The 288358-nt window shown below is 37.2% G+C and overlaps 1 protein-coding gene and 1 non-coding gene across 2 annotated transcripts; one reads left to right on the top strand and one right to left on the bottom strand.

Annotated features, from left to right (window-relative positions):
- Positions 1–89196: 89196 nt before the first annotated feature.
- FAT4 (FAT atypical cadherin 4) lies at positions 89197–276664 on the top strand. Its single transcript, XM_068989805.1, has 18 exons — positions 89197–94371; positions 177716–177847; positions 188652–188913; positions 190398–190748; positions 197124–198046; positions 198685–198859; positions 221055–221235; positions 233956–234200; positions 236197–240546; positions 251878–251982; positions 256826–257133; positions 260498–260583; positions 261512–261691; positions 264725–264849; positions 266708–266925; positions 270983–271244; positions 272565–272567; positions 273688–276664. The coding sequence occupies exons 1-18, from the start codon at positions 89197–89199 to the stop codon at positions 275550–275552; spliced, it is 14946 nt and encodes a 4981-aa protein (XP_068845906.1). The 3' UTR covers positions 275553–276664.
- Positions 223483–223554, bottom strand: TRNAW-CCA (transfer RNA tryptophan (anticodon CCA)). The gene has a single exon. It is a non-coding gene; the product is annotated as a tRNA-Trp (tRNA).
- Positions 276665–288358: the final 11694 nt, after the last annotated feature.

Below are 288358 nucleotides of genomic sequence, written 5' to 3'. Positions count from 1 at the left end.
CTTTCACTTTCACACCATTGGCAGAGCCACGTATAGATTTTGATATAAAATAAATCCTACCTTAAGAAACATATCTCATATAGAAAAAGTAAAGCAAACTATATTGTGTTATTTTGGTGTTAACTTTAATTAGCAGTATGAACTTATATAGACATTTCTCATTACTATTATAATGCTTGTGGGTTATTGGGTTATTCTTCAGCAGTTACATGTACATTTCACCCCTAAGTTTTCTGTAACCTCTTGAAAAACAGAGGCCAGCTTTTCCTTATTTACTGGATTCTTTTATTCCCACCACAATTCTTTGCACTTTGAAACCACATCTTATTTAATACCTATAACTACATTTAACACAGATACTATTATTGTCCCCACTTTACAAATGAACAAATTGATGCCTTTATTAAGCTAGGTCACTTGAACAAGCTTGTAAATAGAAAAATGAAGACTTGGACTCAAATCTATCTGATTTCAAAGCCAGTCTTATTTTCCTTCTTTATCACAATACTTTTCACATACTTCCCAATATTGACAATGGATCACAGAAAATCAGAGCCATACTTATTTTCTCTTCTAGTATCAGGGAATTTGTTAGTCTAAAAATGCAACTGTAGAGTCTGAGGTTATTATTCCTTAATTTTCTCCTCCTTTCTTCCTTACTTCCTTCCTACCGCCGACCTGTTGTGCTAAATACTGTGCTAGAATGGACAGATTATTTTTTCTAGATGGGACCCATTCGGATTTGAAAATGATTCAGAAGATTTAGAAACAAAGCACTTTGTACTATAGGATCATTCATAATACATTGTTTCCTTGTGCAGAGGTTAGATTATCTTAATCAGACATTCAAATTTTAAAGTATTTGTAATAGGAGATGTTTGGTTTTTGCACCTATAGTTCACAAGCATTTTGTGAACAACTGCAGCAAAATATCATTAATTTTTAAGTGACTTAATGTTAGGGAAAACATAAGTGCTAAGTGTCATTCATTATTTTCTGTGTGTTTTGCTTTGAGTATGTCATAATATTAGCTATCACTTGTACTCTCACTGTATGTCAAGTAGTGGAGATTTTATTATTCTTGTTTCACAAAGGAAGACATTAAGACTTAAGAAGTAATTTCCCAAGATTTCACAGCTAGAAAATGGTAGAACTGAGATTTCAAACATGGTCGTCTTTGCCAAAGTGGGCATGATCGTCTTTGCCAAAGTGGGCATCCTCATCTACTGTCCTGTTCAGTGCTAATGTGGGAAGTTGAATGGATCTAAACTAACGGAGCTTTTAGAATAATAAAGTAAATTCCTTATTGTTAAAGAATTTTCAATTACCTAAATAATTCCAAAAATGATACTGTTTAAGCAGATGGTATAACTCTGTAATAGAATTAATGTTTTCTCATTATACTTGTAAATTTATAATTACAAGACTAAATATATTGGTGTAAATGCACTTTCAAAAGACCCAAAATATGATTAGATTATTTTTCTGTCCTAATGAAATTGGGGCTTTGAGAGGCTTTATTGTGGCACATTTGTCATAAATTATTCCACATTTCTCTTTGGAGCCTGAGTCTTATTTGTTTCAGGAGAGAATGAGACTCTCCTTCACACTGACTGGTAGATTATTGTGTTCAGTTTTCTGAAACAGCAAAGTATCCTGTGCCAGAGTAGTCACGGTGAGAGAATGTTCTAAGGAGCTCTTGGCTGTTTCCACTATTATTTCTATTTAAATTGTTTCCATTTAAGTTGTAGTAGGAGGCTCTGATAGGTGCTTCCCTGGAGGCTCAGACAGTAAAGAATCTGCCAACAATGCAGGAGATTCGGGTTCGATCCCTTGGTCATGAAGATACCCTGGAGAAGAAAATGACAACCCACTCCGGTTTTCTTGCCTGGGAAATCCCATGGACAGAGGAGCCTAGCAGGCTACAGTCCATGGGGTTGCAAAGAGTTGGACACCACTGAGCAACTAACACTTTCACTTTTTTTTAGGACACTCTGATTAGCCACCAGATCCTAGAAGTTGTCAATGTGTTAATAGCTTGTCTCATTAAAGCATCTTATAGAAAAGTGAAATACATACAAATAAAATTCTTTGATGTTTTTACAAGATGATTAGTTTCTTAGCAATCTTTATAGTCATCCCTAAACTCACATTTTGGTAACTTTCTTCTCAAATAGGTAACATAACATTTTCCAGATATACCAAGGTCTTAAGGAGTGAGTGTACCCACACACAGACTTGAAAGGTAGTAAGGAATTCTGATTCTTTGGGCCAATATGTGACAATATATCCAAGACACTATCTTTTGTAGTGTCTCTTTTGGCACTTCTGGAGTTGTAAAATTATCTTGACCCATCATTTATGGATGTGAGAGTTGGACTATAAAGAAAGCTGCACACTGAAGAATTGATGCTTTTGAACTGTGGAGTTGGAGAAGACTCTTGAGAGTCCTTTGGACTGCAAGGAGATCCAACCAGTCCATCCTAAAGGAGATCAGTCCTGATTGTTCATTGGAAGGATTGATGCTGAAGCTGAAACTCCAATACTTTGGCCACCTGATGGGAAGAGCTGACTCATTTGAAAAGACCGTGATGCTGGGAAAGATTGAGGGAAGGAGGAAAAGGGGACGACAGAGGATGAGATGGTTGGATGGTATCACCAACTCGATGGACATGGGTTTGGATAGACTCCAGGAGTTGGTGATGGACAGGGAGGCCTGGTGTGCTGCGGTTCATGGGTCGCAAAGAGTCAGACATGACTGAGCGACTGCAGTGAACTGATCATTTCAGAGGAAAATATTCTAAGTGGAGGGGATTCTTAACAATAGCCTTTCAAAAGAAGCTGTAAAAGACGAGGTTTGGTAGTGGTTTTTTTTTTTTTTTTTTTGCAATGTCTTACAAAGAATCTTTATCTGCCTCCATCAAGCTTAGAGATTTGTGAATATTCTCCCAATTTCATCGGCATATATACATTACCATGTGTAAAATACATAGCTAGTGGGAAGCTGCTGTAGAGCACAGGGAGCTCAGCTCAGCGCTCTGTGATAACCTAGAGGGGTGGGAGGGTGGTTCAAGAGAGAGCGGATATATGTATGTGGGTAGCTGATTCAGTGTGTTATACAGTAGAAACTAACAGAACACTGTAATTATACTCCAGTACTAAATTTTATTTTTTTTAAGATATTTGTGAATATGAATCTTATCCAAAATTTCACAATGATATCTCACTCCTCTGTAGGAACTATGAAAACTGTGAAGGTTATAGTCTGCATGAAACAAGCTGTCTGCAAAAGAGCACAAGATTCTTCTTCCAAACCAGTGAGAGATATTGATTTTTTGGTGTTCACATCACAATTTTATATATACAGTTCTCCTTTATACTGAGTCATGAACATCTAGAAGATTGAAAAAGATTTATTAACGCCATGCATGCATGCATGCTCAGTTGCTAAGTCATGTTCAACAACTCTTTGCAATCCCATAGACTGCAGCCCGCCAGGCTCCTCTGTCTATGGGATTCTCCAGGTAAGAATACTGGAGTGGGTTGCCATTTCCAGAATTCTCCAGGGGTTCTTCCCCACCCAGGGATCGAACCCCCAACTCTTAAATCTCCCGATTTGGCAGGTGGATTCTTTACCACTGTGCCACCTGGAAAGCATTAAGGCAGTGACTTTGCCTCATTTTATCTTTTTCTATTGTTACTGCTTGAGAAACTTTTACTAGAATTATGAGTTGCATAAAGCTAGATTCTTGTAGCTAGGGACACAAAACATTTGTAATAGCAGACCAGAATAAACTTGAGTCAGTTCCTAAGTAAGGGAGGATTTTCAGGATGATTTGATACATATAAAATGCTTAGAAATATATCTGAGGGCACTACTAATGGTTTTTGATGGATGCTGTGGTTTTACAAAAGAACTATTTCTTCTCTGTTAACTCTGGGGCATATTCTGAAAATGTAGATACTTGCTTTCTAAATCTATTTTTTACAACAAAGAAATAACTTTGTAAATGTTTAGTCTGTTTAGCTAAGCAGAAATACTAGTTTACAGTACAGGGATTCTCAAATAGAGCTCGTTTTTGTTTTTGTCATGGTTACTGACTTATTGTTATTATTGTTTGTTTGTTTGATTTTTTTGGCCATGTCACCCAGCATGTGGGATCTTACTCCACAGACCAAGGATCAAACCTGTATCCCTTGCATTGGAACCAGAGTCTTAACCACTAGACCATCAGGGCCAGGGAAGACCCAATGTTTGCTTTGCTTTGGTTTATGGATTGTTTTATAAGTTATAGAATTTAAGTGTGGTTATTTCAGCATATTAGTTGTAAGAATGAAGCATTGTTTTCTTCAAAATTGATCTTGTTCTGAAATTAATTCCAAACAGTATCTATAAAGACATTTTTTTGGTCATTTTCAGTGCTATTTTGTGAGTATCTTAAGGTTAAAGATTCTGAATGTACCGTTCAAAATAAATTTGTGAAAATTTCACTTCTGAAAAAAAGCAGCGTTTTATATTCACATCATCTGTTTCTGTGTTAGAAGCAGAAAGCTGAGTACAAGAAACAACTGTTGAAAATCAACAAATTATACTTGATTTCAGAATAAGAATTTTCTCAACCTATCAATCAAAATTCTAAGAAAATATTTGTCACATATTGAAATCCTCATTAGAATTTGGACTATGTCTTCAATTTAAAGCAACCCCTCCACTTTAATATTAATATATTAATAACTGCTATGGGCTATAAGGTGGTGTTAGTGTTAACGTACCCACTTGCCAATGCAGAACTTAATCTAATACTATGGACACAGATTTTGAAATAATTTTATAAAGTTGCAACAATTAATAACATAGAAATTCTATATCTTTCAGACACAAATAAGTTGTTTTGTATGAAACAGACTAGCGCTCTTTTTTTTTGGCTGTGCTGGGTCTTCATCGCCGTGCAGGCTTTTCTCTAGTTGTGATGAGCAGGGGCTACACTCTAGTGGGAGTGCATGAGCTTCTCACTGAAGTGGCTTCTCCTGTGGCTGAGCACAGACTCTAAGGTGCATGGGCTTCAGGAGTTGAGGCTCTGGGGCTCTAGAGCACATGCTCAATAGTTGGGCACATGGGCTTAGGATCTTCCCAGACCAGGGATCAAACCTGCAGTGTCTCCTGCATTGGCAGGCAGATTTTTTACCACTGAGCCACCAGGAAAGCCCTAATGTTTTTTAAATCAAATTCAATAAAATTTCTGTTAAAATATATCCTATCACATATCACTAATTTTTTATTTATGCTGAAATCTTCATGCAAATTTATTATTCAGCAGGGAACATGTATATTATGGGCCTTGAATTACATCCTATCACTTGTTATTTTTGTATAAGGAAATTTCTCCTGAAAAGAAAAGAATTTTTCTTTTAAGACTATGCATGCAATGTCTCCAAGGAGGAATGCATAAATTACTATTGTGCTGGCATAGTTACCTGAGGTCTTAGAAAGAGTGAATGCTAAAGGGCATCTGCTCATTCTTGATATCCAAGTTCATTCATTTAAGCATATCTCCCAATCTATATCACATAGCCTCTCATAAACTCTTAAATAGAAAAGGGAAGGCATGGGGAAATGTACTTTCCTATGACAGCCTTGAAAGGTGAAAAATTCAATAGCATTTCTAACTCCTGAGTCTTAGCATTTTAAGAAACCTTTTCTTTGAACTATTAATGGATAATATTTCATTTTATGTCTTTGTTCTTCCCCAGACTACCCTGTATACATTCCATCTGTACCTCAATACCAAAATGTGTTTTGAGACAGGATGAGATACATTTCCAGTCTCTATTTGTATACTTATGTCCATTTGCAACAAGTGGTTTCTAAAAAAATATTATCATGTTCACATTTAGTATCAAAGTGTTTGAGTTATCTATTTTTGTATAATAAATTATTTCAAATGTAGAAGCTTACACAACAATGTATTATTATCTTTCATAGTTTGGAGGGTTGACTGGGCTTAGAGGAATGGTTCTCACTGGAGCTCTTGCATGAGTTATGTGCAGGTGGAAAGTGAGGCTAGAGTTATTTGAAGGTTGCACTGCATTAAAAATTCAAATTATCTTCTTCACTCAAATGTCTGGATCAGAACTAGGATAGCAGGAAGGGTTAAGGGCTGGCCAGTCATAACTCTAAGTGGCCTCTCCTAGATGGCTATCTTGGGCTTCCTCACAGTGTGACAGTTTTAGCGTGGTAAGAATTGTTACACACCACCAACTAAATGCTCCCAAAGCAAGCTTCCTAGGAGTCTTAGGGAGAAGATTCAAGGTTTCTTCTGTATTCACTTTGGAAACCATTGTTTCATTTTCCCTGTGTTGCACTGTACTGGTTAAAAATAACTTAAAAGAGTAAGCCGAGACTTAAGACAGTGGAAAAGAGCACACAGATCAATAACCAAAAGTACGATCTGTCTGTGGAGATGAGCTACTATACAGGATATGAATGAACTTAAAATCTTATCCATAAAAACCATTAAGAAACTCAGAATAGTTTAAGTTTTTTCATAATATCCCATCTGATTAATTGAAAAAAGAACATTACCTGTCCCTATTTTATCAATGATAAGTTGCAGCAAAAAGGATAAAGTGAGCTCACTGAAATCAAGATTAAATGAAGCTTCCAACTCCTATTTTAAGGATTTAGTTGAAATTCTTTTAAAGAAATGTTTGGTGAATGGGACTTCCCTGGCAGTCCAGTAGTTAAGACTTCGCCTTCCAATGCAGGGGATGTGGGCTCCCCTGGTCAGGGAGATAAGATCCCACATGCCTTGCAGCCAAAATACCAAAACATAAAACAGAAACAATGTTCTAACAAATTCAATAAAGACTTCAAAAATGGTCCACATCAAAAAAAAGTATAATAAAATAAAAACTGTTTAGTAGTCTTTCACATTTGTTTCAATTGAAAAAAGTTTTTTAAACAATGTTTTTAATTTAATTTACTTTATGTATTGGTGTGGCTACATGTACACTTTGCTTGTTTTTACAGGGATTCTTCATGATTACTGATCATGAACTTTATCTTACTGTGGTAGTGGGCAGCTGCTAGATTCAATCAGAGGCTACTTATCCCAGGAAAAGATGGAAATATTAACAAAGATTCTCTCTCTGTCCCAGGACTTCTGGACTAAGCACTGCCTACTCAGGATAAACTAAACACACTTCAGGTTAAGTTCCTGCATTTTGGTCATCAGATGAGAGAAAAATGCCAGAGAGCCAAACAATAAAACTAAACCGTCCAAGTTGGCCGTTCCATTTTCTTAAATGAGAGAGTAATATTTTTACATAACAAAAATGTGTTGAATAACACATGTCAAACAGCTCACTAGGCACATTAATCATTGTGAAGTAAGAATATTAACTTTTAAGCTTTTAATAACCAGAGTAGGTGGTAGAAGCCAGCCTTTAAAAAAATTTTCCCCTTCAGGAAATCAGAGGTAATTAAAGAGAGTTAAATGATAAGCGAGTGAGCCTCCATTTATGCACATGTTATGAAGGGTGGAAAATTTTGGAAACTAGAGACTGGTTCAACGTTTTCTTGATCCTTGGAAGTAGATTTTCATAGGAGGAACTGATGAGCTTCACAGTCCAAAACCACGAGAATCCATCAAGAAAAATAAAAGAGTTCAGCCGGCATGACCCCAGGATAATTGTGTGGCTACTGGCTTGCCTCCGAGGTGAGAAGGCAGAATACTATGAAACTTTATGGCATTATGAAACTCTGCTTTCCTAATTCAACTCAAGAAGGTTATAAACTTAACCTTCCCAAGCTTTATTTTTAATTAAATGGAGACAGAAATAATACTGCAGTTAATGATATGGAACACATAAAAGAGCTCCATGCAATGGCTAGAAGAGGGTTTATACTCTTTAAGTGGTTGTCGTAGTTATAGGGTTAATTAATCAGTTCTAAAAAAAGACTGTGCTCTTAATGAAAAAATCTATTTTGAAAAGCTGTGAGCTGAAGACAGATGAAATACCCACCAGTGTAGACCTAAGGAAATAAATTCATTTTAAAAGGTTTATTCATTTATCTAGTATTTATTGAATGATTTCTTTGTGCCAAGCAGTATGCTTGGTAGGTAAAACAAATTTCCTTCCCTTCTGGAGCTGAAGAGGACAAGTAACAACCAAAAAGTCAGCTGTAAATGCCCAGCTGTGATAAAGGACACAGATTCTTCTGAAAGAGTAATATAGGGATGTTCTTTTTACTAGGAGTGATCAAAGAAGTTCCTTTAGAAAGTGATATTTCACTTGTGTTCAGTAATTTGACAGTTGTCTAATGATAGTTGAGAGCAAAAACTGTATTTTCAAAGGCTCTAAATATCTATTACATTTTAAGAAGTAAGCAATGTTTATGTAGATGGCGTGTGGAAAGAGGGAAAATGATAAGAGATTAGACAAACTATTAATACAATGATCTGGATCACTCAGAGCCCTGTATGCCAATATTAGAAATTCAGATTTTATCTGAAGGAAAATAAAAAGTGATTGACAAATTCTACTAAGATATCATACAGTTCAATCTGTGTTTTCTAAAAAATATTCCACCATTCTTTGGAGAATGAGTTGAATAAAAGTAGTAGAGGAAGAATGTAGAGACACGAAGAGGTGACTAGCATCATGCTGGGAACAACGGAAAGAAATGTTCAGGTGTGAGACAGATTTGAGAGAGAATTGACAGGACTTAACAGATTGGATGTGGGGATCAAAGCAAAAAGAAGAACAATCCCCAAGAATACAGATTTTGGAACTTAATAAATAATAATGCTATTTGCTAAAATACAGTAGCTGACACTTTAAAAAAAGCAGAAAATCTGATTTTAGATTTCTAATTTTGAGACCCTAGTCTGACATCTAGGGAAATTTTCAAATATGTAATCATCTGAGTCTGGACCACAGCTATAATTTTGGGGATCATCAAACTACAGATGGTCTTTAAATCCACAGGTCTAGGAGAGCTCAGCACAGGAGAGACCTCGTTCAGGGTCCGGAGGGCGGCTTGCTGGCTTGGTGAGAGGGGATGAGCTCAAACGTAAAGAATAACTAGAAAGTTGGAAGAAAAACTAAAAGAAAATGGTGTTAGAGGATCCGAAGGAGGATGGTGTTTCAGAAGGCGAGGGTGGTATATCCTGCCAAATTCTGTCAAGAGATCAAGAGACATGAAGACAGAAAGAGAAATACACCCACTGACTGTGACAACAGGCAAAACAGTGACGATGGGTTCAATTCTTAGAAGCCCCAAGATGGACTCTCGTGTGGTTCAGACTCATTGCAGTGGCCCACTTAAGCACATTATCAAGTTGCCAACAATAACTAATTAAAAACCTTGAATCAGATTATATAAGAATACTAAAGAAATATACAATTTATAACCCCAAATGAAAGGTCTTAAAATCCAGTTTTTCTCTATTTCCACTCCACACACATTGGAACTTTCTCACATCTTTCAAATCTTTACATGGGCTGCTTACTTTCTCATACTCTCCATCTCAGTCCTTTTTTTTTTTCACTTTCAGTTCAGTGCAGTCACTCAGTCGTGTCTGATTCTTTGTGACCCCATGGACTGCAGCACATCAGCCTTTCCTGTCCATCACCAACTCCCTCAGCTTGCTCAAACTCATGCCCATCGAGCTGGTGATGCCATCCAACCATCTTACCCTCTGTCATCCCCTTCTCCTCCTGCCTTCAATCTTTCTCAGCATCAGGGTCTTTTCGAATTGATCAGTTCTTTGCATCAGGAGATTCAGCTTCAGCATCTGTCCTTCCAATGAATATTCAGGACTGATTTCTTTTAGGATGGACTGGCTTGATCTCCTTGCAGTCCAAAGGACACTCAAGAATCTTTTCCAGCACCACAGTTCAAAAGCATCAATTCTCTGGTGCTCAGCTTCTTTATGGTCCAACTTTTACATCCATACACGAGTACTAGAAAAACCATAGCTTTGACTAAATGGACTTTTGTCAGCATAATGAAGTTAAAAATCTCTAAATTTTTGTTGATTTTTTGGGGGTGGGTGCTATTTCTGTTTGGTTCACTTTATTCTATGTTTTGAACGAACAAAACTTTACTTTCTCTTGTTCTTTGTTTTCTGTTTTCACTGTCTGCAATAAAGGCAGGCCTATGAAAATATCCCAGCAAATAATACTACTATAGTCTTTCAAGTTATTTCTTTGAGCTTATCTTACCCTGCTTACCTTGTCTACATTCTACCACCAAAAGTTTGAGACTGAGGCTGGCACGAACAGACTTTCTCTTAGGGGACACCAGGAAGGTAGTACAATAGAGCCAAAGGCACAAAGACAAAATTCACACCATTATAGAGGAGCAAAACCCGTAATGTGTATAAGTTAATAAATTTTGTGATTGTCACACGAAAATTATAGAGATTTGCTACTCTCAGCTGACCCAGGCCACAAGAAGCATCAATGTCAAACTTGCTTCAAAGAGCCAACTTGTTGTCAAACTCAAGGGAAAAGGAGACACAGGCGATCTTTCTTTATAACTCATTTTAATGGAATGCAAATAGCTATTACAAGAACACTTGTACAGTTAGTTAACGGTCTTAAGGCTGAGTGACAGCCATGAATTATTTAACAAGAAATGAAACAGCAGTGTGTCAAGTAATTTGTGCCAGGGAAGTATAGCTTAAAAGTAAGAAAGCATATTTAGTGGGTGTTGCATCAACTCAAAAGTTAGAAATACAGTATTTGAAATATTCAGACTAAAAGCATGCTGGCATTCAGTTTTTGATTTTAGGTGCATGTTCTAGAATATCGAAACTCTCAGAGTAATGAAAAGCCATACTTACCTAGAATATAATCCACTGCCATAAAAATGGGATTTATCCTTAGAACGCCACACCACTAGTCTTTGGACACCAACTAATTATCAAGGATAGTATTCTAATAAGGGTTACCAAGTAGAGTAAGCTGTAGGTAATTTAGATTTAAATATGAATTGTATCAAATATCTATTTTGACACATTATTAGAAATAACATAGTCTCTAAACCAAAGATTTAAAACTTTTATAGTTTCATTTCTCTGACCTTACAGATAATAAAACTAAGACATATTAAATGACTAAGAAAACAAGACAGGTATCACTGACTTGACAAAGAAAACAAGCTTGCAAGACATGAGAAGTGTTAAAATTTTTCAAGTATTCTTTAAGAATATATGTGTATGACTGAGTTACTTTGCTGTACAGCAGAAATTAAACATAATGTTGTAAATAAAAAATTGATTAGTGAAAAAGAAAAACCTCGACAGAGACATCTGATATGATTATTACATCCCTGTAGCCGTTATGTGGCTTGCCTGGTGGCTCAGATGGTAAAGAATCCACTTGCAATGTGGGAGACCTGGGTTCAGTCCCTGGGTTGGGAAGATCCTCTGGAGCAGAAAATGACAACCCACTGCAGTATTCTGGCCTGAAGAATTCCATGGACAAAGGAGCTTGGCAGGCTACACTCTATGGGGTCACAAAGAGGCAGACACAACTGAGCAACTTTCTGGGAAGTATGAGAACTATGAGATCCAGAAGGCTCAGATTTGTGCTTCTCCTGCCCGGGTGTTGATTATATTTTTGTAGCTTACTAAGGTAACTCACTAATGCTGTTCCCAGATATACAATGGCTCTTATCATAAGTTCCTTCCTAGGTGTCTACTATTTTATTATTCCAAGTATCTCAATTTTATTCCTATCCTCATTGATTAGAGTTTTGAAGTTCTTTTCCCGATTTTCTTCAAATGTTTTCAAACAGCCATATGGCTCTAACATTGACAGAGATACAGATTTTATACCTTTCTCATTCTGAGATTATTCATTTAAATCAGCAAACATTTTATCATCTGTAGCCCATCATTTACCTAATACAGGAAAGACAAAGAGAGAGGATTTGATGGGAAAAGAACTGGTCTAAGAAATAAATTGTGTATTACCTGAAGTTCTATGGTTCTTGTATTTTAACAAAAATTTGTGAAAATGGGGAGAGCTGCGAAAATGTGACTGTTAATTAAGAGAAAAACAGAAAACAGAAGCACCTTCATGGATAAGCCAGGAAATGGATTTAAAAGTCAAATGCTTTAAAATAATAACTAACATATTTTTAAAATAGATAAAAGATACATAAAAGAGATGAAAATAGAATTTCAACAAAGAATTGAAATGCCCATTAAAAACCAGAAACAAATGGATATCCTACAACTGAAAAATCCAGACTCTAAAATTAAGACCTCAATGGAGAGGTTTAAAGAGAAAATAAATAAGAGAAAATTGAATTAGTAAACATACAACAGAGTGTAAGAATATATTTCAAGTGAGACATAGAAAAAGCTGGAAAGAACTAAACCTAAGAAATATGAAGTAGGATTCAGTCGAATGGTCTAATGTATATATAATTGGAGTTCCAGAAGTCAAAAAGAGTGAAGATGTGGTGGAAAAAATATTTGAAGAAATATATGTGGAGAATTTTTCAAAATTGATGGAAGATATTTTGTCAATCTATGAATCCAGAGTTTCTTCAAAATTCAAACAGGATAATTACAAAGAAAGCAACCATATGGATATGACAGTCAAATTCCTAAAGCTTACCGAAAATGAAAAAAGAAAAAGAACAAAAAAGAACAAAAAGAAACAATAACCTCAAAGAGTAATAATGATCAATAACTGATTTTCAGGGAAAGCCTACAAAAGTGGAATATCAGTGTTAAAATGTCAAAAGAATGAAAGATAAATTACTAACCGCAAACACTACAGCCAGTAAAAATATTCCTCAAAAATTAAAGCAAAATAAATAAATTTGTATGTAAACAAAAGTTCAGGCAATTCATCACCAAGACCTGTAGCAGAAGAAATATTAAGCAAAGTACATTTATACTTTGTTATTATGAGCAAAATATATATTTTGTATATATAATGCATACAAAGTATAGATAAGCAAAAATAATATATATATACAAAATTAAATAATATATATATTATAATATATAAGCAAAACATATTAATACAAAGGCTGAAGGTACATGAACCCAGAAGGAAGCCCAAAACTTCAAGATGGTTATGGTGAGCAGATGAGCAAGAGATATGACTATAGAAGACTGGTCAGAGTTGCAAAGTTACTGAATTTGAAGAGGAAGGAAAGGGCTATAAGTGAAACACCTGGGAAACCTTTAGAATCCAGAAAAGGCAGAGAGATAGAAACAGATTTTCCCCTGGATACCCGTGAAAGGAATACAGCTGATGTCTTCATTTAAGCCCAGTCGGATCATGCCGGACTGCTAACCGACAAAACTGCATAATAATAAACGTATGTGTTTTTTAAACTAGTAATTTAGGGTAATAGTAGTAAACAAATAAAGAAATGCAAATTAAAAACATAGTAAAATGCTATTACTCACCCTCCAGAAGTGCTAAAGCCATGTTTTGGCAAGAGTGTTGTACAACTAAAACTGTCTCATTGCTGGTTCCAGTATAAAAATGGTATATGTACAGTTGAGAAGTCTGGTATTTTTCTCTTAAAGCTAAAGTATACCCAAGTTATGATGTCACAATTTCATTTGAGTATATCAATGAAAAATATGTAACTACAAAAGTAATATATCCACAAAAATATGCATATTGTCACTCATTTATAATAGCCAAACCATGAAAGCACATCAACAGAGAGGTCTGGATAAAAGTTGAACTATACACATAAAATGCAACACTATATATCAGTTACAAAGAATAAGCCACTCATGTACACAATAATATCTTTCTCTTTATATAAATGTATAATTATGTACAAGTGTGCGTGCATGTGAGTATGTTTATGTGTGTGTATAAAATCAACGTGAAAACCTAAGATCAGAGCACTTGATGCACGTTTATGCATTTTCAGTTCAGTTCAGTCGCTCCGTCATGTCTGACTCTTTGTGACCCCATGGACTGCAGTAAACCAGGCCTCCCTGTTCATCACCAACTCCAGGAGCTTACTCAAACTGATGTCCATACAGTCGGTGATGCCATCCAACCGGCTCATCCTCTGTCGTCCCCTGCTCCTTCCACCTTCAATCTGAGCATTATGGCCTTTTCCAATTGACTCAGTTCTTCACATCAGTGGCCAAAGTATTGGAGTTTCAGCTTCAGCATCAGTCCTTCCAATGAATATTCATGACTAATTTCCTTTAGGAGGAACTGGTTGGATTTCCTTGTTATCTAAGGGACTCACAGATCTTCTCTAACACCACAGTTAAACGCATCAGTTCTTCACTGCTCAGCTTTCTTATAGTTCAACTCTCACATCCATACATAAATACTGAAAAATCCATAGCTTTGGCTAGATGGACTTCTGTTGGCAAAATAATGTCTCTGCTTTTTGATATGCTGTCATGATTGGTCATAGCTTTTATGAGAAGGAGCAAGCTAAAAAATAAAGTCTGTCACTGTTTCCATTGTTTCCCCACCTATTTGCCATCTTTTTTTAAATGGCACTCCTTTGTTGAATGATCGCTGTTCATTTCCAAGGCAAACCATTCAACATAACGGTAATCCAAGTCTATGTCCCAACCAGTAATGCTGAGCTGAAGTTGAACAGTTCCATGAAGACCTACAAGACCTTCTAGAAGTAACACCCAAAAAAGATGTCCTTTGCATTATAGGGGAGGAAATGCAAAAATGAGAAGTCAAGAAACACCTGGAGTAACAGGCAAATTTGGCCTTAGAGTACAGAATGAAGAATGCATTAGTCACAGCAAACACCCTCTTCCAACAACACAAGAGAAGACTCTACACATGGACATCAGCAGATGGTCAACAGTGAAATCAGACTGATTATATTCTTTGCAGCCAAAGATGTAGAAGCTCTATACAGTCAGCAAAAACAAGACCAGGAGCTGAGTGTGGCTCAGATCACGAACTCCTTATTGCCAAATTCAGACTGAAATTGAAGAAAGTGGGGAAAACCACTAGACCATCCAGTTCAGTTCAGTTCAGTCGCTCAGTCGTGTCCGACTCTTTGCGACCCCATGAATCGCAGCACTCCAGGCCTCCCTGTCCATCACCAACTCCTGGAGTTCACTCAGACTCACGCCCATCGAGTCCTTGATGCCATCCAGCCATCTCATCCTCGGTTGTCCTCTTCTCCTCCTGCCCCCAATCCCTCCCAGCATCAGAGTCTTTTCCAATGAGTCAACTTCGCATGAGGTGGCCAAAGTACTGGAGTTTCAGCTTTAGCATCATTCCTTCCAAGGAAATCCCAGAGTTGATCTCTTTCAGAATGGACTGGTTGGATCTCCTTGCAGTCCAAGGGACTCTCAAGAGTCTTCTCCAACACCACAGTTCAAAAGCATCAATTCTTTGGCGCTCAGCCTTCTTCACAATCTAACTCTCACATCCATACATGACTACTGGAAAAACCATAGCCTTGACTAGATAGACTTCAGTCGGTAAAGTAATGTCTCTGCTTTTGAATACGCTATCTAGGTTGCTCATAACTTTTCTTCCAAGGAGTAAGCATCTTTTAATTTCATGGCTACAATCACCATCTGTAGTGATTTTGGAGCCCCCAAAAATAAAGTCTGACACTGTTTCCACTGTTTCCCATTCTATTTCCCATGGAGTGATGGGACCAGATGCCATGATCTTCGTTTTCTGAATGTTGAGCTTTAAGCCAATTTTTTCACTCTCTTCTTTTACTTTTACCAAGAGGCTTTTTAGCTCCTCTTCACTTTCTGCCATAAGGGTGGTGTCAGCTGCATATCTGAGGTTATTGACATTTCTCCCGGCAATCTTAATTCCAGCTTGTGCTTCTTCCAGCCCGGCATTTCTCATGATGTACTCTGCATATAAATTAAATAAGCAGGGTGACAATATCCAGCCTTGACGTACTCTTTTTCCTATTTGGAACCAGTCTGTTGTTCCATGTCCAGTTCTAACTGTTGCTTCCTGACCTGCATACAGATTTCTCAAGAGGCAGGTCAGGTGGTCTGGTATTCCCATCTCTCTCAGAATTTTCCACAGTTGATTTTGATCCACACAGTCATAGGCTTTGGCATAGTTAATAAAGCAGAAATAGTTTTCTGAAAACAGTTTTCTGGAACTCTTTTGCTTTTTCCATGATCTAGTGGATGTTGGCAATTTGATCTCTGGTTCCTCTGCCTTTTCTAAAACCAGCTTGAACATCAGGGAATTCACAGTTCACGTATTGCTGAAGCCTGGCTTGGAGAATTTTGAGCATTACTTTACTAGCGTGTAGGATGAGTGCAATTGTGTGGTAATCTGAGCATTCTTTGGCATTGCCTTTCTTTGGGATTGGAATGAAAACTGACCTTTTCCAGTCCTGTGGCCACTGCTGAGTTTTCCCAATTTGCTGGCATATTGAGTGCAGCACTTTCACAGCATCATCTTTCAGGATTTGAAATAGCTCTACTGGAATTCCATCACCTCCACTAGCTTTGTTCGTAGTGATACTTTCTAAGGCCCACTTGACTTCACATTCCAAGATGTCTGGCTCTAGATGAGTGATCACACCATCATGATTATCCGGGTCATGAAGATCCTTTTTGTACAGTTCTTGTGTGTATTCTTGCCACCTCTTCTTAATATCTTCTGCTTCTGTTAGGTCCATACCATTTCTGTCCTTTATTGAGCCCATCTTTGCATGAAATGTTCCCTTGGTATCTCTAATTTTCTTGAAGAGATCTCTAGTCTTTCCCATTCTGTTGTTTTCCTCTATTTCTTTGCATTGATCCCTGAAGAAGGCTTTCTTATCTTTTCTTGCTATTCTTTGGAACTCTGCATTCAGATGCTTATATCTCTCCTTTTCTCCTTGGCTTTTCACTTCTCTTTTCACAGCTATTTGTAAGGCTTCCCCAGACAGCCATTTTGCTTATTTGCATTTCTTTTCCATGGGGATGGTTTGATCCCTGTCTCCTGTACAATGTCACGAAGCTTATTCCATAGTTCATCAGGCACTCTGTCTATCAGATCTAGGCCCTTAAACCTATTTCTCACTTCCACTATATAATCATAAGGGATTTGATTTAGGTCATACCTGAATGGTCTAGCGGTTTTCCCTGTTTTCTTCAATTTCAGTCTGAATTTGGTAATAAGGGGCTCATGATCTGAGCCACAGTCAGCTCCTGGTCTTATTTTTGTTGACTGTATAGAGCTTCTCCATCTTTGGCTGCAGAAAATATAATCAATCTGATTTCAGTGTTGACCATCTGGTGATGTCCATGTGTAGAGTCTTCTCTTGTGCTGTTGGAAGAGGGTGTTTGCTATGACCAGTGCATTTTCTTGGAAAAACTCTATTAGTCTTTGACCTGCTTCATTCCATATTCCTAGGCCAAATTTGCCTGTTACTCCAGGTGTTTCTTGACTTCCTACTTTTGCATTCCAGTCCCCTATGATGAAAAGGACATCTTTATCATCCACTATGACCTAAATCAAATTCTTTATGACTATACAGTGGAAGTGAGAAATAGAATAAGGGACTAGATCTGATAGACAGAGTGCCTAATGAACAATGGATGGAGGTTCGTGACATTGTACAGGAGACAGGAAACAAGACCATCCCCAAGAAAAAGAAACTCGAAAAAGCAAAATGGCTGTCTGAGGAGGCCTTATAAATAGCTGTGAAAAGAAGAGAAGTGAAAAGCAAAGGAGAAAAGACAAGATAAAAGCATCTGAATGCAAAGTTCCAAAGAATAGCAGGGAGAGATAAGAAAGCCTTCCTCAGTGACCAATGCAAAGAAGTAGAGGAAAACAATAGAATGAGAAAGGCTAGAGATCTCTTCAAGAAAATTATAGATACCAAGGGAACATTTCATGCAAAGATGGGCTCAATAAAGGACAGAAATGGTATGGACCTAACAGAAACAGAAGATATTAAGAAGACGTGGCAAGAATATACAGAAGAACTGTACAAAAAAGAGCTTCATGACCTGGATAATCATGATGGTGTGATCACTCACACTCACCCAGAGCCAGGCATCCTGGAATGTGAAGTCAAGTGGGCCTTAGGAAGCATCACTATGAACAAAGCTAGTGGAGGTGATGGAACTTCAGTTGAGCTATTTCAAATCCCGAAAGATGATGCTGTGAAAGTGCTGCACTCAATATGCCAGCAAATTGGGAAAACTCAGCAGTGGCCACAGGACTAGAAAAGGTCAGTTTCTATTCCAATCCCAAAGAAAGGCAATGCCAAAGAATGCTCAAACTACCACACAATTGCACTCTATTTACATGCTAGAAAAGCAATGCTTAAAATTCTCCAAGCCAGGCTTCAGCAGTACATGAACTATGAACTTCCAGATGTTCAAGCTGGTTTTAGAAAAGGCAGAGGAATTAGAGATCGAATTGCCAACATCCGCTGGATCATGGAAAAAGCAAGAGTTCCAGAAAAACATCTATTTCTGCTTTATTGACTATGCCAAAGCCTTTGACTGTGTGGATCACAATCAACTGTGGAAAGTTCTGAAAGTGATGGGCATACCAGACCACCTGACCTGCCTCTTGAGAAACCTATATGCAGGTCAGGAAGCGACAGTTAGGACTGGACATGGAACAACAGACTGATTCCAAATAGGAAACGGAGTATGTTAAGGCTGTATATTGCCACCCTGCTTATTTAATTTATATGCAGAGTACATCGTGAGAAATGTTGGACTGGAAGAAGCACAAGCTGGAATCAAGTTTGCTGGGAGAAATATCAATAACCTCAGATATGCAGCTGACACCACCCTTATGGCAGAAAATGAAGAAGAACTAAAGAGCCTCTTGATGAAAGTGAAAGAGGACAGTGAAAAAGTTGGCTTAAAAATCAACATTCAGAAAACTAAGATCATGGCATCTGGTCCCATCACTTCATGGCGAATAGATGGGGAAACAGTGGAAACAGTGGCTGACTTTATTTTTTTGGGCTCCAAAATCACTGTAGATGGTGATTGCAGCCATGAAATTAAAAGACATTTACTCCTTGGAAGGAAATTTATGAGCAACCTAGATAGCATATTCAAAAGCAGAGACATTACTTTGCCAACAAGGTCCATCTAGTCAAGGCTATAATTTTTCCTGTGGTCAGGTATGGATGTGAGAGTTGGACTATAAAGAAAGCTGAGCACTGAAGAATTGATGCTTTTGAACTGTGTTGTTGGAGAAGACTCTTGAGAATCCCTTGGACTTCAAGGAGATCCAACCAGTCCATCCTAAAGGAGATCAATATTAGGTGTTCATTGGAAGGACTGATGTTGAAGCTGAAACTCCAATACTTTGGCCACGTGATGTGAAGAACTGACTCATTAGAAAAGACCCTGATGCTGGGAAAGATTAAGGGCAGGAAGCAAAGGGGATGACATAAGATGAGATGGTTGCATGGTATCACCAACTCAATGGACATAGGTTTTGAGTGAACTCTGGTAGTTGGTGATGGACAGGGAGGCCTGGAGTGCTGAGGTTCATGAGGTCACAAAGAGTCAGACACGACTGAGCGACTGAACTGAACTGAACATGCTACCTCAATAATACAGGAATTTCTTCTTAATAATTTTTCTTTTCCTCTTCACTGGAAGCACCTTTAAGGTAGGGCCCTCATCTCCATTTTCCTTTTGGAGCCTCAGTTATTCAAACAGGGCTTGGCACAGAGAATTCAATACAATATAATTGGTATAAATCTTCGGGTATTATTATCTCCACTTTGTACTCTCTAGCCAGAAAGAAATTAAGTAGCTTGCTTGAGTTCTCCAAGTAGCCTTTGGACTACAAGCTATGCTTCCCAGGTCATTTACTGACTAACTACTACATCCTTCTGAAGACATCTTTCTAGTTCTTCTAGAGCTTAGAGTGTAAGCATGCAGAGGAGAATAAGACAAATTTCCTGTCCTTTGGAGCTTGCATAAGCAACAAGCAGATAAATGTGTATACCACAAAATGCCACATCATCATATGTTATACCAGGTCAATAAAGGGTATACCACTACAAGTAGGGTGACCAGGGAAGTGATGGGACATAGTACTGTATAACTGTAACTAAACCACTCACTTAGCTGTCCCTGTAACCATGTTAACTAGTTAATCATTTATTAATATTTTTGCAATGGGTCCATAACATAAGGATTCTGGTTAAAAGCTTCATCTTACCTTAAGGCATATGTAAGAATAACTCATTTTTTGTGGACCTCATTGATAAAAATCCAAATCTACATGAATAAAAGTTAAAAGTGGTGACTAAGGAACATTACAAAAATACTACTTACATTTTTCAAATAATTGATTAATATAGCATTTTTATATAAAGTATATAAAGTACCTGGAGAAGGAAATGGCAACCCACTCCAGTACTCTTGCCTGGAAAATCCCATGGACTGAGAAGCCTGGTAGGCTACAGTCCATGGGGTCGCAAAGAGTCGGACACGACTGAGGGACATCCCTCTCCGCCCCCCACATATAAAGTAAGTGGTGAACTAATTTTAAATCTACCAAATGTGTATACACATGGGAACTACTATATTGAAGATATTGAAAGAGAAGCAGTGACTTTGTGTGTACCACTAACTGTACACTACCAAAAAATGACCTACAAAATGAGCATAAAATTATTAAAGTTGAAAAAGATGTCAAAGATCCACTAGCAAGAACTTGTGAAGATCTAAAAGGTTTGGCAACCTACTCAAGGTGACAAGCAGCTAATTAGCTGGGGATCATTGAAAGGGGAGGGGCAGAGCTCCCAAATCTCCTCCCTTTTATTGTAGTGTCTTAAAAGAAGCATCATTCAACACCAGGCATATAAGCTGGCATGAAATTTTAGTTGGAGATACCATGAAAATTATTGCAAAAGGCTAGGGAAGATGTAGTCCTAAAGGCTTTTGTTTCGTTTTGTTGCCGTGTATTTTTGTATTTTGGTTTTTGGTTGAATGAATATGAGAAATCCTATTTCTCCTTCTGTTCAAGGACACACTCTTCAGGTAGGGCCTGCTTTAGATTCACATCCTTTCTTCCCCCTTGCATTGTTCAAATTCAATTCAGCATCTCCTCGTGCTTAAGCAGCCTACTTATCAACATAGCTCAGTGCTATACTGAAAAAATGCTAATGCATATTACTCAAGGAGAAACAGTACTTTTATTGTTTTTAGGAATCAGACAAATCTTTTATAAGTAGGACTCTAGTTTTTATTTTGTAAAAAGCAAACATTTTAGGAGTTACAATGAAAATCGACTCTTACCTTGGGTGTTAAACAATGTTTCCATGGACATTTTATTGTACTTCTATGTGGAATTTCTCCAACCAAAATAATTTATTGTGTAGCACATTTTGTGAAACTTTAATATACAAATTCCAAAAAATAAGCCTTCAGTTATTTAAAATATTAGATATTATTCATGAAAATACAGAATCTCATAAATCGGCTGCTAAGTAGGTCCTAAAAATAGTCCCTAGTGTTGCTTTGGCAGTGTATTTGCAGGCTGTGGAACATTTCTTTTCCATCTACTTTAACCAAAAACTCAGGGATCCATTTTTCTGTGAGTGAATGGAGTCACTCAGCGCTGCGCTGGGGTCTGAAGGGAAGGGGTTTCAGACAGAACGGCTGAGCAAGCAGCAGCTGCTCCCCTCCACTGGCTCCATCTCCGAGTGTCACATGTCAGGGTCTTGAACAAATAATGCAGCATTGTCCACCCTTACAAAACTGAGGGTCTGGCCTTGGGAAGTAGCAGGGCATTCAAGCTTAAGGAATTGTACTCACTCACACCGCATGCCATATTCAATGCCTCACTGATGAACTTCAGGGAGAAGAAGGCAAAAACAGTCAAATCCTTCCTAAAAGTCCACCCATGAGCTGTGTTGGCACTTTCTTTGCTATTTGGCATAACACTTTAAAAAAAAAAAAATCATGGTAGGTAGCTTATAAACATCTTTGCTTAATTGGTTTGATTAAGCAATTTTTCTAATATTTAACAAGTGTAATCTTAAAGAATGATACAAACTAACAACTTCATTCCTGCTACTTGTCTTGTCTAGTTTACTGCTTCGCACACAGTTACCACCAAATGGATTAGCTGGAGGAGTGTGACTTCTATTCTTTTAAGACTGGAATGTTAGCACTTGATAATTTAGCAAACAGACCTTATCACTGTGACTTAAAAATTCTCTGTAACTATATGACAGGAACTCCTGCTGACTGTCTATATGGTTTTAGAAGTGTGTGCTACAATTATTTCTTTTGTTTTCAGAAGCTCATGCAAAATTTGATATTCACAGCTGCTAGGCATCAATTTGGTTGAGAAACAATCTTACCACGAAAAAACAAAAGTGACTGATTTCAGATTATTGCCAGATCATGCATTGTAGTCCTGGATAGGATTCAAGTTTAAGTGCTACAAAAGTAACTATGACCCAGGTGGGCTATAAAGTTTCAGTAAACCGCACCAGACTCCTTGTCTGCTGATAATGCTTGATAATATCTAGGAATTCCTAAGAGTGGAGTTAAGTGTGGTAGCTACAATTTTTTTTCTCCTCATAATGACTATACTGAAGCAGACAACTGATAGAGGAATTACAAGATTGAAACTAATACGTGTTTGTTTGCTGAGAAACTCAGTCACAATTCCTATTTACAATATAAATAAAATTGAGATGGCATTACAACATGAAACCTATATATAAACCTACATATAACCTTTTCTACAAACTGATCTGTACTAAGTTAAGAAATCATATAACTAGAGAGCCCTGAATACAAAGCCAGAACATCATTTAGAAAGCATCTTTATTATTATTATTATTATTTTAACTGCATCTCTTTAAATATCACTTATTGAGTATTTAGTTAACATTTTAAAAGAGGAACAAATATATGGGAAAATCATCCTATCCTCATCAAAGGGTAGAAAGTTACAATGACAAACAACAAAAAGAGAGAAAAAGTATTTACAGCACTCTTTCATAAACGATAGGAATTCTTGTCAGTAACTCTTTAAGACTTAGGTCCATCTTAGTGATTAGTCATCCCTGTCCAACCATATATGTGGTATGTTTGTTGTACAAAAGATTTATTGCTTTAAGATAAACTTGCTTAAACTAATCAATAAAATTGAAAACATCAAAACTGTTAGAATTTTAAAATAAGCATTAATTTAAATCAAAGTGATTTTGAAAAGATTTCTACATAAACATTATTTAATTTTTGTTCAGAATATGTCCTCTGTCCTTAGGAGAAGAGATGCACTTCATTTTCTGTCCTGTTGTTACACAGAGATCGCCAAGCACTATCATTACCATTTTCCACATGCTTATGGACTTTCAGTTCAGTTCAGTTCAGTCTCTCAGTCGTGTCCGACTTTTTGCGACTCCATGAATCGCAGCACAACAGGCCTCCCTGTCCATCACCATCTCCCGAAGTCCACTCAGACTCACGTTCATTGAGTCTGTGATGCCATCCAGCCATCTCATCCTCTGTCGTCCCCTTCTCCTCCTGCCCCCAATCCCTCCCAGCATCAGAGTCTTTTCCAATGAGTCAACTCTTCACATCAGGTGGCCAAAGTACTGGAGCTTCAGCTTTAGCGTCATTCCTTCCAAAGAAATCCCAGAGTTGATCTCCTTCAGAATGGACTGGTTGGATCTCCTTGCAGTCCAAGGGACTCTCAAGAGTCTTCTCCAACAACACAGTTCAAAAGCATCAATTCTTCGGTGCTCAGCCTTCTTCACAGTCCAGCTCTCACATCCATACATGACCACTGGAAAAACTGTAGCCTTGACTAGACCAACCTTAGTTGGCAAAGTAATGTCTCTGCTTTTGAATATGCCATCTAGGTTGGTCATACTTACAGATGTTTCTTGTGCTTTCACTCCCCACCACCATTCTAGGAATGTATAACAGTTATATTTCAATATGAGTTTGTACCTATGTACTTCAACCTCTGTCATGCAAGATTTCTGTTGTAGCAAAACAAACATTATCTGACTCTCTGTATGGCTTTTCTTCAGCCATCTGTCCACCAAATATAGGAATGATAAAAATATTCAGAATAAGAAATATTCAGAAACAGAATCTAAACTCTCAAACTCTGCTATGCATTGCCCCTTGCTTTAAAGTCAGAGTGATATTTCAAATAAATAAAATTAAATTAAAGAGTCCAAGGTTGGAGGAACAAGAAATCAGGAGAAGTTGCTATGTGCTGTAAGCAAGTCAACTTCCTTAGATGAAACTTACATGATTTATATGCAAAATGAGGAAGAGGAAGTGATGGCCTCTAAAGTCTTTTCAAATCTAGGATGTTGGAATATCATTAATTAAACAAACATCTTTATTTTTATACAGCATTATCATGAGTTAAAGAATTTGAAGATGAACAGGATTTGGTCCTGCCTTTGCCAGTCTTTGGGCTTCCTCGGTGGCTCAGATGGTAAAGAATTTGTGTGAAATGCAGGAGACCCGGATTTGACCCCTGGGTCAGGAAGATCCCATGAGGAAGCGAATGGCTACCCACTCCGGTATTCTTTCATATATACTGATTATATATATATATATATATATATATATATATATATATATATAGATTATATATATAGATGTAGGTATGGATGATATAGATTTCTATCTTGTTTTGCCTTCTCTGCTAGGTTTCTATTAAATATCCATTCTTTCTTTTATTAATTAACAAGAGACATGATTGTACTCAGGTTTGCAATGTGTCTTGTTAAAATTCTTAATTCCTGAAGTCTCCTTGCTTCTAAGGATAGTTGTATGACATGATTCTGAGCAGTAAGATTTAAGATGAAGTCAGCCAAATGGACTTTCTTTACAGCAAATTATTTTTCATATTGAAAAGTGACAGGTCTGGCTAGCAAACGTCACCTTTGCAATCACTTTTCATCTGGGGTATGGAGTCGATGTTTGCAGATGAAGCAGCCCTCTTGAAGACCAAGGGAGGTAGAGTGAGTGGTGTCTCCACTTGGATGGCTGTCCTCTGCTGAGCTGTGGTCGCACAGTTGTGTCCAACTCTGCAACCCCATGGACTGTAGCCGATCAGGCTCCTCTGTCCGTGGGGATACTTCAGGCAAGAATACTGGAGTGGGTTGCCATGCCCTCCTCCAAGGGATCTTCCCAACCCAGGGAATGAACCTAGGTCTCCTGCATTGCAGGTGGATTCTTCACCATCTGAGCTACCAGGGAAGCCCAGATGGCTGTCCAGACCTGGGCTACCTATAACTTGGACTTCTATGAAAATTAAACTTACAAATGGTTTCTATATTACCGATATCTGATGTTTGCAGCCCAATGAAACCTAACTGATAAACCTGTTATACTTCTCAAACAGAAGTAGTTCACATTCTGTGTATAGCACCATCAGTTTAGTTCAGTTCAGTTGCTCAGTTGTGTCTGACTCTTTGCAACCCATGGACTGCAGCATGCCAGGCCTCCCTGTCCATCACCAACTCCTGGAGTTTACTCAAACTCATGTCCATTGAGTCGGTGACACCATTCAATCATCTCATCCTCTGTCATCCCCTTCTCCTCCCACGTTCAATCTTTCCCAGCATCAGGGTCTTTTCAAATGAGTCAGTTCGTATTAGGTATCAATAGATTCTTTAGAAAAACTTAAAATCTAAACATATACGCACAATTTTTATACTTTAACTAAATTAATAGCTTTCTTATCTCTCTAGAATTTATCTTCATGCTGGTGCTATTATTTCTCATATTTTTCTTTCATTCAATATTCATTAGAATTTCTAATTATTTCACAAAAAACTTCATTAGAAGACTGTTATTTTATTTATATGTTTGTCAAATACTATGCCTGTCTCCTCTAGGAACAGATGGCTGCAAATTTCCTGTACTTTATTATGTATCCCTTTCTTGTATACCTCACAAACTCATTTGATTTGTTTAGCATCTCAATGTATGCTCTATACTAATCAAAGAATTATTCATAGTTTTAAAATTTTTATTTCATTGTGCTTTATTTCTAACCTTTATAATCCTTGGATTTTACTTTTCTATATTGCTATTTCTTTCCTGTATAATTGTCACCTGTTCTCACTTTCCTTTGAAATTATCTATGACTCGGATCATCTACATATACAGCCACATTTTTCTATTTGACATTTTGGACTACCTTTACTATGCATATTGTGTTTTAAGACAATAGATGAACAGGATGTATATGAACATTCTCCATGGTTTATGCACTAAGGGAGAGAGTTCTTGCTCATTAAAGACCTTTGGTGGGTAGCACATGACTTAAAAGGATTTTTGTGGCTTTCTGTCTTGGAACTATTCTTAAAAAATGTCGATAACAAAGACGGGATTATCCAAGATATATACCCCTAATAGTCTAGAAATTCTGTCAAATGTTAGAATATCTATTCTGAGAACAATTATAAAATTCATTAAAATGTATTAGTATATTCTAAAGCACAGCTAGTGATACAAATCGAGTTTAGTCTAAATGAAAGTCACAGTCGTGTTTGGAACCCTCCAGGCCAGAATACTGGAGCGGGTAGCCTTTCCCTTCTCCAGGGGATCTTCCTAACCCAGGAATCGAACCAGGTCTCCTGCACTGCAAGTTTCTTTACCAGCTGAGCCGCCAGGGAAGCCCAAGAATACCGGAGTGAGTAGCCTATCCCTGCTCTAGCGGATCTTCCCATCCAGCAGTCGAACCAGGTCTCCTGCATTTCAGGTAGACTCTTTGCCAACTGAGCTACCAGAGAAGGAAACAACAATTTAGAGTTATTAGAAATTATTTTATAGTGTATACACAATTACCTTTTAAGTTAACAAAATGTTTTAACTCTTATCTTCCAGGTGCGATGCAAACTCTGCATGACAGAGGGTGAGAAGAGCAGATGAAATCTCTGTCTTCATGGTGTGTAAGTTTAGATGGAGTACATAAGCTAAAATGCTGTGACTGGTCTAATTCAAGGATAGGCCAACTTCAGCTCACCTTCCAAGTTAGACCTGCTAACAGGTTTTTGCTAAATAAATTTTATTTATAAAACACAGCCGTGCCCTTTAATTTACATATTGTCTCTCTGACTGTTTTCATGATACAATAGCAGAGCTGACTATTTAGGACAGAGATCTTCTGACTCATAAAGCTAAAAATGCTCACCACCTCATTCTTATAGAAAAAAGTTTGTAGACAGCTAATCTAGTTGTTCATTCAGTAACCAAATAACAGTAACTGGTTATTTTAGTCAGCTGTTTAAAACACAATCTGCATGTGAAAACTCAATGACCAGTGAAGGCTTAGCTATCAAAATGTCACATCAGCTTGTTCAACAGCCTTTATTCAGTGCAACCATTCCTGTATTAATTTGCTCATAACTCTCCCAAATACACAATATCTTAAATCCAAGGATCGATAATTTATCTTACCAATTTTATGACCTTTCCATCGAGGTACAGATACAATGCCATAATTAACATAACAGTTTGTACATTAAGTATCCTGGAGAAATATCCAACAAGGTTACCATGTCAAAAGAGAACCTCAGAAGAATTCATTTCTCCTAGAACTCACAATGACTTTGGGATGTTTTATCTGTAAAGATAAGAATACTTAGGGATCTATTTTTGGTTGAGCAAACTTGCTGATGTTAATGGGACCTTACAGAGACTAGTTGTAAAATATGATTGACAGGACAATAACCATTTTATGGAATAAACTCTAAACTCCTTTGCATTCTCAGGAAGTCTGCAGTCTAAAGCACATTCTTTTTCCTTCTCCTACTAATTAGCTAATTAAATAGCACTAATAAAGCCTCCCAGATGTTCCATCAACTTCCTATCTAATTTTATGGCAGGATTTTTTGATTAAAAATGAAGAGGGAATAATCAATTATTCCTTTGTTTTCAAAGGAATGTATGTTTCTAGCATTATTTAATCATATGCCACATTAGATTTCCAAAGAAGTGAACTTATGCAATTGATAGAAAACTTTCATGGAATTAAAAAATAGTTATCTTTATTATCATTAACAGGTAAAAAAATATCCTTACCTCCAGATGATAAATTTGTAGTTGACCCTCTACTCCTTCAAAGCAAGAAATATCTGGTGAAATACTTTTGAATTATATTTACTGATACAAAAAGAAATGAACTTTCCATAAATATTTTAGAATAGCTTGATATGATCGTATTTCGTTCTTTCATCATTTAGATTACTGCTATTAATTATATTATTTAAGGGCCTATATTCTTTCTGTGTACAAGATAGTATATGTGAGAGCTATAGAGTTACCCTGGGCTACAAAGGCACCATAAATATTAATGCAATAGGAGTGGCAAAAGAAGAGTAACTAACATTGATTTCTAGGCAGGCTTCTGTCTTCTCTGTCATTTCATGTGGTGAAGATGATTTTATCTTCCCCACATCTTTACTCTGATACTTTAAGGATGAGAAAGAAATGGAGAGAATTGAGATTCAGAAAATGTAAATACTAGGACTTCCCTGGTGGTCCAGGGGTTAAGAATACACTTTGCAATGCAGGGTACTTGAGTTCAATTTCGAGTCAGGGAACTAAGAGTCCACATGGAGCAGAGCAACTAAGCTTGTGAGCCACAACGACTGAGCACACACACCACAAATAGAGAGTCTGGGCACCACTATGAAAGATCCCACTTGCCACAACTAAGACTTGACCCAGCCAAATAAATAAACAATGTTTTTAAATAGTTTTTGTTAGTAAATGGCAGAGCTAATGTTGCAACGTGTCTTATTCTAAAAGCTGTATACTTCCTTCTACTGCATGATGCTACTCTAAATTAATTTAAAATATTTGATTGAACAGGTGTCAGTACACTTGTATAATATGAAAAAAAATTTGGACAATGTTCATGCAAAGAGTGGGTGGTACCTCATAAGTGTATTTGCAGGCACATCCTTTCCGAATTATGTGGACATAACTCAAGTAGAATAGCAAATAATCCTTAAGTTTTCTGCTAGTTACAAAGATCTAAAGTTTCTCAAGAAATTAAATTCACAATTGAAATTTAATAGTTTAAGAAGTAGAATATTGGAATTTTGATTAAAAGTGAAAAATTTTTCACTGTACAAACGTATACTGAACCTGTTTTCATGATAAAATGTATATTATCTTTACCAATATGTTAGTTACATTTTAAAAATTTTAGAAAAACTCTTCAGTAATACTTTTTCCTAGAATGGATGAAAATAGGCAAGACTTGAACAACCCAATGTCATGTAGCTAATATTTGAAATTTGGGATTAGAGCCTGCCATTTATTTATACTGGAAAAAAAAGAAAAATGAGTGTGGATTTAAACAACACACTTAATTTACTGGGGCAAAGAATCCACTTGCAATGCAGGAGACTCAAGAAATGCAGGTTCAATTTTGGGGTCAAGAAGATTCCTGGAGGAGGACATGGCAACTCCCTCCAGTATTCTTGCCTGGAGAATACCATGGACCGAGGAGCCTGATGGGTTACAGTCTATAGGGTTGCAAAGACTAAAGTGACTGAACACACACGTTACCAAGTCCAGTATTAAATCGCCACTATCTAAAATATATTCTATTTTCAATTATATTCTCTGATATTTGGATTTTGAGGACTTTTAAAGGTCTGTCTAGTCAAGGCTATGGTTTTTCCAGTAGTCATGTCTGGATGTGAGAGTTGGACTGTGAAGAAGGCTGAGCGCTGAAGAATAGATGCTTTTGAACTGTGATGTTGGAGAAGACTCTTGAGAGTCGCTTGGACTGCAAGGAGATCCAACCAGTCCATTCTGAAGGAGATCAGCCCTGGGATTTCTTTGGAAGGAATGATGCGAAAGCTGAAAGTCCAGTACTTTGGCCACCTCATGAGAAGACTTGACTCATTGGAAAAGACTCTGATGCTGGGAGGGATTGGGGGCAGGAGGAGAAGGGGATGACAGAGGATGAGATGGCTGGATGGCATCACTGACTCGATGGACGTTGAGTCTGAGTGAACTCCGGGAGTTGGTGATGGACAGGGAGGCCTGGTGTGCTGCGATTCATGGGGTCGCAAAGAGTCGGACACAACTAAGCGACTGAACTGAACTGAACTGAATAATCCAGTTCTTTTTCTTATTCTATGATTTTCTTTCTAAGTCTATGCTTTCTTATTCTATGCTTTTCAATAAAAGAGGATGTTATCTGTACTATATTAGAATGTATTAATAAGATAATGGTAATGTAAAACATTATTTCTTTGGCAAAATTATTATTAATAGTGGTTTCAAATTATTTTATCTTGAGAAACTCCTTTTATTAACAGTTTAGAACAATAAAAACTGTTTAGAAAATACTACTAGATTTCAATAGTTAAAAGTTAAAGCTATTTTATAAAATAAAACAAGAAACAATTTTAATGAAAAGATGTTCATTAAAATGCAAATTAAGACAACAGAGTTATCAGATGGTTACCATCAAAAAGTCTACAAATAACAAATGTTAGAGAGGATGTGAATAAAAGGGAACCTTTGTACATTGTTGGTGGGCACATAAATTATCAGTACAGCTACTATAGAAAATAGTATGGAGGTCCCTCAAAAAAGGAAAAATAGAATTATTACATGATCCAGCAATTCCCCTCCTGGATTTATATTTGGAAAAAAAATGAAAACATTAACTCAAAAAGACATACATGCCCCAGTATTCATAACAGCACTGTACACAATGGCCAAGTGCCCATCATGGGATGACTGGATAAATAATTTGCTATATATATCATATACATACATATATTGCTTTGCCATAAAAAAAATGAAATTCTGACATTTGCAGCAAGGTGACTAGACCTAGAGAATATCATGCTTAGTGAAATAAGTCAGAGAGAGGAAGGCAAATACTATATGATATAACTTACATGTATAATCAAAAAAATAATATAAATGAATGTATATGCAAAACAGAAACAGACTCAGGGAGATAGAAAACAAATTAGTGGTTACCAAAGAGGAGAGGGAATGGGAGAAGAGCATGTTAGGAGTATGGGATTAAAGGTACAAAGTACCACGCATAAACAGATGAACAGCAAGTATATATTGTATAGCCCAGGGAATCATAGCCATTATTTTGTAATAACTTTTAATAGAGTATAGTCTATAACAATACTGAATCACTATGCTATATGCCTAAAACTAATATAATACTGTAAATCAACTATATTTCACTGAAAAAATAGAAACAATTTTAGCAGCATTATAGCTGCTAATATTTATAAAGAGAAAGTTTATAAATGCAATTTGTCTTTGATGCATGGTGCTTGATAAAATGCTACAAATTATAATATTAGATTTTTTTAAAAGTACATCATAACTAGATGAAATACAATTTCTACTTTGAGGCTATGAAAGTGCTTTTAACACAAAAATTTTACCGACACCAAGTAGGTACTGAATAAATTGTTTATTAAATAAATGAGAATGTAACAAGACAGAATGGGGAAACAAACAATACATGCTGAGACAGCAAAGCAAATTTAATACAGATTACAAGAAAGGCCCAGAAATGCATTTGAGGGAAGTATATGGATCACTGTCTTGGTTTTACAACACTGCATTTATTATCCATTCCTCCATCCTTTGAAGATTGAGGAGAAAACCATTAAAAATGTGTAAAATATAATAAAACATATGAAAAAATAAAAATCTCTTTTTATCAACAACAAATGACGACTGTTTAGAGAGGTAATCTGCCCTGGTTTCTGCATGAAATTGCTGAGTATTCCAAGAATTTAACACTCTGACAAACTCTCTACCTGAGATATTTCTCAAGGTTGTGATTGCAGTGAGAAACCTCCATGAAGCACAATCTCTCCCTCCAAAAGTAGGCTTGTTCACACTTGCTGCAGAAGCAGTAAATCCCCCAAGCTGAGTGTCCTCCTGCTGTACTACAATCCACTCCATATGAAGGAATCTGTAAACTGCGGGGTGGGGGGTGGGGGGTGTGCGCATGGGGAAACTGACACAATTGGGAAACTCCTACCATTGCTCTGGCTGTGAGCAATAAAGTCCTTTGTCTCTGACCCAGGAATTTTGTGTTTTCTGTCAGCATATATTAAACAGTAAAAGGTTAATTTTCTAGCAAGTAGGGTAAAATCTCAGATCTTGCACAGTTCTGAGTTGACAATGATATCACTATCAGAATTTGTGAGTGTATGTATATATACAATTCTATACATATAACCTCATACACACTTACACACATGTACAATTATATTCCATATATACTTTTCTAGTGGCCCTTTTGAGAAAACCTATAACATTAACATAATGTTAATGGCATACAATCTTGGGCATTTATTTACATTCTCAGTACCCTAGTTTCCTCAACTTACATTGAGAATACCACTGGTAGCTAATTCATAAGACTGTAATGAGTATTAAATGATGTATGGGATATAATATTCTTATAGTCAATAACTGTTGGTAGTCAATACCTTTAACCATACTATTTTACCATTGGTGGATCTTTTAGAATCCATTATTTTCCAAAGATATTTCATGGAAAATAGATCTATAATCCTTCTATAATTATTGAGGAACATTGATTTTGGGGAAAACAATGTCACGTGAGAAATAATGTCTATATTTGGTAAAAATATAATGAAACATTTTAAATACAAATTTCACATTTTGCTTTAATATTAAAAATCATTTTTATTTCAAATAGCCTGATTTCACAAAATATAGTACACATAGTTCTATTCTAAAATTGTTTGCTTTTGAGATTATTCAGACAAGTGCATTTAAAGACTTTCCTACTTATGAAATATATCGAAAAGACAACAGTGGCCTCTAGTGACACAAAAGCTAAAATAACAGGATGGAAATCTAAACTACTGAAAGGAAAATGATTTGCTTAAATGGTGAGTCTAACTGGTGAGAGATTAATATAGCCCATACTTCACAGAAAGTTCCCTCATTCAAAAATTAAATCTTTATACACTGATAAATTAATGCGCACACTTATTAATTCAAGCAGAAACTGGCATCTTCACATCTACTGTTTATAAGGGACTATCAGTTCAGTTCAGTTCGGTCACTCAGTCGTATCCGACTGTTTGCGATCCCATGAGTCACAGCACGCCAGGCCTCCTTGTCCATCACCAACTCCCAGAGTTCACCCAAACTCATGTCCATCTAGTTGGTGATGCCATCCAGCCATCTCATCCTCTGTCGTTCCCTTCTCCTCCTGACCCCAATCCCTCCCAGCATCAGGGTCTTTTCCAATGAGTCAACTCTTTGTATGAGGTCACCAAAATATTGGAGTTTCAGCTTCAGCATCAGTCCTTCCAATGAACATCCAGGACTGATCTCCTTTAGGATGGACTGGTTGGATATCCTTGCCATCCAAGGGACTCTCAAGAGTCTTCTCCAACACTATAGTTCAAAAGCATCAATTCTTCGGCACTCAGCTTTCTTCAAAGTCCAACTCTCACATCCAAACATGACCACTGGAAAAACCATAGCCTTGACTAGATGGACCTTTGTTGGCAAAGTAATGTCTCTGCTTTTGAATATGCTATCTAGGTTGGTCATAACTTTCCTTCCAAGAAGTAAGCGTCTTTTAATTTCATGGCTGCAATCACTATCTGCAGTGATTTTGGAGCCCCCAAAATATAAAGTCTGCCACTGTTTCCACTGTTTCCCCATCTATTTGCCATGAAGTGATGGGACCAGATGCCATGATTTTAGTTTTCTGAATGTTGAGCTTTAAGCCAACTTTTTCACTCTCCACTTTCACTTTCATCAAGAGGCTGTTTAGTTCCTCTTCACTTTCTGCCATAAGGTTGGTGTCATCTGTATATCTGAGGTTATTGATATTTCACCTAGCAATCTTGATTTCAGCTTGTGCTTCTAGATTCATACATAGACAAACTGTACATAATCACAAGACTACTATTTACTTGTCAAACACATTTGATTATAAAATAGCAGTTAGATCTTGCTTGTATATGCTAGTACCGCAATATGGTTTAGAAATTCAACTAAATTTATTAATACTCATTCAGAAAAAACTGTCATGGAGGGCAAATTATTAACTATATAATTTCTGATGTAGATTTAAAGTTAAATAAATTTATTATTATTTTGTCTTTTGTAAACATGTATACATGTATCACACAGTTATATATACAAGAATCATATGTGTACATGCTGCATACCTATAGATATACACACATGTATCATATTGATACATACTCATGTATTGGCATAATTTTCTCTTAATAGATATAAATCACTTTATGACAGTTAAAATATACTTTCAACTATTCTAAGAGTTATAATCTACCTAATGTTGAAAGAAGTTAATATTCACTCCTTCATCAAGAGCTTCTAAAGGAAAAGAGATAAAAATCTATGGAGGAGAATGAATATTTGATTTATATATAGCCAAAAACTAGACCAAAACAATAACTAAACAATAAATCATATTATCAGTATTTTTATTTTCCTTTTATGTTTCAAAATTTATTTTCCACTCACTGTCCTTACAAAAACAAATTCTTTTATTTTTTGTCATTCTTTTTTTTTAACTGTAAAATAAAATGGATTGCATTGTGTTCGGTTGCCCAGTCATGTCTGACTCTTTGTGACCTCACGGACTGTAGCATGCCAGGCCAGAGAATTCCACAGACAGAGGAGCCTGACTGGATTCAGTTCATGGTCGCAGAGTCAGACACAATGAGAAACCAAACACTGATTGCATCTACCCTCTAGCTAGACTTGAGAAGCTGTATAGCCTGAATTTCATTTTGATAATTGATATAATAAATACATGCTGGACACATTCTTGGGACTACCACTATGCTAGGAGCTAAACAGGTAAATAAAAGATCAAACAGAATATGTTCAGTTCAATGGTCTTCAATCACCTGGAACATCTGAACACACAGACTACTGAGTGCCAACCCCCAGAGTTTCTGATTCAAGAGGTGCTGTGGCACAAAATCTTTCATTACTAACAAGTTCCAGAGAAATGCTGATTCTGCGGTTCTTGGAAAGACACTTCCAGAACAAGTGATTGTGTTTTACAGCTAGGGTGTAGCAAGGATACTGTAAATCTGGCAGTAACCGAGACTTGGAGAAGTTAGGGAAGAATTCCCAGCGCCCCTGAACACTGAATCTTGAAGAATGGTGAACAAAGCCAGGTGAAGCCAGGTAAATTCTACTGTCGTAGGAGCCCTATTGATAGCTGAGCTTTCATAGCTCATTAATCCAGGTCAAACCAAGTCTTCTACTGAGCTGGGGATTTTACTCATGTAAAAAGAATATTATTTATCCTTTTCTGACAACTGCAGTTTCAATGAGGTTGAAAGAATGCACGATAGACACAAACAGAAATCTGATCTCATAAGCTTTGGCTAAGCCAGGGTATTTTTGGTCTCAAAGAAAATTTAATACTCAATTTCTGAGAGTTGTAGTCCCAAAGGGCTAAACAGGACTTTTGAATAGAAATTTGACCTTAAAAGAGGAGGCTTTTATGTTTCCAATTATTTTCCTATGTTTCCTCAAACAAAAACAATGATCAAAATAATGTTACTAATAAATTAAGCCCACCATTTTTTTTTCATATGTTTGAGCAATACAATTGGAGAAGAGCATGACAACCCACTTCAGTATTCTTGCCTGAAGAATCCCATGGACAGAGGAGCCTGGAGGGCTGCAGTCCATGGGGTCGCAAAAGAGTTGGACATAACTGAAGCGACTAAACAACACGTAGGACGGGACATGTTCAAGTCACTAAAACATACAGGAACTGAACTTCCCTTATGGTCAGTGGTTAAAATTCTGCACTTCTACTAGAAGCATGAGTTCGATCCCGGGTTGGGGAACTAAGATCTCACATGCATCAAACTCCAAACCCTCCCTTGATTCTTTCTAGATTAATCAAGGTCAGTTACCTGAAAAATCCCCTCAAACCTTTCTCTGAATGCTCTTTTCCTTATCTGATATAACTGTGACCAGGCTCTCCTCTGAGTATATATTTCCACTAAAATCCTCTCCATGGTGTGTGTTGAAGGCATCCTTCTTAATTCTCATGGTTGTGTCCAGACCCTTCTCCCTTATTCTTTTCTGAAAACATCACTGAAAAACTCTATGACACAGGATTAATATAGCAAGACTAGCCCTCATTGTTGTAGTCATCTACCAACTTTTGGCTTATTTTCCCTTTTAATTAAAGATTTAGGGTTTTATTTTGTTCCTGATACATATCTACAGTCATAATTCAGGGAGGGAATAGCCCAAAGGTTGGCCTCTCAGTTTTTGTCCTCTTTCCATTCTACAAACACCTCAGCTACATACTGTCTTATTCATAACCTGCTGCTGCTGCTGCTAAGTTGCTTCAGTCATGTCCGACTCTGTGCGACCCCATAGATGGCAGCCCACCAGGCTCCCCCGTCCCGGGGATTCTCCAGGCAAGAACACTGGAGTGGGTTGCCATTTCCTTCTCCAATGCATGAAAGTGAAAAGTGAAAGTGAAGTCGCTCAGTCATGTCCGACCCTCAGCGACCCCATGGACTGCAGCCTTCCAGGCTCCTCTGCTCATGGGATTTTCCAGGCAAGAGTACTGGAGTGGGGTGCCATTGCCTTCTCCGATTCATAACCTAGACCTTGTCAATTTTAATAGCTATAACCTCTACATGCTGTGCTGTGCTTAGTTGCTCAATAATGTCAGACATTTTGTGACCCCCATGGTCTATAGCCAACCAGGATTCTCTGTCCATGGGGATACTTCAGGCAAGAATACTGGAGTGGGTTGCCATGCCCTCCTCCAGGGGATCTTTCTAACCCAGGGATTGAACCCAGGTCTCCCATCTCCCACATTGCAGGCAGATTCTTTACTGTCTGAGCCACCAGCAAAGCCCACCTTCTCCATAGCCATGATCTTTAGCATCCTCAACTTGAACCATATCTCCTGCTTACTTTCCACAGTGTCCTGACTCCAGTATTTTGTAAACCCCACTGGGGCTCTGAAACTGCCATCATTCATTCTTTCTTACTCTTTTCATATTCTCAAGTGTCCCTTACCCATTTTAAGTCTCATGATCAAGAATTACAATCACTGTCTTAGTTATGGGCTTCCCAGATGGCACTAGTGGTAAAGAATCTGCCTGCTAATGCAAGAGATGAAAGAGATGCAGGTTCAGTCCCTGGGTGGGGAAGAGCCCCTGGAGGAGGGTATGGCAACCTACTCCAGTAGTCTTGCCTGGAGAATCCCATGGACAGAGAAGCCTGGCATGTTACAGTTCATAGGGTCATAAAGAACTGGACAGGACTGGACAGGACTGAACATGCATAGATGTCTTACTTATACCCCAATGCATGTTCTATGTACTTTGTGCCTGTACAGCTATGATGTTTGGAATAAAGAACACACACACGCTGGCCTGTCCCACCTCAGATTTGTGACCACCAACCCAAATTGCCCCTTAATAATATGATAATTGAGTTTTCCTAACCCATTCACTATCCTTCTCTTCTAAACAACCACGTCATATTTCTTCTCCATTTTTTAATTTCACCGAGTGATACTGGTTCCTGTTTTAGTGAAACTCTCTGAAGCTTCAGAAGAGACCACCAAAAACCAAATCTCTCTATCTACCTTCATCTAGTCACATACACTTGCCATCTGTCTTGTTGCTAAATAAGAACTTTTGATGTTCCAATTTACAGAAGAACTTCCTCCTTCCTCACATGCACTCTGCCCCATTAACTCTCACCACCATTCAAGGGCATTTCTCTTGCGGTTCCTGCTGTCTCCTGCCTTATGAAGTTTTCCTTCTCTTTTGCATCTCTCCATTTTATGCCACAAACTCTCTCTTTAAAAGAAGAAAACGAAATGAGACAAAAATAAATCCCTTGAATTCACTTCCTTCTTCAACAACCACTTCAATTCTTTTGTTCCTTTTAATGATATTCTTTGAATTCAGTATTCCATGCTCACTTTTCTAAATCCCTCACTGCCCCCTTTTCTTGGACTGCTTGAACCAGGCTTTTACCATTGCCTTCCTCCTATAACCGCTCTTGTGAAACCTTGAGTGACCGCGACATGGCTAGCTTCTCATTCGATTCTCAGTCCACACTTTACTTGATCTGTCAGCAGTATTTGATGTGGCCAGTTACTCTTTTCTCCTTTGAAATACTCTCTTCTCTTGGTTTCTAAGATATCACTTCCCTCATGAACTTCCTTTCAACTCACTAGCTGTGTTTATCCTCTTCTTCTATGAATAACTTATCTCCTTTGTCTGCTACTGTTGAACAAATAGCTCTGAAAAGAAGAGAGGCTAAAAACAAAGGAGAAAAGGAAAAATATAAGCATCTGAATGCAGAGTTCGGAAGAATAGCAAGAAGAGATAAGAAAGCCTTCTTCAGGGATCAATGCAAAGAAATAGAGGCAAACAACAGAATAGGAAAGACTAGAGATCTCTTCAAGAAAATTAGACATACCAAGGGAACATTTCATGCAAAGATGGGCTTGATAAAGGATAGAAATGGTATGAACCAAACAGAAGCAGAAGATATTAAGAAGAGGTGGCAAGAATACACAGAAGAACTGTACAAAAAAGATCTTCATGACCCAGATAATCACGATGCTGTGATCACTCATGTAGAGCCAGACATCCTGGAATGTGAAGTCAAGTGGGCCTTAGAAAGTATCACTATGAACAAAGCTAGTGGAGGTGATGGAATTCCAGTTGAGGTATTTCAAATCCTGAAAGATGATGCTGTGAAAGTGCTGCACTCAATATGCCAGCAAATTGGGAAAACTCAGCAGTGGCCACAGGACTGGAAAAGGTCAGTTTTGATTCCAATCCCAAAGAAAGGCAATGCCAAAGAATGCTCAAACTACTGCAGAATTGCACTCATCTCACATGCTAGTAAATAAAGTAATGCTCAAAATTCTCCAAGCCAAGCTTCAGCAATACGTGAACCGTGAACTTCCTGATGTTCAAGCTGGTTTTAGAAAAGGCAGAGGAACCAGAGATCAAATTGCCAACATCCACTGGATCATGGAAAAAGCAAGAGAGTTCCAGAAAAACATCTATTTCTGCTTTTATGACTATGCCAAAGCCTTTGACTGTGTGGATCATAATCAACTGTGGAAAATTCTGAGAGAGATGGGAATACCAGACCACCTGACCTGCCTCTTGAGAAATCTGTATGCAGGTCAGGAAGCAACAGTTAGAACTGGACATGGAACAACAGACTGGTTTCATATAGGAAAAGGAGTACGTCAAGGCTGGATATTGTCACCCTGCTTATTTAACTTCTATGCAGAGTACATCATGAGAAATGCCAGGCTGGAAGAAGCACAAGCTGGAATCAAGATTGCCGGGAGAAATATCAATAACCTCAGATATGCAGATGACACCACCCTTATGGCAGAAAGTGAAGAGGAACTAAAAAGCCTCTTGATGAAAGTGAAAGTGGAGAGTGAAAAAGTTGTCTTAAAGCTCAACATTCAGAAAACGAAGATCATGGCATCCGGTCCCATTGCTTCATGGGAAATAGATGGGGAAACAGTGGAAACAGTGTCAGACTTTATTTTTCTGGGCTCTAAAATCACTGCAGATGGTGACTGCAGCCATGAAATTAAAAGACGCTTACTCCTTGGAAGAAAAGTTATGACCAACCTAGATAGCGTATTAAAAAGCAGAGACATTACATTGCCGACTATGGTCCATCTAGTCAAGGCTATGGTTTTTCCAATAATCATGTATGGATGTGAGAGTTGGACTGTGAAGAACGCTGAGCACCGAAGAACTGATGCTTTTGAACTATCGTGTTGGAGAAGACTCTTGAGAGTCCCTTGGACTGCAAGGAGATCCAACCAGTCCATTCTGAAGGAGATCAACTCTGGGATTTCTTTGGAAGGAATGATGCTAAAGCTGAAGCTCCAGTACTTTGGCCACCTGATGCGAAGAGTTGACTCATTGGAAAAGACTTTGATGCTGGGAGGGATTGGGGGCAGGAGGAGAAGGGGACGACAGAGGATGAGATACCTGGATGGCATCACTGACTCGATGGAGATGAGTCTGAGTGAACTCCAGGAGACGATTCATGGGGTCGCAAAGAGTCAGACATGACTGAGCAACTGAACTGAACTGAACTGTTGAAATGAATCATGCCTTAATCTTAGGCCTCTTTTCCCTTCTATCTACACTCAATTTTTTGGCAATATCATCTTCTTTCTATATGTCAATGACTCCCAACTCTCTATCTTCTGTGTAAACCTGTTCCTTAAACTCAAGAGCCAGGTATCCAATTGTTTACTCAACATCTTCACTTAGGTAGGCATCTCAAATGTAACATGTCAAACATTGAGGTCCAGATTCCCTCACCTTTAAAACCTAATTCTCTGTCAGTGTGTATCTATATATCCCATTTCACTTAAAGACAACTTAATTCCCTTTTTTTTTTTTTTTTTGCCATACCATGCAGCATGTGGATCCAACCAGGGATTGAACCTATGCTCCCTGCAGTGGAAGTATGGAGTCTTAACCATTGGGTTGCGTGAGAAGTCTCAACTCATCCCTTCATATTGCTCAGTCAGAACTTTAAAGTTATTTTTGACCCCTGCCTTTGTATTTCTCTCATTCAGCAAATACAGTGTATTGTTGCATACTAAGTTTTATCTATTCTTCTATGTACTGGAACTACAATAATGAACAAATTAGACAAAATCTTGGTCTTACAGAGCATATATGCTAGTGAAAAAAGTCAGAAAATAAAACCGTAAATTATAGCACTTTATGTGTTACTGGAAATATGGAGATAAATTATTAAGAATAGAAGATGAAAACTTTTATGGGTAGAGTTTGAAATTTTAAACAGGACTCTATGGAAGTCTTCATGAAGAAGGTGAGAGCTGAATAAAGATTTGAAAGATGTGAAAAATTGAGGCATGAAAACATTTAGGGAAAAATATTCCAGTCAGAAGAAATACAAAGTGCAAACATTCTGAGTCAAGAGTGGGCCTCATATTTTCTTGAAAAGCAAAGAGGTTAGTGTGGCTTAAGCAGTGGGATCCCAAGGAAATGAGGGCAATAAATTAGCTGAGAACTAGATCATGTGGGGACTTACAGGTCATTACAAAGATTTCAGTGTTTACAGAGTGAGATAGGAAACTACTGGAAGGTTTTGAGCAGAAGAAAGGTGTTACTTCTTTTTATTTTTTTTTTTTAACAGAATTACTATCTCCTTGAGTAGAACATATATGAGGGCAAAGGTGTAATCAGAGGGATGAGATTCACAGCTACGGAGATAATTTTAACCTTAGAGAGCCCATTTTATTGAATTATAACAACTCTTTGAAGGGATATTATTTTTCAAGAATCCTGGTGAAGGAACATTCAAAATATTTAATAAAGAGTTAGTCCCAGGCATACGCTAAGAGTCTAAGTGTTGCCACCAGTCTTTACCACCTAACAGAGCCATGCCATGCAAACAAGGTAATGACCAGTCCCTCTTGGCTGAATGTACAAAGGATGCCTTCTTTAAAGAAAGATACTGAAGCTCTTATTCTATAATACTTCTAAAAATATTTTTTTTGCAGGTCCTTATAATATATGGTCAACATCAGTACATTGTATAAAGCTGAGCTTCCAAAACAATATGATAACTTCTGGAAGCTTATGGGGACCTTGATATGGGGACATATATATGCTGAGAAATCTGTATGCAGGTCAAGAAACAATAGTTAGAACTGGATATGAAAAACAGACTGGTTCTAAATTGGGAAAGGAGAATGTCAAGGCTGTATATTGTCATCCTGTTTATTTAACTTACATGCAGAGTACATCAAGCGAAATGCCAGGCTGGATGAAACACAAGTTGGAATTAAGATTGCCAGGAGATAATATCAATAACCTCAGACATGCAGATGACACAACCCTTATGGCAGAAAGCAAAGAACAACTAAAGAGTCTCTTGATGAAAGTGAAAGAGGAAAGGGAAAAGGCTGGCTTAAAACGCAACATTCAGAAAATGAAGATCCCATCACTTCATGGCAAATAGATGGGAAAACAATGGAAACAGTGGTAGACTTTATTTTTTTAGACTCCAAAATCACTACAGATGGTGACTGAAGCCATGAAATTAAAAGACGCTTGTTCCTTGGAAGAAAAGTTATGACCAACCTAGATAGCATATTAAAATGCAGAGACATTACTTTGCCAACAAAAGTTCATCTAGTCAAAGCTATGGTTTTTCCAGTAGCCATGTATGGATGTGAGAGTTGGACTATAAAGAAAGCCGAGCACCAAAGAATTGATGCTTTTGAACTGTGGTGCTGGATAATACTCTTAAGAGTCCCTTGGACTGCAAGGACATCCAACCAGTCCATCCTAAAGGAAATCAGTCATGAATATTCCTTGGAAGGACTGATGCTGAAGCTGAAACTCCTATACTTTGATCACCTAATGGGAAGAACTGATTTATTGGAAAAGACCCCAATGCTGGGAAAGATTGAAGGCAAGAGGAGAAGGGGATGATAGAGGAGATTGTTGGTTGGCATCACTGACTGATGGACATGAGTTTGAGCAAGCTCCAGAAGTTGGTGATAGACAGGGAAGCCTGGCTTGCTGTAGTCTATGGGGTCTCGAAGAGTCAGACACGATTGACTGAGTGACTGAACTGACTGATATGCTAAAAAACTAATTCAATTCTAACATACAGTCAAGCATTTAGCAAAATTAATTTTTAATACTCATCAGTCACTTAACAGAATTGGGATCCTAAACTTAATAAGTGTTTAACAGTGTTTCATTAATTTGTATACTCTATATTCTTTTATACACACATCACTAAATGAGAATTTTCCCACACAGTGCAGCCTACACCATGATTTTAATGATTTTAGGGAGGGAGAATTGATTCTTTACAGGCTACAATTTCCTCAATCTAAATGTCATTTCCATATTTAGTTAAAGGAACTTATTTTGTCAGCAAAAATAGATGAATATCCCTCCTACCTTTTACTTGCTATCTTTGCAATTTTAATTAATTGAGTTAGTACATTTTTGCATCTAAATGATACTCACACACTTTGTGAACTGCTTGTCTTATCAGAGAATGATGAGACACTAACTACACTCCTTGCTACAAACTATCTATGCTGCTGCTGCTGCTAAGTCTCTTCAGTCGTGTCTGACTCTGTGCGACCCCAGGGATGGCAGCCCACCAGGCTCCCCCGTCCCCGGGATTCTCCAGGCAAGAACACTGGAGTGGGTTGCCACATCCTTCTCCAAAGCATGAAAGTGAAAAGTGAAAGTGAAGTCGCTCAGTCCTGTCCGACTCTTCGCGACCCCGTGGACTGGAGCCTACCAGGCTTCTCCGTCCACGGGATTTTCCAGGCAAGAGTACTGGAGTGGCGTGCCATTGCCAAACTATCTATAAAAAGCCATTATTGCTACAAACCAAGCATGTGGGGTCAAAGTTTACGATACACTCAATAAGTCCACCTTATTTTTAAACCTTCTTATTACATTATGATGATTTAAAATTATATTACATAACTGTCTTTTGTGCAAACACTTCTATTCTTTTTCCCATGCTTACAACAAAATACAAATGTAGAGATGCAGATGTTCTTCCCCACACGAATGGGATTCATGTTAATCCGAAAAATTATCTTTTCCCTTTACACAATGTATCAGAGTCATTTTTCCAGATCAACACTTATAAATCTTGTAAATAGAAGCTGAACATTTTCTATGGGTGTTCAGATAATTCCTTTCTGAAATTTAATTATAGGTTCTCAATAACTTATTTGCCAATTCCAAAATTAAATTTCTTTCTAATTCATTTGTTGAGAAACCTGACCTGAAACAGTATGAAGCTATTCACAATCTTTATTTAACCTAGTTAATTTGAATATTCATACATTTTGCTGAAGAAATATAAATGTGTTTCATTAAGAGGTGCTGCCCCAGCCCCCTAGAGGTATTAATAATATATAGAATATGCTTCATATTATTGCTATAAAAATCCGTAACCATCAGAATTCTTAAACATGTTTTGCCCCAAGGGTTTTAGTTAATGGTTTGTACATTTGTATAAAGAAAAATGCAATAAATATCTTTTGACCTATTCAATTAAAGGCTAGGCTTTTTGTTTTTATAAATTAGATCTATAGAAGTAAAATTGCTGGCTCATAAAATATGCACTTCTTCAATTCTTACGTGCCCTAAATCACTTTCAGAAAGGTTGCAATTTGTACTTTTATCAAGCATGTGTTTTTATATTTTCATAGCTTTATTGGCAAAATATTTTGAAAAATCTTTAATATAATAACTTCATATACTTGTTAATTTCTACACTGTTATTTCCCATGGTGAATCTACCCTGCTAGAAATCCCATGCACAACATCTCATAAACAACCCTGATACCCCACAGACAATTTAAAAGAGTCATTTCAGACTGTAGGAAGCATAAAATCTCACCTGTTTTAGTAGTTATGTTATAGAGATATTTCTTCTAACCATTTCCAACATTCACTTGTTATTTATTTTTAGGCCCTGGATTATCTTCCTTTCTGTGTTATTATCTGTGAACTTTGAAACTAATAATTACTCTTATTAACCTGACATCTCTTCTTCCCTCCTACTGCTCTCCCTCCTTCATTTCCATTACATCTGGTGATTACTCTTCTTCCAAATGCACCTTAACTTTTGAAGCTCCCTATTCAGTTCCCCAGTGGTCTTCCTACATGAGCATTTTCACTTACTATGCTCAGTCCCTTCAATCGTGTCTGATTCTTTGCAACCTCATGGGCTGGAGCCCACCAGGCTCCTCTGTCTGTGGGATTTTCCCAGCAAGAATACTAGAGTGGGTTGCCATTTTCTCCTCCATTCACTTACTATAATTCAGAGCTAATAAGCACACAATTATTTCTCTAGAGTATTCTCCCTGTTTCACATACATATTACTATAGGATGTGCAATAGAATATAAGTGCTATCTACACTATTAGACCACATCATGGGCATTTCATAGTCATCTTTCTCTCATCATCTGCCTTCTAGAAATGTCCATTTTTTACATCTTATATACACCAAGAGCCAGAACTGCCTGGCATTTAGTGAACTCAAAAAATGTTTGTAAAATGCATGTATGAAAAACAATAGTGCTTTACATTTCTAGAAAATATTTTCAGCTGCAATTCAACATTAGAACACAATTACAATAATTATTTGAAAAGGGCAGAATATCATTTCAAAGAAGTTAAGCAGCTAGAAAAAAGGATATAAGATTCAAGTGTGACCAAATCAGGGATAAAATAAAATCATCTGGTTTTAAATTTACCTCTAGTTCATATTATGGATTTTTAACTGATAAGCCCTTATTTTTATTCATGTTGATAAATTATACATTGATTTTTGTGTTATCGTGTAGCTTAAACACATTGCAAAATAATTTAAAATATTAAGTACGGGGTATACTGAGAGTGAACAGTTCACGTGAAACATTTAAAATTATTACATGGACTGTGTAAATAAAAATATATGAATCCAAGCATGCATTCTAACTTCCACTTTTCATGACTTAAAACCATTCCACTGGAAATCAAAGGCAATACAGAGCCCTCTGAGCTAGGAGATGCCGCCATTCGTGTTTGCCTGCCAGTGTTGTACCTAATGACTATGTGGACATAAGTGGATGGATTTGACTTTTCAAAGAGAATATATTTTATTGTATGCAGCATGAGCTTGCAAAGAAATACTGCTTTATTTTTATGACTGGTACGAATGAATCATAATCAGTTCTCTGAATTTTTTCAAAGAGTTCAAAACCAATCCAAGGATATAGGCTTTCCTTATTTCATAATACTCCTGAAAGTGTGTGAGCAGCAGGCACTGCTCTGCCTGTTTCTACATGTGGGGACGTGGCAGCCCATTCAGGAGCCAGCTGTTTCCTGCTCCTTCTCTACGTTGGCAGAAGAGAATTTTCCCACGCTAGTTTTCTTCAGATGACTCAGTAAATCTTTCAGTTCATCCATAAAGCTCTCTCATACCACCCCCTTTCCAGAGTGTACAGAATGCACACCTGCGATGCATACAAGTTAGGATTTGACTAAGAAGCTGAATATGGCTCTGTGCCTGGTTTGTATTGTATAGTCACAAAAGACGTCAAGCAAAAACCTTACTTTGCAGACCTTTTACCTGCCTGGAGCATCACATCGCTACTGAGCTCACTGGAGTTCCAGAGAACTCCTTGGCCTTTTGAACTGACTTCCTCTCTGCTTTGTCTAGATCATCATTTCTCAGTGCACTTTTACAGATATTGCTTATTAACCACCTTTTCAATGGTCAAGGAACTATGGAGCTCCATAATCCCTTCTGAAAATCTAACATAAACTTACTTGAAGATAAAACCTAACCAGACTAGATATGAGGTTACTCATGATCTTTATCCTATTTAATGCGATATGCATTCTGGTCCCTGAAGAAATATGAATGTGTTGATTATGGCTGCCTCCCCACCAAAAAAAATAATAATAGGAAATTCTATAATACCATACACTATTACAGCATAATTTCTTTCCAAAATTAAAAGGAAATCCGAATTTCAAAATACATCTAGTCCCTGAGTTTCAAGTATGGGAGTATAGGCCTATAAATACAGGATTGGGTGGATCTCCTGGGGTAGGAAATGGCAACCCACTCCAGTATTCTTGCCTGGGAAAGTCCATGGACAGAGGAGCCTGGCGGACTATAGTCCAAGGGGTTGCAAAATAGTCAGACATGCAACTATTAACTATGCATGCAACTATTAACTACTAAATAGCAACTATTATTCACATTTCCTTTATATACTTTTTACTTTATGAATTTCTTAGATGTGATTAAAAAATCATAGGACTTAAAAACAGGCAGAAATTTCCATTTTGACTGCATAAAATTATAAAAATTATTAACTTTTTAAGCAGCATTGAGAAGAGATTTAAATTTTTAATATAATAAATTTTCTTTAGTATATGTAGTAAAAATATTCCTAAATAAGAGTAATAAGTAGTAATGTTTAACAATCAGCTTATAGGGTGTTTGGGGAGGGGGTGGAGGAGGAGAAGACAAAGGACTCTGATATGTTGCATTTTTTCATTTATGAGGTGTCAAAACTTCTATTACGGTCAATTTCAAGTTATTTCAACATGACGCCGCTGAATGTGGGGTTGCAATGAGATGTGAATAATTGTTCTAGTGTAGCCTGACTCTAGTGCTCCTTGAAGGATAACTCAGTAACCTCGGTGATGATAAAATTAATTTCACAGCATAAATAGAAACTCTAGGGCTAAAATGTTTTAGATGTGTTCATTATAAAGGAAAGAAAGATACAAGCAAGACAAAGCAAGCAAGTACAAGCAAGATTATTCTAATTAAGCTCATTATGTTTTTAATATACAAATATAATTTTTAGATGAGAGTTTTTAAAAACACAACCTAGAAGCTATAATTATTAAATATAATTTCACCTATCTGAAAAGTCAGCATGATGCTAAGGAGTTTTAAGATGTGGGTTCCTTTGAGGTAACACTATATAACTTTGGTTCACAGGATTCAGGGAGTGAGCGTATCCAAACCATGTCATTTCAATAGCATTCTCAAAGCTCTGATTCCTTAGGCTGTTGCTTATAAAGTTCTGAAGAATGTCACTTAATTTCTCCATAATGGACATTTGGGGCTTCTTTTAAGTACAGTGAGTGAGAAAGTAGGAAAGAAAATAAATTCTGGCTGTCATAAGGACTATTTAAAGTAAAAATAGCATGTCTTTAGCCAACAAAGGTCCATCTAGTCAGAGCTATGGTTTTTCCAGTAATCATGTATGGATGTGAGAGTTGGACTATAAAGAAAGCTGAGTGCTGAAGAATTGATGCTTTTGAACTGTGGTGTTGGAGAAAACTCTTGAGAGTCCCTTGGACTGCAAGGAGATCCAACCAGTCCATCCTAAAGGAAATCAGTCCTGAGTATTTATTGGAATGACTGATGCTGAAGCTGAAACTACAATACTTTGGCCACCTGATGTGAAGAACCGACTCATTTGAAAAGACCCTGATGCTGGGAAAGATTGAAGGCAGGAGGAGAAGGGGATGATAGAGGATGAGATGGTTTGATGGCATCACTGACTCAATGGACATGAGTTTGAGTAAACTCCGGGAGTTGGTGATGGACAGGAAGGCCTGGTGTGCTGCAGTCCATGGGGCCGCAAAGAGTTGTACATGACTGAACGATTGAAAGGACTGGTCCAAAAGTTACTTATGAAATGCCAGATTAACACATATTGATTTCTTCTAAATAATAATTTAGATATAGAAGTATTCATAAGAAATAACACTTTTGAGATTTAATGCTATGTTTCAACTTGACTGGGTCATAGGATGCCCAGGCATTTGGTCAAACTTTATTCTGGGTGTGCTCTTGAGATTATTTCTAAATGAGAATAACATTTGAGCTGGTAGAATGAATTAAGTAGAAATGTCCTCCCTAATGTGGGTAGACCTTGTCCAATGAGTTTAAGACCTGAATAGGACAAAGACCAAGTGAGGCAGAATTCCTCCTGGCTGACTCTCTTCCAGCTGGGACACTGGTAATTCTTATCTTCATACTCAAGCTGAAACATGGTTCTCCTGGATCTCCAGCTGGCTGACAACAGATTTGACTTGTCAGCTTCCATAACTGCCTAAGCCAATTCAGTACTGGTTGGTTGGTTCTGTTTATCTGGATAAACCTGACTGCTAAAATATTTAATTTATTTTGTTCCACAAAATATCAGTGCAGAAGAAAAGTGAAGATGAAATCCAAAGTCCTACTATGGTCTACCATGTCCTACATGACTCATCCCCTTCCAGTTTGTTAGCTCTCTGACTTCATCTCTTCCTTTTTCCTCTTGTTTGTTTCACATTGGCTTCCTTGTTGTCAATCAAGCCATGAAGAAATGTGAAAACCCTTAAAAGCATATCACTATGTGAAACAAGTCAACCTGAAAAGACTACACACTGTATGATCCAACTATTTGACCTTCTGGAAAAGGTAAAACTATGGAGACAGTAATAAGATTCATGGTTGCTAGGAGATAGGGGGAGGGAAGGAAGAAGAGGCATACCACAGAGGATTTTTAGGATGGTGAAACTATTCTGCATGATACAATATTATGGATATATATCAATATATATTTGTCCAAATCAAGAGAATGCATAACACCAATACTAAACCCTATTGTAAACTATAGACTTTGAATAATTATGATTTCCCATTGTGGGTTCATCAATTATAACTGTAGTCTATGATGATAATAAGGGAGGTGATGCTTGTGCGGGGACAGGGTATATGGGATCTTTTTGAAGTTCCCTCTCAGTTTTGCTGTGAACCTAAAACTGCTCTATAAAATAAAGCTTATTAAAGAGAGAGAGACACTTGAGACTCCATCAACAAAAACATTATCATTCTAGTTTCAAACAGACACTCTGCCATGAGATTGTTTCTATTTGTTCTTTTATTCTCATTTTCCTCATTTCCTATTCCAAGAAACCAGAATTCTTTCTAAGCCTCTGTTTTGTGTATTAGTATGTTGATAGTCACCTTATATAAATTCAAACAATTTCATCTGTACTTTCCCTAATTTTTTTTCAAATCCATCTGTGTTGCCCATAACCTAATAATTCAAACACAGACAACTGAATAAGAATTGATTTTATAAAACTTATATACACATGTTCACTGATTCCACTGCTTGATATTAAATTATAAGTTAATGCTTGAGTGTATTCCATATTGTGATGGTTTTACTTTACAAAATACATTTTAAAATATTAGATTTAAAAATAAATCTTTATCAGTGCCAGAAGATCTGCTTATTTCTTTAAATCAGCCTCAAACAAGGATATTTGTTTCAATTTTCTATGTCTTATTTCTAAAATCTATCATCACCAACTCCAAAGTTGCATTACATGATTTTGAAAGATAACCCAATTTCTACAATGATCTAATACTGTGATAATAGAACACTTCACATTCTTTTCTTTTTTTTTTTATTTTAATTAAGTAACTGAGAAATGATGATTTACTTCACAGAGCACCTTACCACACTTCAGGAAGTGAATTCTAAAACTGGTTCCTCCACTTACTAGCTGAGAGGTTTCGGTGCATGTTTTATTACTTTTCTCTGCCTTAGGTCTTGCATATATTGGATGGGAACAGGTTATTTCTAAAGCCCCTCCAGTGTTAATGCTCAGTTATTCCAGTTAAAGAGAATGGACATTTCTAGGTACTAGCTGGCAAAGTATGTTAAAATATCATCAACGCAATGTAATAAAATATATTCACTGGGTTTAAACATCCCAAAGTTTTTACAAAAGTCATTTTCTTGTCTTTTGCAACTTTCTAGAATTTACAAATTCGGCCTACAGCAATGTAAAAACAGTGCCAAAGAAATTTTAAAAGTGCCTTGTAATTGAGCAGTTTTCTTCCTTGGTGTGTTTGTCTTCTTTATTTGTCTTGCTAAGAGCCTTGTTTTACTATTTTATTACCTACAAACCCTATTCCCTCAATTCCTGGTTTACTATCATTATTTGCTTAATGTTTTTTTTTTTTTTTTTTCATTTTTGCTGGATTATTTTTGAGGCCCTAATGTAGTAAGAATTGGACAACAAGAAGTATGGTTTAAGTAAAAGCATTTTCCTTTGTCTTTAAGAATATTTAAACCTTAAAAATCTGTGAATATTGTGAGTCTATCAATAAAGAGAAATACATCTTTTTCAAGGCAGTGAAGTTTTTATAGGAAATTTCTATTTGTAATAGAAAATCCTGGTGTAATTAGTATAACCAAATGGCTATAAATGGAATCCATTATTTATATATTTCTTTTAAAAATATATAGTGAGCTTCTTTCTTGGGAATAATGCTATCTGAAAAAGTATTAAAGGAAAAAGCCAATATGAACTCTTCCCAGAAAGAAAACATAGTCTGACTGTTTGATGTAGGCATTAAGAAAAGGAGTAATAACAGAACATACATGATCTTAGAGGGGCTTCTCAGGAGGCACTAGTGGTTAAAGAACCCACCTGCCAATGGAGGAGAAGTAAGAGATGAGAGTTCAATCCCTGGATTGGGAAGATGCCCTGGAAGAGGGCATAACAACACACTTCAGTATTCTTGTCTGGAGAATTCCATGGCCAGAGGAGCCTGGAGGGTGACAGTCCCCAAGGTTGCAAAGAGTCAGACACGACTGAAGCGACTTAGCATGTATGCACAGGATCTTAGAACAGGAATTTAGCATTAAGTGCTAAATGAGTACTGCAAATATTATATAATTAAAAAAATTTGGAAACAGACTTTTCACAGTTGACCTGACCTAGGTCCTTTAGAAAGTAGATCCTGAGGCTTAGATGAAGTGTTGACCCTTTATTTGGGAGGTGTAAGCCCAGACAACTGAGGACAGTGGGGAAAAAAGCCAGGAAAAGATGAAAAGCTGTATAATGTAATAAGAAGCACTACAATATGGGCCACAACTTCAGGACAACCTCTGGGACAAAGTATCTGCTGGCAGACATGTTCTACAGCACACGCAACGTTGGTAACTGCTGCTGTTGCTAAGTCGCTTCAGGCATGTCCGACTCTGTGCTACCCCATAGATGGCAGCCCACCCGACTCTCCCGTCCCTGGGATTCTCCAGCAAGAAGGACCATAAAAATGCAACTATTCTTCAGACGGGTCCACAGGAGAGAGAAAGGAGGTGGAATTCACCTTTTATTTTCACTGCTTAAGGTTCAACCTCAGGGGAGCCACCTCCCTACACGTCTGCCTTGCTCAGCAACCAGTATCCCAAGCCCCTAGGGGTGTATTTCATCCATATCTGCAAGACAGAGTGACTCAAGCTTGGATGGTGTGCCAACTAAGATAGAAAAGGGAAGTCATTAGGAAATAAGCTTGAGAATACAACATGTTTGAAAGGTCAGGGAAAACGTATGGGCTTTCAGATGAGAGAATTCTGGATAATTCAAGAGAGTAGGTGTTTAGAAGGGAAAACAATGCAAGCAAAGTAGGAAAGAAAAGAATGTACACATGGAACATTTATAAATACACCGAGTGTGGTAGAGAGAGAGTTTTGGATACAGATATGACTGGACAAGGCATTTGGTAGAGTCTGGCCAGTACTGAGTGTTAGGCTAAAACATTTACATTTGACTCGGGCCAGGGAGGCACCACTAATTCCTAAGTGAGCTGAGCATGTGACTAATGTGGCATGTTCAGAGCATGAATTTGACAGCGCATACAAGACGGGTTTGAGGAGTGAAAGCATAGCTGCCAAAGAACAGTGAAATGGATATGATTTTCAAGTCACCTTTTTAAAAATGTGCCTAATGTGTTAGATCTTCGTTTTCTGAATGTTGAGCTTTAAGCCAACTTTTTCACTCTCCTCTTTCACTTTCATCAAGAGGCTTTTGAGTTCCTCTTCATTTTCTGCCATAAGGGTGGTGTCATCTGCATAGCTGAGGTTATTGATATTTCTCCTGGCAATCTTGATTCCAGCTTGTGCTTGTTCCAGCCCAGCGTTTCTCATGATGTACTCTGCATAGAAGTTAAACAAGCAGGGTGACAATATCCAGCCTTGACGTACTCCTTTTCCTATTTGGAACCAGTCTGTTGTTCCATGTCCAGTTCTAACTGTTGCTTCCTGACCTGCATACAGGTTTCTCAAGAGGCAGGTCAGGTGGTCTGGTATTTCCGTCTCTTTCAGAATTTCCCACAGTTTACTGTGTTCCATACAGTCAATCCATCACTTCAAGGGAAATAGATGGGGAAACAGTGGAAACAGTGGCAGACTTTATTCTTTTGGGCCCCAAAATCACTGCAGATGGTGATTGCAGCCATGAAATTAAAAGACACTTACTCCTTGGAAGGAAAGTTATGACCAACCTAGATAGCATCTTTGAAAGCAGAGACATTACTTTGCCAACAAAGGTCTGTCTAGTCAAGGCTATGGTTTTCCAGTAGTCATGTATGGATGTGAGAGTTGGACTGTAAAGAAAGCTGAGCACAGAAGAACTGATGCTTTTGAACTGTGGTGTTGGAGAAGACTCTTGGGAGTCTCTTGGACTGCAAGGAAATCCAACCAGTCCATTCTAAAGGAGATCAGTCCTGAGTGTTCTTTGGAAGGAATGATGCTAAAGCTGAAACTCCAGTACTTTGGCCACCTGATGCGAAGAGTTGACTCATTGGAAAAGACTCTGATGCTGGGAGGGATTGGGGTCAGGAGGAGAAGGGGACGACAGAGGATGAGATGGCTGGATGGCATCACTGACTCGATGGATGTGAGTCTGCGTGAACTCTGGGAGTTAGTGATGGACAGGGAGGCCTGGTGTGCTGCAAATCATGGGGTTGCAAAGAGTCAGACACGACTGAGTGACTGAACTGAACTGAATGTGCTAGATACATGTTAAGAACCTTCAGGTATTATCTCATTTAAATATATAGTATATAAACATGTGAGGCAATTCCCCCTTACAGATGAGAAAAATGAGGTTCTGAAAAATTAAGTAACTTGCCCAAGCTCACACAGCTAATAATCTCACCCTGCATTCAAACCTAGACCAACTACAAAATATATATTTTTACTACTAAGTCATTGGTCTAAAATTTTTTATTGCATAGCATTTCAGTTTAATAAAATCTAAATATGTATAGCATAGGGGCTTCCCAGGTAGTGCTAGTGGTAAAGAACATGCCTGCCAGTGAAGGAGACATAAGAGATGAGAAGCAGGTTTGATCTCTGGGTTGGGAGATCCCCTTGGAGAAGGGAGTGACAACCCATTCCAATGTTCTTGCCTGGGAAATCCCATGGACAGAGGAGCCTAGAGGGCTACAGTCCATGAGGTCACAAAGAATCAGATATGACTGAAGTGATTTAGCACACACACAAACACACATACACACACATACACACACACACACCTGTATAGCATAAAGTTTAAATATGAAATTTCCATTGTATTATAATTTCACCAAAGTCCCAAATACTGAGATCAATAAAATAAATCCTAGAAGTCTTCATCTTCTAGAGAGATCACAGACCTCCTACTCAGAACATTGCAAATTTAGTTTTGGCAGCATCAGCCCATTAACCACACCTCACTGACAGAAGAGAAGACCAGGAGTGAATGTGAAGTTCATTAAAAAAACAAACAAACAAACCTTTGTGTCTTGCTCTCCCCAGCCTCTTGCCCATTTCACCCTGGAAAGGAGAATGGTATGCCTTTCACCCTAGGCTAAACCAGAGGGAGGGCTGCATGTGTGTGATCTGGAATTTGAGTAGGAAAGAGACTGATCTGGAAAGTTGCTTCTAGAGTGTTTCAGGAGAGATTTCTCTGGGCATGAGCTATTCCTCCACCAACAGAGAGCCAGGGGCGCATTCTCCATGAGTCATACGTGGACATCTGGATGAAAGAAAGTGTGCTTGAAGAGGATGCAGGCAGAAAGTTTTCCTGACAGGAGGGAGATGACCTCAGCGGAGAGGGCATGCACATTAACTGAGATAATGGGGCAGGGAGCTGTAAGTGAGAAGCCAGAAAAAGTAGAAACCACACCAAGGATTTCAGCTGGACCCCACAGCTTTCTCTAAGGAGCCCTGAGAAAGGAGCAGCTATGACATTTGTCCCCTCTGATTACAGTTCTGTCCCTGAAAAAGGCTCTTTCTGTCCTTCACTACTGCTCCTCCCCACTCTCTAAACCTGGAGATGAAGTATTATAAAGAAACAAAGAAACTGTCCACCACAACCTTCTCACCACATGGCACGCACCGTTGAAGCACGTTCAATACTTTGGCCACCTGATGCAAAGAGTCGAATCACTGGAAAAGACCCTATTGCTGGGAAAGATTGAAGGCAGGAGGAGATGGGGGAGACAGAGGATGAGATGGTTGCATGGCATCATCGACTCAATGGACATGAGTTTGAGCAAACTCCAGGGGATAGGAAGGACAGGAAAGCCTGGCGTGCTGCACTTCATGCTGTTTCAGAGTCAGAAACAACTTAGCGACTGAACAACAACAGGGTGGGACAGCAAAAGAAGCTTTAAATTAGTAAAGAGTCTGAAGACTTTATACTAGACTGAATTGAACTTGAAAATACCCATGCCTCTACGACTCACCAAGATTTTGTCCGAATGCCTAAGGAAATAGTAGACTGCAGATGGGGTCCAGGAGTGAGCAGATATGAAAAAGAATGAAGTTGCTTTCTGCTAATATCCCTCAGAGGCCAGTGCTTTCACTTACTGCCTATGTTTCTTTACTCATATTGTAGTTACTTCTCTAGTATTTTTAAAACCATATTAACATATAAAACATGAATAATACATGCCTTCAATATGTTAAAGATAAGATTAAAAGTAGTGGAAATTCTAATGCTGTAATTCCGTTCAGTTCAGTTCAGTTCAGTCGCTTAGTTGTGTCCGACTCTTTGTGACCCCATGAATCGTAGCACGCCAGGCCTCCCTGTCCATCACCATCTCCCGGAGTTCACTCAGACTCACGTCCATCCAGTCAGTGATGCCATCCAGCCATCTCATCCTCTGTCGTCCCCTTTTCCTCCTGCCCCCAATCCCTCCCAGCATCAGAGTAAGAATACTCAAATATATTGCTGTTGCTGCTGCTGCTACTAAGTCGCTTCAGTTGTGTCTGACTCTATACAACCCCATAGACGGCAGCCCACCAGGCTCCCCCATCCCTGGGATTCTCCAGTCAAGTACACTGGAGTGGGTTGCCATATCCTTCTCCAATCAAATATATTGAGATACATAGAACATATTTTATAATTGTAATAATCACCGTATAAGACAAGGATTTGGTGTATATGGGGTGGGGTGATGCTCAGTGGGAGAGAGAGACAGTTGTTGCATGCATATGAAAGAAACTACTGACAGCTGGTCAGGGAAAATTAGTTTGATGTAACAAAAGGCAAAAATTTAGACCAGTGACTCAGACAGTAAAGAATCTTCCTGCAATGCGGGGGATCTGGGTTCAATCCCTGGATTGAGAAGATCCTCTGGAGGTGGCAACCCACTCCAGTATTCTTTGCCTAGAGAATCCCCATAGAGAGAGAAGCCTGGCAGTAGTCCATGGGGCCGCAAAGAGTCAGACATGACTAAGCAACTAAGCAAAGCATAGCACAGAATATATTGTGATACAGTCAGATCTGTGTTGAGCATTAAAAGAAAAATGTTTAATGAAAATAAGACCCTGATGAGTGTAAGTGGTAAAGACAGATTAATAACGTACTAGTCATTGTGATTTTAACCCAAGTATTCACATCCTTAAACTCTTCTACTAAAATTGATCTCTCTTCTTAAGCAGAACCTGTCTCTATCTGGTCAGAAGAAGAAATTCAGAGGAGAAAAACTACCCAGTGAAAGGAAACCCCCACTCCTTCCACTCCATAGAACAATCTTGGGGGAAAGAAACAGGCCCCTATCTGATACCAAAACAGAACTCTCTGTTACATAAAATTCTATTTCGAGGTTTTTAGACCATAAAAATGAATAAAATATAGTGCCTTCTTAGGTTTAACTTTATAAACTTTTGTCTTTTACAAATTGTCCAAAGCAAAAAATGATATTGCAAGTAATTCAGAAACATTTGTCTCTTTTTGGTTAAAGCCTGCCACCATGCGGCTACCTTGAAAAACAACATTGTTAGAAGTGATTTTTCCCTAAGCATTTAGATCCAGAAGGGAAAACGGGCCTATGCAGTATACAGTGTGAGTTGTGTGTTAATCTGATCAACATAGAGCATCCGTTTGTGGTAATAGTATTACTATGCAAAGCATTGCACACAATTATGTATTTATTTCTCACTACCAGACTTTGGTAGCTCAGTACTAAAGAAATCCTCCTCCAATTCAGAAGACGTGAGTTCTATTGCTGGGTCAGGAAGATCTTCTGGAGAAGAAAATGGCAACCCACTCCAGTATTCTTGTCTGGAGAATTCCATGGACAGAGGAGCCTGGCGGGCTAGTCCATGGGGTCACAAAGAGTTGGAAACTTCTTAGCGATTAAAAATAACAACAATAACAACCAAACTTTGAGGCAGATACACGACACTCTTGTAGTCTGCGAGTATTAATTCTTTCACCTCACAGAGTCCTGACACAAGCCCAGGATAGGAATCCTCAGATTCTGTATTTGTCTCTAAAGTCCAAGAACTGTATCTAGAGTATCGTCTGAGTACTATGTGGCAGTACTGAATTTTCATCCACTTCTGTTTGACACGGGAACTAGATGTGACAGTGTATGAAAGTGAAAGTCGCTCAGTAGTGTCCGATTCTTTGCCACCCCATGGGCTATACAATTCAAGGAATTATCCAGGCCAGAATACTGGAGTAAGTAGCCTATCCCTTCTCCAGTGGATCTTCCCGATCCAGGAATCAAACCAGGGTCTCTGGCATTGCAGGTGGATTGTTTACCAACTGAGCTATCAGGGAATTGGATGTATCAAGACCTAATTGATAGGGCCCACATGGGGTCTCATTGATAAGATGGCTCATTATGCCAACATTCCAATGTCCCTTTATGTCACAGCTTGGACACTGGAAGGTCGACTGCCCAAATCCCCCTCTAGGAATCTGGACTTCCCCTCCTGGTCCCAAGCAGGAGTCCTCCGACCCAGCTCAATCCCACCTCTTCTTGCCCCACCCCATTGGCCTCCTAGTCCATAAACCCGATAGTCTGGGATACAGATAACCCATCTGTTGCTTCTCACCATGCTCCAATTCAAAGACCCCCCTAAATTCCCCAGTCAACCACAATACTCCATCTCCCAAAAACATCAACAAGGGTGAAAGCCTATTGTCTCTAACCTTCTACATCAGGGCCTCTTATGCCCAACTCACTCTCCCTATAACACCCCTGTCCTACCTGTCAAAAAACCAAATGACTGCTATCACCCGGTCCAGGACCTGTGACTTATCAATGTGGTTGTTATCCCCATACACCCAGTAGTTCCAAATCCCTATACTTTTTTCTCTCTCATTCCCTCTTCCACTACCCACTTCACTGTTCTAGACCTCAAAGATGCTTTCCTTACTATCCCTTTACACTCAGACTCTCAAGACCTCTTTGTCTTTACCTAGATTGATCCAAACAATCATTGCTCCCAACAGCTGACATGAACAGTCCTTCCACAAGGCTTTCGTGATAGCCCTCATTTTTTTGGCCATGCTGTAGCATCAGACCTAACTTCTCTTGACCTTACTCCAAATACTGTCTTCCAATATGTGGATGATCTCCTCTGTAGTCCTTCACTTACACACTGTCAACAACACACTATACAACTCCTCAATTTTCTAGCTGATCAAAGCTATCAAGTATCTCCCACCAAGGTTTAGCTCTCTATTCCTAGAGTCACCTATCTCAGAGTCCTTTTAACATCAATGAAAAAATATATTACTACCATAGAAAGTCCCTTATATACACCCTACCACTCCCTACATCAAAAACAAAGATCCTGTCCTTAGGGTTAGCTGGAAACCTATGCGTCTGGATTCCTCTTGGCACAACCCCTATATCAAGCCACTTGAGGAGATCTTTCAGAACCCCTAGAGCTAAAATCAAATATCCATTCAGCCTTTAACACCCTTAAACAAGCCATTCTCCCAGCCCTCAAAATCTGCTCCTCTAGGATGCCTTCTCTGAAACCTAAAACCCTTGGGCTTCCAAGGGGAGATAAGACCAAGAAGACTTATTTACTATTCTAATACTGTCTGGCCACAAAACAGACTTGATAATAGGTCCCAATGGCCAGAAAATGGAACTCTGGATTTTAATACTCTACAGGACCTCCACAACTTCTGCTGCCACAACAGCAAGTGGTTAGAAATCCCTTATGTTCAGGCTTTCTTCACTCTCTGCTCTAGACCCTCTCTCTGTCAATCCTGTTCTACTTCTCAAATACTCTTAGCCCACTCTGGGCCACATCCTCCTAATACAATGTCTCCTGATCCCTGTTCAGACTTTTCTTCTTCTTCCTTGGACCACAGCCCACCCCCTATCCCAATCCCACTGCAGCCACTCCAGGTCCAATTCCACAACCTCCACCTAATGTCCCCTCCTCCCTCCTTCCTTCTCAAGTGCAGCAGCTCCCAACCCCCCTCCCCAGCCAGTGCCTGAGGCAAGCTCTGAGACCTCAGCCCCACCCTCTACCCTGGTCCCAAGGCTTTACCCCAACCTCCCTAGATCCCCTCCCCATACCTGGTCTGAACAACCTTAAAACAGGAAACTTCACAGCAGGACCCGGTTCCTTCTCCTGCTCCATTACTCCCTTTACGGGAAGTAGCTGGAACAGAGCACATTGTTAGGTTCATGTCCCATTCTCCCTCACCCATCTATCTCAGATTAAAAAAAAATCTTGGCTCCTTCTCCTCAGACCCTGACAATGAGCTAAAAGAATTCAAGTATCTTAGGGAGTCTTATGACTTAACCTGGCATGATATTAACATCGTACTTTTCTCCACTCTTCTCCCAGAAGAGAAGGAATGAGTATGGCAAGCCTCTCAGGTGCATGCTGAGGAGATACACAGGACTAAGACCATAGGGGCAATGGCTGTCCCCAGAGATGATCTCAACTGGGATTATCAGGCAGGGAGACCTGGGTGAGCAACCCATAATCATATGCTTGCTTGCCTCATTGTGAGGCTTCAAAAGGCAGGGCATAAAGACTTCAACTTTGATAAGCTCCAGGAAATAACTCAAATACTAGATGAAAACCTGGCACAATTTCCAGCCAGGTTAAAGGAAGCCCTACAAAAATATACAAACTTAGACCCCACTTCAGCAGGGGGCACCATTGTCCTTAACATCCATTTTATCTCCCAGTCGTCCCCAGATATCTGAAAGAAATTAACAAGACAGAAGAAGGCCCTCAAACCCCTCAATGAGACCTTTTAATTTTATCCTTTAAGATTTTCAACAACCAGGAAGAACAGGCAAAGCTAGAGGAGGCCCAACAAGATCAGGCCAAATATCACCTTTTTGCCACTGCCCTACATGACTCCAGGCCTCCATCAACCAACAAAGAAAGGATGCCACCTGAGCCCTGCTTCAAATGCGGCAAAGCAGGCCACTGGGCCCGCTCATGCCTAAAGCCAAGGCCCCCTCCAGGTCCAGGTCCCAGCTGTGGCATAAAGGGACACTGGAAGTTGACTACGCAAATCCCCCTCTAGGGATCCAGTCATCCCCTCCTGGTCCTGAGCAGGAGTCCTCTGACCCAGCTCTGCCCACCCTCTTCAGACTCACTGCTGAAGACTGACGGTGCCCAGGACCCCAGGCCCCAACTCTCATCACCTCTGCGGAGCCCAGAGTAACTTACAGTGGCAGGTAAGCCAATCTCCTATCTCACTGACACAGGGGCCACTTACTCTGCTATGCCTGCCTACTCTGGAAAAACCAAGGTCTCTCAGATCTCTGTTATGGGGGCTGACAGTTTAATATCTATGCAACAAATAACTGAGCCTCTACCTTGCACACTTCAAGATACCCCGTTTTCCCATTCATTTCTCATACTCCCAAAATGCCCCCCTCCTATTCTTGGGAGAGACCATAAGGCAAGTGCAGGGAAAAAGAGAGAGAGCTGGGCAGTCAGGCAAGAGAAAGGAAATGTATTAGAGGGAAAAGAGAGAGTGACTGGCTCTTAAGGAGGACCAGCATCCTCCCTTTCTGACAGGGTCCTTCTTATACCCCACCAATGAAAAATTCTCTGAAGGGACGGTTAATTTTTAGCCTGTAGTTGAGAGCTGTGGTCACATAACCAGAGGTCTGGGATCCAGTGGTCTCGCAGCTCTGAGAAGATGGCCGCCAGTGAGAAAACAGAATGCCATTTGGGCAATTTGGTCAGTCTCATGGATCACTGTGATTGTATTCTTTGTTTGAGAGGTCGACATAATGAGCCATCTTATCAATGAGACCCTGTGTGGTCCCTATCACTAATTTTTCCCCAAGCTTTGAAGTTTCTGGCTGTTTTTAGGAATATTAATTACATTTTTCAAATTAAAAAAAATACCTAAGCTTCACTTTGTACTAGGATGACCAAACAGTAGTAATAGTACAGTGTAACATTAATAGTGAAAGGACAAAATTATCATCTTATTAAGAATTAGTACCAGGTATTTCAATTTTTCAATTATGTCAAACAAATCACAAGAGAAAAATAAAAATAATTATGTATATTAAATAAAAATAGCATTTTTCTATATGTAGGTCTTTAGTTTCTTTGGCTAAGTCACTTCAGTCATGTCCGACTCTGTGCGACCCCATAGACAGCAGCCCACCAGGCTCCCCCGTCCCTGGGATTCTCCAGGCAAGAACACTGGAGTGGATTGCCATTTCCTTCTCCAATGCATGAAAGTGAAAAGTGAAAGTGAAGTTGCTCATTGTGTCCGACTCTTCGCAACCCCATGGACTACAGCCCACCAGGCTCCTCTGCTCATGGGATTTTCCAGGCAGGAGTACTGGAGTGGGGTGCCATTGCCTTCTCCATTAGTTGCTTTACATAGATATATTCCTAAGTACTTTAATCTTTTCGTTGCAATGGTGAATGGAATTGTTTCCTTAATTTCTTTTTCTACTTTCTCATTATTAGTGTATAGGAATGCAAGGAATTTCTGCGTGTTGATTTTATATCCTGCAACTTTACTATATTCATTGATTAGCTGTAGTAATTTTCTGGTGGAGTCTTTAGGGTTTTCTATGTAGAGGATCATGTCACCTGCAAACAGTGAGAGTTTTACTTCTTCTTTTCCAATTTGGAATCCTTTTATTTCTTTTTCTGCTCTGATTGCTGTGGCCAAAACTTCCAGAACTATGTTGAATAGTAGCGGTGAAAGTGGGCATCCTTGTCTTGTTCCTGACTTTAGGGGAAATGCTTTCAATTTTTTACCATTGAGGATAATGTTTGCTGTGGGTTTGTCATATATAGCTTTTTTATGTTGAGGTATGTTCCTTCTATTCCTGCTTTCTGGAGAATTTTTATCATAAATGGATGTTGAATTTTGTCAAAGGCCTTCTCTGCATCTATTGAGATAATCATATAGCTTTTATTTTTCAATTTGTTAATGTGGTGAATTACATTGATTGATTTGTGGATATTGAAGAATCCTTGCATCCCTGGGATAAAGCCCACTTGGTAATGGTGTATGATCTTTTTAATGTGTTGTTGGATTCTGATTGCTGTAAAACTCCTAGAGTAGAACATAGGCAAAACACTCTCCGACATAAATCACAGCAGGATCCGCTATGATCCACCTCCCAGAATACTGGAAATAAAAGCGAAAATAAACAAATGGGACCTAATTAAAATTAAAAGCTTCTGCACAACAAAGGAAAATATAAGCAAGGTGAAAAGAGCCTTCAGAATGGGAGAAAATAATAGCAAATGAAACAACTGACAAACAACTAATCTCAAAAATATACAAGCAACTCCTACAGCTCAATTCCAGAAAAATAAACGACTCATTCAAAAAAATGGGCCAAAAACTAAATAGACATTTCTCCAAAGAAGACATATGGATGGCTAACAAACACATGAAAAGATGCTTAACATCACTCATTATCAGAGAAATGCAAATCAAGAACAATGAGGTACCATTTCACACCAATCAGAATGGCTGCGATCCAAAAGTCTACAAGCAATAAATGCTGGAGAGGGTGTGGAGAAAAGCGAACCCTCTAACACTGTTGGTGGGAATGCAAACTAGTACAGCCACTATGGAGAAGAGTGTGGAGATTCCTTAAAAAAACTGGAAATAGAACTGCCTTATGACCCAGCAATCCCACTGCTGTGCATACACACTGAGGAAACCAGAATAGAAAGAGACATGTGTACCCCATTGTTCATCGCAGCACTGTTTATAATAACCAGGACATGGAAGCAACCTAGATGTCCATCAGCAGATGAATGGATATGAAAGCTATGTTACACATACACAATGGAGTATTACCCAGCCATTAAAAAGAATATATTTGAATCAGTTCTAATGAGGTGGATGAAACTGGAGCCAATTATACAGAGTGAAGTAAGCCAGAAAGAAAAACACCAATACAGTATACTAACACATATATATGGAATTTAGAAAGATAGTAGTTATAACCCTCTATGCGAGACAGCAAAAGAGACACCGATGTATAGGACAGACTTTTGGACTCTGTGGGAGAGGGAGAGAGTGGGATGATTTGGGAGAATGGCATTGAAACATGTATAATAACATGTAAGAAACGAATCGCCAGTCTAGTTCCGATGCAGGATACAGGATGCTTGGGGCTGGTGCACTGGGATGACCCAGAGAGATGGTATAGGGAGGGAGGTGGGAGGGGGGGTTCAGGATTGGGAACTCATGTACACCGGTGGTGGATTCATGTTGATGTATGGCAAAACCAATACAGTATTATAAAATAAAATAAAGTAAAATTAAAAATAAATAAATATATAAAAATTTAAAAAATAAAGATAGTATTAATAAATATACATAGACTCATTTCATGATCTCACTGAAAAGGGATGAAAACCTATTATCTCTATGGAAAGAAATATAACTAATTTTACATAATAACAATCTATAGCAATATACTTTGATTAAGGGTTCTTACTAATTGTTGATATTTGTTTTATACATAAAACAAATTTAGTACAGGTCAGGTCACCTATTTCTTACCCTCAAGAATTCATACCACAATGGTGTCTCTCCTTTCATAGAATCACATGGGAAAAAAAGAATCTATTTCTGTAGGAACTAATTGTACATGCTTTACATTTCATTGTAAAGTTATTTCAATTGTTGAATAATTTAGGTAAAGGATCAGTCAAGGAAAGACAATTTATTATTCCAAATGCTTTTTCTTTCTTCTTCTTAATAGCAGAAATGTATCCTGAACAGTTACCACTCATTTCCACTCTCTCCTTAAAAATTAGAGGTTGAGGGGCAGTCTAAAACATCTTACATTAGAGTACAGAGGGTTTTCTGGTAATCTTCTTTCCCTCAAAAAATCATTGACAAGAAGTGTGGACTCGAGAAAAAAAAAAAGAATACTTTTTTTCCCCATAAGTCACAATGAAAAATCACCACATCTGAGACTTACTGTTCTGATTTGATCTTTCTCCAGTTTTCTAAGTCTAAAATATACCCTTGAAAGTTTAGGGTACAATGTTGTTGGTGTTAGTATTTGCAATAATCAGGATTTAAGTTGATTTAGCAGTAGACACATCAGTTGTCAAAGCAATCTTGAGGAGAAAGAACAAAGCTGGAGGCATAACCCACTCAGTCTTCAGTTCAGTTCAGTTCAGCCGCTCAGTCGTGTCCGACTCTTTGCGACCCCATGAATCGCAGCACGCCAGGCTTCCATGTCCATCACTATATCCCGGAGTTCACTCAAACTCATGTCCATCGAGTCAGTGATGCCATCCAGCCATCTCATCCTCTGTCGTCCCCTTCTCCTCCTGCCCCCTATCCCTCCCAGCATCAGAGTCTTTTCCAATGAGTCAACTCTTCACATGAGGTGGCCAAAGTACTGGAGTTTCAGTTTTAGCATCATTCCTTGCAAAGAACACCCAGGGCTGATCTCCTTCAGAATGGACTGCAGACAATACTACAAAGCTATAGTAATTAAAACAGCATAGTATCAGCACAAAAACAGATATATGGACCAATGCAAAAGAATAGAGTCCAGAAATAAACTCACAAACCTATGGTCAATTAATCTTTGACAAAAGGGGCAAGAATACACAATGAAGAAAAGACAATCTCTTCAATAAGTAGTATTGTAAATCAGTGAGGTTAGAGCACTCCCTCACACCATACACAAAAATAAACTCAAAATGGCCTAAGGACTTAAATATAAGACAGGACACTGTAAAACTTCTAGAAGAGAGCATAGATAAAACATTCTCTCACATAAATCATACCAGTGTTCTCTTAGGTCAGTCTCCTAAGGCAATAAAAATAAAAGAAAATATAAACACAAATGGGAATTAATCAAAATTATAAGCTTTTGCATAGACAAGGAAATCATAAACAAAATTAAAGATAACCTATGAACTAGGAAAAAATATTTGCAAATGATGCGACTGACAAGGGATTAATTTCTAAAATATACAACAGCTCATACAACTCAAAAACAGCAAACAACTCAATAAAAATGGGCAGAAGACCTAAATAGATATTTATCCAAAACGAACACATACAAATGGTCAATAGGCACATGAAGAGACATGATCGACATTGCTAGTTATCAGAGAAATGCAAATAACAAATGCTGAAGAGGGTGTAGAGAAAAGGGGATCCTCCTATACTGTTGGTGGGAATTTAACTTGGTGCAGCCACTATGGAAAACATTAAAGTTATTCCTTAAAAACTAATAACAGAGCTACCATATGATACAGTACTCCCACTTCTGGGCATGTACTTGGAGCAAACTATAATTTGAAAAGATATATGCACCCCAGTGTTCATAGCAGCACTATTTACAATAGCCACGACATGGGAACAACCTGAATGGCGATGGCCAGATGAACAGATAAAGAAGAGGTGGTCCATACACACGATGCAACAATCCAACCATAAAAATATGGAAATAATATCATTTGCATGGCAGACTTAGAGACTGGCATATTGAGACAGACAAATATCACATATCACTTATATGTGGAATCTAAAATTCAACGCAAATGAGCTTATTTATGAAACAGAAACATATTCACAAACTTATGGTTACCAAAGAGGAAAGGGAGATAGGGATAAACTAGGAGTTTGGGATTAGCAAATACAAACTACTATAGTGTATATAAAATCAACAACAAGGTCCTGCTCTGACAGTTTAGCACAGGGGACTATATTCAATATTTTGTAATAATCTAAAATGAAAAAGAATGTTAAAAAGAATATATATATATGTATACATAAATATATACAATTGAATCATTTTGTTGTACACTGGACATTACCACAACATTGTTAATCAACTATACTTTGATTAAAAAAATAATACTAATATTCTGTAAATCTTTAAGTATTAATTTTTTGAGGGGCTTCTATTCTGTTTTCTGTAGTGGCTGTATCAATTAATATACCTCCCCAACAGTGAACATAGGTTCCCTCTTTTCCACCCAGTTGCCAACACTTATTTGTCTTTTTGATTGTAGCCACTCTGACAGGTATGAGGTGACACCTCATTGTGGTTTTGATTTGTGTTTCCCTGATGAATAGTGTTGTTTAGCATCTTTTCACAAGTCTGTTGGCCATCTAAAAGCATTCTTTTAAAAAAAAATCTATTCAGGTCTTCTGTCCATTTTTTAATAGAATTATTTGTGTTTTATGTTGAGTTATATGAATTCTTTGTATATTCTGAATATAGATATTTAGACTCTTGTTACTTAAATGATTATTGGTACAGTTGGGTTAATAGGTACCATACTCTGAATCTGGGAAAGATTGAGGGCAGGAGGAAAAGAGGGTGGCAGAGGATGAGACAGTTGGATGGCATCAATGATTCAATGGACATGAACTTGGACAAACTCTGGGAGATGGTGAAGGACAGGGAGGCCTGGCATGCTGCAGTCCATGGAGTCCCAAAGAGTCAGTCAGATATGACGGGGCAACTGAACCAGCAATATGTCTTTTTAATATTTCTTGTATTTATTCTTTGCTTCCCTTTCCCCTTCTTTTTCTGCTTTCTGTGGATTTCATTGAGTACTTTATATAATTGGAACATTGTCCCCTCTCTTACTATATCAATTATTGAATTATACTACTTAAATTTTTTAATAGTTTTTTTAGAGTTTGAAATAAATAAATTAATTCACCTTCAAGTAACTGTACCACTCCATGCATAACACAGGTTTCTTATAAAGAGTATTTCTTATCCCTCTGTCCATTTCTTATGATATTTCTGTCAATCATTTCACTTAACCATATGTTCCAATCATCCAATACATTGTTACTATTCTTGTTATATTTTATATTTATCAAAATAAAAATAAAGTTATTTTTATTCATTTGTTCCTTCTCCAACACTTCCTTATTTACATCTAAGTTTCTGACTTACATCAGTTCCATTCTCTTAAATGCACTTCTTTTAATATTTCCTTTACAGCATGACTTCTGGGGATGAATTCTCTAAGTTTCTGTGTGAGTTTGTGTGATGTGTGTGTGTGTGTATGCACCAGAAAAAGAGAGAGAGAAAGTCATAACATCTTTTTGAAGGACATTCTTTTAAAGAATAATTTCACTGGATATAGAATTCTCAGTTCTAGTTTTTTGTTTTTTTCCTTTCAGTAATTTCATTCTACTCTTATTTGCATAATTTCTGATGTGAAGTCTGATGCAATTCTGTAGGTAAAGTGTTTCCTCTCCCTCCCTTGGTTTCTTTACAGATTTTTGTCTTTGTCTTTCTTTTCCTGTAGTGTGAATATGCTATGTCTAGGTGTAGTTTTTATGAGGTTTTGTTTCATTTGGTTTTAGTTAGTTTGTTTGTTTTGTGTTTAACCTCTGTTATTCTCTGAGCTTCCTGGATCTGTAGCTCGGTGTCTGCTATTAATTCTGGAAATATCTTGCCCTTTATTACTTCAAATATTTCTTCTGTTCTCATATTTTCTTTCTTCTTATTCTGGCCTTTCTAATACACAAATGTTACTTTTAGAAATGTCCCAAGTTCATGGAGTTTATACTTTTAAAATTCTTTTTATTCTATCATTTCAGTTTGGGAAGTTTCTATTGGTCAATGAAACTCACCAAATCCTTCTTCAGTTGTGTCCATACTGATGAGACACTAAAAGCATCTCCATTTCTATAATACTGTCTTTGATACTGAGCATTTCCTTTTGACACATTCTTACAGTTTTTGTCTGTCTGCTTATATTATTTGTCTATCCTCGGTTATTGTCCTTTCTCAATTGGAACACATATAATTCATAGTAATTTTAAGTTCTCTTTTTAGTAATTCCAATATTTGTGTCTTGTCTGAGTCTGGCATTGATGCTTGCTTTGCCTCTTCAGATCTTTTTTTTGACTTTTGGTATACCTTGTAGTTTTTTGTGAAATGCCAGTGATGCTGTATTGGAGAATAGGTTTTAAAGTAAATAGGCCATTAGCATGAGGATTTATGCTAATCTGAATAGGAGTTCTTATTAATTAATGCCTGCAGTAGCTTTGGGGGCCAGTGGCTCTATATTCCTCCATTGTCCTAATTTTTGTCTCCTTTGCCCACTCTGGGCTTCCCTCAATATGCCCTCCTAGGGAACGTCTGCATCTCACAGCTCTGTCAGCTGTATTGCTCTGTCATTTTACTGGAATCCAGTGTGAGGGTGATATGTTGTGGGGCAGGAGATTCATACTTTCATCTTATGATTCAATCTCAGTCTTCCAGTGCACCTGCAGCTCTGGGCTAAGACCTCAGACCTCGACTGGTGTTTCCACAATCATTGCTTAGCTTCTCTCCACACTTTAGGTTAGACAGGGAGGCAAGCAGAGAAGGCAATGGCATCCCACTCCAGTACTCTTGCCTGGAAAATCCCATGGATGGAGGAGCCTGGTGGGCTGCAGTCCATGGGGTCGCTAAGAGTCAGACAGGAGTGAGCGACTTCACTTTCACTTTTCACTTTCCTGCATTGGAGAAGGAAATGGCAACCCACTCCAGTGTTCTTGCCTGGAGAATCCCAGGGACAGTGGAGCCTGGAGGGCTGCCATCTATGAGGTTGCACAGAGTCAGACACGACTGAAGCAACTTAGCAGGGAGGCAAGAGTGACCTGGGTCAAGCAGAATTCCCTTCCGCTGCCTGGGATAAGGCTCTGGGTAAAATCTTTTCCCCTTGAAAAGCGGCTTTTGTTATGGAGGATCCTCTGGACATATCACACAATGATTACTCTTCCTCTCCTCCTGCCAGAATCACAAAGATAGAGAATTTGCACTCTGAAAGCCCAGTGGGGCTCCTGGAGATAAAACCTGGGAATGTACTGGGGTCAGTCCAAAACCACAGCCCCCATGGGTTTTTCCACTTTCATGCTAGTCCACACTCAGCCTCCAGCAATTCATCAAAATCATCATTTAAGTGTACTTACCAGTTTATGACTCCAGCAGCTTCTGCTCTAGGTAAGTAGATCTCATCTGTGACTCTGAATTTACCTGTCTCTCCAGATTTCAGGATAACAAATTTCCTTATAATCTCAGATCTCTGATGAGTCCAAAAAAAGTCACTGATTTTCAGACTGTTCTTCCTTTCCTTGCAGGCACAGGAATGACAGTTTATAAGCTCTTTGCACACTGGAGTTTAAACACTGAAATTCTGTAACCTGAAGACTTTTATAGTGGTGTTCATCAGGTTTCTTTTTATGAGATAGCATCTTTTCTAGGAGCTCATCACATACAGAAGGATTTCATGGAGAAAAACTAAATACATAGGATCTTTTAACTTATATTTATCAAATAAACACAAAGTACATGCACTAACACTGTCAAGCATCTTTCTTTCATAAAGCTAACTATCTTTTTATACAGTATTGCAGTCTTTGGTTTTAGAAGGGTTACTTTTGCAACTCTCCATGGATACATAAATTTGTAACAACTATGCTTATGGTTCCACCTGCATTTTTCAAATGCTCTCTGAATATCTGGTTGACCTGAGTTGAGATTAACTAGTGAGTAAAAGACAGAAATATCAAACCTCATCATGGAGAGTCATCACCTTGAGAATTATCAGTGATAACACTATAGACTTAAGTGTGTCATCTTGATAAAGTTATTACCATATGAATGTTACTCTGGACCACATTAATGAAGAGTTATAAGGTGGCTACTCATACACACCAAGTAACTTCTGCTTCGCAACCAGGAAGAAAATACTTCAAGTAGAGAATATTCCAGAGAAAAAGGCCTATAAGAAGAATGGGTGCCACCTGTTTACTTCTGGGGAAGGAGATACAGTCTTGAAAGTGAAAATGTTAGTCACCATGTCTAACTTTTTGCGACTCCATAGACTGTAGTCTGACAGGCTCCTCTGTCCATGGGATTCTCCAGGCAACAATACTGCAGTGGGTTGCCATTTCCACCTCCAGGGGATCTTCCCAACACAGGGATCGAACCGAGGTTTCCTGCCTTGCAGGCAGATTCTTTATCACCAGAACTACCAGAGAAGTCCTATAGACTTAGTTAAGAGCAAAGAAGTTTTGAGATTAGAAGAGAGTTGTATTTTCAAGCTGTATGTGGAGTTCTGCTTTGTACGTCCTCTATGAAAATAGTCTCTTGATCACCAGATCTTTCACACACAATGCTTGTAGATATGGTCTAGAAAATGACTCATACCAAGTATTTCAAAAAAAGAAATGAAATGATCTGTGTCACCAGTTCCATTCATGCTTAGTGTACCTCACATTTCCCGGTTGACCTATGGCACCTTTCATCTTGATGACCACAATATAGTGCTCTCTACACTTGATTCTCCTGCCCCAACAGCTTATCTGGCTTCAGTGAAAGCTGGCCACTGCCCACTCCCCTACGCCTCATCCTATCCAATATGAATTATTTTTAACTAAGAAATCTATTTTTAAAAATAGCCAGAATCAAGAGAGGCGCATATTGAACTCATCAACGGATACACAGCAGGATGCTATAATCAAGGCTTCACATGGAATCTAAACTCTGAGTCGTAATCTTGAAATTGATATCAGTTCTACTCTCCATTTTCTAGTCTGAAATAATAATATTTATAAATATTAGTACATTGTGAACTGTGAAGTTCCATGCAAACCCAAGATACTAATCTCCTTCCAATGCTATAGTGCTTAAAAAATTACAATATTGCTTTTTTTCTCAAGTGCTTTAATTAGAAAAGAAATTATCTTTTATTATGTAAGGGCAGCAAGCAAGAAGGAAATTAATGAATTTAAACAATGAAGTACAGCCACCACTTTGTAATTTTTGTTCTTAGGGAGTGTAGTCAGTAGACTCTAAAGGTAGTACTCATCATCATGCCCTCTGCTATTGATGCTTTGTCTGATACCCTCCCCTCCAGTGTAGGTGGGGCTCATGAACTGCTTTTAACCAACAGAATATGCCAAAGGTGATATGATGTACTAGATTATGTGTATACACTCCAAAAGATTGTTACTCATCTTGCTAAGAGACTCTGTCTTTCTTTGGCTGGGTTTGAAGACACAGGCTGCCATATTTGTGAGCTGCTGTGTGGAGAAGAATGCGTGACAAGAAGCTGAAGGTGGCCTCCAGCTCAGAGAAAGAAGAGAACTGAGGTCCTCAGTCTGGCAAGCTGAAAGGGACTGATTTCTGTCAATAACGCTATGAGCGAAGAAGTTGATCCCTCCCCCATTGAGCCTCAGATGAGATCACCACTTGGCCAATACTCTGATTGCAACTTTGAAAGATCCTGAAGCGGAGGACTGAACTAAACTGCTCCCAGACTCCTGACTCAGAGAAGAAATAAATGTGGTTCTAAGTCACCAAATTTGTAGTATCATTGTTAAGCAGCAGCAGATAACTAATACACTGAGTTTTACTACGTTCTTTCTAACTTAAAGACTGAACATAACTTCTATGATTGATTTTATTCATTTGTTCTAAATGAGCACTCCTATTGAATTCTGTCACATAAATAGGGAAAAATAGCTAACATTTATTGAACTCTTCCTTACACTAAGTAGTTTACAGGCATTATCTCTACTTCTGTCTTCCAGCATGAAAGGTACAGCTCTCCACCATCATTCATTAAATCAATCCATCTGAAAATCACAATCTACCTTCAGGACAGATAGGAAAGAAAGCACTTTATTCTAAGAGATATCTGGTGGGCTGTAAGGATTAGAATTCACTGAGCACAAAACTGTGCTATTAATAATACAGAACACTGCAAACAAGCAAAATTATTGCAAACTTTGCCAAAATTATTATAGATATAAACAACTGGCTATGAATCAGTATGGCAGTTACATCATCTTATTCAATCTTCTTAATGGCATCAATTTACCATCTTGAGTTATGATAACTATTTGATAAATGCAATCATCAAAAAGGGATGAAAAACAGAGACAGATTTACCATTTGCAAGCAGGAGTCTACAATGAGGCAATCATCATAATGTACCCTTCAACAGGCAAAGATGAAACACAAGTTATCAAAGCAAAGATGCTTATTTCAAATCATAGTGCTTTCTTTTTTTTCAAAAAAAATTTCTTTAAAAATGAAAAAATAACATGTCTCAGCCCCGCTGGAGATCAGTTTAGACTATGACCTTAACATGATTGATGTAAACATCTTACTACTAGTTTCCTGAATCAAAAGCAAAAAGAAAATTTTTATAAAATATTGTTCAAATTTAATATATTGATCAACTCTCAAAAAAACTTAGTGATAGGACTATAGAGTAGCATTTTGGTTGCATTGTAGCAATTCAGGGACATATATGGTTTCACTGAAAGTAGTAACATGACATTAGAACTTCTTTAAATGTGTTTTTAAAAATTTGGAGCCAACAAAACTTAGATTTTCTGAAATATTTCTGTATGTGTTACTATATTTGTCTATGTATTACTTGAATAGACTTTGCTTCAACTTTATACAGGCTATTTTTTTTTAATTAAGTTTTTTAACAGATTGTTCTGTCTGAATCTACTCCGTTGAACTTATTCAGATTTATTTAAAAATAAATATACAATTAGTATTGTCTTTCACACAACCATACAATAACATTTGACCTTTCCCATCAATATTCAAATACATTTATTTTATATTATTTTTATATTTTTGCTCCAAGGTTTTAGAAATGTACCATAATTCATGATACTCCATAAATCTAATCCAGTATTCTCGTCTGGAGAATTCCCTGGACAGAAGGAACTGGTAGTCTACAGTCCATGGGGTTGCAGAGTCGGACACAACTGAGCAAGTAACGCTTTCACACTTTCACATTCAATGCTGTTTTTAAATAAATAAAGTTGTTTCTTTTCCATGAAAATTGAAATTATGTTTTCAATATTTTCCCAGTATAGATATGATTAACAGTATTTAACTTTTATCTGGAACGTTTCCTAATTAAATTGACATATATCTCATATTCTGGCTGATGATAATCAACTTAGTGTTAACTCATGAGCTGATTTTTCTTACTTTACAAATGAAGAAGTCCATCCTGGAATGGTGAAATGACTTACACTTGACCCTGAAGAGAAAATAAAGCAGAGTCAGTAGAATCCAATGATTGTCAGATTCTAAAACTGATCTTTCTTTGAGAGCAAAAATCAAGAGTCTTAACCACAATAGTATCCTATTTGTGATTGCTTGTGTTATTTTAGCTGAACACTGTTTTATAAATATTGAACCGTCACTTTTCTTTTGTTTGTTCCTTCAGAAACCTCTCCTCAGTTGTTGTTATTCAGTGGCTAAGTCATGTCTGACTCTTTGAGATCCCATGGACTGTAACCTGCCTAGCTTCCCTGTCCTTTACTATCTCCTGGAATTTGCTCAAACTCATGCCCATTGAGTCAGTGATGCCTTTCAACCATTTCATCTTCTGCTGGCAAAACCATGCAAAGCATTTGAACTGAAAAGTAGCTCATTTTTCTATGCTTTGCTGATTTATTTGTGTTTCCTGTTTCCTTTGTCTTGTTATGCATTCATGTGTAGGGTGGAAAGGAAGGGGTTAATGTGTTCTGCCACTCTGAAATTACTACCCACAACTGAAATCACAGCTTAGTTTCTCTTAAAACACATGTTTGCCATTTTTAATCACAGACTCAGTGATTAAGAATGGAATGAAAAAGAGACATGACTAAGGAGCAATTCAAATAAACACAGAATTAAGATGTTGTGATATGTTTATAAAGACTAGAGACATCTGGAATATTCCAGCTAAATAGTACAGATAATGCACTCTTTCTTTTAATAAGAGCGTTGAGTACCATAAAATATCAAATGCTTAAGTACTACTGAGATCCTTTGTTATTTTTCCTTTGTCTTCTAGTATACGCCAAGTTCTAAAGGCTTTTTTTTCCAATTATATTGTGCTCATTACTTCTGACATTTTAGACCTTAATCTTCTTTATTAAGGAGAATCTATATTGTGTTCAAACAGTCTCATGTTAATCAAATCTCCATGAATTATGCTTGTCGTATGTGTCTATTCACTTAGAACACTCTCTATTCAAAAGAAAGATATGTGATGTTAAATAGGAGGTAATGGTCTAATTCCAATCATAGAATTTCTCCTTCATTTTAAAGAGAAACAGAAGTAGAATAATTTTTATAATTTGTGATTGTGTCAGTCAACATCGAGTTATAGGGACTATTAGACAGTATAGCTGTTTCAGGAAGAACGTTTAGGGAATTGAGTGCTCTCAGATTTGTAGCAGACATGGTGATAGAAACAGAAATGCCCCATCATGAGCACTGTGAAGTTTCCCACAATCAGCAAGGTGGAAAACAGGAGTCCACCACTAGAATAATTAACTTCACCAACACCAGCAAGTAACTGAGGTCCAGCGGTTAGAAACTGTGGTAACTGCAAATGATGCAATTATTACTTCTCTATACATATGGATTGGACACTGGCACACAAGTGCGGACCTTCATTCACAGCTGTGCTGGCTGGCAGAAAACGGGCTGAAGTAGAATGAAGATGGCCTCTGCCCATGTTTACCTAACAGACTCCAAGTGGTTGCATTTAAACAAAGGACCATTGTATGAACAACCATGGCTGAGAGGGTGTCTGAAGAAAAGCCTCTAGAAGTGCACACGAGGTGGACTGGAAGGTTTGAATGGAAGGTGAATGTCAAGCCACAACATGCACCTTAGTGTTTTGTTTTTTTTTTTAAGTCTCATTTTCTTTTTTGCTGTTCAATATCCTCTTCTGAGCCTCCTGGAATTATCTGTGAGTACCACCCTTTACCACATTTTAGAAAACAATGCTTTAAACTATACCATTCGAACCACTTATTACTGCTTTTTAAGATTATAAACGTATTTTTCATTTTAGGCATCCTATCTGGGATGAAATTGGGCAGACATTTGTTGAATGCTATCTGAATTTCAGACATCATGCTATCTTTAGAGAAAAGAAAATGTTTTATCGTCCCTGCTCTGGTGGCATTATGCCATTTGATCTAATTAGGATAAAGAAGTATTTAATAGAAGGAAGAGCAGAAAGATGAAACCAGAATTAAAGTTTCATCAATAATTATTTTAGCCTCTGGATAAAGGACAGAATTACAAAGTTAAAACAAAGCTAGGCATTTATACAGGAAAATAAATTGATTTAGCAACTATAGCAGCAACAACTGAAAAATATATTTGAGACCCAAACTAATTAAATTAACAACAAATAATAATTTCTTTAAAAAATGAAAACAAATAGCTAATTTATGAATATAATAGAAATATATGATAGAAGAAGACATCTTTTAATCCCCTATAAATAAACCAGGATTAAAGAGATATTATATTCAAATGTATTTCTTTGTTTTTCTGGGAGGACAACTCTGATATACTTCGGTTTCAATTACAAACTGATAGATTCTTTCTAGAAGGCAACTTGGCAATAAGTAAAAAGGGTCCTTAAAAGTTTAAATTCTTTTAAAAATTTCTACAATTTGACTAAAGATGACAGAAGCTATGTCTGTTTTATTCACCACTGTCTCACCACTGTAGCTTTTGAAGTATCTGATACACAGTTTTCAATAAATTTTGTTTGGAGAAGTGAGTAATAATTATCAAAGCATGAATTTAATAGCAAATTAACCTGAAAACATCCTGAAGGTCAACACTGAAAGAAAATTAAAAAGTTTTGGCCTATTCATATTATAAATATTATTCATCCAATTAAAATTTATGTATAATTATTATAATGGCAAGGGAATATGCTCATTAGGCAATAACACAAAGGTGTCTTATATTAGTCTGTATTTCATCATCTCAAATAAAGGTAAAACACAAAATAAGATAACATGTTAGCTGTGGGTCAAGATTATTTGTTTCATTAGAATCAACACTTTTGGTTAGATTCTCCTAATTCTCGATACCCGTATTATAGATGGAAGTTATAGCTTAAATTGTCCTGTATTTTCAAATGTTTTCATATGTTCAAAGTCTAGTAAAACTACACTGCCTATCATACCATTTTATTTAACACTTCTCTAAGACATTTATCTATACGTATTCAGTTCAGTCGCCCAGTCGTGTCCGACTCTTTGCGACCCCATGAATCACAGCTCGCCAGGCCTCCCTGTCCATCACCAACTCCAGGAGTTCACTCAGACTCAGGTCCATCGAGTCAGTGATGCCATCCAGCCATCTCATCCTCTGTTGTCCCCTTCTCTTTCTGCCCTCAATCCCTCCCAGCATCAGAGTCTTTACCAATGAGTCAACTCTTTGCATGAGGTGGCCAAAGTACTGGAGTTTCAGCTTTAGCATCATTCCTTCCAAAGAAATCCCAGGGCTGATCTCCTTCAGAACGGACTAATTGGATCTCCTTGCAGTCCAAGGGACTCCCAGGAGTCTTCTCCAACACCACAGTTCAAAAGCATCTATTCTTTGGCACTCAGCTTTCTTCACAGTCCAACTCTCACATCCATACATGACTACTGGAAAAACCATAGCCTTGACTAGACGGACCTGTGTTGGCAAAGTAATGTCTTTGCTTTTCAATATGCTATCTAGGTTGGTCATATTAGAGGTATCCATTTCCTTAATTCTCTTTATATTCCAGCATGAAATTCAACATCAGGTTCATTTTAATGTTAATGAAACCATTAACTATTACCCATATTTATATATTTTTAGTTTGAGATAAACAGTATACCTATACCTAATAAAAATTAAAAGATAACCAATCCATGATACATTATACATTTCAACAAAAAAGTAGATTGTCACAAACAGTTGTTTGACTGAGCAGTTTCTCCAAATTATGGTACATAATTACTAGTCTGTGGCAAATGCCACAATATTCAGAAACCTAGTCTCACATTTAGTATAAGCAATTTCCATTCCAGTGGGTTTGCTCACATACTCACATGTACTATATTACGAAGGATTCCAAAGCTAACCCTTCATTTGGTTTCTCTCATAAGTGTGATGTTACAGAATATGATTTTGGTTTCCATCATGTAGTTTCAGATTTATTTACATACACTTGTGGTTCCATAATCTTTGGAAATTGAACACCGGCCAGAAAAAAAAAAAAAAAAGGGGTAAACATATATATTATATAATTATATATATACATATATGTATATATATTACAAAAAAGAGATATGGAAAATGGAAGGAAAAAGCTAAGTATCAAGTAATAAGGGCCAGAAAATTTTTATAAAGACTAGAAAGAATGAATGTTTAGGGAAAAAATAGCTTTTGCCTCTACCCTATGTTGCTTTCAGGCTATTATTGCCTGCTTCCCTGAAGAAATTGGTAGCAGCAGCCAAGACATCAGTGTTCTCATGAAATAAGTACACTCTGAAGAGCTGCCCTTAGGTATTGAATATTCTGTCTTACTCTCTAAAAATCTCTGACTGTAGATTACAATTTAGGGAGATTGTCACTTCCCAATCATACTATACCTCAGAGTTTTAAATTTAAGATCACAAAAGGTCAGAAGGTTAGAAAAGCAGTTTTCGTAAAACATACAGAAATCTTGAATCATATTCAAAATACTGACTTTATATACATGTACCTATATAGGTGGAAAAAAAAAGATTACAAATGGGAATGATCAGCAATGGTCATCTTGTAGAGATTTCAGTACCAAGCTTATCTCCTATGCAATTGAGCCTAGTTCCTGTTTTTGTAAATAAATTTTTATTGGAACACAATCATCCCCAATAATTTCTGCATTATCTATAGCTGCTGTCACATTATAGGGAAAGTTTAAATGGTGTGACAGAGAATGTCTGGCTTTCAAAACCTAAAGTATTTACAATTTTCTCTTTTATAGAAAAAAATTGCCAAACCCTACTTTAAACTCACAGGCTGAGGTCTGGCCTTTGATCACTCCTCAGCACAGATAGGGGCTTCCTTGATGGCTCAGCGGTAAAGAATTTGCCCCTGGGTTGGGAAGATACCTTAGAGAAGGAAATGGCAACCACTCCAGTATTCCATGGAGTTGCAAAGAGTCAGACACAGCTTTGCAAGCAAAGAGCAGCACAGACAGACAATTAATGCACAGATATTGTCAATATAAAACAAGAATTAAAATTCACTTTAAAATGAATGAAGTATAATTATTTGGTTAGTATGAAAAAAATTGAGTAGAATACTAGAGAGGGTAGCCATTCCCTTCTGCAGGGTATCTTCATGACCCAAGGATCAAATCCAGGTTTCCCACACTGGCATTAAGGTAAAGGCAGATTCTTTACCTTCTGAGCCACCAGGAAAGCCCAATATAAAGAGTACAAAAGAGTAAACAGTGATATATTGAATATACCTGAATATCAAATTAGTTAAGTTGGAACATCAAATAGAGAAATTTTCTAGAAAACCTCAAGAAAAGCTACAGAGACCTGACTTATGGGTAAATATCAAATAATAAAATTTCCCAAAAGAGGAAAAACAAATGGAAAAAGGAAACTATTTGAAGAAATAAGGTAAATAGACTTCCTATTCTGTTAATATGCAAGGCTATTATTTACCACTCAAAACCACTAAAATTACTAAGTTTTAAAATAGTTTCTTAAAAGATCAAAGAGATAGCATGATATGATAGTCAGGAATTATCATATCTAGTCTAGATGAGAACCCATAGAGGAAAATCCAACGCTGAAGTAGCTTTGGCTCTAAGGATATTTGCCAAACTTCACTAATATGGTTTTGACTTTTAAGCTGTGGTACAGGATGAAAACCTACAGCCTTTTCAGAGGAAGTGGGATTTAATAGGGAATTTTTCTTATTAAAGCTGGAACTCCTAAGTCCAATGTTAGGATAACTAGTTATCTTCATAACCAGATATACCTAGTCACCTTGCCTTCTCAAAAAAAAACTGAAAATAAAATTGCCTTGGCAATTTTTAGACTGAAGTATGGAGAAGTTGAAGGCATAAGGCAGCACTCAAAATCACATTCCTGAAAGTCACTTAGTCGTGTCCGACTCTTTATGACCCCATGGACTCTACAGTCAATGGAATTCTCCAGGCCAGAATATTGAAGTGGGTACCCTTTCCCTTCTCCAGGGGATCTTCCTAACCCAGGGGTCAAACCCAGGTCTCCCACATTGTAGGCTGATTCTTTACCAGCTAAGCCATAAGGGAAAGTGAAGTTGCTCAGTCATGTCCGACTCTTTGCGACCCCGTGGAGTGTAGCTTACCAGGCTTCTCTATCCATGGGATTTTCCAGGCAAGAATACTGGAGTGGATTGCCACTTCCTTCTCCAGGAGATCTTCCCGACCCAGGGTTTGAACCCAGATCTCCCTCATTGTAGGCAGACGCTTTATTGTCTGAGCCACCAGGGAAGTCCCCAAGAATACTAGGGTGGGTGGTAGCCTATCCCTTCTCCAGCAGATCTTCCCGACCCAGTAATTGAACCAGGGCCTCCTGCATTGCAGGCAGATTCTTTACCAACCGAGCTATCAGGCAAGCCCCCACATTACTGAAGAGGTACAGGGAAAAAAAAAAACCCCAAGTTGTAAACTCACTATATTTAATTGTTCTAAGATTCTGCTTTTTTTGGTCCTAGTTTAACATTTAGTAGTTAGGATATACATCATATCGGAAAAAAGCCTGTTAGCAATTGCGACAACTATTATTGGCTACACATGAACATCAAACATGCAGTTTTAGTATGTTAGAAAAAGTCAGAAGCAAAATGGAATACTTTTTCAATAAATGCTATACACCTTTGAGCTGGATTTTCAATGTGAAAAGGATCTGAGAGTGCCTTGTTCAATTTATTTTGCTTATACTTTCCTTTTTATAAAAAATGACACGACAACAAGCTAAATGAGTGTATGCTGTCTTTACATAAAAGTCCAAAGTGATGAGAAAGTATTTTTTTATGGTTTACTTGACAGCATTACTTAGTGATTCATAAAAATGTTGCTCTTCTGCTGTTGGCATCTTAGCTTCAAAGACAACAGTAGTTGTTGCAGACTAACAGTAACCCACAAGCACCTAGTGGCAGTATAATCAGCTCTTCTTTATGGGAGCACACCAATCCTAAGCTTCAAGGAATAGCACAAAAATTTACCAATTAAAATGATCAGTTTATTTTCAAATGTAACTAATCACATGAGAAAACAATTTCCTATGAGCTAAAACTAGCAATAAAAATAAAAAGCATAAACATGATTAAATATGTCTGATACTGGAATCTTCACATACCTATCTAAATAACACCAAAATTTATGTTTAACATGTTCAAAGGAAGGAAAAACAAACTTGAAAATATCTGAAGGGGGTGGTTTAGTCACCAAGTCGTGTCTGACTCTTGCGACCCCACAGACTGTAGCCTGCCAGGCTCCTCTGTCCATGGGGATTCTCCAGGCAAGAATACGGAAGTGGGTTGCAATTTCCTTCTCCAGGTCTGCAGGGGATAGCTAACTTCAAAACACATCAAGATGTTAAGGTATAAGAATTCTGTAATTAAACTGATAGTAAGTAGATGAGTTTAAAAGTAGGTTAGACACAGGGAAGATCCCCTGGAGAATGGCATGGCAACCCACTCCAGTATTCTTGCATGGAGAATCCCCATGGACAGTGGAGTCTGGTGGGTCACAGTCCATAGGGTCACACAGAGTCAGACACAACTGAAGTAACTTAGCAGACACAGCTAAAGACAGAATTAGTAACTAGAAAACAATTCAGAAAAAGATATTCAAAATTAAGCATGGAGAAAATAAAAGAGAATATTAAGTTGATATTGAGATTTACAAGATATCATGTGAAGATCTAATATGTCTCTAAGTAGAGTTCCAGAAGGAACAAGGAGAACAAAGCCAAGAGTAAGATCTGCAAATACAAAGGCTGAACACTTTTCAGAAATAACGGAAGTATGATTTGCATCATAAGACTTCAATTTCCAACTATGATTAAAAAACATTTTGCACCTACATATAAATAAAAATCAAAACTGCAAAACATAAAACAGAGGCATTTCAAGAGGAATCAATGAGAAAAAAATCACAAGTTACCTTGAATGAAAAATTAAGAAAAATAGGAATTAGATTGACAGTAAAAGGAGAGTCCAACTTCTGTATGATTAAATTGTGTTGATAAATATAATGATGATTCTGAAAAAATTCACATGAATTAAAATATCAATGTGTAGTATTAGAAATATCCTAATTTATTTCTTTAAATGTCTTTTTTCATATTTGCATTAGTATGGCATGTGACAAAAAATTTATGTCTAAATGACTCTAATTAATTTTGAATTTATAAATTTATCTTTAAAGAAAAAGTATTTCAAGAACAGGGGCACTATTAAGTGTTTCTATCAAAAGCTTCCGATTCCAAAATGAAATTCAGAAAACCATATTGCAGACAAAATACAGGAGATCCAGGATAGAATGTTTGTGATAGAAGAAAGATGGAAATGCAACAAACTGTGTTACATTATTGCTTTTTAAAAAATAAAAAATGTTATGCAAGATTAAAATTTAAATGAAAGAATTAAAAAGCAATACCAAATTAAGATGTAAGTTGGGAAGTAAACCAATGTATATTTAAAATGTATTGTTGAAGAACTCTCCTTTTTTCATAAGGTATTGAACTAGTTTAGACTTTGAGAAGAATAATTTCGTAATTTCTTGAAGTAAAATGAAAATAGATAAAACAGAGCATATATCACCCAAAGTAGTAGCAGAAAGTGAAATAAATACCTAATTAATTAAAAACAGGTAAGAAGCATGCTGCTACTGCTGCTAAGTCGCTTCAGTCGTGTCCGACTCTGTGCGAACCCATAGACAGCAGCCCACTAGGCTCCTCTGTATCTAGGATTCTCTAGGCAAGAACACTGCAGTGGGTTGCCATTTCCTTCTCCAATGCATGAAAGCAAATAGTGAAAGTGAAGTCGCTCAGTCGTGCCCGACTCTTAGCGACCCCATGGACTGCAGCCTACCAGGCTCCTCCGTCCATGGGATTTTCCAGGCAAGAGTACTGGAGTGGGGTGCCATTGCCTTCTCCAGTAAGAAGCACAGAGATAAACAAAAGATAAAACTAGAGAAAAATAGTGAAGCACAAAGTTAGATAGCAGATTTAAACAGAATTTAAGTATAAATATTAAGTGTGAATAAATTTTTTAAAAAGTGAATACATTTGCAAATTTAATGCTGTGTCCAAAAGACTTTTAAAACGTTAGGGTACAGAGAATAGAAGGTAAAAGTTTGGGGAAAAAAAATCTGTCATGATAGTAACAAAGAATGCTGGTTACCTGTACTTGTATTAGACCAAAGCAGACTTTAAGGAAAAGCACATTATTTGGGATAAAGAAAATCAAACCTTAATTAGGAAAGGTTTAATTCATGATGAATATATAAATTATATATATGTGTGCATTTACAAATCTAAAATGTATAACATGAAGAACAAATAAAATATAAAATATATATTAAAATGTCTTAACGTGCAAAACAAGAATAGCAACATAACTACAAGGATATTTAAATTTGCAATCACAGATGCAGATTTAACATGCCTCCATGCCACTTTTAGAATCAATACATGAAGCCAACAGAAAGTCAGCAATGATATATAAGATCTGAATAGCATAGTTAACAAACAATTTCATGGATATGGACAGAACATTGAATCTAAGAACTGCAGAGTTCACATTCTTTTCTGAGTGTAATCAACTTATTTGAAGTCTTGATAGAGGACGAGATCACTAAGTCCCATGAGCCCTCGGGTGCTTGCTGCACAGTAAAACATCTGAGACTGAAAAGATGAGGCAGGACGGCATCGAGGAAGGGAAATGCGTAAAGTTAATCAAGGAGAAGGACATGATCAACTGAGATTTTGACAAGAAAGATTTCACTGGATAGCTTTGGGTAAGATTGATTGGAGTGGGTTAAGATAAGAAAGAAAAGATACTGTAGCCTTTTTATCACAGATGCTTTTGCTTTGTTTTGTTTTTTGATACTTAACACTTTATTTTGGAATTTGCCTAAAAATGATTGTGGGACACTCACATACTACATTCTTAGACATGCATAGTTACTGTTTCATTTGGAATATGTTCAGCAAATTTGCAATTAAAAAATGGTTTACAGTCAACTTTTAAAAAGGAGGAGATGCAAAGAGTGGGAAGCAGAAGTAGGTAGAAATCACTTATAAATTAAAATTGAGCACTTTTAATTGCTATCATATATTCCTTCACATGAGTAGGCCTTGTCCTTTAAATGGTAGGATTCCTTGAAGATGGCAGGCACTTTCCCTTCCTATCACAGATACTTTGATATAACACAATGAATAAATAACAACAAAGGGATATAGATTTTGGGTACCAGGGAAGGTGGTGAAAGGCAGCGGGGTTGCTCAAGAAGAGGGCTCTTTATTACTCTATATGTATTTATAAATATATTTATATATTAATAAATAATCTTGTGCCACAGAGGAAACTATAAAATAAATTTACTGAAAATTTAAGTGAATAAAAATGACATCACTGCATGTAGCATTTTATAATTAATATTTTGTGGAGTAAAGCTAGTACAGTACTTCGAGGGAAATTTATAGCAATATATTTATCAGGAAATGAGAAATGTTAAAATACTGAGTTAAACATATAGCAGAAGGGGTTGGAAAGTAAAAGAGTCAGATATAAGAGTAAGAAAAATAAAATAAATAAGGACAAAAATCCTACCCCACTTGTGTCAATGATACCAAGAGACAATCTGCCACTCAGCAAAAAGTACTATCTACTAACTTGAGATATCTAACCCTTGCTATTGCTAAAAGTTTGCCATCTCTGAACTTCATGCTTCCCAATTCTAGGATCAGTTCACATCTTGCTCCAAAACACTGTATCCTACAAACTTAATTCTCTCTTGTTTAGCAAACAATCAGCTATTCATTTCAGGTATGTGATAAAGGCCTCTTCCATTCCCCACTATACATCCCCAAAATATTCACTGCCTTTTGGGGACAAATTGCAAGGATGTTCACTGCAGATTAATCTGTGATGTCAGGGAGTTGAAGGCAAACTAGATGTCTATGACCATGTAGGTAGACAGGTTAAGAGAAATGGATATATACGTTACTGCAAAACCACAGAAGTCAGAAACAATCAAGCAGTACACTCATAACATGTATAAACCTTAAAAATAGCACTTGGTGGAAAAGAGAAAAAACAGGATGAGACACATACACCATATAACCCAAGTGATTTATCTCAGTTAAAAATACAGCACAACTAAATAATACATATTTTGCAAAAACATGAAACCAAAAAGTACACATTCCACTTATTAGAATGTTTGTGGAGTCCTGTAACAGAAGTGAAGAATGCTAAGGAGAGAAAAGAGTAAGGCAGAATAAGGTAAGGTGAGCAAAATATAGTAAAGTGTAAAGTGAAGGATGGGAGGGGAAGGATGGGAGAGGGAGGGGGGGAGTGGAGATAAGGGAAGAGAAGGGCAGGAATTGGAAAGCAAGAGAAAAGAGGAAAGGAGAGGAGGAGAAGGAGAGGGGAAGGAAGTAGAAGAGAAAATAGGGAGAGAAGGGAGAGGAAAAGAAGAGAGAAGGGAAGAAAGAAGGTAGGGAAGAGGAGAAGAGAGGAAAAGAGAAGAGGGCAGAAAAGGAAGAAGCAGAGGGAGAATCCTTTTCTGCCACAATGTTCCTAATGAATTATATAGTATGATTAACCTAAGCTTCTTCACCTAGGGTCTAAAACATGAAAAAAAAAAAGTAATTTCAGACCTTTAATGAAGTAATGATGGTAACTGTGTACACATTAGGATAGCAGATTGCCACAAAATCTTTTTATTTTTTTTACTGTATGCTTTACAACTCTAGCTCCTTTCAAGTCTGGACATAAAAAATAAAAAATTTCCCTACAGTCTATTAAAACTGATGAATGTCTTCTCTTTTAGAAGTATATAATTTCAAGTTTATTGAAAGCTTTCACAAAGTAATCCCTTTCTTAAAATAGATAAGCTTTCAATGGAAAGGCAAAAATAAAATTTGCTTTTTCACCCATACAGTTACAATATGTCTTTATTTCCTTTCATTTTGTTGTGGGCATCCTTACTTTACATTACTCATTATATTACTACAATTTCTGAAATCCAAAGAAGAAAAATTAAATATAAGGAAAGCTTCATTGTTTGTCTTTTATTAAAACCATTCTCTGAACCATACATTAAATTACACACCTATGTGTAATAGACTGCAATTTTATGTGTAGGTTTTATCTATAAATGAAGGTGTTACTTTAGTTATCATGGAATGTTTCCATTTATTTATGCAACCATGCCACTGTCCAAATCATTTTTTATATTCTTTCAGAATTGTTCAAAGAAATGATTTTATGTCCTGAATATATATAAATTTTCTGTATTACTTAACTTTGTCATATCTTGAATTTTTTAATTAAAAAATATATAGTACACTTCCTCCTATTCCACAAAATGAATGTTAACCCATTACCGCCAAATTAAATTCACTCATAAATGATGCAGATTTAATATTAATGTTCTTGAGACTAAATATGAAGATTATCCCACAGGCTCTCCAAACAAACAGGAAAACAGAAAAAAGTATACCTGATCTCTGAGAAGGAACTAAATGTTCTCTTTCTACTCTTTCCTACCCAAATGACTGAACTGTTGCACATTAGTAAACAATAACAAACAAAAACCCCAATATTCTCAAAATCACATATCATAGCCATGGTTTGTGAAAATTTCTGGTTTCACTTTGTAATTATACAAATCTTTGTGGGCTAAATTACATCAAAATAAAACCCAAAATTTATTGGCAGAGACAAGAGTTTTGAGAAAACGCTTTTAAATATCTCTTTTAAAAGAATAACTTCCAATGCTTTTACAATTTTCATGAGCTGAAAATACAAAAATGATGAAATACTTTCTTGTCTTTTTCCAATTCACTCATCATATATACTGTGTATATATGTATATTGGTATTTATGGTATAGAAAACCGCGGAAGTAAATGTTCTAAACAAAGGAATTGTTGATAGTGTTTTTTTACCATTCAGATTTACATATATCAATTTGGGGTTATAGGCTGTCTGGATCAGAGGACCTGGATTTGCTGTGTGCCTTATTGCTTAAAACAATTTTTTTTTACCTAAGTAAAGAAAGGCACTAGGAGATCCCAAAAGATCTTTTTTCTCTGCTGCTATCCCTACGCAAGAAGGAGGAATTAGCCTTGTAACCAGATCCTTCTAGTCTCTGCCTTTAATTTTAAACAAGAAACCAGACGACTAAAAATGTAAGACTGACAGCGAACAGCAGAGGGCAGTATTTACTCATGTCTAAATCATCTCCCAGCTCAGAAATTTTAAATTTGGAGGGGGTCACTGTGGATGAAATGTGACTTACGCCCTATATTTGCATTACTTGGCTTAAATTCTTATTTTCTAAGCGGTTTTCCTTAAAGGGGAAATAATACTGACTTGATTCCTGATTCCACGCCCCCCTCCCTTTGAAGTGCTGCGTGATACCGAAAAATCAGCCACAGTATATAGCAGGGGAGTTAATCTGAGTGCCTCGAGTGGCACGTGGGTAATTCTAAAATTTAAATTTCATTCTATTCATTTCAATTTTTCTCATATCTACCTTTCCCCCAGACAAAAACTAAACCAAAACAGAAAGAAACCATTTCGTCAGGATTCCTTTGGCTAGAAAATGGCTAGAGGGCAATACTCCCAACAAAGATCAAAATTCCAAACTTTGGGAAAGGAAACAAAACAGGAGTCCCCTCGGCTTTTCCTATAGGAAATCCAAAGTGCAGTTGGTGCCCAGGCCTTGGTGCCCCTACTCACTTGGAGGTAGGGGAGGGGCGAGTGGAGACAGGTTTAGGGTTAGACCTGGACTGCAGTTGGCTCGCTCTGTAGACAGAGAAGGAATAGGGAAGGTTCGGTGTGGATGCTGTTGGATCTTATTGTACAGCAGCTCCCTTCCTTCCCTTCGTAAGAGAAAGGGCAGGAAACGGTTAAAGCAAATCTGCGCTTTGCATTCCCAGACAGGCTTTGCTTAATCCTTCCTCCCGCTCTAACAGACCCTCACCCCCTGCCTTTCTTTATTTCTCTCGACCCCCTTACCCTTGAGTTATTACTAGCATAACAACCTAACGGTCTTCCCCAGACCCGGTCCCTAAAGTTATTTATCTGCAAACCTGACCCCACCCCCATCTATTCGGCAGCAGCGTTTTGCTGTTATTGCTCAGATGCCGGCCAAGATTTGACCAAAAAGAAAAAAAAAAAAAAGAAAGAAAGAAAGAAAGAAAAAGAGGGGAGGGAATCACCCCCCTAGCCCCCACCCTCCCTTTCTCAGCGCCTCCTACTCGCCGGGCTCCCACACCCGACCGCCTACCGTCCTCCGGGAGGCTGGAGTGATTAGCATCCGGAGAAGCCAGTCGGAGGCCGAAAAAGTCGGAGCGCGCGGGCGGTAGGAGTGCCAGGCGGGGCCGCTTCAGCTCGGGTCCAATGGGGCTGGGGCGAGGGAGGGGCGGTAGGTGACAGCACCGGGAGCCAGGGGGAGTCCGGCTGAACTAAAGTGCGGGGATCAATGAGTGGCGAGCAAAGTTTCTGAGTTCTGCTCAGCTCGCGGTCTTCCCTCCCCCTCTGTTTGTGTTTCGGCGGCGCGGTGTGAGTGTGTGTGTGTGTGTGTGTGTGTGTGTGTGTGTGTGTGTGTACGCGCGCGCACGCGCGCGTGCGGCGGGGAAGGGGCGGGGAGAGTGAGAGGGACCAGCCGGAGGTTGAGAGGGGCTCGCGGAGCTCCAGCTCCACAGCGGTGCTGCAGCCTTCAGCCCGGGCAGGCGAGAGGGAGAGCGCTGACAGCCGCCGTCCGGAGCTGCTGGGGGCGCCGCCACAGTCCAGCGCCGACTTCCCCGCCTCCACCGTCAACAGTGCAGGAGAAAAGGGGGACCGATGGCCACCACCCCACCCTGCCCCAAACAAAAAGCCTTGTGGATTACAAAGTGAAACTGACACGGGACAATAAAACCAAAGGGCAAGAGGTCAGGGGCGAGGCGCACTAGAGTGGGCTTCTGACTGGGACTGCCGAAGAAGGAGTCCCCTGGCATGGTGAGGGGAGGGGACGCGGGGACAGCGCGCTGCTCCTGCCCGACGCCGGCGAGGCCGAGAAGAAAGGGGGACCTGCGCTTGATTTGGATGTACAAATAATGGGTCGGCAGGCATCCCGGCAGAGGTGAAAAAAAAAAAAATGCTGAGGAGCGCTGGATTTTGCCTGTGCCCGCCTAAGGGCTGGAAGAGGCAGCAGGGGCGGCGGCAGCTCCTCCTGGAGGAGAAGGGACGGAGCTGAGCGCTCCAGAGCGCCCGGCGAGCGTTTGGAATGCAGTTTGCTGGCTGCCCGAGCTTAGACGCCGCCGCCTGGGCCTCCGCGCCACTTCTGCAGCCCTGCTGAAGGGCTTTGCAGCCTTGTTCTTGAGGAGAGGGGAACTCGAGGAAACTCCTTGTCTCCAGCTTTTGGAAAAGGAATTCGATAACCCTCGGTTCCCCATCGTCCCCTCCCCAGTGCGCAGTTGTTTTCTCCACACCGCTGCGGAAGTTTGTCCTTCCTTCCTCAGTTTCTTCGCCTTGGGTAAGTTTTAAAGTTTCTGAAGATAATAGTTTGCGGTAATTCCTCCTATACCTTAAATACAGGCAACTTCTCCCAACTCCTATCCACCCCTGGCGAAAACGCTCAGACTCTGGATTCGAAAATAAAGTGAAGGGGGAAATATAGGAGATTGGAGAAACTTCTCTGGGAACTCGTCCACAGGCAGGAGTAACTGCCCGAGGAATGCCCTGCCGCTTTTCCTCAAGGCATCTCCTCCTCACTAAGCGTCCAAATGGCTACCTGGAGGCTTTTGCTCGTGCGAATTGCTTCTTCTGGACTGGAAGTTCTTTGAAATAGCAGAGCTCTCAGAGCCGTCGGCTGCATGTCTGCTGGTGCTACTTGATCCCTGTCATTATCACTCTTTTTTTTTTTTTTGGCCTCACCTCTTCCTTCTCTTTATCACTCCGTTCCAGGGAGCCAAGACCATGGACTTGGCAGCAGACAGGGCTCCTGGCCGCCCGTGGCTCCCGCTGCCCACTTTAACATCATTTCAGCTCCTTCGTGTCTTTTGGCTGCTGTCACTGCTCTCGGGGCCCGCCCGGGTCAGCGGGGCGGAGCAGCGCCAGGTGTTTCAGGTCCTGGAGGAGCAGCCTCCCGGCACGCTGGTGGGCACCATCCAGACGCGCCCAGGCTTCACCTACAGGCTCAGCGAAAGCCACGCCCTGTTTGCTATAAACAGTAGCACCGGGGCCCTGTACACCACTGCGACCATCGACCGCGAGAGCCTGCCCAGCGACGTGATCAACCTGGTGGTTCTTTCCAGCTCACCCACCTACCCCACCGAAGTGCGGGTGTTGGTGCGGGACCTCAATGACAACGCCCCGGTCTTCCCAGAACCCTCGATTGTGGTCACTTTCAAGGAGGACAGTAGCAGCGGGCGGCAAGTCATCTTGGATACCGCCACCGACTCGGACATCGGCTCCAATGGCGTTGACCACCGGTCCTATCGCATCATCCAGGGCAACGAGGCGGGTCGCTTCCGCCTGGATATCACCCTGAACCCGAGCGGCGAGGGCGCGTTCCTGCACCTGGTGTCCAAGGGCGGGCTGGACCGCGAGGTCACACCGCAGTATCAGCTGTTGGTGGAAGTGGAGGATAAGGGCGAGCCCAAGCGGCGGGGCTACCTTCAGGTAAACGTGACTGTGCAGGACATTAATGACAACCCCCCGGTTTTTGGCAGTTCCCACTACCAGGCGGGGGTGCCTGAGGACGCCGCGGTGGGCTCCAGCGTCCTCCAGGTGGCGGCGGCGGACGCGGACGAGGGCACCAACGCGGATATCCGCTATCGGCTTCAGGACGAGGGGACCCCCTTCCAAATGGACCCCGAAACGGGGCTCATCACGGTGCGGGAGCCCTTGGACTTCGAGGCCCGGCGCCAGTACTCGCTTACGGTGCAGGCTATGGACCGAGGCGTGCCTTCCCTCACGGGGCGTGCCGAGGCGCTGATTCAGCTTCTGGACGTCAACGACAATGACCCCGTGGTAAAATTCCGCTACTTCCCTGCCACCTCGCGCTACGCCTCGGTAGATGAGAATGCTCAAGTGGGCACGGTGGTGGCTCTGCTCACCGTGACGGACGCAGACTCCCCAGCGGCCAACGGGAACATCTCCGTGCAGATCCTTGGGGGCAACGAGCAGCGCCACTTTGAGGTGCAGAGCAGCAAAGTGCCGAACCTGAGTCTCATCAAAGTTGCCAGCGCCCTAGACCGGGAGCGTATCCCTTCTTACAACCTGACAGTTTCTGTCTCGGATAACTACGGGGCGCCCCCTGGCGCAGCGGTTCAGGCGCGCTCTTCCGTGGCGAGTTTGGTGATTTTCGTCAATGACATCAATGACCACCCTCCTGTGTTTGCACAGCAAGTGTACAGAGTGAACCTGAGCGAGGAAGCGCCCCCAGGAAGCTATGTGAGTGGAGTGTCCGCCACTGACGGCGATTCTGGTCTCAATGCTAACTTGCGTTACAGCATCGTCTCTGGTAATGGACTGGGTTGGTTCCACATCAGTGAACACAGTGGTCTAGTGACCACTGGGCTTGCTGGGGGCTTGGACCGTGAACTTGCTTCCCAGATTGTACTCAATATCAGTGCTCGGGACCAGGGGGTTCACCCTAAGGTTTCCTATGCCCAGCTTGTTGTGACTCTCTTGGATGTGAATGATGAGAAGCCAGTGTTTAGCCAGCCAGAAGGGTATAATGTGTCTGTGGTTGAGAATGCGCCTACTGGGACTGAACTACTGGTGCTCGGGGCGACCGACGGGGACCTGGGTGACAATGGGACAGTGCGATTCTCCCTACAGGAAGCTGAGACCGACCAGAGGTCCTTTCGCCTGGATCCTGTGTCTGGGAGGTTGAGTACTATCTCTTCCTTGGACAGGGAGGAACAAGCTTTCTACTCCCTGTTGGTTCTGGCCACAGATCTGGGGTCACCTCCCCAGTCATCAATGGTTCGCATAAATGTGAGCCTCCTGGATATTAACGACAACAGCCCTGTGTTCTACCCAGTCCAATACTTTGCTCATATTCAGGAGAATGAGCCTGGAGGTAGCTACATCACCACAGTGTCTGCCACTGACCCAGACTTGGGTCTCAATGGAACCATCAAATACAGTATATCAGCTGGGGACAGGTCTCGGTTTCAGGTCAATGCTCAGAGTGGGGTTATTTCTACAAGAATGGCCCTAGACAGAGAAGAAAAAACTGCTTACCAGTTGCAAATAGTGGCTACTGATGGTGGCAATTTGCAGTCTCCTAACCAGGCGATAGTAACCATCACTGTGTTGGACACTCAAGACAACCCGCCTGTATTCAGCCAGGCTGCCTACAGCTTCGTGGTCTTTGAGAATGTGGCCCTGGGATATCATGTGGGTAGTGTGTCCGCATCCACCATGGATCTCAATTCCAACATCAGTTATCTCATTACTACCGGGGATCAGAAAGGTATGTTTGCTATCAACCAGGTTACTGGGCAGCTTACCACAGCAAGTGTGATTGACAGAGAAGAGCAATCCTTTTATCAGCTGAAAGTAGTAGCCAGTGGGGGCACAGTGACTGGAGACTCTATGGTTAACATAACAGTTAAGGATTTGAATGACAACTCTCCCCATTTCCTTCAGGCAGTAGAGAGTGTGAATGTGGTGGAAAATTGGCAGGCAGGTCACAGCATTTTCCAAGCCAAAGCTGTGGACCCCGATGAAGGTGTCAATGGCATGGTAGTCTATAGCCTGAAGCAAAACCCCAAGAATCTCTTTACTATCAATGAAAAGAATGGTAATATTAGTCTGCTAGGACCCCTGGATGTTCATGCTGGTTCCTACCAGATAGAGATCTTAGCATCTGATATGGGTGTTCCCCAGCTCTCCTCTAGTTTCATCTTAACAGTTTATGTCCATGATGTAAATGACAACCCACCAGTGTTTGACCAGCTTTCTTATGAGGTCACCCTTTCTGAGTCAGAACCTGTGAATTCTCGATTCTTTAAAGTGCAAGCTTTTGATAAGGATTCAGGAGCAAATGGTGAAATTGCGTACAGCATTGCTGAAGGCAATACTGGGGATGCTTTCGGCATATTCCCAGATGGTCAATTGTATATAAAAAGTGAACTGGACCGTGAACTTCAAGACAGATATGTTTTGCTGGTTGTTGCTTCTGACAGAGCGGTGGAACCCCTTAGTGCTACTGTGAATGTTACTGTAATTTTAGAAGATGTAAATGATAACAGACCTCTTTTTAACAGTACCAATTACACATTTTACTTTGAAGAAGAACAGAGACCTGGGTCGTTTGTGGGCAAAGTAAGTGCTATAGATAAAGACTTTGGGCCCAATGGAGAAGTAAGGTATTCTTTTGAAATGGTGCAGCCAGATTTTGAGTTGCATGCAATTAGTGGGGAAATTACAAATACCCATCAGTTTGACAGGGAGTCTCTTATGAGGCGGAGGGGCACTGCGGTGTTTAGCTTTACAGTCATCGCAACAGATCAGGGGCTCCCTCAGCCTCTTAAGGATCAGGCCACAGTACATGTTTACATGAAGGATATAAATGATAATGCTCCCAAATTTTTAAAAGACTTTTACCAAGCAACAATATCAGAGTCAGCAGCCAACCTGACACAGGTTTTAAGAGTATCTGCCTCAGATGTTGATGAAGGTAATAATGGACTTATTCACTATTCTGTAATAAAAGGAAATGAAGAAAGACAGTTTGCTATAGACAGCACCTCTGGTCAGGTGACACTGATTGGCAGATTAGACTATGAAGCCACACCTGCCTATTCCCTTGTAATTCAAGCAGTGGATTCAGGAGCAGTCTCCCTCAATTCGACCTGTACCTTAAATATTGATATTTTAGATGAAAATGACAATACCCCTTCTTTCCCTAAATCAACACTATTCATTGATGTTTTGGAAAACATGAGAATCGGTGAACTCGTGTCCTCTGTTACTGCAACTGATTCAGATTCAGGTGACAATGCTGACTTACATTACGGTATCACTGGGACTAACAACCATGGAACTTTCAGCATTAGCCCCAACACTGGGAGTATTTTTCTTGCCAAAAAATTGGACTTTGAAACACAGTCTTTGTACAAATTAAATATAACAGCAAAAGACCAAGGAAGGCCTCCTCGTTCATCTACAATGTCGGTGGTTATACACGTGAGAGACTTCAATGACAATCCTCCTACCTTCCCTCCTGGGGATATTTTCAAGTCTATTGTTGAGAACATCCCCATTGGAACATCTGTCATTTCTGTGACTGCACATGACCCCGATGCAGACATTAATGGGCAACTCTCCTATGCAATCATCCAGCAGATGCCACGGGGCAACCACTTTGGCATAGATGAAGTCAAAGGCACTATTTATACTAATGCTGAGATAGATCGGGAATTTGCTAATCTCTTTGAGTTAACCGTTAAAGCCAATGATCAAGCTGTGCCTATAGAAACTAGACGGTATGCTTTGAAAAACGTGACTATTTTGGTTACAGACCTCAATGACAATGTTCCAGTGTTTATATCACAAAATGCCCTGGCGGCGGACCCTTCGGCTGTGATTGGTTCTGTTCTGACCACAATCATGGCTGCTGACCCAGATGAAGGGGCGAATGGAGAGGTGGAGTATGAGATCATCAATGGTGACACAGACACCTTCATTGTAGATCGCTATAGTGGAGATCTGAGAGTGGCTTCAGCCCTGGTGCCTTCTCAGCTGATCTATAATCTCATAGTTTCAGCAACAGACCTTGGCCCTGAAAGGAGGAAATCAACCACTGAATTGACCGTCATTCTTCAGGGCCTTGATGGACCTGTTTTTACACAACCCAAATATATAACCATTTTGAAGGAGGGAGAACCCATTGGCACCAATGTGATATCAATAGAAGCAGCTAGCCCTAGAGGATCCGAAGCGCCAGTGGAATATTATATTGTCTCAGTCCGTTGCGAGGAAAAAACTGTTGGACGGCTCTTTACTATTGGACGACGGAGTGGCATCATTCAGACTGCAGCCATCCTGGACCGGGAGCAAGGAGCATGTCTTTACCTGGTGGATGTCTATGCCATAGAAAAGTCAACTGCCTTTCCCAGAACACAGAGAGCAGAGGTAATGATTTTATCATTCCTTAAGAATTATTTGTTGATTTTTGGGGGGGGTGGGGGAAAGATCATTCTCTTTCTATTTGCTTTCTATAATGATTTACCTTTATTGTTAAATTGTTCGTTTTACTGACAGGACCATATAAAAATGTTCTATCTTACAGACTAACAAAAAATACATACAGTTTAGCTTTCAACCTGATCAGAACCAAAGTATGAACCCTTTTTACCTTGTATGTCATCTCATGCTATCTTATGTGTAAAGCTAAGGAGAATTCTTTAGCGATTTCAGAAGTTCAGGAAAGAATCCATTTATTCAAGTTAAATTACCTTATTAAACTAAATACCTCACAGTTAAGGAAGTCTACCAGAGGACGAGGAATTTCAGACTTGAGAAATCTCTATTCCTCAATGAAGAACTTTGGTAGAAGTCAGCATTATAGCGTGGCTTTCAAGGGGGGAGTGGCAATGGGCTGACAGTTTACATCAGGACAGTATTAACTTTCACATCCTCAGCAGTCTTGGCAGTTTCTTTATAGACAGTGACTAATTTTAATGTGCTGAGCCAAGTTTGGGGAGATTCCTGATTTCATCTGCCTACACATTTAAGGCACTATCTTCTGACTTAACACAATCCTTTCGCTTCTCCCTTGAACTAAAGCATGTAATGTGCTGTGAATGATCAGAGATTAGAAGCTGTTTCTGGAGACAATACAATATGGTTCAATGCCATGGTATAAGTACAAGTTGTTCTGTCTGCTGATAGGTTAGACACTAATGTTTCATAGCATAAGCCAAAGAATTTCAAGCTTGGCCTTTCCCGGGGTATATTTTTGACTATTACTACCTCAGTGTATCATTGATTTGCTTTTTTAATTGAACTGCTTCCAATGTTGTTTTGACCATCAACTAGAAACGATAAAGCTATACCCCGGATGGCTCATTTGCTGGTTCCTCAGTTCTCTCTCCCCTTCAATATATCCCTTCAGAGATATTCTGGTGTCACTTAGCCAAAAACACAAATTATCAAATGTGGTTTGTGATACTTGGCAGGAACCCAGACACAACATGCTAGTGAATTTGAGGCTCATGTGTTTGTTTTCTTGCTTTCTTTTCTTTTTTATAGCTGTGAGGGGTTTCTTCATTTAAAATGTTCATTTATTATCTTTTCGAATCCCATGTGATCTTTTTTTTTTTTTTTTCAAAATAGGTAGTTTTGGCTCTTCTATTGATGAAGCAGTATATTCATGGCCTAGAGGATATTAGATATATAATTAGGGATGTAATTCTTCATGGAGACATAATTCTTAGAGATATTATTCTAAGTGAAATTCACTTTTATCTGTATACACAGCCCTGAAGAAACTTCTACCCATATGTCCTCTTTTACCTAATTAGGTTTTTAATGATCTGAGATAGGTCTTACATACTGAGTTATTTGGTTTAACTCAGGCTATGATTTACATGTAATTTTATTTTGATTTGGGGTTATTCCTCTGCTAAACCCACTTCCTGGCTCTATTTTCCTTCTCTGGAATTATTTCTTAGATGAAGAGATTTAATTAGTTTAAAAATGGAAATACTTATTAAAGACAGGCAATTAAGTCATTCTAGGCTTTAGAAAAAAATTTTAAACTATAAAATAGATTATGTTATTGGTTGTTGTTTGGTTAAAGTGTTTACCTGTGCTTGGCAATAAGAATAAATGTCCATTGTTATCATTAGAAGATTTATTTAGTCTTACTATTTACCCATTAGATATGCAAAAATTGACTTGGCTTAAACTTATTAAATAGTGCTGTCTCTTCATTAGACATGAGGAGTAAGAGTAATAATTATAGATCATTTTGCTAATAATAGGTGATAATATGTCTGTTATTTTTTAACTTCAAATAACACCAGTATGAAAACTTATTCATATTTGCTATAACCTCTTTAAAGATCTGGAGAGAATTCACCATGATGATTTTTTTAATGAGAAAAAATTGTTTGTCAGGGTATCTTCTGTGAACTAAAGTGCTGAAATTGTAAACCAAGTTTGAGTTCCCAAGCTCCAACCACTCCTAAAATTAAAAGCAAATGTGTTTCTCCAAAGAATATTGAAAGCAGTAGTTGGGAGCTAGAATTTCATATTATTATTGGTTGTATCTTTCAATTGTATACAATAAAGTTCTTTTTTCCTTCTGCTCAAACAATTAATTTACCGTGATTCTGCAAAAAGAAGCTATAAATTACCTAGGGTTGTCAGAGGTGATTTTTCAATTGTTCATTTCCAAGTGCAAACTTTGCTCCAATGCATTTAACAATTTATTCCTGTACATTGATAGGAGTCTGGGTTGCTTACTCAGGTTTCTGGCTAGAGTCATGGCTGATCACATTCCATGGACAGAGGGTCAGTGGTAAAAGAGAAATGATTTAATCTGCGTTCTTTTTCAAGCTCTGACACTTGTGTGGAGGGGGAAGGGCCTTGGGGATTTGGCTCCAGTACTGCTCCTTTTGGAGACTGTCCAGTTGTACACCTTCACCTCCCCTACCTATCATAGCTAAAACTTGGGTATATGTAACAGTGTCTTTGAAGGATGGCTTTGTGTTGCAGACACAAGGTTTATTGTCCTTTCATTTTGCATCTTTGTATTCTCAGAAGAGTCTTGATTATGTTAGAATAGCTCATATACATTTTGTACCTCTTTTCTACCTTCAACAACAAAAAATAGAGATGTAGCACATCCACAGGCATTTCTTTTTTAACATGTGTTTTATGGGAACATGCAACTTAGGGACTGGGTTGGACTTTTGAAGGTCAGAGGCTTTGTCTCATTGGTCTTTATGATCTCCTAGTATAATATTTCCTTGATAATAATAATATCTCCTAAAGTCTGGTATATTACCTGATGTATAGAAGGTACTCAGTACATGTTTGCTATATGAGATGATAGAAGAGCTAAGGCTGGTACATGTGTTCTTGTGTCTCAGGAATAATCAACAGAGAGAAGCAGGGGGAATGGAAGGGGCTATTAGTAAGTTTGATCTTATCATTAATTGAACTAGGGACATAAAGACATACCAGTTATCTCTGTTCTACAAATGAACTGAGAATTGTCAGAAAGCTCAAAGAGGAAAGAAGAATTTAGGTGGGTGGTCCCACATGGAACTTAGCATTTAAATCAAAGGAAATCGTATATATACTTCCAGGTTGCAGTTCTCAAATTGCTTGGCCTCAGGACCCCAAAGAGCTTTGGCTTGGGTGTGTCTTAGTTATTGATATTCATGTTATGAACATTAAAATTGAGAAATTTTTAAAATATTTATTAATTTCTTTTAAAATTACTGTAACCATATAATATATATTTGTTAATAAAAGAACTTAATTTTGTCAACCCCTAAGAACTAACAAAAAAGACACATTATTTTATGTTTTCATAAATCCCTTTAATATTTAGATTAAGAGAAGAGAGCTGGATTCTCAAATCTTATTTTGTGTATTGTAATATGTTGTTCTGGTTAAAATATATGAAAATAATCTATCTTCTCTTAGACAAAGCTGAATAAGAGAGAGATATTTTGATATCCTTTTCAGATAACTGTTGATTTTCTTTTGATACTATATCAGAATTTCACAAGTGGCTGTTTCTTAAAACTTACTTGCAATAAGGAATCTGAAACCCTACCGTTGAATTTTTCATACTTTGTTGCATGAAAATATTGATCTACCTTGGTTTATGAGTGGAAATTTTACCTATGTATGACTTAGAAACATCAGGTACTGGTCATTTGGAAAATATTGGCATAACTGATAAGGATATTGTCGAAAGAGCCTTTACGTATATTGACTCACGACCTCATGGTAATGGTTCAGAGTTTTCCAAATTTGCTTTTTCACTTGAAAGCTCAAATTTTATCATTAATAACATATATTGTTGTTTCCCGGAGTATCAGGCTCCCTTTGTTCATTTTCAAACAAACAAAAAAATCTGCCATTTTTTAAAAAAAGCATGGTTTCTCTATCAGTTGTTTTTTTCAAGGAAAAATTGTATTCCAAAAATAAAGCACTAGTTCAGCTTGCAACTCAATCCATCACACACATGCTTTTCTTTGAGACCACTGTACATAGGTACAGATTAATGGCTCTTTGTTCATGTTTCATTGTTTGTCACCCCAAATATTGAAAAGACATTGGGATTTAAGGGTTGAGATTTAATACAATGAATAATTTACTGTTTCCTCAAGGAAAAGTCTTTAGTTTTTAAGTGAAACTGGCGTTTTATTTTCACTGTGACTAGTAAGTGAATAATATAATTACACCTGGAATACCTTGGAGCTACTGCTTGGCTTTGTGCTAAGGTACCAGCAGTTTTACCAGCTATCAGTTTTGCACCTCTAGTGTAAATGTCAACACAGCGAACAGGCAAACACTGCTTTGTATTATTATGAATACAGTTTTGATTTCCCAGGTGTCTTTAATGGGTCTCTGGTATGCCTAGGGCACCATCTTCTGTGGTGAGAGAACCATTGGTCTAAGTACTGACATTTTTGCAATTCAGTGAAAACAGTAAGACAACTAGAAATAGTCTATTAAAAGTGTGCTTAGAATATTAAGTGAACAAATTATGGTTTTTTAAAGATTAGAAATGAATTTTAGCAATTGATAATAAACCAATTTATTTTCACATTGAAACCATCAAGATTTCCAAGAGAAATGGTGGAAACATTTGTAATTAATCCTGAATATCAAGCTTAGAAATACTTTTCTTCCAGACTGTTCAAAATAAAGGTGAGTGATCCTTACATTCAATGCCGGTATATCTTGTGTGTCATTCCTCACAGGCAAAATATAAGCAAGGAGTTGAATATTTAATAATAATGGTAATAATTATTATAAAATGTATTGAGTATTACTATGTTCAGTGATTGAGCTGAGTACTAAGTGTTTCTTCAGCAATTTTATCATTTGGACCTCACAACATGTCATTATCACTCCCTCTTTGTAGTTGTGGAAACAGTCTCAGAAAAGTTAAGTGATTTGTTTAAATTCAGACAGATAAAAAGAAAACCACATCCAGACTTGTAGTCCCTTATCTGAGTTCATAGTTACTCTCCTATAAAGCCAGGGCAGTCTGTGGCCTTAGTTAAGAGAAGGACATTTAATCTGATGGATACAACTGTATATGTAAGCTTTTGATAACCTTGTTTTTATACCCTTTTTTTGGTGTTAAAAAGTCTTTTTGAAAAGTGGTATTATGTATTGTCTGAACCAAGAGAAGTATGACTTCTGCTGCCTCAATCAAGACCTTCAGCAGATGCTGTTCATTCCTGTGGGTCACTTACTGATAGGAACGAGGACACCAGTTTGAGGACATGTGGAGGAGTTTCTGGAACAGGGAAGAGGCTGAGAACATGAGAGGGGCCTTGGAGACAAAGGGAGGGCATATTCGGTGACTTTCCTCACCTACAGTATTCTGCAGATTGGAACCAGTTGCTATACATTATGAAGGTAGAGGATCCATTTTTGGATTTTCAGATGATAAATCTTACTCTCTTAAGAAATAATGATGAAATTGTGTGGATGACTTGTGAAGATTATATGAAAAGGAGGAAAACATTTTCTTACTTTCTCAGCTTTTGACTTCTACGGTGTTTATTTTTTAACAATCTATGATTGTTTTCTGATTTTGTTTTTTCCCTGTTGGTATGTTTTTGAATTTGTTAAACAAAACACTGTGACTTAAAGGGCTCTATAAATTTTCAAGTCATGTATACAGATAAGGAATACTGATGAATGATTAAGCTCATGCTGCATAATTTCATATATGGCTTCAGGATACTCAATGTCCTCTCTTTTGGTTACAGATTTCCATAGATATAATTTATCTTCTGACAAAGTTATTATTTCTTTTTTTGCCTTTATTAAAACCCAAATTATTTTTAATCCTTTTTTTTGTTTCACTATACTTTGAAGCAACTACCCTAAGAATAGTTTTGAAAAGATGTTTATGTACTTCATATTTTGTGGAATCAATTTTTCATTGCATTGTCTGCATCTTGCACTTTGTCATCATTACAATGAAAAACTGCCGAAGAACCTCATTAGCTGTGAGGGATTGTTGAGTTAGTGACTATAAAGGATTCCACAGGCTCTGAAGTGTGTCTTCTCTTCTAAGAATTAATAAATCTAAGGTTCGGCTCTTTATGATAACCATGACATTAAGTAGTATTCAGAATTAGGAGCTTGGGAGTGAAAATTGGGGAATAGTAACTGGCAAATGATATGGTCAAAATAAAGCGTTTCTTAAAGTGTCCTAGATATGGAATATGGTAAATATATTCTATTGCTTTCGGCTTTAAGTAGTCTTTGACAACATATGGCTGATTTTAATACTATAATAAGTGAGGAGAGAGTATGAATAATGCAGAGAAATGAAAATGAAAAAAATTCTATTAGGCAAATATTGTTTATAAAATGTATACATGTAACATATTAAAATATACATAATGCCATGTACTAACATCTCTGCAACCACTGTACAAAGTTGTATGCAACCATCATACAAAGGTTAATGGATTTTTCCTGGTATTAAAATCTTGAGACAGAATAGGACAATAAGGTCACGAAAATGACACAATCTAATTGGAAGATACTTTATATGTGGACTTCCCTTGTGGCTCAGCTGCAATGCAGGATAACTGGGTTCGATCCCTGGGTTGGGAAGATCCCCTGGAGGAGGGAAAGGCTACCCACTCCAGTATTCTGGCCTGGAGAATTCCATGAACTGTATAGTCCATGGGGTCACAAAGAGTCAGATGCAACTGACTGACTCACTTTCTTTCTTTTATTAAGTGGTACCCAGGAATTGACTATAGGGACACAGAGTCCAGACATATATCAATATTTAGGAAACAATTGGGAGTTAAAACTAAGTTTTAAGGTATTCAGAAAATGTTGAGCAACATTTATAAACTCTGACAGCAGGCATTTGGAAGCCAACGGCATTGTTATGGATTATTTGTTTCAGGTTATTGACAATTTTGCTAACATTTTATCATATATAGATTCTAATATATATAAAGTGCTTACATTATGTCAGACACTGGTGAGCACTGGGCAATGTCCTGCCTAAACAATAATCTGTGACATCTGACCATTTAACAAATGAGGATACTGAGGCTAATGAAAGTCAAGTTTATGGAGCTTGTTTATGGTGGAAGTGGATTTGAACCCAGCAGTCTGACTTGAGTATGTATGTTTAATCCCAGCACAGAATGGCATAACGATGGTTGATACTTTCTGTACTCTCATAGGCATTCAGATTTTACTGTGTCAAAAGTTGTTTTCATATTTTTATGTTCCTTCATACTAGTGACTGAAAAAATAAAGGGTAAAGTGAAATTTAAAGACCCAATAGTAGGATAACTTTGTTTTTGTTGTTGTTGTTTAGTCGCTAACTCAGTTCTGACTCTTTTCAACCCCATGGAATGTAGCCCACTGGGCTCATCTGTTCATAGCATTTCCCAGGCAAGAATACTGGAGCGGGCTGCCATTTCCTTCTCCAGGGTACCTTCCCCACCCAGGGATCAAACCCATGTTTCCTGCATTGACAGGCTGATTCTTTACCACTGCACCACGTGGGAAGCCCAGTAGGATTATATAGGTACTTCTTAATCTTTATCTAGGTTACACTTGAATAAATGGACATGTAGTGTCTGTTCTTCATTTTATTTTCTTCAGCTTTCAGTGAAAGTATATTTCCATTCTTCCAGTTACTGCCTCATTTACTTTTCTTCCCTTTTCAGCAAAATTTTTGAAAGAGTTGCCTATACCTGTCTTCTTTCTTCTCTTTGTCTCATAAATCCACCCTCATCAGGCTTAGCTTTTGTAACTCTAGTGAAATTGCTGTTACCAATGTCTCAATAATAGTCACATTTTTACATCATTGGGCAATTCCCAGTGCCCATTGTATATGTAATTCTAAGTCATCAGACTCTGGGGAGTTTTATTCCGTTTCTTGAACCTTTTCAGCCTTCTTCAACAACTTCTCTCCATGCCTTCAAATTTCAAATGTTGGAATATCCCTGGAATCGATTCTTGAAAAACTAGTGCTTTTTAATCTATACTTATCCCCTGGAAGATCTCGATCAATTCATGATTTTAAATAACATATACATAGATGACTCCAAAATTTTGTCTTTATCTTGTATAGCACTCCTGAATTCCATATTCATATAAAAAACACTTACATGTTTGAATAGTTTCTCAATAAATGTTTGAAGTTAACATTTCCAAATCTGAGCTCTTGTATCTTCCCCAATAAAAACCAACTCAACCATTAACCGTCTTCTCCTCCTTTGATGGCAACCCCAATCTTCTAACTGCTCAGGTCAAAATCTGGAGTTATTCTTCGACTTCTCACTTTTCTCAAGTGTAATCTGCCAGATAATCTTGGCTCTCTCTTAAATATATATCTGGAAACTGATCTTTTCTCATCACTTACACTTTAACTCCCTTGGTCCAAGACACCATCATCCTTCCCTTGGACTGTTGAAGACATCTTCTTACTGATCTCCAGCATTCTCTCCTACTCTTCTTCTTCCTTGAGTATTTACTTTATTCATACTGGCTTCTTGCTACGTCCCAGAACTTGCTAGGCCCACACCTACCTCAAAACTGTTGCTCCTGGCTCCTCCCTCTCCATAGAATGCCCTTTCCTCCAGAGAGCTAGTTGGATCGTTTTCTCCCGCACTTCAAATATTTGCCAGTATCTCTCATTCTAAGTGAGAATTAACCTTTGTTTTCTGACTTATTCCTATAGCCCCACCCTCTCCCATTCTGCCTGATCTCCATTTCCCTACTGTGGTGTTTCATCTTCCTCCCCCATAGAATTGATCAGCCTCCTTCACTAGCTTTTTCTCAACTCCCAAGATGCACAGTGCTGAAATGCCCTGGAATCAGTTCTTGAAATTCTCTTTCTAATCAATTCTCCCCCTGAGGTGAGGAGTCCAAGCAATCTCATTGCTTTAAATAACATACATACACTATACAGATAAGTGCATATATAAGTGCATGTGTATGATATGATTTGCTGATCCATAATTTTGGTTATATTTTGTCTGTCTTCCACAAGAGGAGGTATATGGAGGTATGCTATGTTCACTGATGTAGCTCAAGAGCACAAAAAGTTACTTGGAACATAGTAAGCACAAAGTAAATTTTTGCTGAATGAATGAATGAACAGATCAACTGACCTCCCTGCTTCTGTCTTTGATCTCTTTTATCTAGTCTAGCAGAAGTGATCCTTTAAAATATAGGTGAGAGCATTTCACTCACTTTTTCAAAACCCCAGGCTTTGTACTTCACCTTGTTATAAAGCCAGATCTTTAGAGTGAGCCCTAAGGCCCCATGAAACCCTCTCATCAGTGACTTCCTGACATCTCTTCCCCTGGATCTCCGTCATTGAGCTTGCTCAGCAGTCTCAGTGTGGGCTCTGGCCAGGCCTCGGGTGCTCCTGTCTCATGCCTTGTTCTGGCTGCGCTCTCAGCCTCAACTGCTTGCTGAGCACTTTTCTTACCTCTTTTCTCAAAGTCACATCGCAGAGTTTTCCTTCCCTCCACCTTCCTTTTTCTCTTTCCTTCTTCTTGTTTCTTCTTAGTCCCTATCATCACCCAACAGAATACATATGTTACTTCTTTATTTTGTTTGTGGTGTGTCTTCCTTCAAAAATACATGTTCGACCAGGGGAAAGGTTTTCTGCTCTTTATTATTGCTGTATTCCCAGCACCTTCAATATGTCTGGCTCAGGGCAGACACTCAGTAAATCTTTGATAAACTAAGGAATTACTGTTGAACATGCTGCAAATATGCTGCCTAAGGGCCAGGAGCTCAGTCAGTGAAGCGTGCTGAAGGAAAGGAGTCATTTTTCATGTCTCAAGCCAAGCCGTGGAGCGTCTTCTGAAATTAGTGAAGCTAGCTAATTATCCAGGACTGATTTTCCTGGATTAAATGACTGTGGCTGCATGATGTGAGTGGTTAAAAAGCTGTAACTCAACCTCTAGAAGTCTGTATTGCCTAAAGTACAGTGAGATCACTAATGCTTATTTTATAGACATTTTTGGTCAAGTAGAACATTTTATATATGTATATTATGTCACTGTATTAATATATATATGTCACTGTATATGTCACTGTATATATATATGTCACTATATATATATATGTCACTGTATATGTCATATATATGTCATATACATATATGTATATATGTCACTGTATTCCCATGGCTTCTCATATCCTTAGAACTTATCAAATTTTGCTTTAGAGTGCAAATCTTAATTTATTATGAACCATGTTGCTCTTTCTGCTAAGAAGCAGAATAGCAATATTCTACTTTGGATATTGATAAGTTTAAGTGCTATCGTTCTTTTTTCAGTTTTACCATCCTTGCTCAATATTTAACATCAGTGATATCAGTCACCTTGACTAATAAAATACGGCAAAGAAAATATTATTTAGCATTTCATTCAGACTGAAGTTTAGGGGAAAGAGTGCAGGTTTTTTATTTGGAAGAAGCTTGATTCAAACATTGTCATGGTTACTTTCTGAATTTCATTTTCCTCATTTGTAAAATGGATATGATTACCTATTTCAAGGCTTCTTGTATGAGTGGGGAAAAAAAGGTGCTCACTAAAATTTGTTAATTTCCTTGCTCTTTCTTTCCAAAGTACAGATATACACAAGTATTAACATTAAAAAAAAAAAAAAGCTTTCTATTTCTAAAGTGCTTTAGAGTACTATTTTTCCTTTTTCCCCCTTGCTTTCCCTAACAAGTCTGTGAGGAGGCAGATAAGGTGCTTTTTGCTTCATTTATAGGAAGAGACACAGAGAATATCATGACTTGTATGTGGTCACAAACCTAAACTAACATTCAGGTTTTCCTGACTTTGGTCCACATGCTTGGTACTAAATCACACCGCTCAGTCTGCAGTTATGTTGATGCTATTTATCCATTCATCATTTTATTATTGTTGACATAATTCAATAATAGTTATAATCTCTTAAGGGAATTAATTTACTAATCCAGAAACTTTGTTGAGAGGCTTAGTTGCTTATGAAACAATCAAATTAAAATAGATTATTCAGTGTCTGTTTCATCTTAAAGCTTTCTCATTTATTTAGATGTGAAATGTTCACCTCTCAATTGTTCATCTGTCAATATTGACTACCATGGAATCATGTGTGTTTACCTGAGAATCTATTTTGAAATTTTTTTGTCCATTAGTTAATGTAATTCTCTTTATTGAAGTCAAACTGACTGGTCCCATCAAATAAAGGTAAAACTATCTTTTCTTCAAAACTACTTTGTTTTCTTTAATACATATAAATTCTGGTAGCTTCTTTGGTGTAAATTTTCCAATTCATAATTAAAACATTTCCCTGAAAAGAAAAATGCTTTATTACTTTCTGAAATTGTTCAAAATAAGCAAACATCCATAGTAGATATGCTTCCCTTCTGCTTGGCATAGTGGTCTGTTGTATGTAACTTTGTCTTTTAGTCAAAATATTTACTCTTTATGTTTATAGATACATCCACTTCATGCTACAGTGGGTTTGAAGCAGGTTACAACATATATATATATATGTATATATATATATACACAAAGAAAAGGATGACGGAATAGTTAAATGAGTCTCTGGGAAGCAAAAATAAGTATAACTAAAAAATAATCCTGGACTATATAAAATTAGCATACAGAAAATGTATGACTTAGATAGGCCACTAAATTATATTTAGTTTGCTAAAGGCCAGATTAAACAGAGATATAAAATCAGGTAGGTAAGCCATGGTGTCTTCAATTAAACAAGCACATACACATAAAAGGCAGTTAACAAAAGAAATACAGATTTTCTAAACCTCAAGGACCTAAGAAGAATTTATCTCACAGATGCTCAAAAGAGATCTATGTTTAGCTGATAGTTTTCTCAATGGTACTTCTACTAATACAGTGACACATTTTCAATATCTCTTATTTTGATGTCTTTTAGAATGTACTTATGACAAATGGTAAAAGTATGATTCTACCAAACTATTGGTGGATCCAAAGAGAAGCCCCATTGGTAATGTGCTCTTGTTTGGCTTTATTTCATGTAGTGAATTAATATTTTATAATCAGATGAAGAACATTCCTACTGGGGCTTTCACATTAGCATTTCTGTAGCACATCACAGGGATAACCTGACCATTTGGGTTTCAGTAAGATTTTAGCTTAATCAATCCATGAGGGATCTTTACTTGTATTCTTTAAAGGTTCATTTAAGACAATTACTTAAAAGGCTTGGCCCAAATCTAGCAACCTATATCTTAGGTTGTGACCGTTTCTTAGAAACATAATTGAATTACTAAAGTTTACTTGAATTAATTATATTGCTTTATTGTAGTGTTTTTCCTCACTACTAGTTGTATGCCAGCCCTTTAATTGCTATAAAAAGTTGACTCAGTCTCTTTTTTTAAGACGTAACTTCAATTCTCCACTGAAAAGATTAAAATACTAATTTATTTGTATGACTAAATGGGACAGAACTGTCTGTGTTGCATCTACAGCTTAGTATTTTATTACCGTGCATAATAAAACAGGCAAAGTTATTTATCCACTGAGGTTGTAGTTAATTACAAGTAAGTAATGAATCCTTAGGATTTCAAGTCCAGGGCCTGGCAGATTTAGAACGCACTTGACCCCTGACTTGCTAGAAAATGTAGGATGTGGGAGTAAAAATTTTCTTTATAGGACAAGATGCTTTGTGATGGGAGGGACCACATAAGCTTGCCAAAACTTTGGGTCAAACTGAGCGCAGATGGCCATAGCTGATAGAAGTGTCTATTACTGTATTTTTTTCTGGGCACTTTTCTGCCTATGTGTCACTGTGTTTATACTAAAATGAAGAATTTTTGCTGCTCAGCAACCAAGAAAATATACATTTAGAGAATAAAGGTTTTGTTAAGGAAAAAAATTGGTAGTTTTAGATGTTGGAAAGCAGAAGATATAAGGAGGTGTTTCTTCGAGACGTATTAACATTAAGCAAAGGCAGTTCTCCAGAAGAAAGGTCTTTGTTATACATGTCTAAAATTAAATAAATCACATTATACATTCACTTCTTAGCTTGTCCCTACCTTGTACCTCAAATACTACTTGAAACAAAAAGTGGCCTAAAGAAATACATTTTGTTCATTGATATAACTTCTTATAGTATACAGGGTAAACAGTTGATAAAGGGAAAAATCTAAATTTTATTTTCTGACCTTAAGCGTTTCTAAAAATAATTATTTTCAATCCTTAATTAAAGGATTTAATATGTACTTCAATTTCTGAAGGAGTTCTATGTTATTCTTAATATTGAGTATTATTAAGTGCATTGCATGATTAAATACTGAAATAAGCATGAATTTGAAGGTCAGACTAATTTTGTTCAAATCCTGGCTGTACCTTTTCAAGCTTTGTGACCTTGAAGCAGAAGTTAAACTTCTCTGAGCTACAGCTCCTTCATCTGGTAAAAGGAGAGAATTCTAACTACTTACCTTAACCACTGTACAAAGCATCGCATATTTTCCTAAAAATCTGTTTGGTTTACTTTTATTGGTGCTACATTCACTTATTTACTCCTTATTTACTGATTTACTCCTGTGAGGTCCAGAAGACAATGATTAAAAAGGAAAAAAAGTGTAAACAGCTATGAGGCATGTAAATAGCTACTGTTCATGCAGAAATTATGATGACATTTCAAATGATGCCATGTGGATAGGGAATAAAACACAACTTACAAATTATATTTCCTAGTTTAAAGGAAATTACTAAGGAAGCTCATTAGAAAAAAACTCTCTGGTTGTTTTCTCTATTATAATATATCTGGCAAAAAATAACTTTTTAAATGATGGTGACTAATAAGCTGAAAAACATACCTCAGCAAAGAAAGGTTACTACCTAAGTCAAGGAAATGGAGGTGGTTTTTACATTGTTTATTTGCCTATAATTTAAATAAATTTCAGGATTCTTCTTTTAATTATAATATAATGTGAAACCAGATAAGTGTTATCCAATTTATGGACCGTGTTCTGTTAAGAGTATCAAATATTAGCGTCATTTTAAAACACAGGCAGGCTACCTGAGAAATGCAATAAAAATAAAAACTGTTGAAAGACAAGCTGTTAGAAATTAGACATCAGAACACATAAGGTGTAAAATACCTTTATTTCATAATTGAAACATCTAGAAGAGACATAATTTTAAATATTCCCATAATGCATAGTAAGCACTGCAATTTTACAAGTTTTATTTCTAAGAAAAATTGTTTTAGAAACTGTTCCATTTTCTCTGTGCTTTTCTGAGTTAGTTAGTTGTCTTCTTTCAATCCTAATTGAGGAAATAAAACATGGTATTGCTCTCTTTATGTGTCTGATCTGAGGTCAAGGCACTCACGTTGCAATAGTTTTGAATGTACCATGATTATGAAGGCAAATAAATTTAAACAGAACTGGAGTGATAAGAAGATACCAGTTTTTGTTGATTTCCAACTTGTGTCAGACATTGTACTATATGCTTTACAGATATTATCTCATCTACTCCTCTCAAAAATTCTTTGAAGTGCATCTCAGTGTCTCCATTTCACAGACGAAGTATCAAGGACCACAACAATTTGAGTAACTTGTTCTGTGGTGAAGCTGGATTTGATTTCATTTGGTTTCAAAGCTTTTTTCTTTCTACCACACTCTCCTGTTGTTTAATTATTATAAATCATTATCTGCTAAGGTAATAGAAAGAATGAGATAAAAAGAAAAACCACCGTAAATATAAAAGAAGGCATCTGAATCTTGACCTGTAGCATAGCCAGCCAGATCTTACTTTTTTTGTTTGAAATATTTATATAATGAATATTCAATTTTTAAAAACTAAAAAATATAATCAAATGATTTTTTTGAAGAGTTAATAATCTCCCTTCAAAGAATATTACTTGCTTCAAAGATTAACCATGAGTCACATTAAAAGGCAAGACATGCTGAGAAATCACAGAAAATTTCTATTTGCTAAGATTTGAATTTATGATTCATTGTTGTTGTTCAGTTGCTCAATCATGTCCAACTCGTTGTGGCCCCATGGACTGCAGCACGCCAGACTTCCCTGTTCTTCACCATATCCTGGAGCTTGCTCAAACTCATGTCTGTTGAGTCAGTGATGCCATCCAACCATCTAGCCCTCTGTTGTCCCCTTCTTCTCCTGCCTTCAGTCCTTCCCAGCATCAGGGTTTTTTCCAATGAGTTGGCTCTTCGCATCAGGTGGCCAGTGTATTAGAGCTTCAGTTTCAGCATCAGCCCTTCCAATATTCAGGTTTGATTTCCTTTAGGATTGACCGATTCATCTCCTTGCAATCCAAGGGATTTTATGATTAACTGAATTAAATTAGATGTTAAACTAACTTTGAAAGGGACATTTCTTTCACTGATATACCTAAACAGATATCCTAATTAAACACTCAAAAATGAATGAATCAATTTCTGCCTTTAATAATGGGTTAGAAGAAAGAAAAAATAACATATTCAATGTCAATTTAGTAACTGATAATTAATATGGATTTAGTCATACATGGAAGAAGGGACAATATGGAGCCTATACTTATAAATACATTTAAACATCTATGTGTGCATATATATAACCAGGTATATTTATATGCAGATTGCATTGAAGATTAGTGGTATTTCGTGTGTAAAGTCTTCATTATCAAGCCAGGTGAACAAGAAGACTATTGAATTCAAACATAGCAAACAGTGGGAAGAGCAAGTACTTTTGGTACAGACACACTAGGGTACAATTCATGATCTTAGGGAAGCTGTCTAATATGTTAGTGTGTCAGTTACCTCTTTGTGAAGTCTATTTCACAGAGCATTTTTGAGAAATTAAATAAATGTACCCAGAATGTTGACCCCAAATTGGTATATGGCTCATCTCCCTCTCAACCTTTTTCATTTGCATAGATGCTAACTTTGTCATAAACCATGCATGATAGCAAGGTTATAGCATTGAGAGCCACATAAAAGACACCTCATGTTTTCACCTCTGCTTTTAAATGAGAGCAAATTTGGGAGCTATCCCGCAGTATTTCTTGGAAGAGAATTCAAACTCAGGATTTCTAGTTTTCTTCTGAGATGGAAGATGGACACAGAAACAGAAGAGTTGTTGCTCTTTCTCCTGTCCATTTGCCCAGGTGTTTGTGTTCAACTTGGGGCTTCCCTGCTGGCTCTGATGGTAAAGAATCTGCCTACAATGCAGGAGATGGAGGTTTGATCCCTGGGTCAGGAAGATCCACTGGAGAAGGGAATGGCAACTCCCAGTATTCTTGCCTGGAGAATGCTATGGACAGAGGAGTCTAGTGGGCTACAGTCCATGGGGTTGCAAAGAGTGGGACATGACTGAGTGACTAACACTTTCACTTTTTTTCCTGATATGTTCACCTTGCTAAAATCTTTTTTTCTACAGTAATCAAGGACTTCTACATAAGAAAGGACCTTGGTCTTATTGTGAATAATATTTGCCTCTGTACTGCCTTCCCATCCTTAACTTTCATCCCAGTCTTCAATATGCCAAACATGGTGTTTAGTACTGGAGATTCAAATTTTCATTTTAAAATCTGTGCATTTGAGGACAAACAGTCCAACAGGAACACAAACATCACATAAACCATTATCAGAACATGTAGAAGATTGCTGTGATTAAATAAAGTTTTACCAATTGATCATAGTGACTGATTTCACACAATTGAGATTATTTATCTTACTTAAGAATTCAGTTTTTGTACTTCATAAGGAGTTGTCTGCAGACTTTAAATTATTAGAAGTGGAATCATTTTCCACTTTCCATTTGGTCTATCTTCTGAGAAGAAAGCTGTAAGACCTTATCTTTAATATTTTTCTATTTTTAAAATGTTTTATATGAGAACTCATTGTGTAACTAAACAGAGTTTAATTTAAAGTATATCCATCTTGAGCCTTACCCCAGAGATACTGTAGTATCAAGATGCTCTTAAATAGTCTAAGGCTGCCCCTCAGTCCTAATGAGCCTCCTGTCCTCCCTTCCCACTAGGACACTCGTCCATTCTGGGCTTATGCCTGCCCTTAGGAGCAACCTTTGCTCAAAGAAGCCTCTATGCATGCTTATATTGATTCATCTGTCTTCAACATTATTTCTGTCTCTGATAATGTTGTTAAACAATAACAGCATGGTTATTAAACAGTGATCATTAAACAATTATAGAAACTACTCCTAAAATAATTTAAACCATTTATTAAGAAAAGATGATGAATTGTGCTCTTTAATTCAAATATCAAAATAACATTGTGAAATAGATTATATAACTGCTATTTTCTTGGTGGCTCTGTGATAAAGAACCCATCTGCCAATGCAGGAGATGCAGGTTTGATTCCTGCTTTGGGAAGATCTTCCAGAAAAGGAAATGGCAACCCAATCCAGTATTCTTGCCTGGGAAATCCCACAGACTGAGGAGGCTGGTGGGCTACAATCCTTGGGGTTGCAATAGGGTCCATCATGACTTAGTGACTGAGCACACACTCACGCACCACTCTTTTATAGATGAGAAAACCCAAGCCTAGGGAAAGATGAATTTACACTCTTTGGGAACTTCGTTGGTGGTCCATTGACTCTGTGATCCCAGTGCATGGGGTCCATGCAACTATGAGTTCACACGTCACAGCTGAAGATCCCACAGCTAAGACTGGTACAGCCAAACCAATCAATAAATGAATATTAAAAACAATTTACTCCTTTTGGGTCATACTATTAGCAAGGCATAAAACCCGAACTGGAGCTGTTCTGCCCAAGTTGCAAAATCTCCCAATGACCACCAGGGAGCTGATATCCGATGCAAAAGCAAGAGAGTTTTTATTACCAAGCTTGAGCTGGGGCTCCCACCGATACCGATACAGTGGCTATAAGTAGGAGCCCCGGGTTTTGGATTACATTGCTTATATAGGGAGTATACATGGAAAAAAGGATTTTTAGGTAGGGGAATGTCTGATTGGTCACTTTCTTTCGAAGGGTTGTGTGTTGGTTCTTGATTTGGTCCCTATTGTCTAGGTAGACCACAAGTTCCTGAGAGTTAAGTCAGGAGATTTTGGTCTGGGGTCCGATTGGCTCGTGGGCGGTGGAGTGAGGTCAGGGGATTTCCAAAGGCTCTTGGATTTCCAAAGGCTCTTTTCCCGGAACCTTACAAAATGGAGTTTTTCTGTTAACAAAACGGAGTAGCTTAGATTCTTCAGAGCCCAGGCACTGTAAAACCTATCCCTATTAGTAGCACATGCTAATGAAGTTTCTGATAGACATTAGTATGGGAACTTTTAAATAAGAAATTAGTATTTTCACTATATGTGGTATATTGTTTGTATAACTTTATGTGTTTATTGCATAGGTAGAATTTGAGATCATTTTAATTCTTTTTGGGAATAAGTCATAAATTAAAAGATACATTGAATGTAGAAGCAAAATTTTAATCAAATGAAGACAGTCTTTGAAATATCACTAACTTGTGCAAAATATGAGAATGTATGAAAATATTTTCTTCAACTTATTTTTCCAAGAGCTTTTATTGTTTTTGTTTTGTATATTCAATAAACAAAATTCAAACTATTAAAAATATTTCATTTTCATATAGTGATACATTTTAGTTTGATTAGTTCTCAGAACATAATGCACATGAGGATTCCTCATGTGGATGCTTATTTAAAATGAAAATTATTTTTTAGAAGATTCAAGGAATGTCCTTGGATCATGTCATTTCAACAAGCCCCTCAAGTGATTCTGATGCCAATTGCCTCTGATGTCTTTGTGAAAAGCCTTTCTTCTTTAATTGGTTAGGTTTTTTAAAAAGAGATTAGTTATACTTTTGCAAATTTGGAAACTTCTCTGAAGTGATAGTAATAACAGTAAGATCAACACAGGGAGCCCCAGTGGAAAATTACCTTTTCCTCTTTGATAGCTTCTCAAAAATACTAGATTCCTTTGGATTTAGTTGACAAGCTATAACAAATGTCTCCAGAAACTAATGAAATACTAAAACATTAATTGAATAAGTAAAAATGCATACAGCTCTATTTATTAATTAATTAAACTCATGTAAATATATTATAAACAGTTAAATAGCATTCAGAATCCTCTCACTGCCTTCTCAAAAATTACCTGTCACAAGATAGCTTCTATTTATTTATTTGTTTTATACATTTGTGGTACATTTAGGAAGGAGATAAAAGTGATAGATTTTTGTTGGTACAGCTAAACTTTCAGAGATTGAATTGTCTTATGAAAGGCGATAATTCCCAGAGAGATCCAGGAAAAAAACCAATATGAAAGTACTAAATAATGTTCCAAGTACAAGGGAATGTTTCTATGAGTCAACCCTAGAAGAGTATATTTAGAAGGACCTTAAATAAGGACTTTTTGCTTTGAACAGAATGGATAAATGGTGCTTTGCAAAATACATGACGTGACCTGAGGCAGTAGGTATATAGCAGTTTATGCTAATACTAGAGATTTACATTAATAACAAATAATATATTATATACTTTACTGACTTGAGAAAGACCTCTTAGTTTTCATATTATGGTTCTGTAACTGTGGAATTATTATCAGTATAGAGGCCCAAAGTATCATTAGTTCTGGTCTTCTGAGAAGTGAATGCAGGGTATAGTATTTTCCACTTATAAGAAAATTGACTAATAATTAATAAAACTTTAACAAGATTTTAGGATCCTTACTTTGCTCAATTATTCTTTTTAACTTCTGACAATATGTTGCACAATGTCTTTTAATTCATGTATGTTTTCTTTTCCCTTATCCAAAAAGCATTTACATTTACAAATAAGACTATTTTTACCTGTCCACTCAAGATACAATCAGTAACATTCTAGATGTAAAGAGTAAGAGAACAAGTGGAAAAAAATGCAATTTAGCATAATTGAAACATGTGCCTAGCCATCTGGAGCACTTCTGCATAATATAAAGACATTTGGCATTTTAAATAAAGGATTTTGAATTAAACCAGAAATCTTTTGTGTCTTCCAAAGACATTGATTTATTGAGACTATGTGTGGCTTTCCCTCATATCCAAAAGATTAATGATTTCCTAAATGTTCTTTCATTCTTTTTTTTTATAAAAAGAATACATACAGTTAAGCAAAATGACATCCTTGAGGTTATATGCACAAAGGTGACAGAAATATTGCAAAGTATTTTGTTTCAACAATTAATCAAATACAAAGTGTAAATTTTCCCAAACTTAAAAAAATGAGCATGGTGTTATTAAATGTTGATTGAATAAATAAATGAGTAACTATGTGATTATCTTAATCTTGCCTGTAGGTTATTTTTATGAAATGTATTAAAGAGTACTATAAAATAATTCTAACTTTTGATCTATAAATTTCTAAAATATCAGCATGGTGATTAGTGTTGATAAAAGTGAGGGATCAAACAAATCTGGTCTTACCAATATGAAGTAGTTTACTGATATAAGGAATTTTTGAGTATAATATTTATCAAGCATAAATAATGCTAAATCTTATAGTTCAAGTGATTAAAAACACCTTTTATATTATGAAATTGAAATGCTATTGTTTTATTACAATAGCTCTTGGTATTTCACTTTTTGAAAATTTAAAATTTTATTGAGATTATGTAACTAATGTTAAATGTATTATTTACAGTCAAAATTAGAACTGAGCTATTTCTTCTGTGGAATATATTAATGTAAAATGTTTATGCAGGGTAGTCACCAGTGAGATAGATTTTTATTTCTTGTTAGGACACATTCAAATCTCCATAGTTAAACAAATTGAATTGTTTTATATAATTGCATATATATGTATGTATAAGGTTAGCCAAAAGGATTAAGCCAAGAAAAACAGGAAAAATGAAATTTAGGACTGCTAACAAAATCCTGAAAGTGATTTTGAATTTATCAATTAGTGAATGAATTTTATCAGTTAGTGAATGAATTTTATCAATTAGTTTTTTTCTTGACTTCAATTCCCTTTTACAGACTGACATTATATATTCTGAATAAAAAATAAAAAGACTATATTATTATATTAAATCAGAATATTTAAACAGAGAAATGCTTCATCTGTGTGCAATTCTTTTAGTAAGTGTTCTGAAGTAAATAAATCACTGCTATATGATTTTGAAACTGCACAATGGGTTGTAACTAACTATATGGCCAGTGTTAGTTGTATGAGTGTTTTATTTACTAAATAACAAAAGTTCTGCCAGACTTCAATACAACTTAAGTTAGAAGGGTGCTGTAAGCTTTAAGTGATCAATCATTTTGCAGTTTTAAATCCTATCCAGTGGCTTCTTGGTAAAGAAATGTGTGATTTTTATAATCAGGCCCCCATGTTTTCCTGTGTAAGCTAACATATGTCTTTAAATTCTCTGTGTCTACTCCTGTGCATACTGAGAGCTTCTTTGTAAGTGAAGATGTTTTCAGAAACAAGTCAGTGTTTTATCCCGGTTACCTTGGACTATCTCTACTAGTTTAAAGACAATGATTAATTAAGCAGTTGCAGTTCATGGGCCTGGTTACTTTCCAACTGCCAGGAATGTAGACCCCCCACTTCATCTCCAGGATGTGTTATTAACCACTTACTGTCTATCTTGACCCCTAAACCAGTCAAGGATTTTCATCTCATTTACAACTCCATTTTGAAAAAAGGAAAAAAAAATGATAATACTTTAATTGTATGTCTTGATATTGTTTTAGTAGCATTTCATAATTTAATCTTGGACTTTTGAAGCAATTTTTAAAAGTCTGTGTTTGAGTGTTGACTATCTAATATGTGAAAAATTTCACTGCTCAAGAAAATAAATTAAAAATAAATGTTGGCCTTGATCTGACAGAAAATTTGAGAAGCCAAAGCTACATATCTACAAAAAAATAATGTAGCAAAAGTTGTGTAAAAATGGCCAAATAAATTAGCTAACCGTATTATTAAGCAAGTTAATTTGAAAGGACTTCTTGAAGATAATTATGATCTTGGACCTACATAGACTGAGGGAGGAAACACTAGGCATTTTTCAAGGGTAAATTGAACATAGACCTATGTAAAATGAGAACCAAAAACAGTTAATTGAGCTGATCACAGGACCATATGGTGTTGTAATGGAAGAATTGATACAGGTTTGATTTGTGATATGAGTTAGGCAAATTGAGCAGGAACCGTGCATTAGACCTGAGAGATTTTCTTGTTAAATAGTACAATCTATATTTTTGAAGTTGGAGGAACTTCTGATAGTTGAATTACTACAGTGTAGAAAGTTTCTGATGAACCTTGAACAGTTCTGTAATTTTGCCAGAGTACATTCAAGACATATTTTATGTGGACTTTTAAAAAGAGTATTTGATTGATAAATTTTTTATTTTGATGTATTTTACCCCTCTTGTGATGAATGACTTTCCCAATTACCTTGAAAAATTCAGAAATAAATTTATTAGGTAAATTATTTCATTTTTGTTGTAACTGAACACACAGCATGTGCATAGAAAGAGTAGGGAGGCCAGTATTTTCCTGTGAACTTACTCAAGTGGGGATAGTTCATTGGAATCAAAGTTTTTATCCTCAAAACTTTGAGAGCACACCCCAAACACCAGTCCCCAGTTTGCTGTGTGGTGTGCTTAGTCACTGGAAGTACCTAATTCTGCTGTTCCTTTTGTTCATGCTTTAGCGGATGGACATTACTTACTTTTCCTGTTTGGAAGATTCCTTCTCATCATTTACTTTTTAGGTCAAGAATCCCCCTATGAGAAAATCCTCAGTTGCTTCCCAGGTAGACTTAACTATTCCCTGCTCCTCAATTCCTTAGCATTTTATTCACATTATGCATGTAATGCTTACCACATTGAATTATAATTACTTAGCATTTCCAACTGCCTCCCTTCCCAAATTATGACGTCTTTATGTCAGATTATTGAATTAGCTGAATTAAATTGTGTGGGTTTGGTTTTCTTGGTACAGTTGTAGTTATTATTTCCCTTTGACCTTTGTAAATTTGTAATTTGGTCATATGTGAATTTCTTTATTTAAAGCCTAATAGTAGCTAACACTTTCTTTTACACAATATAAGTGATCAACAAATGATCATGAAATTGGTAAATTAGGTGAACATCCAGAAGCCTCCTGGAGGAAACAGTGAATGGAGCAGGTCATTGACCTGCTTAATCACCTCAGTGTATTTTTCACATCAGACTAGGATTCTGGGGGAGAAAACAAACAACAACTTTGTAAATAGAAATATGGGGCACTGAAAGTGCTGCTAAATTTTCCCCTTCTTCAGTTTTGATTTGGGGGCTCTTTGTTTGACATGACATAGTATACTTCCAGTTTTTCCCTGTTAACCTTCTGCTTAAGGCCGAAGAGAAATGTCTGAGAAGCTCTTAGGAACCATTGGAAAATAAAGGGAAAAGTGATGATAATGATACATATTGTTTTCCTTTAGACCCCTTGGAGAAGAGAACAGCTACCCACTCCAGTATTGTGGCCTGGAGAAGTCCATGGACTATATAGTTCATGGGGTTGCAAAGAGTCAGACACAGCTGAGACACTTTCACTTTCCTTTTACTGTTATTTTCCTTTAATATTTCTGCTCTTTGTGGATGTTGTTATTAATATTATAGCCATTTAAATATAGCTAATATTGAAGATAACCTTTGATGCTACAAAAAGAAAATCTATATATCACTTGTGTGTTAATTTTCCTTCATTTCCCAAAAGTAGGAGAAAGCATAGCTTTAAACAAAATGTTTATCTCACTCAAGTCTATAGCTAGGGTATAGACTTTGGTAGTACTCCTGAATATTACTCTAGCATGCATTATTAATAGATTTGCATTTGCATGTTGGACTTTCTTTTTGGCTTATAATTAAATTAGAATGCTTTTAGAGTTTCAAAGGGTAAACATGAAGCTATAAATGGAGCTACAGAATGATGTTTAAAGTTAAATCTTCCTGATAGCTATATTTTAAGTAAACCTATGCATACAGTGCTTTAATAGTTAACCAGGCAGATTTTCCCAGCTGCCCAGCCAAAGAGCACTCTACTCAGTGTCACAGTTCAGCTGAGCTGTCGTTATCTGTATGAAATCAATCTTTTGAAGAAGGCAGTGAAGGTTTTTCTTATTTAATTTGCTTTCAACCAGACCTCTCTCTTTTTTTTTTTTTTAATTTTAAGAAATACTCTTAGTAGGTCATTAGACTTTGAGAGTTATTCACTTTGTTAGGCCAAACACTAAAACTTTCTGTCTTTTTACTCTGATTAGTGACACTTTAATAAAGTCATTTGAAGTTCAGTGGACTGAATTTTCCAACTTTTCTGATGTTTCTATGGTCACGGAAAAGCAACCTGTATTGAAGTTTGTATACAATCTTTTAAATGCAAATCTCGGAAAACTGTGTGTAATCTTGTATATCTGACTTCAACACTGACTGACTGCAAAATGTATAGGTTAAAATAAAAGTGGTTGTAGTTTTTTCCTTCTTTTTCTGTTGTTCAAGTTGGGGTACAGTAAGTGGTGGGAAATAGAAAGGTTGTTACTTGATTAAACTTGAGTCTTTGAGGATAAAAAGTTTGTGGATAAAACTTTTATGGCTATACTTACCTTTTTGACAAACCAATAGGACAAAACCTTAGTTTTTCCCACATGATTAGATGATAAAGGTAAGGCAAAAGTATTGAATAAAGAATTACTTAAAGCTAGAGCCTTGAATTATTTATTTATTTTTTTAAGAAAAAGTAAAGGGAAAGTATGTCCAATTGGCTATAATTAAATCATGCACGGTGAACTCACTTTGGAGGAATTAATGCATTTTGTGTTGGATTGTGGACTTGAGTGAACATTTACAACACGTGAGAATGGAAAGGATGAAAAATTATGGTTGTCTTTTGGTTCACAAGAAGCCAAGGAGGCAGGTCATTGACTTGATTTTCATGGGAAGACTGATTCTTGCTTGCTCGCATATTCAGGGGCCGAACAACCTGGTATTGACAGCCACAGTTTGGGAGGGGAACATGCAGCAAGCATTGTGCCATGGTTTGTTGAGGAAAAACAAGGGAAGATTTAAAACAAAGCTGTGAATAGGAACAGTAGTCCTTGTGTCCTGAAGCGGACTGATTTTCCTATGTAGAGCTTAATGAAAGTGTTACCCTTTTCTCTAAATACGGTCTATCCTGTGCTAAGAGAAATATTTAGGTTACAATTCAGTGACTCGCAACAGTGGAAGCACTTAAACTCTTTGAAGGAAATAGGTGGGAGCAATTAATTCCAAATGCTATAAAAACCATGAGCCTGAGAGGTAGGCTCAGGGCTGGTCAAGGACTATATAAAAATACCAGTACTTAATGGTTCATTTTTCCAGACCAAAGGAATTCATAACCTTGTATAGATTTATTTTAGATTTCTAAATCTTGACATTAATAAATGTGAATATTTGTATTATATATTCAATTTTATAGGAAATATGGCTCAGCATTTAGTTTTGTCTTAGTGAATTTTAAAAGACATTTTTTTTCTTTTGCATCAGCTTGATCAATGGATATTTTCTACGAACTAATTTTCAGAAACTCAACAGAAATGTCATTATGTTGATAGAATCCAGTACTGACAATTATCAATATATTCACTAGGACTCAATCAATGTTTGTATTTAGCAAGTGAGAATAAATCAATAAATTATGACAAGGTAATGGAGAAAATAGTGGCTAACAGTGAATAGAGATTAGTTGCATTTTTAATGAGTGTTAAAATATATTGTACAACGATGAAAATGAATATTTAGAATGAAGCAATTTTCTGAAAGTTAATGAAAAAACAAAAGTGTTCTTTGAATTGATATCTTGTGAAAATAACTAATAAAACTGCCTTATTTTTGGTTTCTGTAATTTTAATTAGTCAACTTCAACCATAGATATATATTACCAACTTTATATAATATACACACATAATAATATGTTCTCTCTATATATATATTTCAACCATATGAGCTATTTTATATGTAGAGATATAGACATGGAGATGGGAAGACCTACCAATTAATGGTACCAGTTAAAAATGATACAGCAAAAGGTAATAGAAGAATGGAAAAACTGGTTGAGTAATATTTGCATATTCACAATATCTGGGGTAAATGCTTCAGAAATGTGGGGGATCCTTACTGTCCTCTTTTTGTCCTCTCATCACTGTGGCCCCTGCAGAGTAAAATGCCTGAAAGCTAGAGTACAATCAATAATGATTTATTGCGGAAATGAATAAAAAGCACAGGATTAGAGTGGGAAAAAATTCATTAATGTGAAAATTATATTCTTAACATAGATTGAAGATTGGAGGGGCTGTATTTTTATTGTGTAGTTACATAAATTAATAATCCTGGAGAATATGTATAGATGATCTAAGTAAATATTCAAACTTGGAATCATATGGTGCTGTCTACATAGATAATCTCAGCCAAAATGACATTGAGAGTGCTATATTTTACTTGTGATTGGAGCAAGGCATTTTTTTTCCCTAAAAGAGTGTCCTAAGTTTATTTAAAAATTGGGGATAATTTATTTTAAAATTATCACATCCAAGAGAAAACTACATTTGTATTTTTTTAATTTTTTTATTTTTATTTTTATTTTTTTTAACTGAATATAGTATTTATTTATTTTATTTTATTTTATTTTTTTAGTTTTTTTATTTTTTTAATTTTAAAATCTTTAATTCTTGCATTTGTATTTAATGAAGTTGAAGAATATGGAAGAATCTGGGAGTTTATACATATAGATAATAGTCTGAAAATAGCAGTTATTATTCCAAAATTCCAACCAAATAATGATGAATCTGTCCATTAGGAATATTATTATATATATTAATATTTTTGTGCTATAATTGAGAAAAATACAATGATACTGAAAAAGGGGCACAAATTATCCAGATGGCTTTAGAAAAGTATAATGAAAATGTAAAGATTAGGGCTTACAAATCTAGAGAAGAAAATAAAAGAAATTAAGAAAATAAAACTTTGTTGAAGTTTATAGTATGATGTGAAATATTGCTGAAATTGGCATTTGATGAGAATTGCCCAGTATATTAAAGATAATGGCTAGTACTTGTAGCTTGAAAGAAATATATTTAGGACACATAACACAATACACAGTATTATATTACATATACTATATTAATACATATGTTATAGATTAAATTAAAATAATATCCTGAGATGATATATTAATACATACATTATAGATTGAATTACAATATCCTGAGATGAAATGGGCTGAAAGTGTAAGTTTAAAAGAGGTTTAAATTAGTTTGTGAATAGCTTTCATGCTTTTCCACAAATGGTCCTGTGTGTTTCCATAGTGAGAGGTGCAATGTTGGATCTAGTGCACTGAAGATCTTGTATTCTAGGTTAACTTCATACCAAGAGAAGTTTACAGGAGCTTAAGCAGACAAATAACACAAAAAGAATGATATATGTAATATATGCAATGGAGTGATTTAATATATATGCCCACTTTTAAACTTCTAAATATATTAGCAGTACATTTGGAATATAATGATGAATTCATTTAGAATATTATCATTTTGTTCGACATTCATATGTCACACAAGTTCAAAGCTAAGTTCAGGTGCACAAAAGCTCATTTGAGAAATAAAATCACAACTTTAGTTTTTACAAAGGTGAAGGACAGTAAAAACTGATTAAAGTCTGCCTTAATTCAATTCAGAGTGCTTACACAGGACCCTAAACTCAATGTGAAATTTCAGACATGTGTATTGAATTTACAACTACTGATTACATTACATTTATTTTGCAACTATTTTCAGATTTTCACATATGACTCCATTAATATCAATTCAGTTTAGATTCAGTAAATTTCTGGTTGTTTGGTACTTCATAAAAATGCACATTTCACAGAATAAGTGAATAATTTATATTATGATTTCTTTTGGATAATATAGCTTTTTGAAAGAACACAAAGAAATTGTAAATTTGACTCCTGCAATTCACATACTTTAGAACCAGTTGAATGACAAAGTAACTCGGTTGTGTTTATCTTTGGTCACACTCAGTGTTTTCTTTCTTTCTCCTCAACAAGATGAGATAATTGAAGCTTTTTTCTCTACTTGGGCCATGTAATTTTTTTTTTTTTTTAAATGAGAAAACTGTAGATTTTGAGTTGGCCCTATGATCACTGAAATTTTATCTTTATTTTCCAAGTACAAAAATCAAAACTTCATTCTACTTTATTTATATGTCTTCCAAAGTTCTGTTCCTTAATGTTGTTTTTTTTAAAAAAAAAAATCAGTTCAATGACTTACTTTCTTGTGTACAACAGAAAGAATCCAGTTTGGTCTTTGTAAGCAGTGAAAGACTAGGAAGGAAGTATGTGTTGTATAGCCAGTGTTTCGAGTTGGTAGTTTTTGCTTTTGTTTACTGTGTTTCTCATTCAGTCCAAATGTCCCTATCTATAACAGCTTTGGAGAAGCACCTTTGTCCCCAGAGCTGGCCTCCAGGAAGGCTTGGAGCTGTTCAAGTTGGGGGAAATGGGTACTGGCTGTCATCCATAGGAAAACAGAACAAGTTTACAGAGCTCCTGCTGATTTCCTTGAAAGTTCTCTCTCATACACTGCAGTAAGCCATTTAATGTTACTAGGGACAGACCTAAGCAGAAAGATTTCCAAGATGTCTATTCATTCTTCCCAGCTAAGCTGTCCATTAAACTTGGAGAAAAATGTCGGACCTTTAAAGCAGTGTGGTTCATCACATTTCCCTCTCTGACAATTTGGACTGAATAGTTCCTGAAATGATTATTGATATTAAAATTAGCATTACTCTTTTGGGATTAGAGGCATGGGAATGGTTACTGAGGTTTCTCAGTGGAAGATTCCTTACTCCAGGCCCTGCATCACTTGGCAGTCAACCCCAGCAAATGCTCAGTGGTCATGTGATGTGGTTGAGTGGCCAGATTGGAGCAAATTCTGTTTTACATCATTTTTATTTAATGAACTTACACTCAAAGCCAGTGAATCATGACTTTCTGATTTGAAGATTAAAATATTTATGAATGTAAGCTTGGCATGATCAATTTGGTTCATATATACAGATGAAATACAAGAACTATTGCTGATAGCAGTGATTACTTTTAAAATACTAACTTTCATTTCTTGTTGATTTTGGTCAGTCTGCCTTTTTTTTTTTTTAACAGTCTGGCAACTTTTAGTTCCAGCAGTATTGGTCATAAATAAATGGGCAATACAGAATTTTACATTTTTGAGAAACCATGAATAATGTGATGTATTTTCTTTTGTTATCCTCTGTTGTTTTGTTAAGAAACTATTTGTATTAACTAGTCTGCAATTTGATGAATTTTCACATTTCACTTTTTATCAGAATAACTTCAATTTTATTATAGTATGAGAGCTCTTGTTCATGCCACAGCTTTTTAACTGTTTCAGGTAATGAGTTGATTGTGCTAATATATAGACCTGACCTGCATATAAAGCTAACAAATAATGGAGTGAAAGGGAACGATTTTGTTAAGATTTTTCAACATTGATCAGTGAACATCAGAAATATTTGTTCAAATTACCTTTTGATCGTGACCAGTAACTAAATTTTTATATTCACAATTCCTTTCTGAGAAAGATGAGTTCTTGAGAATTCTTTCAAATCCCTCCACTTCCTACAGAATTCTAGAGTCTTCCCAACCCTCAGGATAAACTTGGCTTGAAGGATCTCTTATTTTGGACTAGATTTGGTACAACAAATCAAATCATTTCAGAAAGATTGATTGTACCTGCTCAAATGTTTTATATCAACATTTCAACAAACAGATTTATATTAAGATTTAACTTTCTTATAGTGTAACTCTTACTTTCTCTAACAAAACTTTTTATTAAAGGAATTTATATTCTTGCAGAAAGTTGTTACTTTACTTTTCAGGATTTGTATAATATAGAATAGTTATGATAATGACTCATACCTTGATGTGCTGCCCTTAAATATAGTATAATTCTAAGTGATTATATGAAGGGAAATTAGAATCCCCAGGAAGCATTTTTGATCACCTAATGCAGTGATTTTCAAACTAGAGCTGAAGAAGGCTCAAGGGCCAGGTAGAGCTTTGTCACCAGTGTTTTCTTCATTCTACATTATTTCAGCCAGAATAGCTCCAGTTTAACTGTTTCAAATGTTTTCTTCCATCTAACATTTATTTTTAAAATAACAACTCATTTTTTATGACCAAAAAAAAGTTTGAACAGAATAGGTGAGTGTTTTCTTTAAAAATGTGTTTTGTTTGAAGTTGTACCAGCATGCAGGTTGCCAACAAGCTTGGGAAATATATCTCCTCTGCTTGGCTATTCCTCTTAAATAAAGAATTCTTTTTCAATTGTTGCTTTTTACGCCTATCTGTCAGTATTTTCAAGTACTCCATTTGTCACAGTAAGGATATTCCTAAAGTGGGATTCTGAGGTCCCTGACTTCAGAGAGTGGTTTTTCAGATCACCTCCCCATGTGGGTAACTAATGATAGGGGTGTTTTCCTCTGTCAGCACCACCAGTCTTCTCCTTTGCATGTTCAACAAGAATAAGTTGTCCTCTTGTGAAATGACACTGGGGCTTTCTTATGCATTTTCAATATCTTACAACCTTGGCACTAAAGGGAAAAAAAAATCTAGCAGTAACTATATAGGCCATGAAGACTAAAATAAGTTCTATTAGATCCAATGTGTTGGCATTAGAAAATAATTTATTCCTGTATCTCCCTGTCCCCAGCAATGTTTTGCAAATAATTGTCCTTTGATGAATGTGGTTTTAATTCATCATTAGCCCTCTTCTGTTGGATAATGTTAGAATATGACTCCGCTCTAATTGGAAGAGGTTTCAGATCCTTCTGAAATTCTAAAAGGAAGTGAAATTTAGAAGGATGCAAGAGGTACATCCTTAATGACTAACAAAGGTTTCAAATGACCCAATCCAAATCTCATTTTTCAAGAAATGTTCAGTTTTATAGAAAGTTTGGCATTCAGTTAGAATGACTTTTTTATTCAAGCAGTTTTACAATAATTTGAAAATGAAAACCAGCCAGCATTTAGCGATGATAGTCTACAGAAGTTTCACCCAAACATTACGTCATCACAAACAAAGGATCTATTCATTGCCTGTTAGGCATCATCTCAACATCTGTCCACTATTGACTTGTCCATTTGTATTGTTTGAGAATATGATGTAAATTTAAAATTTTATTGTTTTCTTTTTGGTTTAAAATTGCATTTTGTCCCATTGGAATTGGTCCAGGAATGAGATAAATATGTTTCAAGGAATCTCTAAACCATCTTCCGCAGTAGCTGTATCAATTTACATTCCCATCAACAGTGCAAAGGGTTCCCTTTTCTCCACACCCTCTCCAGCATTCATTGAAATATGTTTTAAAGTAATTCTTTTCATAGAATGTTTACTGTCCTTTGTTAATATGTGAGTTAATCTGAGGACTTGACACTATCTTTAAAGATAGAAAATTTTATGTGTCTTTAGAACAAAACATTGCTCTCATACAGCTTATGGGTACATAGATTTGGGAGGACCATGAGTCAAATTATATATATTATTACTAAATAGTAAGTCTCAGTGATGGTATTGAGTTATAAAGCAGTAATATGGGTTATATACATCTTTAATTATAAATTAATATTTGATGCATTTTACTCTTTAGAGCAAAATATTTAATGACTGAATAGCTGCAAATGAAAGCTATGTAATACATGCTTTGGTTGGACTGGTGTCTGAGAATTTGCAAAGCCATCATATTCAAATTGATCCAAAGGTCTTAGAAATGTTATAAGATCAATCATCCTCCCTTCAGACTGAATTCAATTTTAATTATTATAGGCAGATAGATATCTATGCTGTTATTCAACAGACCTTTCTAAGGTGTAATTTATAAGGTGAAAAAGTAAATACTGAAAATGTGCTATTTATAAAACTGATGTCCTTGTTTCAAAGAAAAAGGTAAGCAACTATTTGGATCTTAACAGTATTTTAGAAAAACTCTCTCAGTCACTATAACCAAACTGCATTTAAAATATTTTGCACCATATTTTCATAGGTATTAAATGAGCAAGTAATTTATTTTCTGTCATTAGCTGGTGTTAAAATTAATGGAAAATTTTAATTTACAAGAGATTTTTTACTTAATGAACATTTCTATTTGTAACCCTCAACATGTATTTTATTTGCTTCTGGATAAAGTTTTTCATACAGTATCCAAGAGACAGTGGAGAACAGAGAAGCCTGGAAGGCTTCAGTCCATGGGGTTGTTTACAGAAAGTCAGACATGACTTAGCAGATGAACAACAGCAGCAGTTTTTGATTCAAGTGCAGAAAGAATAACCAAGATACTTTGGGATTTAATGTAGATGGAATTAACTTTCAAATTTTACACGTAGATTCTTTTTATTGTGGTTATCCATGAATTAGTTGTGATTCTTTCTTTTCTGATGGAATATTAAGCAAATTCCCACTCCCTTTTCTCATCCAGTGTGTGATAATAGTGTATGCCAAATAAGAAAAGAGAGTCTCAGGCTAACATAAATAGTGATGGAGTTCACCCTTCTTTGTCCTAAGAAGCCAGTTCAGAGAGAGAAATGAAATAATGGTCTGGAAGGTCAATGGCTGTGCCTGGGAAATTAGTGTCAAGTCTCAAATCCAACAGGAAAAAGGAGATAAGGAAGGAAAGAAAGTTTGGTAGATGGGAGAATAGTGAACAAGCCAATGAGGGTTTCATGAAGATAACTTATTGGAACAGCTGGGTAAGAGGGTAAATAAATTTAGTTTTTCGGTTGGTCAGGATCTTAAATCAAACATGATATCTTAAAGGAACTGTTCAAAGCAGTATTCTTAGAATGGTCTCTGAGACTTCCTGAATTCTTGAATTTAAGAAATGGGGAGAAAATCATAATAGTTTAGCTTCAAGGTATATTTATATCGTGGCAGCCTTTCCTGACATGATCCACACGTTTTTCTATTCAGATATACATAAAAAGAAATTTGCTATAGTCTCTACTTGTTAATAATTTTGATACTTGACTTTTTCCAAATGATTTTGTGCATATCATTAACAATTTATATTTTTATCCCATTTAGTTTTAGAGGACCTTCATATGATAAGAGTTAAGGGAATATTGATTTCCAAGCAAGTAATTTAAAAACGTATCTATTAATTTCCTCTGTTCCTAAGACACAATTCTTTACAGTAAGTGAAATAGCTTCTCAAATATCTATTTGAGTTGGCTAGCTATAACAGAATATTGGAAGGTACTCTTAATAAATTGAAAACCTCCACATATTTTAATATAACAAGACACAGCAAAGTAAAAATTTCTTTGATCCATCTCATTGCAAGATACATTTCAAAGTTGACTCCAAATGCGTTTGGGTAAATTAAAAGAAAAAATTGATCCTTTTGGGGTGATAGAATGATGGGAAAATGGTTATAGATGTGGTTTGAAACTCAGCTTTTTACCAGCTCTATGATCTTGGTCAAGTTTTTTAGTTTTTGTGAACTTCAGCTTTCTTATTTGTGAAATGAGGAAGACTCTTACATTTAAGCTTTTGTAAAGATTAAAGGATTTAATGTATGTAGTGTGCAAAGAACGATGCCTTTCAGATTTTTTGTGAGCTATTTTACAACTTTACCTCAATTGTATCAGATGATGTCTAGACAGTGGTTCATCTTTTTCTTTTTTCCTTCACTAATCAATGGACTCAAGTGCATTGGGATGTGTGGGGCTTTCCTTCATGGGAGAGAGAAAAATATATGATAATGATGGTGATGATGATGAAAGTGATTTCCAAGATTTTTAAAATACAGGGCCACTGACAATTTGCCTAGCTCTGATATAGAGAAGCACGAGAAGTCTCCTCCTACCCTCAAATGTATTTGCCTTAGAGGATGTTCTCTATCACAGCTGCATCCTTTGATTGACATAATAATATCCTGTGAGTAGCAGCCCTGCTGTTTGGATCATGTTTTGTTTTCTGTCAGCAGTGTATCACAAGTATTTTCCTCAGTGGGCTAAACAGACCCCGAGTGGGAGGCTGATAAAAGCAGGCTCGTTCCTCATGCATCACTTTGAATGATTTCAAAGCGAAAAGAAGCAGCTGTGACAGTGTTCACACGAGCCACTCAGGGTGGTCTTATCTTTGTAGTCCTAACAATAATAGTACACCCTGGCTTGCATTCCTCAGCTTGAGAAGAGCAAAGTTGCCTAAGAGACATACATTTTTATTCCTTGACATGTCTTAAAATTGGATCTGTGATAAACAGCCTGACATTTTTACCTCCTTGGGTAATTTGTCTTCAAAGTAAATGTAGAGAAATGCTGTTTATGAATTTATTGCACGTCTGAATCAATATTTATATTAAACAGATACTTAAACTAATATGTAACAGATTGGTATTTACATACACAATCTGAAGGGGTTTCTTTCACTTAACTCATTAAAAGGATATGAAAAGAAGTCTTCTACATGTGTAGAAGATCATTGTAGTGATATTATTCTGCTCTAATATTGTAGATCTATTTTTCGCCATTTTGTAAACCATGAGCCATGTTTATGTATTTGGAAAGCTCTTATATGAGAATTAATTTTAAAAGTGATTGTATATTTGGAAAGGCCTTATATGAGAATTATTTTAAAATATGACCATATTATCTGGTCTTTCCACTGTATACAGTTGCAAAGACCAGAGAATACAGTAAGTTATAGTTGAGTTAGAGAATATTTTATAAATTTAGCCCAATATACATATAAATGAAAATCATTCACCAAAGATAGATGATAGGGCATTGCATTCAGTCTTTAATAGTTCCATGTTGAACATTCAGGAATCTAAGAAAGTGGAAATTAAATTCCCTGAGGGTGTGACTATGTTTTTGCATTTCTTCTATTTCGTATTCTTATTGCAAACACTCACTGCAATGCCAACATCCCCCATTACCTCCTATTATACAAAGCGCATGGCACTAATGATGAATGAATAAAATAAAAAGTGAATACACCATATGATGTATTCTATAAAAGGCAACATAAAGCAATATTCAAATAAATACAATAATTAACCATCAATGTGCTAAGTGTAAAAGTTGGTGTTTTTTAGCATTTGTAAATAAAAAGAAAAATTAGAACATCTCAGGGGTAACAAGAGATCATAGGATAAAAGGCTAACTTTGCTTCAAGCAAATAAAAATTTCTGAATAAGATATTCTTGATTCCAATTTTTATGAGTTTAGGCAGATATACAATCTCTTGCTCTATAATAAAAATAGTCAGTTGCTTACTTAAATTGATAGATTCCTATAGAGCTACAAGATCCAGGATAGATTTATACTTTAACCCAGACAATTTTGGACCCTTAAGTAATAATAACAAAGCAAAGGAATCAAATGGAATTTCAATAGAAATTATTTTACTAATATACACACTGGTATTTAACCAAGATATATTGAACATTCCAGCAATATTTACTAACATTAGCTTTTCACACAAAGACATAGAAGATGTTATTTTAATGCTCATTCTGGTGGATTTTACTCCTTTCACTGACAAAAAACAAGATATTTTATCTCCTCACTGCAGCTTCTATCTGAAGTGTTACAGCTAAAGCGTAAATTGTTGAACACTGTTGGCATGTGCTTTGTGGGTATGTTTGAATCAAGGGAGTTTGTACAAAGGGCTCAGACTCTCCTCCTAGGGGGCTGTCATTTACCACAGATGCTCTTGTTCATTGTGGGGTATAGCTTCGAAAACCTCTCGACATTGCTTGCCAAATCCTACAGATTAATGAACTGGGCCATATATCCCATCCCCTTCACTAATGAAAGGAATAGCTAACTGCTTCATAAAGCTCTAAGATTATTTCCTCTTGCTCTTTGGTATTAGTTTCTTTTGTGGTTATTTAATCTTTGATTACATAAATCCAACTAGAGTTATTTTAAGTAAGACAGCAAGGGGGGAAAAGCCCCACTATTATTGTGCATGCATAGTTAGGAAAAGAGTAAAAGGGACTTTGATTGACTGGCAGGCCCCCCCCTTTTTTTTTCTTTAAAATAATAGTGTTTAATTTTACATTTCTATTTTGAAATAATTCAGACTTGTTATTATACAGAAACCACCTGTTATGTTGTGAGATATATGATTTTCTGTTACATTTACATCCACATTTTCTGTCTTTTGTGAATATTTCATGTGGGTTATGGATTTAGGCTTCCCTGATGGCTCAGTGAGTAAAGAATCCACCTGCAATGCAGGAGACCAGGGTTTGATCCCTGGGGTGCGAAGATCCCCTGGAGAAGGAATTGGCGACCCACTCCAGTATTCTTGCCTGAAATTCTTGCTATGGGAAATCCCATGGATAGAGGAGCCTGGCAGACTACAGTCCATGGGGTTGCAAAGAATTGGACACAACTAAGCACGAGTTAAGAATAGCAAGAAGAGATAAGAAAGCCTTCTTCAGCGATCAATGCAAAGAAATGGAAAAGAACAGAATGGGAAAGACTAGAGATCTCTTCAAGAAAATTAGAGATACCAAGGGAACATTTCATGTAAAGATGGGCTCGATAAAGGACAGAAATGGTCTGGACCTATCAGAAGCAGAAGATATTAAGAAGAGGTGGCAAGAATACACAGAAGAACTGTACAAAAAAGATCTTCATGACCTGGATAATCACAATGCTGTGATCACTCATTTACAGCCAGACATCCTGGAATGTGAAGTCAAGTGGGCCTTAGGAAGCATCACTATGGACAAAGCTAGTGGAGGTGATGGATTTCCAGTTGAGCTATTTCAAATCCTGAATGATGATGCTGTGAAAGTGCTGCACTCAATATGCCAGCAAGTTTGGAAAACTCAGCAGTGGCTACTGGACTGGAAAAGGTCAGTTTTCATTCCAATCTCAAAGAAAGGCAATGCCAAAGAATGCTCCAACTACTGCACAATGGCACTCAACTCACATACTAGTAAAGTAATGCTCAAAATTCTCCAAGCCAGGCTTCAACAATACGTGAACCGTGAACTCCCTAATGTTCAAGCTGGTTTTAGAAAAGGCAGAGGAACCAGAGATCAAATTGCCAACATCCTCTGGATCATGGAAAAAGCAAGAGAGTTCCAGAAAAAGATCTATTTCTGCTTTATTGACTATGCCAAAGCCTTTGACTGTGTGGATCACAATACACTGTGGAAAATTCTGAAAGAGATGGGCATACCAGACCACCTGACCTGCCTCTTGAGAAATCTGTATGCAGGTGAGGAAGCAACAGTTAGAACTGGACATGGAACAACAGACTGGTTCCAAATAGGAAAAGGAGTACGTCAAGGCTGTATATTGTCACCTGCTTATTTAACTTCTATGCAGAATACATCATGAGAAACACTGGACTAGAAGAAACAGAAGCTGGAATCCAGATTACCAGGAGAAATATCAATCACCTCAGATATGCAGATGACACCACCCTTATGGCAGAAAGTGAAGAGGAGCTAAAAAGCCTCTTGATGAAAGTGAAAGAGGAGAGCGAAAAAGTTGGCCTGAAGCTCAACATTCAGAAAATGAAGATCATGGCATCCTGTCCCATCACTTCATGGGAAATAGATGGGGAAACAGTGGAAACGGTGTCAGACTTTATTTTTTGGGGCTCCAGAATCACTGCAGATGGTGACTGAAGCCATGAAATTAAAAGACACATACTCCTTGGAAGAAAAGTTATGACCAACCTAGATAGCATATTCAAAAGCAGAGACATTACTTTGCCGACTAAAATCCATCAAAGGGTATGGTTTTGCCTGCGGTCATGTATGGATGTGAGAGTTGGACTGTGAAGAAGGCTGAGCGCCGAAGAATTGATGTTTTTGAACTGTGGTGTTGGAGAAGACTCTTGAGAGTCCCTTGGACTGCAAGGAGATCCAACCAGTCCATTCCGAAGGAGATCAGCCTTGGGATTTCTTTGGAAGGACTGATGCTAAAGCTGAAACTCCAGTACTTTGGCCACCTCATGAGAAGAGCTGACTCATTGGAAAAAACTCTGATGTGGGGAGGGATCAGGGGCAGGAGGAGAAGGGGACGACCGAGGATGAGATGGCTGGATGGCATCACTGACTCGATGGACATTGAGTCTGAGTGAACTCCGGGAGATGGTGATGAACAGGGAGGCCTGGCGTGCTGCGATTCATGGGGTGGCAAAGAGTTGGACACGACTGAGTGACTGAACTGAACTAAACTGAAGCACGAGTATGGACAGACAAATGAATTTAGGAGCCAAAAATTATATCTTGTACAAGAAGGAAGGCAACTCAAAGTGGAAGTAAGGCCACGTACATTGTCCTGTTTATAACTCAATTTCTAGGTATTATAAATCATACAAACATGTTCATTATATGAAATTATTTTTTACTTTTGTTTTATTTAGAAGGTAGCTAATTGTGCATGAATAACAGTCACCATTGTTGATTGGTCTATATTACATTTGTGATCAAACTTAGAAGTTAAATGTTCAATGAATATTTAACACAGAAGCAGCAGTACAAACATCTACATATACAGTAGTTTCGGCTCCCATGTGTTGACACATAATAGCACATTTAATGCCCCCAATGGTCCTATGAGGTTGGTACCACTATTCTCTCCATTTTCCTGTTGGGAAAATCATCATAGACATGTGGAGGTTACTAACCGAAGATTGTTAAGGACAAATGAAAAATATTTTTACTGTAGTAAATTAGGTTAATTATTAAATATTATTGATTTTAGTAATATTATTGTTTTTCTAATAAATGAGTTATCTGTATTAAAACACCCATACATATTGAAGGCCAATATATCCCCCAGATATTCTGGGTTCATGCATGTGTGTGTGCTCAGTCACTCAGTTGTGTCTGACTCTTCGTGACCCCATGGACTGTAGCCCACCAGGCTCCTCTGTCCATGGGATTTTCCAGGCAAGAACACTGTGTTCATACATCTTTGCTAAATGGTATATTTTAAGACAATACACTGTTTATTTTTTAATGCAAATAGTTTATTTCACTGTGGCTTGTCATATTGTTCCTTGGTAAATCAACTAATAAGTAGTGTAAGATTTATCAGTCCTGAAAAATAATTATTCATGAGATCATTATTTATAATTCTCTTCTTCTCTAATTTTCCTTTTAAATCAAAAACTGTGCCTTCTGGTTGGTATAAGTATAGTAATGCAAAAGGAAATAGAGGCTGCAAAGCAAAAACTGAAATTGTGGAGAGTGATTGTCAGAAGAAAATAATACTTGGATATACGTTAATAATGAAACATGACTGTCATAGTAGCATACAAGGAATGAATGCCCTTATTTTTGCCTAGTTTCGTGTGTTGATTTATTGGTTTACTTTCTCATTTGTTTATCTTTCTTTTATGTATGGGCCCTAGCCTGTATCTCAGGGGAGAAATAATTCCAAAGTTTATGCTGCTTAACGTTACTCCTAAAAACACTCCGTATTGACCCTCCAACTGGAATCCTTTCACCCGCATATTCCTAGATGAATTTTCAGTTACACAATAGCCTATATTTGAGTGTCCCAAAGTTCTACATTTTTCTCCCTCCTGGCTTCACACCATCTTTCCCTCACTTTCTTCACTTGAATTCAGCTTATTTTTTATTCTTTTCTAGTTACCCTCTGACATTCACAAAGCTCTCAGATTCCTTCACAGTGTTCCTCCCTTATGCTTTACGAGCCCCTGCACTTCTGCCACCCTAGGAATTACCATCTCCTTCCCTCTCTCCTAAGCAGTTAAGAGATCTGGAGTCATAATGTCTGGTTTCATATCCCACTTTCACAATTTATTGCTTTTGTGACCTTAGCAAATTAACTAACTTCATTAAGCTTCTATCTCTTCATCTTGAAGACATGGATCACAACATTTCCCTCTGAGGCTTGTAAGGAGGGTAAAATTATGTAACAAATACAGGATTCGTGTGTTAGCTATCATTATTATTATTATTATTGTTCTTGCAGAATAACCACTCAGTTAAGTCATTATTTCTGAAATAATTAACTAATTCAGGAACTAGTCATACCCCTGAATATACTTGCAAAACTCAACATACCTTTAGGGGAGGAGGAAGGATCAATGGCATATATAATGAGTGGGGCATAGCCATCTTTATTTCATTAAAACTTTAACTTACTAAAGATGATAAAAATATGAAATATGGTTTTGCATAAATCTGAGGTAAATATTTATGGATATAAATATAACAATATGTATTGTTTCAAGTATTTTTCATTAATTTCAGTGTCAAATTGCTAGTTCCTGTGTGGCTAAATATGCATTTTTTTTCCCTATGGGGCCAAGTTCAAATCAATTAGGTGTAATGAATATGTATTAGATCTCAACTCTCTCACAGAGGTATTGTGATAGATGTTGGAGGGAATTCAGAGATGATAAAAAGTAGTGTCTCTGTTATTTGGGATTTCAGTCAATTATTAGCTAAGCATATATAGCAGTTACACATATGAAGCAGGTCAGTATGGCATGTACAATGAATGAAATATAACAAAGTGCAGGGGGAATAAAGGGAATGAGATCCATCAAATGGGAATCTGGAAGGTGCCATCAGGGAGATGGCATTTGACAGAGTAAACAAAGTATGATGCATTATCAGTAGTTAGTGATGGAGGAGGGACCTGCATACCCAAGACAGGTTTGGGAAATCTAGTCATTGTCTTTGTTTTTAACCTAGGATGGTGTGTAGGCAGTAATGCTGAGAAGTGATCTAACAAATATCCATTCAAAACCTGCTGCCTTGAGCAAGGGACAGTGTTAGAGAGTATAAAAGGAGAGATGAACTTTGCCTTAATAGGGAGCACAGACAAATAAACAATTGATTTTAAAGCTGTGATAATTTCAAACTTTGGGAAATTGTTTGAAACCCACACAGAGAAGGGGTTATTTACTTCATTGGCAGAATAGGATATGACAAGCATGATGCTGCCTGCCCTGCATTTTGTGATACAAATAGGGAAATACAGTAGGGAAGATGTTGTAGGAAGCAAGAACATTCGTACAGACAAGTGATCATTTTCATCCCTGTAATTGTTGCTGATTGCCTATCCTTCTCCATCAGTCATGAGCTCCATTCAGTTATCCTCATGTGCGTGCCCCAGATTCACTGGTGTGAACTTCAGTCACACATGAAGCACGGGGACTCCCACAAGAAATGGGAGAAAAGGACTGTTGGGTTCAAACCAGACTTCAACTGCTAGGGTAGAACGTTTATTTCGAGTCTTACATTCTGTTTTACTCCTGATTAAGCATGGGGCCTCCCAGGTGGCTCAGTGGTTAAATAATCTGCCTGCAATGCAGGAGACAGGAGATGCAGATTCAATCCCTGGTTCGGGAAGATCCTCTGGTGAAGAGCATGGCAACCCATTCCACTATTCTTGCCTGGAGAGTCCCATGGACAGAGGAGCCTGGTGGGCTACGGTCCATGGGGTTGCAAAGAGGTGGACACGACTGAAGTGACTGAGCAGTCAAGCGTGGGTGAACTTCGCAGTCTTCTGACATCCAGTAGAATGTCTTGGTGGAAGCTCTTGCTTGTTGCTCCACACTGGATTCATGACCCACTGCTGATACTATTTACATTTCTTTCCATTGTTATTCCATAATATTCCCCCCTCTTATTACCAAGATTACTGATTGAGAGTGTGTGTATGTGGGTGTTTGCGGGAGTGTTCACACGTGCAGTTTTCCCCTTTCTCAACTCTGTAGAGAAATGCAGGCTCTACATTTTCTTTCAAGAAGATAGAAGTCAAACTCTTTGAGGGCAAGATTCAGATTCTTTTCAGTATAACATTCTGAGAAATGAGGTAGCCATCAGGTAGATATTGAAAGATATTAATTGAAAGAGTAATTAGAGTTATCATTATGACCAAAGTAAGGAATACTGTATGAAGTTTGGTGAAGAGAAATGATTCTTCTGATAAGAAAGTAAAGAATCTGTAAGAGGAACACTTCAGTTTATAGTATATATGAAGATGAACAGGTTTACTATGTGAGCTTTATTATATGGTTGAATACAATATGAATTTATTAATATCCAAAATTACTATTTGATAGATGATTATCTGTTAATCTACATATTCTTTGTCAAGTGAAAAAGAGAACTTGGTCAAGTAAAAAAGAATAAATACAGAAAAACCTCTATCAAATATATAATACTCAAAGTCTATTTGAATGGATTCAGTTATTGTGACCAAGTCAAAAAGAAGACATTAATAATTTTTTTTCTAGCTTAGTATTAGTTGGATGGTTTATATAAAAGTTGTGAACCTCTTAGAGTGCTTAGAAAAAATTATTCAATTAAATAAAAATAAATTTTCCATTAGTTATAAATAAGACAAATTATGGAACAAAATTTCAGAGTAATTGAAATGATGCACAATACTAACTATGTGTATATCTACATATGTGGGCATTTAAGTAGACAGGAATAAATGCATACTTTTACTGAAGTATAATTTACATGTATTAGTTATATTTTAAACTGTACTGAAACAATATATTAATGAAATTGAGTACTTACACTATAAATAATTTAGTTTGAAGAATAAACTAGCAGCATTTATGTAAATACTTTTGCAATATTCATATTTAATTATAATGTATTCTAATTTGTTCCTTGTATTCTGATTTGTTCTTTGTTGTGCTGGGATGAGCTCCTTCAGTTTTGGGTCATCCTATTACTCTATTCAGAGAAGGCAATGGGACCCCACTCCAGTACTCCTGCCTGGGAAATCCCATGGGTGGAGGAGCCTGGTAGGCTGCAGTCCATGGGGTTGCGAAGAGTCGGACACGACTGAGCGACTTCAGTTTCACTTATCACTTTCATGCATTGGAGAAGGAAATGGCAACCCACTCCAGTGTTCTTGCTTGGAGAATCCCAGGGACAAGGGAGCCTGATGGGCTACCATCTATGGGATCGCACAGAGTCGGACACGACTGAAGTGACTTAGCAGCAGCAGCATTACTCTATTAAAGCATGCTTTTTCTTTGGTTACTTCTCTGAATGTTTTCATTTATAGCCTCTCTTTCTCCCATATCTCCCTCTTGCTACAAATGAAATGGAAGCTTTTTCAAAGCCCTTTCCTTGGACTTCCCCTCCTCTCTCCACAGTATCTCCTTAGCAGTCTCATAGTGTCAACTGTCACATTTATGCTGGTTACTGTTTACCTTCTCTCTTTATTTCAAGAGCATCACTTTTTTTTTTTTTTTTTTTGCTGGATTTCTATCTGGAAATTTAACCATCAATATACCTCAAGTTCAGTGTGCTCATTGAGAAAAACAGTTTTTGATAAGATATTTCAATACATTATGATGAGTGTGTGATGGAAAAACCAGGCACTTTGAGAAAAAAACCGGAAAGAAATTAAAACTAGAGTATGGATCACTGAAAGAGTCACTATGGAAGTGATATTTACACTGTGGCTTGAAGGATCACTTGAAATTAATTAGGCCAAGTTCAGTGGTTAGGAGGCAGTGTTCCAAGCAAAAGGAATACCATGCGTAAATGCCCTGAGAGAGTACAATGCTGAGTAATAGAAAAATGTGAGGTTTATTCAAGTGACAGAGCTGAAAGAAAAGAAGTGAGAGATAACTCTGGGGAATTAGCTTGGGTATGAGTGTGAAAAAACTCTAGACATCAGGTTAAATGTTTTGAATTTCTCATGCCGAAAGGAGAAGCTGTTGAAGAATTTTCATCCAGGTATTGATTTCATCATATTTGTGTTTCATTAAAAGTCTTCTAGCTGAATGGAACCATGAATAGATGCAGAGACCAGTTAGAGGTCAGAGGCATTGTGGCCTTAGCAGTTCAGCCTAGGAAACACACAGCCATGGAGTAGGAAGAGGCAGAGAGATTAGAGATATTGGCGTTGATTTGATATGTGTCAACGAGGTGGTACTGGTGTTTCTTGGTGATCAATTGGATGTGGATATTGAAGATGATGGAAGGATGTTGGGAGTGGCGAGATGATGGCTAGGTTTCTGTCTTGAACAGAACCCTGGAGAAGGGGCAACACATGAAAGGTGATAGATGTGAATGTGAAATTACTCTGAGACACCCAAGGTAAGTATCAGTTAGGTGGAAATTTGCCTCTTTAACATGACAGAGAAGTCCAGGTTAAAATTTAGATCTGGATTTTGGTATTCATGAAAGTAACAATAAGAGCAGATGTGTTATCCAAATGAAAGTGGGCTCTCTTCTGATATTAAACATCATCACTGCAAGTTTAAAACCACTACTTTATCCTGTAACTCATCTTTCTCTTTCTTGCTTGCTTCCTATATGGAGTCAATTGTCTAGTCTTACCAGTTTAACTTCCATTTTCCTTCCTGTTTATAACACAATTTTGATTCCCAATAGTCTAGTTAGGTTAATATTTCTCACCAGAGCTATTACATTTTTTGAGGACAGCAAGACTGGTTGTCAGATTAATAGAATTGTGCAATAAACTGGGAGATTTGTGACCATCATTTGAACAAGAATATTACCTGTGAGGAAGGAGGGTAAAGGTTAAGAAGGTAAAAAGGTTAAGAGGGCAAAAGTTAAGAAATGCAGAATATGGAAAGGAGGACCAGAAAGTGAATATCTGATTAAAACTAATAGGGGAGACATCTGGAATACCTCAGCATATATGTATACTACAACGTGTTCCCCTTCATTTTTAGCATTGCAAATATGCATCAAGTGATGTCAATTTATTTTGACACTGCTCTATGCAAGCCTCATCTAGCAATAACAATTCTTTCAAGTAAGACTGAGTTGAAGCAATTTTTGATAGAGGTAAGAATAAGTATTTTCCAGACATTTTTCTAAACTTTTCACATGTATTAAAGCATTTAATATTTTTACAAATTCTATGAGATTTACTTACACTACACATTGAACAGATGAGGAAATTCAGGAACAGGAAGTTATGGTATATCTATCCAAAGGTCATACAATTTGTAACTGTCAGAAATGGATTTAAACCCAAATGTTCTGGCTCCAAAGTCTGTACCCTTACCCAGCAAAATAAAAGATTACAGATGGTATATCTGCTAAGAAATAAGGGGGTATATGAAAAATGCATAACAATATTAAATACACATAAATATCTAATAGATATTTAAATATCTATTGACACATAATGTTGAAAAACTCAAAAAGTAGAAAAGTGATTTCCAGGGCCTAAGATGGTAAGAATAAAGAGAGGTTGGTAAAATGCTACATACTCTCAGCTTTAAGATGAATAAGGTTGGAGGATCTATTATGAAATATCGAGACTATAGTTGATAACAGTGTATCATATAATTGAATTTTGCTAAGAGAATAAAACTTAAATATTCTTATCAAAACCAAAAAGATAAACATGTAAGGTGATAAATGTGTTAATTACCTAGATGGAGGAATCCTTTCACAATGCATACATATCTCAAATCACCACAACTTATCCTTTAAATAGCTTATAATTTTATAAGTTAATTATGCCTCAATAGTGCTAAAATTTTTAAAAAGTCTACTCAGCTTAAGTACCAGGTTGGGGAAAAAAGGGGCATACTCTATAACTAGCTTTAAAACCATATAGCCTAGAAAATGAAGAAATTGTTTAGTTTTTCAAAGTGAATAGAATTCAGTGAAAGATGGTTGAAATAAAAAAGTTTTCCTGCAGGGAAATTCGATGGTGACCATTACCATTTATACTCAGACATCTACAGCAGTCACATTTTCTTAAGCAGCACATAAGGAACAGCTGCAAACTAGTCTATACAAAATTGGGTTTGGAGACTTCTGCCAACAAATCTACCATAGTTTTAAACAGGAGAAAGGGTATCTGTGTGTGGAAATTCCACCCTGTCTCAGGTAGGTAGATATTATGAACAAAAGAGGAAAAGGCAATTTCCTACCTGATGGTGTAGAACTCTCTAAATCTGCCAGTCCAGTTTTTTCCCCCCTTCTGTTTTAGGTTTTATAGAGCTTTCTAAATAGTCAATTTAGTATTTGTCACTAGCTTGGAAATTATTTTTCTGGAGTCAGTATGAAGTGTTAAGTATTTATAGACAGAAATTTTGGCAAAGACTATAGAGAATCTTGAAATGGCCTTTCACTGTGGCAGAAGAGCTCGAACAGATTCAAGTGCAAATCCTGATTTGTAGAGAGTTAAGAGTAGGTTTGTGGAAGTAACGTGTAAGATTGAGAAAGTCAATTTTTCCAGTACGACTGAGTGATTGTTAAGGAGCTGTGTTTTTTATCTGAATCGCTTAGAGGGAAGTGCCATAGCATTTGTAGTAAACAGTTTATGCAGTTAAAATATGAAAAAGACAAAGAAAAGCAAACCAAAAAGACGTTTTAGAGTAGAATGGGAATTGAGCCAATGAGCCTGACTGGTAGAGTCATTGGAAGGAAGCCAGGGAGTCTGTGATATTTCTCTAGTTAGGATATATATATGTGGTATTGGATGAAAAATGTTAACTCTTTCCATTGAATCTGAGACTTTCTTGATCCTGAAACTGAAAACTGAATGCAAATTAAGATGCTTTTAAATGTATGATTAAAGAAATATCACATGCACACATGACATTTGGCAGTACCTGAGATCTCTCTAAAATGTCAAGATAGAAAAATATCCAAAAGCTTTTTTTTTTTTTTTTTTTGAGAAAAAGAGAAACTTGGATTCCAGCCAAGTGCCTGCTGAGGAATTCTTATGAGAATTTCTGGAAACTGTACTTTTTAAGGTAATCATGTTCTCCATGCTTGCATAGCCCCTAATGTTCCTGGAGTGAATTTAAAGTCTCATCTATTTGTGCCTTTTTGTTGTACATCTTTCAGACTTCGGTGGTCAAGTTTCACTTTGGCAAAGGGATGAAAAAAAAATATTGTATTTGGCACTACACAACCTTAGAATACTTTGAGAATAAATAGGCCAAGAGAGAATCATATTATGTAGCTTGAGTTCTATTTTTCATGTATGATATGTGTGTCTCCTTATGTTAGATAAATCGATATCAGCATTTTGTTTTTCTATTAAAATAAATACATATCAGATATCTGATATACATAAACTGTGGTTGGAGGGCATAAGTGAGATATGATTTCAGGTAAATAACATAAAATCAGCAGAGCTCTTATCTAAAGGTAATGTTTTAAATCTTATTGACATAGTTTTTAAGGGATCAAGAACAACTGTCTACAATCAAAAATGGCCAAGAAAAATGCCTACTTTTCCTGAAACAACTTGGGAGATTATTATCATCTGTATTAATTAATTTATTCTGTTGTTTAGTATAAATGGTGAAGCTGTGGCTATACCATTGAGGGTTTTTTTTTTTTTAATTCTGATAAAATATATATGACATAAAATTTATCTTTAACTGTTTTTAAGTGTACAAGTCTGTCGCCATCATCTACCTCCAGAGCTTGTTTGCCTTCCCCAACTAAAGCTCTGTATTTGTTAAATCCTCATTCTCCCTTTCACCCAAATCCTAATAACTCTAGGCAACCACCTTTTAGTTTTCTGTCTCCATGTATCTGACCAGTTGAGGTAATTTATATGAGTAGATCATGCAATATATTTCTTTCTGTGATTGACATATTTCACTGAATGTAACGGTTTCAAGTTTCATCCATATTGTAGCATATGTTAGAATGTCCTTCCTTTGTTAAGGCTGAGTGATATTCTATTGTATGTATATATTACATTTTATTTATTCATTCAGCTGTTGATAGGTACTTGGATTGCTTTTATCTTTTGTTGTTATATGCATTGAGTTTTAATATTATATGATCCTTAAAAAGGGCAGCTATGGGGCAATATGGAGAAGGCAATGGCAGCCCACTCCAGTACTCTTGCCTGGAAACTCCTATGGATGGAGGAGCCTGGTAGGCTGCAGTCCATGGGGTCGCGAAGAGTCAGACACGACTGAGCGACTTCACTTTCACTTATCACTTTCATGCATTGGAGAAGGAAATGGCAACCCACTTCAGTGTTCTTGCCTGGAGAATCCCTAGAACGGAGGAGCCTGGTAAGCTGCCGTCTACAGAGTCGCACAGAGTCAGACACGACTGAAGCGACTTAGCAGCAGCAGCAGCAGCATGGGGCAATAAGATCCATAGTAGATTTGGAAACAGAAAAGCTAGACTTAGTTATGTCACAACTAGATAAATTAGGTCATTTCTCTTAGTTTTCTAATCTGTAAAGTAGGGATACAATTGTTTTTATAATATTATTGTTATAGCTAATAATTATTAAACTTTCATGTTTTTTAATTGTATCCTGACAGAATCCCTATAAAGTAGGGAGAGTTCCATTTCCCAGAGTTGATGTGAAATTGTGACATATGTGAGAAACTTCCTATTATACTACAAAGCACTAACCCATGTAATAGGTTATTCTTACTTTCTTCACAATGCCTGGCAAAAGATTCAAGATACACTATTGGAAAATAAAAGCAGTTCTGTTTCACAGCTGTAGGCAGCACACTAGGCAGGCATTTGAAAATAAGTTGTTAATAAGAGATGCAATTCAATTAATAATCATTATAACTAAAGAGCAAACTGTACTGCTGCTGCTGCTGCTAAGTCGCCTCAGTCATGTCCGACTCTGTGCGACCCCATAGACGGAACCCACCAGGCTCCCTCGTCCCTGGGATTCTCCAGGCAAGAACACTGGAGTGTGTTGCCATTTCCTTCTCCAATGCACGAAAGTGGAAAGTGGAAAGTGAAAGTGAAGTCGCTCAGTCATGTTCGACTCTTCACGACCCCATGAACTACAGCTTACCAGGCTCCTCCGTCCATGAGATTTTCCAGGCAAGAGTACTGGAGTGGGGTGCCATTGCCTTCTCCACGTAAACTGTACAGTAGAAATTAATTCAACATTGTAAACCAACTGTATGCCAATAAATTTAATTTAAGAAAAAGAATAAATGAAAGCAAAAGCTCTATATTATATGCAGAAGATATTCAAGATGTTAATAATATTAAAATTGTGTAAGGTAAATCTTATTTCCCAATAGAACCAAAGTTTTAATGATGGCATGACTGAGGGTGGGGTAAGGGAGGGTAGATATCGTCCATCTAGTGTCAAAATTTTATAGAAATCATTACAGATCTCTTTATTAATAAGCAGTTGAAACATCAACTGATATGTTTCTGAGTGATTTTATAGTGATCACTACAATGTGAAATATATAACAGTATATTTTATTGTTTTTCTACAGTATCAAATATATAACATAAATATTGATTCATTGATATGTATTAATGAGTCTTTAAAAAGTAACTGGATGTGCCTTTCAAGAAACTTCCTTCCAAAAACCAACAATGGAGAGTATGGAGAACCATGAAATCTCCCAGGATAGCTGCTGTGAAGGGCAGCAGGTAACTGAGGGCTAGAGCCTGGTGGGTGGGATGAGATGTACCAGAGCATATCCAACTGAGAAATCAACTTGATTTCCTGCTATCTGCTATGAGTATCATAAGTAATGATATAGAAATAGTTGGCTTACAATTTCATTTATTCAGTGAATAATGAAAGAGTCCCTAGTATTTTGCTAGATTTTGTCCGAGGAGCTGGAAACATAAAAATGAATAAGATGAAAAATGTCTGTTTTGCAGGCAGAGGAGGGGATCAGTTCTGAGAGAGTTGGAGGATAATTACACAAACATATAAATTAGATAATTATGAGCTATTTTATGAATAAATACTAAACATAGTGATATACTGGAGAATGATGGAGGTATGTGGAGAATACCCTTTATATTAGGTCAGTTAGAGAACTGAAAGTGAGATTGCTCAGTTGTGTCTGACTCTTTGCAACCCTGTGGACTCTAGCCTGCCAGGCTCCTCTGGCCGTGGCCTTTCCCCAGCAAGACTATTGGAGTGGGTTGCCATTTCCTTCTCCAGGGGATCTTCCCAACCCAAGTATTGAACCTGGGTCTCCAGCACTGCAGGCAGACTCTTTACTGTCTGAGTCACCAGGGAACTACCCTCTGAGAAAGTGGCATCATTAACGTAAATTATTGAACTATTCTGCTCCATCAGGCTGAGAATCATGTTTTCCTCGTTGGTTAGATATCCAAGCATAGTACAGAACCTGGTCCTTGGTAGCATAGTATGATAATGCTTTATAAGTGTAAATGTCTTTCTAAAGCTATTTTAATAGATATCATGTTACTTAATCTTTAGAATGACCTGAGGTAGTACATGACAACTGGAAAAACCATAGTTTTGACTATATGGACCTTTGAGGGCAAAGTGATATCTTTGCTTTTTAATATGCTATCTACGTTTGTCATAACTTTTCTTCCAGGGATCAAGCATCTTTTAATTTCATGGCTGCAGTCACTGTCTGCAGTGATTTTATGAGCACTAAATGTGTGCCATACACTATTCTATGTGCTCTAAACTCTATCTCATTTCATCATCACAGCAACCCACTGAATGTGGTGCTTTTATTATCTCAAAATTACTGGTGAAGAAACAAGGGCACATACAGGTTAAATAACTTTGTAGGTTCATATAGATTAAAATGACAAATCCAGGATTTAAACTCACTAATAGCATTCATATTTATCTTTAGAAATAAGTGGAGGGCAAGGAACAACTCTAATTTAATATCCATTTTTAATTATCAATAGCATCTACATTAAGATATGGAAAAGGGGATGGCAACCCACTCCAGTATTCTTGACTGGAGAATCTAATGTTCAGAGGAGCCTGGAAGGCTACAGCCCATAGGGTTGCAAAGAATCAGACACAACTGAAGCAACTTAGCACATGAAGATAATAAATGTATTAGAAAATAATGGGAACTATATGCATTCTATTTCAGGCTATTTTTCCTTTACTAAACTTTAAATAAATTAGGATAAATGATATATTTGTTAAAAGTGTGAAATGTTAGGGAAAGAATATCAGTTCTAGTCACAGATCTCTAAAAACCCTGAAAATCGAGATCAGCTTTAACCCTTTGGCTGGAATTCTTTATCAAAGGAATCAAATGAATGATCTCTATAAAGTCTTTACAATTCTAAAACTCTATTAAATCACCTTCTGTGTTATCATTTGATTGTACGTCAGTGAATGCAGTCATGGCTTCAACCTTCTCCACTTGTTTTTCTTGTATCCTTACTTTTAAAGTGAAGCTGAATATAATGAAAGAATGATAAACTTATAGTAACACAAGTCCCTGTTTTGAAGTTACGAAGCATCAGTGTAATTTGATAAACTTGACAGTATTCCATAACATATCACTAAAAATACTGTTTAGAAAAACTCAGAGAGGAAGGTGCTAAGAGCCATCTTGGTTGGCTTCAGTATAAACAAATTATATGAAATAAGCATCACTTCCTTATTCTATGGATACATTGATTTCAAAGCCCTCTTAGCTATTTTTTAAGAACTGCAGCAAGATGTAAGGGCTTCTCTGGTGGCAAGATGTAATTCATTTATCACAAAGGTCACCCTTTTAAATTCACTAGTTTTTCATATATTCACAGAATGATGGAAACTGACCCTTATTTTGCTTCTTTGCTTGTTAAAGAGTGTCTCTCCTAATGAGGTGCTTAATAGTGGTATTCTACCAGTACTTGCCAAATAAACCACTTCATGACTATAAGGGTATAGCAGAGGGAGCCAGATAATCCTAGCTAAATGCAGATGAAATGGCTTGTAAAAACACAAGGAATAATTAAGTATTCAGATATAGATTCCCAGAAGCATGCAAATAGGTGATTAAAATAACACATTTATTGCGATTTTTAGCACCTAAAGAAACAATGTAGGCTTGTTAGCATCAGATAAGTTGCCAAGTATGACATTTGTCTCGTATATTTGGAACAACTTTATGTGGGACAAATTCATAGACACATCTTAGTATCTTCAGAGCAAAATGAATTAACACTCAAGAGTTATTTGGATTTTTTTAAAAAATAGATTATCACTTGAGAAAGGGCAACATCATAACATTTACTGGCAAAGGCTGAAATTTTTCTATGGCAACTCATAAAACTAACAAAGAGAAAGTTTGATGCTTATTTAGGTTCCTTGTTGATTCTAAATTCAAAATATAGTAACAACATTTTCACAGGCAGTCTCCTTTATCTGAAATTTTAATGGTACAACACATTTTGCAAAAACAGCTTAGTTGCTTCTCATGTGTATATTTGGTTGAGGCAGTTTTACTATAGAAAAGACCAAAAAAAAAAAAAAGTCAAGGTTTTATTCCCTATCTTATTATACCCCTAGCTCTATGAACATTTGCCTGAGTATTCCTCTTTATTTCAGTGAATGATTATTTTTTATATTTACTCAGGCCTTGGCAGCCTGCTTGGGTACCCTAATGAATGGGCTTCCTGGGGTTTAGGCCTGAAAGTGTGTATTCTGAAAATTCTGTCGTGATTCTAAACTGTACATCTATTCACTGCATTGAAAATAAGTGAACTCTTGTATCTCTGCCCTGGGTTCAGTAATTTTCATTATCCAGTAGATGTCTTTGTGTGTGTGTGCTAAGTTGCTTCAGTTGTACCTGACTCTTTGCTACCCTATGGACTGAAGCCTGCCAGATTCCTCTGTCCACGGGGGTTCTCCAGGCAAGAATCCTGGAGTGAGTTGCCATGCCCTCATCCAGGGGATCTTCCCGATCTAGGGATTGAACTCATGTCTCCTGTGACTCCTACATTGCAGGTGGATTCTTTACCACTGAGCCACGGGGGAAGCCCTACATGTCTTTGTAACTTGACATAAGGGTTTTCCTGACTTTGGTGCTATTCACAAAAGGTTTTTAAGGACTATTAAATCACGGTTTTTAGCTGATTGTAAGATTTTATTAGCAAATATTTTCTGTGTGATAATTACTAGTAAGCTTTTCATTTTAACAAGAAATTACTTAGATTTATAGTCACTGACACTATAGGATGAGTATGTTTAGAGTCACCATCACCGTCTAATGACTTCTATTTGTCTGATATTATACAAAACATCATTCTTTTGACATTTGGAAGCTTCTTCATTTGAAGAAGCTGAGGCTTAAAAAGGTGACAGCTGCCTGGATAATGGCATCATGATTAAAACCCAAGTCCACTTCCCAGGTGGCTCAGTGATGTAAAATCCGCCTGCTAACACAGGAAAAGTGAGTTCAATACCAGGTTGGGAAAATTCCCTAGAGGAGGAAGCAACAACCCACTCCAGTATCAGTTCAGTTCAGTTCAGTTCAGTTCAGTTCAGTGGCTCAGTCATGTCCGACTCTTTGCGACCCCATGAATCGCAGCATGCCAGGCCTCCCTGTCCATCACTAAATCCTGGAGTTCACTCAAACTCACGTCCATCGAGGCAGTGATGCCATCCAGCCATCTCATCCTCTGTCGTCCCCTTCTCCTCCTGCCCCTAATCCCTCCCAGCAGCAGAGTCTTTTCAAATGAGTCAACTCTTCTCATGAGGTGGCCAAAGTACTGGAATTTCAGCTTTAGCATCATTCCTTCCAGAGAAATCCCAAGGCTGATCTCCTTCAGAATGGACTGGTTGGATCTCCTTGCAGTCCAAGGGACTCTCAAGAGTCTTCTCCAACACCACAGTTCAAAATCATCAATTCTTCGGCTCTCAGCCTTCTTCACAGTCCAAATCTCACATCCATACATGACCACAGGAAAAACCATACCCTTGACTAGATGGACCTTAGTCGGCAAAGTAATGTCTCTGCTTTTGAATATACTGTCTAGGTTGGTCATAACTTTTCTTCCAAGGAGTATGTGTCTTTTAATTTCATGGCTGCAGTAACCATCTGCAGTAATTTTGGAGCCCCCCAGAAATAAAGTCTGCCACTGTTTCCACTGTTTCCCCATCTATTTCCCATGAAGTGATGGGACAGATGCCATGATCTTCGTTTTCTGAATGTTGAGCTTTAAGCCAACTTTTTCACTCTCCACTTTCACTTTCATCAAGAGGCTTTTTAGTTCCTCTTCACTTTCTGACTTATAGGTGATGTCATCTGCATATCTGAGGTTATTGATATTTCTTCTGGCAATCTTGATTCCAGCATGTGTTTCTTCTAGTCCAGCGTTTCTCATGATGTACTCTGCATAGAAGTTAAATAAGCAGGGTGACAATATACAGCCTTGACGTACTCATTTTCCTATTTGGAACCAGTCTGTTGTTCCATGCCCAGTTCTAACTGTTGCTTCCTGACCTGCATACAGATTTCTCAAGAGGCAGGTCAGGTGGTCTGGTATGCCCATCTCTTTCAGAATTTTCCACAGTTTCTTGTGATCCACACAGTCAAAGGCTTTGGCATAGTCAATAAAGCAGAGATAGATGTTTTTCTGGAACTCTCTTGCTTTTTCCATGATCCAGCGGATGTTGGCAATTTGATCTCTGGTTCCTCTGCCTTTTCTAAAACCAGCTTGAACACCAGGAAGTTCATGGTTCACGTATTGCTGAAGCCTGGCTTGGGGAATTTTGAGCATTACTTTACTAGCATGTGAGATGAGTGCAATTGTGTGGTAGTTTGAGCATTCTTTCGCATTGCCTTTCTTTGGGATTGAAATGAAAACTGACCTTTTCCAGTCCTGTGGCCACTGCTGAGTTTTCCAAACTTGCTGGCATATTGAGTGCAGCACTTTCACAGCATCATCTTTCAGGATTTGAAATAGCTCAACTAGAATTCCATCACCTCCACTAGCTTTGTTCATAGTGATGTTTTCTAAGGCCCACTTGACTTCACATTCTAGGATGTCTGGCTCTAGATGAGTGATCACACCATCGTGATTATCCGGGTTGTGAAGATCTTTTTTGTACAGTTCTTCTGTGTATTCTTGCCACCTCTTCTTAGTATCTTCTGCTTCTGTTAGGTCCAGACCATTTCTGTCCTTTATCGACCCCATCTTTGCATGAAATGTTCCCTTGGTATCTCTAATTTTCTTGAAGAGATCTCTAGTCTTTCCCATTCTGTTCTTTTCCTCTATTTCTTTGCATTGGTCGCTGAAGAAGGCTTTCCTGTCTCTTCTTGCTTTTCTTTGGAACTCTGCATTCAGATGCTTATATCTTTCCTTTTCTCCTTTGCTTTTCACCTCTCTTCTTTTCACAGCTATTTGTAAGGCCTCCCCAGACAGCCATTTTGCTTTTTTGCCTTTCTTTTCCATGGGGATGGTCTTGATCCCTGTCTCCTGTACAATGTCACGAACCTCATTCCATAGTTCATCAGGCACTCTATCTATCAGATCTAGGCCCTTAAATCTACTTCTCACTTCTACTGTATAATCATAAGGGATCTGATTTAGGTCATACCTGAATGGTCCAGCAGTTTTCCCTATTTTCTTCAATTTGAGTCTGAATTTGGTAATAAGGAGTTCATGATCTGAGCCACAGTCAGCTCCTGGTCTTGTTTTTGTTGACTGTATAGAGCTTCTCCATCTTTGACTGCAAAGAATATAATCAATCTGATTTCGGTGTTGACCATCTGGTGATGTCCATGTGTAGAGTCTTCTCTTGTGTTGTTGGAAGAGGGTGTTTGCTATGACCAGTGCATTTTCTTGGCAAAACTCTATTAGTCTTTGCCCTGCTTCATTCCGCATTCCAAGGCCAAATTTGCCTGTTACTCCAGGTGTTTCTTGACTTCCTACTTTTGCATTCCAGTCCCCTATAATGAAAAGGACATCTTTTTTGGGTGTTAGTTCTAAAAGGTCTTGTAGGTCTTCATAGAACCATTCAACTTCAGCTTCTTCAGCATTATTTGTTGGGGCATAGACTTGGATAACTGTGATATTGAATGGTTTGCCTTGGAAACAAACAGAGATGATTCTGTCGTTTTTGAGATTGCATCCAAGTACTTCATTTCAGACTCTTTTGTTGACCATGATGGCTACTCCATTTCTTCTGAGGGATTCCTGCCCGCAGTAGTAGATATAATGATCATCTTAGTTAAATTCACCCATTCCAGTCCATTTTAGTTTGCTGATTCCTAGAATGTCGATGTTCACTCTTGCCATCTCTTGTTTGACCACTTCCAATTTGCCTTGATTCATGGACCTGACATTCCGGGTTCCTATGCAATATTGCTCTTTATAGCATCGGACCTTGCTTCTGTCACCAGTCACATCCACAGCTGGGTATTATTTTTGCTTTGGCTCCATCCCTTCATTCTTTCTGAAGTTATTTCTCCACTGATCTCCAGTAGTGTGTTGGGCACCTGCTGACCTGGGGAGTTCCTCTTTCAGTATCCTATAATTTTGCCTTTTTATACTGTTCATGGGGTTCTGAAGGCAAGAATATTGAAGTGGTTTGCCATTCCCTTCTCCAGTGGACCACATTCTGTCAGACCTCTCCAACCCGTCTTGGGTTGCCCTGCGGGCATGGCTTAGTTTCATTGAGTTAGACAAGGCTGTGGTCCTAGTGTGATTAGATTGACAAGTTTTCTGTGAGTATGGTTTCAGTTGTCTGACCTTAAAGGTCAACATTCAGAAAATGAAGATCATGGCATCCAGTCCCATCACTTCATGGGAAATAGATGGGGAAACAGTGGAAACAGTGGCAGACTTTATTTTTTGAGGGCTCCAAAATCACTGCAGATAGTGATTGCAGCCATGAAGTTAAAAGACGCTTACTCCTTGGAGGAAAAGTTATGACCAACCTAGATAGCATATTGAAAAACAGAGACATTGCTTTGCCGACTAAAGTCCATCTAGTCAAGGGTATGGTTTTTCCTGTGGTCATGTATGGATGTGAGAGTTGGACTGTGAAGAAGGCTGAGAGCCGAAGAATTGATGATTTTGAACTGTGGTGTTGGAGAAGACTCTTGAGAGTCCCTTGGACTGCAAGGAGATCCAACCAGTCCATTCTGAATGAGATCAGCCTGGGATTTTTTGGAAAGAACGATTGTAAAGCTGAAACTCCAGTACTTTGGCCACCTCATGTGAAGAGTTGACTCATTTGAAAAGACTGATGCTGGGAGGGGTTGGGAGCAGGAGGAGAGGGGACGACAGAGGATGAGATGGCTGGATGGCATCACTAACTCGATGGACGTGAATCTGAGTGAACTCCGGGAGATGGTGATGGACAGGGAGGCCTGGCATGCTGCGATTCATGGGGTCGCAAAGAGTCGGACATGACTGAGCCACTGAACTGAACTGAACTGAACTGTCCTCTGATGCCCTTTGCAATACCTACCATCTTACTTGGGTTTCTCTTACCTTGGGCATGGGGTATCTCTTCACAGCTGCTCCAGTAAAGTGCTGCTGGGAAAATCCCATGGACAGAGGAGTCTGGCAGGCTACAGTCCATGGGGTCCCTAGAGTCGGACATGACTTAGTAACTAAACAACAACAACAACAAAATGTAGAGGTGCCTTTGCTAAATCTAACCCTGCTAACTATTAGAGATCTTATTTTCAGTAAAACAGCATCTGTTGTATACCAGTTATGGCTATTATTTTTATTTTATTGAGCAAACATTTAATTTGCAAATTTTTATAGATTCCTCATTTGTGTAAGCAAGACATTTACAAAGTTTTTACTAAGTTTATGATTTTACATATTTAAGTGTGTACTGTCTCCACTCTAGATTATGCTGCTCTCCCTATCCTTATGTTTTCTTGCTTTACAATTAATATTATCTCTGAAACTAGGCCCCAAACAAGACAATTGTGGTTTTGCTAAGATTTGCTTAAGTATAAACCACTAGGAAGTCTTAAGTATACTATTTTATGACTGTTAACAAATATTGTACATAACTGAGTGGTTATTTATTCTTTTGTTATGTATGTTCTAAGTAGTTGTGCAGTTCTTAAAAGACAAGTTATTAATCAAATTAAACTTTAAAATTTTATGTTTTTATAGTAAACTTTGCTTTTCTAGAACACTGAAACTCCAAGAGGTAAAATCTACTCTAATCATGAATAAACAAATCTTAAAATGTTGGGAAAGCCTCAAAAAACAAAGCAAAATTGGGACATTATAGTTGATTTTAATGTTGCCTTAACAAAGAGAAATATGATGTTTTAAAAACATTTATTAAAAGTAGAAAAAACCTTGTTCATTTATTCAGACAACTATTCTCTCTAGTAGGCAACTGAGTATAAATTATATGTTGTGGGTTCTTTTAATAAACAGTTTGCTCAAGCAGAAAACCTGAAAGCATATTGCAGGTACAAAAAAGACTGTGAAGCTTATTGACACCTAGAGCCCAAGATAAAGCACTCCTCTCTCAAACACAATTTTAAAAAATTCATAGATGTTTCAATAGCTATTGCCAGATTAAAAATGTATGTACTCCATTCCAAATTTACACATATATTACTGGTTACATATATTGTATTGAATTGGACATAAAGACCAATGAATTTAGGAATATACTCTCAAAAACCTAAACTGTTGGCAGCAGCAAGAACCCAAGATAAAAGATAACTTTAAGAATGTCATTGGGTCTGTGAGGTCAGAAAAGATGGTTTTTATCATTGCTACACATCTATGCTGGGAGGGATTGGGGGCAGGAGGAGAAGGGGATGACAGAGGATGAGATGGCTGGATGGCATCACCAACTTGGTGGACGTGAGTTTGAGTGAACTCCAGGAGTTGGTAATGGACAGGGAGGCCTGGCGTGCTGCGATTCATGGGGTTGCAAAGAGTCAGATATGACTGAGCGACTGAACTGACTAAACTGACTGATGGACACATCTATCACTTGAACAGCACATAGTACACCCTAGATAAATATTAATTGGATAAATTAACTAAATACAACTACAAAAGTATACTTGTTATATAGTTGTATAGTATAGTTGTTTCTCAGATAACAATATATGACACATCAGTCATTTTTAGTATAAAAATAAGCTGTAATTTGATATTATTTCTCAAAATGGGTACTGGGTGAGAAATTTTTTTCCTTATCATAGATGAATCATAAAACTATCAAATTAGGTCCCCAAATGCACAATGATTAACTTTATTTTCTTTTAAGGGGGTAATATTTGTGTTACAGATTTCTTGGTTCCAAGAATTTTATACATATCTCCTAATCTTTGGGTTTGTAAATTTATTTTTCCTGTGACAAAATAAATATTTATCATTATTCTTGCTCACCAAATGTTGCAATGCAATTTTCCAAATAGATATGAGTGTATGCTCTAAATTAAACAACATTCAAAATGCTATGCAATAAAATATTAAAATTTTCATGCTCAATATTCACCATTGTAATATAACTTAGATTTCTTTCTTAATTGCTACTATGAAAAAAATTAAATCTAGGACCTAGGCTACACTAAGATTGAGTTTTTCTAAAGGGTGTTTTCATTGGCAATGGAAAAACTGGGAATTTTGTCATCTATTATAAAATGTTTATAAAAATTGCTCAATTTGCAGTTTCAATGGCTTTATTGAAAGTTCATGATGTACAAAAATATTAATGCTGTGCTTTGTGAATAAGAAATGTATCTACAGAAGGATCAACAGAAAAATCTTGATTAAACAAAGTATGGAAAATGGTTAAAGGTCATTCTATTTTCTTTGAGTTTGCAGTTATTTGGAAGCATAAAACTTGTCTTGCCTTAGTTTGACAAATAATAAACTTTTTTTAAGTGAGAACAAATTTTATTTTATTGACATGATTAAAAACGTGTTGTCAAAGAGAATGGAATATATTAACATGTTAAGCAACTTTTGAAAAGTGAGTTAATAGATCATAAAACTCTGAGCTTTACAAATAGCTGAAGAGAAAGTAGAAGCAAAAAGCAAGAGAGAAAGGGAAAGGTACATCCTACTAAACACAGAGTTCCAGGGAATAGCAAGGAGAGACAAGGGGGCCTTCTTTAATGAACAAGGCAAAGAGATAGAGGAAAACAACTGAAGGGGAAAGACTAAAGATCTCTTCAAGAAAATTGGAAATATCTAAGGAACATTTCATCCAATAATGGGCACAATAAAGGACAGAAACAGTAAAGACCTAATAGAGCAGAAGAGGTCAAGAAGAAATGGAAACAATACACTAAAGAACTATACAAAAATGATCTTAATGACCCAGATAACCAAGATGTTGCAGTCACTCACCCAGAGGCAGACATTCTGGAGTGTGAAGTCAAGTGGGACTTAGGAAGCACTGCTGTCAATAAAGCTAGTAGAGGTGATGGAATTCCAGAAGAGTTATTTAAAATCCTGAAAGATGATGCTGTCAAAGTGTTCCACTCAATATGTCAGCAAATTTGGAAAACCAGCAGTGACCACAGAACTGGAAAAGGTCAATCCTCATTCCAGTTCCCAAGAAGGGCAGTAATAAAGAATGTTCAAGTCACTGGACTTGAATTCATCTCCCATACCAGTAAGGTTATGCTCAAAATCCTGCATGCTAGGTTCAGCATTACGTGAACTGAGAACTTCCAGATGTCCAAGCTGAGCTTAGAAAGGCAGAAGAACCAGAAGTCAAATTGCCAACTTTCACTGGATCATAGAGAAAGCAAGGGCATTCCAGGAAAAACATCTACATTTGTTTTATTGACTATGCTAAAGCCTTTTTCTGTGTGGGTTATAATACACTGTGGAAAACTCTTCAATAGTTGGGAATACCATACCATCTTACCTGTCTCCTGAGAAATCTATATGCTGGTCAAGAAGGAACTGTTATAACCTTGTATGAAGCAGCTGACTGGTTCAGGATTGAGAAAGGAGTATAGCAAGGCTGTTTATTGTCACCCTGTTTGTTAAATGTATACACAGAACACATCATGAGAAATGCTGGGCTGGATGAATTACAAGCTGGAATCAAGACTGCCAGGGGAAATATCAACAACCTCAGATATATGGATGATACCACTCTAATGGCAGAAAGGAAGAGGAACTAACGAGTCTCTTGATGAGGGTGAAGGAGAGTAAAAAAGATTTGGCTTAAAGCTCAATATTAAAGAAACTAAGATCATGGCATCTAGCCCCATCACTTCATGGCAAATAGAAGGGGAAAATGTGGAAGCAGTGACACATCTCCTCTTCTTGACCTCTAAAATCACTGGAATGGTGACTGCAGCCATGAAATTAAAAGACGATTGCTTCTTAGCATGAAAGTTTTGACAAACCTAGAGAGGGCTTCCTTGGTGGCTCATAGGGTAAAGCGTCTACCTGCAATGCAGGAGACCCGGGTTTGATCCCTGGGTCGGGAAGATCCCCTGGAGAAGGAAATGGTAACACACTCCTGTATTCTTGCCTGGAGAATCCCAAGGACAGAGGAGCCTGGTGGGCTACAGTCCATGGGGTCGCAAAGAGATACAACTGAGCGACTTCACTTTCACTTTCAGACAGTGTGTTAAAAAGCAAAGACACCACTTTGCTGACAAAGGTCTGCATAGTCAAGGCTATGGTCTTTCCAGTAGTCATGTACGGTTGTGAGAGCTGAATCATAAAGAAGGCAGAGCACTGAATAATTGGTGCCTTGAACTGTGGTGCTGGAGAAGACTCTTGAGAGTCCCTTGGACAGCAAGGAGGTCAAACCAGTCAATCTTAGAGGAAACCAACCATGAATATTCATTGGAGGGACTGATGCTGAGGCTGCAATACTTTGGCCACCTGATGTAAACAGCCGATTCACTGGAAAAGACCCTGATGCTGGGCAAAATTGAAGGCAGGAGGAGAAGGGGACAACAGAGGATGAGATGGTTGGAGGGCTTCCCTGATGCAATGCACATAAACTTGGGCAAACTCCAGGAGATGGTGACGGACAGGGAAGCCTGGTGTGCTGCAGTCCATGAAGTCATGAAGAGTCAGACATGACTTGATGACTGGACAACGACAACAGAGCTCTAAGGGCTTCCCTAGTGGCTCAGTGGGTAAAGAATCCACCTTCAATGCGGGAGACACAGGGGATGCGGGTTTGAACTCTGGGTTGGGAAGATCTCCTGGAGGAGGAATTGACACCCCACTCTCGTAAGTAAATTGTATATATTTAATCTTTCTCCTCACTGAATTTTGAATTTAATTCATATTTGTTATATTTTAAGGAATAAAATTTCTAACTTGTATTTCCTATGCTTTTATGGAGTTTATCCTTAGGGAAACTAGATGGGTGAAGATGGTTATTTTTAAAAAAGACATAAAGTGAAAGATTACTTAGCTCTTATAAATATTATTAATGCATTAATAACGTTAATGCAAATAAAAACATTAACTTACAAAGGTCATTTCTGTCACAATCAATAGTCTATTTTAAATTTTTAAAAGTTTTTAGGAAATACTTTTGAAGGAAAGACTATACAGTGTAATGTACAAATGTTTATGGTGAAAAGAGAAATTTTATATGAAAAATTGCATGATGATTTTTTGTAATATACATAGAATATTAAAAATTGTCAATAATAACAGGTTTGACAATGCTTAATCACACTTTTGCAATAGGAAAACAGTTAATAATGACTATTAAAATTGTAGTTTATTCTCTTAAAAACCATTCTCTGATTAACTGAAAAAATACTCCCAGGCTTTAAAATCTAAATACAATCACTAGAGGAAAGGGATAGATTTCCTATAAAATTTATTAACATAAGCAGACTATGAGAATTCTATTAGTCTAGACAGGAGAACTGCACTGTTTCTTTTGTTTTTCTTATTAATTCTGACAGATTTAAAGTGTTTGCAATTCTACACTGCCAGATTTACATAAAGTCCCATTCTTTTATATAGTTTAACTTTTGAATATTTACCATAAGTATAAAAATGCTTTAAAATGGGTTTTTTAAATGTTTCTCAAATATAAATGCAGAAAAAAAACCCAACAAACTAGTAATGGAAGATTACCTGAAACTTTTTTCTTTTGTTTTGGTTTTAATGAAAAGAATATCTCTTTATTTGCAAAATAAAATCAAAGCTTCTATTGATGTCATCCTACTCATAGTGTACAGTCATAAAATCACAAAGAGTGAGAGTATATTTGGACAAAATAATCAAACCATGTTACTTCATGGAGATGATTACTTGTGGTCAGTAGGTATTTATAATTGGCATATCTTTTTCATTACTCTTGAGTCTAATTTCTTATCTTAAAAAGTATACAGATTTTTACTGTATTTTGCACAATTTTTTCTCTATGGAGAGAGTATACTTCTGTAGCAGTTCAGTGATTTTAAGATGAAATTATTTTTAAAAAATGACACATTAAAATTTTTGATACTGTTACTACACTGAAAAACTTGGTACTTTGGTTTTGACAATGAGAAACAAAAGACAGCCTTCCAAACTGAAATATTTTTTTAAAGAAAATGTGCTTTACATTTCTTTATTGATCTTTTACATTTAAAAGTATCGTTTCCTATTAATTAGCTTTTACTTCAGTAAATATCAGGGAATCATTATTAGGATCTTTGCTACACAATGTATTGATAATTGTAATATTTGATGGTTCATACCAGCTGGTGTTCTCTGCTCTTAATTTTGCATATAAAATACCATTCTCTTCATTTTTACATATGTAACAACAAAATATGCTACCAGAATAATTATATTGACTTTAAAAACAGTGAATAAATATATTAAGTGCTTACTGTATACTAGACACTATGGCAGAAACTAAACGTTCCTTTGAAGTTTAGAAGAAAACCACTCTGAATTCATGGAAATAGGCTTTTAAAATAAAGCACAGTGCACTGCAAAAATTTTTACTTTGACAGTGATTTCAAAATTTTCAAATGTATTCCACATTTTAAATTAGATAAAAGTTATATTCATTCTTGATTATTGATGAGTTAATGCTGTTTCATATGTTTAAAAATTGTTACCATTTTGAAGTAAAAAAAAAATCTAAATGGGACTTTAATTTTAACATTGTGAAATAGTTGTTTAAATATATATATAGAAATATAAGCAATATAAACCATAAACCAACTAAAATGGAATACAAGAGCCATAAGTCAAAACATGTCTTTTGCATAGAGTAACAGAAATTTCTTTAAGGGTAAAAAGTAATGTGCAAAGGTGAAATGGGGCTAAAGGATCATTTTGGCATTGCCACAGTTCCATAAGAAAAGTTTAGCCAGGCCTCAGGTGGGCACTAGAAAACCACTAAAGGTGGGACCAAGCATTCATAGAAATTACATTTTCTCATTGTAGTTGTGCCACTGTTTTCTTATAGAGTTTACCATTTTGTTTCATAAATTTCTACCCTTTTAAGAAAGACAATTTCATTGACTCAACTCAGCCATGATTTGTTTTTGAGTCAAGTATTCCAACCCTGTTCCTCTAATCTGGGGATTATGGGAGGGACAGGAGAGCTTGGGGATCATGTCTTGTTTTGCTTTGTCCTTCTAAAAGGGCATGGGTGTTAAGTAAGAGTGAGAAGTTATAAAGGGTAGGAAGATTTGTTCATGAGTTCATAACATTAAAAACTACCCTATAATACTGAGCAGCATTCTCTGTGCTGCACAGCAGTAACCTAGTTGGTTACTCATTTTAAATATACCAGTGTGTGCGTGTCAATCCCAAACCCATTTCTTCCCCTCCACCCTTCCCCCTTGGTAACCGTAAATTCATTCTCTTAGTCTATGTGTCTATTGGGAAAAGAATTTGAAAAAGAATAGATGCATGTGTATATATATAATTGGAAAAAAAAAGTTTTACAATCCTAGGTGGAAGAAGTCATTGAATTGTACACTTAAAAATGGGGGAATTTTATGTAATATGAATTGTATCTCAATAAAACGACAGAATGATCTCTGTTCATCTCCGAGGCAAACCATTCAATATCACAGTTATCCAAGTCTATGCCGCAACGAGTAATGCTGAAGAAACTGAAGTTGAACGGTTTTACGAAGACCTACAAGATCTTTTAGAACTAACACCCAAAAAAAGATGTCCTTTTCATTATAGGGGACTGGAATGCAAAAGTAGGAAGTCAAGAAACACCTGGAGTAACAGGCAAATTTGGCCTTGGAATGCGGAATGAAGCAGGGCAAAGACTAATAGAGTTTTGCCAAGAAAATGCACTGGTCATAGCAAACACCTCTTCCAACAACACAAGAGAAGACTCTACACATGGACATCGCCAGATGGTCAACACCGAAATCAGATTGATTATATTCTTTGCAGTCAAAGATGGAGAAGCTCTATACAGTCAACAAAAACAAGACCAGGAGCTGACTGTGGCTCAGATCATGAACTCCTTATTACCAAATTCAGACTCAAATTGAAGAAAGTAGGGAAAACCACTAGACCATTCAGGTATGACCTAAGTCAAATCCCTTACGATTATACAGTGGAAGTGAGAAATAGATTTAAGGGTCTAGATCTGATAGATAGAGTGCCTGATGAACTATGGAATGAGGTTTGTGACATTGTACAGGAGACAGGGATCAAGACCATCCCCATGGAAAAGAAAGGCAAAAAAGCAAAATGGCTGTCTGGGGAGGCCTTACAAATAGCTGTGAAAAGAAGAGAGGTGAAAAGCAAAGGAGAAAAGGCAAGATAAAAGCATCTGAATGCAGAGTTCCAAAGAAAAGCAAGAAGAGATAGGAAAGCCTTCTTCAGCGACCAATGCAAAGAAATAGAGGGAAAGAACAGAATGGGAAAGACTAGAGATCTCTTCAAGAAAATTAGAGATACCAAGGGAACATTTCATGCAAAGATGGGGTCGATAAAGGACAGAAATGGTCTGGACCTAACAGAAGCAGAAGATATTAAGAAGAGGTGGCAAGAATACACAGAAGAACTGGACAAAAAAGATCTTCACGACCCAGATAATCATGATGATGTGATCACTAATCTAGAGCCAGACATCTTGGAATGTGAAGTCAAGTGGGCCTTAGAAAACAACACTACAAACAAAGCTAGTGGAGGTGATGGAATTCCAGTAGAGCTATTTCAAATCCTGAATGATGATGCTGTGAAAGTGCTGCGCTCAATATGCCAGCAAGTTTGGAAAACTCAGCAGTGGCCACAGGACTGGAAAAGGTTAGTTTTCATTTCAATTCCAAAGAAAGGCAATGCCAAAGAATGCTCAAACTACCACACAATTGCACTCATCTCACATGCTAGTAAAGTAATGCTCAAAATTCCCCAAGCCAGGCTTCAGCAATACGTGAACGGTGAACTCTCTGATGTTCAAGCTGGTTTTAGAAAAGGCAGAGGAACCAGAGATCAAATTGCCAACATCTGCTGGATCATGGAAAAAGCAAGAGAGTTCCAGAAAAACATCTATTTCTGCTTTATTGACTATGCCAAAGCCTTTGACTGTGTGGATCACAATACACTGTGGGCAATTCTGAAAGAGATGGAAATTCCAGACCACCTGACCTGCCTCTTGAGAAATCTGTATGCAGGTCAGGAAGCAACAGTTAGAACTGGACATGGAACAACAGACTGGTTTCAAACAGGAAAAGGACTACATCAAGGCTGTATATTGTCACCTGCTTATTTAACTTCTATGCAGAGTACATCATGAGAAACGCTGGACTGGAAGAAACACATGCTGGAATCAAGATGCCGGGAGAAATATCAATCACCTCAGATATGCAGATGACATCACCTATAAGTCAGAAAGTGAAGAGGAGCTAAAAATCCTCTTGATGAAAGTGAAAGAGGAGAGTGAAAAATTTGGCTTAAAGCGCATCTGGTCCCATCACTTCATGGGAAATAGATGGGGAAACTGTAGAAACAGTGTCAGACTTTATTTTGGGGGGCTCCAAAATCACTGCAGATGGTGACTGCAATCATGAAATTAAAAGATACTTACCTCTTGGAAGAAAAGTTATGATCACCTTAGATAGTATATTCAAAAGCAGAGACATTACTTTGCCGACTAGGTCCATCTATGGTTTTTCCTGTAGTCATGTATGGATATGAGAGTTGGACTGTGAAGAAGGCTGAGAGCTGAAGAATTGATGCTTTTGAACTGTGGTGTTGGAGAAGACTCTTGAGAGTCCCTTGGACTGCAAGGAGATCCAACCAGTCCATTCTGAAGGAGATCAGCCCTGGGATTTCTTTGGAAGGAATGATGCTAAAGCTGAAACTCCAGTACTTTGGACACCTCATGTGAAGGGTTGACTGATTGGAAAAGACTCTGATGCTGGGAGGGATTAGGGGCAGGAGAAGAAGGGGATGACAGAGGATGAGATGGCTGGATGGCATCACGGACTCGATGGACGTGAGTCTGGGTGAACTCTGAGAGATGGTGATGGACAGGGAGGCCTGGTGTGCTGCCATTCATGGTGTCACAAAGTCGGACACGACTGAAGACTGAACTGAACTGAAAGCTGTTACTTTAAAAAGAAAAAAAATTACCTAATAGTACAAGGTATATGACAGTTATCAGTATACATTAACTTTTTTCTTCTTTTTGCTCCTCATGTTAAACAGAACAGTAATCCATTATTTAAAACATAAAAATTAAGTAAGATTTTCACTAAATGGATCTACTTTTTGGTATATGTGTCTGTTAGCTATTGTCACAGTAATGTTGCATAACAAAGAGCCACACAACCTCAAAGGACTACTGCGTGCATGCCTGCTAAGTCACATCCAACTCTGTGCACCCCTTGCACTGTAGCCCACCAGGCTCCTCTGTCTGTGGGATTCTCCAAGAAAGAATACTGGAGTGGGTTGCCATGTCCTTCTCCAGGGGATCTTCCCAACCCAGGGATTGAACCCTCATCTCTTATGTCTCCTGCATTGGCAGGCAGGTTCTTTGCCATCAGCACCACCTGGGAAGGCTAAAGGACTAGCGCAATACACATGGATTCTCATGCATCTCTCGGTAGGGGCTTCCTTGGTGGCTCTGAGGTAAAGAACTCTCTTGCCAATGCAGGAGACATGGGTTTGATCCTTGGGTCAGGAAGATCCCCTAAAGAAGGAAATGGCAACCCATTCCAGTATTCTTGCCTGTAAAATCCAATGGACAGAGGAGCCTAGAGGGCTACAGTCCATGGGTTAACTAAGAGTCAGGCACAACTGAGCAGCTGAGCACACACATGTCTTTGAGTAGGCAGTTAGCTTGATCTAGGCTTGAGCTCAACTGGAAAGCCTGCTTCAGTCTATACATCTCTCAACGTCAATGTCTCCTCTATTCAACATCTGTTGTCCCCTTTCTGGTACTAGTAAACTTGCATGGATATGGTATTCTAGTAACTATGGCAGAGGTACAGGAAGGCAAATAGCTTTCAAGTCTTTACTTGCATCGTATTTGTAAATATCCCACTAAATGAAATAATTATGGATAAACCCAAAGTCAAGAGGTGGAGAGAGAAACTCCCCCTAAAGTTGGGAGGGACTGTGGAGTCACTTATAGGAAGGGGTGAAGAATTGGGATCAATAATTCGAACTACCGCAGCTAGTATCTTTAATATAAATCAAACTATGTTTCTATTTTGCAGCAGTCTTAATAGAAGAAGCCCTATCTATTAAAAAAAATTACAGGATCTATTTTGTCAAAAAAAAGTGAGGAAAAATTTGGTAGAATATTTTTATTTGTTTTTCTTATACTAGCTTTTCCTTTTGAGGTATGTTTACCACGTTCAGATGAACAGCTGTTGAAAAGTATACTCCAGGATGCTTTTCAGGGTGTTTGTTTTGAAGAATGGTATAAAAATTTCCATAAGTTTCATATGCAACCACAGATATTTTAACTTGATCCTTTATCCTGCATTTACTTTTAGGCGTCCTTAAGAATCTGTTAAAATGCAGAAATTATGCAGTATTGATTTCAGGAAAAGTTGAAGTGGTTACACATGATTGCCTTTGCCTTAAAAGAAATCCTTATTTGGTTCTAATTTGAACAATATTGAAAGCACAACAAAACTAGCTTTTTATTATGTCACCACACATTTGGTGAGTTATGGAAAGCATTTTATTTCAGGAATGGAGTTAACTATGTCTTGTCCGCACTTCAAGCCATTCTTGTCATTTCTGGCTACTGTCCAAGCCTGCTTGTGACTCATACGTATTTCTTTTCTGGTAAGAAATGCACTGAAATCCCAGAAACATATGCTGCTGACTGCTAGATGAGTTTTGGTGGTGAGAGGTTAATGTAATTGCTTTTGTTTGAGAAGTATAATTGGTCACAGTTACATACATGTATCTTACATGTAAAATATGTTCTGTTTTAAAACTCATTAAAGTAATTTTTACTTTGTTTTTAAAAGATAATGTTTCAAAAATCTAAAATATATATGCTTCCTTCTTTCCTCTTATTCCAGAATACTTGGAATGGAAAAAAGTACAAATTTATCTGAAATAAATGCAGATATCTAAATAAACACAAAGCTTAATTTAAATTTCAGGTATAAAGTTTGAAATGACAAAGTATTTGTTAGCCTAAAATTTTAAAAAGGGGTATTCCAATTAATTCCCAAATTAAATGTTGCTTCCTCAAATATTATCAATTTTTCTTTTACTAAGCTGTTTTCTATTTAAAAATATAGTAAAATACTGTTTGCATGCCAAGTTGCTTCAGTCATGTCCAACTTTTTGCAACACTATGGACTGTAGCCCTCTAGGCTTCTCTATCCACGGGATTCTCCAGGCAAGAATATTGGAGTGGGTTGGATGCCCTCCTCCAGGGGATCTTCCTGACCCAGGGATCAAACTTGTCTCAGGTCTCCTGCATTGATAGGCGGGTTCGTTACCACTAGTTCCACCTGGGAAGCCCAAATAACATTTAGTATATAACATTTTACTGCTCAGCTTCTGTGAGATACATATTTTCTATTCTTTCTTGTCGTTCTGAAGAAAACCTATACTTAAATACAAAGATTCACTTTCTGATGATCCCCGGAACTTCAGTAAAGTTGGGTCCTGCAACAGACCTGTATTCTCAAGAATTTCTGGTTCATGTTTATGTGTAGCAGTGGCTCTAGTGATTTTTTTCTACTCAGTTACATCTAGCCCTTGCTGGTCTTTCATAATATAAAATCATAGGTCATTTTTCCGTAGTTTTATTTTCCCCATTTTCTTCAAGATTTCAGTTTCAAAAGTACAGAAATACCACCGAGATGAGACAGTACACTATTATTATAGCTACCATAGACTCTTGTGAAAAAGTTTGGTTATACATCATAAATAAATAAATACCTCAAAGCATTGTTTGCAGAGTATGACCGGACCTTGCATACCTATGCAGTCCAAACATTACATTCCTGACATTTAGGACTTTTAGATGTAAACTGTTCTTTGCTAGGGCTCTCTCATAACGAAAATATGAGTCACTTGCAAACCATAATAGATTTTGGCTCTGCAACATGATGAAGTGTTCTGGACGTAGTGACACATTTTGCCGAGACTCATGGCAGCAGAATTCCCAGTGGTCACCCAAAATAGGGAAAGAAATGAAGAACAAAATTAAAGGAAATATGCAAACCCTGGCATCATCCTTTCATGGCAATACAGCTCTATTCTTGTTGTTAAGAGGTGGAAGTGCTTGGAGATTAAACTCATAAATGATAGTGCAAGTAGGTGTTGAATTTTCTTGTTCTTAAAGACTGAACTTAACCACATACTTGAAATCTTAAAAAGAAGTGAGATATATGCCCTTCCAAATGAAGTTATGTGATTAGTTCTACCAAAAAGCTAATGTAGAATGCTAAGCTTTCTGCTGAGATGTAATTAAACCTTTTGCTATATTAGTTGCTCAGTCGTCCCCAACTCTATATGCAATCCCATAGACTGTAGCCTGCCAGGCTCCTCTGTCCATGGAACTCTAGGCAAGATTACTGGAGTGGGTTGCTGTTCTCTTCTCCAGGGGATCTTCCTGACCCAGAGATTGAACCCTGGTCTCCTGCATTGCAGGCAGATACTTTACCATATGAATCAGCAAGGAAGCCCTTCTATCTCATCTCAGTGTATATACAAGATTTAACATAAATTTACTAAATAAAGCCTTGTCATTGGAAGCCAATATAACATGCAAAATATGTCAGTCCCACTGACTTGACTGAATCACATAGTATTTGGCTTTATTTGAAGTGAGCAAATGGGAAGTTATTGCCAAACATTTAAAATTTAAGTTTGATTATTTGCTTGAGGCATGGCTTTCATATTTCTAGCCTGATGTCTTTTTTTTTTTTAACAAATATTGCTTTTGATTTCCAAGTTTAAAGTCAAGTCATAGAAACTTTCTTTGCATACACAACCCAGACGTCCCCCAGAACAGAGCCTTTCACTGCAATGCAGGCAGACTCATGTTCACACACAGCCTCCTCTCAGACAGGAAAGGTGGAGTTTTCCTTTTCAGAGCCAAAGGAAGTGACAGCTCAGGGGTGATGGTTGTACTGATCTTGGTGTGGATTTCAAATTGGTTAATTTGCTTTCAATTTCAACTCCTCACTTGAACCTCCATACAGAAAAATTAAATGCTAGATTTCAGCATTTTGTTTCACTCTGATGAAATAAAAATTGTTTTGAGTGTAAGATTAGACTTTGTCCTCACTCAATTGCAGTAGCACCAACACAGTATAAAGTAAGGCATCATTTAGCAAAGTGTTATTGGAGTGACATTGTAATAACCTATTAAGGGTAATGCACATTTGAATGACTGCAATTATTTTCGTAGGTTTACTCATGACTTTGTGATGTTTAGTGTAGTTGTTTCTGAAACAGTGATGGGCATTTCATAGGATTCTATATTCTAGTCTTCCAGGTGGGAGACTTCCTGAATTGTTATTGTATATGTTTTTACAACAGATGGTTTTTCTGAAGTTGTTTTAAATCATCTGAGTATAAAGTTATTGAATTATCATCAAATATGATTTTATGTCATAAATTGTAGATGATAACATGATGGGGACACGAGAACTAGGAAATCAATGGGATTGGATTGATACTAAATATTATTGTAATATAGGTCAATGTTGATAATACATTTTTTATATACGAGTGTTTGTCTGTGTGTATTAGTTGCTTAGTCCTGTCCAACTCTGTGACCCCATGGACCATACCCCACCAGGGCCCCCTGTCCATGGAATTCTCCAGGCAAGAATACTGGAGTGGGCAGCCATTCCTTTCTCCAGAGGATCTTCCCAACCCAGAGATCGAACCCAAGTCTCCTGCTTTACTGTCTGAGACACAAAGGAAGCCCACGCCAGTAACAAACTAAATTTTTAAAAAGTTGCTGAACCTGTGACTCTAATAAAATGTCAACTAACCTGGGTTGCTTTGAAAACAAATATTTCTGGAGAAAATGTTATATGCGAGAGATGGATAAGTTGTGAGAATGCAAAAATAAAGAAGACAATTTCTGACCTCAAAATTCTGAAAGTCACAAATTTGAACAGTATAAATGATCTGTTAGCCTGAGAAGTTTTCCAAATGACCAATTTCTGTAATTTGTAAATGTATTAAAGAAATCGGAGCAAAAATACTTCTGGTAAAATAAATAATTATTGGCAGACTTGTTAATTAAAAGATTGTTTAAATATAACTTGGTGGCATTATCATAGTGCTTTTGGAGGTAATACATGTGAAGTCTAAGCATTATTTTTGGTGCAATGCTTTGCCACAATTCATATGGTAATAGTCATATTTGAGAAATTTGGAGTGTCAGTTTCATGAAAATAAAAAGGCAATAATGTAAATAATTATATTTGACACTAACAAAAAGCAACTGATCAAGTACTATTTGCTGTGATATGTCTTCTTTTACTGTTTTATAGTATATGTATTTTATGTCTGTCTCACAAACCATTTAAACCTTTGTCATTTTTGAAAATGATTCTCATTGCATCTTTTGAGAAAAATGACTTTTTATTTTTTAATTTAAAATTATTTATTTTAATTGGAGGCTAATTACTTTACAATATTGTATTGGTGTTGCCATACATTAACATAAATCCACCATGGGTGTACACGTCTTCCCCATCCTGAACCCCTCTCCCTCCTCCCTCCCTGTGCCATCCCTCTGGGTCTTCCCAGTGCACAAGCCCCATGCATCCTATATCCTGCATCAAACCTGGACTGGTGATTCATTTCTTATATGATATTATACATGTTTCAATGCCATTCTCCCAAATCATCCCACCCTCGCCCTCTCCCACAGAGTCCAAAAGACTGTTCTATACATCTGTGTCTCTTTTGCTGTCTCGCATACAGGGTTATTGTTACCATCTTTCTAAATTCCATATATATGCATTAATACACCGTATTGGTGTTTTTCTTTTTGGCTTACTTCACTCTGTATAATAGGCTCCAGTTTCATCCACCTCATTAGAACTGATTCAAATGTATTCTTTTTAATGGCTGAGTAATACTCCATTGTGTATATGTACCACAGCTGCTGATGGACATCTAGGCTGCTTCCATGTCCTGGCTATTATAAACGGTGCTGCAATGAACATTGGGGTACACGTGTCTCTTTCAATTCTGGTTTTCTCGGTGTGTATGCCCAGCAATCGGATTGCTGGGTCATAAGGCAGTTCTATTTCCAGTTTTTTAAGGAATCTCCACACTGTTCTCCATAGTGACTGTACTAGTTTGCATTCCCACCAATAGTGTAAGAGGGTTCCCTTTTCTCAACACCCTTTCCAGCATTTATTGCTTGTAGACTTTTGGATCACAGCCATTCTGACTGTCATGAAATGGTACCCCATTGTGTTTTGATTTGCATTTCTCTGATAATGAGTGATGTTGAAGCATCTTTTCATTTGTTTGTTAGCCATCTGTATGTCTTCTTTGGAGAAATGTCTATTTAGTTCTTTGGAAATTAAAGCAAAAATAAACAAATGTTCATGGATTGGAAGAATCAATATAGTGAAAATGAGTATACTATCCAAAGCAATCTATAGATTCAATACAATCCCTATCAAGCTACCAGCCGTATTTTTCACAGAGCAGAAACAAATAATTCCACAATTTGTATAGAAATACAAAAATAAAAAATTTGTTTATTTTTGCTTTTATTTCCAATATTTTGGGAGGTGGGTCATAGAAGATCCTGCTGTGATTTATGCCGGAGAGTGTTTTGCCTGTGTTCTCCTCTAGGAGTTTTATAGTTTCTGGTCTTACATTTTTTGATTGGGTTGTTTATTTTTCTTGAATTGAGCTGCAGGAGTTGCTTGTATATTTTTGAGATTAGTTGTCTGTCAGTTGCTTCAGTTGCTATTATTTTCTCCCATCCTGAAGACTGTCTTTTCACTTTGCTTATAGTTTTCTTTGTTGTGCAGAAGCTTTTAATTTTAATTAGGTCCCATTTGTTTATTCTTGCTTTTATTTCCAATATTCTGGGAGGTGGGTCATACAAGATCCTGCTGTGATTTATGTTGGAGAGTGTTTTTCCTATGTTCCCCTCTAAGAGTTTTATAGTTTCTGATCTTACATTTAGATCTTTAATCCATTTTGAGTTTATTTTTGTGTATGATGTTAGAAAGTGTTCTAGTTTCATTCTTTTATAAGTGGTTGACCAGTTTTCCCAGCACCACTTTGTTAAAGAGATTGTCTTTTCTCCATTGTATATGCTTGCCTCCTTTGTCAAAAATAAGGTGTCCATAGGTGCGTGGATTTATCTCTGGGCTTTCTATTTTGTTCCATTGATCTATATTTCTGTCTTTGTGCCAATGCCATACTGTCTTGATGACTGTGGCTTTGTAGTAGAGCCTGAAGTCAGGCAGGTTGATTCCTCCAGTTCCATTCTTCTTTCTCAAGATTGCTTTGGCTATTCGAGGTGTTTTGTATTTCCATACAATTTGTGAAATTATTTGTTCCTGCTCTGTGAAAAATACTGCTGGTAGCTTGATAGGGATTGCATTGACTCTATAGATTGCTTTGGATAGTATACTCATTTTCACTATATTGATTCTTTCAATCCATGAACATGGTATATTTCTCCATCTATTAGTGTCCTCTTTGATCCAGTGTTTTATAGTTTTCTATATATAGGTCTTTAGTTTCTTTAGGTAGATATATTCCTAATTATTTTATTCTTTTTGTTGCAATGGTGAATGGAATTGTTTCCTTAATTTCTCTATTTTCTCATTATTAGTGTATAGGAATGCAAGGGATTTCGGTGTGTTGATTTTATTACTATTTTATTGGAGTATGATTGCTTTACAATTTTGTGTTGGTTTCTGCTGTATAACAAAATGAATCAGCTGTATATATCACCTCACATTGGTCAGAATGGCCATCATCAAAAAATCTACACACAGTATATGTTGGAGAGTGAGTGGAGAAAAGGGAACCCTCTTGCACTGCTGATAGGAATGCAATTTGATAAAAACCTCTATGGAGAATAGTATGAAGGTTCCTTAAAAAAGAAAAATAGAATTATACTATGATAGTTCTATTGCTGGATAGTCCAGCAATTCCACTACTGGGCATTTACGCTGAGAAAACCGTATTTCAAAAATACACAAGTATCCCAGTGTTCATCACAGCACTATTTACAATGGCCAGGACATGGAAGAAATAGCTTCTTTATAGACATTTTCAAAGCAATAACTTTTAGTGCTATCTCCAGAGAAAGTCTGAGTGCAGGATGAGAAGGGGGTGTCAGAGAATGAGATGGTTTGGATGGCATCACCAACTCAATGCACATGAGTTTGAGCAAACTCTGGGAGAGAGTGAAGCGCTGCAGTCCATAGGGTCACAAAAAGTCACACACAACTGAGTGACTGAACAACAACAATTAGATAATTTAGCTATAGTTCTTTACTTGCAGTGTATATCCACCACCTATCTGCTGATTGTTTAATAGTCTTGCAGTGGCATCACTTAGGCAAACCTTCACAGATTATTTTCCATTAATATAAATATAAAGGAACTTAAAATGAGCAAGCATATGGAAAAATAGTATTTGTAGGATAGTTAATCAAACATTAATTTTTTTAAAAAATTAATTTTCTGTACACATCAAATGCATTTTTTTTAAAACACTCACTGTCTTTGACAAAGATTAGAGGGAGTGGTCTAAGGCATATTATGCTGCTTCCTCCCCAGACCTGTCCACAGATCTCTGCAAAAATCAGTGGGCTGGAGTTAAGAGTCTGACTGTTGTCTTTTCTTAGATAAATGACCTGACAGTTCAATGCCTTGCTTTTGACTGGGAGATGAACTTGATGATATCTGGGATTCTAAGAATTTTGATATTACTTCTTGCAAATGCATAGATTTCTATTTCTATTTTCTAAGTCTACTCCAGTCTATTTTGTCTCATCACAGCAAAGATTTGAAACAACAGGCCAGTGTTACAGCTCACACAGGCAGGATTTTATTAGGCAGACAGCAGAAAGTACACACCCAAGACATGAGAGCTAGTGGACCCTGGAGTGGCCTCAACCCTGCTTGGGTTCCCTTTTTATACTTTTTGTTCCCCTCCCTGGAGCCTGATTGGTTCTGTCTTATACAAAATAGGGCTTGTGTCCACCACCTATCAGGAATGGGGCATGTTTGGGTGTGATTTTTTCCCATCCAAGGTTCCCATTCCAGTCCTTGGATTTTCTTCCTTTGTCTCTTTTCCTGGGCTTTTTCTAACTGACATTTTTGGACTCCTTTTTTCCTACTTAGACTATGTAACATAATCTTTTGTTGTATTATAAATTCTACAATCTTTTAAAAGGAAAAAAAAATGATTGCTTCTCATCCTTGTTCGTTAAGAACACTTTATGTAGGTTGCAGGAAGATTGTGAGTTAAAAATATGTTTGGGGGCATTTTTCATCCTGATAAAGAACCAATTCATTTAGCTTGGAGAGAGAGTATGAATTTAAGAATATGTTTTTAATTGTGGTTGAGATAGTGACCACAAGGCAATTGTCAGTTTACTAACTGAGGAACGAGCTCATAATGGACCTTAATATTTTAGTTGATTGCTTAGCCTTGAATATAGAGTATTACTTTCATAATATCAACTTATATTAGTGAAATACCATGTTTTATATTTAGACATATGTAATGACTTTATAATTCCTATTGCTAGTTAGGAACTTGCTCATTTATGATGTAGTTAAATTCTGATTTTTTTTAACTTAAAATATTAAAAGTAAATTCCCAAAATATAACATCATTCCTGATGCAGTGCAGAATAAAATGATAAATTTCATATAATAGGGAAACATTTTTAGGAGTAAAGCATTGTACCCATTTCACAGCAACAATTTACACAGTAAACATTTTATTTTTTAAAGATCTATTTGGCTATTCAGCATAAAAATTTGGTGACATTATTTAAAGCCATATTTTAAAATAAACTTTTACCTTTACAAAACTACTACAAGGCAGACACTTTTTAATTAATTGATTGTTAGCTCCCTTACTCTCAGTCATGTATTTTTCTTTAAACATCATTATTTACGACGGTTTCACTGACTAGGGATGAGGTGTCTTAGCCAAGAAAGTCATTATTCTGAAAGTATCTGAATGGTAATGCAGTGATGGTCACAGACAATACCTGTCATTCGGTGTCACTGATATTTTGTTATAAACGAGTCAACCACAAAACTACCAACTGCCCTTGTAATGATAGGTGAAACCATATATATCCACTAAGGGCCTACTATCTAAGCACAAAGGTCAACATCTGATAGGCAGGCATAAAATATACAAGTACCTTATCTTCATAGTGTAATGTTTCTTTCATCTTTGAGAGTCAGTTTTCACAAACTTATAGAATTGATACCTTGAAAATGTCCCCTGGACTTAAATTATGTAACCTATTGGCAGTCTTTATTTGTTTTGCTTTCATTTAAAATATAGCCACTTGTGAAGGGAAGCTTCTGAGTTCAAAATGTGATTATTTTTTGCAAAATAATATTTAATAGTACAATTATTTTGCTTATTTCATGTCCAAACAAATGTTAAAAAAATGTAAAACATTAGAGGGGCATTGCTAGTACTAAAAGCTATGCAGTAGTTCTGGGTATGTATTTTAAAAGAATGAAATGCATTTATCAACATTCTTCAGTTTAGGAATTATATTTTAGACAGTTTTTAAAATCAGATAATTTATAAATAAACCATTCATAGCCATTATCTGCATTATTTAAAGTTATCTAATTTGTAGAGAAAGGACTCTTTAAAATTATAGTGTCTTAATTAATACCTCTAGATAACTTATTATTGTATTTAATAAACTATATTTTCTTTCTAGATATCTTCTCTAAATTGTTAATGTTTGATTCTTGTGTTTTATATGACAATATTTAAAAAAAAAAAAACAAATCTTAGTCCAAAATGAGGGTAATAAAGAAATGAGACTCCTAGGTTGATGGGGGATCCAAGACAGTGAGCCAAGTACATGTTAGAATCTGGACTCATCAGGAAAAATGGTAACTTCCAAGGGCAAGATACAGGACTGCTTGAAGAATTACCCATGGTGTAGGGGACTAACTGCTTGGAATCAAGATGTCAACTGTGTATTTTCCAAACAGATGTTTCTATTTGTACATATTTCCGTGGTCAGACTTCATTTATTCCCCACAAGAGATGGTGGCCTGTCTTATTTTCTTATATATTTGCTATATAGTGACTAACATATACCTTTTATGTAATAGAGTCTAAAAGATTAAATGAATAAATATGGGAATCAGTGACCACTTCATAGGCAAACAGTGTTCATGATCTTGGAACTCTTGGTAGAAACCAAAGAACTTACACACTGATTCAGAAGTGAAGGGATTGCCAGATGAAATCTACTACACCAGTAAGTTCAGATCGCCTCCTCTTGGTTATTCATACTCTTGGCTAGTGAGGGAATCTAGAGAAGTCATGCTTAAAGTTTTTGAGGAATACTTGAGAAATTGTGAAGTGGAGCAGAGAGACTGGAAAATTAGAGAGAATATCTAGATTTTTCTTTGAAGAAGAATACAAAGTTACAGTTTTTTGATTGGCAAGCTGGTACAGATTTTGGAAAAAGCATAGCCTGACCTATTAAACTGATGACCTCTGGTGTCTTTAATCAAAATATAACATTTATATATATCAACATCCAATGATGAAATATCCTAGATCTGTGTCTATAACTGGTAGACTATAGATATATCAGAAATGTTTAGTTTTGAGTCTATTAATATTTAACTAAGTTTATTCTTGCTAATAAAGACAGAAACAATTTTTTGTACCTGAAATGATGGAGTTGGCCAAAATTTCATAGAGCATACATGGTCACAGATTCCTAGCACTAAATCTAGGGATCACCTAGCTGATTTATTTTTAATTCTGACAAAGATTTGTAGACTGACCCAAGATTATATGGCTAGTTGGTTTCATATGTAAGTGATCCAAATTGCAGACAGGAATAATATGCACATTTATAAAAATATATTTATAAAGCTGTGACATACTTTTCAAATATGATTCATTATGTTTATTGAAAACACATGCGTAAAGAGAGAGAGGGGTGTGCTTATATATAGAGAGATAGACAGGTTTGCATTGTAGTAAAGGAAACTTACTACTGACTTACTAGCTCTCTGACTGGATAATTACTTAACCTGTGTACATTGGTTAATTCATTTCTCTAATGGGAAGATAATAGTACTTGCCTCATAGGGCTCTTTTGAGGATTTTTTATGCATTTATGTGTGTGTATGTATATGAATGTGCACATACATATAACTTACAACAGAGTTTGGCACATTCGTATTAGTTATAACTATTATAATATGGAAGGGTCTTGTTCAATTCATGCACTCATCATCCATAATGAAGAATTACTATACATAGCATGTTTCTACTATAGAATCTACCATACCTAACAAACTGGATTTAGAAAAGGCAGAGGAACCAGTGATCAAGTTGCCAACATCTCTTGGATCATAAGTAAAGCAAGAGAGTTCCAGAAAAATATCTATTTCTGTTTCATTGACCATGATAAAGCCTTTGACTGTATGGATCACAACAAACTGTGGAAAATTCTTAAAGAGATAAAAGTACCAGGCTACCTTAATTGCCTTCTGAGAAACCTGTATACAGGTCAAGAAGCAATGATTAGAACAGGACATGGAACAATGGACAGATTCCAAACTGGGAAAGGAGTATGTTAAGAGTGTGTACTGTCACCTTGCTTATTTAACTTATATGCAGAGTACATCATGTAAAATGCCAGGCTGGATGAAGCATAAGCTAGAATCAAGATTGGCAGGAGAAATATCAATAACCTCAGATATGCAGATGACACCACCCTTATGGTAGAAAGGGAAGAGGAACTAAAGAGCCTCTTGTTGAGGTGCAAGAGGAGAGTGAATAAGCTGGCTTAAACCTCAACATTCAAAAAACTAAGATCATGGCATCCAGTCCCATCACTTCATGGCAAATGGATGGGGAAACAATGGTAACAGTGAGAGACTTTATTTTTGGGGGCTCCAAAATCACTGCAGATGGTGACTGCAGCCATGAAATTAAAACACACTTGCTCCTTGGAAGAAAAGCTATGACCAACCTAGACAGCATATTAAAAAGCAGAGACATAACTTTGCCAACAAAGGTTCCTATAGTTTAATGTATGTTTTTTTCAGTAGTCATGTATGGATGTGAGAGTTGGATCATTAAGAAAGCTGAGTGCTGAAGACTTGGTGCTTTTGAACTGTGGTGTTAGAGAAGACTCTTGAGAGTCCCTTGGACTGCAAGGAGATCAAACCAGTCAGTCCTAAAGGAAACCAATTCTGAATATTCATTGGAAGGGCAAAGGCTGAAACTGAAGCTCCAATAGTTTGACCACCTGATGTGAAGAGCTGACCCTGATGCTAGGAAAGATTGGACACTACTGAGTGACTGAACACAGATGCATATATGAGTGTGTGTGTATGTAAGTATATGTGAATGTGTGTGTGTGTGTAGAGAAGAACACTAAATTGAGGATAAAGAGAATCCAGAATGGCACCAATTAAACATGACATCAAAGATACAGGTACAGGTACAGGACCTGTACCACACACTAGAAGAACACTAAATTGAGGATAAAGAGAATCCAGAATGGCACCAATTAAACATGACATCAACGATATATCAGGACCTGTACCACACACTAGAAGTACATTGTTGTTCAGTCTCTCAGTTGTGTCTGACTCTTTGTGACCCCATGGACTGCAGCACACCAGGTCCTCACTGTCCTTCATCATCTCCCGGAGCCTTCTGAAACACGTGCCCATTAAGTTGGTGATGCCATGCAACCATCTCATCTTCTGTTGTTCCTTTCTCTTCCTGCCTTCAACCTTTCCCAGCATCAGGGTCTTTTCTGAGTCAGTTTTTTGCATCAGGTGGTCAAAGATTTGGAGCTTCAGCCTCAGCATCAGTCAGTTCCTCCAATGATATTCAGAATTTATTTCCTCTAGGGTTGACTGGTTTGATCTCCTTGCAGTCCAAGGGACTCTCAGGAGTCATATTCTATCACAAATACAGTCCGTCCAGGGCTCTAAGGAATGCCCAGTTCTGTTCTGATAACTTAAAAACCAAGATCTACTTTTCACTGAAAGCTTCCCTTGTGATAAGCATTTTGCTAGCATCATCAGGGTTTAGTCTTCATAAAATGCTCTAAGATACATTATTATCCCAATTTTAAGATAAGGAGAGTGAGGCTCAAAGAAATTAAGTGCTCAAATTTCCCGTTAATAAGTGCAGAGACAGAATCTAAACTCTGGTTGTTCTAATTCAAAAACTCATGTTATTTACAACTTTGCAAGGAAATTGGAAATTCTCCTTACAGGCCGCAGTTTTAATGATCTCGATCTCTTTTAAAGGCAGTGGTGTAGAGAATGGTGTTAGGCAAAAGCAAAATAGCAGATTTCTAACTACTAAGGCTGCCCTAAGCATTTCCTAGACCAATCTGAGACATTAGCTATGATTAAAACTGTCCTGTTAAGTGGTGGAACTACAATAATGACTTGGTACTGAATTCTGTATATTGTTTTCTGCGTTTCTCTTTTCATCAATTGCTCATCCATTTATTTGTCTAGCTCTCCTGTATTTCCCACTCATTTTTTGCCAGAGAATACTGACAATCCTATTTACTACCTCTCCTTCCACCCTTTCCTCTTCCTGGAAAAGAAAAAACTAGAATTATTTTGCTGTCTCCTAATATTCACTCTCATCACTCTTGATCTGATGGAGTTCTTACAGTATAACTATAAAAGATGACATTTCATCCTAGAAGAAAAATGTCCTGGTTACATCCAAGCTAAATGGGTGGATGGACTTTCCTCCATGACTTAATTTTGTGATCCAACTGGGGAAATTTTCAGTTTTATTAGCAGTTGTCCCCCTTTTTCTTATCAGATATTCAGCTTTTAGCACCTAACTCAAAAGATAAAACACATGGTTTGAAGTTATTATTTAATAGTCACAGATTGTTCTTTCTAAACAATTTTTCTTAGGGTTTTTTTTTTTTTTTTGAAAGTTACTCAGTCGTGCCGACTTTGCAACCCCATGAATTCTCCAGGCAAGAATACAAGAGCGGGTCGCCTTTCCCTTCTCCAGGGGATTTTCCCAACCCAGGGACTGAACCCAGGTCTCCCACATTGCAGGCAGATTCTTTACCAGCTGAGCCACAAGGGAAGCCCAAAAATACTGGAGTGGGTAGCCTATCCCATCTCCAGCAGATCTTCCTGACCCAGGAATCAAACCAGGGTCTCTTGCGTTGCAGGAGAATTTTCTTTACCAACTGAGGTAGCAGGGAAGCACTTTCTTAGGTAGGGAAACAAATAATTCTGGACTTCTGATGAGGATCTTTCAAGGAAAGTTAGTATTTGCAGCCTATCTGAATACCACGTATGAACAGGATGATTGCTTAGCTTTAGTCACACTAAGAAGTATTGATGGGAGTGAAGAGAGAAAGAAAAGATATGTATAATTTTCTTCCCCCAAAGATTGAGAGTTGACTTTAAAGGGAAAAATGCAGAGTGTTTCTTAAAACAAGATGTGAACTTCTTTATTTTCCCTGGACATTAGTTGCCAATATCTAAACCTTTCAGGAAGAAATTTTATACCATGTCATCTGTGTGTCAGGCAGCACTTCATGGCTGAAAGACAGTGCCAATCTGAGCAATTCTTCACTGGTGCACAAATCTTGGAATTTAGAAGACAGTTGATCTGTGGACCTATTCTGTTCTAAACTCCTAGGTGATCATTTAAGATTAGTTACTATCAAGAAGTCAAATCATCTTTCTTGGCTTTTCTTTTCCTATAAATAATTCACAGCTTTCTCTAGGGTATTTTCTGGGATGTTATATATAAAGGTTCTGATTCTTTTGGAAGGCTTATTTGAGTGGATTCTTGATATACAATTTAACTGGTATTTTGCAAACATATGCAGCATTCATATATTGTCCCTTTTCTTTCTTGTAGGTAGAAATAACACTTCAAGATATCAATGACAATCCACCAGTGTTCCCAACAGACATACTGGATCTCACAGTGGAGGAGAATATCGGAGATGGTTCTAAGATTATGCAGCTGACAGCCATGGATGCTGATGAGGTAGCTCAGACCTTGTCTCTGACTTTTTGAAACATAATTTTCCAGTGATCTATCAAATTTCTACTGTATGTTGACAACACTTGTTAACTAATAATTAAGGCTAAGCATTGAGTGCTCTTTTCCAAAGGACATTAATTCTTGAAATGTGACATAGGAATGCTAAGATAGAGACTGTCTAGAGGGAACTTTCCTTTGAACAGCAATTCACAACTCAGTTAATTGCTGGTACATCTTAGATTCATTAGCCAAATTATTTCAATTTCTCAAAGGATAAAAAATATTTACAGAAATATCTTACTTTTAATGCCCCATCACTCCCATTTGCTATCTTATAGCATATATAGCTAAGAATTTATTTTTATTTGTATTTGAAAAAAGCAAATTATTGAAAATTAAAACAAATATAAGACAACTTTGAAAGTTTTCATTTAACTTGCATATATGCATGTGTGCAGGCTAAGTCTCTTCAGTCGTGTCTAATTCTGTGTGACCCTACGGACTGTAACCTGCCAGGCTCTCCTGTCCATGGGGATTCTCTAGGCGAGAATACTGGAGTAGGTTGCCATGCCCCCCTCCAGGGGATCCTCTCTACCCAGGGATTGAATCCACATCTCTTATGTCTCCTGCATTGGCAGGTGGCTTCTTTACCACTAACGCCACCTGGAAAGCCCCACATATATACATATATGCAAACATAAAGTGTATAACTTAGTAATAGCCTTATATATTTTAAGGAAATTATCTAGGAAGCCAATGAATTTTGAATTCCATTAATAAACAGAAATTCGTTTTCTAGCAGTCAACTGATTTTGGGGGGCACAATTTAGATTTCTGTCTCCCATGTTTATGTTTAAAGTTTAAAGCAATCATCATGCTCCAAACAGCATGACAACTTATATAATTTGTAATTTATATTTTTCCCATTAAAAAAAACACATCACTTGTTTTCTCCTCCTTGCTTGGTAAAGCTTTTAGTTAATTTCTAGAAGTTTGGAAAGAGGAATAATGTTCCCATACACTAGTAGCCCACTTCCCTTTTTGCTAAGCCCCAAACATAATTTAATTTCCTTACCCTCATTTAAGCTCCAGAAGATATGAAAACTTGATTTTTGGCTTATTTAACTTAAAAAGGGTGAATAATTCAATAACAGACTAATTTTAACAGCCAGTACAGAATATAATGACTTAGTCATTTATCAGTCAGTTTAGTTCAATCACTCAGTGTGTCTGACTCTGCGACCCCATGGACTGCAGCATGCCAGGCCTCCCTGTCTACCACCAACTCCCGGAGTTTACTCAAACTCATGTCCATTGAGTCAGTGATGCCATCCAACCATCTCATCCTCTGTTGTCCCCTTCTCCTCGCGCTTTCAATCTTTCCCAGCATCCAGGTCTTTTCAAATGAGTAAGCTCTTTACATCAGGTGGCCAAAGTACTGGAGTTTCAGCTTCAGCATCAGTCCTTCCAATGAACACCCAGGACTGATCTCCTTTAGGATGGGCTGGTTGGATCTCCTAGCAGTCCAAGGGACTCTCAAGAGTCTTCTCCAACACCACAGTTCAAAAGCATCAATTCTTTGGCACTCAGCCTTCTTTTTAGTCCAACTCTCACATCCATACATGACTACTGGAAAAACCACAGCTTTGACTAAATGGACTTTTGTTGACAAAGTAATGTCTCTGCTTTTTAATATACTGTCTAGGTTGGTCATAACTTTCCTTCCAAGGAGTAAGCATATTTTAATTTCATGCTTGCAGCCATCATCTGCAGTGATTTTGGAGCACAAAAAATAAAGTCAGTCACTGTTTCCACTGTTCCCCATCTATTTGCCATGAAATGATGGTACCGGATGCCATGATCTTAATTTTCTGAAAGTTGAGTTTTAAGCCAACTTATTAACTCTCCTCTTTCACTTTCATCAAGAAGCTCTTTAGTTCTTCACTTTCTGCCATAAGGGTGTTGTCATCTGCATATCTGAGATTATTGATATTTATCCTGGCAATCTTGATTCCAGCTTGTACTTCCTCCATTAGTCATTTATACATTTTGCCAAAATGTAATTTAGGAAAAGGAAACAAAATAAAACAAGTACACTTAAGTAATTGTAGTTTTCTATTAAAAAGATTTTGTGTTTTATGTTTAGTACTTTCTAGGCAATTTTATGTAGAGGAAAGTTTATTCCAAACTTTAGCTACCATTAAAAGAGTTGTATGTAGAATATTTGTATTATTATTGTTACATATGAAATATCATCAGCTATAATTTAGTAAATGCTGCTGAGATTTTCTTAAATCTCATCATTGGTCATATATATTTGGATAGCTTAATTCATAAACATTTTTAATCTTTTATTTAGCAAAAAGCTAAAAAACAAAAGAAAAGAAGCTCATGGAATTACTATAAGCTCATGCAAATGATACATCAATTAAGCAGTTGCTACAACTATTTGATGTATAATTTGCATGAGCTTATAGTAATTACATGAGCTTCTTTGTTTTTTAGCTTTTTGCTAAATAAAAGATAATGAAAGTTTATGATATTCTCTGTGGGAACAGAACAAGTAAAACTCATTTATTTCAAGTGATTTATTCAAGGCAGGAAATAATAATCACATTAATTATAATATACATATTCTAGTGAAATGCACTACCCTCTTCAGTTCAGTTCAAATCAGTTCAGTCACTCATTCATGTCCGACTCTTTGCGACCCCATGAATTGCAGCACACCAGGCCTCACTATCCATCACCAACTCCCAGAGTTCACTCAAACTCACGTCCATTGAGTTGGTTATGCCATCCAGCCATCTCATCCTCTGTTGTCCCCTTCACTTCTTGCCCCCAATCCCTCCCAGCATCAGAGTCTTTTCAAATGAGTCAACTCTTCGCATGAGGTGGCCAAAGTACTGGAGTTTCAGCTTCAGCATCATTCCTTCCAAAGAACACCCAGGACTGATCTCCTTCAGAATGGACTGGTTGGATCTCCTGGCAGTCCAAGGCACTCTCAAGAGTCTTCTCCAACACCACAGTTCAAAAGCATCAATTCTTTGGCACTCAGCTTTCTTCCAACTCTCACATCCATACATGACTACTAGAAAAACCATAGCCTTGACTAGATGGACCTTTGTTGGCAAAGTAATGTCTCTGCTTTTGAATATGCTATCTAGGTTGGTGATAACTTTCCTTCCAAGGAGTAAGCATCTTTTAATTTCATGGCTGCAGTCACCATCTGCAGTGATTTTGGAGCCCAAGAATATAAAGTCTGACACTGTTTCTACTGTTTCCCCATCTGTTTCCCATGAAGTGATGGAACCAGATGCCATGATCTTCGGTTTCTGAATGTTGAGCTTTAAGCCAACTTTTTTACTCTCCTCTTTCACTTTCATCAAGAGGCTTTTTAGCTCCTCTTCACTTTCTGCCATAAGAGTGGTGTCATCTGCATATCTGAGGTTATTGATATTTCTCCCGGCAATCTTGATTCCAGCTTGTGCTTCTTCCAGCCCAGCATTTCTCATGATGTACTCTTCATAGAAGTTAAATAAGCAGGGTGATAATATACAGCCTTGACGTACTCCTTTTCCTATTTGGAACCAGTCTGTTGTTCCATGTCCAGTTCTAACTGTTGCTTCCTGGCCTGCATACAGATTTCTCAAGAGGCAGGTCAGGTGGTGTGGTATGCCCATCTCTTTCAGAATTTCCAGTTTATTGTGATCCACACAGTCAAAGGCTTTGGCATAGTCAATAAAGCAGAAATAGATGTTTTTCTGGAACTCTCTTGCGTTTTTGATGATCCAGCAGATATTGGCAATTTGATCTCTGGTTCCTCTGCCTTTTCTAAAACTGGCTTGAACATCTGGAACACGGTTCACATACTGCTGAAGACTGGCTTGGACAATTTTGAGCACTACTCTTTTAAGAATTATTATTCGGTCCTCAACTTTATTATTATTATATTTAATAATTATGTATATATGTTTATATATGCATTATGTATTATCTATAATTATATTATATATTATATATCATAATTATATGTTATATAATTTATATAATATATTATAATATATATAATTGTATATTAGATATATAATATACATTATATGTGCATTATATATATAATATTATATATATTATATATAATGTAATATATAATACATATATTAATAATATAATATACAATATCATATGATTATAATATTATAAGTATATAATATGCATTATATATTACAGATTTTATAAATATAATATACAATATATTATTTGATTATAAATATATAAAATATATAATATAATATATAATAATTGCATTATATATAATTTATTATTCAGTGATTATTTGAAAGAAATGCCGACATTCAACCCTTATAATAATATTATGCAAATTCTGTTATAATTTTACTTTCCTCCTTACTTTTTCTCTTTTTAAAATGTGACAAAGAAGGGTTAATACATATGCAATGCTGCGTGTATGTTGTTTTTCTCTCCGTGACTTTTCTGTGTGTGTGTGTGTGTGTGTGTGTGTACATGTGCACCTGCATACACTTGCATTGTCTTCAAGTTTATGTTTTGAGATGTGGTTATATTTAGTATGAGATTTGAAGAAGGCTGGGAAGGTCATTACGTCTCTAGGTATTTACATCAATACGATTTTAGTGTACTTTGTTTTATTTCTATTGAATTTCCCTTTTCAAGTTAAAAAAACTGTATCTATGCCAGTGTTATCACTTAGACATTCTGGGTTTGTGTTTTTTTTGTTTGTTTGTTTTAAGTACTAAATGTAAGGTGACGATATCTAGGATGTGCAAGAAGTGCATTTGAGCTGAGACAGTGGGAAGTTAAAGAGGCACAAAGGAGCAAAACTATAAAACAGGAACAGTCTAGGGAAAAGGAAGGAAAACTGTTTGCAATTCAAGGAAGGAGTGGTAGAAATCACCACCACGTATTTTGTAATAGGACCTGTATATGGGGGCGGGGAGAGTGAAGGTGAAAGCGGAAAAAGACAGTAGAGGCTGGAAGGAAGGAAGTAGTTTCACCTGGAACTTTAAAGGAAAGAAGGACATTTTTGTAGAAGTGCTTTGGCACTATTATTTTTAAAAGATTAAGCTCATGAGATCCTTTTCTCCTTCTTGAATATGTTTTTTTTTTAACTTTTTAGTGATGTTTTAATGACTACAGACTATGTCCACTCCTGACATGAGGAATCAACATTTCTTTGGCTGTATGCCAAGTGGAATGGCTACCTAGGCTTCCTAGGACATTCAGAATTATTGGCTGTTTCCTTTTTTGAGTGGTTTACAATAAATTATTATTAATGTTTTTAGATATACCTTTTATCTTCTATTCTGTTCTCAGCTCCTTACCTCTAGGTTAAATTTGAAAATATGTATGTACATGTTTGAAATGATTTCTCTCTTACCAAATCATGGTTCTGTCTTCTTTCTTCATCTAGTTTTGAGTAGGAATCAATATCGAAATGCAAGGAGTTTCTTTTACTTTGTGGCCAGCTTTAAATTTTCACCCAGCTATCTTGCAGTTTGATTTTGAAACATTAATAGAATTCTTTAAAACACTAAGATTACGTAGGTCATCAGCAAGTCTACATATTATGTAGTTTATATACTTTTCCTTAATTACTAAATCAAACATAAAATATTAGTATGTTAGAAAGCCTGTAGTAGGTCACCGAAGAATAATGCCTGGTAAAGGAATCTGAAAGCAATATGTACATATTAAGCATTATTTAAATATCATTTGAAACATATGTTGGATCAAGATAGACATCTCTCAGAAGCACATGATTGTCTGTCTCTTGTTTCCTTTGATAAACGAATTATTATGCTTACAATGGGCCAGGACACTCAAGCTTTATTCCATGGTACCATACTTGCTTTAGAAACTACTACTTAAGATTATAAAATGCGTTTACAATTTATAGCTATTTACTTTTAGAATTCCTTCCATGTACTTTTGTCTCCGTGGTTCCTCAGGAGAGTAGAAAGTTTTTAAACAGCATTATTTCCACTGTGCTACAGCTGAAATATGATATTTGTTTCTTGTAGCATTGCTGATACTGCATATTTAGGATACTAAATAAATAAATAGACTTTTCAAAAGACCTCATTAAATCATTACTCTTGGCCATGCATTTTCAGACATTCACTGGAACTACTAATGCACCGCATCAGCTGATTTTGAAAGTGAAAAATTATGGTTTATCAACTGTCTGATGCCTTTGCTTTTCTGTTCAGAAGAATTATCATAAGTTCAGGAGTATTAATTATTATAGTCATTTTGTAGATGGGATATTTCTAAATTTTGAACCATTTATATAATAGCTTGAAATATGGTTTTGCATCTTGGCTTTCCCCTAATTTCCAAATTCCATTTTAATAGTTCAGAATTGAGTGTAGCTGCTTTTCTCTGGACTGTTTCACCAGAATAGTGGAATTCCTTGTGAAATAGAACAAAAAGTACAGAATGTGGTTAGATTCAAAGTCTAAAATTCTTATTGAATGTTTTTGTTAAACCATGCAATTACAATAAATACAGTAGATGGTCTATGTACATCTGAATATACAAGATAAATGTGCATAGTATGTTAAATCTAGCTGTCATTACTAAATTAAAATGTGCTTTGAGGATTTCACATTACTAACTTTTCAGTTTGGTTTAGGGAATGCAGTACAAATATAGCAAATACCTCTAAACATAAATTTTGAAAGAGTATTTTTGCCTTTGACTGTTAGCAGTCATGCCCTTATATATTTAATCTTGAGAATAAAGCATATTTAATCTATGATGGAAAAGATATATGGAAACTTCAGATTCTGTAGTTTCCCAGCATGTCAGCTTTAGAGCATCAATTCTTCGGTGCTTAGCCTTCTTCACAGTCCAACTCTCACATCCATACATGACCACAGGAAAAACCATACCCTTGACTAGATGGACCTTAGTCGGCAAAGTAATGTCTCTGCTTTTGAATATACTATCTAGGTTGGTCATAACTTTTCTTCCAAGGAGTATGTGTCTTTTAATTTCATGGCTGCAGTCACCATCTGCAGTGATTTTGCATATCTAAATCAAACTGTTCATTATTTCAATAATATACAAATAAGTTTATAAGAGATTTTTTGAATACTATAAAGTTACCATCCCTCATTGTCAAATCTAGATGGTGATTATAATTTTAATTTGCCTTCAGTTCAGTTCAGTTCAGTTCAGTTGCTCAGTCATGTCCGACTCTTTGCGACCCCATGAATCACAGCACACTAGGCCTCCCTGTCCATTACCAACTCCCGGAGTTCACTCAGACTCACGTCCGTCGACTCAGTGATGCCATCCAGCCATCTCATCCTCTGTTGTCCTCTTCTCCTCCTGCCCCCAGTCCATACCAGAATCAGACTCTTTTGACTCTGCTAAAATCTACTCTTTCTGAAACCTTCCCTTTAACCTCTATGGCAAGCTGTCCTCTGGGTCTCCAAGGTTCCTTCTCCTTCCCTCAGTCGCTTCCCTTACTTCCCACTCTTTCAATATGATATTCAGTCTTTATGCTGCTGTACCTTTTACTATCTATTCTCATATAAATCATCAACAAATCTTCTGACTTCAACTGTGAGCCACATATATTAACCTTCAAATAGTTTTATCAAACCCTTTTTCAAATCTCTGACCACACATCCATTCCTATGGTTATAACCATTGCCACATAACCATTTCTACAAAGCTATCCTTCACTCTTAACATACCATACATAAGATTATAAAATTTCAATGCATAATGTCTCCTGCGTCCAAGCAGACCTTATCCTGAGATGTCTTCAGCAAGAACATTCTCCTAATTCCTAGCCAAAGTAATTTGAAAATTTTTTTCTTTCTCTTTCACTTTTATGCCCATTGCATAGAGTTGATAAAAGAAAGAAATGAGAATAAAGAGAATGTTGAACAACTGAGAGCTATCATTAGTTACTTCTGTATCCAATAACCCATCAGATCTTACTAATTTGTTCTGTGTATATTATGTTTGGTACACAATGATTGAAAGTCTCATTTCTGGGGCAAGATAACCAGGGTTCAGATTTCTTTGTCTCAGTTTCTCTATCTTCAAAATGGGGATAATAATAGTGCTTACACAACTGGATTGCTTTTAAGTATCAAATCAATTAGTGCCCATGAAGTGATGCGCTCGGAGCAGTGCTTAGCACTCAATAAACACTTAATAAATGTTCTATTTTTCTTTTCCATTCCTTCAGCCAAATTCCTAGTTTATACTTCAGATCTTGAGTGCTACAGTTCAAAGATCTGAGTGAACACAAGAATGCATCTCTGCTTTCATTTTACAGAACAGGGACTTGGAACCAGAAAATAATGCAGATTATATAGAGTTTCCTCTTGAGGAAATGAAGTCCTAGTCTCCTGGGGCCAAAATCTACTCTCTCACTCCTTCTCTGGCCTCTCTTCTTTCTAGTCCATGTTATACCATCAAGAGCCTTAAAAGATTGTTTCCAATTAAAACAAGATCAGTGGTATCTTGGTCATACAGTTCGATATGTGTTGTAACTGAGATTCTCCAGTGTATGTGCTGGGCTGTGCTTAGTCGCTCAGTCATGTCCAGCTCTTTGCTACCCCATGGACTGTAGTCTGCCAAGTTCCTCTGTCCATGGGGATTCTCCAGGCAAGAATATTGGAGTGGATTGCCACGCCTTCCTCCAGGGGATCTTTCCAGCCGAGGTCTTCGCATTGCAGGCAAATTCTTTACTATCTGAGCTACCAGGGAAGTCCAAAGGTACCTGAAGTGGGTTCCCGTGCCCTTCTCCAGGGGAACTCCTTGACACAGGATCAAACCGGGATCTCCTGCATTGCAGGTGGATTCTTTACCAGCTAAGCCCCTATCCAATCTATACCCATAATCTAATATTTTAGCTCATTTTTCCTTCTTTTGTTCTACATTAAAACTCTCCACACTGGACTTCCCAGGTGGTACAGTGGATAAGAATCTACCTGCTGCTGCAGGGAACATGGGTTTGATCCCTGGTCCAGGAGGATTCCACATGCCGTGGAGCAAGTAAGCCCGTGCACCACAGCTACTGAGCCCAAACCCTAGAGCCCGCAAACCACAACTTCTGAGCCCATGTTCTGCAACTCCTAAAGCCAGTGGGCCTAGAAGCTGTGCTCCACATCAGGAGAAGCCACCTCAATGAGAAGCCTGTGCACTGCAACAAAGAGTGGCCCCACCTGCTGCAGCTAGAGAAAGGCTGCATAAAGCAAGGAAGACCCAGTGCAACCAAAAGTATATAAAATACATAAATTAGTTAATTAATTAAACAAACAAATCTCTTCACACTAGCAAACTTGTCAAAGTAATCCCTCTCCTTGGTTTTCATAGTGCACATTGTAAGCTTCCATTTGTGCTGTGTTGTGCTTAGTTGTTCAGTTTTGTCCGACTCCTTGCAACCCCATGGACTTTGCAACCCCATCAGGCTCCTCTGCTATGGGAATTCTCAAAGCAAGAATGCTGGAGTGGGTTGTCATGCCCTCCTCCAGGGGATCTTTCCAACCCAGGGGTCAAACTCAGGTCTCCCGCATTGCAGGCAGATTCTTTACTGTCTGAGCCACCAGGGAAGTCCAAGCTTCCATTTAGTGCTTGCTTAATTTAATTACCTTCTCATGCTGAACCAGAGAAACATGAGCTCAGAGTCAGACAAACTAGGGTTTGAAATCCACTCACCCCTAGTATAACTCTGGGTAAGTTAAGTACCATCTCCAAACTTCACATCTTCTTTTGAGAAATAGTATCTCCCAGTGAAAAAAAGTGAAAATGAAGTGGCTCAGTCGTGTTGACTCTTCAACCCCATGGACTATATCCTACCAGGCTCCTCCGTCAGTCCATGGGATTTTCCAGGCAAGAATTCTGGAGTGCGTTGCCATTTCCTTCTCCAGGGGGATCTTCCTGATCCAGGGATTAAACCCTGGTCTTCCGCATTGTAGGCAGACACTTTTACTGTCTGAGCCACCAGGGAAGCATGACCTAAAGCAAGATAATGCATACGCAGTGCTGTCCCTGGGCCTGGCAAACCTCTGGATATGTAGTTAATAGTATTATCATCATTTGTATTTTCCACAGTGACAGTTTGACCCCTTTCTATGATATATTTTAAGAATTTGTGTGTGTGTGTGTGTGTGTGTGTGTGTGCTGTGCTTAGTTGCTCAATCATGTCCAATACTTTGTGACCGTATAGACCATAACCAGCCAGCCTCCTCTGTCCATGGGATTCTCCAGGCTAGAATACTGGAGTGGGTTATCATTCTCTCACATACACACATATATATGGGCTTCCCAAGTGACTCAAGTCTTAAAGAATCCACCTGCCAATGCGGGAGACACAGGAGATGCTGGTTCGATCCCTGAGTCAGGAAGATTCCCTAGAGGAGGAAATGGCAACCCACTCCAGTATTCTTGCCTGAAAAATCCCATGCACAGAAGACCCTGGCAGGTTGCAGTCCACAGGGTTGCAGAGTCAGACCTGACTGAGCATGCATAGAGCATGCACACATGCATGCGCGTGCACACACACACACACACACACACACACACACACATTTTGAAGGTTGAGATTCGCTGTGTTATTTAATGAAATGAATAGTGAAAGACTATTTAGTTAACTACACTGGACTGTTACTATTTGAAATATTACAGTATCATATGAAATTAAACCCTGGAGCCTCACTTTGTCAAGTATACATTCAGCGCAAGGAGCAGCACTTTTACTGTTCTGCTTCTAGCAGTTCCGATTCTGCTCTCTTTTCCCTAGGGTGCAAATGCTCTTGTCACATATACGATCATCAGTGGAGCCGATGACAGCTTCCGAATTGACCCTGAATCTGGAGATCTGATAGCTACCAAGAGACTGGACAGAGAACGTCGTTCCAAATATTCCTTGCTTGTTCGTGCGGATGATGGTCTTCAGTCCTCGGATATGAGAATAAATATTACTGTCAGTGATGTGAATGACCACACACCCAAGTTCTCCAGGCCTGTGTACTCTTTTGACATCCCAGAAGACACAACCCCAGGTAGGTGGCACACTTTGAAGTATATTTTGCAAGGGTCAACTTTGACTACAGTTACACGGACTAGGTTTTGGCTGCTCTTAAATTGTGACTAGTATGTGCTACTGGATATAAACATTGGATTTTTTAATATTTTAATTAACTGTCTTTGCTACAATTCCCAAACAAATTTCCAGACTTTTGAGAGCAAATGAGATAAGCTAACCGTCTGACTTCTTAATTACAGATATTTGTTTCTGAAAGTATCTGTGACATGCATTGTTAAGTTTCCTGGCAACAGCAGTTTTGATACTGTTTTTCCACTGTAAGGATGTCTGATGTGATTATGTTCCTGAGCATAGAAAGCAAAAAAAAAAAAGCACAGGAAAACCTGTGAATACTCATTATAATATTTACTAGCTGTGTGAACCAGGGCAATTAATTAATTTCTCTTACTTCAATTCCTTCTTCAGTATATGGAAACAATAATTCTTGTTAGGATAAAACATGTATGAGTTTGCTAACATGGGGCTTGAGGATTAGCAGATGCTGAATAAATGTTAGTAGAATAGGAATCCTGAATTTTCACCTTGCTTCTTTGAATATACTATGTTGTGACTGTTGCATGTGAGTACTCAATATCCCTGTTTCTGGTATGGGTTGGCTTCATTTCCACTATTAGAAATTCTTATCTAAAACTGAAATTATATTTTGAATTATATTTGAATGAGTTTGTAAAATAAGGCATATGTTTTAGAAACTCATTTGACAAAGAAATGAAACATTTAGAGAGGACTAAAATCTCACTGCAGTCAGTTCACCAAGATGAATTGTTCATGTCCTTCATGAAATTCCCGTCACATTTCTTTCTCACCTCATTTCTAGCAATGGTCATATAAGCTGTTCAGTGGTATCCCCTTAGCATAATTCTGTATCATTGCTTGGAATTGCCAGTTCCTGACACTAGCAGTGGGCCCCAATATATGTTCACTGAATTCATCAGTATGTTCATGAATTGGTAGGTAGAAAAATAATGTCAGAAGTTGTGTTCACTTCCCAGAACATTTACATTGCAACATAAGATCTACTGGCTTCCAAGGTGGCACAGTGATAAAGGATACGCCTGTCAATGCAGGAGACTCCAGAGACGTAGTTTCAATCCCTGGGTTGGGAAGATCTCCTGGACTAGGAAATGGAAACCCACTCCAGTATTCTTGCCAGGAAAATTCCATGGATAGAGGAGCCTGGTGGGCTACAGTCCATGAGGTTGCAAAGAGTCAGACATGACTGAGCGACTGAGTGTGCACACACACACAGATAAGATCTACTGAGTATTTGGGAATGTTGGCATCCATGTTAATGTAGAAATCTACAGAGTGTTGTTTTCATTATATTTTCATAGTGATTCTAGTTAAAATATTTTACTGTACAAATAAATGTTTTGGTATCATATACAGTCTCTTAGCACTACCCTGTCCCATTAATTTTAGATTCTCAATTTATTCTAGGTTCTTTGGTAGCAGCTATTTTAGCTACAGATGATGACTCTGGTGTGAATGGAGAAATTACATATATTGTGAATGAAGATGATGAAGATGGCATATTTTTCCTGAATCCAGTTACTGGAGTCTTTAATTTGACTCGAATGTTGGATTATGAAGCACAGCAATATTATATCCTCACTGTTCGGGCTGAAGATGGTGGGGGACAATTTACTACCATCAGGGTTTACTTCAACATACTAGATGTAAATGATAATCCACCCATTTTCAGCTTGAATTCATACAGCACATCTTTAATGGAGAATCTACCTCTAGGATCTACTGTTCTTGTGTTTAATGTTACTGATGCAGATGATGGTATGTACTTTATTTTGCATACTTAAAGTTTATTAAACATTAATCATTAGATTTATGTCATATTTATTTACTGTGTGCAGCTGTCACAAAATTGCATTTTGTAAATATAGATCCAAAGTTGAGGAATAGATTTATAATTTAACTACAGAGGATTAAAAGACTAAGGGTTTTATTAGTTAAGTTCTTTTTCATAACACTTACACAGCATACATTGTGTGCATCTTATAAGCTTTATAAATTTATCTTCCTTTATTCTCTCTAAATGTGTGACACCACTGCAGTTTAGCAATGCAGAAGTCATAAAGCAGCTTTTTGGCTGGTTTTCTTCAGATAACTATTTGCTTACATATATTCTTTTAACATAAAAAGGATAAAATGTGGATGCTAAAGGAAAACCAAATCTCAAAAAATACTTCAGAATGCATGATTAGTTTTGTATTTCTGACCGAAAATGGCTCAGAGTATCTCAGCAAGCTTTCATGCTTTGACTCAAAGGACGGTCTCAGATCTCTTTAATTTTTAGGCTACATAATCTAGTTGAGATTTTAAATTAAGTCTAGACTTTACAATGTTTGATATTTGTTTGATTTTTATTTATTTGAAAAACTTTAAAGTATGACTCCCTTGGTCTTTCTTTAAGACTTATTTTGTAAATACACATACCAGATAATATAGCCTTTAGAGGTAACATTGTACAGATTGTCAATCTTTGTTCAGAAAGTTAATACCTTGTTTTTCCTTCCATTGGATGCAGCTAAATGTTCATTTAGTTAAGAAAACAAGGGACAGTATTTTAAGAGGAAACCAATCTCTAGCCCGAGGATATGCCTCGTGGCATAGGCATATCAACCTTAATTTAGAATTTCCTGGTTCTTGCTGACTTAAATGATTTATGTGATCTCAGAGTACCATTCATCCCATTCTGCTATATACTTAGTTTCCTTTCGAGAGTGTCTAGAATCGCCACTTACAAAGATAGGAGAGGCAGAGCACAGTATTTTTATATATCTTTCAATTCATGAAATAGAAAATGCTTTCTTTAGAATTCATTAAGTGCACTTTGAAGTTTTCCTCTCTTATTTAAGCATAGTTAATAATGAAAACATAAATATTCCTAAAATAGAAGTGCCTGTAATGTCAGTACCACAAATTGCTAATAATATTAAAAACAACAACTGACAGTTGTCAAATACAGTCATGCCTTGTATCAGCAGGGGATTGGTTCCAGGACCTCTGGAAAGTTAGTGAAGTGAAACTGTTAGTTGCTCAGTAGTGTCCGACTCTTTGCGACCCCAAGAACTGTAGCCGCCAGACTCCTCTGTCCATGAGACTCTCTAGGCAAGAATGCTGGAATTGGTAGCCATTCCCTTCTCCAGGGGATTTTCCTGACCTAGGGATCAAACCCCGGTCTCCTGCATTGCAGGGAGATTCTGTATCTCTGAGCCTCTAGGGAAGCCTCATTGATACCAAAATCCAAGATGCTCAAGTCCTTTATATAAAATAGTGTAATATTTGCATACAACCCATGCACATTCACCCATATACTATAAATCATCTCTAGATTACTCACAATACCTACTACAATATAAATGCTATATAAATAGTTTCCAGAGCACAGAACATTTAAGTTTTGTTTGAAATTTGGAACTTTTTGGAATTTTTTTCCCTCAAAATATTTTCGGTCTATGTTGGTTGAATCCTTGGATGTGGGACCAGCAAATATGACAGACCACTTGTCCCTAGTAGGTAGCCAGTCCTGGCCTAAGAATGTGACACAGTCTATTTCATGTACACCAGCCTAGTTCTGTACATGTAAGTGTCTCCCATTAGACATTATGCATAGTTGAGGTTAGGTTAATCTTTATTTTGAATGTTGACTTATCTATTATTATAAACTTAATTAATTTACCTGATCTCTGGATACGAACATTTTTTAATTTGTCCTAACTTTTCTGCAGTGAAGAATTTTCTGCCGTTTCTTTGTAACTCTAAGCATTAGAGAGAGCCTATTGTATCATAAGATTGTTTGCAGGTCTAGAGTAAATTCCATTTATTCTCAAAACTCAACTGTAGAGAACTGAGAAAATAGCAAATAAGAAACTTCCTTTGTGAAACCTGATGGAATATTCCATGCAAGCATATTCACAGAAATGTATTAACCATTGACTTCAAGTTACTTTTTATGGATTTTTTTTTCCTTTAATTGTGTTAGATAAAAGTTTCAAGCTACATTTTTCCATTGTTTTAGTATTGAATACTTTTATCAGTGTAATTTCCTGCACCTTGACCTAAAATATAGGACACAGTTTCTATTCTCTCTGAATTTCAAGGATCATGATAAGACTGTACAAGGGTAACCTTCTTTGTTTAAAACTGCCAACTCAGTTATACTAAATAGCTCCCAACGTGTTTCACAATGTTATTTAGACTTTTCTAATTAACAATTTAGTTTTAATCTCAGACCAAGAGCTTTCAGAGGAGATAATATTATCATCTTAAATGAAGACATTTTATATGAAAATAAATTTAACATTTTCTGTTACTTATATCTAAATTCTCTAAGTTTAACCTAAAATTTTACATTGCATAACCATTTAATAAGAATAAAGCAAATATTTTACTGTGTTCACAAGATAAGTAGCACATGTATTAATCTCAAGGCTTTCATTCATACAGCTAAGAAAGTATTATATTGAGGCAAAGTATGGTGGGTGCTAGGGGTACAGAACCTGTCTGCCAATGCAGGAGACACAAGAGACATGGGTTAGATCCCTGGGTTGGGAAGATCCCTTGAAGAAGGAAATGGGAACCCACTCCAGTATTGCATGGAAAATTCCATGGATGGAAAGAGGAGCCTGGCAAGCTACAGTCCATGGAGCCGCGAAGAGTCAGATAGGACTGAGCGACTGAGCACACACATTATAAATTGAAGTTTCATGGAAATAGTCTAGCTTTGATAATTATATTATCCTAGAAATAAATTCATATACTCTTAAAAATATTGGGCAGTCATAGAGTACTTTGAGAATAAAGTAATTATAATTATTGTTGAATAAATTTACTGATATACACTTGGTACACAATGCAGATCAATTGACTTGTAAATGAGTTTCATATTCCAGTGACCTGATGACCTTGTCAGAACTGCTTCATAAAAGTGAATGATGTTTGCAAGAGTTCCATGTGTTGCAGCTGTATGATAAGTTGACAAATACTAGTTCATCATAGAAATAATTAGGCATTTATGGACTGTGAATAAATATGCACATTTTGTAACAGAGCCACATACCTACAGTTATGTGCTGTATTTCCTGGAACTAAATTATTCTCAAGACCGAAATAAAAACCAACCAAAAAAAAAAGCTAACACAACCACACACACAATAAAACTGCCAGAAAGAATCATGTAACTAAACCACTTTCAGAACACTGAACATAAATGGTTAGAAATATGGACTGTTCTTAGCTTAAAGATCTAGGGGCTGTAAAAGCCCACTAAATTCAAGTTCTAGCACATATGAATAAATTATAGAATGTTAAAATAATATGTTTACTGATTCATGATTGGGATATTTGATGCAAGGAGTAGCGAGAGAAGAATGGCCTGAACTCTTCATGTTTCAGAATAGTATAAAGGTTCAGGGAGAATTTTGAATCTCAATATGTCTACATGTATTTTCTAGATGTAGAGCACATGTCCAGAGTCACTTAGACATGACAGGAATGAAAAGTCCTTTTCTTGACAGTAAAGTCCATAGAGATGGTTTCTATGACCTGTAATTACAGCAGTATAGTTTCAGTTCCTGAGATGAAAGCTATTTCTTAGATTGTGCTGCAATATTTTGTGCAAAACAAGTTGTATTTCTATGTTTATGTTCTCAAAGATAGTGACTGTTATCATTACCAGTTCATTTTTAATGTTATCATCTAATATATTCATCATTATGAATTTAAATATAAAATCATTTTTATCTTTTTCATAATTGTATTTAATATGTATTACTTCCACCACCCACCGACCCAGCAAACTTTCTCCCGAAAAAGGAGGCTGTCCTGCTGTTTACAACAAGGCTATAAAATCTTGGTATCGTGTTCTCTTTTTGCCTCTGCAGGTTAATTGTTTACTCCAGGAAGTAGAATACACAGTGGACCAGGGGTGTTCCAATCCTAGATTTAATTGCTTGCCTTCCAGTTGATTTATGTAGAAATGTTAGACCATCACTTTGTAGCCATGTGTAGTTTTGTCAGTATTTTAAATTTCTTTTGATCTTAGGCATGAAAGGTTTATATGCTTACATAGAAATGCTCGTTGGTATTATTTTTATCCAGGTGTCTTCATAACTTTTTCTCAATAATAATTGTGTCTGAATTTGTACCTCCGAGAATAAGAACTAAATATTTACTGACAGAGTTAGCCATAGGAAATGTAAAAAAAATTCTTAAGAGAGTAATTCTATTTAAAAATTTATTAAATATATATCACTATATATGTATATATATATTTAAAATCAAATTACTTTCTCAGTAATATATTTAGTACCAGTTGATGAAACCTTTTTCTTTTTTTTTTTTTTTTTGCATCAGTTGATAGAACTTTTCTTCCCCCAAACTTGTGGAATTTTAAGTCAGAGAGTTGAAGTAGGCTGTTGACCTTGTTCTATCCAGATCTTAAAATTCTCTTTATCTCCTGCTGGCAAATTGACCTGTGGCCTCCATTAGCTTTATTTATTCATATTTTCCCTGATCCTCAGTGTCCTAAGTATTTTGAACTTTATAACCTCTGCTTTGTTCTCTTGTGAGTGGTCTTAAATAAACTGCAAAGATTAAAAGCCACAACTCTTAATGAGGAGAAAACCCCTACCTTTTCAAAGATCTACTCAATCCTTGTTTATCCTAGAAATTTTTGTGAACAAGCCAGTGCCTGAAAGTTATCTCCATAAATAGTTTCCTCTGCATCAACACATAGACAAAGGATATCGGATAAGAAACTATCAAAGCATGGGAAAATAATACTTCTAGCATTAAAAAAAAAAATTAGCAGGCACTACCTGGTAGGAAAAAAAATTGTATTACTCAACTAAAACTTGCCTTTACAAGGACTTAATGGGTTTCAAGAAGAGGCAGAAGCTAACTGAAGTATCTACAGAATCCTAAGAGAGTATTTTTCAAGAAAAGGGTGATCCACTTGTTCTAGAAGACTTTTGGCAAAGAGGGGACACATTTTTGACACTTGAATAGTTAAAGTTCATAAATATAGGAGCCATTTGTAAGTAGTTTATATAACTCAATGGATTTTTCATAGCATAAGATCCCAGAGTAGAGCATCTTTATTAAGGATGGATTATCTAGATATAAGATATGTTTCTTAGAAATTCTTAGGCCATCCTATAATTGCTCAACATGTTTATGATAAAATATAAAAGTACACATGACGCTATGGACCAGTGAAGAAAATGTTATTCTGGGGCAGGAAATATAATTTTTTCTTTGTGTTTGCACTGCTTATCTGTAATTTAGCTTTAAATTATTTACTAAACCAATAAGTAGGCTGTGCGATTCTCCACATCATCTCTGTTAGAAAATGTCTACAATCATTTTCTGAAACGATTTATATATCCCTTTTTAAATTAAAATGTGACATATGTTCCTGGGAAAAACTGATAAAATATTATCTAAAAATAGCCCAATAATAGTGTGAATCTTTATATTTGGAGTCTTTTATGCGTACATTTACTGCTAACATTTTCTTCAAAAATACTTTTAAACCACAGTAAATAAACATAATAAAATTTGAAAGAGAATTATTTTCTCAGAGTTATTAGCCAGACACTTAATAGGAATTAAAAAGTATTTATTGGTTCTGCCAAGAAAAGTAAAAGTAGACTTAAAGCATCCATGACTAATGCCATATATCAGAAAATGTTATTATCATTCTCTGAAAATTGGTGTTGGCCTCAATAAATTACTAATGTGATAAATGTTTGGCTAGTAGTAGAGTGTGGCACTGTTAATGTTGAATTCTCAGGAATTATGTGACAGAAATAAAGAAATGTATAGAAAAATATCCACTCTCTAGTGTATTTTTTTTCCTCTTCACTTTCCTAATTTAGCATTTCAACACCTTGATAAATAGCCAGCAGTATATAGATCATTTGTTCACCAGATTGTAAACATCTTTTCAAATCAAATGATACCAAGAAAAGAGTTATGGGTTATATATTCCTTGGAAAGAAAATTAACTCTGGCTAAATCATTCATAAGTTTGGCAGCCATGTGTATCAAATACACAAGTTCATATCATGAAATTTTTGGTGCAGTTTAGTTTACAATCAGCATTTAGTTCAGAAAATTTAATTTTTCCCCCTTCCATTTCAGGCATCAACTCTCAATTGGCTTACAGTATTGCTTCTGGCGATAGCCTTGGGCAGTTTACAGTCGACAAGAATGGGGTATTGAAAGTTCTAAAACCTTTGGATCGGGAGAGTCAGTCCTTCTACAATCTGGTCGTTCAAGTGCATGACCTGCCACAGCTTCCAGCCTCCAGATTCACAAGCACTGCTCAAATCTCCATTATTTTGCTGGATGTCAATGATAACCCCCCAACCTTTCTTTCCCCTAAATTGACCTACATTCCAGAAAACACACCTATTGATACCATTGTTTTCAAAGCACAAGCAACTGACCCAGACAGCGGCCCAAACAGCTACATTGAGTACACCCTACTGAACCCTTCGGGAAATAAGTTCACTATCGGGACCATCGATGGAGAAGTAAGGCTCACTGGAGAGCTAGACAGAGAGGAGGTTTCCAATTATACTCTCACGGTGGTGGCTACGGACAAAGGTCATCCATCTCTGTCTTCATCTACAGAGGTGGTAGTTATGGTACTTGACATCAACGATAATAACCCTGTTTTTGCACAGGCCATGTATAAAGTGGAGATTAATGAAAATACACTTACTGGAACAGATATAATACAAGTATTTGCAGCAGATGGAGATGAAGGTACAAATGGACAGGTCCGCTATGGCATTGTCGATGGTAATGACAATCAGGAATTTCGGATCGACTCGGTCACAGGGGCAATCACCGTGGCTAAGCCTTTGGATCGAGAGAAGACCCCTACTTACTCTTTAACTGTTCAGGCAACAGATCGGGGCAGCACTCCCAGAACCGATACCTCTACCGTCAGCATTGTTCTGCTGGATATTAATGATTTTGTCCCCGTATTCGAGCTGTCTCCATACTCTGTAAATGTTCCTGAGAATCTGGGAACATTACCCAGAACAGTTCTTCAGGTAATTATATTTAAATCAAACAAATATTGTGCTTTTTGTAAGACAATTCATTTAACTACAGTGGTCGTGCTGCCCCACTCTCTTCCTCATTCTCATCCAAAAATGCTTACTCGCTGATCCAGCAGATCTTGAAAAGGACAGGTTTATGAAAATTACACCTAAGGACCTGTTGACTTCCTTGTAGATGAAATATTGTATTTCAATTATATCCTTTTGTGTTTACCTCTGCTGCACACATTTATGCATTTGTGCATTTTTGAATTTTGTTTCACTGTAACAGTTATTCTATACATAGTAAGAAAATAAAATGATGTTAACGTCTGACAACTTTTACAAATGTTGTTCTTCACTCCCTCTTTACAAATCCAACTACCGGGATGGATCTGCTGTTAAAAAAAATTTTTGTGAGGTCTTCCAAAAATGCAATGTGTTGATTTTATACCTGGTTGTATACAAATTATATATTGTACACCACGCCATTTTAATATTTTACCTAAAACTTACAAACATGTCTCTGAAACCTTTTAATATTGGTCTGTATGTCTCTACCCTGTTATTTTTAATAATACACTTTATTTCATGATATACATTGTGTGAGTATTACTCACATTCATGTCCTATATTGTTTGCTTGTGTAGGTGGTGGCAAGAGATGATGATCAAGGTTCCAACAGCAAACTCTCATATGTTCTATTTGGTGGTAATGAAGACAATGCTTTTACTCTCTCAGCTAGTGGAGAACTTCAAGTAACACAGAGTTTGGACCGTGAAACAAAGGAACATTTTGTCTTGCTGATCACAGCTACAGATTCAGGTAAATCTGTAATAACCTTGTTCAACAGTGAAAAATGTCTTCATAATATATGTAAATGGAAGTACGTTTTTCTACCACCAAACTAAATTTTTTTTTTTTTTTTTTTGAAATTTACTAATGCTTGGAACTTCAGTAGTATCCACATCATTTTATAGAACATATATCACTTTATGAAATTTATATGTAAATGGTAAGGGTTTAGGCACATTACAAACAAAGCTCTATTCCTATAAGACACAATATATCATTGCCTGGTAGGCTGACACAGTATCTCTGGGGGTGACTCTGTACTCTCCCCTTGGACTGTGGATATTTCAAGTACCTTAGCTTTGAAAACATTCAGATGGTTCTAACTGGTCATGGGGATAAGAGAGTGGGTCCAGAGTTCTGCTTCATTAATCCTGTAGGTTCTGCAAAATCATAAGTAGATATGATAAGCATCTGATGAAGCCCCACAGAACTCCAAAAAGGGTGTCAGTGAGAGCCTGGCTTCTCATTGAGTAGCAGTATAATGAACTATGATAGGGAGAAAGAAAAGCAGTATATATTAGCTCTCACTGTTTGGAAATAGTAATTGCATAAAATTATAGAGCAAGTAGCATAAAATACAATCTATTCAAAACGTAGCATTCCTGTTAACCACTGTTTTGTTTTACACTTCTAATTCAAAGCTGAAACAACTAAAATTTGTTAAAGAACCTCTGTGCCTTGAAGGAAGTAGATGTGCTTAAATATGTGTTGAATAAACAAATGAATGAATAAATCATCAATCTTCAAAAGTCTCAGGGAATTATGAGGCATTGACTCTTGCCTGGAAAATCCCCTGGACGGAGGAGCCTGGTGGGCTGCAGTCCATGGGGTCGTGAAGAGTCGGACAAGACTGAGCGACTTCACTTTCACTTTTCACTTTCATGCATTGGAGAAGGAAATGGCAACCCACTCCAGTGTTCTTGCCTGGAGAATTCCAGGGACGGCGGAGCCTGGTGGGCTGCCGTCTACGGAGTCGCACAGAGTCAGACACGACTGAAGCGGCTTAGCAGCAGCAGTCCTTATGTAACACTCATTTATAAAAATTGTTAAAACTTACTGTTTTAATCATTGAGGAAGTTAGTAATGTTGACATCTCTTTATTAATTTGTTGAAATTGTTTTAAGAACAGGCAGATTTGTTGGAACTTCAAAGGACTGACATTTTTGGTTTATGGATATTTATGTAGATGTGTGGCTACTGCTATAGAAGTATTCTGAATTTTCAAATGAGCTGTTTTTGCTGTGGTTGAAATGTTTTTGATGAATATAATTTTTTGATATTTTTGTTATTTGTGACCAGTTTCAGAGTATACAATTTCATGTCACCACTTCATAAAAAAAGGAGATTTGAAGATTAAGAGTAATTATAAATTTATGTTAAATATGCTAATGATAGTGCCACTGCTTATTTATCAAGATGGCTCTGTCTATATTATTTGCCATTTGCTTCATCTCAGACTATTGTTTTGTGAAAGAAAGCACTATTCTCGTTTTTTATTTTTTTAATCCGTGTGAATGACTGTGTTACATTTCATGCAAACTATAAAATCCCAGGCAATGATGAGCAGAATGTGGTGTGGTAACCATATAAAACTTAAACCAAGTTGATCTGAAACATGTTTCATTATATGTGTAGGCAGTACTTCTCGGTCAGTAGATAAACATTTTCATGTGGCAAATGCAGTCACTGCCACATGGCTCAGGTCAATCCGTATTTCAAGAGTCATCTGGAGAAAAGAAAGGATAAAGAGGTGTACAAACTAGTAGAGGGTCAGATATATAGAGGCGAGATTTTATTATGAAAACACCGCAGACTCAGCTGTCCTCTGCAGTTGCGGGATATGTGCAGTCAATTCTAGGCACTCCCAGAAACAGAGTCTTTGTGCAGATCATTTGGGGGAGGAGAAACCAGACCCAGGAATCTGGCTGCTAAGGCATCCGTCATTATAAAACTTGCTGCACAAGATGGTGTGTCACACAAAGGTCATCCCAGGGCGAGGAGCAGATTGTGATTGTGAGAATCAGAGACGCAGTGTAGGGTGACCCTGGATGGACAGGGCAAAACTCATAGAAGTTCTCCATCAGGGGATTTGTGATTTGGAACATTCTAAGTCAAAAGCCATGTCAGAGAAAGAATGTAGACATCTAGACAAGAGTGCATGTTTTCAATCAGATCATTCTGAGAATTTAAAAATCTTTTTGTGCGCCTGTGGAGCCAAGAGGGAGATATTGTGCAGGGGAAGGGAATGGTTGTTTTCTGACATTTGGCAATCGGAGTCATGCAGTTTGCCAGATTTTACAGATATTAACCCATTTCTACACATTACTTTATTATCTCAGAGACTATGGTGTTTTTGTTTCCACTTTACTTACAGTAAACTCCTCAGAGTAATTAAGTAATTTGCTCAGGAGGTGGTGCAGTGGTAAAGAATCCACCTGCCAATGCAGGAGACTCAAGAGATGTGGGTTCAGTCCCTGGGTTGGGAAGATCCCCTGGAGTAGAAAATGGCTAAACTGCTCCAGTATTCTTGCCTGGAAAGTCTCATGGGCAGAAGAGCCTGGAGAGCTACAGTCTATAGGGTTGCAAAGAGTCAGACACGACTGAGCACTCATACACACACACACAAACACACACACACATAGCCAAGAAGTCGCAGAGTAGGATTCAGACCCTAGTATATCTGACTTCCAAGTTTAGTGTATGTGAAGGTTTTAGTGTTGAATTAAAGTAAAATTTGAAAAATATATATTAATTTCCAAAATATTTTTATTTGCAAAATAAACCCAATAATTGTCTATATAATATAATGATTAAAAGCTTTAAATTTGAACTGATGGTGATTTAAATTCTGTTTCTCTCAAAATTTTTTTTGTGATTCAGACAAAATCTATCATCTCTTTCAATCTCAGTTTTTTCTCAGTAAAATGGGGATAATAGTAATTACAACGTAGTTTATTACAATGCTTAACTGATACAATATTTGTTAAATATGCCTCAGTTCAGTTCAGTCGCTCAGTCGTGTCCGACTCTTTGCGACCCCATGAAATCACAGCGCGCCAGGCCTCCCTGTCCATCACCATCTCCCGGAGTTCATTCAGACTCATGTCCATCGAGTCCGTGATGCCATCCAGCCATCTCATCCTCTGTCGTCCCCTTCTCTTCCTGACCCCAATCCCTCCCAGCATCAGAGTCTTTTCCAGTGAGTCAACTCTTCGCATGAGGTGGCCAAAGTACTGGAGCTTCAGCTTTAGCATCATTCCTTCCAAAGAAATCCCAGGGTTGATCTCCTTCAGAATGGACTGGTTGGATCACCTTGCAGTCCAAGGGACTCTCAAGAGTCTTCTCCAACACCACAGTTCAAACATATCAATTCTTCAGTGCTCAGCCTTCTTCATAGTCCAACTCTCGCATCCATATATGTATGTATGGATACATACAAGTAGGTGTATGGAGATCCTTTAATATGAATCACATATAAAGCAATCAGAAATTGTGAGGTATGTTGGACTAGATGTTTCTAAAATTATTAAAACTCATGTGTAACCATAATTTTATATCCAATTCCTTTTTGTACTTCCAGTGTCGTCAATATCCACTTGTGTAGAACAGTGAGAGCTTCACATATCAGGCTTCAGAATTTGCAGTTTTATTTTCCAGGAATGAAGTCTCTGACACAGGATTTAAAATACTTATTCACTGCTATGATTTAAAAGTCAAATTAGTAGATGACATGAGAAAATTCAGAAAAATATGGCAGCTTTTAAGTCCCAGATGCCAGGTTATTCTCAAATTGGCAGTGTTCTGAGAACCAGGAAAATATCAAAGTGTTCTAAACAGGAAAAAAAAAAAATTGACAGTTTTATTCCTTAGCTCACAAATCATTTTTCCTTTGCTCTTTTGAAATTCTTACCTGATGGCAACCCAAAGATGGGTCAACTTTGGCAATATGGCAGCAATTGAAGCAGCAGCTTATTTTTATCAGCAGACCTCTAAATCTTTGAATGTTTGTGGAGAAGATATTAGCATTCCACTTTCATCGTATTTTTATTTACTGACTGCATGGCTGTAGAGTCGCACATCTGGAAGCTCTCTAAGGACTCCTGTCCACTGCTTAAAATGAATACAACCACACTATCCTATATGTGTGGGACCAAGTGTTACATTGTTAAATAACGAAACCAGGACAGAGGGCAACAATTCTACCTCACTTTTTTTTTTTCTCCCATAGGATTTACTTACTAAAGATTAATTCAAAGAGGTGAGGCTAAAACTCAATTAAAGATAATATTTTGTTCAACTGATATAATAAAAAGTATGGATGTTCTGCCTTCAGTCCAAATTACTCAGTGTTATTTCTTCTAGAAATATGTACCAAGTAGACACTCCCAGGAGGCTAAGGCTTCACCCAGGTGTAGTCATGAAAGTACTGCAGAGAACCCAGTACATGTGGTTCATCCTAAGAGGAGAGCTGGCCCTAAAGCAATTATTGTCCTTCTCATATTTTGACACTCGGTTCCCAAAGATCCTTCCTTCCAAAATTTTTCCTTACCATTTTCTCATAAGTGCAATAAATTAAGTAATATGTTTTAAAGACCGTAAGTAGCAGGGAATTATCAGGGAACTCAGAGCTTTATACTTCCAAAAAATTAATCCTAAGAATTAATTTACAAAATGGAAGTATATTATAAAGGTAAACACATAGCTTTGTGGTTAAAAAGAGGTTCGAATTCCATCTCTGACAATTTTTAGGTATGTGACCTTGAAGAAGTTACCTTTGAGTGTGTGTGCTCAGTTGCCCAGTTGTGTCTGACTCTTTGCGACCCTTTGAACTATAGCCCACCAGACTCCTCTGTCCATGGGATTTTCTGGGCAAGAATACTGGAGTGGGTTGCCATTTCCTTCTGCAGGTGATCTTCCTGACTAAGGGATCAAATCCACATCTACATTGGAAGGCAGTTACCTTTATATTGCTATCTATTTGATAGAAACACTAATTCCTACATGAAAAATGTATTAGCAGGAATAAATGTTGAAATGATTCATTTTAGCTGCTCATATTAATCAGCACGTTTGTTGGACATCTTAAGCTTCAGTTCAGTTCAGTCACTCAGTCGAGTCCGACTCTTTGCGACCCCATGAATTGCGGCATGCCAGGCCTCCCTGCCCATCCCCATCTCCCGGAGTTCACTCAAACTCACGTTCATCAGAGGAACCAGAGATCAAATTGCCAACATCTTAAGCTTAGTAAGGCCAAATAAAATTTCTGACTTTTATGCTTCTCCGTAAGTTGTTCTCTGTCCCCGGTTTCACAATTGCTCAAGGCAAACTTTGTTCAACAAGTCCATTGACAACTAGACTCTGACTCACAAAATGTCCTGATTGATCCAATTTTCATAATCTCCATTACCACCACCTTAGTCTGTGTGGATGTGTGCTTGCTAAGTCACTTCAGTCATGTCTGACTCTTTGTGACCCTTTGGACCATAGCCCACCAGGCTCCTTGGTCCATGGGATTCTCTAGGCAAGAACACTGGAGTGTGTTGCCATGCCCTCCTCCGTGGGACCTTCCCAACACAGGGATTGAACCTGCATCTCTTATGTCTCCTGCATTGGTAGGCAGGTTCTTTAACACTAGCGCCACCTGGGAAGCCCCCCACTTTAGTCCATGCCAGGGCAAATATGATAGCTTTCTAACTGACTTTCTCCCCCACAGTATGCTCTCCAACAAGCAGCTCATGAACCTTAAAGCCATAAAAAATGATTATGCCCTGTTGCTTAATTAAAACCATTTGGTGATTTCCAAGAATAAAAACTAAATTTCTTACCATTGACCACATGGCATTAAATGACCTTGCCTCTGTCTACTATCTGACCCCTCTGTCATCATCTGCTGCTGCCTTCCTTTATTATGTTCCACCATTGGTCATTCAGTTCAGTTCAGTTCAGTTCAGTCACTCAGTCGTGTCCAACTCTTTGCCACCCCATGAATTGCAGCACGCCAGGCCTCTCTGTCCATCACCAACTCCTGGAGTTCACTCAGACTCATGTCCATCGAGTCAGTGATGCCATCCAGCCATCTCATCCTCTGTCGTCCCCTTCTCCTCCTGCCCCCAATCCCTCCCAGCATCAGAGTCTTTTCCAATGAGTCAACTCTTCTCATGAGGTGGCCAAAGTACTGGAATTTCAGCTTTAGCATCATTCCTTCCAAAGAAATCCCCTGGCCAATCTCCATTGGTCATTATCACCTCTCAACTCTGTTCAGTATCTCCACGTTGGTTTGGTTGAAATCAGCTAATGTAGGAGTATTTACACTATAAAAATCAGCAAGCTTATGGATCAGGTGACTTACTGCTGGAGAGTAGTCGCTAAATACTGACAGCAAATTGCTAGTGCCGGTTAATCTGGCCCCTTTAAAAATGCCAACCTTTTTCTCATCCTTGGCCCTTTGCATTTGTACCTGTAGTTCTCACTATCTGGAGTGTTCTACTTAGTAGCTGGCTGTTTTGTTGTTGTTGTTTTCCCATTTTTTAATGGGGGGGTGCAGACGACATCTGTGTCGCTGTCATTTTGTCATTGCATCTAAGTAAAATGTCAATTTCTCAGAGAGGATTTATCTGACTGCCAGTCTATAGGTCCCACTTCCCATCTCTCCAGTATTTCTATCACATTACTGTGTTGTGAATTTTTTCTTAGACATTAATTGCCATTTAAAGTTATATGCTTATATAGAGTATAATGCGTTCCTGGTGGCTCAACAATAAAGAATCTGCCTGCCAGTACAAGAGATGTGGATTCCATCCATGGGTCGGGAAGATCCCCTGGAGAAGGAAATGGCAACCCACTCCAGTATTCTTGTCCGGGAAATCCCATGGACAGAGGGACCTGGCAGGCTACAGTTTGGTTACCTCATCAATAGCTCTCATACTTCCAGTATCATGTAAGCTTCCTAAGTGAAAGTGAAAATTGCTTAGTAGTGTCTGACTCTTTGTGACCCCATGGGCTATATAGTCCATGGAATTCTCCAGGCCAGAATACTGGAGTGGGTAGCCTTTCCACCTCCAGGGGATCTTCCCAACCGAGGGATCAAACCCAGGTCTCCCACATTGCAGGCAGATTCTTTACCAGCTCAGCCACTAGGGAAGCCCAAGAATACTGGCGTGGGTAGCCTATCCCTTCTTCAGGGGATCTTCCTGACTCAGAATCAAACCCAGGTCTCCCACATTGTAGGCAGATTCTTTACCAGCTGAGTTGCCAGGAAAGTTCCTGTCTTGTTCAAAACTGAATTCCCAGAAACACTCAGAACAGAATGTGTAATATAACATTTGCTGAATAAATATTTGTTGAATGAATGAATGATTTACTGAGTGAAAATGATAATTATTTATCAAACCATCCTGTTATTATGCAACTATTATTTCATATTTATTTACCATACTTAAATACAGATTATTATTATGTATTTACTTGCAGATTTTTCAAAGGACCTACAAAAAAGGAAAAGTGCCAATCTTTTTTTAACTGATGGCTGAAATTCCAGAAGTTTTTGCCACATTGGTTGTGGTCATTCAAATTGACCCCTGCTTTGAAAAGCAGCATAAGCATTTAAGGCTCTGTGGTGTTTAGTGTGATGTGATAAATTGCAGTCATATGTAAAGAACCACTGAAGCGTTTTATGGCTTTAATTCAGTTTCAAATGCTTAAAAATACTGCTTGAGCTATATTCTCATGACTCTCCCCTGAACTTTCTGGCTCTTATTCAATTCTGTTATCTAGTAGATGTTTCTAGGTAGGTCTTATCTCTACCTTGTGATGCCCTGCCTACCTTTTCTTGGTCTGGCTTGCTAACTCAGAATCTGCATAAACAGACACTGTGCTTTTGAAAAATTTTGGCATTTGGCAATACTTTTATATCTGGACTTCCCACAGCAAAAAACTGTGAGCCTCCCATATCTCCCAAAACACTGAACACCTTTTTAGCTACCAAAATATATATATATATATATATCCCATATGTGGTATTTGACTTCACATAGTTAATAATAAAGACCTATGCTTCTTCACATAAATGTAATGTGAAAAATTTTACTTATTTTGTTATGAGGATTTTGGTGTTTAGATAAGCATTTCCAATAGATATATATCCATGGAATTTTCCAAGTCTCTTAGAATTTTTTTAACCTTTGGTGATCTTCTGCCCTCACCAGTAAATTCATAGTCTGTGACCTATTAAAATCTGCTACTACTCTTAAAGGAAGGAATTAGTATAAGAGAAAGCAGTAAAACAAGATGTGACTATAAGGGGTTATTGAAGTTATAACCTAGTGTGTAACATGGAAGGATTTTAAAAGAAAGCTATATATGAAAAGCTCTAAGTGGGAGAAATCTGACTTAAAATGCTAATTTTATAGCCAGAAGTCTTCTTGGAAATGAGCCAGTCCATTTCCTTTATTTTGAGATAAGAAAATTGAGGCCTGGAATAATTAGGCAGTTTGCCAGAGCTTACAGACCCAGAGAATATCAGAGTCAAGAACAATATCCAGGATTTATGCCTTCCAACTGAGCCCTTGCTCACTTATGGTATATCTGAAAAAAAATCAGAATCTGATTACCCTCTGCAAAACATAAATTTCCAAAAACACAATTTTAAGAAAGCTTTTCTTCTTCTATGCGATCCATTGTACTCTAATGAATAAAACATTCTGTTATTTTTCTTTTTCCAAATAAATAAATGTTTCAAAATATTTTAAGTGGCATCAAATCAACTGGAATCAGTAATTTCAATACTGATTGTTTGAGATGAGCTTCAATTTAGACGTTGTTCAAAATAAATTGCAAAGTAGGAGAAGATATAAAAAATTCACTAGGCTTTACAGGTAGAAGATGATAATATTGCCAATTATTCTAACCAATTGTCATTTTGCATTTACATTTATTAAAACCAAACTATAATGTTAATTTAATAGATCTTATAAGTGAATTATTATTAGAGTCAACGAGACTCATATGCTTCTATGGGCTGTCAATGTGTAGCAAGCATCTGGACAATGTTTTGTCAGGAAGCATTTGTGGAGCAGTCTCTACCAGGGATTCTTCTAGGAACTGGAGATATAGTGGTGAAAAAATGACAGACTCTGTCCTCACAGAAGTTACATTCCAGTCAGAAAGCTAGACAAAATGTAATATATAGGTCGGGAGTTATATGAGGTGCTATGTAATTAAATAAAGCAGGTTAAGTGGCTAGAGAGGAAGGAACTGCAGGTATATTTTTAATAGCAGAGTCAGGACAGTGAAATGTGAAAATCTGGGTAAATTTGCAGATGAAACGGTTCCTAGACAGGGATCAGGTTGCCTTTATTCAAAGGACAACTGGAAGGCCTGGACGGCTCTACCAGAGTAAAAGAAAGGAGAAATCTTGATAAATGAATTAGGCAGAGGCTGGATCATCTCAGTGTTTTAGACCAGGGAAAGAAGTTTTAATTTTATTCAAAGAGAAAGGCAAAGTCTTGTTAAAGCTTTGGACAGGGGAGCAACAAGGAATTTTGGAGTGGCCTGTTTCTGTGGAAAAGAGATCTGGTTTTGTGGCAGTGGTGAAAACTACAGTGGAAATAGAGATGATGATTAAAAGGCCATGACAGCAGCCCTTGGGAATGTTTGAAATTAGGCTACAGCATGGAGGAGGTGTGAAAGAGCTAAATATTTTATCCGTTTTGAAGGTTAAGCCACTAGGACTTGATGATGGAATTGGAGGTGTAGGAAATTAGTAAAAGAGACAAATCAAGCGTGAGTCCTAGAGTATTGGCCTGAGAAATTTGGGGATAGGAAAAGGAAAAAAATTTTTAGGTTGAATTATCCTTACATTATTTTTTAATATACTGTATTTTAGATATTATGAAATCTGCAGTGGAGATGGCAGGTAGATATAAAAGTTTAATTCTCAGGAAACACGTTTGAGTAGAGATACAACTTGCGTAGACTAACTTTAGACGATGTTCATTCTGTGCATGCTGAGTGCTTGTTTGTACCAGATTTCTTTCTATAGGATCTGATTTAATCCCACAACAGACTTGTAAATTGGATTCCAATATTATGAATTAAAAGAAAAACAAAACAAAGCTGAGTATTAGAGAAGTAAACAACTTGACCTAGACCTGCAGCTGTTAATCAATAGAAACAGAATCTGAGGCCACTAAACCTGATCAAGGAGACCGTTTAACTATGACTCACTCTTTCCCATAGATTAGCTCATCTAACATACTATGTTTCACATAAACCATGTTTATGAGTGTCTTCTCTTTGGATTAAATATTATTTTATATTAAAAAGAGAAATGGTTTTTGCAGCAAAAAAAGAAACAACATTCAGTTCTCTGCCATTGAAACAGCGAGTAAAATAAAAATATTCATGAATTCAAAATCAAAGGATTACTGTTCTCAGATCAAGAAATGCATATCCAAGAGTTTCACGGAGTGCAAAGCAAATGTTTAATACTATACGTAGAATATACAATATGTACGATACACACATCCATGCACATACAGTAAGTCAATTGGGCTGTGTTATTTGCATTTATGAAGTGTGGGAGATTAAATTGTGCACAAATTAAATATATTACCTTTATTTATCTCTTCTCGGTCTAATATGCTAACAAGCTAAAGAGATATTCTGACTATAGATTTGGCCAAAAAGTCTAGTAGTGAACTATGTGTCAGCATAATTAATAGGTCTGAGGGGAAATTTTCAGTTATTAGCATCCCTAATTAAGGGCATTTATCATCTGATTGAAACAGGGGATAAACTTCATTCTTATGCAGGGATTGGAAATTACTTTTTAATGAAGGGGAAACATGATGCTTTTGCAAAAGTTAATCCTAAAATCTAAAAGGGCTAATCACTATGCTTATTTTCTTGGTGAGGCAATGATGACATTTTGAATGAAAACTGTTTGTCACATTGTTCAGCTGAGAGGGTCACTGCATTGCAAATGTCTCCATAATCAAAAGAGAGGTCAGAAATGTGGAATATGACATTTTACATCTGAGGAGAGTTGCTTTTTAAATGTTCCAGAAAGACTGCATTCTGTCAGTATTATTTGTGGGAAGATGTTGAAGAACTTGCCTTGTCTGTTATGATGAACATTCTTAGTAATGAAAAATGCTTGAAAACTTTCTGTAAGATATCAATGATTCCATAAATCAAACAGTGCTAGGATAATCTTCAGTTACCAGAAATCACTTGCATTTAATTTAGTTATATATTCGAGTCAAAGGAAGTTTTGTTATTTCCATTGGAGTATTTGTCTTAGATGACATTTTGTTTCCAAGGTTCATAACTGGTTATTGTTTAACTTCCTCTTATTTCCAATAAGTTTAGTACAAAACCCATTAGTGACTAAGTGTTATCATAAATCATTTATTTACATAATATTCTTTGAATCAGCTATACTTTAGTAGAAACAACTTTTCCTACATAGCTTTTCATTTGTATAGTCATAAAATAAAAAATGGAGAAGGCAATGGCACCCCACTCCAGTACTCTTGCCTGGAAAATCCCAAGGACAGAGGAGCCTGGTGGGCTGCAGTCCATGGGGTCGCTACGAGTCTGACATGACTGAGCGACCTCACTTTCACTTTTCACTTTCATGTACTGGAGAAGGAAATGGCAACCCACTCCAGTGTTCTTGCCTGGAGAATCCTGGGGATGGCAGAGCCTGGTGGGCTGCCGTCTATGGGGTCACACAGAGTCGGACACGACTGAAGCGACTTAGCAGCAGCAGCAGCAGCAAGATAAAAATACAAAAAGAAAGATGATCAAGCTTCCGAAATTCCAATAAATAATAGCTAGAATTGCTATCATGTTGCATACAATTAAAATTTGATGAAGTAATTTCAGTCTGTTTCTCATTTACTTAATTTAAGCTATAAATCCGAGTAGATGAAGGAAACCCAACTTTGGAAATGGAAACAAACTATTTGAAATATTAAAGAGATTATTATATTACCTAAAGGATAGATATTAAATATAATAGAAAATAATGTAAGCTTAGTATGAGGAATTTTTCCTTTTCAAAAATCTTCTAATTTTATCATGTTAAAACTTAATCTTACTTTCTAGCCTATTTTGATAATTATTCCAAAGATATATAATTTGATAGTTTCACTAAATAGGCAGGACTCAGGCTATATTTTGAATCTGGTAGTATTTCAGAGTTTCAACATGTGTTGTTAGGGTTCTTTTTTTTTAATGTTCTCCAAAATTAAGTCTTTATCACATACTTTATGTGGGGGATAAAATATTTAGTTTACATCATATTTTATTTTATAAACTCTTACAAATTGTGTATTCATATAAAATTTACCACTTTAATGATTTTTAAGTGTACATTTCAATGACATTAACTACCTTTGCACTATGAGCAATTTTCAGTCTTATTTACATAATATTGCTAAGTTCTTTCTTTAGTTTTGTCACCTCTATTTAGTATGATAGTTGCTTAGTCATGTACAACTCTTTGTGACCCTATGGACTGTAGCCCACCAGGCTTCTCTGTCCATGGAATTCTCCAGGCAAGAATATTGAAGTGGGTAGCAATTCCTTTCTCCAGGGGACCTTCCTGACCCAGGGATAGAACTTGGGTCTCCTGCATTACAAGCAGATTCTTTAGTATAAAAATTTATAAAAAGGAAATAGTGTTTTTGATAAAGATTCCTGAGAAATGATTAAAAATAAAATGTTACCTAAGTATGTACCTACCTAATTTATATAAACATATTTGTAGAACTAATTAGTGGTAATATATTATAAAATGAAAATTTTAAGATAAATGCTATTGCTCATATTTAAATATTTCTATATATTTACTTGCTTCACATATTTTCTGGATTCAAATTTAAGCCAAATCACATAATTAAAAGTCAATACTGAGTGGTTGGTTTCAATACCTTTTCAGGGGATGGCTTACTTACTGTAAGAAATATGTGTTTACTTCAAGTATAAAAAAGAAGGTAATACTTTATTACAACAAACACACCCAGTAAGAGGACTGTTCCACCAAATGTTTGATGTTAAGAATGAAATCAGTTTTATGGCAAAGTAATAGATTTCAGTTAAGCAAAATTCTAATGTGGCTGAGCAGTTTCTCATGTTTCAGGAAAATATGTTTAATTTATGGGGGCTAACATTAAATATGTAAAATGCCTGCTGTTAGAACTTTAATTAGATCTTTAGATTCATTCATTACACTTATTGAAGATGAATTTTCTGATAAAGCAGTTGCCTGAAACATTTTTCTTTTTAAAATCTTATTTTAGGTTTCCTTGAACTTTATTCTAATATGTTTGATCTTTTTAAGCCACCAATGTTCAAAGGCAATACCAGTTTAATCATTTCCCAAGTTTAAAAGTATAAAATATGACTTAAGACAAAGTTTGGAACTACACAAGTGTAATGGACTATCAGAAGATTAAACTGTGAATAATCTGTGTGTGTGTGGGGGGGTGTATGTGTGTGATGTGTTTTTACACATTAAAAAAAATGCTTTTCAGAATCATATGTATTTTTTGCTGTTGCTCTAAAAATTTAAGAAGTTTAATATCTATTTACCCACATTTATTGTATATATGTTGGAGAAGGAAATGGCAACCCACTCCAGTATTCTTGCTTGGAGAATCCCATGAACAGAGGAGCCTGGGGCAGGCTACAGTTCATGGGGTCGCAAGACTTAGACACGATTTGAGAACTGAACCACCGTTGTATATATGTATACATATATATACTTTATAAAATATATATACAGGCTTCCCTGGTGGCTCAGATGGTAAAGATTCCACCTGTAATGCAGGAGACCCAGGTTTGATCCCTGGGTTAGGAAGGTTCCCTGGGGAAGGGAATGGCCACCCACTCCATTATTCTTGCCTGGAGAATTCCATGGATGGAGGAGCCTGGCAGGCTATAATCCATAGGGTCGCAAAGAGTCAGACACAACTGAGCGACTAACACTTTCACTTTTACTCTCATATATGTACACGCACAGATGTATGATATATAAAATACAAAATATTTTTACAAAATGAATTTGTGCTTCCTTTTATCATCTGACTTCTGATTGTATTTCACATGTCTCCTGTATGCTCCTTGCCTCTATACTTAAATATTTCTGAGATTTTGTCCTTTCATTTCACTTCTGTCTTCAACTCCATTCATTGGCTCACTATCTTCTGTCAGGAGTCTAGGTCCTTACATCCTACTTCTTCTTTCTGATTGCATCTGGTTCTCATAAATCAATTCCAGATGAAACTGAGTAATCTTGCCCTATTACGCCACTACCTATATAATTCATCATTATCAGATCTATCCAAGCAAAATATTGGCCCCTAGTATTCTGATTCCTCTCATGGGATTCAGGATTAATTGAGACCCTCTGTTATAAGTAGTAGACTATCTCCAAAATGTTGACCTTAGTCAGAATTTTTGTTCTCTGACCCCAGCCTTAGGCTAAAACCTATATTTATTCCCAGAAGTGATCAGCTTTTTGAACTTTCACCCATGTAGTCACTAGATCAGATTTCCATATATAGAGTCAAAGGAGAACTTAATAAACATTGAAGACAACCTATGCCTTATTGGTTTAGATAACGATGAATTAAACAATAGTTTCTGCTCTCAATTATTTTATAACTTAATAGAGAATATGGTAGAAGTACATCAATAATAATAATAATGAGTAAAACATCTGCAATAAGAGTGGCATACTTTTATCTGAGCCTAATGAACAGAGAAAATACATTTTTTCAAGAGTTCAGAGTTGACCTTCCCTCTGTCCACTACTGTTGTTCAGTTGCTAAGTCATCTCTGACTCTTGGTGACCCCATGGACTATACTTCTCAGTCCATGTGGTTTTCGGGCAAGAATACTGGAATGGGTTGCCATTTCCTCCTCCAGAGGATCTTCCCAACCCAGGGATCAACCCCATGTCTCCCAAGTCTCCTGCATTAGCAGGCAGATTCTTTACCACTGAGCCACCAGAGAAGGCTCTGTCCTCTATGGCTAAATGTAAATAAATTGTTTAAATTCTTTGAGTTGAAAGTTCTTTATTAAAAAACTTAAATAGTGATACCTGCTTCATGAATCTGTATATTGAGTAATACATATAAAAGATACCCATGCATATGTATGCCTGCTAAGTCGCCTCAGCATGTAAAGAGTCCACTCTTTACAACCCTATGGACTGTAGCTCCCCGGGCTACTCTGTCCATGGGACTCTCCAGGCAGGAATACTGGAGTGGGTTGCTCTGCCTTCCTCCAGGGGATCTTCCCAACCCAGGGATCAAACCCATGTCTCTTGGGTCTCCTGCATTGCCAGTAAGGTTCTTTAACACTAGTACCACCTGGGAAGCACCACTCAAATACTATTATCAAATAAGTGTTCAATAATATTTATCTAAAAATATATATGTGGCTCAGACGGTAAAGCGTCTGTCTGCAATGCAAGAGACCTGGGTTCGATCCCTGGGTTGGGAAGATCCCCTGGAGAAGGAAATGGCAGCCCACTCCAGTATTCTTGCCTGGAAAATCCCATGGGCTGCAGAGCCTGGTAGGCTACAGTCCATGGGGTCACAAAGAGTAGGATACAACTGACCGACTTCACTTCACATGTATATGCACATAGGCTTGTCAATTTATATACAAATATACAGGCTAAGTTTACATGGACTAACTAAGACTAGAGTTTTTAGCATACTAATATTGAGGCTCTCTAGTAATTTGCAAGAGGAGAGGACAGAGTCAGTTGGGAGTATCAGCCTGGAAAGTTCTGAACTGAAGGTAAAATTACAGTGAATATCACGTAGCACTTCATGTGGACCATAACCCAAAAGATGCTGGGAAATAGGAACATAAGCACCAGAACCACTTCTTCACTAGGTTAAGAGGAAGGGTTCAAAAGCAAGCAAATAAACACAGAAAAGCAACAAAACATGGCTTCATCATTCCATAAGGAGATGAGGAAGTGATAAAATCTGTGTGTACCAAGGGCTAGGTAACTTGTGTCCTTCATCTGAGAAGTCTGTTGTAGATGTAAGTCTTTGTTGTGTTGTCGTGCTCAGACAAGTCCAACTCTTTGTAACCCTTTGGACTGTAGCCCATCGAGCTCCTCTGTCCATGGAATTTTTCCAGGTAAGGATACTTTGAGTGGGTTGCCATTTCTTCCTCCAGAGATCTTCCTGACCCAGGGATCAAACTTGCCTCTCCTGCATTGGCAGGTGGGTTCTTTATCATGAAGCCACCTGGAATATGAGGCTAATTTGCTCAAAATCAGGGGGCATTCCTGCTTTCTGTCCCTTGATTTCATCTTCCTTCCTAAAGCTTAGAGGCAGGGCCTTGTGGAGGACCAGTCTGAGGCTAGAGTAAGATGAGCGGTGGAAGGCTCTATCCTGAGAATAAAAGAGAAATATTGGAGGCAGAGTTCAGAGTTAGTTAAATCCCAGTAAGAGACTCAGAAATGTAGAATTATGTCTTTGTACAATTTCCTTGTAAAAGTTTAAAAGTAAATAAGACCTGCATGCCCATCCCCTGGGGGAACAAGAAAGTGAGGCCATTGTAGAAATTGGGTCACTCTATCAATTCTTGAAGAAAAGAGGAAGAGAAGAACCCCAAGTGCTGTTAAAGTGGGCTGTGGCTGCTAACAAGTGGAGGAAAGGGGACTCGTGATGGTTCTTGGCTTGAGCAGATGCCCCATGAGGATATGGGATTACTGTGGGGTCACTTCTCAGGCCAGGATCATATGCTGTTGCTGGTGTGCTTTCAAGAGCTTGTGGAAAAATTAGTTTTTCTCTGGTATGAAAACCATGAGATTGAATTTGTTGAATATTTTCCTAGGTAAACAATGTTTTGTGTTTTTTTTTTTTTCTTTTTGCTTACTAATTCAGAAAACACATCAGCAACAACATTTATGTAGTTTATAGACAAGGAAAAGAATCACATGTTCCTAACCAAATGAGTTAGTCATCATTTTATGAAGTTTTTCATATGTGTGTTGTCAGATACTTTAGAATACCAAAGATAAAACCATTTGGCAGTTACTGAACTATTTCTTAATAAGTTTAAGCATTGTTGATTAGAGAGCATATTAGACATTTTCAGATCTTCTCTCACTTGAAATTTGTAAATTTTGCATTTTTAAATTTTCAGTTCAACACATCTTATACAAAGCTGTGCAAGTTTTGAAAGCTGAGTCTCATACACTTATAACTACCAAAAAAAATCATTAAAAGAAAAGAATGATTCACAATCTTTTCCTGAATAATGTTGTCATAAGACTGACTTGAAAGTTTTGTCAGGGGACAAAAATCCTGAGAATTATGACACAGTAATCTGTAAAATTAAAAACTGATCTTTTAAATGTCAAATTTCCTTTTTTTCTCCTAATTTCTAAAACAAGTACAACAACGAAGAGTAATATAGAATATGTTCTGACTATGTACCAGGCACTATCCTAAACATGTAACATTCCCCTCCACACCCCTATTGGGGTAGGTTTGTTCATATTATTCCCATTTTGCATATAAGAAGACAGATTTAGTGAGTGGAATACAGTGTCAGTAATAGAGATAAAAGAGCCTTTCATAATATCTGGGACCTTGACTTAGTTATCCCCTCTCACGATTCATCAGATATAGCCCGTCCTTCCCATGACATCCCCTTTTGTCCACACAAATGTACAAACAAGCTCTATTTATTGTTTTTTTCAAGCAGACAATGGGAGAGATACTAACATCATTCACACAATTAACTTCCATTTCATTAAATTGTGTATAATTAAACACACATTTCAGAGCTTAGGGCCGAACACTGGTCATCCATAATAACTCAGAAAATATTGACTTGGGCTTTAACATGTGCTGTGAAAAATTAAAAATTTCTGGCCAGATGTCCCCAAATGCTACACAAGCTTAACCTGGACAATAGCTAAGGTCCGCCACAGATGGGCCTTTTCCTCTGGCTTGGGGCTTGTGTTGTTCCCTGAGACTGGCTTGTCCAGAGTCCCAGAGCGTCTCACTGAGCAGCATGTGTCCTGCGCCAACACCTTCTGGCTTTTCTGTCAGTGGTTAAGAGCTCCCCATGCAAGTCAAAGCCTAGTTCCATTCCTCACCAGGTCAATGGCCCTAAAAAAGTTACTCAACCTTTCTATCCCTTTCTTTAATGTCATTTATATATAAAATGGAGGTAACAGCCATACAAACTTATGAAGAGTAGACAATTCAGGTAAACTTCTTAAACCAGTACATGAATGCCTAAAGATTCAATTAATGTTTATGTTGAGTGAGATTTTAAAAGTATTATTTTGATGTGCTTCTTCAATGTTTATAATGCTTCTAAATCTGTTCTGAATGTGAATTACATATGATATTATCCTACCATTGTTTAAGTGACTAGTGAAAAGGCAAGTACAGTATTTTAATATTTGTAGTTCATTGACTGTGGCTTAGATCATGAACTCCTTATGGCCAAATTCAGACTTAAATTGAAGAGTAGGGAAAACCACTAGACCAAGCAGATATGACCTAAATCAAATTCTTATGATTATACAGTGGAAGTGAGAAATAGATTTAAGGGACTAGATCTAATAGATAGAGTGCCTAATGAACTATGGACTGAGGTTCATGACATTGTACAGGAGACAAGGATCAAGACCATCCCAATGGAAAAGAAAGGCAAAAAAAGCAAAATGGCTGTCTGGGGAGGCCTTACAAATAGCTGTGAAAAGAAGAGAAGCGAAAAGCAAAGGAGAAAGGGAAAGATATAAGCATCTGAATGCAGAGTTCCAAAGAATAGCAAGGAGAGATAAGAAAGCCTTCCTCAGCAATCAATGCAAAGAAATAGAGGAAAACAACAGAATGGGAAAGACTAGAGATCTCTTCAAGAAAATTAGAGATACCAAGGGAACATTTTATGCAAAGATGAGCTCAATAAAGGACAGAAATGATATGGACCTAACAGAAGCAGAAAATATTAAGAAGAGGTGGCAAGATTACACAGAAGAACTGTACAAAAAAAGATCTTCACTACCAAGATAATCACGATGGTGTGATCACTAAGCTAGATCCAGACATCCTGGAATGTGAAGTCAAGTGGGCCTTAGAAAGCATCACTATGAACAAAGCTAGTGGAGGTGATGGAATTCCAGTTGAGCTATTTCAAATCCTGAAAGATGATGCTGTGAAAGTGCTGCCCTCAATATGCCAGCAAATTTGGAAAACTCAGCAGTGGCCATAGGACTGGAAAACGTCAGTTTTCATTTCAATCTCAAAGAAAGGTAATGCCAAAGAATGCTCAAACTACTGCACAATGGCACTCATCTCACATGCTAGTAAAGTAATGCTCAAAATTCTCCAAGCCAGGCTTCAGCAATACATGAACTGTGAACTTCCTGATGTTCAAGCTGGTTTTAGATCAAATTGCCAATATCTGCTGGATCATCAAAAAAGCAAGAGAATTCCAGAAAAACATCTATTTCTGCTTTATTGACTATGCCAAAGCCTTTCACTGTGTAGATTACAATAAACTGTGGAAAATTCTGAAAGAGATGGGAATACCAGACCACCTGACCTGCCTCTTGAGAAATCTGTATGCAGGTCAGGAAGCAACAGTTAGAAATGGACATGGTACAACTAACTGGTTCCAGATAGGAAACGGAGTGTGTCAAGGCTGTATATTGTCACCCTGCTTATTTAACTTCTATGCAGAGTACATCATGAGAAATGCCGGGCTGGAAGAAGCACAAGCTAGAATCCAGATTGCCGGGAGAAATATCAATAACCTCAGATATGCAGATGACACCACCCTTATGGCAGAAAATGAAGAGGAACTAAAAAGCCTCTTGATGAAAGTGAAAGAGGAGAGTGAAAAAGTTGGCTTCAAACTCAACGTTCAGAAAACGAAGATCATGGCATCTGGTCCCATCACTTCATGGGAAATAGATGGGAAAACAGTGGAAATAGTGTCAGACTTTATTTTTTGGGGCTCCAAAATCACTGTAGATGGTGACTGCAGCCATGAAATTAAAAGATGCTTACTCCTTGGAAGGAAAGTTTTGACCAACCTAGATAGCATATTCAAAAGCAGAGACATTACTTTGCCAACAAAGGTCCATCTAGTCAAGGCTATGGTTTTTCCAGTGGTCATGTATGGATGTGAGAGTTGGACTGTGAAGAAAGCTGAGAGCCTAAAAATTGATGCTTTTGAACTGTGGTGTTGGAGAAGACTCTTGAGAGTCCCTTGGACTGCAAGGAGATCCAACCAGTCCATTTTAAAGGCGATCAGTCCTGGGTATTCATTGGAAGGAATGATGCTAAAGCTGAATCTCCAATGCTTTGGCCACATCATGCAAAGAGTTGACTCATTGGAAAAGACTCTGATGCTGGGAGGGATTGGGGTCAGGACAAGAAGGGGACAACAGAGGACGAGATGGCTGGATGGCATCACCAACTCGATGGCCATGAGTTTGGGTGAACTCTGGGAGTTGGTGATGGACAGGGAGGCCTGGCGTGCTGTAGTTCTTGGGGTTGCAAAGAGTCGGACACGACTGAGAGACTGAACTGAACTGATGCAGAAAAGGCAAAGAGTGAGAACTAGTTTTATTCAATATAAAATCCAACACCTAAAAGGTAAGATATCTGCAGAAGTTAATTTTAAAATATGTTAATATAAATGGAATTCTTGACATAAATTATCTCACAGAGAAGGCAACAGAGATCAGCTTGCAGCCTAAATTTAATTGAATATATTCCAGGAGATATCATGCCTTGTCATAGTGCCCAGTTCAAGTGGTCATACAAATTTTTCATCTAATGTAGAATTTGAGCTTCCTTGTGTACAGCACAAAAACCACTGCATTCCGTAATTTTCTAGTCCATTGATTTTTGGTTCCCATACATTGGAACATAAAATTGATTGGTACTATGCCATCAGTAATGACAATCTAAGAACACAGGGAGAAGTCTGAATAGCAATAAGGACATATTAGCAAATCATAAGAATATTATTACAAAAGATAATATTAGAAGGTTGTGAATCTCAACACCATTCCATGATATTAGAGAGATATTCATAAACATTTTACAGAGAAGTGAATGAGTAAGTGAAAGAATGACTTTATTTACAAAATATAGAATACTAAAAGTAAGTAGAATTAAAGCTTCATTTAATGGGAAATAATTTATGGGAAGAAAAGTTGTATCTTAAAATTGAGCGTATCCAGGGCCTTATTTTATTTTAGATAAGCATAGGTAAGCAGACCTTCATTATTTCTATTTTGGTATATTAAAGTCTGAATATGATTCTGAAAAACAACTAAAGGCAGATGATTTGCCATTTACCTTTGAGATAACCCACAGAATCAACTAAATATGATATCTGACCTTCACCACACAAGAGTCTTCTAACTCTGTGTACGATAGACAGTGTAGTCCGGGGTTTTGTTAAATGCTGCATTTTCACTATATGCTGATAAAGTCACTGGAACAGGGAATAAAAATGAATTATTTCATATTTACCTTAAACATTAAATAAATGCAACAGAAATGATTTCAAGTCATCTCATTGACATGCTATTTCCAGCAAGTGAAAGGTCAGTGCTTTCTTTTTTTAAATTTTCTGCAAAGAAATATGTTAGTACAGAAAAGGGGATTTAAAGGCCTCAAAACACAGTTAATTTTTCTTTATGATAGCATTGATAGTCACATCTAGGAATACAGTTTTTAATTCTGCTTTGTCAGCTGGCCAGCTAGTCCAGATACAGAGGGATGCTTCAAATCTGGCTTGATCTATTTTACTATAATTTTAGAGAAACCAGTAGTGCCTCTTTTGTGGCATTTAAATGATATTGTTGTGCTCCAGATTGCTGAGTGAGTACCTTTAAAATAGACTAGGAGATTGACATATTCTTTTGTGCAGTATCACTAGGAAAGAGTTGGAATACTAGTCCCTAAATAAAAATATTTTTCTTGTAACAAAACTAAAAATTACTCAATCACCTGTCTATGTGTTCACAAATATTACCTTGGGGTGTTTTCTACGTTCTCTTTAGTAGTTCTGTCTACAACCCATTGTTAAGCTTGCTATTATTCTTGTGATTTATGAACATTAAGACTTGGTTTTCTTTTCCCTCTAGGATTCCCTGCCCTGACCGGAACTGGAACAATCAATGTCATAGTGGATGACGTCAATGACAATGTCCCGACTTTTGCCAGTAAAATGTATTTCACGACAATTCCTGAAGATGCACCAACTGGGACAGATGTTATACTGGTAAATGCCTCAGATATTGATGCTTCAACCAATGCGGTTATCAGGTCAGTGCCTTTTCCTTTGTAAATTTTGATTACTTTTCTCATTAAACGTCTTTGAACGAAATGCATATAATGCTTCATTTCATTGGAAATGTCATATATTAACACCTCACCCTATTGTGATTGAAAGTAAGTTTTAGTTGCTCAGTCATCTTCAATTCTTTGTGACCCTAATGTGATTGAAAGAAAGTTTTAGTTGCTCAGTCATCTTCAACTCTTTGTGACCCCATGGACTGTAGCCCACCAGGCTCCTCTGTCCATGAATTCTTCCATCAAGAATACTGGATTGAGTAGCCATTCTCTTCTCCAGGGGATCTTCTTGACCCAGGGATTGAACCCAGGTCTCCTACATTGCAGGCAGGTTCTTTACTGTCTAAGCCACTAGGAATTATTGCTAAATAACCAACTATGCCTAAAATGAAGATTAAAATAAAAATTTTACCTTATTAACTTTATTTATATTCTTATTGCATTTCATTCTTTGGTACTTTAGGAATTAGGACACAGGTCAGGGGGAGGAGATTTTCATGCTTCATGTGATTGACTAGTGTCACTTAGTGGTATTGGCCTGATGACCATCTGGAGGACCCAAGATGGCTTCACTCACATGCATGGTGCCTTGGCAGGGATGGCTGGAACAGCAGGCTCCATTGATTCCCTTCTCTGCTCTTGTGGTCTCAGGGCTTTTTAATGTGATTCTTCAGCAGAGTAGTTGGACTTCTCTATATGGTAGAGAAACCTCTGGGTTCCAAGGACCTCAGGTGAAAGCTGCTAATGTTCTTAAAAGCCAGGACTTGAAGTGGGCAGTGCATTGCTTCTGGAATACTTTGTCATAGCTGCCATGCCCAGCCCAGAGATCCTGGGCTAAAACCTATGTGTGAAAACTCTTCAAATAACTTTCGTTTCATACAGTCAAATATAATACAAATTGATGCTATTTTTATTTTGCAAAAAATTATCATATTCACTTTTAAATTAGTTCAGTTCAGTACAGTCACTCAGTCATGTCCAACTCTTTGCAACCCCATGGACTGCAGCACGCCAGGCCTCCCTGTCCATCACCAATGCCAGGAAGTTTACTCAAACTCATATCCATTGAGTCAGTGATGGCATCCAACACTCTCATCCTCTGTCATCCCCTTCTCCTTCCACCTTCAATCTTTCCTAGCATCAGGGTCTTTTCAAATGGGTCAGTTCTTTGCACCAGGTGGCCAAAGTAATGGAGTTTCAGCTTCAGCATCAGTCCTTCCAATGAATATTCAGGACTGATTTCCTTCAGGATTGACTGGTTGGATCTTCTTGCAGTCCAAAGGGCTCTCAAGAATCTTCTCCAACTCCACAGTTCAAAAGCATCAGTTCTTAGGTGCTCAGCTTTCTTTATAGTCCAACTCTCACATCCATACATGACTACTGGAAAAACCATAGCTTTAACTAAATGGACCTTTGTTGGCAAAGTAATGTCTCTGCTTTTGAATAAGCTGTCTAAGTTGGTTGTAACTTTTCTTCCAAGGAGAAAGTGTCTTTTAATCTCATGGCTGCAGTCACCATCTGCAGTGATTTTGGAACCCCCCAAAATAAAGTCTGTCACTGTTTCCACCGTTTCCCCATCTATTTGCCATGAAGTAATGGGACCAGATGCCATGGTCTTAGTTTTCTGAATGAGTTTTAAGCCAACTTTTTCACTCTCCTCTTTCACTTTCATCAAGAGGCTTTTTAGTTCCTCTTCACTTTCTGCCATAAGGGTGGTGTCATCTGCATATCTGAGGTTATTGATATTTCTATCGGCAATCTTGATTCCAGCTTATGCTTCATCCAGTCCAGCATTTCTCATGATGTACTCTGCATATAAGTTAAATAAGCAGAGTGATAATATACATCCTTGACGTACTCCTCTCCCGATTTGGAACCAGTCTGTTGTTCCATGTCCAGTTCTAACTGTTGCTTCTTGACCTGCACGCAGATTTCTCAGGAGACAGGTCAGGTGATCTGGTATTCCCATCTTATTACAATTTAAATGAAAAATATTTTCCCATTCCATTAAATCATTATGCCAACCTTCAACCTTTTATACTCTGGCTTGCTTTGTTTTTAATGTAATATATATTTTGGATGTTAATATCTTCTTGCTACTCATGGAATCCTGGAGAAAATCCATCTTGCCCTCTGGTTAATAGAGATTTGCTTCTCCGTCCATGGGATTCTCCAGGCAAGAGTACTGGAGTGGGTTACCATTTCCTTCTCCAGGGGATCTTCCCAACCCAGGGATCGAACCCGGGTCTCCTGCATTGGAGGCAGATGCTTTAACCTCTGAGCCACCAGGGAAGCCCGGTTAATAGAGATTTTGTGTATTAATTTCCATTTTAGCTACTTAAATATTACATATTTAAGCCATTTTACCAACTACTGATGGGTTCTCTAAAAGCACAACTTTTAATGCGTGATGTTAATTTTCCTGTGTAGTCTAATGTGATCTTTTACACAACAGCTATCCAACAAATATTTGTTTATATTATTCTTTCCACCAGTTTGATCAAGTTATACCTTTTAATGGATGGTGTACTTATTTTGAGTTTTACACTTTACATAACATTTAATATTTTCCCTTGTAGTAAACCAGCCTGTGTTATTTCCCAGTCTTTATCTAGTTTTTATCTTTGCTTTCCAGACACCCATCCCAGAATTTAGCTTTTATAGAAATGTATTCCTTTTTTCTTCCAACTCACCAAATGTCCATTCAGACCTCACTTTTAATTCTTTTATGTCATAACATTGGAGAAAGTCACAAAACTGCATCAGCAGAGTGAACGTCCAAAGGTCAATCCCTTACTCTGTGCTCTTGATTGCATCCCATTAGATTTCCTTCAGATCTTTAATTTAATAGTTACTACATTTCTCTCTGGATCTTCAGATAATCCCTCTTTTCTGGATCACATCTTTATCCCTACAGAAATGCTCAGAATATCTGGTATTAAGTTCTGGTTCCTATTTACTTACATGACTTAGGAAAGTCATTTTAGTATCTTTAAGGCTCACTATGGGGCTTCCCAGGTGGTGCCAGTGGTGAAGAACCTGCCTGCAAATGCAGGAGACATAAGAGACATGGGTTTGATCCCTGAGCTGGGAAGATCCCCTGGAGGGCATGGCACACCATTCCAGTATTCTTGCCTGGAGAATTCTGTGGACAGAGCAGCCTAGCGGGCTTTGGTCTACGGGGTCACAAAGAGTTGGGCACAGCTGAGTGACAGTGTGCACACACCCAAGGCTCAGTATATCCATCAGTAAAAGTGGAGTTTAGAATTGCTGCTTTCCAGTTTGTGAGAATTAAATATTGATATATATTGACCACCTACTCGGTGCCAAGTATTTTCCTGTTTCCTTCTCCAGGGGTTCTTCCTGACCCAGGGATTGAACCCATGTCTCATGTCTTTTGTGTTGGCAGGTAGGTTCTTAACTGCTAGTGTCACCTGGGGAAACCCATATGTGAAATCAGTTAATATGTGCAAATTTCTCTTACACATAATTGTGATATTAAAATTTCTAAATGTATGTGTTTTTCTTTATAGTGTTCTAATAACTATTTTATTCCTAATATATTCACTCTTGGAAAAACATCTCCAACATAATAGTGACTGGCACCTAAAGAAATGCATTAAATGAGTAATTCTAATATTCTTAGAGAACTTTGGAATATTATTTACTCACATTTTTTTAACACCTCATTTTTGAGAGGGTGGGTTACTACCTCAAAACTTTCTCCGGCCAGTTATTCTTTAAAATCTCTCAATCAAATTTCTCTTCTATTGCTTTACCAAAAAAGACTATTTGAATATTCTACTGAAATTTTTCAAATCCAGTGATTTCTGAATCCTTATTTCTCTTTACTGTTTACATCATAGGTCATCCTTCTTTACTGGCATTTTATTTTTTCCTCAGTGTCTGTGTCAATATTATTTCTTATTTCTCACTCTGTATGTCTAACCACATCTTCTAATTTGCCTTTTGTGTTTCCTCTTTCTCTCTTCAAAGTAATCTGGGCATTCCCCACAGCACTTTTCTTTATTTCCATGTGTATGAAAGACAGAGAGAGAAAGAAAAAACAGAGGATTACCCATTTCCATGGCTGCACCTATGCAGAAAACACCCAGAAAACTATGCAGAAAACCTCCAAACCTGTGTTATCAACTCTAACTCCATTCCAAGAGATTCCCACCCATATTTGTAACTCTCCAGGAGCACTTTTACCTAGGGATTCTGCTGGAACCATAAGCACAACATATCAGAAGCTCCTAACCTTTTCCGTTTCTCATCTTGGCATTCTGCTTCCTTTCACTGATACTGTCTCAGTTTCTTGGTCTTCCTGTCCTGATGGCTAACAGTCATCTTTTCCACCTCTGTATACCTTTTCTGTGTATTCCTCCTGCCAAGATCCTCATTCAGTCCATAATTATATCATGCCCAGATTAACATAATAAAAATCAGCTTACTTTTCTGACTCAGATTTATGATCCTTCCAATCTATATTCCATACTCTTCTGTATAAGGGCTTCTTATATGGTGCTAGTGTTGAAGAACTGCGTGCCAATGCAGGAGATTTATGAGACTCGGGTTCAATCCCTGAGTCAGGAAGATCCCCTGGAGGAAGAAATGGCAACCCACTCCAATATTCTTGCCTGGAGAATCCCATGGATGGAGGAGTCTGGTGGGCTATTGTCCATAGGGTCGCAGAGTCAGACCCGACTGAAGCGACTTAGTATGCATGCATCCTGTATAATTTTGAAGCCCTTACAGCATCCCAGGTACTTTGTTAAGTTCTGAGAAATTAAGCACTTCAGTTCTCATAAGGAGAAATCTTTAATATAGAAGGTAATTTTGCTGTATTACAATTAGAGTACCTTGTAACAAGCATAATTTAAACACAGAATGGAATCAAGAGCATAGTCAGTGAAACTTGAGGAAATAAGTAGAAGCTTTGAGTAACTGATGATTTGGGGAAAGACAGAGGAATAATTTATGAACAAATAAAGGATGAAAGACATTCTAGGCAAAGACAGAAACAGGTACAAAGGTAAAGCTATGCAAAAACATAGCATCAGAAAAATAAAGCTAATCAGTATGGTTGGTGTGGGTTAGGAATGAGCCTTGTATACCATATGAGAAGATTCACATCTTTTTTTTTTTTTTTGCATCTAGTTGGAGAAACAACTGAAATGTTTTAAGGTGGCCAGTAACACGACTAGTTTACATTTTATGATAATTCCTCTCAACTTTGTAGGAAGCAATTTGGATGAAGCAGAGTCAGTCAGTGAATGAAAGAACAATGGCAGTAATATGAACCCCCTTGCTCTGTATTTCAGCTTTAACAGAGAAACTCCCCCATCCTCAAAAGATTTTAACTTCCAGTTTGCCTAGGGGATAAGGCCTAGTCTGCATATTCCAGCCACTCCATAAAGGGCCCCAGCATCTCTCCAAGCTTGTTCTGTACAAATCTTCAATGTATAGCCAAACTTTCAGCCTCACTGGATCACTTTCTGCTTCAGGGAAAAGGATCTGTGCTTTCCCAAGCATTCTGGCTTTATTCAAGTCCTTCTCTGTCCTAGGGCAGGGTTCTCCAAACACAACCTGCAGGCCAAATTCCAGCCAAAGCCTACTTTCGTAAACAAAGTGTTACTGGAACATAGCCACGCCTATTCATGTGTGTATTGTCTATGACTAATTTTGCATTACAAGGGCAAGCTGAATGCTGCAACAGAGATCTGATGGTGTAAAGAGCTGAAAATATTTACTTATATTACTAATACTTACTAAGTTCAGTTCAGTTCAGTCGCTCAGTCGTGTCCGACTCTGCGACCCCATGAATTGCAGCACGCCAGGCCTCCCTGTCCATCACCGTCTCCCGGAGTTCACTCAGACTCACGTCCATCGAGTCCATGATGCCATCCAGCCATCTCATCCTCGGTTGTCCCCTTCTCCTCCTGCCCCCAATCTCTCCCAGCATCAGAGTCTTTTCCAATGAGTCAGTTCGCATGAGGTGGCCAAAGTACTGGAGCTTCAGCTTCAGCATCATTCCTTCCAAAGAAATCCCAGGGCTGATCTCCTTCAGAATGGACTGGTTGGATCTCCTTGTAGTCCAAGGGACTCTCAAGAGTCTTCTCCAACACCACAGTTTAAAAGCATCAATTCTTCGGCGCTCAGCCTTCTTCACGGTCCAACTCTCACATCCATACATGACCACAGGAAAAACCATAGCCTTGACTAGACGGACCTTAGTCGGCAAAGTAATGTCTCTGCTTTTGAATATGCTATCTAAGTTGGTCATAACTTTCCTTCCAAGGAGTAAGCGTCTTTTAATCTCATGGCTGCAATCACCATCTACAGTGATTTTGGAGCCCCAAAAATAAAGTCTGACACTGTTTCCACTGTTTCCCCATCTACTTCCCATGAAGTGATGGGACCAGATGCCATGAGCTTCGTTTTCTGAATGTTGAGCTTTAAGCCAACTTTTTCACTCTCTTCTTTTACTTTCATCAAGAGGCTTTTTAGTTCCTCTTCACTTTCTGCCATAAGGGTGGTGTCATCTGCATATCTGAGGTTATTGATATTTCTCCCGGCAGTCTTGATTCCAGCTTGTGCTTCTTCCAGTCCAGCGTTTCTCATGATGTACTCTGCATATAAGGTAAATAAGCAGGGTGACAATATCCAGCCTTGATGTACTCCTTTTCCTATTTGGAACCAGTCTGTTGTTCCATGTCCAGTTCTAACTGTTGCTTCCTGACCTGCATACAGATTTCTCAAGAGGCAGGTCAGGTGGTCTGGTATTCCCGTCTCTTTCAGAATTTTCCACAGTTTATTGTGATCCACACAGTCAAAGGCTTTGGCATAGTCAATAAAGCAGAAATAGATGTTTTTCTGGAATTCTCTTGCTTTTTCCATGATCCAGCGGATGTTGGCAATTTGATCTCTGGTTCCTCTGCCTTTTCTAAAACAAGCTTGAACATCAGGGAGTTCATAGTTCACATATTGCTGAAGCCTGACTTGGAGAATTTTGAGCATAACTTTACTAGCATGTGAGAAGCGTGCTATTGTGTGGTAGTTTGAGCATTCTTTGGCATTGCCTTTCTTTGGAATTGGAATGAAAACTGACCTTTTCCAGTCCTGTGGCCACTGGTGAGTTTTCCAAACTTGCTGGCATATTGAGTGCAGCACTTTCACAGCATCATCTTTCAGGATTTGAAATAGCTCAACTAGAATTCCATCACCTCCACTAGCTTTGTTCGTAGTGATGCTTTCTAAGGCCCACTTGATTTCACATTCCAAGATGTCTGGCTCTAGATTAGTGATCACATCATCATTTTAGTAATTTTAGTAATACTTACTAAAATATTTACTAATTTAAAATATTTGTTGATCTCTTATAGCAAGTTGTTGACTCCTAGCCTAGAATACCTTCATTCTCCCTTTTCATTACTATTGTAAGATACGTGTGTGCTCAGACACCACCAACTCTTTGTGACCCCATGGGCTGTAGCCCGCCAGGCTCTTCTGTCCATAGGATTTCCTAGGCAAGAAGACTGAAATGGGTTGCTATTTCATACTTCAGGGGATCTTCCCTGACCCAGGGAATCTCTTGCATCTCCTGCGCTGGCAGGCAGATTCATCACCACTGCACTACCTGAGGAAGCCCTGTTGTAAGATGAGTAACCCTTTTAAATGAGTAACCCCTTTAAATCTTAACCTAAATTTACTGTTCTCCAGGAGAGGCTTTTCTAGTCAAAAGCAATCTCTGAAACTGGAGCCGATTATACAGAGTGAAGTAAGCCAGAAAGAAAAACACCAATACAATATAATAACACATATATATGGAGTTTAGAAAGATGGTAACGATAACCCTGTATGCGAGACAGCAAAAGAGACACAGATGTATAGAACAGTCTTTTGGACTCTGTGGGAGAGGGAGATGGTGGGATGATTTGGGAGAATGGTATTGAAACATGTATAAATATCATATAAGAAATGAATCTCCAGTCTAGGTTCTATGCAGGATACAGGATGCTTGGGGCTGGTGCACTGGGATGACCCAGAGAGATGGTATGGAGAGGGAGGTGGGAAGGGGGTTCAGGATTGGGAACACGTGTACACCCGTGGCGGATTCATGTTGATGAATGGCAAAACCAATACAATATTGTAAAGTAAAAAAAATAATAATAAAATTTAAAGAAAAAAGTAATCTCTTTGTCTTCTGAATTCCTGAAACAATGCTTATGAGCAGTTTCAGAACACTTTGCCCTTAAATATATGGCCTGGTTTTGCATTTACTTTGATGTATCTTTCTTCTATCTAGGATATAAGCTTGAGTTCAGAATTTTTTTACCTACTCAATCTATGTTTCTATCTGTTAGTTCATCTTACCCAAATATAAGGGCTTCCCAGGCAGTGCAAATCTAAAGAACCCGCCTGCCAATGCAGGAGGCATAAGAAATGTGGGTTTGATTCCTGGATCAGGAATATCCCCTGGAGGAGGGAATGGCAACCCACTCCAATATTCTTACTTGGAGAATCCCCACGGACAGAGAGCCAGGTGGGCTACAGTCCATAGGGTTGCAAAGAGTTGGACATGACTAACTTGACTTAGCATGCATGCATGCACCCAAATATAAAGATGCATTATAATAAAGATAATAGTTTATTATAGCTATATGCGTATACTGTTATGAACATAAACCTAAATTTTGAATTCGTGTCACATACTAATTACAATGCCAGGTGCTTTTCAAAAGAAATTACATTTGACACTCAAAAACTACCAAATGAAAGGAATACATACATGCATTATACTTTATAGATAGAGAAGACTTAGAAAGGTTAAGAAATTTTATGAATTTATGTACTTGAGTGAGATCAAAAGTCATGTCCAAGGGAACTATGTTCCACAGTTCAGTTTCTAAACTATTACTGCTGCTGCCGCTAAGTTGCTTCAGTTGTGTCCAACTCTGTGTGGCCCCAGAGACGGCAGCCCACCAGGCACCCCCGTCCCTGGGACTCTCCAGGCAAGAACACTGGAGTGGGTTGCCATTTCCTTCTCCAATGCATTACTAGATCATCATATTCTAGCAGCCCACAACACAGTTCCTTATGATCTTAGTAAATCTCAGGAAGAGGTTAAAAAAAGATTCACAAAATCAAATGGGGATAATTCAGCTTTAAAAATGCAACGATTGATTGAGATTTTAGATCATAATGATCTGTTTATACCAGTAATTTGAAACAGTAAATTTCTTGAGTCGGAAAATAAATGAAGATCTTTGTGGATTGACATTGAACTCTGTGTGTGTGCTCATTCTCTTCAGTCCTGTCCAACTCTTTGAGACCTCATATACCGTAGCCCGCCAGGTTTCGCTGTCCAAGGGATTTCCCAGGCAAGTATAGTGGAGTGGGTTCCCATTTTATTCTCCAGGGGACCTTCCTGACCCAGGGATCAAAACAGTGTCTCTTATGTTTCCTGCACTGGCAGGCAGGTTCTTTAACAAAAGAACTAAATCATTGTAAACCAACCCTACATCAACACACCTTCACAAGAGTTGCTTTTGGGCTTAGCATGAGCTGCAGCATTTTTTGTCTCCCCTAAAACCTCCCAGGTTGTGTCTCAGCTTCCTTCTACTGTAGGATAATGGGGAAAGTGCACGTTGAGGTCATAAAGACAGAAGTTTGAAGTCTTCATCTGCCATTTATAGACTTTATGCATCTTCGTGCAACTATATTACCCTCCCTTAGACTCAACTTCCTTATCAATTAAAAATCTAGTACAAATCTAGTACCACACTATTAAGACGGTTCTGAGGCTTAAATGAGGAAATAAATGAAATCCTTGTCTGCTGAGTACACACTAAGAACACAATTGGATGCTACAAAACTGTAAAGAAAGCATGAAAGAAAGAATGAAAGTGTTAGTCATTCAGTAGCCTGCCAGGCTCCTCTGTTCATGGGGATTCTCCAGGCAAGAATACTGGAGTGGGTAGCCATTCCCTTCTCCAGGGGATCTTCCTGACCAGGGATCAAACGTGGATCTCTTGCATTGCAGGCAGATTCTTTACCATCTGAGCCATTAGAGAAGCATAGGTGTTTAGACTTAAGAAGGTAGCACAAGACTTGATCTAATAAAGTTCATAACCATTAAAAAAAACTAATTTGGATCAGAGAAGCAGTACCGAGATTCATCAAAGATGAGAAGTGAACCAAAACCAAAAAAAAAAAAGAAAAAGAAAAGAATGAAGTGGGGAAAACCCAGGCATATGATCTTGGCAGTCTGTTCATTTTATATTGTTGCATATGCTTCTTTTATCTCTTTCTTTTTTTTTTTTTAACATATAGGTATAAATTTGATTAAAACTGGTATTATAGATATTGTGAGATAGTAAAGGATAGCTAGTATTTAGGATACACTTTTCATACATTTCAGAAACAAAGAAAGCCTAGATAAAATTAACCACATGTTAACATGGCAATTTAGTCTTTACTTTTTGAAAATAGTAAATATATTAGCTACTTTTAAAGAGACAGTCTTATGTGCAATAGCATAAAATAAAGACTAAAGACTTTACAATTCAAAGTTCTTTTATGGATTACTGAGTTCAGCATGGGCCAGAACTCTCATCATTTGCCTTTCAACACATTGCTCAATCTAATATACCATGACCTTCTCATATACAAGACATCCAAATCAAATTTGCATGCTTTTTGCATCCTTCTTATTTTTATATGTGAATGCTTAAGGGAACAAATATTTGATTGAACCCTGACCTTTGCTGTCATAAAAAAAGCTTGTGGCACTATGAAGCACTTTTTCTCTCCCTATTAAGTTATCCCAAAATAAACACATACTTCTCATAACCCAGGTTTCTACAGACTTTCCCTAAAAGGTAAGACAATGTGATTATTTCATGACTCCTGAATTTCTAACTTCCAAACCTATGATATTTTTATTTTAATATCGGGAATAGGTATTGTCTACTGTGTAAGGGTGTTAATAATCAGTAATAATACTTCTATGAGGAGTCACTTCTGGCCCAGGAAATATGGTCTTTGTTGTTCTTACTCCTGATCTTGCACTTGAAGTTGCTATAAGATATTCGAATCTGAGTGATACAAAGTATTTTATCAATTTTGAAATCAGTTCTCAACCAAACTCCCTCTCTATGCTCCATCTATTTAGCTCTCATTTTATAGAACCTCTTTTGTTTAAAAACAAACAAACAAACAAAAGAACACGTAGCTCCTTAACAGTTCCTAATGTCTCTAAAAAAGGATAAAGGTGCCAAAATGTTTGTTTTAAACAATGAACTTAATAGGAAGAATGTGCACTGGCTGCGATGTAAAGTTTTTCCTGCTGTTTCTATTAGACACTTGCTGTTGCTATGTTTTTATGGACACAAAGCAAACTATAGAAACACCCGTTAGTTCCAACAAGGGCATTTGTTTGTTGGCATGAAGGACAAGACTTGAAAGATATCCATTTCCTCATTTCCTTGCTACCCTCCAACAGAAAACATTCTGGACCACAGCCAACTTCTGAACCTTCAAGCTTAGCTACTTCTTTCCTAGCTGAGCGCTCAGAAATATACACAGATAGCCTTTTCTTTAGACAGAAGAGAGAAGCTATTCTCAGTGAAAACTCCTGCCCACTAACCAATCTGGTTAGCATCAAAATATCCATGAAGATGTCATACCACTCCTTACAACAGGAAAGCAAAGCAGCTGGCCATATGAGGAATAGCAAATGAGAGAATTAGTAACTAGGAATGTCTCTGTATAAATAATCAGTTCTTGAGTGGCTCTGGATAGTCAGTTCAGTTCAGTTCAGTCGCTCACTCATGTCCGACTCTCTGGAACCCCATGAACCATAGCACACCAGGCCTCCCTGTCCATCACCATCTCCTGGAGTTCACTCAAACTCACGCCCATCGAGTTGGTGATGCCACCCAGCCATCTCATCCTCTGTCGTCCCCTTCTCCTCCTGCCCCTGATCCCTCCCAGCATCAGAGTCTTTTCCAATGAGTCAACTCTTTGCATGAGGTAGCCAAAGTATTGTAGTTTCAGCTTTAGCATCAGTTCTTCTAAAGAACACCCAGGACTGATCTCCTTTAGAATGGACTGGTTGGATCTCCTTGCAGTCCAAGGGACTCTCAAGAGTCTTCTCCAACACCACAGTTCAAAAGCATCAATTCTTTGGCGCTCAGCTTTCTTCACAGTCCAACTCTCAATATGTGTCATATACAGTGTTTGGTCTTTAGAGAACAAGACCTTCCACTGATCTTTTCTGGTATATTACAGCACACAGCAGATAAATACTTTTTAGATGTATTTAACAGATGTTCATCTGTGATCCTCGCCACTGACCACAATATTAGAGCAAGAGCCTGATTTATGCTTTCAGGCTGGTTTATTTAAAATATGATAGTCTTCTGGGTATATTCTAGGGTCTTGCATGATTTAGGAAGCTCACAAACCTTATGAAGACCAGCTTGAGGTCATAGGACATCTTGCCATAAAGACTGTTAATGTGATGCTCACATAAAATGTGAACTAGCATATTCTTTCATTGTTCTGTGATCTTATTTGTAATGTTTTCCCTGACTTTTGTGCCTCGCTCGTTAAAATTCTAGTAAATAGATGTTGCAGCATTAAAACTGGAAGAAATATGCCCATGTCTGTTCTCTGCTTTAGTTATAGGATCATTGGTGGAAATTCTCAGTTCACCATCAACCCATCCACAGGACAAATCATCACCAGTGCATTGCTAGACAGGGAAACAAAAGAGAATTATACTTTAGTGGTTGTTGCCAGTGATGCTGGGTCCCCGGAACCCCTTTCCAGTTCTACCAGTGTGCTTGTCACGGTGACTGATGTCAATGACAACCCACCAAGATTTCAGCATCACCCGTATGTCACGCACATCCCGTCTCCTACTCCGCCAGGTAACCAAACTGCCTCTCATGTCTCACAGATAAATAAAAACTATGCATTGGGCACTTCCTATATAATTAAATTTCTATTTTTTCTATAGGTATATTTCTGACATAGCCAAAGTTTGCAAATCCTCTAAAATTAAACTGTTGATTAAAGCAATTGAAGGAACATCAACTCTTACAAACTAACTTTTTCTTCTCAGACCAATTGTATTTAAGATTTCATAATTGCCACAGCTTTCCTAGTGCTGTTTCTGAATTTTAATTGAATATTGGTAAATATGAAAATAGATTTCACTTTGTAGTCAGGTAGGTTTCTGTCCTGAGATGTAATTTGTGTGTGCCCTGATAGGAAGGACATTATGTATTTTTCATGCCATGTCCTTACATTATTCCTAAAACATTATCTTAGAGGTACTAGGCTCTCAACTGTATTATTTCATAGAAAATTAATATTTTATCCAATGGTTTACAGACAAATTTTCAAAAGGTTTATTGAAAGAATCCTTCTAGTTAATTACTGCTGTAAATATTTTAACTTAATTTTAATGGATGAAGTTTTTTCTATTAATATGTGTATGGAGGCAATAATGAATCATGTTCAAATTGACAATATGTATTTATCTTTCAAACCCTATTTTAAGTTTAGTTTGGGTTTATTTGCTTCTTTGCTAAGAATGTCCTGCTCTCTTAGGAACTGCACAAATCATCTGCCATTGTTAATTTTTGAAATGGATTTTGAGACTGGATAATAAATAAATGAAGTTATAATTAACTTAATTTTTTCCCCTTTAAGATATTTTTAATGAGAGTAAAAAAAAAAAAAAAAACAGGTCCACAATTTTGAATTTGGATCTTCTATTCACTTGAGAGGGTCTAGTTGCTACCAGTTGAAGGTATAAAATCCATAAATTTTTGTGCCAACTTTTTATCAAAAGAAAAAGCCAGTATCAAAGTCATGAATCCCTGGAGTGGGCCTTCAGTTGAAATGATGCTAGCAGGCATGATTCTAGTTAGACCCAAGGTGTAATGATGCAATATAACATCTCCTATACAAAGTGAGTAAGACTTAGGCATTTTCCCCCCTCATTAAACATAGTAATTTAGTAGAATCACTGGCCTTCTTAATATTAGACTACTTTTCACTTGTGCCACAAACTCTTCTGCAGGGCTAGGAGTGCAGGTTTGGGAAAGGTTTCTGAATAAGTCTATCAAAAGCATGTCCTTATGGCAGCTTTTCAGCGTTATCTCCTCTACAGTTTGTTCCTCTTTGGCCTTCATCCCAAGCACTAACTTTTGGAATCCAAATTGAGTCCATTCTTCAATTCTTATTTCTTACTACACTATAATTGTTCATATATATGTATGTGCGTATACTTAATAATTGTTGTAGTACACACACGTATATCCACACACATTCATATGTATACTTTATCTCCATGTGAGAATAGCTCACAGATTAAAAAACTTTTCCCATAGAACACTGGGCACGAGGAACTGACAATTATTTTTTAAGCATATTATTTTTGTTTATATGATTACATAAAATGTAATTCAAAGTACTTTAAGACATAATAGAGCAATTATGTGTTTTTTCTGTTGGGCAGAAACATAGTTCTTAGCAGAACTCATGTATTATTGTGTTTGTTGGAAATTATGTACAGATTTTTCTCCTAAGAACTATAATTTGGAATGATTAGCTATTGCTCTTCGCTGTGCTTCTCTCAAAGGTACACTGAAAAATATTAAATTCCATAGATCGTCTGGCTTTTAGGTAGATAATAGCAGGTCAGCCCCGTAAGACTACTGTTAAGTAGATTTGACTGGGGAAATTTCAAGACAATATAAGATATACTGTTCTCCCCGAGTAGTCGTGAGAAAATAAAGTTGTATCCGGTAGCAATATAGTGTTTTATATATAGTTTTAATATACTGTTTTAACTTACCATCAGATGTTTTATTGGGGTTCCTTGTGATTTATAACTGCACACTCCCTCTTTTATAGGTTCCTTCGTCTTTGCAGTTACTGTCACGGATGCCGATATTGGACCGAATTCTGAACTCCATTACTCTCTTTCGGGTAGAAACTCTGAAAAATTTCACATTGACACACTGAGAGGAGCTATTATGGCAGCCAGACCACTAAATGGCACTTCAGAAGTGACATTTTCTGTCCACGTAAAAGATGGTGGCTCAGTCCCGAAAACAGATTCTACCACAGTGACTGTTCGATTTGTGAACAAAGCAGATTTCCCTAAAGTCAAAGCCAAAGAACAGACTTTCATGTTTCCTGAAAACCAACCAGTAGGCACTCTTGTCACTACTGTAACAGGGTCCTCCTTGAGAGGAGAACCTTTGTCCTATTATATTGCAAGTGGCAATCTTGGCAACACATTCCAGATTGATCAGTTAACAGGACAGGTTTCCATAAGTCAGCCTCTAGATTTTGAAAAGATACAAAAATATGTTGTATGGATAGAAGCCAGAGATGGAGGTTTTCCTCCTTTCTCCTCCTATGAGAAACTTGACATAACAGTGTTGGATGTCAATGATAATCCTCCTGTCTTTAAGGAAGATCCATTTATATCTGAAATATTAGAAAACCTTTCTTCTCGAAAAATACTCACTGTTTCTGCAGTGGACAAGGACAGTGGGCCCAATGGACAGTTAGATTATGAAATCATTAATGGCAACAAAGAACATAGTTTCAGTATCAATCATGCCACTGGTGAAATTAGAAGCATTCGACCTTTAGACAGGGAAAAAATATCTCAGTATGTGCTTATTGTAAAGTCCTCAGACAGAGGCTCCCCTTCTCAGAGTACCTCAGTAAAAGTCATCATTAACATTTTAGATGAAAATGATAATGCCCCGAGGTTTTCGCAAATATTCAGTGCCCATGTTCCTGAAAATTCCCCATTAGGGTACACAGTTACACGTGTCACAACTTCTGATGAAGACATTGGTGTAAATGCAATTAGTAGATACTCTATAATGGACACAAGTCTTCCATTTACCATTAATCCCAGCACTGGGGATATTGTAATTAGCAGACCTTTAAATAGAGAAGACACAGACCGTTACAGAATCCGAGTTTCTGCACATGACTCTGGATGGACTGTAAGTACAGATGTCACAATATTTGTGACAGATGTCAATGACAATGCTCCAAGATTTAGCAGACCCTCCTATTATTTAGATTGCCCTGAACTTACTGAAATTGGCTCCAAAGTAACTCAGGTATCTGCGACAGACCCTGATGAGGGATCAAATGGACAAGTGTTTTATTTTATAAAATCTCAGTCAGAGTACTTCAGGATTAATGCCTCCACAGGAGAGATTTTCAATAAACAGGTCTTAAAATATCAAAATGTCAGTGGCTTCAGCAACGTGAACATCAACAGACATAGTTTTATAGTGACATCTTCAGACCGAGGTAATCCTGTGTTACTTAGTGAGACGACAGTTACCATAAACACGGTGGACAGTAATGACAATGCACCGCAATTTCTTAAAACTAAATATTTCACTCCAGTCACCAAACATGTTAAAGTTGGGACAAAGTTAATCAAAGTTACTGCAGTAGATGATAAAGATTTTGGCTTGAATTCTGAAGTGGAGTATTTCATTTTGAATGAAAATCATTTGGGAAAATTTAAGTTAGACAATCATACAGGGTGGATTTCGGTAGCAGCTCCCCTGACATCTGACCTGAATCAGAACTTTTTGATCACTGTCACTGCAAAAGATAAGGGAAACCCTCCACTTTCATCCCAAGCAACTGTTCAAATAATTGTAACGGAGGAAAACTACCACACACCTGAATTCTCTCAAAGTCACATGAGTGCAACCATCCCTGAAAGCCATAGTGTTGGAGCCATTGTTAGAACTGTTTCTGCGAGAGATAGAGACACCGCTATGAATGGCTTGATTAGGTACAGTATTTCCTCTGGAAATGAAGAAGGCATCTTTGCAATCAATTCCTCCACAGGTGTATTAACACTCGCCAAAGCCCTTGATTATGAGCTCTGCCAGAAACACGAGATGACTGTTAGTGCTACAGACGGAGGATGGGTCTCAAGGACTGGTTACTGCAGTGTGACTGTAAATGTGATTGACGTGAATGACAATTCTCCAGTATTTCTCCCTGATGAATATTTCCCCACTGTTTTGGAAAATGCCCCCAGTGGGACAACAGTTATCCACCTAAATGCAACAGATGCTGACTCTGGCACCAATGCTGTGATTGCCTACACTATACAGTCATCTGATAGTGACCTCTTTGTCATTGACCCCAACACTGGAGTCGTCACCACTCAAGGCTTCTTGGATTTTGAAACCAAGCAGAGCTACCACCTTACTGTGAAAGCTTTCAATGTCCCCGATGAGGAGAGGTGCAGTTTTGCCACTGTTAATATCCAATTAAAAGGGACAAATGAATACGTGCCTCGTTTTGTTTCCAAACTTTACTATTTTGAAATCTCAGAAGCAGCTCCTAAAGGTACTGTTGTTGGAGAAGTGTTTGCCAGTGACCGTGACTTGGGCAGTGATGGGGAGGTTCATTATTTGATTTTTGGTAACAGTAGAAAGAAGGGTTTCCAGATCAACAAGAAGACGGGACAGATTTATGTATCTGGACTTCTTGATAGGGAAAAAGAAGAAAGGGTATCTTTGAAGGTACTGGCCAAGAATTTTGGCAGCATTCGAGGTGCAGACATAGATGAGGTCACTGTGAATGTCACTGTGCTTGATGCCAATGACCCCCCCGTTTTTAGTCTAAACATCTACAGCGTTCAGATCAGTGAAGGGGTGCCCACGGGGACTCATGTGACCTTTGTCAGTGCCTTTGACTCAGACTCTGTTCCCAGCTGGAGTAGGTTTTCTTACTTCATTGGATCAGGGAATGAAAATGGTGCCTTTTCCATTAATCCACAGACAGGACAGATCACCGTTACTGCAGAGTTAGATCGAGAAACCCTACCCATCTATAATCTCACGGTTTTGGCTGTGGATTCCGGGACCCCCTCTGCTACCGGAAGTGCCTCCTTATTAGTTACCCTGGAAGATATAAATGATAACGGGCCTATGTTGACCATCAGCGAGGGGGAAGTGATGGAAAACAAACGCCCAGGAACTTTGGTGATGACTCTTCAGTCCACAGATCCGGATCTCCCTCCCAATCAAGGCCCCTTTACCTACTATCTGCTGAGCACAGGTCCTGCCACCAACTATTTTAGTCTGAACACTGCGGGAGTTCTGAGCACCACCCGAGAAATCGACAGAGAGCAGATCTCCGACTTCTATCTGTCCGTGGTCACCAGGGATTCTGGCGTGCCTCAGATGTCTTCCACGGGGACCGTGCATATCACAGTCATAGACCAAAATGACAACCCATCACAGTCTCGGACGGTGGAGATATTTGTTAATTATTATGGTAATTTGTTTCCTGGTGGAGTTTTAGGCTCCGTGAAGCCACAGGATCCCGATGTGCTAGACACCTTCCACTGCTCCCTGACCTCGGGAGTGACCAGCCTCTTCAGTATTCCAAGGGGCACCTGTGATCTGAGCTCCCAGCCGAGGTCCACAGACGGCACGTTTGATCTGACCGTCCTTAGTAACGATGGTGTCCACAGCACGGTCACCAGCAACATCCGAGTTTTCTTCACGGGATTTTCCAACGCGACGGTGGATAACAGCATCCTACTGCGCCTTGGTGTACCGACCGTGAAGGACTTCCTGACCAACCACTACCTTCATTTCTTGCGCATTGCCAGTTCACAGCTGACGGGCCTTGGGACTGCTGTGCAGCTGTATGGGGCTTATGAAGGGCACAACAGAACGTTTCTTTTGGCAGCTGTGAAGCGAAACCACAATCAGTATGTGAATCCCAGTGGTGTAGCCACCTTCTTTGAAAGCATCAAGGAGATCCTCCTGAGGCAGAGCGGCGTGAAGGTGGAGTCTGTGGATCATGACGCCTGTGCTCCTGTCCCGTGTCAGAACGGAGGGAGCTGTGTCAGGAGGCTAGCCGTGAGCACTGAATTGAAGAGCCACGAGAGCCTTCCAGTCATCATCGTGGCAAACGAACCTCTGCAGCCTTTCTTATGCAAGTGTCTGCCAGGCTACACAGGCAGCTGGTGCGAAATTGACATAGATGAATGTCTTCCATCTCCTTGCCACAATGGTGGGACCTGTCACAATTTAGTGGGAGGGTTTTCCTGCAGCTGCCCGGATGGCTTCACCGGCCGGGCCTGTGAGCGAGACATCAACGAGTGCCTGCCTAGTCCCTGCAAGAACAGTGCCATTTGCCAGAACTTTCCAGGAGGCTTCAACTGTGTTTGCAAAACTGGATACACAGGTATGATGGTGTTAAGTTCTTTTTTTGCCCACCAAGACCTTAGTCATATCAAATATGATAGAAAGCTGTGAACTTTGTTATCTTCAAATGATTTTCTCTAAGGAATAGGCAGAATCATAGCAAATGCTTTAAGCAGTTACTATTGGCCAGACACTGTTCTAGGAACTTTATCTGTATTAATTTCACTTCTCAGGAGAAAACTGACAAGTGGTAGGGATAATGATTTTACAAGCTTTAAGAAAAGGAAACTTTTCTTAAGAAAAATAGAGAGAAATTGAGCTGATTGTCTAAGGTGACTCAGTTGATTTCTTGTAGAGTCAGGATGTGAGCTTACACAGGTCATTCTGGAGTTTAAATTCCTAGTCCAGCTACTGAGTTTCTTGCACAAGAGCAAAAAGAGCATCTTATCTTCAAAAAAGTGTTCTACAGTTAAAGGACATGGTGTATTTCAAGTATAAAATCTGAACTATTCTGTGTTCTAAAGAACTGTCATTGTGGTAAATTGTTTAATCATCATCAATTTTATGGTTTTCACCATAACTATCACTCTGATTATTGAAATTTGACCCACACTGTGAAAAGATGAAGCAACAGGTGTAATTTAGATTGAGATCTAAATGCCTTGTTATTTCTAGTAGTTGGGTAGAAAGTATCATTGGCTGATTTCTCAGGTTAGTGAGAGCAAAACTGAGTCAGAATATACCTTGATATTTTGGGAGCAGAATTAAATATATAGAGAAATTATTTGACTACTCTTTGTCATTCTAATAGAACATGATATATGCTTATAAATAGATCTTTGTTTCTAGTCCTACTTATCTACCTATCCATCATCTGTTTATTAACTGATCTGTGGTTAGTGTACCTTCAAATGTGTATACATTTATGCTGTAGATGTTTGAGGAGAGGCAATTTCTTTTCTATAATTTGTACACTATACCTTTTTAGTACATATATGTTAGATTGGGTTGCCCTGTAGTGTTTATTAACTCAGTGTAAAGTACAGTGAAATCGGTAAAACCAGGATATACTTTTTAAAATTTTGTAAGTATATTGCAGAATACAATTTTAAAAGAAGTTTTTAAGATAATTGTATTTGTATATCGTATTTTAAAATGAAGCCTATCGTGTGTATACTTCATGGTTTTATATTTGGAGAACTGAATCGCTTGATGATTCTTTACAGCAAGTTTTAATAAGCCAAAGCAGATCATATAAGCTTTACCTTTTGACAAAATAATGTCCTTAAAATATAAATGAAGAAAAGGGGCAGCAAACATATGTATGGAAAGAATCAGGGGATTTAACAAAACTTGATTTAGCTATAGCTTTTGGGAAGTCCCCTAATCTTGCTCACTTTCAACTCCCCCATATATAAAATGAGAATAGTCATAGTTACTTATCTTTTAGGGATATTGTAATGAGTACAAATAATATTTGTAAAACACCTAGCACAGATTCCAACTTTCAGTAAGTAGCAATGCTAATTAGTAGCTTTAGTAGTAGTAATAATATAATGGTCGATACAGATGTATGCTATAGAATTTCTATAAAGACAAGCCTCAGTGGCAGAAGGTAGGCATAAGACTTACCAGAGTTGTACTCTTAGGATTATGAATAACAGGGTTACATACATGTTATGAGTTCAGGATTTCCAGAAAACCTTCCTCACTCTATCGTCCACCTCTCCCACCCCCAGCCTCTCCAAATTACTTCCTCTGTTGTGAATTCAACAATAAGATTATTTATTTGTTCCATTTTAGTATGATACACTATTTCACACCTAGAGTGAATTTACACTTAGTCCTAGAATGAAGAAAGGGTGACTGTATTAGGTAGTATATGGAGAAGACGGAAAATGACATGAGTGTGAGCAAGGGACACATGCTGATCTCAGCAGAAATATTGCTTAAGGCAGGGGCATAGAACTAGCCTTTTCATGTTACTTCTCTCTTAGCCTGTTTCTTTATTTTTCATTATATTTAAACATACACTGCATCCTTTTCTAAATGTAGTTGTTGAAACTTTTAAGCATACCCATCCTTCATTATGAAATGTTAATAGCATTTATCAAAGGCTACTTGCAATACTGCTTAAAGTTCCTTGCATCATAGACATCATTATTCATTTAGTTATTAAGTTCTTCTTACAAATCTATTAAATGAATATTCTTATCCTTCTGATTGAAAGACAACAAATGAGATCTTAGAGAGAATACAGTTAAATGACTTGCCTCCAGCACGGCACAAGAAAGTGAGCTGAGTTTTGATGATAAGCTTTACTCCAGGTCCTCTGCTCTTTAAATGCCTGTCACACCTCATCATGCTTTGATCTGCACTTGCTAGAGAATATTATGGTGAGCCTGTGATATGAGCCTTCTTAGAATTTTTTGTCCATTATTCTACTTAAACTGCACAGCAACCCTCTGAGACATGTATTAGAAGCTTCAAACTGGCTAAGTATGAAAGTCAGGAAAATTCACCAATAACCTCAGCCATAAAGACATCACAAGTATTTCCAGAAAGCACTCTTGGTCACCTTTGCAGGGCTGTAGTGAGTGATTCCCAGAACAGTGACTGCTTTCTTTTTACCCTTCAGATTATCATTCAACTCTCACCTACTGCACAAGCTGAACCTGAGTCCTGCTGGAAGGGAGTCTGGAAAGATGATAGTTTTCTAACTTCCAGCCCTGACTGTATGGAAAGATACAAGTGGATCTGAGTGTCAACAGAGAATGTCTGACATAGAAAGATCCTCTTATTGCTACTTTTTACATTGTAGGAAGCTGAGCCTATAACCATCATAACCTCTTTTTGTAAAGAAGTCATTTGAAGTCATGTATTAATTGTACATACTGTCCCTTCTCAGAGCTCACTTCAGTTTCCATTTGCATAACTGTGGATAATCCAGTTGATCAGGGGTGATGTAAACAAGCATGCAGTTGAATACTTCATGTAAATCTTGTATTTTTTTAATTAATATAATTATTTGTTTCCAAATTCTATATATATATAGGCCATCCAGTAAAGCAGGCGGTTAAGTCTGATAGTTTTATTTCTTTGTTTTGCTTTGCAGTTCTTTGTACTATTTTGATATACAAACAGTATATCACAAATCATGGTGACAAATTGTTAATCCACACACTAAATCAGAAATGCATTGTTTAAATGTATTACTACATATTTATAATATATATTTAATGTTCTCTGGAGAGGTAATCCCTCAAGTATCATTTTGAGTTCCTTTTCTTCCAGCTCGTCTTTACCAGGTAACCTGACTTAGAAATGCAGAGCTAATGCACTGAAATGTCTTAAAGACCCAGTCAAAGCTAGTAAGCCATAAGCCAAAATTCATACTGAAGCACACGTGTACCTCACAGAGTGAATTTTTAAGTATTCATTCTGGTTAAATTTTACTTCTGTTAGCATTAAGTACTATAGTGAAGCTGTCTTCAAAGTCTATATGTATTCAGATATTTTTTGGATCATCAGAATTATTTCAAAGCACCTATATCTTCCTACTCTATTTTTGTGGACTTTCACTGCTGTGTCTTCAGTGATTCTTAAAGTCTGTGATATTGCAAATTGGAGCTGTGAGAGTTTATGAAATTTCTGCTTAAAATAATTCCCAGCTACGGCCCCATCTCTGTCTCAAATACACACACACACACACACACACACCTGAATATTTCATGTGAAGTTAGAAATTGTGCTCAAGATTAGAAAAGTAAGTGTTTATGAATCGAGGGAAGCTGAGGGACTTACGCTAAGAATCCCTCACAGGGAGTGGTTAAGTGTTAGCGCAACAGGGAATTTTTGTGTAGACCATCCTGTAAAGATGCAAGTATAAAAATGAAAATTGTAGAGTGATTACAACAAAAAGATATGAAGAGATATAGTTATTATTCCTATTGCCATAATATTCCTGATATATTTATTTTTTATTTTCAAGTTTGTGATGATAGGGTCACATCATATACATGGAATAAGAATATTTTTATTTGATGAATTTAGAGAACTTGAGAGAAAACAAATTTGTTTGTATAACTTGTCTCTCAGATCAGTTTTTCTTCACTACTAGAAAAAGAACCAAAAAGAAACTGAAAAAAGAAATAGTGAGACTTCATCTTCCATTACAATCACTTCATTTCATTGTTAAGAGCATTTTCCTATAATTTAATTTTATATCACTCAATGGGGCTTTGATTAGCTATACATAGAGTATGTTAGACAAGATGAATACATTATAGTATAGTATAGAACATCTGAAAAATTAAGGTCTAGATTTTCACAAAGCTTAATAGTATAAGAAATTGAATCAACTGTCAATATGCCCCAGTAAATCAAAAGAAAATATCTTTCATATTATTTATGCCTCAGAAGTTCAGGGAATCCTGGAGGAAAACAGCAGTCTAACAACTACAAATCTAGTATTTCATTTCCTGTACAAATGAAAATTTCTTGTGTTTACTAGAACACTAATTAGAAAGTACAGTTATAGCCAGTAGCCATATAGCATTTGTCTTCCTGCTCCCAGGATTTCTGTTTTCAGCACACCCTGCATTCAATCTTTCATAGTAATGAATGACATTAGAGAAGGCAGCATGGATATGGAACTTATTTCCAAATCTGGGTCTCTCTTAACAGAATTAGTTCAGAGCCCCTTTACCCTTTCCTCTTCACTTTCACACATCTGGATGCATTTTAGGTGTGGTATTTGGAGTAATTCCAGGAGTGTATTCCCAGAGGGGGAGGTTTTTCTATGTTCTCTAGTAAGTCCTGATATTTCAGAGGAGAATGAGATTTGTCCATTCATCACTTTTATGTCACTTGACAGTATAAAAAGGAATTTTTTTCCAGGACTGTAAAGTTATTTACAGGTCGCGCATAGTAATTTTACCAAGAAACTTGGCAAACATTTGCTTTCACGAAAATGGGAGTTGTAACTAAGAGTCATTCTTTCAGAAATCACAGCAGTCATATATTAACGTCAATGATCATGTGACCTGGAAACCAAAGAATATAAACAAACTTTACTGGATAGATATGAAATGAAAATTTGTGTGAAATACAAATTGTTGTTCTTAGAAGACTGGTAAAGAGCTCAGTTCTTATTTTGATTTTATTTCCAAGAGCAGAATTATACAATTTACCTCAAGTGATACATTAACTCCATTAAAACATTAATAACAGGTTCTATTAGTCTAGAAACTTCTAATTTCTATGGAAAGTAAGTGTGTATTTGTAAATATCATAGATATTATGTGTAGCATTATATAATCATTTGTAGTCACATTTAGATCATATTTGTATATGTTTTAAAATACAGAGGAAGACAGTTTTTTTTTCTTTTTGCTTTTAATGCTAGCAACCCTTATTTAAGCATACTATTTTTGCTTTGTTTCCACATGAAAAACCATAACGCTAATTGATCAGGATATTTAGATGAGCTCTTTTCATAGTGCCTTTCATAATAATAGGAAACATTTACATCTCATGCAAAAAAAAAAAAAAAACTACTTTCTACCAAAATAATAAAAAAGCTTATAAGCATAAACATTCAGAATAAATAGCATGTATATATTATGGAATTATATTTGTTAATAAAATAGTCAGTTTAGATAAAAATGGACTTTGTTAGTTCCACATGGTTTTCCTTCTTCTCTGTCTATAAATACAAGAGATGGAAAAATATTATTTGTGGTATCTGTTAATAACATATCGTCTTCCCTGGTGGCTCAGTAGTAAAATTCCTACCTGCCAATGCAGGAGACCTGAGTCTCCTGGTTTGATCCCTGGGTCAGTAAAATCCGCTGGAGGAGGAAATGGCACACACTCCAGTGTTCTTGCCTGGGAAATTTCATGGACAGAGGAGTCTAGCAGTCTTGTGATGGGGTCACAAGAGAGTCAAACATGATTTAGTGACTAAACATCTAACATACATGACCTAAGCAATTAAATTGAAGCCTACACAAACTATGGGATATCAGAAATCATAGCTCCATTGGGTGGCTAAATTTAACAAGTTAGAATAAATTTAGGTCAACTTTCTCTAAGTGTTAGTCACTCAGTCGTGCCCAACTCTTTTGTGACCCCATGAACTGTAGCCCTACCAGACTCCTCTGTCCCTGGGATTTCCCAGGCAAGAATACTGGACTGGGTTGCCATTTCCTCCTCCAGGGGATCTTCCCGACCCAGGGATTGAACCTGTGTCTCCTGAAGGAGATCCTGCATTGGCAGGCAGGTTCTTTACCACTGAGCCACTTGGGAAGCCCTAAACTTTCTCTAATGTAACATTAAAATGTGCTATTGGAACAAGAGAAACTTGAATACATATCCTTGTGGAAAAGATCATAGATGGTCACATCATATTCTATTTATGTTCAGTATTTCATCCCACCTTCTGCCCCAGAACATGAAGACACATGCTAAATTTCTCCTGTAAGTTTAAACTGTAATCTTGGAAAGTTTGAATATACCTTTGCCTCCTATTATGTGTTCATTTTCATCTTTAGCAATTCCTCTTCTCCATGTGCTAGGAGCTTACATCTCCTGAAGCTATCTATAATAAATAATGTATATCAACACCGTTAATTGATGAATATCAAAGCAATGAGATCAGTTTATTCCTCTAAACAGCTGCTCTGACAGTTAGCATATCTTAATAGAAAAAGACTCCTTGAGTTCAAGAGACATAAATGCCTCTCTTTGTGCAAGCCCTATCAGCATATTTCAAGGCTCAAGGCAATGACAAATATTGTTAATTGACTTGCAGCACTAAGTTAATGATGCAAGATTTTGTTTCACAGTGCACAACACAGCAGATTGCTTGTACAAGAAGCATGTTAGAGTAATTCAAACTGCAGCATTCTCTGATACTCGTTATGCCATCAGCACTAACATTTAAGTAAGTAAATGTGTGCAGAACAATACAGAATTTGTTGCTGACTTCGAATTGGGTAATAGAGCATAAACTTTCCAAGCCCTTGAATAATGCATTTAAAGGCTTTATGTTGATTTGAAGTAAAATTAGGACCTCTCTCTGTCACATAAACAAGAAAAGTTTTTTAATAATAACTTAAATTGCAACATTGAGTTTGACTGTATCTTTAAATCTAGTATGACAAGCTCTTTGATAATAATTGTAAAATAAAAATACTACTCATTAAATAGAGTACTCAAACTGGATTTTAATGGTAAATAATTTACCATTATTTTGGTACATACATACTCTAACACCATGCTCTAATACCAACAAATAAGGCTATTTTACCCAAACTCAACAATAAATTCATTTGTACAACCTGTAGAAAAGTTATTTCTTAAATTTTTGACAAATAAGAAAATAAAACTCTGGCTTAAAACTGTCAAATAAAAGATTGAATTTTTTTTCTCCAGCCAGTGTGTATTTATATTGCTTACTTAAAGAATCAAATTCTACTGATACTTTAGTTTAGCTTTTAAAAGAAATTCATTCTCAAACCAATATTTTCTCAGTTTGTATCTGCTTCTATTTAGGTAGTCACTGTATGTTTTAATACATGAGTAAGTCTTTATTTTGAGGTTTCTTCCCACATCTCACTTTAGACTAACAGAAATAGTTTATAGTTTGAATTAAACTCAGATATCTTTGTTAATATCTTACTTTGTAAGGCATAAATAAGATAACTAATTTACATAATTAAAAAAAACTTTCTTTGGTTGTTTTTTTGTTTTAAACCAAAATTTAAGGTGGTCTTTTCCAACAGGATTCAAACAAGCATATGGTTGAGATTTATAGGCTCAATAATTTGGGTTTTAATACTCATACATTTTTCTTGGAGAGAACATATGCCAAAATATTTGAGTAAGTGAACATGGCCATCCACCCTAAATTGTTAGCCTTTTTTCCCCATTTCCAGTCTTTAAGAAGTAAAGTTTGTGATTTTGTAGCCTACATATATCTGTTTACAATATGAATGCTATCCTAACCATACCTACAAAGAATGTTAATCTATAGCTTTAGTCAAGGTGCAGCCTCCAGGATGGCAATCCAGGCAGGAGGGTTGGAGCAGGGGGCGAGTGGGGGGGGCGGGGGGGGGGGAGGGTGGCTAGCTCTTCCTGGCCCAGGCCTGAGAACCTGGGGTCTAAACTCATTTATCAGACCCAGGAAATGCTCAGGCAGTTGAGGCTGATCAATGATGGAACCCCGGTTCAGAGGATGACTGCCAAGCGCCCAGGGCCAGCTGGGTTCTGCCCTGACAGTGAGGAGGGGGCAATCCAGAGCAGCCCTGCCTCACCCCAGGTATGGACACACCTAGCTCTGAAGAAAGACATCCAGTGCTACCTCCAACACTTGATTTTCCTCTCCAATGGCAAGATTGGTTTCAGACTTACAGTCTCTCGTCTTTACAACAGTCAAGGAAAAGAAACCTACACGATAGTACCCATTTCTCCAAGGAAGAAACTGAGACCCAGAGCCAGGGGTCTCTGAGAGAGTCCCGGGTAAGGCATTGACCTTGCTTGGGAGCCCCTTCCCACCCTCACTCTGGCTTTCTGTGATTGCATGTGGTCCCTGTTAACAGCCCTCAGTTAGCCAGACCCGTTCCTTGGTCCCCCACCTGGCTACTTGCCTCAAATAGGGCAGAGGTATGAGGGTGTCCAGAGAAGGCGATGGCACCCCACTCCAGTACTCTTGCCTGAAAAATCCCATGGATGGAGGAGCCTCGTGGGCTGCAGTCCATGGGGTCACGAAGAGTCGGACATGACTGAGCGACTTCACTTTCACTTATTGCTTGCTACTTTTAACATGGACTTTTAACACAGCTCTAAAATAAATTTTCCAAAAAAATGAAAGGAAAAGAAAAACTCTTAATGAGTGTCATAGCATATGTGAGAAAAAAAATCAATGGAGTGGGATGTGACTTTCCTAATACTAAATAGATAATGAATAGTATAGTCAATAGATCTTTCTTTATTTTCTATGGAGTGACACAGATACTGTATTAGGGGAAAAAATACACTTCTCTAGAACAATCTGTGACAAATCCACTTAGAAAACACTAAAGAAAAGAGTTCTCCCATGACAGAGCAGCTCTCTGGTGCGATAGTTTGTTTGAGCTTAGGATAAATTCGTCCTCTGTGTTTTTCCAGTATGACCCATTACAAAAATACTTAAAACTTCATTTCTGTGCTTCTAGATTGGTAACTTGTTTATTTTTCATTATTTCCCCTTAAAATAGGAAGGTATTCTGAAATTGTACTGTTTTGTCTTATAAGATGAGGTTCCCAACTTTATATATAAAGGAAAAATGTTGTTTATGACCCTGTGATACAGAGAATTGTGTTCAGTTAGCAGTGTCATAAAACCTGACTCACTTAAAATTTCAAACAAACCAGACCAAGTGTGGCTACATAATCAAGACACACTATCAGAACTAAATTAAATACAAACTTTGTGTTCCAAGCATATTTATTAATTTATTATGAAGAAATGGATTATCTATGCACAACATTGTCTAGTTGTGTAGATAAAACTACATGCTTTCATGAGACATTTAATAAAGGCATTAGTGCAGTCACACTGGAAAGTAGGAAATAGCTTTACAGAAATAACTCTCCCTCCTATCAATGAATGGAAATTAAGAACTCTAAGAAATATTTTAATTTCTTGGGAAATTAAGAAACATCTGATTTCATTTCTTAAGATTGGAAAACTAAAAACTATTCTAACAAATATGATATTATAATAATTTACAGTTACAGAATAGTGGTATTATAATAAATTTATATTCGCATAAAAAACCCATACAACATCACAAGAATAACAAAACACAGATGGGACTAGCCTTATACCTTTAATTTTGCCTACTAAGCAATTAATTATTCTATCATAGCTGTCTGAAACCTAGATTTCAGAGCAGTCTATATCATAGTTTTATAATTTTTAATTTTTTATTTATTTATTTTTTTCATGTTTCTTTAATGATTTTATTTATGGTTGTGCAGGGTCTTCATGCGACGGGGGCTTTTCTCTAGCTTTGGCGAGCAGGGGCTGCTCGTTAGGGGGGCGTGAGCTTCTCACCGCGGTGGCTCCTCTCGTTGGGGAGCACAGGCTCTGGTGCCCACAGACCTCAGTACTTCAGCTCCCGGGCTCGAGAGCCCCGGCCCAGTGGCTGTGATGCATGGGCTCAGCTGCTCTGCCACGTGCGGTCTTCCCAGACCAGGGGTGGAACCCACGTCCCCTGCTTTGGCAGAAAGCCCTCAGGCGTATTCTAGGCTCTAGTTTTCCGCGCTCCTATCTGCTGAGAGAGGCCTGGGAGCCAGGAGTCCTCAGCCACAGTGCTGGCTCTGCCATCAAAAGCCCTGGGGCCTCTAGCAAGCGCCTGCCCCTCCCTCAGTCACTTCTGACTCTGCCCACCAGGCTCCTCTGTCCATAGGATTTCCCAGGCAAGATTACTGGAGTGGGTTGCCATTTCCTTCTCCATATAATTTTTTAGACAAGGGATTACCCTCCAAAGACTTCTTCTCCTCCATCTGTGAAATATAAATGTTTCTTGTTGTATGGATCAATTTTCCCCACTAAATGGAGATACCATGGAAAGACATTGTCTACTTTTTGACTGTTACACCTTCATCTTTTAGCATGCCTGGCCCAAATAGACATTCAGTCAATATTAACTGATTCAATGAACAAAACGATGCATGAAAAGTCTTTATACATTGAAATATATGCAGATTAGGTGTTATTATTTTAGAAAAAAAGACAAAGCATACATACATAATCTATAGTTAAGAATAAATCTTCCTAAGTATTTGAAAATGTGTTTGATGGGTTTTTATTACTTCTGATTCTGCTTTACAACATGTGTGTCAAAGTTAAGGAATATTTCTCGAATGAAAGAATTGTAATTTGGCAAATAAGCTAAATGAGATTCATTCCTACCTTTGAAAAATCTGTGTTAAGGAAGTTTCTGTGGTGAAAATTATAATGTAAAAGTTTCAGCTTTCTAGTTATACTATATAAAAAATGAAGTGGCATCGACAAGAGAAAATAAATTCAGTGAAAACATTTAAATATGTTCACCATTTGTGATTTCCCTGAAAACAGTAATTCTTTCCAACATAATTATGCAAATTACTTCCTAAATATTACAATGCACATCTTTACAACAGGGCAACTAAATAAGACTGAACTCTAATACAATATTCCAATGTTCTCATGACAAGTATTCTGTTTTATTTCTTTTCTCCAACGATAGGATCTCTCAGGATACATTATTACATATGGTTATGCAGAAATGGTGTTAATGTATTTATGTAAATTTTTAAAAATGAATTTGATACTTTTCAGGGAAAATGTGTGAATCTTCAGTCAATTACTGTGAATGTAACCCCTGCTTTAATGGTGGTTCCTGTCAAAGTGGTGTGGAGTCCTACTATTGTCATTGTCCATTTGGTAAGTATAATTTAGTGGTTGATACAAAATATCAATCTATTTTGGCAGAGTTTAGTAGTTTTGTTTCATTTTGTCATGGAGTGACTAAGAAAATATTAATAGTTTCACACAGGAGGTTTTATTAAAGGAAAATCTCAAAGGTTTAATATTTTCTAAGTTAATTATGAAAATACCATTGAGTATATTGTTTTGATTCTTACTAGAAAAATAATCTGTCCAAGATAATTAAATCTGAGGTTGTCTCTTCAAGACATTTCCTCACAAAACCTCATCAATGTCTGCCTTTTAGCCTACAGCTTATCAAATGAAAAACCCTTTAAGTGCAGTTTAACATCACTTTCTACTAAAATCTTTGAGAATAGTTGAAACATTTTGTTTTGTTTTGTTTTTTACATTTGTTTTTTGCATTAATTCAGCCTTTTCTGTTAGAAGAATTTGGTAACTTGACATGCATTTTTATACAGGCTTTGTAGATAATATCATGTAACTAATCAAAATTCAGAATAATGTATTCTGTTAAGGAAGAAAATTGCTAAAAAGAAATTTTGTGTATACATACATATTTATTCATCACAGCAGAATGAATTAAAAGATTCCTTCCAGGTCTCACCCAAATGTTACCCAGCCCTGGGACAGCCAAGAACTATGAGAACAGCTTTGCAGGAAGCTTTTAACTTGGTTTGTTTCTTAGGTTGGTGATTATTCCATTTATTTAAAGGCTGCTTTACTCCATAATATGGTATTCATCTCTAGAGGTCCTGCAGGTAGTTAGAGATCCTGTCTATTTTCCATAAGAAAGAGAGGAAAGGATTTTTTCTATTTTTTTATTGAATATATTTATTACAGAGTTACATCAACCTGAAAAATGAATTTCAATGTATAGCAGAAAAGAGAACTTTAAAAAAATCTGAGGTTTCTGTGCTGTGGTTAGTCATTTAGTCATGTCCAACTCTTTGCAACCCCATAAACTGTAGTCTGCCAGGCTCCTCCGTACATGGAATTCTGCAGGCAAGAATACTGGAGTGGGTTTCCATTCCCTTCTCCGGAATATCTTCCCAACCCAGGGACTGAACCCAGGTCTCCTCATCTGAGCTACCAGGGAAGCCCATAAATACTAGAGTGGGTAGCGGGTCCTGGAGAAGCCGGGGGATCTTCCCAACCCAGGAAATGAACCAGATTACTGACAGATTACTTGCAGACAGATTACTTACCAGCTGAGCTACAGTAATCAGTAAATGTAACAATAATTCATTTTCAAGTAATTCCATGACTATCCAGTTTTTCTTTTCTAGAACACAATATCAAAAGAATGATAAAGGGAAACAGAATATGAAAATATCTAATTGTAAGCCTTGTGTTGTAGCAATGGTTCTGAGGCCTGGGAATTGAGGGATTTGTCTATAGTCAAACAAAGAAAATTAAAAAAAAAAAAAAAAAAAAACTACCCCAAAATGATATAGTGACTATAACACAATTTCATTTTCAGTCCAGGATGATATTCACAGTACCTCTTTTTTAAAAAAAAATAAATATCCTTGAGAATCTCATAATAATCTAATCCCATGTCCAAGGTCATGGAACCATGAGAAACAGAGCCAAAATTTGAGGCCAGATCTACTGATCATCTGGTTGAATCTAATAATGCACTTGAAGCAGTAAAAGGCAGATCATGTTAAAAATAACCACAATGTTACATCTCCTAAAATTTCTTTCTTTCAATAATCTCTTTAAAAAAAAAAACAAAAAACACTTTCATTTTATGTTGGGATATATTTGATTAACAATGTTGTGTTAGTTTCAGGCGAACAGCAAAGTGATTCAGTTATGCACATACATGTATCTATTCTTTTTTAACTTCTTTTCCTTTTCTATTAGGTTGTTGCATAATATTGAGCAGAGTTCCCTGTGCTATACAGTAGGTCCTTGTTGGTTATCCATTTTAAGTAAATTTAAATTTTAAATTTCTGCACATAACCACAATCAAATTTCATGGTTTAACTTGTATTTTGGAAGGAAAGATAAAAGGATTGGAGTGGAAAAATTATTTTTAAGTGACTGAATAAAGGTTTTTACATTTTAAAAAATTCCTTTGTATTTCATGTGTACATATGAGGATATAATATAGTTGATAATAAGTAAGAACAAATTGTTGCTGCAGTACAGCTGATACAACAGTCATTGCTTTTTGGGTAGAAGGGTTTTGGGGTCCAAGTAAACCTTCTCCTCACCATACCAGGGATCCTCAGGGGCAAGGGACTAGCATAATAATATAAATTAAAATAGAGACAGATCACATGTACTGGCAGTGTGCATTTATGCCCCTATTCCTTCCAGTGGAAAAGGCAAAAGAAACATTATTTAAACTTGCATATTGTCAGCTGGAAACTGAAGCCTTACAAGAGAAAGCAAAGCAAAACAAAAAACCTTGAAACAATACAGATTTGAGGAAAAAAGAAATAGAATTAAAAGAAAAAAGTAGTATAAATTGAATGTAGGTGAAACATACAAATAAAAATGGTAAATGGAACACTTCAAATAAATAGCTGGAAGTAGTTACATGTGAATCCTATAAAAGAACATCTTAACTATAATTTTGAAGTTGGAAAAACTTTTGCACTGTTTACCTTCTCATAGGCGAAAGAACTGTTGTTTAGACTTAATTTTTTTTATAAGCTTATGTTTTAGAAAGAAAACATAAGTACTTAAGTCTTTGTAAGAGAGCCTATATAGTTATGTTTAAATATGTGTAGAGCTTTGTATACACTTGATATTTCTTATTAAAGTAATTTGAATAATTTCTTTTGATCTTTATGTAAATTTGTTTCATAGCATTCCATTTGGAAAGCCAGTTTTGAATCCTCATTAAGGTGATTTCAAAGACAAAAATTTACATTTCTCTGGAAATGATAACAAAAATCCTTAAAAAGATAATATATTCTATAAAAAATACTATCATGTTTGAAAGTACAGTATCAATTTAAATAAAATATAGAACATCTTCCCGGTAACCTTTATTCAAATTTTAAGTATATTTTCATAGATTTATTAGAACTTAATCATAAGAGACCTAAGGGAACAACTCAAAATCTCTCTTTAACAATCTACTTCATTTTGTATGCCTTATTTTTCCTTTGTATTTAACTTTGATTACTCTTTCTGCATGTTTAAATAATCTGTATATAATTAAATATATATTTAATATAAACTTGAAATTTTATTCTATATAAAATTTATATGGTAGATATATTTATGACATACACAAATAAACATATGCCATATATAATATCAGTTCAGTTCAGTTCAGTCACTCAGTTGTGTCCGACTCTTTGTGAACCCATGGACTACATACAGCATGCCAATCTTCCCTGTCCATCACCAACTTCCAAAGCTTACTCAAACTCATGTCCATTGAGTCAGTGATGCCATCCAACCATCTCATCCTCTGTCTTCCCCTTCTTCTTCCACCTTCAATCTTTCCCAGTATCAGGGTTTTTTCCAATGAGTCAGTTTTTCACATCAGGGGGCCGAAGGATTGGAGTTTCAGCTTCAGCCTCAGTCCTTCCAATGAATATTCAGGACTGACTATCTTTAGGACTGACTAGTTGGATCTCCTTGTACTATATATAGTATATATGATATATATAATACATATAATTCTGATAATTTTTTGTGTTAATGATTAAAAATAAATTATATAGCTTTCCTACTCATTTATAATAAATATTATCTCATCCTTTACAGAAAAAAGATAAATGATACTAGGAAATTCTAGGCCATTTTAATTTAAAGAACATTTGAATATAAGATGTAGCATAGTCAAAACAACCAGATGATCAGTAGATCTGGCCTCAAATTTTGGCTCTGTTTCTCATGGTTCCATGACCTTGGACAAGTTTTAAATATTCTGTAAAATGATGACATTGATTTCTTCTAGCAGAACAATTCCCTGAATCTAAATTTAATGCATTTACATGAGATGTACAGCCAAAATGAAGGAATGAAACCTTTGCAAGTTAATATGAATTATGATGTATTGGCATGGGTTAATTTTCCGATCATTTGCTACAGTCTACTAATATTTGTGGGAAAAGAATTTTGGCATAGCATTGTAACATCAATAAAACTCATTTTTCAAGTTTGAAAAAGAACCAGCACAAACAAGTGGGAATGCTGAATTTCAGAAAAACAGAAAGCTATTTCAAAGTAGCTGCTGTAAATTATACCCAAAGAGGGTATAAAACAAAAAAAAAAAAAAAAAGAGAGAGAGAGAGAGAGATAGGAGAGATAGAGATAAAAACTTAGACAGTTATTTTCATCCCTGAAAGCAATGATTCCTTTTCTTAATTTTGTGACTCAAAAATACCACAAGTGCAGGAACTAATTTTGTTTTTAGTCAGAAACAAATTTACAATCCTTAGTTGAATTAAAGTTGTTTTCAAGAATTGTATATTATGAAGGAAGTAACTGGGTTGAAAATGATAGCATATTGAACTTTAAAAAGATTGACAAAATCACTTTGAACGTTTTCCAGGAAAGAAACCTCTTCAGACATATTCCATTCCACTAATTCTATTTTAAAAAAATTTAGCATAGTTAAATTAATTAGGATATGTTCCCTAATTTGCCAAAGAAAAACAATTTTACCAGTTTATCATTTCTTATATGCTTTTGAAATCTTTTTTATTTCTATTTCAATTAAATTTAGACAGTATTCTTTGGAGAGTAATAAAAATTTGTTAAATGTATGACCTATTATTGTAACTTTAATATACTTTAATAAAAGTTGTATAATAAATCTTTACTTGAATATGATGTGTCAAAATGTTAATTTTCCCATCTACAGGTGTCTTTGGAAAACACTGCGAGTTGAATAGTTATGGATTTGAGGAGTTATCATACATGGAATTCCCCAGCTTGGATCCCAATAATAACTATATTTATGTCAAATTTGCAACTATTAAAAGTCATGCTTTATTGCTTTACAACTATGACAACCAGACAGGGGATCGGGCTGAGTTTCTGGCCCTTGAAATTGCTGAAGAAAGGTTAAGATTCTCTTATAATTTAGGCAGTGGTACCTATAAACTCACCACCATGAAGAAGGTGTCAGATGGACATTTTCACACTGTGATTGCCCGGAGAGCAGGAATGGTAAGATATTCATTCTGCATTAAAATTTGCTTTATTGTTGTATATCCAGTCAACCAGGCTGGAAACTTGAAATGTTAAAGCATGAATTGTGGTGAAAATTAAGTTTAATTGTACATATTCGCTTAGAGAAAAATCTCCCGGAGAACAGGGATTTAGAAAATTGCAGTGTCCCTGTTTATTGATGTACCCAGTCATATTGAATCTGACAGAATTAGAACAAACATGGAGTCTGGTGATATACATAGATTGGAGCTTATATTAGCCATAGTGATTTTCTAACACTGAGAGTTGAAGCTAATGGGGTTTAGTAGATCACAACCCGCCAAGCATATATAAGGTATCCATATTGCTAAGATGTTGTCCATGGGCTCTTGTGTAGAATAGAGGATTTTACCTGATGACCTCTAAGGTCCCTTTAAACTTCGTGAGCATTCTTTGATTGTATCAAAGAAGGACTTGAAAGCAAGAGGGAGGACAAAGAAAGAGGTACCATGAGATATACCCAACAGGAAAGAGAAAAAAGCTATTTCAGTTCATTTGTAATGGATCACCACAGTCATCAGGTTTTAGTGGGGAGGGGAAAACCCCTTGTCATTATTTCTTCAGTCAGAGGAAAAAATTCCCCTTATTTCGGAATACATCCAAAGTAAGGCCCCTACTGGATTTTGAATCTGTCGCTTTCTACGGTTCAAAAGGATTTTGTTGGAAACTGGCAAAGTCATTAACTTCTCAGATCTGAATCATTGCAAAGACAGGATAAAAACATCTCAATTTACAGCAGTACTGGTAGAAAAATTCAACAGTAAAAGAGAAGGTGCATTTAACTGTGAAGATGAAATTGAATGAGCTTTTATTCAAATAAAACTTTCCCCTCAAGTATTTTTCCTTTGAGTTGTGTCACCAAGCCTTTAGAAAATAAGAAAAATATGTTAAGTATTAACATTGTTGAAAATATGATGCCATATGCAAGTTTTCCTAATTAAAGCATTCATAAATGTCCACGTGACTCTCTAGCTTATGATAAGTTTAGGAATCTCTAGAATGGATGGGTACTTACATAGTATACATAGAGATGTGTTTCCATTTTGTCTTAGAAATAAATTGAAAGGAAATGTGCTTAAATTAATAGTCAAAATAAGCATATATTGTATTATGAAAACCTAATACCTCCTCTGAGATTGAATGTCACTCAGTTTTATAGATCACTGGAAAAATTAACATTTAAAATAGTTAACTAAAAGAGGCATGAAAGACTTGACATAAAATTGAGAATGTAAATGTTTCCTAAACATGATAGTATTGATAATTTCTTTGAGAAGGTGGCAAGAAAGAAATTTACATAGTTTATGAGAGTTTATGAAGTTTATAATCAGTTACAGTAATTAACTTATAGGAAAATTTTTAAATAGTTTAGCCAGTAACATTTGATGCACAGTAAGTATAAATCGGCCCTATTTATTATTTCTGAAATGTGAAGTATTTAAGATCTACTTTTACAAATCCCACCTAAGTATATATTCTTATGGTCAGTCTCACAAAATCATCTGTGATATTGATAAAAATGTTATACTCAAGAAACAAATCATTTCCATACATAATGAAAGACAGGAAACCTGATTCTTTTGCATTTAACTTGTAGGTAATGTTAGTTAACTTGCTTAACCACCCTGTTTTATGTTTCCTACCTTTGCTTTGCTTTAACTAAAATTTACCTCAAATGACAATCCTTCTTTATAAATGCTTTCATAGTATTTATTTTTCTTCTCTAGAAGTGGAGAAAGTTGGATTAGTCTTGTCCTATGGTATTCAAGTAAATTTAGGTAGTCTTTGGTGTTCTGCATTAGGAGAAACCATCAGTTCTGTGTTTTTGGATTTGGGATCAGGCCTCTTTTTATTTAGTAGCCATGCTGTGAAAGTCCACACTCTGAATATCAACTTTATAATTTCACCAGTGAAAATATGCGAAGTTTTGCAGAATTTCACTGCTGTTTGGAAAACAAAGAAGGGGCATCACAACAGCCTTGCACAGCACACAGCAACACGAATATGCAACAAGCTTGGTCTTAAAGTGGATCACTGCCATCCCCAGTGGCCACTGCCCAGTATGGAGAGCCCTGAATTCCACCATATTCTTGAGCCTGATGACCATGACTTGATGACTTTTTTTCTTGATCAAATGGAGTATTAATATGTCATACTAAACAGAAGGTTTTTTTCTCAGGGGAATGTGCATCTCTTAAGATACAGAAATGATTACTGTAAGTTGTGACTTAAATGATATTGCTGATTTACTACTATATAATAATAAATAATAATGCATTCACACTATAGATAAATATGCTGTAATATGCCATTTATAAAGATGATTCTTAAAAATGAAAAAAGCATCTATATGACTTGTTTAAATCATCTCAAACTTTATCTTTATTGAAAGTATTACAATCTTCATAGGTTGCAGTAGTAGTATTTATAGTATACTTCCAAAATCTTTTTGTGAATATGACTGAAATATTATTGGATATAACTTTTTAAAAATTAGACATCTATTTTTTTGTTTGTTTTTTGGAATAGCTAGATAGTAGGATAAGCATTTTTCTTAAGATTGTAATCCCAGGAAGCTGTCTCACACCTAACATATGATATCCTTAGAGATATTAATGACATTTTTATTCTTTCATCTGTGAAACAAGGGTGCTGGAGAAGATTTTTTAAAGCACTTTCCCACTTCTTACATGTAATAGTTTCACAGTTTTAGCTTTAGGTATATAAAGGAAATGTGTACTCCTAATTGGATCATGTATTATAATTGTAGGTTTTCCTGATGGCTCAGACAGTAAAGAATCTGCCTGCAATACTGGAGACCTGGGTTCGATCCCTGGGTTGGGAAGATCCCCTGGAGAAGGGAATGCCTACCCATTCCAGTATTCTTTCCTGGAGAATTCCACAGATGGAGGAGCCTGGCAGGCCACAGTCCATATTGCCAATGCTTCATCTGAATTATAATTGTATTATACTATTGGGTGGCTCAGAAAGCTTGCTTGAATTTTTCCGTAAGTTGTTATGGAAAAAACAAGTGAACTTTCTGGCCAACTCAATGCATCAAAATTTTAATTCAATTTAAAAATCATGTCCACGTAGAAACAAACTATTATAGTATACTATTGGGTTACCCAGAAAGTTCATTTGGATTTTTCCATAAGATGTTATGGAAAAATCCAAATGAACTTTCTGGCCACCCAATACATCAAAATTTTATTTCAATTTAAAGATCATGTCCATGCAGAAATAAGTCCTGGATAGTGTTAGCTGTAAAGAACAGGGATGATATAATTCATGCTGAACATTTCTTTCTCTTGCTTTATAGGCAGCTTCTTTAACTGTGGACTCTTGTTCTGAGAACCAAGAAGCAGGATACTGCACTGTTAGTAACGTGGCAGTTTCAGATGACTGGTAAGTAAAATTATTAGTTTGGTCTTTATTATTAATTAAAATTCAAAGTGAAATTATATTTTAAAATAATTTTACTATGCTAAGTATTATATAAAAGTTGAAGATATTTTGTCCTCTCTAAAGGGATTTTCATACTAAACAACAAGAAGTTAATAGTCTACAAAATGTGTAAAAATGGTGTAAAAATGAAGTGGTACAGATGAGGATAAAGCTAGAGGAAGGAAAGCTTAACATAGCCTGTCCTCTTTCAGAAGCTCCGTGAAATAGTTGCACGTGACCAGGGTCCTGCAAGAAGGTTAGGATAAGGATCCCATCCTCTTTTAAATGTATTTTTGAAAGTTGTATGTGACAATGATTGACAGATATTTTTCACTAGTGCCTGAAGGTGAAATACAATCTTACCTTACCTAAAACATAAGTGATTTTTATAGAAATAGTTACAGAGAGAGAAAAGAAATAGTGATACATCATCCATTTGCTTTAATTGACTTACTCAATTCCTTATTATCTCCATAGTGAAGGAAAAATGTAATCTGACATTAATATTAACGTTTTTGCTTCTACTGCATTGTATTTTCTTTCTGATCGTATGGACCTTCTCAAAAACTTAACATTGTTATATACATCTCATTTGACTAACTGAAAATATTATTTCCACTAGTTTTGTAATTTTCTGTACCCTGAAAAATCTAACAATCCTGTAGGTATCTGTTTAGAAAACATGCATCTGTAAGTAAGGTTTTCCATTGATATGTACTATGTCTTAATATATGCCAGGAAAAATTACAGTCATCCTTTCTTAAACTAAATATTCTACAGGAATCTATTGCATTGATACTAATGTACATATCTTTCCTTTCTTATTTTTGATTAAAGTATAATTACATTACAATGCTGTGCCAATCCATATCTTTCCTTTCTTATGTAGGACTCTGGATGTTCAGCCTAATCGAGTCACAGTTGGTGGTATTAGAGCACTAGAGCCAATCCTTCAGAGGAGAGGACACGTAGAAAGTCATGATTTTGTCGGGTGTATAATGGAGTTTGCAGTCAATGGAAGGCCTCTGGAACCCAGCCAAGCTTTGGCAGCACAAGGGATCCTAGATCAGTATGGCAACCTCATTTTTTACTATTGTAAAGAAAACTGTAAATACTCTGATTTTTCTCATCTTAACTTCTTCTGTTTGTATCTATATTCATTAAGTCATTAAAAAATTTTTTCTAAGTCATTTTATATAGCCCTTGGTTTTAAGTACTGTCTCTAAAGCTGATAACTCTGAAATGTTTATCTTAAACCTGACCTCTCCGCTGAACTTTAGCCTCATATCTGACAGCATACACAATATCCAGGGTGTATGTCTAACAAGTCTTTCAAACTTAATTTTAAGACTGAACTTCTGACCTTCCTTCCTGACTCCTCCCAAACCCACTCCTTGTATTTTGTCTCATCTCAGATAATAATAACTCAGTCCACGCACTTGGTCAACCACAGTTTCTGTACCACCTTTACCTCCTCTCTTTCTGACAAAATGTGGTATGTCAATCCACCAGCAAAATAGGTGCTGCTGCTGCTAAGTCGCTTCAGTCATATCTGACTCTGTGTGACCCCATAGATGGCAACCCACCAGGCTCCCCCTTCCCTGGGATTCTCCAGGCAGGAACAATGGAGTGGGTTGCCATTGCCTTCTCCAATGCAGGAAAGTGAAAAGTGAAAGTTAAGTCACTCAGTCGTGTCCAACTCTTAGTGACCCCATGGACTGCAGCCTACCAGGCTCCTCCATCCATGGGATTTTCCAGGCAAGAGTACTGGAGTGGAGTACCATTGCCTTCTCCAACCAGCAAACAGAATGATGCTTAAAAAACAGAAGTTATGTCAATCCACTATATTTAAAATAGATAACCAACAAGGACCTACTGGATAGCATGGGGAATTCTGCTCAACACTCTATGATAACTTAAATGGGGAAAAAATTTGAAAAAGAATAGAAATATGTATATTACTGAATCAGTTTGCTGTATACCTGAAACTAACACAACATTAAAGCTCAACATTCAGAAAACGAAGATTATGGCATCTGATCCCATCACTTCATGGGAAATAGATGGGGAAACAGTAGAAACAGTGTCAGACTTTATTTTTCTGGGCTCCAAAATCACTGCAGATGGTGATTGCAGCCATGAAATTGAAAGATGCTTACTCCTTGGAAGAAAAGTTATGACCAACCTAGATAGTATATTCAAAAGCAGAGACATTACTTTGCTAACTAAGTTCCGTCTAGTCAAGGCTATGGTTTTTCCTGTGGTCATGTATGGATGTGAGAGTTGGACTGTCAAGAAGGCTGAGCGCCAAAGAATTGATGCGTTTGAAGTGTGGTGTTGGAGAAGACTCTTGAGAGTCCCTTGGACTGCAGGGAGATCCAACCAGTCCATTCTGAAGGAGATCAACCCTGGGATTTCTTTGGAAGGAATGATGCTAAAGCTGAAGCTCCAGTACTCTGGACACCTCATGCAAAGAGTTGACTCATTGGAAAAGACTCTGATGCTGGGAGAGATTGGGGGCAGTAGGAGAAGGGGACGACTGAGGATGGGATGGCTGGATGGCATCACTGACTCGATGGACATGAGTCTGAGTGAACTCCGTGAGATGGTGATGAACAGGGAGGCCTGGCGTGCTGCGATTCATGGGGTCACAAAGAGTCGGACATGACTGAGCGACTGAACTGAACTGAACTGAACACAACATTGTCAATCAACTCTACTCCAATATAGAACAAACAAAGAAAAAATGAAAGAAAATAAAAACAGAAATCAGTTCTTACCCTGATTTATAAGACTGACTTCCCCTTGGTTGACTGACCTCAACCAAAAGGACCTGGAATGTAAAGAGGCATAAAGGCAGTTTATTTGGGATCTTCAGATTGGAATTTAAGGGTCACAGATTCCAGAGGAGCCCAAAGTAATGTCCCATTGGAAAGAAAATGAACAAGCATTTTGTTTGTTTATTTGTTTATTTGGTAGGAGAAAGAGTGAAATTAATGCAGGCTCACACAAGCTACTTATCAAAACTTTGGACTGGAGAGTAAAATTATTCTACACGTATGACTGGATTCTGGAGCACACCTCATTTGTTACTAGGGGAAAGTGTATTTTGTTTAATCCAGGAGAAGTCTGCTTCTCAGCATTATTCTTTCCTTTTTGCAAGGCAGCAACTATTCAGCAGTTTTAATGTAGTGTTCAGCAAAGGTCCAGCATGGACAGCAAACATGGAAGTCCTCAGGTCATGTCCCAGCCATTTCTGACAGAGCTCTTTTCGCATCCTTATCTTCCTTACCGTTATCTACCTCTTCTCCTTCTTCACATCGCTGTTCTGACTATATTCTGCCATTTGGTGTTCCTCAAACCTGCCAAGGACACTTTCACTTCAGGACTCTCTCACTTGGCTCTTTGCTATGCCTGGAATGATCTTTGACCAGATATACTTTGCTCTCTCACTTTATTTAGGACTTCCTGAAGACAAAGCCTTCCTTCACTGTCTAATCTCTAAACCAGAGATCCAGGAACATCCCCCAAATTTTCCCAGTCCTTCTTCTCTGCCTTAATTTTCCCACAGAACTTCCTTCTTTCTAAACATACTACACATTTATCTAAAGTTTTTTGTCTGCCTCCCCTACAAGGAAAAAAAAAGTATTCCATGAACACGTGGATTTTTTTCATCATTTTATCTTCATGCTTAGAACCATGTTTGACATGTAGTAGCCATTCAGTAAAGATTAGTTGCATGAGTCATTTAATAGAGGAGCTGGGTACTCAAACATGTAGCCCTGAGAGCACATGAACCAAAGTGTTTATTTGACCAAGAAGTTTTGCTCAGTTAAAAATTAATTAAAAGAAGAAATTATCACCTCTTTCTTTACTGTTTAAGATGTTTTGCTTGATCTTGTCTTTTATGAATGAGGCAGGGCATATGTTACAAGGCAACTTTTCGTTTGATGAGATGCTCCAAATATAGGTGCAACCTAAGTTTCAAAGAATTGAGTTCATGAAAACTGAACAGGTTAATAAAAGTTTATATGTAATGTTATCAAATTTCTCCCCCTGCCAGCTTTGTGCTTTATGTGTCTTTACTCTGATTTTATTTTAGATGCCCCAGACTAGAAGGCGCTTGTACTCACAGTCCCTGCCAACATGGTGGCACGTGTACAGATTACTGGTCATGGCAGCAGTGTCATTGCAGGGAAGGACTGACTGGGAAATACTGTGAAAAATGTATGCAAGCTATTTTATCTTCCACTGGAAATTCTAATGACCATGAAAAGTATAAATACATGTACCTAAATATGTAATTGAATTAAAAGTATTATGTTTTGATGCTATTGAAAATATTAAATGGGGACTAATTGGTAAAATAGAGTGACATGTTTTAATTCATGTTCTCAACCCAAGGGAGCATGAAATCCTTTTAGAAATATTTACTAAATATGTCCTTAGTTTTCATTTTATAAATATATCATTTAGTTGTTTTACCTATAGGGATGCTTGGAAATGTATAAGACCAGAGCTATATTCAGGTTTTGGTTTAATATTATCTACCTTTATGGGATATTTCTCTGGTGAACATGTTGTGTTTGGTTGAAAAGTAAAAGTACTGAATTGCTGGGCACTAAGTTCAAAACATGCAATGGCAATAAAATCTATTATAGTTAAAGGTGATACTTAAATTTTAAATTGCAATTATTGAAATCAGTTTTGAATATTACTTTTAAAATTCTTTTATTAGTTATTTGTTTCTAAACCCTATTATTATTATAAAATATTAATGATATTCAAGAGTTCATTAGAGAATACTTAGTCACTTCAGTCGTGTCCGACTCTCTGCGACCCTCCAAAACCATGGCCAGCCAGGCTCCTCTGTCCATGGGGTTCTCCAGGCAAGAATACTAGAGTGGGTTGCCATTTCCTTCTCCAGTGATAAAGTATGAAGTGAGTGAAGTGAAGTTGCTCAGTCGTGTCCGATCTTTGTGACCCCATGGACTGTGGCCCACCAGGCTCCTCCGTCCATGGGATTCTCCAGGCAAGAGTACTGGAGTGGGTTGCCATTTCTTTCTCCATCATTAGAGAATGGTATTCTCTAATTTCTGGCTGTATATGACTAACTCTAATGGAATCTTTTTAATAAAATTGCTTTGTTGTCCGATAAGTGGTTACTACCTGAATCATTGCACCTATCTGACCACTTTTCAAGTAGTCATTTGATTCTGCAATGAGAATGAATAGAAATTTATGATTAAGTAGATCTTAGTAGCAGAGGTATGTTTGTGTTTATTTAGGATAAAATCAAAATACAGAAAAAGTGCATTTTCACATGATATTTTTTTTAAGTAATGAGTATTTAGTAAGTAGAAATCTAATTATATTTGGAAAATAAAATGCCACTCACTTGAGAAAAGCCTGTGGTTATTTTTTAAAAATTGAGGTATAATTCATACTACATAGTTTACCTTTTTAAAGTGTACTGTTCACTGCTGAAATCTTTTTGAGCTCAGTTTCTTCATGTTCTTTCTTTAGATCTGTTAGCTATAACACACTTATGTACTTCACAAGTATGAAGATTTATTAGATTATGAAAATATGTATTCTAATTATACATGGTTGCAAATTAAATCTACATACTTATTAGTCCTAATAAAGTTAGTTGCAAATATGAATGTTTGTACCCTTCTTTGTTCAAATTTTCCATGTTAGAGACTTTATAGATTATTCATTTTAGAAACACAGTGAAACTTGTCATTAAGTTTTTCAACTGTATATTTTTAAAGTGTAGCTATCTCTCCAGGTATTCATAGTGTATATAGCATATATCAAATATTTTAAAAAATATTTTCTAAATGAATAATTGTAACAAAATGTTTTACATTTCATGGTTCTGACATAGATTTAAGCATTTGAAATCAACTCACACAATAATTCTCAAGTGGCAATTATTTTCTCAGAGGAGGATTAGGGGACACTGATTCCAAATCCTTAATAATTTCATTGTTAAGTTTTATAAATTTTTATCACCAAAGAAACTCTAAAAAATGCCTGTTGGATGCATTCATGTTTATCTTTCTTTGTTGTCTTTCAGCTATTACCCCGGACACAGCCTTATCATTAGAAGGCAAAGGGCGCTTGGACTACCACATGAGTCAGAATGAGAAGCGGGAATATTTGTTGAGACAGAGCATCCGAGGTGCCATGTTGGAGCCTTTTGGTGTGAACAGTCTGGAAGTAAAATTCAGGACAAGAAGCGAGAATGGCATTTTAATCCATATCCAAGAAAGCAGCAATTACACTACTGTGAAGGTAAGATAAAAGCTAATGGTGACTTCATTTGATTAGACCGCCTGCTGTGTCATGGTTTAAATCACTTCTCCCATAATTTCTATCCTTTTCTTTACAATCCATTAGAGTTCCGACTAATGCTGGGCACTATTCCAATATCATCTATCTTAACTATTCCTCAGGCATTGGCCAGAGTAACAAAGATCTGAATGGTTTGGTTTCTAAACACTTTTGTTTAGAATAGAGACTACTGCTGGGTAGGCCAGCAAAGAAAGAATTTGTTGCAATCTATTTTGCCAGACAAAAAATTTATATTGTTTTTAACCCTACTTTAAAACAAAGTAAAACCAAAAAGTGTCTTTGAAATGGAAAAAATACCTTTTTTCCAAGAATTATTCCAAACACTTATATGTATATATTGATTGGCAGGACAATAATAATTTTTTTTTTAATTTTCTGCCTTTATTCTGGAACATATTTATATTTGATTCACTATCCATGTAACACCTGTGAAATAAAATATCTTTGGAATTTATTGTAAGTAAAATTTCAGTTAGCATCTCCAAATAATTTCTAAATAAATACTTCTGCATTATGTTTCATGGTTGATTTATCATTATTCTTTTACACCTTTTTTTCTCAGCTGTAAATGTGTTATATATATATTCAGTATATTTATATTTGTATAAATTTGTATATTTGTATTTTTATATTAACAGCAGAATTATTAGAATTTATATTAATAAATTCTTAAGAAAAAAATCCATATTTCCTGAATTATTTCCACTGATATATCAATATTTTGAAAATTACCAAAAGCTTAGTTTATAAAGAAAGAAGCAATATACTTAGAAAATTAGTAGGTTCAATTCACATACAATGCTAAAAAGAAAACAGACATTCACCTCTAAACTTCAGCCTCTTTATTCTCAAAATTTCTCACCATCCAAGAGAACTCTGGTTGGTACGTGGCCTCTTATTTAGTTGCTAAGTCATGTCTGACTATTTTGCAACCCCATGGACTATAGCCCACCAGGCTCCTCTGTCCATGGGATTTTCCAGGCAAGAATGCTGGAGTGGATTGTCATTTCCTTCTCCAGGGGATCTTCCCAACCTAGGGATTGAACCTGTGTGTCCTGCATTATCAGGCACATTTTTTTTACTGCCACCAGGCAAGCCTGTATATACCTTTAAATATTCAGTACGAAAGAAATGTTTCTAAGATCCTCATAGTCTCCCTGGTCTAGCCATTCCCAACTGGGGGTTATTTTGATTTGCCAAAGCCTGGAAACATTTTTTATTGTCATGGTTGTTGGGGACAGGGGAGAGGGGCACTACTACCGGCATCTAGTTGTTGGGAGTCAAATATGCTGGTAAATATCCTTCAGCACACAACACAATACCCTGTAAGAAAGAACCATCCAGTCTGAATGTCAGTGCTGCTGAGACTGAGAAACTCTGCCCTAATCCAGTTGGAGAATAACTTCAAGTTATAATTTTACCTCCATTATTGAAACAAAGAGCCCAGTTCCAGAAGTAATAGAGTAACTGCAAAACAAAACACCTAAGTCACTGTTTAATGTTATTTGGTGCTTATAAGTTTTCATTGAAAAGTGTATTGGAAGTAAAGAAAGCAGTAGCCCTGCATATTCTTACAAGAAACATTTTTTATATGCATTGAGAGGCTTTGACATTGAGGTCTGTGCATTATCTGTTCAGCTTCTTCCAAGTCTTCGTGCCATTTAAATGACATATGAAATATTTCTGTATGTTATTTCTTTAAGCCAAGAGATACAAAAACAATGTGCTTGGAGAAGTCAGAGACAGAATATTTTTCTTCCTCAAGGAAGAAGCTGAATGTCAGGATCCATTTTTACCACCATAAAAATCTTGCATTTCCAACAGGACAGCAGCATGCAACTTCTCCAGATTTTGTTACATTGGTAGCAAGCACTTGGAGATTTCTTTTCTTCCTGAAGGGAAATTGAATCAAAATAATGACTAATGCAGGCCATTCACATTTCCTTTGTATGAAAATTTTGAAAGGTAGTTTTTCAGAGATTAAGGGGTTTGGCAGGTAGAGTAAATAGATTAGAAAAAAAAACAGTGATTAAGGAGAACTGAACAGACAGGAAGAGAGTGACTGTTGTACACAGGCAAGTTACTTGGATGACAGGAATACGATCTGCTTATCCGGGCAAGGAAGCTAGTTAGAATGTACTGTTACTTATCAATTAGTTTATCAGTGACCATGGGTCCTGGTTTTCTTCTTTCTTTTTTGGCTTAGTTTCTGACAGTTGCTTTCTCTCTCTCTTTCTTTATTCAAATTAAAAAAGAAAGAAAGAAAGAAAGAAACTAAGGAGAGAAAAATTCAGAGAGAAAAACACAAGAAAAGCATTCTTATGTATCATGGGTTTTACACTGTATTTAAAGTGTTTCACATATCTCTCTTTCCCCTCACTTGGTTTATCTTCTTATTTGGAAATGCAATAATGTTAGGCGATGGGCTTTGTATCTACTCCAAATCATTCTGGTTTTGGTATATAGTTTGCTTGTTTTTGTTTTGAAGTAAGGCCGGCTATGCTGTACAGACTTTGGATGATCCCAAGCCCTATAGAGTCAAAAATAAATAAATAAATGAGCAAATCAATCTATGAATAAATAAAACCAAGCAAAAAATGCACATGATATTTTGACAGCTAGGGTGGATAGAAGAGTTAGGTAGAGTATTACTGGGGAGAGGTAGAACATGAAGAATGTTGTAATGGAAACATAGATTCTTATTCATCCTGCTCCACACATGGTGTGTTCCATGGACCTTTTCACCAGAAATTGGTCACATGAAAGAATGACACGGTGTGATCAATTAGGAGAGAAACATGAAGCTTGGAGAAGTCTTTTCGGAAGGCTTCTTTCCAAAAAGGACCCTGGCTAGAACCTAAGATGAATTGCTATAATTCCTGTGTGTTTCATGAGACTTTGTCCATTTGATGATATTACTGTCATTTAACCACAATTTTCTTTTTTTGTCCTGGGTTCAGTACTGGGATATATTATTATCTGGAGAAACAGCTTTAATAAAATATTACATTATGAATAACGTATGTAAATATGTTAGGCATATTTTCCACAAAGTAAAAATGAACTCATTTTTAGTTCTACCAGATGTGTTTGTTGCATGTATAAATAACATTTGATCTGAGTGACAAAATAAACGGATCCATCCTTTCATTCCCGTCATTTGATGCTCAGTGCCACTTTATCCTCTGGCAATAGTGACGGGATTATGCTCTTTTCATCCTGCTTATAAATTATTACATTTTCTAAGTGTCTACTTAGAAAACTGGAAACCTGGGAGCTGGAAACTGGAGTAAGAGCTTCCTGTTACCCAATGTTCTAGTGGGCAAAGTAAAAGAAACCAAATATCCCTTAGATAAATATTAAAAGACAGCCAAAATAAAGACTTGCCCAGACACCTCATTATTAAGAACTCACCCTTTATTCATCATACTTGTCATCTCAATAAATGATATAAATAATAAGCATGATTTTTTTTAAAATACAATTTCAGTGTGTAATAGATGACAGGTAAAACAATGTATTTATGTTTTTACTTTTCCAACTATTCTTCATTTTTAGTTAAGCACTGATTTCTCTTTTTGGATGTAGTTTTAGTATATTTTGATAGCCATGGGCCATTTACTAAACAATTTTTTTAAACTTGCAATTGCCATTAAAATATAAGTAATCATAAAAAGGTGTGATTTACTTATCCTAAGAGGAGTATTCACTCTATTATTATCTCACTTGTGTTCTGGAAAATGAATATATACATCTTGAAAAACTAGTTATAAACATAAGAATACCTTGAAAACTATTAAATGTGAACCTATTAAATATGAAGGTATATGTTACTTAAAATTGTAAAGGCAATATAAGTAAATATACTCTCATACAACCAGACTCCTCAAGTATTCTCTCTGCTTTAAGTTGATCAGTGTCTTAGTGTCTTTATGCTTCTTCTTTTATTCAATTATATCATAGTTTAATTCTACATAATTTTTCATATGTTTTACAGATTAAGAATGGCAAAGTACATTTTACATCAGATGCCGGAATTGCGGGCAAAGTGGAGAGAAATATTCCTGAGGTGTATGTTGCTGATGGCCACTGGCATACTTTCCTAATTGGGAAAAATGGAACAGCCACAGTGCTGTCCGTTGACAGAATTCATAACAGAGACATCATTCACCCTACTCAGGATTTTGGTGGCCTGGACGTGCTCACTATATCTCTTGGAGGAATTCCTCCCAATCAAGCTCATCGAGACGCTCAAACAGGTAAATGCTTATGCTGAGTGGAGGCACAAAAGAAAGGTAAAATTGTTCCTATAAAAGTAGCTAGATGCCTGATAACATCCTTTAGGAATACTTCCTGGAGAAGGGAATGAAATCCCACTCCAGCATTCTCACCTGGAGAATTCCATGGACAGAGGAACCTGGAGGGCTACAGTCCATGGGGTCGCAAAGAGTCGGATACGACTGAGCGATTGACACGTCCGCTTTTACTTTTCAAGACCATCATAAATATCTTTAGAAGGTTAGTAATAAATTATTGGCCATCACTTTCTTTAGCCATTTTCTACCAAGTTCATAATTCAGTCCAGGATGTTTTGATCCTTTCCTTGTGCACTGAACATTTATTTATACATTCATTCATTTACTCATCCATTTGTGCATTCACACAACAGATATTTACAGAGCCCTGTAGATACTTGGCATGAACTACAGTGGTGGACTCTTTCCATAGAATGCATGGTCCTATAAGGAACACAAACATCAATCAAATCATTACACAAGGAAATACATTATTTTAACCTATGAAAAATGATGTGAGGAAGAACATAGAATTCTAAGAGATTGCCGAAAGGGGAGAAAGGGAGACTTCTCTGGAAACTGTCATGAAAACGAGGATGGCAGGGAATGAAAAATTAATTTATATTGATGAGAATGAAAGAGGGAAAAATAGATAGTCAGGATCACAGAACCCACAACACTGAGGACTGATGTCACAAATCAAAGATGAAGTTGGAGAATGACAGTTCTTCTAGAGCATGTGGAAATCTTGATCTCGTTCTTGGAACAGTGAGAAGTTAGTTAATCACAGGAGTATCAAAATTACTGAAAAATACCTGAAAAATTAATCATAGGAGTATCAAAGTTAGATATTCAGTGATAATAAAGATCTTTGGAGCTACACTCTGGAAAGTGCATGGGAGAAGGACAAGAGGGGACTTGCATAAATTAGCTGGAAGATACTGCAGTGATCTAGCCGATGTATTTTGTGAGGATTAACTATGTGGTGGCAGGAGATTTACAAGAAGGGGATAGGGAATAATATCAGGAATGACAGTCAAATAAAATGTTAATGATTTTGATAAAATTCAGAGAGGTTTCTGACCTTCCAACTAGAAGGGTAGTTGCCACTATGAGAGAAAACTGCAAATGGTACAAAAATAAGCACATCTATGAGGAACATCAAGGTTTTGGTTTGGGGTTCTCCGAGTTTGGAGCACCTTTGAGAAAGGCCTTTGGGTAGATGGGCTAGAAATCCAGAGTAGACCAGTTGGAGATACATCTTTAGGAATTACTCGTGTCAAGCAGGTAACTGAAGCACTAGGCATGGATGTGATAAGCAAATGTGAGGGTGTAGACTGAAAAGAAAGCCTAAGGCCTTACTTGGGTAACTCTGAGAGTCAGTGTTTGTTTAGTAGAAAATGAGACAGAAAGGGGACTAATTCATAGGAAGAAAACCAGGAGAGTAGGAACAAAAGCAGATGTCCCAGGAGCTTATGGAAATGGGGTGAACATGACACTAGGGTGGAATGATGCATCAAATAAAAGGAACATTGACAAATGCATGGCAGAGTAACATAGTCAAAGCATAAAAGGTAAAGCCTACATCATGATTAGTTCTTACATATTTAACTTGTTTTAGAATATGGACGCTAATTCATTTGGATGTTGTAAGAAAATAAGCCAATGTAAATCACGCCCTTTTGTTAGTGGCAAGATATATTCTTGAACTCTGTGACTGAAGTGTTAGCAGTATTAGCACACAAATATTTGTCTAATAAAGTCTTTCTCAAACATTTTTTTAAAAAATCACCATCCCCTAAAGAGCTGTTTTAGACCTTGTTTCCTAATCCCTGCCATCACTACTGTATGAAATGTTAATGCTACAGGTATATTCTATATCTGCCCTTTGGAAGCCCACAAGCTATGGTAATGGCTAGGATTTTTCTTTTGTTCCTTAGGAACTTATGTTCAGCTCCTTGGGAGCAATATCACCTCCATTAAAACCGCAAAAGCTAATGATTGAAGTTATTCGCCTATTTTGTTTTTTTTTTTTTTAAGTATTTTTAAATTAAAATTTATTTTTAGGTAATTCTTTGTATATAAACTATAAAAATAAAATCAATAGATGACTGAATGAAAGGAGAGATAAACGAAAACTCAGCCTGTTTGAGCCCTTCGTAAATCTTCAGAAAGAGCAGGATCCCATCAATCTGCTCCACCTTTTGGCCATGGCAGTCTTACACATCTTGCTAACTTACATTTTAACAGGCACAGATTTATTGCCTTACAACTGGAGATGTCTGTGAGGTTGTGGTTTCTCAACTCTCATGATGTGATTGCAAAGCTTCCCTTTGCCAGATGAGTGGAGGCTTTTTAAGCATTTGGTTTTCCCTAAAACACCTACAGCTCCTTCTTGCCCCTGCAGGGTTTGATGGCTGCATCGCTTCTGTGCTGTATGGTGGTGAGAGTCTTCCTTTCAGTGGGAAACACAGCCTGGCCTCCATTTCTAAGACGGATCCTTCTGTGAAGATTGGCTGCCGCGGCCCGAACATCTGTGCCAGCAACCCATGCTGGGGAGACCTGCTGTGCATCAACCAGTGGTACGCGTACAAGTGTGTGCCCCCCGGGGACTGCGCTTCCCACCCCTGCCAGAACGGGGGCAGCTGTGAGCCAGGCCTGCACTCCGGCTTCACCTGTAGCTGCCCGGAGTCGCACACAGGGAGGACGTGTGAGATGGTGGTGGCCTGTCTTGGCGTCTCCTGTCCTCTGGGGAGGGTGTGCAAGGCTGGAAGCCCTGGAGGCCACATCTGTGTCCTGAGTCCAGGCCCCGAGGAGATCTCCCTGCCCCTGTGGGCTGTGCCCGCCATCGTGGGCAGCTGTGCCACCGTCCTGGCCCTCCTGGTCTTGAGCCTGATCCTGTGTAATCAGTGCAGGGGCAAGAAGGCCAACAGTCCCAAAGAGGAGAAGAAGCCGAAGGAGAAGAAGAAAAAGGGAAGTGAGAATGTTGCTTTCGATGACCCCGACAACATCCCTCCCTATGGGGAGGACATGACCGTGAGAAAACAGCCTGAAGGGAACCCGAAGCCAGACATCATTGAGAGGGAAAACCCTTACCTCATCTATGATGAGACCGATCTTCCCCACAACTCAGAAACCATCCCCAGTGCCCCTCTGGCTTCACCTGAGCAGGAAATAGAGCATTACGACATCGACAATGCCAGCAGCATCGCCCCTTCAGATGCCGACATCATCCAACACTACAAGCAGTTCCGCAGCCACACCCCGAAATTTTCCATCCAGAGACATAGCCCCCTGGGTTTTGCCAGGCAGTCCCCCATGCCCTTGGGAGCCAGCAGCTTGACGTACCAGCCTTCCTACAGTCAAGGTCTGAGATCCAGTTCCCTTAGTCACTCGGCTTGCCCGACTCCCAACCCTCTGTCTCGACACAGTCCAGCCCCTTTCTCCAAGTCCTCCACTTTCTACAGGAACAGCCCGGCCAGGGAATTGCATCTCCCTATGAGGGATGGAAATACTTTGGAGATGCATGGTGACGCGTGCCAGCCTGGCATTTTCAACTATGCCACGAGGCTGGGAAGGAGAAGCAAGAGTCCTCAAGCCATGGCATCACATGGCTCTAGACCAGGGAGTCGCCTGAAGCAGCCCACTGGGCAGATGCCTCTGGAATCTTCTCCACCAGTAGGGCTCTCCATTGAAGAGGTGGAGAGGCTCAACACGCCTCGCCCCAGAAACCCAAGTATCTGCAGTGCAGATCACGGGAGGTCTTCTTCAGAAGAGGACTGCAGAAGACCCCTGTCCAGAACGCGGAATCCAGCGGATGGCATCCCGGCTCCAGAATCTTCTTCTGATAGTGACTCGCACGAGTCTTTCACTTGCTCAGAAATGGAGTATGACAGGGAAAAGCCCATGGTATATACTTCCAGGATGCCCAAATTATCTCAAGTCAATGAATCAGATGCAGATGATGAAGATAATTATGGAGCCAGACTGAAGCCTAGAAGGTATCACGGCCGCAGGGCTGAGGGGGGACCTGTGGGCACACAGGCAGCAACACCGGGGGTTGCTGACAACACACTGCCCTTGAAGCTTGGGCAGCAAGCAGGGAATTTCAACTGGGACAACCTTTTGAACTGGGGCCCTGGCTTCGGCCACTATGTAGATGTTTTTAAAGATTTGGCATCTCTTCCAGAAAAAGCAGCAGCTAATGAAGAAGGCAAAGGTGGGACAACTAAGCCATCCCCCAAAGATGGGGAGGCAGAACAGTATGTGTGAACTCTGTGTACTGGCATTATAAAAATATAAAAAACAAGAAACAGACCATGGTAAGGTTGCCCACTAGGGTGGGTCACGTTTGCAAAAGAGGCCAGTAGGGACTGGTTGTTGGAGGGAAAGTTAAAAATAATAACCACAATGCTGCTGAAACAGACTCAAAACAACTCTTTTAATTTAAATATGCTTGGTTAAATTTCTTTTCCTGCATGCATCGTATTTTGTAACTAGTTATGTGGCATGCAGCATTTGGAAAGTTTTTTTCCTTATTTACCCGTGTTTGATTTGTGACTTTTGAAATGAATAGTTGCTGAAATGAACTCGTGCTTCACCGTGGGGTATGTGTATTGTTTCCATTGTATTATTATTGTTATATTTTGCATTGCAAGATCCTTGAGGTTTAACCCATCTTTGTAAAGTGTAGAAAGAGCCCTCCTAACCTTAAATGAAAGACTAAGTATTAACACTTTTCAGAATTATAGATTCTGTATTCAATGTTGCTCTGAAATGTCTGAATAATTGAATGTTTTTCATGACAGTGGGTACTAAAATTAAGTCATTTTGTTCAGCACTTTATTTTTTACAAAGTTTTGTTAAAAATTCTAAAACATTTTTGTAAACAGTTTTGGTCTTCTGACTTTCATCAGGCTTCCACTTGGAACAAAATGACTGCATGTTGTCACCAGGACACTGCCGCTCTCCTGTAAGGAATGAGGTCCTAGCAGCACTTCTCAGAGACATTTTTTGAAGTTATTTATTGAAAAATATTCTATGCTTTGAAAATTTTAAAGAATTGACCTAAAGAAAGCCTGTAATTGGACTTAGTTTTCAACCATTTAACATTTACCCCAAGTACCCAGTTTTTATAATTTATATAAAGTCAAATTTCAACAAATCTTACTTTCTGTCATTTTGTAGATCCTTTTTTTTTTATAATACCATGTAAAAACTTTTCTTTTTTTACACCGAAGCTGTGTTTTTGATACTGATATTTTCCTATGCTGAATATTTTTCTTACTTTCAGGGAAGGTAAGAAAATACTTTTTTTACATTGTTACTTATGTAACATTCATATTTTTCACAGTTTGATATTTGTAACATACTGTATGCTTTCTACTTTTAAATGGCAACAATAGAATTAAAATATTTATTTAAAATACTTTGCATTCATAGAGTAATTTTCATTTTTCATTTTCCCAGACTCTTTCCATGCCCAATTGAGAAAAGTCTTCACTTGTCAATAGGGTATGGCAAGTTGAATGATATATGGGCAACATCATTTTCTTTTTAAAAACATGAATATGGATGATTGCCAGAACAGATATTTTAAGGTTGCTTTAGTGCATTCCTACCTGTCAGAGTTCTTGGATTTCCCTAGAGCATAATGAGTCTAGACTAAGTTGGGTCTTAGGGAACTGACTTTATTATGAACCTGGTTTAAGCATTCTGGCAATAAATGCTTGGAAGTTCCCAGTAGAGCATGTTCACTAAAGGCCAGCTTTCAACCAGGCTTATAATAATAGGAGAGGCAATGAATTAAAGCTAATTATGGAAAAATGTCTGGGTCTCATTTTCTCCAAGGATTCAACTCCAAATTTTCTATACCCAGTGGTGGTTAGGAAGAATGACAGTGAAAACTCTCCTTATGCATACCTGTCTTTAATTTATTGATCACTCTGCTGCATAAATTCTAAACAAATTTTACATGCTATCTTAGCCAAGACAAACCCCTATTTTCACATAGTCACCCAAGAGTGAAACAATCCAGGTGAAGAGATGAGCCTAGAACAAACCCATGGGTGTATAAATAGCTGTATCTGAAATAACAGGACTTCTGCAAATTATGTCACAATCTCAGAACTTTTTGTAATTAAATACCTGTCCCATACCTAATATTTGCTGAGAATATTATCCTCTCCCACTGGCTGTCTCTTACTGAATAGAAATTTTAACAACCTGTAAAAGTTTTTAGTATATAAAATATGGAAAAGCCTTTAGTAAATAAAATATTTTATTAGTAACAACAGATTGAGATATGTAGCAGAATTATTTTGTTATTTAATAATGTTGAAATGATTATTTTTCCTTCAAGTAGAAAATAAAATGTGAGTATAACCTAAATTATAATATTCATGTAACATGATTTAGGGACTGAGTGTAAGATGTCAATCTAATTTGGGGCAATTTTTTGTCACCTGGGATGAGCCAACATATTTTAGTATTTCCCTATGAATTTTAGTATTATGAATTTATGCACCAAATATGGGAACATGTTGATTGCTTTGCATAACTCAAAACAGGATACATCTTTTTTTTCCAAGAAACTCTGAAGCATCTCAATGTCCTCAAGGATATAAACTCTATAATTGAGAACAGAGCTAAAAGTAAAATGATAAACATGATTATAGCTGAGAGTTAAGGGTGAGGAATCTTTTGCCAAGATTCTCTATTCTAATTCTCTAAGAATTCTTTGTGAGATAGAGAATTACTATTCCCTTGATTAATCAATCCCAGTTTCTGCGTAAAACAGGATTTTTATTGGAAAATTTCTAGTCTTTCATCCTTCTTTAAATGTTTTCCATTGAAGCAAGAACAATACTTACACTGTATTACAAAACAAATCAGAAATGTATGAAATGAAATTTTCACTCAAATGAATACTTACTGAAATAATGAAGTGGCATAATATTATTCTAGTGAAATGGAGTTGAAGACAAATTGACAGGGTAACATGCATGCATGCTAAGTTGCTTCAGTTATGTCTGACTCTTTGCAACCCCATGGACTGTAGCCCACCAGGCTCCTCTCTCCATGGGATTCTCCAGGCAAGAATACTAGAGTGGGTTGCCATGCCCTCTTCCAGGGGATCTTCCTGAGCCAGGGATTGAACTCGCATCTCTTATTGTCTCCTGCTTTGGCAGGTAGGTTCTTTACCACTAGTGCCACCTGGAAAGCCCTGTCAAGGTACCAGTCCTCACAAATTAATCATTAGTGGTGACCTGCTTCACAATAAATCCACGCCTTCAGAATGTTAATCCAGCCCTGCAAGAGTATATTGGATTGCCTAGAATATAGTCACTCTCTGGGGCTCTTCCTGCATGTTTGTTGTAAAGAAAACATTGCTTTCTTTCAGGTGCAAACAGAAAATACCTTAGTGGGCTTGTTGCCAGGAAAGGCAGCTTGGGGTTACTCAGCTACAAGATCTGTAGGCTTAGATTGGTGACATTGTGCAGGACTCTAGTCACTCAGCTCTAAAGGAGAACATTGCTATTACTGTCAAGGCCATTTCCAAAACTCTCTAAATTAGCTGATTTCATCGATCACTTGTTCAGATATGTTCAAGACATTTGAGGAAAACAGCACCAGAAGGGACTGGAACACAATTTCTGTCTCCTATGTTGCTCTTAAAATTTTTACCCACGTGAAGGGTGATGAGATTAACTGACTTAAACTACTGAAATCTATGGTCTTTATAAATATTTTATTTATAAGAAAAAACAAACTATATCACCCTGTGACTTTATTACTTCCAGAAAACCCATCTAAGGAATCACTATGTTCATGCAAATGCTTTTTTATTTACTTGAAGTCAACATTATGATAAAACTAATGTGTAAAATGTGAAAATGATTGCTAAATTTTGAATCAATAATTCAGCAATGCACTTTTCCCTTTTTTTATTATTTTATGTCATAGATTCAATTTAAAAAGGACTAACATTCCAAGATGACTAAATTTACATTCCCTTTAGGAAAAATAAGCCTAGAAATGAAATGTCTTTTGGCATACATTTATTAGAGCTTTCAGTGTGAAATAAAATATTAAAGTCTATGATTAATCTAGTATGTATTCCTTAAAGATATTTTGGGTGTAATGTCACATCATTAGTAATTTATATGGTTATCACTACTGAGCCATCCAGAAGTTTTAATAGTTTATCAGTCCAAGAGTTATAGATCAGTATTATACATTAATTCAGTATTTCCATTTACTATTAATAAGGCAAAAGGCACTAGTTTCTAATAAATTTTGGTGCTTACAATTTTCATGCATATGGATGAATATCAGTGATTCAATTCTAGACCAAAGACCATGAAGTACAGCATTCTCTGTCAACAAAGAAATAGAGATATAAAGAAGTTCAATGTCCTGGGTGAATCCATTTAATCACAAGCAATATTAAGTTTTCTCTACATGTCAGGCAGTCTTCTAGATCATGGGGTGAAACAAAAAAGAAACTAGACAAAGAACATAATGATGGAAGATAACATTCTATTAGATGGAGCTAGAAACCCATCAATAAATGACAAATACAGCAATAATTATGTAGTGTCATGTCCAGAGGAGACAAATACTAAAGCAGCATAAGGGCTAGATGTTGACATGGCAGTGTGCATGCTATTTCATTTTACTTGGCCCTGCTGTGAGGCTTGTGAAATCTTAGTTCCCTGACCAGGGATTGAACCCCCATCCCTCAGCAGTTAAAGCATGCAGTCTTAACCACTGGACCACCGAGGGATTCTGGCATGCTATTTTAAATGGGTTGGTCAGGGAGGGCCTTTCTGGGGAGGTTACATTTGAGCAGAGTGCTCAGTGAAGCAGAAAAACAAGCTGTGGACACGTGTGGGTGATGCTGTTGCAGGCAGAGGCAGTGGTATGGGGAATCCCCCAGTAGATCATTCCATGTTCAAGGAACAGCCAGCGAGTCACTGAGGCCAGACCATTGTCAACACATCAACAAAGACTGCACCACAGAAACCTTAGGGTCAAATGGATGTGAGGCTAAAGAGTAAGAATGATAATTCAGAACAGGCCCAGAGACAGAATGGTTGTTGAAGCAAACCTTCATTTGTGTATATTCTCTTGCCAAATAAGTACATATCTAAATGCGAAGCAAACCCTGCAAATGTGAGTATGTGCTCACTCTGCATTGATGTCTAAGATGCAAAAGACAAAAGGAGAGATGTTTTTAATTGAGATGAATGTCTGTGCTAACACTGATTGATTCATCCGATCCTCCATGACCAATCCAAACTGGTAGGCATATTAATAGGAAGCATATTAAGATATACAATAGTAAAGTAACCTATTTCTTTCCTGCTGAGGCATTGATATATCTGAAGTATGTAATATTTACTGATTAGAAGGCTGTATAAATTTTAATTTTAAAAATTGACTTCTGTTTCTACAAAGGGAATAATTTATGAGGAAAATATTTTAAGTGGGAGGAGATAGATTTATATTGGTGGGAAATAATGGCAAATGAGATATTTATAAGACAGGACAATAAATCTATGCCTAAATTTTAGGCGACTAAAGCTTGTCCAAATATCTTATAATGAGTCTTTGATCATAATGAGTGCAGTTAACCTCCATCTTCACATTATTCATAAACTTTTTTTCAAAGTTTGTTAGAATCTTAATAAGGATCCAAGTTGAGTGTAGTGAACCAGGATTAAGATATAAAGAGGTACTCTCGGCATTTATCAGAAAAATTCTTGGAAGTTTTTTATGTACATATGACACGTACAATGTACATATGTTATACTCATAATTATGTTAGAATTCACATAGACAATTGTGACAAATGTGTGACTGGCATCATACAGGTAACTTAAGGACTCTTTGTATCTCTTAAAAGATTATGCTGAACGGATGGACAGATTCATCAAGTCCTCACATGTCATGTGATATATTCAAGGTAGAAATACTTGTGAGAGAATCTCCGTATCTGAAGATATATAATGAAAATGAAAAGACCCACAGAATATTTAAAAACACACTGTATAAAGGGACACAATTTCCATGTGATCCATTTGGATACTTACAATTTTATTAGTTTATGAATCATGTTGCCAGAGTCCCAAATCAGTTTGCAGAGTACAAAGTGCAGTCATCATGGTCTTCTGGCAGAAAGTTGGAATCTTAATCTGTGTACCATTCTAGCCCAAATAAAATAACCACCAATGTACAAAGTTCTTTGGCAACGTCAATGAGTTCCCTGTTTCAAATTGAAACCATATTGTGTGTGGTACAGATGTTGATCAAAATAAGGCTCTGTTTTGCCACAGCAGTCTGCTCACTGAAGTCATCCTTTCCTTACTCTATTTGCAGTCTTAGACCAGAATGCTATGGAGAGCAGAGCTATTAGTGCTTGATTTCAATGTTGAAAAGTAAGACACCTAGGGAAATATCCCTTTGAAAGCGAAGTTGCTCAGTTGTGTCCGACTCTTTGTGGACCCGTGGACTGTAGCCTACCAGGCTCCTCTGTCCATGGGATTTTCTAGGCAAGAATACTGGAGTGGGTTGCCATTTCCTTCTCCAGGGGATCTTCCTGACCCAGGGATCGAACCTTGGTCTCTGGCATTGTAGGCAGACACTTTACCGTCTGAGCCACCAGGGAGATAATCCTTTAGGAAACAGTATAAGATAATAAGTGCCACATAGCCTACTCCAAAAAATGTGTTAATTCTTTTAGAGCTATGAGTCTGAAGATGTCATGTACTGAATCTGTGGTAATGCTCATCAGAAAGTCAGAAGATAAGGTGGACTCTCTATGGAACATGGCTTTGGGTAAACAGAGAATGAAAAAAATGGCTGCCCTCTTTGGATTTGGGAGAACTGTCATCATGAAGCTTGATTTGATGATCTCTACTGACAGGAAACCATTCATGTCTTTAACATATTTCTTCCAACAGATGCAAAAGGCTTATGATTGCACGTGCTGCACACACTGATACATGGATCTGGAGAGTGAATCAAAACCAGAATCTTTTTCTTTCTTTTAAGTTTTATAGATAGCAATTATAGAATAGTGTTTCATGCAAGAGAGTGGTTTGGACTGTCAGTATTATAAGACAGGAAAAGTACGTTCACATTTAAAGCTGTCTTAATTTATGCAGCTTCAGATCAAGAACAGAATGAGTCCAAAAAATGTTCAAGAAATTTTGAAGTGGCAAAGTCAATTATCCATAATTTATAGGCAGCTTCTTATCCAAATTAAAGCATAGTTCTTGGCCACTCTGAATGTAATGGGCCCTTCTAAATAGATATTTGTGGGACCTCAAATTAAAGTATAACTACTCCCTATAAATTAGTCAGTAAGTGGGTCTTACTAAAGCATATTTTCAAAACTTTGTTCAGTATTGTATGCCAAGTGCTGGGAAGAAATTGGTGAATAACGATGACTTTTGCCTTCAAGAGGCTTGTGATTTTTGGTCACTCTACTCTCCTTTCCCAAAATACTTTAAAATTTGCATAGTTCTGTTTTCTTTTCTTTTTTATTATTTTTTATTTTATTTTCTTTTATTTTATTTTTACTTTACAATACTGTATTGGTTTTTGCCATACATTGATGTGAATCTGCCACAGGTGTACATGAGTTCCCAATCATGAACCCCCCTCTCACCTCCCTCCCCATAGCATCTCTCTGGGTCATCCCAGTGCACCAGCCCCAAGCATCCTGTATCCTGTATCGAACATAGACTGACGATTCGTTTCTTACATGATAGTATACATGTTTCAATACCATTCTCCCAAATCATTCCACCCTCTCCCTCTCCCACAGAGTCCAAAAGTCTGTTCTATACATCTGTGTCTCTTTTGCTGTCTCGCATACAGGGTTATCATTACTATCTTTCTAAATTCCATATATATGCATTAGTATACTGCATTGGTGTTTTTCTTTCTGGCTTACTTCACTCTGTATAATCAGCTCCAGTTTCATCCACCTCATTAGAACGGATTCAAATGTATTCTTCTTAATGGCTGAGTAATACTCCATTGTGTATATGTACCACAGCTTTCTTATCCATTCATCTGCTGATGGACATCTAGGTTGTTTCCATGTCCTGGCCATTATAAACAGTGCTGCAATGAACATTGGGGTACATGTGTCTCTTTCAGTTCTGGTTTCCTCAGTGTGTATGCCCAGCAGTGGGATTGCTGGGTTATAAAGCAGTTCTATTTCCAGTTTTTTTAAGGAACCTCCACACTGTTCTCCATAGTGGCTGTATTAGTTTGCATTCCCACCAATAGTGTAAGAGGGTTCCCTTTTCTCCACACCCTCTCTAGCATTTATTGCTTGTAGACATTTGGATCACAGCCATTCCGACTGGTGTGAAATGGTACCTCATTGTGGTCTTGATTTGCATTTCTCTGATAATGAGTGATGTTGAGCATTTTTTCATGTGTTTGTTAGCCATCTGTATGTCTTCTTTGGAGAAATGTCTATTTAGTTCTTTGGCCCATTTTTTGATTGGGTCATTTATTTTTCCAGACTTGAGCTGCTTAAGTTGTTTATATATTTTTGAGATTAGTTGTTTGTCAGTTGCTTCATTTGCTATTATTTTCTCCCATTCAGAAAGCTGTCTTTTCACCTTGCTTATATTTTCCTTTGTTGTGAAGAAGCTTTTAATTTTAATTAGATCCTATTTGTTTATTTTTGCTTTTATTTCCAGTATTCTGTGAGGTGGATCATAGAGGATCCTGCTGTGATTTATGTCAGAGAGTGTTTTGCCTATGTTCTCCTCTAGGAGTTTTATAGTTTCTGGTATTACGTTTAGACCTTTAATCCATTTTGAGTTTTTTGTGTGTAGTGTTAGAAACTGTTCTAGTTTCATTCTTTTACAAGTGATTGACCAGTTTTCCCAGCACCACTTGTTAAAGAGATTGTATTTACTCCATTGTATATTCTTGCCTCCTTTGTTGAAGATAAGGTGTCCATATGTGTGTGGACTTATCTCTGGGCTTTCTATTTTGTTCCATTGATCTATATTTCTGTCTTTGTGTGAGTACCATACTGTCTTGATGACTGTGGCTTTGTAGTAGAGCCTGAAGTCAGGCAGGTTGATTCCTCCAGTTCCATTCTTCTTTCTCAAGATTGCTTTGGCTATTTGAGGTTTTTTGTATTTCCATACAAATTGTGAAACTATTTGTTCTAGCTCTGTGAAAAATACCACCGGTAGCTTGATAGGGATTCCATTGAGTCTGTAGATTGCTCTGAGTAGTGTACTCATTTTCAGTATATTGATTCTTCCTATCCATGAACTTGGTATATTTCTCCATCTATTAGTGTCCTCTTTGATTTCTTTCATCAGTGTTTTATAGTTTTCTATATATAGGTCTTTAGTTTCTTTAGGTGGGTATATTCCTAAGTATTTTATTCTTTTCATTGCAATGGTGAATGGAATTGTTTCTTTAATTTCTTTTTCTACTTTCTCATTATTAGTGTATAGGAATGCAAGGGATTTCTGTGTGTTGATTTTATATCCTGCAACTTTACTATATTCATTGATTAGCTCTAGTAATTTTCTGGTGGAGTCTTTGGCGTTTTCTATGTAGAGGATCATGTCATCTGCAAACAGTGAGAGTTTTACTTCTTCTTTTCCAATTCGGATTCCTTTTATTTCTTTTTCTGCTCTGATTGCTGTGGCCAAAACTTCCAGAACTATGTTGAATAGTAGCAGTGAAAGTGGGCATCCTTGTCTTGTTCCTGACTTTAGGGGAAATGCTTTCAATTTTTCACCACTGAGGATAATGTTTGCTGTGGGTTTGTCATATATAGCTTTTATTATGTTGAGGTATGTTCCTTCTATTCCTGCTTTCTGGAGAGTTTTTATCATAAATAGATGTTGAATTTTGTCAAAGGCTTTCTCTGCATCTATTGAGATAATCATATGATTTTTATTTTTCAATTTGTTAATGTGGTGAATTACACTGATTGATTTGCGGATATTGAAGAATCCTTGCATCCCTGGCATAAAGCCCACTTGGTCATGGTGTGTGATCTTTTTAATGTGTTGTTGGATTCCGATTGCTAGAATTTTGTTAAGGATTTTTGCATCTATGTTCATCAGTGATATTGGCCTGTAGTTTTCTTTTTTTGTGGCATATTTATCAGGTTTTGGTATTAGGGTGATGGTGGCCTCATAGAATGAGTTTGGAAGTTTACCTTCCTCTGCAATTTTCTGGAAGAGGTTGAGTAGGATAGGTGTTAGCTCTTCTCTCAATTTTTGGTAGAATTCAGCTGTGAAGCCGTCTGGACCTGGGCTTTTGTTTGCTGGAAGATTTCTGATTACAGTTTCAATTTCTGTGCTTGTGATGGGTCTGTTAAGATTTTCTATTTCTTCCTGGTTCAGTTTTGGAAAGTTGTATTTTTCTAAGAATCTTTCCATTTCTTCCACGTTGTCCATTTTATTGGCATGTAATTGCTGATAGTAGTCTCTTATGATCCTCTGTATTTCTGTGCTGTCTGTTGTGATCTCTCCATTTTCATTTGTAATTTTATTGATTTGATTTTTGTCCCTTTGTTTCTTGATGAGGCTGGCTAATGGTTTGTCAATTTTATTTATCCTTTCAAAGAACCAATTCTGTTTTCAAAGAATTATTTCAATATTTCCAAAAACATTTCCATTTGTACCCAGGTGTGCTTTACATACATTTTTTTGGACAATTGATATCATCAATAACCTTCTAGGGACTTCCTTGTTAGTCCAGTGGTTAAGACTTTTGCCCTCCAATACAGGGTACACAGGTTAGATCCCTAGTCAGGGAAGTAAGATCCCACACAGCCTCCCAACCAAAAAAAAGCAACAAAATAAACAGAACATAAAACAGAAACAATATTGTAACATATTCAATAGAGAGTTTACAAATGGTCCATATTAAAAAAAATCATGAAATTGTTTTAAAAATAACCTTCTAAACTTTGGTGATCTGCATTTTCAAAAGTAAGAAAATTATAGGTTAACTGAGTTTTTAAGAACACCAGTTCTTGAACTAAGGAAGGAAATTTGCTAACATCTTTCAGCAGTTCCTTCATTGTCTAATTATGTAAGACTTAGTTAAAATTCCTGGCCTTTGAAAGCTTTTGCTCGAACTAACCATTATCAGCTTTGTCTTATCCTTTACCGCTTATTTTGAAACTGGTTCATTTGGTTTCAGGATTATACTTTTTCACAGAATTTGGTGTCATCCATCCTCAGCAAAAAGTAGGTTATCTAGATTCACCATGTTTTGCTGAGTTTATGGCAGTTAAGCCTGAAGTATAATTTGGGTAAAATGACTGAATAGTTACCTCTGATAAGTTGTCTAGCTATCTCAAACTTCCATTTGCCTTCCAATTCCAGTGCTTTTTATTTTTCATTTTAATTTCTCTGGACCCTATTCAAATTGTCATATGATCCATTTTTCGCTGCATTCTGTGGAAAGGAAACATTCAAAACTGTGAAGAAAAAAAATAACCAAATGGTTCATGTTTGTTTTTTTTTTTTTCTGACATTTTTGATTTTGCAACCATATATTTTTTTCTAATTATTCTTAAGAAACTGAATAAAATACCTCTATGTGTTTTTCTTTCATCTGTAAATTTCCTCTGGAGTATTCAATATGATTTCATGTTACATTTAAAAAATTTCATTTTAGCAAATTGCATATCTCCTAAAAGGTATTGCATGAAATAACTGGCAAAAATATTTTTATAGGGTCATTCATCATCATGCTGCTGCTGCTGCTGCTGCTGCTACTAAGTCACTTCAGTCGTGTCCGACTCTGTGCGACCCCATGGCCTGCAGCCCACCAGGCTCCCTGTCCCTGGGATTCTCCAGGCAAGAACACTGGAGTCGGGTGCCATTTCCTCCTCCAATGCATGAAAGTGAAAAGTGAAAGTGAAGTCTCTCAATCGTGTCCGACTCTTAGTGACCCCATGGATTGTAGCCCACCAGGCTCCTCCATCCATGGGGTTTTCCAGGCAAGAGTACTGGAGTGGGGTGCCATTGCCTTCTCTGTCATCATCATGAGATAACTTGAAAAATAGAATCTAATGTTGTCAGAGATAAATAATATCATCAGCATTAATATCATAAAACAAGAAATATATCATTATACACTGAATTACACTCTGAAAGCATTTTAGATAACCCGTTGCTGCATTTTTATAGTATTAGTCAGAAAACTTCATTTTACTTTATAATCCTATCAACATCAGTTACACTTTATTTAATAAGTACTAGTAAAGGCCAACGGAGAAGGCAATGGCACCTCACTCCAGTACTCTTGCCTGGAAAATCCCATGGGCAGAGGAGCCTGGTAGGCTGCAGTCCATGGGGTTGCGAAGAGTCAGACACGACTGAGTGACTTCACTTTCACTGAAGTGACTTAACACAAAACAAAGGCCGATAACATTAATCGTAGTACTCTGTAACAAAGACAATATGCAGAATAATGAATGGGGCAACCTGATGTAAAAAAAAAAAAATTGTCTATAGTATCAAACATAGAAAAATTTTTTGAAGTGTCTAAAATATTGGCTTTCATAATGTGCTCTGCATGCATGCTGAATCACTTCAGTCATGTCTGACTCTTTGCAGCCCTAAGTACCATAACCTCCCAGGCTTTTCTGTCCATGGAATTCTCCAGGGAAGAATACTGGACTGGGTTGCCATGCCCTCCTCCAGGGGATCTTCTTGACCTAGGGATCCAACCTCTGTGTCTTACACCTCTTGCCTTGGCAGGCAGGTTATTTTCCACTAGCACCACCTCAGAACCCTGATGTGTTTTAATAAAGTCCTTTACCTTTGAGGATAATGGGTAATTTTGGAGCAATTTCAGATATAAGTACAAGAATATTAATTTTGGGTTTCATCAAGCTGGAATCAAGATTGCTGGGAGAAATATCAATAACTTCAGATATGCAGATAATACCACCCTTATGGCAGAAAGTGAAGAGGAGCTAAAAAGCCTCTTGATGGAAGTCAAAGTGAAGAGTGAAAAAGTTGGCTTATAGCTCAACATTCAGAAAACTAAGATCA

The sequence above is a fragment of the Capricornis sumatraensis genome, chromosome 17 (genome assembly GCF_032405125.1).
Source record: "Capricornis sumatraensis isolate serow.1 chromosome 17, serow.2, whole genome shotgun sequence".
NCBI lineage: Eukaryota > Metazoa > Chordata > Mammalia > Artiodactyla > Bovidae > Capricornis > Capricornis sumatraensis.
Note: the sequence above shows the minus strand (reverse complement) of the source record. Positions and strands in the feature narration are given on the sequence as shown.

Bases quoted from the DNA above. Each gene is read 5' to 3' on its own strand.
- FAT4 (XM_068989805.1), top strand. From the start codon at position 89,197: ATGGACTTGGCAGCAGACAGGGCTCCTGGCCGCCCGTGGCTCCCGCTG. The intron at 190,749-197,123 runs GTATGTACTTTA...CTTCCATTTCAG, and splicing joins TGTTACTGATGCAGATGATG to GCATCAACTCTCAATTGGCT. The intron at 198,047-198,684 runs GTAATTATATTT...TTGCTTGTGTAG, and splicing joins TACCCAGAACAGTTCTTCAG to GTGGTGGCAAGAGATGATGA.